Source organism: Puntigrus tetrazona, chromosome 13, assembly GCF_018831695.1.
Source record: "Puntigrus tetrazona isolate hp1 chromosome 13, ASM1883169v1, whole genome shotgun sequence".
Lineage (NCBI taxonomy): Eukaryota > Metazoa > Chordata > Actinopteri > Cypriniformes > Cyprinidae > Puntigrus > Puntigrus tetrazona.
The window spans coordinates 24,237,723-24,441,742 of record NC_056711.1 but is presented as its reverse complement, the minus strand read 5'-3'; the positions used below and the strand labels follow the sequence as shown (position 1 = coordinate 24,441,742).

Sequence of the window (204,020 nt, the reverse complement as noted above, 5' to 3'; positions counted from 1 at the left end):
TAGCTCCTCATTGAGTGCACTGAACCGACACTAATAGCATTCAATGTATTCATTCACTCTATTGATACACCAGACCGTTTATGAACATCTTTTTGCTCTCTGTTGCTGTCTTTTAGGATTACTCACTACTGGATCCTCCGTCGTCCCGTCGTTCTGGTGACCACAGGCTTTTGTAAATTCACTTAGCTAATTGATTTCAGCAGGAATCACGTTGTTGACTGTCATGTGATTGTACAAGCGCGGTCTTGTTTCGGTCGGAAGTGCAGCGCGAGAAGCGCGCGCGCAGGATTGACGAGATGACGGGCCGCTTGGCTGTCAATCATACGATGGACTGTCTGTCAATCACGCGTGACCACGCCCTTACGCCCGCTATGACCACACCCTCACGTCCAAGATGAAGTCGGTAGCACAGACGGCCAGTAGAAACTAACTAACTAAACCTAACTCGTATTTATCTCAAGAAGCCTTGTAGCATATAAATAACTTGAATATGGCGGAAGAAGTGTTAATACTTGGTCCAGGAAAAATAACATCGGTAAGTAGACTTTTTTTTAATTATTCAAATGATATGTGGCTTTGCTATAAATCTTCGTTTGTTGTAACTTTTTTGTTTTCGTTCCATTTTTTTTTTTTATTTTCATCATTCTCTTAAACCGTATTATTGATTGCCGTCTACGGATCTTCAGTAGTAGTTAGTTTAAACATGATCTCTCAAAGAATACTTTATTAAAGTTTCATTTTAGCAGGCTGTTGAATTTTGCCTGATGAAGGGTTTGTAATAATCGGTTTCAAAAGGTATTGTAATATCAGTAATATTTAATGCAATATTTAATGTCACATTTTTCTTTTGTACGATATGGTGTGTGGAAAAAAGAAAAGGCATTAAGTTAATGTCACAAGACATTTTCTCAGCATCTTCCCTCACGTGTAGGACTACACATAAGCAACTGTATCTGACCACTTAGTGGGACAAATTAAGTTTTCCACTCATGATCTGAAGTGTAACAAGCACTGAAGTCACACCATAAAAAAAGCTGTTCTTTAACCTTCTGACTTGAACTATTACATAAACCTTTTATGAATAATTATAAAATTGAATAGAATCTTTATAATATATCTTTATAAGACTAACATACTTTAATGTGTGCCACATGCACTTTAAATACTGTACTAGTCCAACATGAACTATATGAATTAAAAAACTATTGTTTATGTACTAAGCACTATTTATCGATATTTTTTATAAAATGTCTGTTTTTGTTTAATTCCTGAATTTGTTCTTTAGAAACACCATAAGTTTGCCACTTTAAAACAAGGCGGCTTACATGCCATAAATATGTTCTTGTTTCTTGTTTCTTAGCATCTTACCTCATCTCTGCTGGCAGTGGCTTTCCTCACCTCGTTTGGTAGCTCAATGCTTTACGGGTACAACTTAGCTGTGGTCAACTCTCCTGCCGGGGTAAGAGCTCATTCAGTACCTCAATTGCCAAAACTGCTCATCCAAGGAAGTATACATATTTCCATTTATCACAAAGTTTCTTAAAAGTGGGTTTTGGGAGATAGATGCACATCAGGCTCGAGGTTGAAATAAATGTGGCCTAAACAAAGGCTCTCCTGAAGATCTTAGGGAATGTTGCTTTAACATGATTCTATGCATTCTTTACATTCTTGTTGTAAAAGTGGGATTTCTACATGAAATTCGATAATAAATCATTTCAACTAACATGAAATTACATTTTTATGGTACTCACTATTAATATCGTAGATTTAAAATTTCATGAATGAATCATAATTTTAACCAGAGAGCATATGGATATCGATTTAGGACAAAAAGAGAAAGTTATCTTTACACTTTCTCCAGAAACTTGACGAAACAAAGTGTTGAAGCCTTATTTTCATTTTTTGTAAATGAGTCAGTTCGATGTTATTTGTTCATCTTGGCTTGTCAGGCATTTTGTGCTGCAGTGGTTGCCTCTAGCAGCTCTTCATGTATATAAGTAGGGACCTATTTGCCCTGCCCCATTAGCCTGTTAATGACGAAAATATTTAAATTTTCCTGTCTGGTCTCCTGACTGGCTGTTATATACCCTACTTAAGTGGCTTTGTTTTGTTCTGTTTTTCTTGGAACACAATGTGCTAATGAAGAGGATTCAAACGTAGAAATGAAAAATCAAAACTGGAAAGAGTTGCTTACTTTTTTTCTTTTTTGATGCAAAATCTCTATCAATATTATCATATTAAAGGCTATATCGAGTTTTAACATGTCTATTCAATTGTGCTGCACTTTTCCAACTTGAAGTTATAATAGAAATGAAAAGGTACATAAACTGATTAAATGAAAATAGACTGTGACCTTAAAGCACAGGCCACAGAGAGAGAAAGAGAGAAGAGCTTGTCACGAGACGTAAGTCCATGCTGAGGTGTGTTTTACTGAATAGAAGCTTTGAGATTCGAAATATGAAAACTTGAAATATTAGAAATTGGGAATGTCTGTTGATGATGGCTTTCTTGAGACTCACAGTACTATATGTTAAATGCCAAAAAAAGACATTAAAATCAGTCTTAAGTAATTCCAAATCTAGTAGTAGTTATAGTATTCATATGGACCACCTTTATGATATTATTATAAAAAAAATGTTAAAAAATATTTTTGTATCTTTGTTTAATTAATAATGAATTGGACTATTCACTTTAATTTCTCCTTCTCTGTGTCTCTCCATCTCCCTTTCACTAGTACATTAAAGAGTTCTATAACCGTACAGTGGTAAGCCGCAATGGAACTGGATTGAACGACGAGGCCCTGACGCTCATGTATTCACTCACCGTTTCTGTGTTTGCGATTGGAGGCCTGATCGGCTCTTTGATGGTGGGCACTCTGGTCACCAAATTTGGAAGGTAAGTCAGGAGCAGACCCATAACATCTGGCATGGTGTGGTCACCCTGCCAGGAAATCCTCTGAGTGTCAAGGCCATCGAGGTAGATTCTTCCTCATCTGTCACCTCACCTGACCTCTCTGACCGCACCGAACGACTTTGCCTTTGCCTTGTAAATGGCCTTGTTTGCACTCTGAAAAGAGGAGACATTTTGTTCTGTCCAGTTAGGTAGTTCTAATCGTCTCTGTTGGTGATAAGTCCAACCAAAAATAAAAATGCTATAATTTCTCTCTTCCATGTAACACTAAAGAATGCATTTTAAATTATGCACTGGTTGTGTTCTATACATGTAGTTACTGTGAATGGAAAATAGAGCTTTCAGGCCTCAAAAACGAGGCAAAAAGCTTAGCGAAAGATTATTTTATAATACTTGAATGATATTTTGTGTCTTTTAAAAAGCCTTTGTCTGCCTTATTTCTAATTGCATGCAAAACAAAGTACATTATTCAAACTTTTCCTTTAGATATCATACAAGTTTGGAACAACATGAGGATGTTTAAATAACAAGTTTGTATTTTTATGAATTGAAAAGGATAAACCCCTATCTTTTTTTTAGCTATCGGGGCATATTTGTATAAAGACAAAACTGTGAATTTAACAACTTTATATCTATGTGCATTTCCTAACTTACTGCCTTAAACTTCTATTTTGTTCTCTCCAAGGACTCTGGAAGTACACTTGTCTAGTCTGTTCTGAGTGTCTATGAGTGGCGTCACAAGATTTGACTGCAGACATTTAAATGCAAATGAAAGACGATGATTCATGACCCTATTTATTGTTCTAATCAATTTCAGTCCAGCAAAATGTTTTATAGCAGTAAGGTGATCATAACGCAGAACACGGTGCAGCCGTCTGTAAATCAGGGGGAAAGTTTACAACTTGATAGAACTAATCAAGGAATGCAGCTATTTCACCCAGCAGCACTGTCATGGAACATCACTTATCTAGTTTTGATAGTTAAACTCCCAGGTGGCTGGCTATCGAGCATGACTGTCCTAGCTTAATGAGCAGTGCCAGAGCAGAACTTCACAGTCTTTGCTTTTGCAGGAAAGGAACAGTGGTCAACTCCACTGTACTGGTGTTCCTAGCAGGATCACTCATGGGCTTCAGCAGGATCTGTGGTTCACCCGAAATGGTCATCTTTGGTCGTTTTATAACAGGAATACATTCAGGTATGTCCCAGATTTAAATAAGCCGGTATAGCAAAGTAAGGCTCGATGTGAATAGACTCTGACATGCTTCGCTTTGCTCATCTCCAACTTCCAGGTATCTCTCTCAGCGTTGTGCCCATGTACCTGGGAGAGATCGCGCCGAAAAATCTGAGAGGCTTCCTGGGGCTCATGCCCAGCATTTTCATTTGTGCGGGGGTTTTCTTAGCTCAAGTCTTGGGCCTGCATGAACTTTTGGGAAAGGTACAATTGGGAACTTAACATCAAGCAGCAATTTAACATCATACAATTATATGTGTCTTTTATTTCTTAAAATAGATATTTTCATATAGGTTAAACTTGTGCTGTTTGGTTTGACAGGAAGAGCACTGGCCCCTGTTTCTCTCCCTTGTGGTTGTGCCCACCTTTATCCAGCTGATGCTCTTACCGTGGTTTCCAGAAAGCCCACGCTACCTGTTGATTGAGAAGCACAATGTTCATGCCACTATTACCGGTGAGAGAAAAAAAATGTTTATGAATACGTTTTTACTTGAAAAGAAGATAAAAATGATTCTTTTTTAAAAGTATTATTTTTAAGCAAGTTTTTTTTTTTTGGTTAGTTCATGGGTCCCCTAGTGAAAAAGTAGTGTGTTTGAAATGCATTTATTTCATACAAGTATAGTTAAAATCAATGAACATATTTACTGACAGATAACTCGAGACCCACTGGTATTTATTTGGAGTATTACGTGCGTACAATGCACATTTCTTATAAATAAGCCTAAAATGCGTGTTAATGTCACTTTTAAAAGGATTGTGTAATATTGCCATTTAAACGGAAAATATTTAAAATGTACATTAAAAAGTATACGTTCTACTTTAGCACAATCAAATGTAAGTATGTCTTTAATTAGATTTCAGCACTACTTCTTCACAATTAAAGTGCATTAAGTACAAAATTAGCAGTTCCAATTTAGCAAACTTGAAGTATACCAGTTTAATATATTAAAAGTACAATTGCAGGGCATTTTATTAAGTACATACATATGAAAATGTATTTGTAATATACTTAGCATGAAATAAATGTATTTCAAACACATTTTGTTTTCCATTGTTGGAATATTTCAAAGTGCTTAAAAAAAAGCTCTTTATCAGCCAAACCAATGAAACAGGTGAACATTAAACCAATCGTTTGTGTTGTCTTTGTTGGTGCAGCCTTGAAATGGTACAGAGCCAAATGTAACATCCAGGCAGAGATAGAGGAGATGCAAGAGGAGCAACGCTCTCTGTCCTCAGTGGAGACCGTGTCTGTCTGGCAGCTGATTCTGGATCACACTGTTCGCTGGCAGGTCCTGTCCGTGGTGGTTATCAACATCGGTATGCAGCTGTCTGGCATTGATGCGGTAAGATCAACATCCTGGTTAACGTATAGAGCTGACTACACTGCATGTTTTGAGATTTGAGTTTTGAGCCCTTTGTAATGGAATGGTAATGATATGAAGAATGCAAACAGTGATGGGATCTGGGCATGGCGAGTATTTAGCCTCTAAATCCTCACAAGATTTCTTCCAACATCAAATAAACAGCAGGCAACCAAAGTGGTTTCAACCCGCACAGCAGAGCAGTGGCTATGCGCCGGAATTTAAAGTGGCTCTTAATATTCGTATTACCTTCTTGAAATAGTTTTGTTTAACTTCAGCTTAATTATTCAGATGATTATAAGGACTGAGGACAGAAACCTCTCTTTTCATCCATCAGAGTTTAACAAATTACAATCTTTTTTCAAGTGTTTATGGAGTCTAATTTGCACAGCTCTGCTATAGTGATAAATAAAGGCTATTATTCAAGCAAATTAGATGTATTTTTTTATTGTTACATCGTTAAGATGGTGATTAGAGTGATTTGGCAGATCTTTTTTGATCTATAAAAAACACTTTAAATCAGAACTAACAGTTTAACAATTAGCTTGTGATTCCAGAATTTTTTTATTTTTTTTTTCCCCCAATGGTATAGTTTTATGGAAGTTATACCTGTCAGCTAACATCGTTCCTTTATACTTGCCACAGCGGTGCTCTTTAATAGCATATATATTATGATCAGAATCAGATTTATGAATAAGAATCTTTAAGCATCACATTAAAAAGGTTATACCAGTAAACCATCCTGTGTATTTAATATATTAGTTTTTCTTTTATAGAAATGTCTTATATACATATTGCATTATTCTTCTGAAATGTTGTTATTTGTCAGACTAATTCTTCATGTAATAATGAGGATAAAGACGATAGCTCATTACCAGGCCCACACGGAATCTGCCTGCCCAGAGCTCAGCAGAATTCAAACAGCCATCATTCGCAAACTTCTGCATTTTTCCCCACTCCTTGCTTGTAGTTCATTTAATCATTCATTTGATGCTAACAGTGCAGTACTCTCAGCTCTGTTTACCACATTACATTCTGCAGAATTCCGCAGATTATGCCACAAAATGAAGAAAAAAGGCTTCCGATTTTATCTGGAGTTTGTCGAACTCTAATTTCTGTTTCTGTCATGTCTTTACCCCTTCAGATTTCCACAACCAACAACAAAATGATAAATAAAAGCCATTATCTCTGTGGTGATTCATCAATATAATTCATTTACAGTCATTGACATTCATTTAACTGATTCTGAAACAAAACAAAATTGAGCATCTCATTTCTTTTCGATGAGATTTGACACATGAACGTGATGATGTTTGTGACTTGCATTATTCAACTAGTCCTTACCAAGATCGTTATATATATATATATATATATATATATATATATATATATATATATATATATATATATGAAAAAAAGCTAAAATGGTCGCATTTCCTTACAGTCTCATCTGGCTACAAACCAGCCTTAACCTAAACCTTAATTCCCCAAATCATAGATACATCTTGTCAAAGTAGGACCCTTCATGTTTGCCCTGTGGGGTTTGGATATCAAATTTGAATATTAAATGACATTGACTGTAGGGCCCTTAGGTGGCAGGTGACCCTGTGAGCGTCTGTGTGTGTGTATTCAGTGTAAATGGGGCTGACAGGTGGTGAGTCTTGGCTGACTTCAGCATGAGCAGCAGGAGAGAGGCAGGCCGTGTGTGTCCTCTACAGTCCCAGCAGCTCTCAAACCGTCTGTGTTCCCTCTGATTACCCCCCTGCCTAACCTCACACACAGCCCTCCAGCTCTCAAATTGAATCTGAAGTGTTGTACGCTGTAACCGCTCGTAGTCACGATATGCCACCTGTACAAGCCAAAATCACTATCCTTCCACTCTTCTCTCCAGATATGGTTTTACACCAACGACATCTTCGAGAACGCCGGGATCCCGGCGCCCGAGATCCAGTACACGACTGTAGGAACTGGAGCTATAGAGATCGTTGCAGGCCTCATCGGGGTGAGTTTTCATATTTCCGCCAACGCTTCCGATGCGAAAATTGTCTGTTTCAATTATTGATAGCGGTAAAAGACTATCTGACAGGGTAATATAGTGACTCGAAATAGTTTATTAGACATCACTTGGTCTATTACTTCGCTGGAGTTGCTGCATTTGAAAAAGAACGTCTCTTCATATCTCAATCATTTTCATTTAGCTTTGCCCTCAATCTTTCCGAGCTCACGTTGTGTATTTTTCTGCTGTGACACGCATAAAAATCACTGTGTAAGACGAGCGTTAGAGAGACTGATGTGTCTTGTTTTTGCCGCCTTCTTTCTTGGGTCACATCTCAGAGCTGTAATGAAGGCCGGATTCAGTCTCTCTCTCTCCCAGTTGCGTCGCTTAGCCGGGATTTAGTGATGCACCAGCAGCAACCGGAGAGAAAGAGGCGCGCTGTTAGTCAGAAGAACTCATTGCTGTCAGTGTCAATTGGCCCTCACTCGGGAGGCGAATGGCACACGAGAGGAAGGCTAGAGATTGGTTATAAAATTACAGCTATTCATTCTTATGTCAGCTTCAGCCGCCTTTAAGTCAACAGTGCACAGCTTTAGCGCTCAATTTTAGCAGCACTTAATGAAAAAACAAGGTTCCACTTCATGCTTCTGCGACATTCGCTTTCAAAAAAAGCACAGAAAGTCTTTCTTTCAAGACAGCGGTTACTAATTAATCCGATCGAGACAAAAAGGAAGCGTCTGTCGTGAACATCCACATCGCATCTTTTGTTTTTCGTTCAGTGTTTCACCATTGAGCGTCTCGGGCGAAGGCCGTTGATAATCGGAGGCTTTGGTGTTATGGGAATGTGCTGCGCCGGGATTACGCTGTCTCTCATTCTTCAAGTAAGCGAAATATTAATACAGTGTAAAAACACTTTCAATTGAAATAGCTGTTGGCAAAAATGACAGGTGACGCAACACTTTTTCGTTACTACCACGTTTTCAGATACACGTGCCTTTCATGAGATATGTGAGTGTGGGGTGTGTGGTCGGGATCATCGCTGGTTTCTGCATCGGGCCGGGTGAGTTCTGTCTCTCTTAGACTATTTATTAAAGTGATCTACTTGGCTGCATCGCTTTCAGTCATGCTCAGGCTCTTTCAGTAGAGCACTGCTTCAATTGGATGAGTAGTTGCCTGCTCTTTGACCCTGAAGTCCCAGATGACGCCTTCAAATAGTGAAATAGCGACACCTGGGGGTGTAACTTTGAAAAGCAATCGCAACTGCAGTTCATTATAGACCTCACTATTTATTTGAGCACTAGGTTTTTTGAATAATTACTGAAGGATTTTACAAAGACATTTTTTTATATCTATATTTAATATATTCATATTATATTAGTGCAGAAGGGTATAAAGACTTTCAAACTTTCAGAAATAGTTAGATTTATTATTTTAAGAATTATTTGAAAATACTAATAATTATTATTTTAAGATGGAACAATTTCTTATTTAATATTTGGTATTTAATAAAAAATTCCAAACTTCCAAATTTCATCAAGATTAATGCTATATATCCTTACAAATTTTACATTTTATTTCATAACAATGTGTTATGTTAATCTCATTTATTTCAAAATGATTTTTCAGTTGGTTTTTTTGCCTCATTTTACTAATACAGTTCATTAGTTTACAGAAAAATATTAAAAAAAAATACATTTATGTGTATATTGTGTATTTTTTAATATATATAATTATTCAGTTATTAGGTAAGAGAACAGGATACAGACGCCTTGGAAAATAAATGCATCTTAAATTGATATAGTGATAATTTATGCTTTTGAGGAGAAGCTATTGGCATTTTAAGGAGTTTCAAAGATCAAAGTATTGAAGTTAAAGTGTGTACTTCCCTCTATTAGTGCTGCACGCGCATTAGACTCATAGTTTATGCACACAATAAGAGCAGAGAGGAGTAGCTCTGCTACAGTGATGAATGAGACTACAAGTGCTTTACTGAGTTGATGCATTATCCAACCCAACTCCAAAATCTATAATTCATTCTCAGGCCCCAGTCTCAATCGGTGTAATTACGTCTTTAATTAGGATTTTTTATGGCTCATTGTTCATAAACAATGATGAATATGGCTTTTTAAGACAAAATCCTGCATGAACAATGAATTACAAGCAGAGTTCCTTATCAATTTAACTGCAGCACGCCTCCTGCTGCAATTATCACGCACAAATAATGAAGCCATCGCTTGGCTTGTTCCTGAATTCATTACATTTGAAATAACACCTTGTGCCTCCTTATTTTTCACTTGTAACCAAAAGGGATTAGAACTTAAGCAGTGGAACAATCTCTGCTTCCTGCATATTGAGATAACGAGCTCTTCATAAAGCTAGTGTATCATCCTCCCTCCAAGAACTGTTGCACTACGGAAGAGCAATGCATACATGCATGTGCATAAAATGCCTTCGTGATATGCGCTCTTTTGAGTTATATTAGGCTAAAAAAATGTAACCTCTCTAGGTTTCACAGCACTTTTTCACTGCGTAGGCGGGCGATTAAACATGAAAACATAAAAGATATAAAGGTGACGTCACAATATGTCATTGGTACGAATGTGTGTCTGTTTTAGCGGGTGTCCCGTTCCTGATCACAGCTGAGCTTTTCAAGCAATCCCATCGTCCCGCAGCATACACCGTGGGAGGATCTCTTAACTGGATGTCCAACTTCACCATCGGCTTTATCTTTCCGTTCCTTCAGGTACCGAATCCATTCAATGCAGTTAAAAGCCAAAGGTACACAGAGCGTAATCGGAAAAGGGTTTTCCAGGGTTGTGGTCGCCAAAACATTTGTCAAAGTCAGTCGTTGTGAAATTCAATCATCTTCATTTAATTAAGTTGTTTTAAAAGGAATAACTTCGTATTTCTCTGATACAGATGTCTGCTGGGTCCTACTGCTATCTGGTGTTCTGTACGATATGCGTGTCAGTGGCCATCTACGTGTACTTTGTTATTCCGGAAACTAAAAATAAAACGTTTGTAGAGATTAGTCAGATGTTCGCTACGAAAGAGGCTGTGGAAGAGAGCCAGGCCCTCACTCACCCCGATCAGCTCAAACTGAAAAAGATGAATGGATACGGCACGCTTGAAAACGGCTCGCTTGAATTCGACAGTTCTTCTTCCTGTCCTTAAACGCAGAAGAAAAGCAAAAATTGCATTAGAGATTGCATTTAGGAATGAGATTAGTTATCAGCCATGCATTAAGAAAGGCACGGTTAAGTGAATCTTACTTTTGCTAACGGAAGGTCTGTTTCTTCTGGTAACAAAACATGAGCTGAAATTAGTTTTCAGAATCAGATTTAGATTTGTAATGATGCTTAAACACACACAGCTTTGTGTTACTTTATATACATGAACAGTGCCATATACATGTGCTATTCGTCACGTGTGTGTTATGGAAGAAATTCCTTCATGTATATAGGTCTTATACATATTTTTGTCATTATAAGAGTATATATATAAATAGTTGCAATGATCTCTTGCACATATTATTGTTTATTATTTAGTAATGCTCAGGTGCTAATGTAATACTTTATTAGAAACTTAAAAATAGGCAGAGATCAAACTTATTTGAAATATTCCTTTGCTTTTTTCAAAATTGTTGTTTTATTTGCAGACATTTTGAACACTGCTACAACTGTAAATATGTAATGGTACATATACACTACTTCAACGTTGCTGGTTTAGTAAGAATATGTTTATTCAGCGAGGATGCATTAAAGATTTTAAGTTTTATATAGTTTTAAATGAATACTGTTTGCTTGAATGTTTTATTAATCAAAAAATGTTGAATAATACAAATATTGAGTTTTCAACATTTATAATAATAATTTTAATTGAGCACCAATCAGCATAAAATTATTTTTAAGGATCACGTGATGCAGAAGATTGACTGCTGAAAACTAATAATATACTTTCCAGATTTTATATTTTTTCTGATTTTATATTTTTAAAATCTAATAAACGCAGCCTTAGGAGATAGATCAAAACCATTTATAAGTCTTACCAACCCAAAACTTTTGAATGGGAAAGAATAAGGTATAGGTTCCATTCATAGTGTTATCTTGTATATTATCTATATATTATCTGTATGTGATATCTGAGTTTCGATCTAATTTATATGGATATTTATAACTGTATTTGACCTCACATGTACTAAAAATATTTTACGAGTATTCAAACCTTTATAACACACCAAATAAAAGTGTTTTAAATGAGCCTGTGGTAACCCATTTATTGAGAACATCAGGGTGCAGAGTGAAAAAAGCTTACAAAGCAGGATCTGAATACAGACACTGCTGGTTTCTGCCAAAGAGCGCCATTGCCAGTCAGAGAAGAGCTTCATTAACTCACTGAAGAGGCAGATTTAATGCTTAATTAAAGAGAAGAGTCTCTCACCTTCCCCTATGGATCCCAAACAGCTGTATGGCAATTTATATGCAGATACACATTTGAGACACACCTTTAATATAGTGCCCTTGAAGGGTTCTATGTTCCCACATTTAAGGTACGTATGAGATTATTGATATGTATCTACACAGAGAGCTATGTGCGTGTTTAGTGTTGTCTTGCCTCTGTTATCCCAGGCCTGTGCAAGTATGAATGGGTTTCTCGGGTCTATCAAGCCCCTGGGCGGTGCTCTCCATCTGTGTGAGCCTCTCCAGATCTCCCCAGAATAGACCCACACAGACTAATGATATCATACGCCTGCGTCTCCCGCTTCGAGAAGAGAAATTGTGAGCTGAATTGTGTCTGGCTTTCTGTTTGGTCAGTCTTCAAACACCGAGCTCAAGGTCACTGGTTAAACGGGATCTCGATGGGCCATTGTGCACAGCTGTACTCTCCCAGTTCATTTGAAGAGAAATTACAGTGCTGGAAAGGCAGCTATGTACCGGATTGCCTCATACGTCTTTTTATGCTACTTCTACTAAACAATTTAATGCAGTTTTACTCCAAATGTCATTTTAATGTAATATATTTTTTCACTATTTGTTCACTGTTTAAAGGGTTAGACAACCCCAAAATTATTGTTTTTTTAATCACGTTCCAAAAACATAAACGCTTTCTATTTATTGTTATATAGTTATATCATTTCATCTATCTATCTATCTATCTATCTATCTATCATTATATATATATCTATTGTTATATCTGTCTATTGTTATATCATTTATCTATCATCTATCTATCTACCTCGATATATCATTATATAATATCTATTTATTGTTATAGTTATATAATTTTATCTATATCATTATATCTATCTATCGTTATATCATTTTTATCTATGTACCTATTTGTTATATCATTTTATCTATTGTTATATCATTATGTCATTTTATTTATCTATCGTTTTATCTATCTTTGTTATATCTAACATTCTATAGTTCTATCTATCTATCTACAGGTCTGTTTTTCCATCTATCTATCTATTGTTATACGGTTATATCATTTTATCTATCATATCTATCTATTGTTATATAGTTATATCATTTTATCTATCATCTATCTATTGTTATATCATTTTATCTATATAACTATCTTAAATCTATTTATCTATTAATCATCTATTGATCGATCGTTACAGAATTTTATCTATCTATAATCTATCTATCGTTCTATCTATCTGTCTCTCTATCTCTCTCTGTCACTCGTAGGGGAGGGCTCATGATTGGGTGGTCCGGACACAGCATGGCCCTGTTGATCCAAGTCTGTTTTATTTCCCACAAGGCAGAGTCTCACTATTTTCCACTGATATGACTTTGAAGGACCCGCACCGCTGCAGATAGAACTGACATTTTAGCTTTCCTTCACTGACTTGCACGAGTTCGAGTGAGCACAGGTAATGCCCGCTGAATCTAGTTTGGTAAAATAAAGTCACTCTTAAGTCGTCACCCAACCTGCACAGCTCTAAAAACGGCAGCTCATATTTCACCGTGAATTGACTCCCCTGATGGAATGAGTGTCTGTGTCCTGTAGGTCAGCAGGAGGAGAGAACGCTGGTCTAATTAGCAGCAGAGGAATCTTCTGTCGGCCCAACACCTGTCACCGCCGACTCGACTCTGCCCTCTGCTGCCCGGAAGAGGAAGACGATCAAGGTGTCTACAGCAAACGAATGTGAAGGTATGCTGTGTTTATAGGCGCACGATCCTCTTCAGCATTCCGAACACATTTATTAGACAATAAACCATACATTTAGAAGCGAAAATCGTCAATATGTGCGCGCCGTGTGAATGTGTCAAGATGTGGTAGCAGAATACCCACTTCCGAGCAGACATTTTGTCATAATGACAATGGCAGGAAGCGGGAGAATATTTCAACACTCCCACTCCCACTGTCACCTCATAAAGAAACAAACACACACAGTACCCTCACACAGAAGACCTGCTGCTCGCTCCAACATTTTAATTAATGACAACAGATTTTCTTCTCATAAGTGCTTTAATGTGGCTTATTGCTGTAGCAGTCCCCTTGGCCGTGGAAATATTATGTTGACGGATGTGCTGTGTCGCTGGGACTCCCTGGATGGAGGCAGCTGTCAAGCCCGAGATGATAACATTAAGGCGAGGGAAAGTGATGACAAATGCCTGTTATCAGCGAACGAGGCCAGTGACAAATCGAATTGCGGCTCCCAAGAACCCCCATTACACCGTAATAAAAAAAGATTGATGGTCCTCTCTGTCAGGACCTCTGTTAATGCGATTTCGACTGGTCTCTCCGGCTTCCAATTAAGATGGCGGGGAGAAGGAGGGAGAGAGAAGCGACTACACACGACCGACTAATTGGATCTGAGAAGCCAAAGGCGTTCTCTCGTTCTTTTACTCTTTCTTTCCTCTCTCTCTCTCTCTCTCTCTTCAGCTGCTACACGTTCTTTCTCTCTCACTCGTGGCAGCGCAGTCTGGAGCGAATGCTCTTGCATTCCGTTATTTCAGGATTTATGGCTGGAAGATGGGGATGCAGACTGAGCTGCCGGTGATGGGGAGCGCTGTCTCACTGCCAGCTCCCGAATACAGACGGGCACAGATGGGAGCGGAGACGCAAACCCAGCCAGTGATGAAACGTCCTGACAAACAGTGGGACAGACAGAGAGACAAATAGCTCCATGTGAGCCGCTTGCCATGCAATTAAGTAAATAAGGATTGACTGTGTGTCAGTGGTGGGCTCCGAGTATGTCATTCTTCACTGATGTCTGTGTGCCCACTGATTTCATTACCACTGAATGCTTGTTATGCCCCTCAAGGACTTTTTGAAGATTAGGTGGTGAACGACACCGTGGTGGTTAAGCAAAGAGGGTTGTCCACCTTTATAAAAAGATTCTTTCGCAATCGCATTAGGTCGACCTCAAAATTGATAGGCCTGTATTTGATTATCGCCGATTTGAACGCTTGTAACTAGGTCACGTCTGTGCCTGTGACATTATCAGATCCTCGGCAGACTCTGGCATCTGAAAATTGTAGACTGACCTATAAAAGAAGGCACTGTCCATCAGCTCACTCTCCAGAGGAGCCTCCACGGCTCCTCTGTGACCTGAGGATTCATTGAATGATATAGGAGGTTTTATTGTGCCAAGCTTGTAGTTTTCGTCTGAGCTGTGCAGCCAGAGGGGAGCCATTTTGTCATTTTGACAGAACCTTCAGATCTTAGTGACATGAAAAGGGGGTTGTGACCAACCAATATTTCCACCACCGTTTTACTTTCAGTGTTTGCTTTTATTGGATTAAACCTAGAGTGTTGTGATTGACAAATTATTTTAATTGGCTGAATTGTGATTTGCTCAAACTTTGACTTTTTAAATTTTATATTAAATAAAACAATATATTTTATTTAGTTGTATTATATATTGTAGTCACTTTATTTATGATTTATGAAAAAAAAATTTTAAAGATATGGCTGTTTTTTTATGTATAGAGACTAGAATTTACTTTAATTTACAAATAAGTGAACCTACTGTAAATTAATGTACTTTATATATATTCTGCACCTTCCCTGGGAATCAACTCATGACATTGGTCTTGCTAGCACATGTTCTGGGAAATATGCAACAAAACTGCAAGAAACCACATCATTTCTCCACATAAACTGACCCTCTCTTCTGTGTGTTTGTCAAATATGAGACGCTGGACCACAAAACCAGTCTTAAGACGCTGGGTTATATTTTCTTCATTTGGACAATTGAAAAAAATTACATTTTCTCAGTATGTTAATTTTTTGCATCCTCAGATTCCAAATATTCAAATGGTTATACGTCGGTGAAATATTGTCCTATCCTAACAAAACATATATCAATAGAAAGCTTATTTATTCAGATGTATAAATCTCAATTTAAATATTTTTATAAAATGACCCTTATGACTGGTTTTGTGGTCCGGGATCACATATGATTGCTCGTGACAGTGTTTTGCATGCAAATGTTTATCGGGAAATTCTGCTTTGTGATGCATTCCGAGTCGAGAGAATGAATTTCGCTGAGCAACATGCGCTCGTTTGATGAATCTGGCCTGTTGAGTTTATGATGATCTAATAAGCTCATTTTGTGGCTTAGCTTTCATCACTCGGGCTCTGCTCGGAGCAGAGCTGTGAATCCAGGGCTAGGGAGGTGTGTGATGGATTGCCACAGTCTGGCCCCTACCTCACGCCCCCGTCCGGCTGGAGCTCTCGACAGCCAGGCCGAGGTTAGGGAGACAGAGGAGAGAGATCAATTCTTTGAGCACAGGGAGAAATTAGGCATGAAATTAAAGCGAGCTACTGCTGACCGCCGCCTGATCCTTACTGCAGTTAAGCCTTCATTTCACCCTCTCTATATGATGACCACAAAAGCAGGGGGCCACTCATGTCCATTTGGCAATGCCCGGGGTAGAGGCTACACAGAGAAATAGAGACAAAAGCAACAGACGAACCCTGCCTAAGATGGCTGCCAGTTTCAGCGCTGATGACCCGCCATTACTTATACTGCTTGAGACCAAGTGCAAGGTCGGTTCAATCTAGCCCCGCCATAAATCAGTGCACTAGTGGAGAAGCCAAGGTTACAGGCCCTGACAGCCATCACTGAGGAGAGGGTATTTATAGACAAGAAACGAGAAGGGCTGCTTTTTGAGTATCTGTGTGTGTGTGTGTGTGTTTCTGCATGTTTGCTCATACGAGTGTGTGAAAATGTATTTGTGTACCCGCACCTGTTTTTATGGATTATTGTGTACCTGTATGTTGGTTTATTTGTCACTGATGAAGGTCATTTGAAAGATGGAAATGTAAGGATTTCTGTGTTAGATTAAGTGAGTTAAGTAGCTACATTACAGGAATATTGAATTTTGCAGGACCAAAATAAGCGAAATGTATTGCATGTGTATATTTGCATTCATATACATATGCAAAACAACGATATGCAGGCAGAGCAACTCTTAATTGCAGTCCCAGCAAAAGTGTGTGTGTCTTCGGGGGACACAAAAGCTGTCTAGTGTGCCACCTAGAGTCTGCTGTCAATGACAGCACCAAAGTGTTATTACTTTAGTTGGGCAGTAAAGAGGATCTCTAGAGGTGAGATGTAGAACAATAAATTAATTCTAAACAGATAACAGCTTTAGAGCTATAGTATTTATAATATTAAAATTATATATTGATGCATCACAATGGACTAATCAAATATTGGCATTATTTTTTTAAACTGAACTTAAGGTATTAATGATTAAAATCAAGGACAAACTTACTGCAAAGATCCAATTGTATTGTGAACATGTAGTTTTTTGTTGATCAAATGACTGTGATTAGCTCCAAACCTCTTTTATATTTCTAAATATATACTTGATATTTTATTTTAGTAAATGTTATTATTTTGTGTGCATGTAATTACCTTCAAATTATATATAGTATTTACCAGACACTATATTTATTTATTCACTGCCTCATAAATCTATAACATTTCTAATATTAATTTTCATACTAATGCAGTACAACTTACTATTGAATATTGGTAGTTACTTTTATTTCTCAAACTTGAATTTTAGACAAACATAGCAAAAAAAAGATTTTTTTTTATTCATTTTATATAAAATCAGTTTAAAATATTACTATGGATAACTAGATTTTTAAATTTTCTGAAGAAAATGTGATTTATTTTTTCAAATATCTTGCTTGACCACAGTGAAAATGAATTTTAATGCTTAATGCGTTTAAATCCCAGAAATAAAGTATGAGCAAATAGCAAGCAAATTCATAGTGACGAATATGTAACTAGTAAATATGTAAAATTACAGAAACTCCATGAAAATTAACACAGAGAGTGTGACATCCCTTTTTCTCCTCTGTCTCTCTTCATTTGCATGTTTTAAAATGTTCCTCCACCGTCCTTTTTGTCAACATGCCAGCAGATAGCTGTCAAATATTACACGTTCCTGCTACTTAGCTGCTAAGTCTCTTAAACAACTCACTGACAACTCTCAAATCAGTGTGAGGAGCGCCGGGTCTTTAGCCAAGAGACCTATAATACTGTGCATTTCTTAAGCAGAAAAATGCATATGCATACATTTCTTGATGTAAAATATGCATTCACGTCTGGTTTCCCGCAGATATGTTTGGAAGATAATTCGAATATACATTTGCGACTGGTTTCAGACATTTCATTTCTATCCCCTTTTTAACTGAGAAAGCCTTGCCTTTGTTTTGATCCTGAAGTGATCCAGATCTAAAGATATAAACCTGTTTCTTTGGTGTTTGGTCATCTGTTGTGTATTACAGCTTAGAAACTTATTAGCAATGCAATCTGTCGCATCTTGAAAGCATCGGCATTTCTAGGTTGTGTAAAATATTCGCAAAGTAGAAACACCCTAACAAGCCTCTCTGTTTTCATTTGCTTAGTATGTGTACTAAAGTGCATGTTTTCACAGCATTATTAGCTTACTGATCACTTACTGAGCAAAATACCACTTGTTACTTTCAACAAAGAATCTAAATCCAAAGTTGTCACACTTTTCAGATTAAGTAAGAGTTTGACACTTCAATCAGTCTGTTTGATTTCTGTGTCTGAGATTGCTGCTCTTCTAATGATGTGTTAATGTTTCTTTTTGGCTAGGGAAACTGCGGTTATGCTAGAGGAGGCTGCTGTATGGTAATATTTAATTGCGAATATGATTTTTCTTGTGGTGTCATTCCCAACTGGACACTAGAGGGAGCTCAGGGAGCACGCTTTAAACTAAAGGGAGGTCAAAGGTCATATGTTTCTTCCTGAAAATCAGGCTGTGTTAGAAATGGGATTTTAACATGCACAATACTGTACAGTGTTTATTATATACTACGTAGTATGATAAACCGTACACATTATGCTATAATAAACATTTGAATCGGTAGCATGCTATATTTTTGTCATTGCATGTTTAATACAGTTCATGTTTCAAAATTATAATTTTAGAAAACTGTCAGTGGAAGATGAAATCATGTGAAATGCATACGTAATTTGTATTTTAGACACTGATGAATGTTGTAGATAATCCACAGGCTATATTCAGAATCACATTGGACGTATCGTTTCTGCCATATTTTTATTTGTTAGAAATAGTAGCATGCTAATTTTAAATTCAGTCCTGCATACATTTAATTTGCATAGCGCATATAATATAGCCTATTATGCTATTCTGAAGCTATTCTGAACATAGCTTGTAGATTAAGCTGTCAAATAACATAATGAGAATAATCATTTTAAAAAAGAAAAAAACCTTAAACTAATCAGCAATTTTTACTCTATCAGTGTCCTTGCTCATGAAACATTCTTATAAGTTGTAGAATTTGATGTCTGCTTTTTTGTCATATTTTTTGTTTTACTTCTTTACTGGCAAATGGCAATATTACTAAATTCTCATGAAGTGTTAGTTTTCTTTGAGGGGTCATGAAAAAAACAGTGATGCCCAACCTTTATTCATTCGTAAATGCTGGAAGACATTTTACTGTCCTAATTTACAACGTCAAAACAATAAGCCAATACACAGCTAGAATACGCAAGGTACATGTGTCTGAGTACAGTCTTCTCTTTTATATGGCTCTAAAGGGAGTTTACCTAGAAACTTATTTGAAGTCATTGTACTTCCATTCTTTTTGTGTAGTGGGCCTAAATTTCAACAAGTAGTGATAGGTCGCAACTACCTGTAACGGCGGAGTATAGCCGAAGAAAAAAGAGCCTTGAATGTCTGCCCTCTACGAATGACAATAAGCACAATTTCCCAGTTTGCATTGTGGCCTGTAGTCAGCGAGTGTGAGCTGGATTCTTTCTCAATCAGACAGGGAATTTCTTTCACCCCTTAGGTGGCACTTTACAGCTCTTTAAAGTGAAAACAATGAGAAGCTGTAACCAGCCAGGAGTTATTAAGTGTTCTTGAAGGCTAGTGCTTTAACCTTTAACAATACAGGTCATCTCCTCAAAATCAGGACAGAAGCGCTTTCATATTACCTCACTGACTCTCCAACACACCTAAAGAGCCACATTAATATTAAAAGGACAGTTTACCAAAAATATTGCCATTGTTTACTTGTGTTCATGTCATTCCAAACCTGTATAACTGTCTTTGTTTCAATTCTTTTGCCCCCACTATGAAAGTCAGTGGGGTTTAAAACAACACTGCATGTGCAAGAAAATGCAGATCTTTTTTTGTGTTCAAATAATAAAAATGAATCGATACACGTTTTGGCATCAATTCACCCAAATATGAAATTTCTGTCATTGTTTATTCACCCTCATGTCACTTCAAAAGGAGTTTTTTCTTGTTCTCAACTGATTTTGCTTCTGCAATGAAAGTCAGTGTAGTCAAAACAACACTGTACAGGCATGTACATTTTCTGACGTCAGTTCAGCCAAAGATGAAATTTTGTCATAATTTACACTCTTGTCATTCCAAACTTTTACGACTGTCTTTGTTTCAAAGGTTTTGCTCTGCAATGAAACCCAATGGGGTCCAAAACAGCATTGCATGGACTAAAATGTTTGTACAGTTACAGGTTATACTTATAAATTAATACAGGTTTTGTCACTTCACTCAAATCAATGATTGTTAGTCTTATGTTGTTCCAAACTTGTATTAATTATTTTATTTTACTATTTTTGTCTGTACAATGAAAGTCAATGGGATCTAAAACAACATCTAAGAAAGAATATCTTTTTTTGTCCACCACATGAGATATTTTGTAACAACTTTTAGTTGAATTTTAGTTTTAGGTGAACTATCCCTTTAAGACATCATTGTTTTTAGCCAATCAAGAGTCTGCTGTGATTATTTCCCTCTTGAGGCATTAGATGCACGATCTCGAGTAAGTGGCAGTGATAAGTGGGTACACTGTGGTGGTCAGGATTGCATCTCTGAACATGTTTTCAGAGAGGAGCAGTGAAGTCTGGCTCTAATTAACACAGGCAAACGGGCATTCCCACTGCAGCAGGTGCTGAAAAAATGCCCTAATTGTGTGACGATGAATGGCTTGTGTTAAGAAGGACATCATCTGCTGGATAAGTACGTGTGTGTTTGTGGGTGTACATGTCATGGTGAGCACTTCTCACTACATAGCACATTATAGGATGACTTTTTTGGGAATTAAGTGAATGGCTGGGAAAGCTGTTGCCGTTCTGTTCACCACCCAGACTGCTTTTTGGTCCCTAGAAAGTGACTGTATTAACAGAAACACACACTTAGCTAGGCTTACAAACATCTCTGTAAATCAGTCCCACACATAGAGTAATATGCACCGCAGGGAGCCGTGCTTAAGAAAAAAGTAGTTAAGTATTTGCGAAAAATCCATTTTCACATGCACAATGCCTACGACTTCCACCTGGGAAGCTTGGCAGCTGCTCAACTTGTTTAATGTCCCACCTTATAGATCTATATACTTGTAGAGCATAAAAATAATAAAGTGTGTGAAACTTGTTTGATATGAGTGTCGGCTACAGCGTGCTGAAGTCACACTTCCGTGAGCCGTAAAGGGGTGTGGAGGACATATTTCTGACTGTGAGTTCCAGATGTTTATCATCCTCAACATGTCAGAGGAACCTCCGAACAATTTGTCAAAATCATCTTTTTTGGACATTCAACACTTGAAAGGCATGAGGCAGGTTGTTTTTAGGACAGTTGTGACAGTGGCTTTCATGTGGAGATAACATCCACCGTTCTACATCTGGAGCAAGCTGGGAATGCAATCCCAGAATAAAAAAGACCACAGAATTGTCGGTTTTCCTTCTTTTCGCTCTTCTAAATCATTTTAATCGTTCCAAGTTTGGACACAGCTGACAAAGGAAGAGGAACAGGGAGAAACAAACCCTCATGTTCTGTTGAGATTGACTTTTTTAGTGTTTGGGGACCAGAGAGGCCTATAAATTATTTGCAAAATAATAAATGTAAATTAAAATTAACGTTTTTCCCCAACAATTTCCTTTAATATGTTCCAAATCAAAACCCAGACAGATCTGTTTTACAATAAAGTAGGCACAAGTTTTCCAGAAATGTAATTGATAATGATTGTCATACAACCAAAGCTGTTTATGGGTAAGAATTTTGTTCACCTGCATTTTAATCAAGAAAGCCCTGTAATATTGTGAAATATTATTCCAGTTTAGAATGTGTTTTTTAATAGTAATTCATTGTGAATTCAGGGTAACAATGCTGAAGGTAATATTTACAGAATTTGGGTATCTCTAATGAACACAAAGAACAACATTTAAGGGTTTTTTGACCGTTTTCATCAGTTTAATGTATGCTTGCTTAAGTATTCATTTATGTATAAAAAGTTACAGACCACAAACTTAGTACTACTAGTACAGTAGAAAAATACAAGACATCTACAGAAATAAGTCTATCTCTATGTATACAACTTATGGAATATATAAGCAATATCTTCATTCTAATTAGAGAACAAGACCATTTTCTTTTAGGGAATTTAAAGCATTTTGTTTATATTCAGCTTTCAGGATCCACCTGATACTATTTTTAAGCGATTAGAATGGCCCTTAGGCTCTTTCCGACCCCCAAACAGTAAATGAGGCTTGAGTTTCACACTGATCTCTCTGTTCAGCAAATGAAAACAACACAGTAGTAGATGGAAAACATTATTTCCCCCATATTTGTACTAAACAATCTACCAAATTATCACTTCTTTCCTCTCCTTAATTTAATGATCTGTCCCCATTGTGTGGCCGAGGACATGTCCCCAATGAATATACAGTCTCATTGTAATACTCCCAGTTGTCTTTTTCAAAGTCAGGCTAATAACATGTCTTTATACCCAGCAGGAGCCTTTTCATGTTGTATTTATGAGCTAGCTGCACTTTACATATTCATTCTGCGGGTGTTAAACAATTGCCGGCGGGCTGCCGGGACTCTCCGTCCCTAAAGCTTTTCCAAAGCCACCTACCACTCAGATTCACAGCTGTGGGACCGGACCCTCGCATCATTCACACAGAGCATGAGAACCGGCTGCAAATATGCCATTACATACTTACTCCAATGAATTAAGTGGAATTGGTTCATACATACCGGTACATCAACATGTCTCACCCCACTTCACAGCAACACTCCAGTGGAGAGGCTAAACTTAGTGCAGTGAACCGCCTCGTTGACAGTGCAGACATCAGACGTTTTGCTCAGCCCTGCCGGGTCAGAAAGCGACTCTGAAGTGACATGAGAGTGACATACACAAACACGGCAGAGCGGAGGCCAGGACTCGCTCTAGTACACCTTACCCAGCTGCAGAAAGAAGCATGGGAGGTGGGGAGGAGGGTGGAGGGGTTACTGTAACAGCACAGCCCTCGACTCTACAGGCCTCGTTCAACACAAACAGGGCATCCCCAGGCTCCGGGAGACAGGCAGGCCAGATAGAAGGCCAGTGATTGATTAGCCTCCCCTGCTAGCACATTGACAGCTCGTGTCGAGGATCCAGTGAGTCCCGTATCAAATGTATCAACTGCTCGCCAAAACAGTTCTTATTTCAGTCAGCCCCCTCCCTCCCAGTTCCCTCCTCCCTCTTGCCACCGCCAATACATCAACTTTAAAGAGTCTCATTCAGGGATGCTTCCAGGTATAATCAACATTTATTTCCTGTCAAGTCTTTGTATGCATTTTCCTTCTTAATTAGAGCTGTTTTAATGGTTTGCTGATATTTCACAAACACAAAAATTTTGAATTTCTTCAACTATTCCTGTTGTTGGGAAACCAGTTTCAACAGGGTCTTTATTCGTGTTTATATTAGTGCTGTCAGATAATTAATTGAGATTAATAATAAAAGTTTTGTTTACACAATATATGTGTGTGTACTGTGCATATTTATTATCTATATATAGACACACACATACAGTATATATATTGAAAATATTTACATGTATATACTTCTATGTATTTATATTATGTTGTATATTATATATAAATATATGTCACATATAAACATATTTCTCTTAAATATATACATGCTTGTGTTTTTATTTATATACACATAATAAATATACATATCACATATTATGTAATTAACTTTTATTTTGGAAGCAGTTAATCGTGATTAATCCTTTGACAGTTAATGCTGTCAAATGATTAATCACAACCATAAGTTTTTGTTTACATAATATATGTACTGCGTTTATTTATTTTTATATATAAACACACATCCAGTATATATATTTTTTAAATTATAGATTTCTATTACTATAATATAAACATTGTATAGTATATAGATTTCTATTACTATTAATATAAACATTTTTCTTAAATATATACATGCATATGTTTGTATTTCTTATATACATAATAAACATATGCAGTAAACTCAAAAATAAAAATGTATTTTGGAATCAATTGATTGTGATTAATCGTTTGACAGCACTATGACAAAAACAAATATATCGTCACAAATAAAAATAATGTATAGAATCATATAATAGTATATATTTACTATGATCTCAAAGGTATTTATAAAATGATTACTTATTTCTTGCCACTGCTTCTGAGAATGTCACCACGCGAATATGAACAATATATTTGTGGCGACAACATGGCCCTGTTTCTCAGAGGTGGCCGCAAAGTAAGTGGCAGCAAAGATTCTCATTGACCCCCGGTGTCTATTTCTGGGGGCTTTGATAAGAAGGTCTCAGAGTGTTTTGGTTGGGGGTGGAGGTGGCAAAGGAGAAAGCTTTGAGATCCAGAGACAGGGCAGTGTGAGAGAGAAAAAGAGAGAAGGACATGGAGGTCCTGCACGGGGTTATCAGGACGTCAAAATATCTGGGTCCCTCTGTCAGCAGAGCAGGGTGATTAACACATCGACGGCCACGAACGGGAAAGCAGGCAGGCACAGGGGTGAGACCAGGGAGATAACAAGACTGATTGACATATGAAGGGTGAGAGAGAGAGAGAGAGGGAATGCTTGTGGAATGCTGTGTCGTTCCCTGTCTTGTCCCAGGGTCTTGCATTTTCCTCCTTTCTAGGTGCATTTCTGATGGTAGGCTACTAAAAACTTTTAAAAACCGTTTACTTAGGCTATAAAATATTGGATTTCACACACCAATAATTTATATATTATATATTTAAAAAATGTTAGGTAAATATTTTCAGTTGCCCTTGTTACACGTTACATGTACTTGCTATTATAATAAAAAATTATTATGCATACTTGCATGCAAGTAAAACCCTAGTAAGTACATTTAGCTGATTAAAAATTACTCCCTATTTAAATGTATAGTTACACTGTACCAGGGATACCTTAAAACATATGGTTTTGGCTGAAGCTATTTGATATAATTTTATATTCTTTCATCTTCCACTTGAATGTGTATTTGTAGTTATGCATTAATATGCTAACATCCATAAAAAAAAGAAAAGAAAATCAAAGCAGTTTAAAGAGAACGCTGTGTATTAATGACGTGTGTGTGTGTGTGTGTGTGTGTGTGTGTGAGCAAACATATGCAATAACTAATCCAGATTAGCAACTAGACTTCAATTAAACAGGACACAATGGTACCGAAGCATAAAGTAGCAGTTTTCATTCATCAAGGGTCATGTTGACACATTTAACAAGTCCTTGTTGAATTTAACAAGCCCTCTGTTCAGTAGGCAATCCAGCAGCACTTGATCTCCGGCCTCCATGAATGAGCTAGTTAGGCATATCACTTAATTGGGCCTAATGGTACACGCATCATATCCAGCTTTATCACACACAGTATGGCTGCTCAGGAGATAAGAGCTCTTTGGTGCTCACTGGCTATTTAGTGCCTGTAATCTTCTGTTAGAGACCCTTTGCATGCTTTTCCTCGTTTATACAGATCTCATTGTTCCATATGAACAAGAGTGCAACCAGCTGACTGCCGTAGGGAGTCCACTTAAAGACCATTTGTCACAAAGCACAGAAAATAACAACAACAACGAGCTATAATAATAAGTACAATAACAGTCACAGTAGTCACTGTTTACTGAACTACACTAGCTTGACATTCTAGTGCCACTGTTAGTTTACACGGGAGTTCATATGGTCTTATTTAGATATTCTTGTAGGTAGTAGCGAGTCTGTTTTGAGTTAAAGAAATTCTCTGATTGCTCAAAGCATGATCACATATTATTTTACAGCTTAAGGCCGAGTCCAGTGGATTTATTCTGAGCAAGGCCTGCACGGCGTCTAATTGGTTCCCCAGGTTGTCTGTATAGGTAACATCTTGTTTCCATGCTAATGATGCTGTAGTGTGGTTTTACAGCTGCAGAGGGACAGCAGAGGTTACGGGGTCAAGGAAGGCGTGAGGGTGGCAGGGGATCCCCATGCTTGTGTGAGACTGACCCCAGAACAGCGTATATACACCGGAGGTTTTACAGCCGAAACATTTGTGTTATCTGGTGTTAGTTGCACGTGGTGTTATGTTAACCTGACTTATGACTTGAAATGGCATGAGAGAATTTGGCCGTTCTCTCATCTGTGTGCACTTTTGCAGACCTGAGCACAGTCGCTTTATGATTATTTCTAGATCTCAGCTCCAGATGCAAAAGCAGGTATGTGCTCTTGTGACTACTAGATGGACATATGTCACTGTGGCAACAAATGTGTTCTTTTATCGGCTTCTGAAAACGGGCACACTGTGAATTACCTACTGTATCCAGTGAGCATCAAACGCAAACAATTCAAACGTGCATATGGACCTGACATTCTTTGTATGGAAAAATAATTACGACATCCTTTGAAGAGGACTATATAAACACAAGCACTCTCTACATGCCGTTTTCTCCTTTCAACTCTGCCTTTCCTTAAAATTCCAGCAAGATTTGCACCTTCTCTGCTTTTTCAATCTGTTCATTCTTTGAGTCTGCCCTCACTTTGCTTCCCTCTCTTTCTGTCTTTCTTGCTGATCACTCCTGGTTGCTTTCCACGTTCATTTTAGCGACCTAATCTAAGTCCTTATTCGTTTGTTCATTTTTGACAGAGACAGAGTGAAGTTGTTTTGTCTACTAGGATGTATCCACTGCAGCCACATGTACATTTAATTTAAGTATTGTTTATCATTTTGAACTGTTGATTTAAATGCCTGTAGATATTAGTGAGTATCAAGAGAGTCACCCTCTCAAGCATAAAAAATATATATATATATATATATATATATATATATATATATATATATATATATACATTTATATATATATACATTTTAATATGAATATAAATGCTAAACATAGCTTATATTATTTTGATTAGCAATTATGTTATTTAATTCTAAATTATTTACAATTATTAAAATAATGACTTTATGTTCTAAATCTTATATTTATTTATAATGGGTTTTTGTTTTTTTGTTTTTTTACTTGAATAAAACTTTAATCAAACTTTAGAAAAATAAATAAATGCCCAAATATCTCAAAATCCACTTTACGTCGAACACTTCTCACAAGGCGAAAACATCTCATGCAGAAAAAGAACCTGAGCATGTGTTGAGTAGATGTCATCATTCTTGCTTATTTGTGTTTTAAGAAATTTACGTTGTGTTAAAATTGCCCCTGATATCCCCTGCAGTAGGTATTTTGGTGTCATAAAGCTTTCAAGAATTTTGAAAAGATCTGACACGGTACGATCCTGGATCTGTTATCAACCTAGGTGTTTATAGTCTTAAGAAAACACAGCCATATCTCTTCTTGTATCTTAAGGTTTGTGTATTGTGGATAGTCTGTATTTCTCTGCCTTTATCTGTGTATGTTAGACTTTCCAGATATGAGCTGAAGAGTGTGTCAGACAAGACACTATGAGAAGAGGCCTCCAGCAGAAACATGATCCAGCTTAAGGGAATCTCTCTCTCTCACTCTGTCATCCTGGCTGGAGAAGATTGAGAGACGAGTCAGAGTCCCTGTGGGCCACTGAAATCTCTTTCTTCTTTGCCCCTGCCTTTTCCCTCTCTTGCTCATTCTGCAGTAGTCACCCTCACCCTACCCCTGTCCTCACTTAAAAAGACAAGATTTTTTAATAGCCCAGCAGAACGGCTGTTAAACGCATTGATGTATGACAGGGAGAGTAAGAGAGGGAGAGATGGACAACCAGAGGGATGGAGGAACAGAAAAATAAAGAGCAGATAATTAGGGAGACATAAGACGGGTGCTTAACGCGATAAATGAGTTAAGAAGATTTGACTCTACAGACGGTGAAAAAGCGATAGCGAAATAAATTGAGACTGCCACTTTTTTTGCGAGGTATTTTGCATCCAAATAACAAAAATAGGCTATCTGGATCGGAAGACGTCAAATTAGACAAATATTTTATAAACAAACACACAAGGGAACTTATAAATGACGTGCATTTCGGTTCTGCTGAAATCCACGGAGTTGGTGTGGGCCTGCTTATGTGTTTACAAGACTGTAAATCACGTTTCGCTCAAGAGATAGCGGCCATGTAACAGTTCAAAGACAAGAGAGCCAAGAGGACAATAAATACCATTCTACCATGATCTCGTGTTCAGATGTTCTCAAGGACATGTCATTTTTCAATGCATAGTCTTGATTTGTTCAAGGTGTGCAGAAATATACTGAAAAAAATATATCACAGCCAGAGGAATGTATAATGTAGCCTAAACAAAGAAAACTTTGACATCTTTCTAAAACCTAATTTACAGGATAATGTATCATGTATCTGTGTCTGTGGCGTTTGGTAAAATAAAAAACATTTTATATTTGTGTTTAAATGGTTTTATATTCCAGTAAAATCTCAAATAATTTACCTCAGTTTTCCACCTGAGTGAATCGCGACGACGTCCAGGATCATGTGATCACACGGTAAACGTAGCCTACTTTAAAGTGACCCATAGGAGGAATCCTTTCGCAGCCCACGTGTAGAGAAGTTCGTAAAGTGATTTGTTCGTTTGGAACGACCGAGAAGAAGAACAAGTAGCGTGTCGTTCTCACAGAGCCCTTGAAAAGCGCGGTAAGTTTGGAATTTGCACCGCGTCGCCATGGAGACAGTCGTTAGAAATCCTGCTGCGTTTTCCTCCCCGGACGTTTGCGCTTAAGTTACGAGTTGGCAAAATGGTTATCAAAGTCACTTTGATGGGGAATAAAACATCTACAAAATTTTGAATGAAGAATGTGCATCGTTGTGTTTTTCCCCGTTTTTACACCGAATAATTATATATTCTATTATAATCATATAATAATGTACTATTTTGTATGTGTAACTAGTTTTGTAAATTAGTTTTGTACAACTTTGTACATTACAAAGCATTAATAATTTCAACAACAACCATCTTTTTCACTGGCACGCCCCCCAACTCGGGGCTTAAAGAAAATTTCGACTTTCCTACTCGTAACAACGACTTTCTGGAGACGTTCATGTGCTTTCAACTCGTACATACGATGTATCCTACACGACTTGAACGCACCATGCGTTACTTATGTTGTTAGAACGCGCATCACTTTTTCGCATAGAAACATGTGACACTTGTGGCTAGAAATAGCATGACGAATGGAACAACATTTTAATGCAAAAATTTAGTCTTGACCACATCTCTCCACCTTAACCTAACTTCACCGATGAGTATTCCCTAAAATCATAGGATCTGACAGATGACTGACACTGATCTGATTGCTTAATCGCAATGTTGTTCCAGGGTCAACAAAGATCCAGGAACATGTCACACTCTGAAAAATCAGGTTCTGAAGCTAAATCAGTCTTTAACTGCAATTTTTTATTAAATGTCAACTCACATCTGCAGACCAACTCTGACTTAGGCCTCTGTGTATGAATTGTGTAGCCTGAAACTAAAAAATCAGATTCTCTGACCATTATTCACTATTACATGATTTCCTCAGATCTGCAGACCTGTTCTGACTCTTGGCAACTTACCTCAACTTCTCCAGACTGTAAATGAGTATTGAACATTCAAGAAGAATGTATGCTGAAAAAAACGTCCTGAGGTTTGTCCATCTCTCCCTTTCAGCATTCTTTGATGCCGTTTTAATTGACGGATTCCACCAAGAATCCTGTTTGTGGTCGACAACCGATTCCTAATCCAAAAACACTCTGTAACTGTCCTCTGGAGTCAAATCCCGGAAAAAGCTACGGAACTGAAATTCCAAACATCGTGACCATGTTTCCTAACGGATGTCCACGATCACAGCCGTTGGCCTCTTCACCGGATCTTACGGACAAACTCGGCAAACCACACAGGCAGGCCACACGGTCATTCTGCATTCAAAACTTAAACAGTTCCTCTGTTTCATTGTGCTGAACTTTATGCTGTGGTACGTGGTGGCAGCTTTAACAATATGGCAACAAAAACACTGATTTAGTCTGCAGTCAGAGTCAAAAGTCTGTACTCAAAAAGTCTGCTCTACACTTTAATTGAAGGGTCCAAACATATTTCTTACCAGGTTTCTAACCAGACTTGTAGAAAAGTCACAGAGCAAGCGATTAACTAAATCTTCAGACACATTTGTGATTTTAATCAATGAAATACCTCCAGCACTACCTCATACTGGAGGCCTGTGCCGGCCTTCCATCGCTCTGTGGCTTTAAACCCACGCAAGGCTCTGCAATGGCATTTGCCAGCCAGCCAGGAACAATTTCCCACGCTTTTACCCCTCTTCGCCGACAGAAAGAGCGGCCGTGGGCTTTGCCTGAACAGCCTTCCTGAATCCCTCCTCTCCTGCTGCAGCGTGTGTCGTTTTATGTCTAGCTTAAGCCTGAGCGGTTATGCCGCCGTAAATTTAGCCATTTCAGACATTCAGTCACTTCTCTCAGCTAATATCGAGCAGCAGTGACCCGCCAGTGCTTTTACTGCCTCTGTGTCGTGTGTGTGTGTGTGTGTGCTGATCATGTATTGTAATAGCAGAACAAAGATGTAAAAAGCAGTCGGTGAGGAGGGCAGGGGGAATGGATGGTAGATGGAGAACATGAATGTGCTGGGAGCAGGGCAATGCTTGGAATGAGTCCAACGTAACTTTCTCACAAATGGAGGCCAGACACCAGCCCCAGGCGTGTGAAAAATAATGAAACGGTAACTTGGGAAGCACAGCTTTGCTCTGCATGGCTTGTGATCAAAGCGGCAGAATCATAGATTTAGGTTATAAAGGTAGTTAAATTTGATAACTTAAGTCATTACCTTAAACTGTCAAAAAAGGTAGGTAGATGTGTGTTTTATAAACAGAACTGCAGTCTATGCCATTAACTGTTTCCGGCGGGGTGGAAAACGGTGAACAATTGTGATATCACAAAAACAATTTAAGGATAAAGCAGTGTTTTTATCTCATGAGTTTGAGAGAATCAGAAGAGAACATTTATGACGATGGTATTTCAGTCACATTGCTTAAGATGAACTTACATGACTTTTTTTACTGCATAATTACAAATATATTCCATAGATGTGTTTCCAATGTGTCTTATTCACACTTCTGTGCAGCAGGGTTGCATTACATTTATCAAAAGTTATAATAAAGAATTACAAAGGATTTCTTTTTCAAAAAACTTTCTATTCATTAAAAAACCCTGAAAACAAGTATCATGGATTTAACATATAATAATCAGCACAACATATTTTTGATCTTTTTATGCATTTTTGATTAAATAAATACAACTCGGTGAGCACCAGAAATTTTTCAAAAATTTAAAAATCTTACCAAACCCGACTTTGAACAGTAATGCATATATTTACCATTTTTACCTTTTCTCTGAAAAGCATGTCTTGATTCTGCACGTGTTCATCTCTTCCTATCCAGAAAGTAAATGTGCAGCAGCTTTTCTTCGGTCGTTATCTGCGAGTCTAGTGTGCATGTGTGTGGTGTGTCCAGTGACAACCTAAACCTGGTTTTTGGATGACTGTTGACCTTCACCTCTTTACCAACCCAGGCTCTTAAACAAGGCGTGACGCAACTCTTTAAGTTACCACCCAGGACCCAACGCTGCCTGCAGGTCAGCCTGGCTGATGGATCTGAGTGCAGCCGCCAACCTCCAGTCACCCCAGACGCAAGCCCCAGGACCCCACACCACCCCACGGTACAGCTCTGTCACGCACACACCAAACATCTGAAGTGACATGCAAAGGAAAGAAGTAGAAATTGTAAAACGTTATTACGGTCAATCCAGGCAACAGATCAGACCTAATGCACCTCGGTACAAACAGCTGGCCCACGATCAGTATGAGTGGGCAGAGTGCTAGATGTTGATAACATATCTTTCAACATGTTCATATGGAATATATATTAGTAACATATGTTCAATGAGAAAAGGCTTATATCAGGTCAAACCCAACGGGACTGTGAAACAACCACAGACCGTAAGTATGGGAATAAACTGCTGTAGTATGTGCAGGTAGAGATGCCAGTGAAATTCTTTCCTCCATATGGATATATCTTCAAAAAGGCATTTCAAAATATATATTACAGTACTCAGCAATTACAATGGATCAAAAAAGTTCATCAAAGTTGTCCTAAGACAACAATGTATGTTGGTTTTAGGACAACTTTGATGAAAGGATTTCATCCACTTCAAATCTTGACTAGTGTATTAAAACAGAAAATGCGGCAATAATGTTTCACAATATTATACAGTGTCATACAATATTTTTACTGAATTTTTTGATCAAATAAATGCATCTTGGTGTGCAAAAGAGACATGTAAAACATTAAAAGATTAAAATTGGTATTAAGTACATGGAATAACAGATAATTAATGCTTCTTTAAAAAAAATCACACCCCGCTGGTTGAGTTTGACCTTTTTGGATACTAGTGGTGGGCAGCTTTGATTGAATTCTAAATAACATGCGAGTCTGCTCAACAAGTTTTAATCTCATTAAAAATGGTGCACTAATTTTGCATTATTCATGATTTGTTTTTGCATCAGCCATATCACATGTTATAGACCTCTCCTCCCTTTTCAGCAGGACAGTTTGAAGAGATTTCATGGTGGTATGATAAGATAATGAGCCTTCGATAAATGCCGGGGGGGGGTTGATTGCGTATTTGCGTATTAACCCACCTTGTGCGGTTTGAGGCCATCGATACAAATGCAAACATATGTGGTGGTCTGTGTAGCATGCGATTACTATGACATTAGTCTTTGGAGATCATTAGCTGGTGTTGGGCCAATTACATTCTTTGCATACTGAACTAATCTGCGGCTCTGCTGTCGAGGTTCCTCACCATTAGTGTGTTTGCTTATCCATTTCCTTCCCTCCCTCCAATTAACATGTCCCTCACTCTGGGTTTGTTCTGCCGGTGTGTGTTGCTGTGACGCCTGTCCATCACCCTGAGTCCCTCTGAAAGGACACTTTAAAAGTGAGAACAATGCTGCCACCTCTCAATCACCGCTGAGTGGTATTGGTACTCAAATGAGTGTTCTTCCCTGGGGTGTGTTTTGTCTTGCTGGGTTTCTTGGCCTGCTCTGTGATGAATCTTAACTGTAAGCAGGGCTGTCGTGCGTTTCCGTGGTGAGGGCTGAGGCGAGACAGGCGTCATCAGTGACGCAGTTGAAAGCAGGGCGGATTGACAAGCGTGGGGTTCCAGTACAGGGAGTCTCTCATCCACTGCTCTGCCCCTCCTGCGTTCTTCTCTGGGCTCTCTGGAAGAGCCATCAGGCCCCAGAGGCACCCAGCAGGTAGCCTACTCCCTGCAGCCAGGCACAGGGCCTGCCTGCCCTCCTCTTAACCCCAGGAGCATTGACAGCCATCCCAACCACAGCAGGGGTCCTCAGGCCCAGCCCCCTGCTCTTCTCCCTCTCTCTTCTCTGCTTTTTCTTTCCCTCCTTCTTCGACTTTTTATCATTTTTTTTCTTCTGTCTTAACTAAAGCTCTGACACTTGTTCTCTTGTGCCTCTTAGACCCCCAGAGCTCTCATTTTCTTTCTCTCTCATTCAATTCCAGTTTAAAAGTACTTTATTGGTACGATTGAGTTTACATACAACATTGTGAAAACATTATACACAAAACAAGTAATGACAAGAAAAATAAATGTATAATATAACAATCCAAAATGTATTTTAAAAGGATTATATGCATGCATATATATAAAAAGTTAAATATATTTTATATTGTAAATTTATATGATTTTACAATGAAATGTATAAATATGTACTCAAGATATATTTATACTTTTATATTACACAGAATGAAGAAAGTCATAAAGGTTTGGAACAACATGAGGGTGAGTAAATAATGATATAACTTTTATTTTAATGTGAACTACCCCTTTATATTTATAACTTTACTCTTCATTTTATGTTCTTTTTTAATTATTTTCTCAGGTTTATAAATGCATTTAATCCGTAGAAATACACAAGTAACAATGACAGAAAAAAATGCACAACGGCCATCAAGTCTGAAAAAATGTCAGTTATTCGAGTAATTCCACTCTGGCACCTTGCCCACATCAGACATGGTTGTCAACACTTCAGGAGAGCTATGTGCTTTCCAGGAGTGCCATTCCACCCTCCACATATCTGCCTCTCTCTCTCTTTTCTTTCTCTCTTTACAGATCCAATCCATCAAAAGAGATACATTTTTAAGGGCCGAATCACTTTTACAAATGTTTGGTCATATAAAACTAATCAAAAAAGGCGATTTCCATTGAATATTTAAAACCAGAAGATAGCTATCAACCAAATTGCCGACAGAAGCCTTGCAATAGGGACATTTAAGTCCAATTTAGAATGAATTAGCGTCATATTGTGCCGGTTTAATAGTGATTACTGCACTGAAAAGTCTCAAATGAAATCTGTGCTGCACTTAAGAGAGATATTATGAGATATTTATTGTAAATCCTTCTGCAAAAAATGCATCTTTTCTCCTTTAGCTCTGTTCTAGCGCATTCAGGTGTTTATGTTTCTGTGCGAACGTGTGCAGCAGGTTGACAGCAGCTCATCTGCAGATTAGTCATCCTGCAGTTGATTAGGCAATGAGCAACAGACAGTTAGACACAAAGTTAACCAGGAGCCCAGCTCTGCCTCAGGCCGTGCTGAAGTACTCAGCCATGGAATGAGATGGTTGACTTTTCAATGCTCCATTAATATCGCTCCACTTAAACACCAAGCCCAACGTATGCAAAAAAAAAGAGAAAGAACGAAAACATGTCATGTCCCAAGACAGTTCCAGAAGAAAGCACGGGGAAGTATTTCCTTTAAAAGAAGAGATATCGCCAGGTATTTGAATTCTACCCCGCAGATCAATTGCTCGTCACAATGCTTGCAAATTAACATGAAAACAAATCTTTAGAGAATTGTTGATTGGTAAAATGGACATGCACATGTGACACACAGGCTATATTTGTACTAACAAGACATTAGAGCTCATAAATAAAATGCATTGTTTACGGAACAACATTTTGCTGTTTGTCTGTTCATTCAAAGGCATGTTTCATATGGTTTAAATAAATATAATTAGAATCCCTTACTGAATCTCATTAATCATGTAGAATATCATGAGTGTGGTGCGAACATCTTTAACTGAAACTTTCATATAGGCTAGTTATATATATATATATATATATATATATATATATATATATATATATATATATATATATATATATATATATATATATAACATATAGTTACATGTAATTTAGAACTCCACTATTAATACTGTGTAAATTATGGTCAAATACAAAGGTTGTTGTTTTTCATTTATTTAACTACTTAAGACTAGTGCAAAACGAACGTTTTTCTGCACGAATTCATTGAAGTAGGTATTTTAAAAACACACTGTGAACATGTGAAACAATAGCAAATACATTTCGGAACAAACATAGAAATGTATTAAAAAATGTACAATATGTAGGCTATATAGTGTGCCTTACACCTGCAACAGCTTTGAGTGGCGCCCTCCTGTGGAATAAGGTGTTGTTGCACGGTCTATTCCACAGCTCATAGTCCTCTAATTAGTTTTTCGTAGTTCATTCGGTATTTTCATAAAGACAAGGTGTTTGTAGTGACGGCGAACACAAAAAAATAATTATGACAAGCGGCGTGATATCATGTCATTTGTTGGGGACTTTTTAATGAATTGCTGATGAAGTAAGTTTCACTTGTAGATGTTGACTCTTTCATCTTCACCGTTTCATTTGACGGGCGTGGGCTATAAGGCGTTTAACCGTTTAAAAGCCTGCAAATAAGGGGCGACCTCTTTTGAGTGATGGTGGCCCATCAGAATATACTCTGATGTCGGTTTTTGAAAAGTAACATAATGAAGGGTGGGGCTGATTTATTTTGACGTTTAATTAGTCCAGATTAGTTAGATTGATCGACTTTATCTTTTTTCTTTGCTTGACCAAATGCCTTTTCTTTATATCCGCACATCTCAAATGTACATGTCTTAGGCTCCCGTTAACTTTAAATGCGTTTAAATTACATTTCGGATGTTTTAATTCGGCATTATGCCTGATTGAGAAAATGTGATATGAAATAGGCTAACGCATCAGAAGTAGGCTGTGCCATTCAATGACTTTTATGTGAGTTTAAGTGCATTGACAGTGGTCGACAAGAAACGGGACGCTTCACACCTGTGTTATCCTTCTGATGTTTTAGGGATTTTGCTTTTGAGAAAAAAAACCGCTAATCGTCTGTAATCCTTTTAATATGTCTCACACTTTCCTTTTGCAATACACAAGTCAGCGGCAAACCAGTTCTGCAGTCTGCTGCCTTGCACAATAGCCTCGGTTTCAGTTTTGAAATCAGAATTCACAAATTTTAGCTACTTGATGTTACTGCAGGCACGGATGAGTGTATATATATATATATATATATATATATATATATATATATATATATATATATATATATATATATATATATATATAACATGTCCTGTTTAATAAAGTTCTAAATGAATGATTATAATTTGTAAATAACGTTTTATTTTTAACCGAGCATATACACGTAGTCTCCTTTAAACTCCTCCGAGTGCTTATGGACTCAGGTGAAGGCATATTTAAAAATGGTTCGGGGTGGGGGTTTGGGTGAGACCCCCCTGCTTTTGTTCTATTGAAAAGGGGGCTTGTTCCTCCAGGACCAACCCTACCATTTTAACCAGGGGTGTCAGCGCGAGCGGGTTGACATTGGAGACTGACTGGCAATGGGAGAAGAGGAGGGGATAAGAGAGTCCAGCAGCACCGCTTCTTGAAGAAAGCTCATCAGATGCACTGTCCTGCCTCCTCTGACTGACATTCACGCAGGAGTCAGACTGGATCAAACGTCAAAGGATCTATTTCTGCCGCGCTCCTCGGCTTCATGGACAGCACGGGACTCGAGTCCGAATGATCAGGCGCATCGGAAGCTCTTTCGCTAAAACTTGAAAAGTAAACCGTTTACATGCTGCGAGTTTTGCGTTAAGTGCACTTATTTGTCATTCTCGTTCTTATGAAGGAAATCCAGTCGGTGCTTGTACTTGTCACCGGTGTCAGTCTGAAAAAAAATCCTGGACATTTTTTCTGCCTCTGAGCAGCAGATCTCGTAATTTGCCAGTTGATCTGTTCATCATATGTTGCGAGTCACAGTTTGGATACCAGTGCTGGACTTTATACATTTCAACTGGAAAACCTGAATTTTGTTTTTTAAATCTGCAAATTACACATTTTTTTTTTCCTGAGGCCCTTCCATTCCTGCAACATGAGGCTCGTACCGTCACGATTGAGTTATCTGTAAGTATATTTCCTTTATTATTTGTTTTCACACATCACCGGCTTCCCTTTCCAGAATCTAATGCGAGATTTTCTTCTCTTCCTGCAGATTTCTTCACCTCTTTGCGTTTTGCTACTATGCTCAGGTATGTGCAACATCTTTAAATATGCTTTTTTAAAATACAACTGTAATAACTGCTTTTTATTTTAACTTACCTATACATAGCGTTAGATAAATCGCAAAGCACTTTTACTCTAACATACAAATTCCGTACCTACTCTAAAAAATATAGCTACAGAGTGCGCACGCTTCCAAATTAAGATGTATAATTTATTTAAATATGCACTTGTTTTGCATAGAAATGCACGTATAGCACTTACATTAAAAGGCACTAAAAGTGCGACAGGAGAGGATGTTCTTATCAGATGGATATCACAGTAGGCGCTGTAACCTGGCAGGTAACACTAACATACTGGCACGGGCGCGTGGGCATGAGCGCGTGAAGTATGCCAGCCTCGAGTCAGTGATGAAACGTGTCGTGGCGACGTAATAACATAAAGGGCTCTACTTAAGCGTTTAGCAAAGTTTGGCTTGAAATGTACTTTATTTTAAGCCACGCGCAGCGCTTTTCTCAATAGCTCCTGATAGCGTTTTCTAAAAGCCAAAATTAAAAATGGAATACGCTACGGATACGTTTTCTCTTTTCGATTGCATTTGGCCTGTTTTAAATGATTATATTGGAGCGCGGTTTAATTTAAAGGCCCGTATGAACGAATGATGAAGCAATTTGTGAAGTTATTGATTATATGGTATTTAATTTCTGACAGGTAACCATTCAGTCCCCGCCTAATTTTACACAGCATGTGAGTGAGCAAAGTAAGGTGACGGACCGGGTCAGCCGTAGACTAATCCGGACCTACCAGCTTTACAGTCGAACCAGTGGCAAGCACGTGCAAGTTCTGGCCAACAAGAAAATCAACGCGATGGCCGAGGACGGTGACGCTCATGGTAAGAGCATCTAGTCATTTTTCCTTGCACAAAATCGTTTAATATGTTTGCACAAACCACTAAAACCTTATGCATCGCGCTTCGGCGATTTGAGGAATCATTTTTAATGCGTTTTGCATGTAAACATTTTGCTAAATGCATTATAAAACCTGTTTAATGCGGTTATTTTGTGGTTCTTTTAGGTGCATGGGGTTTTGTGTTCACTATATTGTTCTTTAGAGATCAAAAAGCTGTTTCATTGTAGGCTCTAATAGATTTTGAAGCGTCTAGAGCACAGCTACATAGCCTAGATGTTTTCTGAAGAACTAGAAAGAAAAAGGTCTTTGTGGACTATAGATGCTATTTTGGTTGTATCTGGAACTGTGTTTACGTTTCTTTTATTTTGTGGATCTCTGCGGTACGCTGGATTCGAACATTTGGGCATCTGGTCAGTTGGTGAATTTAAAAAAGCAGTGGAGTGCAAAAAATGTTAAATGGATTGTAGATTGTTGAAGGTGAGTCTCTAGAGAGACGCGCGGGTCTGGAAGAGCCATTAGAACTCATCTTACTTCAACCTTCTGAACATTTCCTGAAGAACGTTCCCCTCCTCTCCCGACCAGCTCAGGATGAAAATATGTCTAGCCGAATTCTGACCCTCTCTTTTGCTTTCTATGGTCATTCGGTCCTGATGACAGATCTCATAGAGCCTAATTCTAACTGTTTAAAGAATTTCTAGGATCAGTTTTATGAATAACGTGTACCTTTGGTTTTTATAAAATCAGTGATGAAGTGATCTATTAGTTTAATGTGATCATTTATACATTCACGAGTTAAAATGTTTTAATAGCTCCTCACAATAAATTTCAAGCAGATAAAAATTATGAGCAAAACAAATTTCGCTTACATATTTAATTTGTTACTTTACCTAAATCAGATCTCTTTTATTTGTAGCTCTCACTTATGTGGTTTCGCCACATGCAAACCCAATAATTACCAGGTCTGTTGTGGTATTTTTGGAAGCCTGGCTCTAGCTCTGCATGGTTTTGGTGACATCCATGTCACCTGAGCATGTTGTAGAGACAGCAGGGCTGTTAGTTCGGGCCAGTGCCTGGCTCCGGCTCTGGGCTTGTGGTTAGGCTCTTCACCAGCAGGTTATCTGACCCCCTCCATTTGAACCGTAACTCTTTACGATCACTCAGAGTACGGGGGCTGAATCAGAGAATGGCTGCAAGTGCTAATTCTTGGCATGGAGAACATATATCATGGAAAGTCAGTTTCCTTGCAAACACTGCCTTGATTTTCTTAAAATACACCTGAACTGTAATTGTACATTTAACAATGAATAACAAATAAATAAATAATCAATTTTTCAAAGTGTTAATATATATTTGTATTTTTCAAATGGTGCATTTAAGTCAAATATTTAAAGGTTATTTGTTTATTTTTTTTGGTACGTGGATGACGTAGATGTTGTTTATGTACTTACATAAAAGGTAAAAAGTTGAAAGTCCTGCCAGGAAGCCTTTGGTTCCTTCCAGAAGTATTGAAGTGCACATGTTTTTATCATTCTGCTAGAATTTAAGCTTACATAAATCCTAAAGAGTGGTCCCTTTAGGTTTTACATATTTATGCCGGTGTGCATATGTGCACGTGTGTTTACTCATGAAATTTTCCCATTGATTGAATGATCGTAATTTAGATTTTCCAAGTCACAGCATCTAATAAAAATATTTTTTTTCCCTTTTCCAGCCAAACTCATAGTGGAGACGGACACATTTGGGAGTCGAGTTCGAATTAAAGGAGCTGAAACGGGATTCTACATCTGTATGAACAGAAGAGGGAAACTGATTGGCAAGGTATGAGGAAAACGTCATTATATAATAATCTAGTGCTCAGTTTACATATTCTATTATATACGCACGGCATGTGTTTCAGTTACTTTTTTGATCGGATTGAAAGGTTTTTGATGAATGAGAATAGGAAGAGAAAGACCGTTAGAAATTCAGAAACGCCACTCATATAGTCATGTAGTAGCTTTAGCATTCGGTTGCTTGCAGATATCCATGATTTTATGATTATTAGAAGTTCCCCTTAAATAATCAAACGAGAGTTCGATTTTTATCTAGTAGTGGGCACCAGACGTTTCCTGGTTGCAGTGGGTAAAATGGAGTGTGAAGAATGGGATCTTTCTTCCTTTTTTTAGCTGGCTACTCTTGTTCCAATGTGGATTTGTGCCTTCTCCTTGCTGTGAATGGTAATAAAGTGGGATGGAGGTTCGGCCCCCACCTCCCAGCACCCTGCCAGGTGGACCATCTGCTTGGCACCCCTGATCTTATGCTATCTGACATATTGGCCGCCCAACGACAGCCTGCATGAGAGAGGGTTTTTTTCTGTTGTTGTTTTTTATTGGTTGATATGCAAGCGTTTTGGATTTGAGATTTTTAACAGGCCATTTTGTTAAGAGGTTGGGGAAAGGTTTGGACTCCTGGTTTGGCTCCTTACCCCGTTTGCATTTACTGGCCGGATAATGTTTAAAGGTCCTGTTGTTATGAGCTTACAACGATGCGATGCCTATATTAAAGGCACAACTAGCTTACCGTATAGTGTTTATAGTGTTCAATGTTCTGGAGAAAGTCAAATATTACCCTAATACCTTCTGGAATCAACATAATACGGTTTATGCCCGTATAATGAACAGTAGGAGAGCTATTTTTCTCAGAGGATGAATCCGCACTGGTGTTTACTGAAAGGGGAAAGTCATTGGCTTCTGCTGTCATTTCTCCCTCTTGATCTGGGATCGTAATGACTTAAGCATATGCTGTGTGCGTGTGGGGAAGCCCTATGTAAACTGCAGCAGACCTTTTCCAAAATACTTTTCGATAAGCTTAATATTTCCCATCAATCAGGAGCTAAAATTTTGTCTTTATCTTGTCTTCACAGAAAAACGGTCTGGGGAAAGACTGCATCTTCACAGAGATAGTCCTGGAGAACAACTACACAGCTCTACAGAATGTGAAGTATGAAGGCTGGTACATGGCCTTCACACGCAAAGGCAGACCCCGCAAGGGCTCCAAAACCAGGCAACACCAGCGGGAAGTCCACTTCATGAAGAGGCTGCCCAAGGGACACCAAATCGCAGAGCACAGACCCTTTGATTTCATCAACTACCCTTTCAACAGACGGACTAAACGCACCCGCTACTCAGGAGAGCGTTGAAGAGTGAAGCTGGAGAAAAGGAGAGGACAGAGAGCGAGAGACATTCTCAAACAATGAACAGACTCCTCTTGTGGACTCCTACAAACATTTTTTGTACTGAGCAACAATATACCTAACCTTTAGTTTTTTATGAATTTTCAGAAATAGCAAAAAAAAAGAAAAAAAAAACATCTCGAGAAAAAAAAAGAGATCTATTTTTGTACCCCTGACTTTTAGTACTGACCTGTGTAAGAGTATAGAAATGAAAGCACGGGACGTGTAAGTGCTGACATTTTAGTAGTACGTGGACTTCATCCGTCTATCCTCTCTTGATCTGCTTTGGTTTTATTTGATTTCAATGGTTTCAGAGTAATTTATAACTCTTCGTATTGCTGCTCAAGGGGACTTGAAGGGCCTGAGAGAATGCACTGACAACACAAGGCTGTATTCGGTTACACAGGCAGCCAGGGCACCTCTCGACCACCCAGCGATAAGATACCCAGCTCATCTCTCAGTAACCTCTCTGGTTCTTGATTCTGGAACTCTCTGGAGATAAACACGGTTAAAGCAAACAGAGCTTTAAATACATATTTAAATGTGGCAGCTACATTTTTTTATTATCGCAGGTTTCCTACTGTGATTTAAACTGTAAATTTCCAAGGTGTATAAATGCATTGTACGGACTGTAGGAAAAGCTTTTTGTTCTTTGTTGCATTTTGTTTGTCTGTTTTTTTATACAAATATAAATATATTTTTATTTGAGGATGTGTAAAATAATTTTAATGATGGAAATATTTATTTAAAAACCTGTAATAAATTTACCTTAGGATACCGATGTCTTTTGTCTGCTATGTTCTGTTCTAATATGCACTTTTCCAAAATTGTGAAAAACATTTAAATTCTAATGTCATTCCCAAACTTTCTTTGTTCTGTGGAACATACAAAAACAATTTAATGGAAAACATCCAAGGACTTATTATCTGGGCAATTTTCTTTTTTCAAAATATCTTCTTTTTGTTCTCCATAAAGCGACGCAGGTTCGAAATGACACAATGGTAAATAAATAATGGCGTCCTTTCATTTTCAGGTGACTATCACTTTAAATAACACACAAAATAAGTGTATAGAAGGCATCTATAAATAGTTTTTTCCAAAGGCGTTCTAGACGTTCCAATGGCCTCGTCCATAGAAAATTAGGCCAGTGCGGTCTTTGTATGAAACAGCTTGTCATTATGCAATAGCATCATAATAAATACCACCATTGTTTGCATAACCCTTCTGGTTAGAGACCAGTACAGAGTGAGATGGAGATACTGGGTCTCTCCCCCCAGAATGTTTGGAATGGCATGGCTCAGGTCAACAGCTCAGTAGGACTGTCTCTCCGGGGGGGCTCCACTGTTTGGTCTCTCCTCTGGTTGAACCGGACACACTACGGCTCCCTGGCCCCGTCTCCTCACCCTCGCTCAGGTGTTTTTGTTTAATCTCAGACCTTTAACTCCCTGTAGCTTAATCTGATTGGAGGGGTATCTGTTTTGTCCGGGCAGGGGTGCTGTGTGTTTGTGGACAGGGTTCCAAGGAGCCGAAAGCCAAGATCAGAGGGCAGCGTATAGTGAGAAAACGAGAACAGGGGATTTGTGCTGTGAGATCACTATCACGCTCTTGTCTGTGATGATGAAGATTATTAATGACTCCACTCAGCCTGAGATATGCATTACTGCAGTTATAATGCTATGTAAATTACGATCAGAGGGGGGAAAAAATAGACATTTTCAGATCCCTTTTTAATCAAATTAATTGCATCATAAAATTATAACCGATTCAGCCAAAAATCATCCTCTAATTAGTGTTGGCTTGACACATCTCATGCATCATTGAAAAATGTGTTATGCAGGTACATTAGCAAAGGCTGGCATTGTTTTTATGGTGTAATACGCCATGTGTTCTGCCTCATGTTATGCTAGCAGCTCAGCCAGAGTGCAGAGGTCAAACTCCTAGAAAGGCCAGAGCTTCAAAATGTTTCTTTTGACTTTCTAGCGTGCTGGTTTAGTTCCATTCAGCTGTGATGGACCAACACTGTAATCCAATGGTAATCAATTAAGAAAAAAAAGCTTATTGACTGTTCGAAATAAACTACTTAGGAGACTTAAGATTATAGGTCAAATGTTAATTTAAATAGAGATTTTATTTCATGATTTTAAAAAAAAATTGTTAGGAAAATCACAAAAGCACACAACTATATAAAAATATTTGTACATGCACATACATTATGAAGTATTATTTTTTAAAGTTTTTTTCAAAGATTTTGTAAAAACAAAAGATAATTGTAGCACGTTTTACCAGCAAATAATTTTTTTTTTTTCCTACTTCAAAATTCCACGTTTAATTCAGTGTGTTACTAGCTGTTGTTTTGTAAAAGTTGGTATCATTTTCTAACAGTTTCTGAGTGAAAAAAAAACTAAACTAATTGTTGATCAGGAACTGGATCTAAAATACATCCAGATACCCAGGCATTTTATGTCAAATAAAACAAGTTCTTGCACGTTTGATGTCCCCCGAGCTTTTAGTTTGGTGGTAGCGTTATCAAACAAAAGAACCACCAGAATCAGTTGACTACCTGACTATTGATTAACAGACCGTGATAATTTGCCACGGTTATTCTGCATTATCAGGCCCCAGTTTCCCCTGAAATTTGTCTCCATGACCATAAAGTTGTAAGAAACCCAGGGGATCCAGCAGGTTGTGGGAAAAATCGCACCTTCTGTGCAGCTTGTGATGCCATGCAAATGAAGAGCAATTCCACTGAGAAAGAGGGGACGCAAAACTTCTTTCATCCATTTTATTGAGCTGCAACCGTCATCCTTAACCCCTGATAAACAAACAGGGCTACCTTCTTAATTTGCTTAGGGAGCAATTTAGACTTGTACAAGCCCCCCTGCTGAACTGGCAGAATGGCAGGGGTGAGAGAATGGGATGACCCAGACCTCTAAGCTGCCTTTACTTCACATTCTGCCTAACCCTGGTCATAAAACCCTTCCTGCAAATTGGAGCTCAATGGAGGAAACATGGGTTGAGATAATGCAAGTCCACCTTGAGTGCTCTTTCCAGCACCCATAGGACATCTGTAGTCTTTGCAACGAACAAGCCATTACAAGTCTATACTAAAAGTCTGAACTTATTGTAGTAAATCTGCTGAATAATTTACAGAAAAGAGAGGAGCAGTATGGTTTTATCAAGGCAACAATGCATAAGATGGAAAATTAAGTTCATGTCACAAAAATAGCAACACATTGGTTGTATTCCTAGAGCGCGCAAGCCAACAGCCAATCACTAAGTTATAATCACATGCAAACACTGTTCAAAGAGAAGATGGGACATGACAGTTTGACTGTTTGTATACGGGACATATGGAGGAACTGTTGACTTTTCCAATTGGAGCTGTAATCTTTTGTTTGCCCATGCATTTCTAAGGCTGATTGTCTGAATGATCTGAACAATTACAGGCTAAATGTGTTTGCCAGCCACACAGAGCACCCTGCACCCCTCTAAAAAGATCAAAAGAGAAGATTCCCCCTCCTTCTTCATCTCCTTTCAGTCATGACAATTCAGCTGGAAAGCCAACCATAAATGATTTTTTTGGAACTTCCAGTATCTGCGACAAGGTTATTCAGATAGCTGAATTTCAGAGGTTAATAAACCAAGGAACGATTGTGTCACTTGCAGGAACTGTTCACATGAATATGTAAATTATGTCATTATTAATTAATACACTTTTATGTATAACATTTTTCTGAAGAATCTTTTATAGACCCTCTAAAGGGAAAAAAATCACCATTATAGGATTCTATATGACTAATCCACCATATTCCAAGTGATACAATAGCTTTGTATGAGAAACACAATTGTAAGTCATTCTTAACTGATAATCTTCCCCTCCAGTGAGCTGATAACTTAAGAATTACTGTGACTGGATCACCGAGTCACTGACTTCAGCTCACGAACCGGATCAGTCCAAGTTGTGAATGAATCACTAGGAATGTTTATAACAGGATCGGTGATTCACTGAAAAGATCCAACCCAAAAGACTGATTCAAATTGAATAAAAAAATCTATTTTCCATGAATATGACTTCTGTTGTTCTGCTTGCAATATAATAGCACCTGAGACTTACAAAGAATGAAAAAATAATGACAGAATTTTAATTTCTCAGAAAACCATAATGTTATAACACTGTTATAATTAATTTTAAATTTATTTTTTTAACTTTCTATTCATCAAAGAAAATATATTAGTTTCTGCAAATATATTACACAATACAAATGCTTTTAACATTGATAATAATAAGAAGCATTTCTTGAGCTCAATGTCTATTCCTAGGAATAAAATATATTTAAACATTTTTTAAAAAGTAGAAATAATTTTTTATCAGTACAACAGTTTTACTGTATTTTTGATTAAATAAATGCAGCCTTGGTCAGCATAACATCCTTATTTTAAAAACATGGAGCAGTACCTAAAGCAATAGATTCACAATGTTCACTGACAAAATATCATACTAATATTTCTTTGACTTCAACTTTCTTTGATGTTTTACATTTGCACTAATTTTATTTAAACCAAACTCCTATTTTTGCAAAAGGGATTATCTGTTGGTAAAACATGCAAAACATTAGCAGTGAAGTCGGAATTTCTATAGCAACAGAGAGAAAGGAGATGAGGCTGTTCAAAAGGTAATATCTGTGACAGTGCATTGAACTAAACTCGTCTCCGAAAAGGAGATAGGGAAAAGTAAAAGGATACAGAGGCCTGCGTAACTTGGTCACCGCACTGAATGGGCTGAGGTCAGGCCACCACTTTGGTTCAAACAAAGGCAGCCACCAAGTAGTTGCATTACTGACAATCACATACCATAACCTAGGATCAAATGGCCCCATTGTGGCACTAATATAAAAAACATGTTGTAGAATGACAAGCGGTGAATGCTTACATGAGATGGGGTCCTCTGTCAATTACAAGACACTCACCATACAAAAAGAAGAGGAAGAAGAAGAAAAACATCAAGGCAATTGAATGTGCCACAGAGTGAGGGGTGGACAAGCTGAGTGATTGGAGGACAGGCCGAGGGAAGAAAAGAACAAAATTGCATTCCACAAGCAACTGAGCATGTCTTCAGAGAAATAACGTCTATAGAGGTACAAGAGATGAGAGGAGAAGACGAATAATAACAAACCTCAATTCTGTGTGTGGACTGTGAAATGCATCTTTTATTGCACGTCTTTCGGTTGCTCTGACAAATAGTTTTACAAATCTATGAGATAAAGCGAAAATGTTTTTAATATGTGCAGGCTTTAAACATGTTATACAGCCATTCATTGTTGTAGCTTTAATGTATTAGCATATAATGGTGTAAAATGGCTTACTATATAAGTGAAAATGCATCTAAATTATGACGTTTTTTTTCTATACCTCTCTGATACAAGTTCTTTTTCAGGGTTTGTTTTTTGCGTGCAACTTAAGGACATCTTATTATTTTTCGGCATCTTTTTTTTCCCGAATCTTTTATTGTAGCAATCTCATGTGCTACAAAACACATGCTTATACAGAAACCAGGCTGTGATATTTTATTTACTATTTTTTAAATAAAAAAAAGAAAGCATTAGAAATGAAATTCACATTTCCAAGGTGTCATAATCTTGCTCATCACTGACTAGGAGAGAGACGTTATATGCTCTTTGTGGACTTCTTTATTGTGCATGGTAAAAGTGCATATATATATATACATACATACATACATACAGGGTACAAATTAATTACAAACTAATGCTATATATGCATCCCCAAATAGTATCTATCTTGCATTTGTCTTTGGAAAAACAGATTCCTTTTCCTGCTTTTCATAACGGTTTTGTTCATATGTCAATATTTATAAAGTATATGCAAATTTATTTCATAATTTCATATTTACATTTACATTTAGTCATTTAGCAGACGCTTTTATCCAAAGCGACGTACAAATGAGGTAGGCAATAGAAGCAATTATATATATATAAAAAAAGGGCAGATAGATAGACAAAGATATCAACAAAAGGGCATATAGGTATATTATTATAAAGTTACCAGAAACTGATGAGCTTGTGCGACTGTTCATGCATACAGCTGAATGAAAAGTAGGCTACCACAGAAAACCGGATGGATTTAAGTCACTGGCTCTAGTGGATCACGTGACTCCACTGGTTGTGATGGCTTCCTTCGCTTACTGTGACTACACGCTTTGAGAAAAACATGGGCTTCTGCGTATTCCTGCGTCAAATCGACGAGTGTCTTCTCAGTAATACCCTTCATATTAGTGGAGGCAGACACAGCGTGATAAAGAAAAGGGGAAAGGCGCTGATCTGGAGAAGACGCCGCGATGTTTCTGTTTCAGTTACCCGAGGATGTGCTCTTTCTCGTCCTGTCCTATCTGGATCCCAGATCGCTCTGCCGCCTCTCTCAAGCGTGCAAGAGAAGCTACATGTTCATCTGCAGGGACGCTGTTTGGAGGAAAATAGCTAAAGACATTATTAACACTGGTTTGACCCGACAAGGAATAGATCTGTAAGGATTTTGAGATACACTAGCTGTGATGCTAGCTAACAGTTCTCGGCCTACGCGTAGAATAACAGAACTACGTAGATTGCGTAGGGCAGCGGGCGTTCATAGCGTCCGTGACGTAATAAAAACAGCGTACGTTGAGATTCAGTTCCGTTCGTACGCTGATAGTCACGTGGGTTTTGTTTACAGGTGCAATCTTTACGTAAGATGGAAGACAACAAATGGAAAATGCAACATTTATAAGATGAATAGAATATTGTAGTCATCCTGTTTTTTATTCGTGTAATTTTTTTAGATTAGGGCAAACTGAACTAGCACAGATACTTTCCAAGAAAACGAACTTTGATATGCCGCAAAAATGTATTAAGGACGAATATTTGTTCAGTTTACACGCACCTTTTTCGTATAATTCTGTTAATTTCTTATCACAAATATGTAAGATAAAAGTCTCAAAATGGTCCTTTTACTACCAAAAATGGGGGAAACCCTTACATCTGTGACCCTCAAAAATACATGTTTTTACGATCTGCAGAAAAACAACAGCAGTAATATTAATACATTGCACTTTCTTAATTTTTATACACATTTTAAGATTGGTTTTATTTGTCATGCTCTAAGCTCAACCATTCCACAAAAATTTCCACAAAAAACATTTTTATTATTTATGGACAATATATGGGTTTTGTAGCATTTTATGATGTTTGAATGTTTTTGTTTTAACATTTTTAAATCGCATAAATCAGGGACTGATTTTAAACTGAATTAAGACATTAACCACAAACTTTGATGATAGCGTTAGAAAGATTTAAACCCCCAGAGAAATATCCTTTTTGTGAAAACTGTCAAGTAATAAACATTTGCATGATAGTCTCACTTATGCTAGCTAAAGTTATTACTAAATGTTCCTGCTATATCATTAACACAAATGACAAATAAACAGTTCTGTGTATTTTTAAATCCATGATATAATAATTTATATATGTAGTGTGCATTTCTGTCTACAGTCTGCTGGACCTAAACCTACATAAAGAAGCAGCGTATAACTTCTGACCATGAATGCAGTAGTTTTTTTTTTTTTTTCTTTAATCAAACAGCTTAAATAGCTCAAACATTCTTCAATTTTTTTAGGTGCCCTTCTATTCCTCTTAAAGACAGAGTGAGGGTGTCTCACAACTGGATCCATGGAGTCTGTCGTAAAGAAGTTCTTTTAAAATGGAAAATTAAGTAAGTTATTTTATGTTTTTAATAGACATAATATTTAAACTACAGTCACATTTACTTTGCATTTAACTTCAATTCTTGGAAGCAAAAATAACTGAAACTGTCTATAAAGGACTAGCCATATACAAAATACAACTACTAAAACTAGTCGAATAAAATGGTTATAACGTGACCCAACCCATACTTTGAAAGGGAGAATGGAAAAAAACATTTAAAAAAGTTAGTTGGAAGATGTCATACTTTCGTTGTCCAACCCCAAAATACATATTTTTCAGACATTTATTCTCTGACTTTGGGTGTGTAGTTGACCTTGCCAATATGGACAAGACATTATTGTGTTTTTTTATTAGCCTCCTCGTCACCTTAAGCCCCAAGATACAGATTGAACTACAGAAAAAACATGTGTAGGAGTAATTTCCATTCCTTGATTGTTCGCCCACAGCTTGTTGCCGTGGATACAGCTGGACTGTGATGTGCTGTATCTCTCTCAGGCTGCAAACATCAGTGCGTACCATCTGAGAGCTAAGGGGGGAAAGTTGCAGAACAATCGAGTGGCCCTGTTCTCGGGACACCAAGAAGACGTGTGCAGATTCACTCTGACAGACACACACCTTATCAGTGCAGGAGGGTAAATCTGTGTTCTTTTCAGTCATTTATTTTATTCAGTTTGTTTATTTTTTATTATAATTACCAAGTCAGGAGACATATGAACAGAATTTATAATAATAAAAAATACATTTTATTTTGAAATTTATAATGTTTTATTACTTCTTTAAATTTTATAGTCACTGAATAGAATAAAATACTATTTTACACTATTTTTTAAATGGAAACAGATTTCCATTAGTACACAAAGACTATCAGTGACCAATATTCTTAATTTGAATGGTAAAGCAGGAATTCACTATGTTTTTTTTTTCTCCTTTCTTTTTTGCGTTATAGTGCCTCCACCCATTATAGTTTGATTGTTTGGGATAGTTTGCTTTATAAAACAACAATAATAATACGTCATTAATACTATTACTACACATTTTGTTTACAGAATGTACACGTACAGAACAGTACAGTAAAGTACAGAATGATATAAAATAATTCATTACATATATTTACAAAAAACACACATAAATTCTCTTAAGACTTGAGTTAATTAATTAGGCAAAACCAATGAGTTAATCCTAAAATAAAATCCTGAACAGCAAAGATTTTTCTTATTATATCATATTGATGTTTATTTGCTATATTGCTCTTCTTACATTTTTTTTTCTTCTTTCATTTCTTTTCCAGCGATGGTAAAATAATCATTCATGACAGAGGAAGTGATTACTCTGTGGAGTATTATGGTCACAATCAGGAGGTGAACTGCATTGACTGTAAAGGGGGTGTGATAGTCAGTGGCTCCAGAGACAAGACCGCAAAGGTAAGATTGTGCACTTGATTTTTTTTTTCTTTTGTTTTAATTTAAGTAAATATGGAAGCTACTGTATGTCCATGACTAGGCTTCTTGCGTTGGTTTCTTTTCACTCACTGTGTGGCTTTCTGTAGAATTTGAAAATGACGTGTACAGTTATAAAATAATTTTCTTACAGGAAGTAAATCTTTAAATCTATAAATTTGGACGCAGTCCAATTCAGTCTCACCTATTCAATTATGTATTAAATTAGAGTTATATTGAAGGCTGCCTTGACCCTGTGCTACTGTTTGGCTGGTCTATTTATTGGAATGATGTCATAGTATAGAATCATCCTATCTTCTTAGCACTTATAAATATTTAAGAAACACTTTAGAAAGACGTTCAAACTCATGCTTCAGAGGTGATTTTTTTTATTTTTACTCTTTTTGAAAGAAGCGTCTTACATTCACAAAACTGCATTAATTTTATCAGAAAAAAAAGGTTTTAATAATTTGTAACATTTTATAATGATTTGTTTTTGGTTTAATTTATAAACAGGTTTTTTTTGATGAACACAAAGTTCAGAAGCACAGCATTTATTTGAATATACTTTTTGTAACAATATAAAAGTTATGTTCTATCTATTCAATAAACTGCTTTTATTGCTGAATATAATTATTATTTATTTAAAATTATTAATTATTATTTATTTAAAAACAAAAACCTTGGAACAGGAGTGCTGGTAAATGTCTTACTGACTTCTGATTTTTGTACTGTTTGTAATTTCATTTTAGATTTGGGCTCTGACTCCTGATCGATTTGGACAGTGCTTGCATACAATCCCCACATATGACAGAGTGTGGTCAGTGGCCATTAGCCCATCTCTATGGTAAGTCTCTACTCATGCAGAGATTTGTCTAGTCTGTGCTTAAGAGTCTAAGTAATGCTTACAATATAGTCTACTCAAGACCTATCTTTCAGTAATAAATTAATTTTCAATATTTTATAAAGTCATATCATTCAAAACCTAAATGAGCTTCTCTTGTGAAACACAAACTATTGGTTACCAACAGTTTTGAGACATAAAATTTCTTATTTTATGTTCCACAGTAGATAGAGGTCATACAGGTTTAGAACAACGTGAGGGTGAATTATTAATGATAGAATTTTCATTATTGGTTAAAATCTCCCTTTAAAAGGATATTTTTGTAACATTCTGCCTGAGACCAAATGTAATATTTTAGATTCAAAATCTAAACCTGGAAATAAAAAGATTTTTTTTTTTAAATTTTGATTAATTTCACTCAAGAAACACTATGATGAAAATAGAAAGAGGCAATATTTATGCTTTGCATTATTTCTAGGTCAAATACAACCGCTTTTATGGCATCAATAATCTTAATCACCATCCTCATAGCGATCCTTTTTTTTTTCTTCCATACAAAGTATTTCCTTCTATATGCACAATGCTTCCACTTTCACAGTCCATCTTATGTGTTCGATTCTGGAGCATACTGCATACTCGCTGGTTTCCTCTGTTCTTCTCACCATATGAATCACCAACAGACCTGAACATCAACCTTAGCTTTCATCAAAGAGAATTTGAGATCTTTCAAATAATGAATATATCAGTGGGTTTAAAAGAGCCGGGTGGGGGTGGTGGCATCGTTACGGCTCGTGAGGTGAAGTGGTCATAGACAGGGCAACCCAAAGCAGGTGGCCAGACCCTTTTTTAATACATACTCTTCAATTTATTGCCATGCCATTGCTTTGAAGTCAATTAGTTCACACCTCTGAAATGCAGATGGAGAAGAATGTGATCCCGGCCCCTAAAGGCTTAGAAAGCAGAATTTTGCCCTCTCGTGGTGTGAAAAAAGAGCCTTTCTGTGGGCCTATAACTCTCAAATGTACCTACAATGTTTTCCCGCTTCTCAGCTCTGCGGCGATACATCATCGAATGTTTCTTTGTGTTTCTTGACTTTTTAAACACAGAAATGTGTTGAACCGTCCAGTTGACAAATCGTTACAGACTTTTGAACTTTAGAATGCCGTTTCAGTCTACAACTGGTTAACCGTTTCTCCCTCAATACATCTGGGAAGTTTCCCGATGTGATGAGCTGTTTAAACAAGTGTGGGATGGAGTGAGACAGGCGAAGAGGGAGAGAGGAAAAAAAACGTGCAGGATATTATGGTGAAGCGGGGTTGCCTTTGCTCCTGCTGCCTTTGATTGCTCGGCCATGTATACTCCCACACGCTTAATGACACGCAGGCACATGAAGCTGTAACACTAGCGCGGAGCCTCCACCTGCCCCTGATCCGTCAAACGCACCTTCACAGCACTGCTGAAGGAATGGAAACACTGTGCGCTGGGAGACACTAAAAGACAGACTGACTCAGCCACGCTCTCATCTTTTGTCACGACAAGGCCAGCGTGTAGCGGAAGAAAGCCGCTGCTACTTGAGCAGATGCAATGGTTCAACGCAGTTTTAGTCACTCAGCCGAGTTATTAATCCCCACTGCCCCGTCTCCTCAGCCAAGAATTTAGATTTCAGAATAAGAGACGATTATCCACATCATTAATTCTCCAATTTGATGGCTGAAATAGCAGGCCTCTGAAACAGACTGTTGGACCTAGATAATGGACCACACTTCTTTACACATATCGACGGTGGGAGAAGTTGATAAAATTGACTTGAAATTAAGGCGTCAACTAAATTTTAAAAAGTTTTTCAGACTTTTTGATGCCTTTGGACCAAACGCATATTGCTATTGCTATCTTTTTATAATGAGGGATGTAAATATTGCACGTGTATTGTAAATAAACTACCATTCATAAGAATTGTACGTTTTTATTTAGCAAGCAAATTGACCAATAGTGATAGTAAAGACATAGTCACCAAACATTTCTGTTTCAGATAAATGCTGATTTCTGGAACTTTCTATTCATCAGAAAATAATTGGGGGGGACTTTTTTGTACTGATAATAACCAAATCAACACCAAATCAGCATATTAGAATGATTTTTGAAAGATCGAAAGACTGGATTAATGATATGCTATGCCATCACAGGAATAAATTACACAATGTTAAAGGTTTTTGCTGTATTTTTAGTCAAATAAATGCAGTCTTGGGACTTCTTTCAAAAACATTAAGACATCTTTTAATCTTACAATCTCAAACATTTGAACAATAGTATATTAGAAAGTATTTTATTTTTCATTAAGTTGACACCGTGTCATTTTAGCTATCAATATGTAGTGTATCAATCAGTGTTTAGAAAGCAGAAATAAAGATGTAGTTATTTATTGCAATAATTATTGTAATATTTAATTTTGTAATATTGTAAAGCACATACAAATTGTAAGAAAAAAAGTCCACTTCCACAGTTTGATTTTGAATAACATGCTCTTAACATAGCCTGCTCAGTTTGGTTAAAAGTTTAATTTCCTCTCCAGATTTTCTGTTTCATGTGTTTAAGCTTCACCAATTAGAAAGAGCAACAGATGTCCTCTAATTGAGAGTGTGTTCTGATTTCACTGCTGCGACAGTGAGGAGCTGAAACCGTAGACGGAGAGGGTTTCAAAATAGTGATAACACAGTGTGTTTTAATTTGGAAACCTAAAGGAATAGATGGCAAGCCCTTGTGTTGCAAATGTAATTGTTCCAGCTTCACGCTTGAGGTATCTAAAGGACAAGGAGCAAGAGAGGAGACGCTGCAGTGAGCAACGGGTCCGAGAGAAGGGGTGAGGGACAAAGAAAAGAGAGAGAACAGAGAGAAAGATGTCGAAAGAGTGTGCATATGGTCGCCTCTGACACTCAGGTGTTAGGGGCTGTATTGTTCCAACCCAATGTAGAATCACACTTGTGTATAAAACAAAAGAACCGTGGAAGAAAATATAGCCCTTCTCTCTTTTTTTCCCGACACCATTTGTTCAGGCTCTGATTTGTATTTCTCTTTTTAACCTTCCCTCCTCATCTGTTCCGTAACCCTCCTTCCCTTTTTGCCGTCATTTTTTCCAAGGAACGTTATCTGAAGGTCTGTTAGTAGGATATTCCGGCCGGAGTGAAATGCCAAGGCTGACTGTCGTCTATCTTTTTGCAGTCACTGATCCTAACCGTATCCAGTGGCCCTTGAGATTGCTTTTACAATATTAGGCACCTGGGTTTTTCACTGCATTTTATTTCTTTCATATTGGACCATCTTCTCAGGTTTTTCACTAGTTATATCAGAGCGTAATGCGTGCGAGCGGTGGTCCTGCGCAGACTTGAAGAACTCTACGGCGACTGCTTGACTTTCACAGCTGATGTTGCAATGTGAACGCTAGCTCTGAAGTTCCCTAAATGGTGTCATATGGCTAGCGGTCCCAGCCTTAGCTGTCAGACCGCTCCAAAAAAAAAGGCCCCTCTCCCATTGCGAAGGTAATGGGCACTCTGGCTCCCTGCATTGTTCTCATTTCACTCCAGTGGGTTGCTCTTCTGTTCTGAATTCCATTTACAATCTCATATCAAAGAGACAGCAGCGGCCATGTTGAAGGAAAAAAACGGTATTCTCAGAAGCCCAAATGATTCCTGATTCTTGATCTGTAACCCGTGAGCTAGACTAGATCATCCCCCCTCCATTCCCCCATCTCAGTCTAGTCTTTGTCTGCCATGTCAGACTACAGACTCTCACCCCAAATGTTGATTCATCTGCTCCAGTGTGAGCAAAGGCCCTGATTGCTACTAATGGCCTCTGATTAGCATACATTTTATCTTGAGGACACTGTTTTAGGACCCGGAATGACTTGTTCAGTTGGTAATGTGACTTTCAGAGGAGAAAGCTGCAGCTTTTTTTTTTCCTTTTTCTTTCTTTCTTTTTTTTACTCAACTCTTTCAGTTGCTCTAATTGAAGCTAAAAACAGTTTACATGGCAATTAACCTGCATACTCTCTTTCATAATCACCATATGTAAACTTCTTAGCAAACTGTGTGATTAAGGAATAAGCAAGAGCTGTGTTATGGGTTAAAAAATGAAGGTTTAATTCTTTATTCCGCCAGATATACTCCCACATTCCTGTTCGTATTTACATATGAAATCTGGGTGAAATAGATGAAGGCAATGCAATGGAAATCAAATTACTTTTCCTTCCAAATGTAATTGTTTAATTTGATGATGATCAATTAATTGTCTTTCAAGAAGTTAATATGCACTACCTCTTACGAGTCAGAATGATTGATGAATGATTTTAATTTTTTTTTTTTTGCTGCAGTAAAGTGATCAGACATGACATTTATTATCTATTTTCTAAATAATAATAAAATGCCCTTTTGCATTTTTTATTCAAGAATCCTTAAGATTTTAAGGTTTCCACAAAAAATATTGTATAAGTGGTTATTGAGCAATATTAAGTATAGCATTTTGAACTATATAAAAAAACGTTTTTTTAATTATATTTAAAATATAACCATTATTTTTAAGTTATATTTCAAAGTATTAATATATTTTTACCAAATTAACATAGCCTTGGTGAACATAACCATTAAAACTTTCAAAAACATAAAAAAGCCTACTGACCCTAGACTTCTGAACAAACGTGTTTTTTTTACTGTATTGTTTGACTCATTACATTACTATTATTTGTACAATTTTAATGTATTAATACTAGTGTTGTCACAAAATGTTGTGTACTGTGTATATTTATTATGTTATATATAAACACACATGTTAAACAATTATATTCGTATATGTAAATATATACTGAACATATATACATATGTTTCTTAAAAAAAATACATGCATGTGTTTGTATTTATATATACATAATAAATATACACATTATACAAACATATATGTTATGTAAACAAAAACTTTTATTTTGAATGCGATTAATCTTTTATATAATGTCATGATTACGAAACTATTTCACCTAAATATAGCAGGCACTGGAGGTTATATGTGTTTTCATTCAGACATCCTTTGCTCGTGTCTGTCTGACCGTATTTCAAGTTTTTGTCATTCTCTTTTTACCACTAGATGTAGAATTAGTAGGGAGCGCCTCTTGTGATAAATAGTTTCCTGTAGTGTCAGACATGACAGATTTTAACCAACAAGATGGGACTTGTTGAGTCTGGAATGAATCCATCCAGGCCTGGGTAACTCTAGCCAGAGTATATGCAAGGTACGTCAGCTCTTGCATATATCGCACACTCATGCAGTACAGAGTCTGTCAGTTAGTTCATTTAGCTTGTTTGATATAAAGTGGGGTTTAGGTTCATCTGATTTTAGTTTGATGTCAGCACTTTAATTGCAGAGAAAGTAGAAAAGAAGTGTAATTGTTAGCCTGAAAGGTGTAATTTGGTCTTGTTAATATCACATGCACATCTCACCGATCTTGAGAGAATTATATTCGTTTAGCTTTTTGGACGTGGTGTAATTATAGTTTAGATGGAGAGGCCTCACTTGGATGATCAAATGCGTTTGTCCCTATTGGCCGAAGCAAATTGCGCATAAATTAGTGTCTGTTCATCACCCAGGGAGTTTTTAAACATGGCTAATCAATGTCGTATGCATGGAATCTAAACACAGATAGCAGATATTGATAATTTTATGATGGGATAGGTCACGTCACATTGGACAGAGGCGTTGCTTCTATCGAACTGCCTCAAAGAGCACAGTGCACACTACCTTAGTAGTCGAAATGAGCCTGCAGCGACCAGGCAGGGAGGATGAAAAGGGACAGGGCGCAAGCGTCAAAAAGAGAAGCAACCCCGAGGAGAAGCGAGAAAGGCTTCTTTTTGGGGAGGCCTGTTTTGTTTAGAGTTGGTCAAGCACAACTACAAAGATGTTGCAGGGGTACTGCCTTTGAAATTTTCCAAAGAAAATGATTGTTGGATAAACCGCCCCCAAAACGCCACTCTCTGGCAAACGGAGGGAGCGTGACCTATGACCCTCAGTATGAAAGTACAGCGAGACGCACTCCTCTATACCACCCTAAGCTCACCCCGCCCCGATTTCACCCCCTTTGCTCCACCTCATTCAAGCAAAAAGAGAGAGAGAAGGAGAAAAAAGAGTGAAATTCATGTCATTCATTTTGCTTCTCATCTCTCTCTCTCTCTCTCTCTCTTAAGGCTGGGAGGGCGAGCCGTGTCTTAGGAGTCAAGAATTCAATTAGTTAAAAAAGGGGCAAAAACAAGAAAGAAAGCGAGAAAAGAAAGAGTCTGCAACAATAAAGCGATAACGGACAGAATGTGCGTTCCCACACGTTAAATACAGGGCGCTTACTACTGAAAGCACAGCATGGGAGCTATAGCCTCTGACTGCAGGTGGTGTCCTGAATAATTGCAGTCAATATGCCCCTTCTATGCAGGCTTTGCACAAGCAGATCATTACACACATGCCACATACAGGTGTTCCCCAGGCGCATTTGAGATGGAAACTTTTGTTATTCCCTTAAAAGCATTTTTTTGCTCAGAAGTTAGCTCGGGAGCTCAGCTCTGTGTCTGTGGCTTTCTTAGCCGTAGAGTTAAGACTGTTGACATTCAGGTACATTGTCACGGTACTAAAATAGATCACATTTAACTTAAAATATTGTTTGTTGACAGTGAAAATTTTAAATCTGTGTCAAATCTGTTTTGCGTCAAAATGCGTAAGCATTTTGCTGCAGCTTGTAGCTCCAGATGGAAATAACAGTACTAGCACAAGTGGCGCAGATCCAGGGCATCATAAATAGAGCTCCAGGCTGTGACTGAGGGGAAAAAAAAAAAAAAGCCTGACAACAATTTTGGAAAAAATATCTTTCGGCTATATGGAAAAGCAAACACAATAAATGAACAAATTGAACGGATTGATTTTTTTTTTTTAATTATTAGTCAAAGAGATTCTCATTCTCAAACTAGATTGCAATTAGTATTAGATTTACTCTGTCTATTACTGAGTTCACAACTGATTCCCAGTGAGTAATTTTTCAGTTACGTCTGATTCTAATAAAACATAAACCATTATTTATGGTTAAAAATATAGTCACAGCAAAATATTGGTAATTCTATAGCATAGTGAGGTTTAATTTAAATTGTCAAATTTGTTTTAGATCAATAGCTTGTTCACAACGAGCACATTTTTTTAAATTATCTGATGTCCTGATAAATGTGTGATTTTAATTTGTGGCAGGTGATGAGGTCTGCGTAAACTAGCTGCTGACTTTCTCATGGCTTTTTTTGTGTGTGTGTGTGTGTGTGTGTGTGTGTGTGTGTGTGTGTGTGTATTTTTGGTCTAATTTGATGTGGTGCTGTTCCACTCGGCTAAGCAAAAGGTGGTGTATGGAATGTTCCTCTGACCTCAGATGCAGGGGACATGAACAGAAAGCCAAAAGGTCTGTGAACTCGGGTGTGAGCTGAACAGGGGGGCGGGAGAGGGGCTTGGGGGAGCTGGGCTGGAGGACAGGGCAGGAGGGTCGACACAGAGAGGGAAAGAGAAAGACCCTGTCTATTGTGTTCCTTCAGCCAATATAAATACATCATAACCCTTTTCAATTCAAACATATTTAGGGACTAAGATGAAAGCACTCTAACATCCCCTTGAACAAAGCCAGGGGTCAGCTATAACAAATGAACAACATCCACTGCAAGGCCAATGCACGGGGGGTTAAACTCCCTTTGAACCCGGTCTTTACCCATGGGCCTTTAGGACAGACTGAGATGCATTTGGGGTCAATAGATTTATTTCACTGTGTTTAAAATATAATTTATTTATGATAATAATTAGAAAATTAATGACAATTTACCTGCTATATTTTTAATTGAGGAAGTTTAAAAAAAAATTCTATTATTTTTTATATGAATAGTAATAGAAGTTGTGATATTGAATTATTGTGATAATCAACTAAAAAGTCTTTACACTAGAGAAAAAAGGTTACCGTAAATGATTCAAATTAGGTGGTTTATGCAGGAAAGTGTTATTTAACACCTAAAAACATTAATTTATACCAACCAAGCTAATCTATATTGGTTAAATCAAGTAGAAATTTGCTATTTGAGGTAACAGGTGAGTTGAATTGAATGGAACTGAATTGCCAATTTCTACAAACTATTTTCTTTTTCTTTTCTTTATTTTTCTTGGATAAGCTGGTTTAAGCTGATTCCATCTCAAGCTTGACTAGTTGACTTGGTTTGCATGTGTACAAAATATAATTTTGCATAGAAAACTAAAGCCTTTTTTTAGAATTTTAATAACACTTTAACGACTGACTGCCATAATGCTGAAAATATAAATATATATATATTTTTATATAATTAGTAGCATCTCTATTATCAGTTTTATTTAATTTATCTGGAAAAATGTCAATATTTTTACTATTGTTCTTGGCATTTCAATCAATGTGCTCTGTAAAAAAAAAAATACATTTTTGAAAGTTTGTTATGCTCATGGAAAATGTATTTATTTGATCTTAAAAAGTAATATTTTACATATTGCTTCAAAATAAAATTTTAAAATAGGTATTTTGTATTTTAATGTAATTCCAAATGTAATTTATTCCTATGATGCCAAAACTGAATTCAACTGAATTTTTCAAACATGTAGTTTGCATTCCACATACAAATAAACATGTACAAAATCATCAAAAATTATGTAACGATTTTAGTTTTATCCTTTAAACAAACATCCCATTATACCTCTCTGGTACACTCGGCACATTTCTAGTGGTGTGTGCGGTTTGGTACGGAAAACGCTTACGGTGGTCTTGACCCAATACGTGTGGTTGCTTGTGTTGGTTTGGCCCTAACAATGTTGTTACTGTGGAGTTCTTCTCCCAGCAGGGGCTGAATTAAAGTTTGTGTGACCCCGGCACTAATTTCATGCTGCACAGTTCCTCGAATAATGATGTCAGCTGATTAGGTTACCAAAATGGTTGTGTTGGCAGTGAACCCCTGACATGTTCTAATGATCCTGAGGCGTGCTGGGTTTTTTGGGGCAGAGGAGTTGGGGTTCGGGGTGGGCAGCGTCGGCCGGGGGCTTTGGAGGGAGATTGTCCGTGCTCTTCGGTTTAGAGGGGGGGCATAAGGTCGAGGGAAGGTGGAGGCACATTAGGCGAGAGAGAGGCTTTGACCTTTTACAGCTATAATATCACTAGGAGTTCCTTTCAGATCAATCAGAACTTGTCTGGGAGACAAAAATGTATTTAATTGTGGTGTTCTATTTTTCTCCTTTTCGCTCCCTCCCTTGTGCTTTTTCACAATCGGACTCACTGAGGGATAAGTAATTGAAGTAATAGAGAGTAATAAGGGCTGGGAAGAGAGAGCTTTGGCCTTGCCCCTATTGTATCTTGTGTCACACGGGTTCAAAGGTCAGGCAGCCTGCATATTCTATTAGGGCGCACGGCCTTCATTGGGGCAAATGAGTTTACCCAACAGTAATTAAAATGCCAGCACTGGCCAGGCGAGCTGAATATGGTTGATGGGCCACCGCTAACTGGGTTGACAGCTGCCATGGCTGTCTTTGCCAATATGCTTGGGCCCTCAATGAACAAACCAACTGAAGCCATCACAGACGAGAGCTCATGTTCCCTCAACTTTAGTAGCGCGCTCTCTCTTTCTTTCCTCCTTTTTCACACCAAAAATGGCTTCGCATTTTGCTTGCATATCTCAGCGTGTTGGGTTTTTGTTTGGTGCTTATTTAATGATCGGTTGTTGTTTTTGCTTCATCAAATGTTGAAACGTTGAAAGCAAGCACACCTTTTCGTTCAAATCTGACATTGAAAAGATAGCTATGTTAGCACCCACACCAATATACAGTAAGCGCACACTGCAGTTTTATCCTCAGTTAGGGTGAATTCTAGTGTTGGAGGATATGCTCCATCATGAGAGAATTCACAAGAGAGCAAAATTCAGTCCGCAAGATCATGTACTAAACAACAAAGCTCCAGTGTTGCAGCGAGGACTAATCTGAATCGACTGTCATTGGTCATTACATTTATGAACTCAACAGAATTGTGTGTGTTTGGTTATTTTACAGCAACACTGTAACTGAACTGAAACTGAAATATGATGGAACAAAGAAGACCTTAAATAACATTAAATAAAGGGTTACTCCAGCCCAAAACGAAAATTTTGTCATTAATCACTTACCCAAATGTCATTCCAAACCCGTAATAACTACATTTGACATCAGAACACAATTAAAGATATATTGGATGAAAACCTGCAGCCTTTTGACTGTCTCATTGGCTGCCAAGTAAATAACACTGTCAAGGTCCAGAAAAGAATGAAAGACGTCTTCAGAATAGTCCATCTGCCAGGTCAACTGCAAAGTTAGGAAGCAACAAGAATACTTTTAAATGTATCCTTGAATTGTGTGACAGTCAAAAGCTTCTCATCCAAAATATCTTAAATTGTGTTCTAAAGGATGAACAAAGGGTTTGGAATGACAAGGGGGGAATTATTAATGACAAAATGTTCATTTTGGGGAGGAGTAACCCTTTAATAAGATAATGATACTAGCCAGCTAATAGTACTAGCCTAATAATAATAATAATAATCATTGTCTTCCTATCATCAAAGGCATTAACCTCAGGCATTGTCTCCTGACTATTGTCGATACAGGATACTATCATCTATAGGTACAACCATAATGAATTCTGAATTAAGATTCTTTCTAGCGTCAAAAGTAATATCGTTCCATCATTGTGCTTGTGGTATGTTATTTTAAATGTAGAAAGATTTTAGAGCTGTGTGTTCATTATGATGATTATTATCCTTGGTGTGAAAGGGCCTTAACAGTCAGACTCTGTATGTTGTATGTGTGTCGTGTGTGAGTGAGATGAAGGGTCACTGTCCCTCTGTTTTTGTGCTGGGGGTTTGGAGTTGGACACCAGGCGCTACAGAGCTTATTCACACGGGCTGGTTGTTAATTTGAGGCCACACTGGTATTCTATTGTGAAGCCCGTTTCTTTGGTTGATGTTAGTGGGAGGGCATAGAGCCCCCTGCTCTTTCTCTGGGTTTTCTCTAGAGGTATGAAAGTATGTGAGAGAGGGAGATGCTTTGTGATTCGTCTAGTTTTACGTGCCTCTCGCGTGGTGCGTCAGTAAGCATTCGCTGCGAGGCGCGTTGACGCCACACACACTTTACATAGTTGGCACAGAGACTGAGAAAGCATTCTGTCAATGAAAGAGACCATCCCAGCAGGGCATTGTAGGAATACCTGAGTGCTAAAACAGGCACATTCCTGTGTGTTCACTAGTGTGAGGGCCCTATTGTTCAGCTCACCTCCGAACACAATGCAGGGAGCAGGAGAGCCTTGAGCCTCGCCCGCCAATCCCAGCTGTCCAGGAGGGCTCTAATCCCTGACTATCACACAGGTCAAAACCGCTGCACTCACACACCCGCCCACCCGTACCTGCTCAACTAATTTCAACCTGTCACCCAACTAAGAAGAGGGCATCTGAGTGTTTTTGTTTCCTTTTCTTTTTTCGTCAGGTTTTTCCCCAGATGTCTCGTGAACGAAAACACATCTGTGAACAAATCCGCTGTCTCTACATACCCTTCAGCCACTCTTTACACCTCGCTACACTCCATTCGCTTTTCAAAATTTGTTTTTAATGCGCTGTGTGTATTCTCTCCAGGAGCCAAACTATTACTCCACTGTTACGTCACCTGCTCAGTATTTAAATGCTAAAAACATTCGATTCTGGAACAAGGATTATTTGAGAAAATGTTCTGAAAAGCGCTGAAAACTCTTAAGCACAGATTTGTACAGATTTTGTAAAGGTTTTTAAATGTAATTATGGTATTATTGTAGTTTTTAAAACATTTAATCGTTTATGCGTGCATTTTGCAGTCAGTGCTAAAGATCTTTATGTCTTTGCAGCAACTTTGTGACAGGAACAGCCTGCTGTGAGAATTTTGCTCCTCTTCGCATCTGGGACACTGAAAGGTATTTCTCACATGGTTGTTTTTTTATTTTATTTTACTCATTTTTTTGAGAATTAGTAGTTATACTTATCTGTTGCTGGAACATGTTTTATGTGTTCCATTTTTTTTTGTAATGCATTTTTTGTTTTGTCTGCATATTGTTTTTAAGACACTGTGCCAAAAGCAAAAAAATCGATATCATTATCGTTATTATTTTACATTACTAATTGGAACATGTTATGTGTAAATTGATAGCCATAAAGTTGTTTTGTGTTTTCCACTTCCTGTCTATTTACTGCTAGATTTTAAATCTTATGTTTAAAAGCACAGGCATTCATAACAACATTCAGTAAAATGTTGTTTCTACTTGTCTAAAGCTCAAAAATGTATATGTCTAATGTTACTATTTTAAACTGTTAATTTCACACAAAGTGAAAGTAGAACCTTATCATGATGATGGAAGCTACTCCATTATCCCTTCAACTGAGTCTTTTCTGTTTAGGAAGTTCAAAGCTGACTTAAAAATTCCTGTCATGAAAGGCCAGGCTTAAACCTGATACAACCTGACTGGTTTCCGTAATTCCCCAGCTTTACCTGCTGAATTCAGCCTGCTTGCATGTTGTCAGTCTAAGGAAAGTAAAAGAGGGTTGGGGGGTGACCGTGAGTTCGGCAACCAAATAACAAGGAAATCTGAGACGGGAAAAATTGTGGCGAAGGAGTAGAGGCGATTCCAGACAGATTTCCCTGGGAATCACATGTTCTATAGAACACCGGAACACAAAAGTTGAGCCAAGATTAATGTGACCCACCGGTGTGGTTGCGTTTGATCTGTGAGGCGCGGGTAGCCAGTGTCAGCTTGATGGACACGTGGGCTGGCTGGCTATCAGAATGCAGATGCACGCACAGGTAAACAGGCCATTGAATCAAGTTAGACTCACTACAACCCTGTTAAACTAGGAACCAATTAAGGTTAAATAGAGGTGTGACAGTCAGTGAACAGGCAAGAGTCTTTGTTGCTTTGATGTAACACATAGCAGTTTTTCAGAAATGATATATATCGTCAAGAAATTTCTCTTGGTGAGATGAGTCCTTATATGCTCACCAAATCTACATTTGTATATTATTGTAATAAAAATTTTCAGCAGTCATTACTCCAGTCTTTAGTCTCACGTAATCCTTCAAATTTCTTCTAATTTGGTGCTCAAGAGAAAATCTTATTATTAGTGTTGAAAATGATCATGCTGCTTTATATTTTTGTTGGTAAACAGTGTTACATACTTGAAGGATGCTTTGATGAATTGTAATGTTTTATAACATTTTAAACGCCTAAACAATTTAATGCATCCTTTGCAAATTAAAAATCAGACTGCCTCTAATCTCTAATAATAATATAAAAACATAAATCTGTGTAAAACCTTAACAAAATAAGTGGGATTATACAAAATGTTTAAAGTATTCTTTTTTTAATGTAATTTTCTTCCATTATAGCACTGCCCTTCAGAAACAACAGAAGATACTTGCAAATTATCTTACTCAGGACAGTACTAAATAAAAGAAATATATATATATGTGTGTGTGTGTGTGTGTGTGTGTGTGTGTGTGTGTGTGTGTGTGTGTGTGTGTGTGTGTGTGTGTGTGTGTTTATTCACCTCAGATGAAGTTTGAGTAAATAATTTTTTTGGGATCCGTTTTACATGCAAAGTAGGGTGCATTTTATCACTGAGAGCATTACCTGAGTGTTAAGTGTCTCAGGAGCATTCAGTGACCTGTCCTGAAGTCAGTCGTGTTGTCTTTCGTTCCTGTCTTTGTGTAGCTGCACTAGGGTCAGTTGTATCCTGCCATAATGTGTTCCCGTCTAGTAATCAGGTGCACCTTGTGTGAGGAGCACAAAGCCGCCAGTCACAGGGGGCTGAGAAACCGACTGATGAGTGGAGGGGCAGGGGGTGACAGGGAATGGGGGCTGTGTGTATGTGTATGTGTGTGTGTTCTTATGTCTCCCTTTTTAACATTTCCCAGACGGGCCACCAGCATAACCCTTAGACGACCAGCACAAACACGAGACACATTAGAGTGCTTACATTTACCTCAATCATAGACGACATCAGAACAAACATCCAACCTGTTTGCCACAAGACTGTTGACTGTACTCTGTAATGTCAAAATTGTTTTAATGTAGCACAAAACATTGAATGTCGCTTGTATATACAGTATTGTTAAAAAGCAAAATTATTATTTTTAAACATCATATAACCTAAGAGAGAGAAAATTCCTGATGCCGGCTACTTCAAGTGAAACTGGCGAGAGCCGATGACATTTTGTAACATGTTCTTGAAAGATCGGGGTGTTTCGGGTTTTTTTTTTTTTAAAGCAGGGCCTGTTGACTAGATGAAGGAATAATAGAGAGGACATGTACAGGCCAAGATCACTTAGACCCTCATGTCTCACAGTACCAGCTGACCGGCTGCTTAAACTAATTACGGAAGTGAAGAAGAGAGTTTGAGTATGAGGGACATTGAGATTTGACTACTGTTAGCCAGCACTCTAGTAACATGTTGTTTTCTCTAATGTCTTTTATGTCAAGCGCTTGAAAAGAGCGCTTGACTTAAATAATGATCAGGCTTAAGACAGACAATCTCCAGACACAAAATAAGCTCAATTATTGCTTTGCCAAAATGCATTGCAATATTGCTTTAATTTAAATGTATTAAGTGATATTTTATGGTGGGGGGGTAGTAGTATGCAAATGATGCAAAAGTGATTGAAGCACCAAATGTGGGTAAATAAGTATTGTTTCCGGGTTTTTTTTATATCGTGCAAAGATAGTTTCGTGATTTGGTGAGAAAAATTAATCAAAATTAACAAAAGGTTTTTTGGATTTTTTTTTAGTATGCATTGGGTTGTCTGTGCCAACGTTTAATTAAACTTTCTTTATTAAGAAATTGGAAACATTTCCAGCTTCACAGAATTTCTGTCCTGGACATGGCAATTATGTTCTTTCTTTAATGTCGTTCTCCTCTTTAAAGAGAAAAAGTCTATGATCAGCCGGAGTCAGGGACACACAAGTGGTGCTTTAAAAGGACCCCTAAGTTTCATGGGGCTCTTGCCATCAAAGAATCTCACAATTGGGCAGAAATTCTTGACATTTTTTTCTCTCAAAGAAAAGGGTTAAATGCCTAGATCCTACCAAGAGCTGTGTTATACAAATTGCAATCTCATTGTTTTTAAGAGAACGCGTGTGACATTTAAAAGTCTCCATTGTCCTGTTCCATGGCATTCTTTTTTTTCTTTTCCTCTTTGCTGGTGGTTATTTCGACTGTGGGCTAAATTGGCTGACATGCAGACGGCGCAATGCGATTTCTGTTTGTTTTAGGCCCTGAAAACCTCAGCAGGGCTCTTTATGTACCTGTCTCACATCCTTTCAGGGCACTGACTGTTTCCCATAGCTTCCCTGTGCCAGTTTACCCTCTACACTTAACCTTACAAGAGCGTTAGCTCAAAATGACCTTTTCCTGTGGATCTAACACCCAAAGAAATGTCTTCAGCATTGCCCTTTTTCAAAATCCATCAATTCATTAAAGTTCCCTTTCATAAAGTGTGCGTGTGTGTGGCCCAAATGGTCAAACAGAGACAGAGGACTGTTAAGGAGGCCAGCCCCACCATTTTTCTTGATGGCCCTGAGACCATAACTCATGACTAATTACGAACACATGCCATTCTTTATAGTGCAGAATAGGGATTTAAAAACTCCCAAGCAATATCAGAACATAAAAAGGAAAGACCTTTATTTGCAACTGTCTTTAGAGCTGCTGGAAGTTAGTTTTTAAAAGAATATGAAGATTTAACTGTGTAATTTAGTTGGTGATCCTTCAGAAAAAAAGCAAGCATAAAAGCCTTTTTTTAAATTTTGCTTCTATAAAGACTATAAATGTAAATTAGAAAAATATATTATATGAAATCCCAATTGCAGAAAGTCCATAAATACTGCATGCATGTAATAATTGTTTTCTTTCTTACATCTAAGTGCATTTAATAATATTAAAAATAAATGTAATTTATTAAATATATACAACATATATAAAATGCATATTTTATTTACTAATATATATATATATATATATATATATATATATATATATATATATATATATATATATATATATATATATATATATAAAATTCTACATTTATTAAACACAATTTTCTCTCAATTAATATACTCTACATTTCAAATCAGATTTTCTAGAAAAGTCAGTGCGGAACAAGCTACAAATTCAGACTGTGTTGATAAGTATTGCAAGTACTGAGTGCTGTTTTTGCTTGAGCTTAAACATATCCAGGGGTCAAAGAGGATTAGGTTGAGGTCAGTTGCTCTTTGAGGAACGCTTTAAAAGGATGTAGAAAATAAAGCTTTTTCCCTCTAGTTTGTCTGTCTGTATTTGGTGGCTACATTGTTCATGTGATCACTTTAGCAGATTGCAAATATCACAGTTGCCCCTGACAAGTCTGTTAGTGACCTCTAAGCTTCCACATGTCTGAACATTAGACGTCTCCTTCGGGAAGAGCTGCGAAAAAAGCCACCATAGGGCCCCACTTATTGTTACGTAATTTCTAGTTTTGCTTAAAGGAGGAGAAGGCAAACCACCTTTGTCTGGCAGCCTTTGAACCGCTTTTGAGAGGGAATGCTGGCAGACACACTGTATATGTATTACTCCACTGGGACAGTCGCTCTCATGTCTTAATTAATCTGTCCATTTCACCTTCTGACCTTAATAAAACACGTGCCATCACTCTGCTAAATGACTCCTGTACTCTGAGTTTAAATCGAAGATCAATTTTTCCTTAGCAGCCCTCTAACCTTTTTTCACTCAATCAGAAGCTCTCATCGAACCAATCGTGATCAGACGGCGTTTGGAGAAGGGACAGTCTCGCCACACGTTCCCAAACAGATCAGACGCTGAAAGAACAAGGTCGCCTGCCATGCAGATGCAGTAATTTAAAAGATTATATGGTTATCCTCTATCCTGTAATCTTCACAGGTTCTCTCTAAAATGGGAGAAAAAACATGGGACGCATAAAAAAAAAACCTGTGACCTAACAATTTAAGAATCCTGGGTGTTTGCTGTTGTACTTGGAACAGTGCTATTACTGGCTTTAAAATCAGAGCACAGATGTGAGGACTTCTTTTACGATGCTTGTTTTTCTCACTTCACGCTTTGACATTTGCAGAGCGTCCCAGGCAGACGTCGGTCTCTCTCTCTCTCTCTCTCTCTCTCTCTCTCTCTCTCTCTCTCTCTCTCTCTCTCTCTCTCTCTCTCTCTCGCTCTCTCGCTCTCCCCTGACCTTAGTTTACACAATTTCCTAAAGCACTTAAAAAAGAAATATCTGATGCAAATTGCATGTTTTGCAAACAAATGTTTTGCATCATTTAATTGATTGTCCCCATTGTTCAGCACTGTCATCAGTTCAAGTTGTTGCCAGCATGTTATTTTAGCAGCAAGGGGTAAATGATGGGTATGCAGATGCCCGAGGGGCTACAAGAGAGTTTGTCTTCAGGCCCACCAGGGTCTTGGCCTTTGGTGCTGCGGGACTATCTCTTAAAGAGCCTGTGTCTAAGAAAGACCCCCCCTTGTCTCCCCCAGAGCGAAGGTTGGGGATTACCAGTCTGCCCTCGGTGAACAAGCTCACAGGAGACCTCGAACGTGGGGGGTGGTCGCTATGGCTATTGGGCTCCCCTAAATGGTTGCTAGGGACCAGGTATCAAAGGTCCACAAGTCGCACACAGTCACGGTCATGGAGGGAATTAAATAGCAACAAAGAAATTGTGATTCTACAATAATCTGGCCTCTGCGGCGCGGGTGGGGGCGGAGGGCGCCGTGGACCCGTTGGGTCTGTGATCATAGGAGCGTGGTGCTAGTCCCGACACCCCCCACTTCTGCCCTCCATCTCCTTTCTTCCACTCCTCGCGTATCTGGGAACGTACCTTATGGCCAAACTAAGCTGCTTTAGCAGCCCATTCAAAGTCAGAAAGGTGTTTACTTTTTATCTCCTCATCCCAAGACTTAATTTATCTTTTGTGTGGTCCATGGACATTGAAAACCTGCAAGTATAGCGGGATTTGATGGTAATAAGAGATTAAGCGAGCAAATGAAGGCGTTTGGTTTGAAATTAGATCTTTATTGACTCCGAGATGTGAAGACTGGGAGATGTTCCAATACCAACAAGTAAACATGGCCTGTTTTATGAGCCTGCCAGTCACCGAATTGCTTTGATAAAACTGATACTCAGACGATGAGACGCAGATGACCTCACTTGTCCAGTCGCTCTCTGGAATGATTGGCCTCCAGCAACGTTTGCGTCATTCTGTCTCGGCTGCTTTTTAAGTTGTGGTCTGTGTTTTTATTAATGTGTTAATCTTCCCCAATGAGGTTTGACAGGGTATAATCTGCAAGCTTCTTCTCTTATCTCTTTCTCCCAGGTGTCACCTGGTGTCGTCTCTCGGGACAGAGTTTCGCCGTGGCGCAGGTGTGTTGGACATCGCCTATGAGTCTCCTTTCCAGCTCCTCACCTGTGGATACGATACTTTCATCCGCTACTGGGATTTACGCGTCTGTTCAAGGTACTGCCCAGGTCTGGGAACCTCCAGCGCCTCACTGTTGCGATTCGAGTTAAATTAGGCTTAGTTCTTACATTGACCTGTGCTGTCAGCAGATTTGGCCTTGTCTACTGAGACTAATAAAGTTAGCCGGTACGTCTCGGAGAGCCTGTGAGGAAGATTAGTGTTCTCTGTTAATCTAATAAGCCCTCCTGTGCATAGAGTACCGTTTAGATAAAAAAGAAGCCAGACTTGAGCCTCCTCTTGGGTCTGTGGACACAATTGTTCCTCTGAGAGATTGAAAAGGACCCCCTTGTCGAGAGAGGCTCTTGCGGCGGGACTCTCACCCACCCAGGCCCATGCCGGTTGGTGGCCATATTGATGTGGCGCGGCGCGTCTCCGGGACAACAGGGCGGGTGCTGGGGATCAGCGAGCCGCTTGTGGGGTGAACTGGGGCTCTATGTAGGGCTTTGGGGAGGGGGGATCCTCACAATCGCATATGGGCAGTCAAGTAACACAAATCAGAGGTGATTGAAAGAGGGCCCTGGAGAGTTTGGGGAGGGGCAAATGTCCCCTCTTAAGATATCAATAATTCACAGTAAGACCAGTCAGGACTCAATATGTGGCACGTCTTGATTTAAAGCGGTTAGTCATCTGAAAGTCGTCATCATCTATAAAAAGAGTGCACTTTAATTCACTTGTAGAGTAAACTGTACATGATGGGTAAGTGTGTGAAACAAATTTTATAGATTAATTGTGAATAATTGAGGAGGATGTGCACCTCTCTTCAGCTGAATTTGATTGCTCAGCACCTTGCAAGTCACCTTGCATAGTTAAAACTCGGGAAATGTGAGATGACGAATTAAAGCATAATCTTTAAAAAAAAATAATAATAAATGCTTAGCCTCTAATTAAGATACCTAATAATAAATATATTTGGCAAATTTTTTCCTTTAATACAATAATATATATTCTATACAGAACTTCAATTATAATTTGAATATTTACATGAAAATGAACAGGATTTCTAACATAATGTAAATAAAGAGATGGAAATAAAATATATACAGTATATAAATCAGCGCTACTAAGTATTGAAAATGAGCTTGCATGCCAGTTTTAAGTTAAATGTTCTTATTGTTGTACTATTTTTTTTCTACTTTTATCATTAGTACAGAGAAGTAAACATAATAAAATGTTTTTTTTATTATTATTAAACAGAGCAACACCATAAAATATCATATTCGTTTTTAAGTAATAATTGTAATTTCAGGGTACACTCTCACAAAAATGTGCAACATTTATACTTTATACAAATGGAACTGCTTGTGTAAAAGACATCCTCATACCTTATTTACCTCTATAATGTAAGAGTTCTTGTTATTCTTAAGGTACTAATATGCACCTCTTATGGGTGGATAAGTTATGTCCCTTTTTAATAGTTTTCCTCATTGTGACAGGCTGTGGTACCTTTAAAGGTAACATTCTGACCGTGTATTAAACTCTATTGTGAATTGTTGCTTGTGAATGATGCAAGTTTAAGGTTTTTGTTCCTCTGTGTGAGTGCATGTGTGTACACATGTGAAGCACAGCAAGATGCAATCCAGACATCTCCCGCACGCCTCTGCTGCCCTGCTGTCTGCCACACGGCCCAGCCACACTCCCTCTCCATGATTTATTCAGCACACCATTAATGGAGAATTGATCTCTATTGGCTCAGCACACGCGCAGACACTTGCCCTGTCCTTCCCTCTTTTTTTCTCGACCTGCTCTAAAACAAGAAAGCCCCTTTCCGTAAACAAGGGATGAGGTTTCACCCTTGTGGCCTGCCAGCGCAAATAAGACACTCGCCCTTAAGCCGCGCAGGGAGAGCTAGCCATGGTGGCTTTGGCCCTCTGCTTTAAGACGGTCTAATATAGCGTGACAATGGCTGGAGTTTTGGTGTAACTATGGTCTTCAGTACTTCCGAACGTGTCCATATGTGCATAGATGTACATTATATGTTTATTTCAGTTGGAATTTTGATTCAGTGATTTAATTTTTTGTGTGATGTCCATAATGATAATCCTAGCTGTGAGGAGTGTGAATAAACCATAAAACTAAACTAAAAACAAAAAAATATATTTTGTTACTTGTAATTAAACTAAACAAATTCAGCTGAAATAAAGTTAAATGAAATAAACTTATTTTATTTCAGCTAGTTGCCAAAGCAACATTTCTCATTTTCATTCAGGTTAACTTGATGTACTAAAACATAATTAATTAAATATGATTAAAAATTGCAGTAGGATCTCACTGGTGCTAAAATTATACTGCTTTTGACTGTGGAACGCAAAAGAAGATATTTTGAAGAATGTCAAGCTGTTCTTTTCCATACAGTGAAAACATAGTTGCAAAAAAAGCATTGTAAAGGCAGCCTATTCAACAGCTTTGTGTGAAGATCAGACCACAGGTTAAGTCACTGTTCCCTGTAAGTGCTCTCCTCTGCTGTAGCTTTTAAATCACATATTTAATAATTTTGCCAAGTTAAAGACAGTATTGTTTGATATACCCAATAAAGCAATATATTTGTTGCAGCTGATCAATATGCCTTGAATTTATCTTTCTAACAGGAAGTGCGTGATGGAGTGGGAGGAGCCTCATGACAGCGCTCTTTACTGTATAAAGACAGACAAGAATCACATGATTGCCAGCGGTTCATCATACTACGGAGTAGTCCGACTTTGGGACAAACGGCAAACCCGCTGTTTACAGGTAAGGTAACTGCAAGCATGCTTCAGCACCTTTTGGTTTGGTGTGTCACTATAGTAACATTCATTTTTGTAATAAATGGTTGACAGATGTTCCAGTTGGCACCCACCACCAGCAGCCCAGTGTACAGCCTGTGCTTCAACACCACTCACCTATACGCTGCCCTGGCCTCTGTCCTCTACTCCCTTGACTTCAGAACTGCATCGCCCCAGTCCTGGAAATAACCATCCGTTTATGTTGCTTGAGACTTTAAGGCTCTTTTTTCATCTCCTCCAAGTTCTTAGTGATGGTCTTAAATGGGGAAGTAGCCGTCTTGCCTTTGGATGATCAGTGCAGCTAATGATACAGTTATGGCCTGGTGGATATTTTTTCCCTGTCACAGGCTCCTGAGAGCAAGCAGGGTTCACGACCTTCTGTGGCCCGAGTCTTAACGGACTTAACACATTGCCAGCGACCTCTGAGACGTCTAAAACAAACACTGCTCAGAGCTGCCAACATCCACTGAGGGGATGTATGCTAAACCACAGCACATAGGATAATAGATATATTGTAACTAAAAGTATATTTTTCCAACAATGAGCCAATTAAACGTGTTTTGTTTTCTTTGTATGTTGTCTTTTTTGTTCTCAGTTAGCTAAGGCTGGCTCTGAATTCCTTGGTTGGTTGTTTATATTGATTCCGTTCCTCACTCTCACTCTTACAGCATTTTATTCCTTTATAGTTGGTCGCTGGTTTCATGTTGCTAAATGTCCTGATATTATCCTAACTGAATTAGAAAATCCTGTCATAAATGGGATGTCTTTCTATTTTGACAAGAAATCAGTTTTCTTACTGCTAAAAATCAACATCCTGGAGGGTAAAGTGTTTGTATATAATTGCATTTGTGAATAATACATCATCATTAAGAATGCATGACTCAAATTCTTGACAATTTTTGTCATATTTTCCATGCATCGTTTTTTACCATGATTAAATGCTTATCGCAGCACTTCATCTTTTTGGCACTTCACTACAGTATCCTACAAGAGACTCCAGTGTCTTAACTCCTATTTGTAGTCACTGCATTGCTCATTTACATAATCTTGTCGAATCACTGGACTCAACCACATCCCACTGGCAGTGGCCATTGTTGTTGAACTGTCAGAAGCAATGATTTGAAGTTAAACATGATGGATTTGTTTGTTACAAACATGCAGCTTTTTACTTCACAAGACTTTAATTGATGAACTTGAGTCATGTTTTGTTTTTGTCCGTTTTTTGAACTCTCATTCTGACGGCACCCATTCACTCCAGACTCCAGGATCCACTTGTGAGCAAGTCATGCAATACAAATCTATTCCAGCGAAGAAACAAATTGAACTATTCCTTTAAGTCTGAGAAGTCATGTTTCTTTTACATGTGTTTTAATAATAGTGTTCCTAAAGATGTAAGGAAGACATTTGGTGACCCTGTAAGTGTTTTCGACCAGTGTTATACACCGTAAAGTGAGAAATTTGAGGTCAAAGGTTAGGCCTTAAAAGCTATGGGTGGCTGCTGGGTCTGTGCAGGAGTCGACATCTGCAAAGAGGGAAACGGAACAACTAAAGAAGTCACACACCTCTTATTTGCCCAGTCCTCAAAGCAATGACTCACAGCATAGAAGTAGCTTAGCGCATTAGCATCCAGAGCTAGCGGAGGCCTGCACTGACACGGTTAATCCATGCCATCCCAAAACAAATACCTCATGCTTCTGATGTTAAAGCCCACTTGGATTTGGCGCAGTCACTGCATGACAATGCAAAGGTATTGTCCCATCACACTCCAGGCAGGTTTCATTTACTTTGGGATTCCTCTGTAATAACTCATAGGAATATAGCCATGTTATCCTAAAAACATTTCAGGGATGTCAAAGAAAAACAATGTCTTATACACATACATGATATGAGTGCATGTGGCAAAAAAGTTTATTTTGGGGTATATTTAAATATATATATATATATATATATATAGATATATAGATATATATATATATATATATATATATTCCAGTGCAGGAATATACATTTAGCATTTAACCCAAATATATATAATTATATTTTATAGAATATTTTAAGATTGCAAATACATTTTCTTACTCCTTGAACTGAATTTTCTAAAATCGTATGGCACTTTATATTCAATGTAAAAATATATTGTATAATATATAAAATATATTTTCTTAGACCGTGCTGTTCTAACATATAGTATATGTAGCATTTATTTAAAATACGTATGGCAGAAAAATCTGTAGTTTACACAATAATTAGGATTTTTGCCATAATTTATTCACTCTTATTTAAAAATATTCTGGCTACTTCATCGTGAATGAGGACTGGGGCTGTCATACTTCAAAAAGACGTAAAAACTACCATAAGAGAATAGAAAAAGTGGTCCATGTGACTCATGCACTCATGTGCTATATTCCAAATCTTCTAAATCCACGAAACACATAAATAAATTATGAAAATTTAAAATTCTGTGAAAACTATCCTTTTAAAGGAACACTAACATCTAACGTCATCATAGGAATATTTAATCTAACATACTCTGACCATACCTTGTTTAGAAACTACTGAGAAAAAAACTTATAACAACCCAGACAAAGCAGAGCCCAGTTGCTCCTCAACGTAATTCTTAAAAGCTGGGGCTCATATTGGGTTTGATGTGATTTATGGTCAATCACGGAATAAATTAGATCATATGCAATGTGGGACAATCCATTAGCTGATTTTGTCACTGAGGATAAAAGGAATGCCTACACCTCCGTGCAGATATTGTACAATCATGCAGGAAATATGGCCTCCCGGGACTCAAAGACTTGGTCACTTTAATAAATAATAATCCATAGGTTTGGAGCTCAGCAGGAAATGGGCACTCACTCATATTGAGGATGACATTGTGGATATTTCTAAAATGAACGCAGTGAATTTTACACAGTGTGGCTTCAGTAAAAGCATAATTGCCATAATACAATATTTACTATGTCTGACTTTTTGAGTTTTATTTCTTACACCCTCCTTCTTCCCTTCTGTCTATCTATCTATCTATCTATCTATCTATCTATCTATCTACCTATCTATCTATATCTAGTACAAGGTCATTACTAAAAGGCCCTTGGGGAACTGTTGGTGAGCCACAAGCTCAGAGTTTCTGACAAAGGTAATGAAGACCTTCAGAGTTCAGAGGACGTGAGAAGGGGTTGGAGGCGCCTTATGGGAAGGGGATTTGAGGATTACATTTTGGGAACCTACAGCACACAAAGGAACACACACAAACATTGTCCACAGAGCAACCAATGTCACGTCTAGCGTAACATGATTATTTACACTTTATCTTTACACTTGCCTGTGCACGCAGCACAGATTTGGAAATGCTGGTATATAAAAAGGCAATGATTACAAAGACGTGGGATTAAACCCACTTTACACGCTTTGCACCTGCACAAATCACTGTAAAGTCATACTGGCAATTTAAGGACAAAAGGTCTACTTTCCTGCACAAGGGTTTACATTATCTACCAGTATTACACAACAAATACGTTTGCACCATCAGAGCACATTCCTGCTTTGATCTGGGAAGAAACATCTGGATGGCAAGTAGCACTCACGAGAAACCGCCGATGACATTTTTGAAAGCATTTTGATCTAATTTGTTTTAATTCCTAGCTCCGGTTGTTTTGTTTGTCTGTACAGCAGCTATTCCCATGCTGGACACATGCTCTAGCATCTCAACAGCGTTCAGAGTAAAGAGTGCAAACCACTGATAGAGACCTGAGCAAAGACCGCTTCATAAATTCAGCTTTCAAAAGACAGGACGAAGACTGTAATGATGCATCTGCTGAGCTTTCTGGCATGCCTTTTTAAAGCCTCAATTACACCGTGATTCTCCCGGCAGATGTTGGAAGAATAGCGGGAAGCCAAACTATTTGGCCGTGAGAGCAAAGTGTTTAGCAGGTGAAACAGTATCTGTCATGTTACCGTAGACTTTAGCAGGCTGAAAACATTTAATCATTCAACTCCGAACATGTTTTATATTTCGGAGATGCATGATCATGGACTTTATATCTTAATGTGCTCCGTCCACATTTTGCAAGATGGTCTTGACTACTGTTAATATGAGAATGACTTTTTCACCTTGAAACCATGTAGTAGTTTCACACGTTATTCAGTTGCCCAGTAATCCACAACTGTCGTCTTTTTTATTTACGAACTGGGCAGGAAAAGTAATACGAGATTTTAAGAGTCACACCATGTTTTGCTTGGCCAAGTTCACTGGACTAAAATGGAATCAAGGACTTCCTTCAGTGCAGGTGACCCTTGTTTCCTACAGGACAATGCCTTTCCCAAGCTGCATTAGCTTGTGGTTAAGTATCAAGTGTCACAGTGGCTAATCACACACCCAGGAATAGGCTTTAACCTACATACACATCGCAGAGGATTCTGGGGTAATTTTACACCAATAGTGCCATCTAAAGGTCACAAGGAAGACACTGTTTTATTTGTTCACTTCACTTATTTATTTAAGGTAAGGCAATATTATTTCACGCGCATCTGACCATTTCAAATAATATTTGAATAGTAAATTATTTATTTTCAATAATAAAATATTTCATATGTAAATATATAGAAAGTAAATACACAAATTAAAACATTACACAAAGTATCAATAGTAAATAGCACGCAAACACTTAAATATGTATGTGTAATGTTTGTATTAAAAAATGAAAAAGAACAAAAATGTATATATTGCCTTGCTAATTGTATTTTATAACAACTCTTTGGTACATATATTTTGTATTTGAAAAATGGTTATCTGAACTATTAAATAATGGCATAGTATTTGAATAATAAATATTTATGTATTTTTATTCTATAAATGAACATCAAATCAAATATTGAAAGTATTCATTATGTATACATATATATTAAGAATTGCACACACCTATTTATATCATAATTTGTTATATATTATTGTTATATTTATTTTTAATAAAATGATATATGTATACAGTACATGTTTCTGTAGAGATGATAGTATATATCTGTCGGTAAAATGTTGATTTTCTGAGGTTCGGATCCAAAAAAAGAAAAGTAGCAACTGTCCAAAAGACATTCATTAAATGTTACAGAAAAAAAAACACAAAAAGAGCGTTGCATTGCTGCACACAAATGAACAGAACAGGCAGCATCTCTCACATTGTCCTGGTCATTTATCCTTGTCGGTCTGCTACATGTATCCTCAGTAAGCAGAGGAATCTGATCCATCTGTCAAACACTTTTTAAAAGCATTAGAGTTCGAATTATAAAGGGGTTGACAGAGGGTAAAGGGGTGGAGCGGTCGCCCAGGCCAATGGTGCGTCCCCACCTCTCAGACTCTGCTGTGGGAGAAGCCCAGGACTTGTGTGCTGGAAGCGAAGAATACATGCCTTTCATGCGGACCTCCAGCATCTGTCCTAAAGGAATCCCACCAGCAGTTAATGAAAGGCACCTTTTCCCTAGAGGAGGGAAAAAAAAGCTAATTTGAAGAAACTCGACCCTACTTTGCAAATCAGTCAGTAGATATCTGATTGTCACTCCAAGAGCTGGGGTCTAATCCTATTGTTTTTTCTATAGGATTACTTGTGCTGGGTACCTCTCCCCCTTTGGCACTGCACGGGAGAATAGACAGATTAAGGGGATTAGCTTGTATCCTCCTAACTTGTCAAGCTGGGATGTAAGGATCCATTGACTTCACTGTTCTGAATGAGAGAAGTGCCTAAAAAAGAGAGAAATGAAAGGCAGTGAACAAGAAAAATTCCTGAAAGAACAATGTGATTTGTTTGCTTTTGTTCCTTTTAACTTGGCTCGGTTCAAAGGGTCTCACCTAAAAAGCCGCAGTCCCAAGTCGGAGAGATATGTCCCAGGAAAAAAGCGAGCAAGAGCCCTTAGCTATGGCTGTCAAAATAACATTTACCACAAAACAAACAAGTTTACTTGAGAGATTACACAGATTTTTTAGGGATCAGTGGTTGTCACTTTCTCTAAGACAGCGTACACCCAGGCTGTGTCCGAATCCTAAACTATGCTGCCTTCACCGTTAGGAAGCCATCAAGGCCTGTCCAAATCCTTTCATCTGCTCCTTTTTTTGAAAGGCACTGTAAATGTATCCCCTGTGTGTTTTCTGTGTGTGTGTGTGTGTGTGTGTGAGCGCACGTTTGTGGGGACTGGCTTCTGGTGGGAAAAAGTTCATAAGTAATAAAAGTTAATAGTAATAAAACAATCTTTAGCAATTATATAATCATAGTAGGCCTTGTTGTTTGTATAAATTTGATCTTCAAGATACCCAAGAACCTTGGTAACTGACTGCAGCATTTTGTTATATATATATATATATATATATATATATATACACATATATATATATATATATATATATATATATATATATATATATATATACACACATATATATATATATATATATATATATATATATATATATATATATATATATATATATATATATATATACATACATATATATACATACATATATATATATATATATATATATATATATATATATATATATATATATATATATATATATAGCATAAAAATCACATTTCAACTTATTTTTAGTCATTACTGAATATTTTAAGACACCATCATATCACAGTTTTAAAACACATACATAGGAAATGTGATTTGTGAGATAAGGAATGTCAATAAATGCTGTAAAAAGTGTGCATGTACAATATTTTTCAGATACTTTCAATATTTCCCATCATGGCAAATGACTTCTGTTATATTTACTTACATAACTACTTATATTACTTACATTACTGTACTGTATCATGCAGGAAATATTTCTATTCCGTGTACTTATCATATACTTGATGTATAATTATTTATAGGTCTATTAATAACACTCTCTCTTTCTGCCCGTGCGGTATTAAATATACCTAGCCTATGTATCGCATTCTTTTTTGCTTGCTTGCGCGCTTGCTTTTTTGCATCTAGGGGAAATATGTCATTTCCTGCCCCTTTAAATTCAATGTCAGCTGATTTCTTGATCTCAGCTGGTAAAGAACAACAAAGTCACGCCCTGCCGTCGTCGTTGCTGTGTTTAAACGACAGATAAATCACCCAATCGTTCCCACGTTTAGTTGTCAAACCAGGAAGTGTTCGCTTGAACGGACCAATAGCAGCAGGGGGGCCAGGCTTGCGGAGACTTTCGGAGTTTGTGAGAGAGTTGAAAGAAAGAAGAAAGAGACGTAACTGAAGCTAGCTCGCAGGCTAGCTGAATGTCCTACCGTGTCGCAGATGTGTCGAAAGCCAAGGGAAAGGACGGAATGTGGGGGGTTGGATATATAAAACTGGGAATGGGGTTGTTTGTAAGTAACGCGGTTATTGGACCGATCGTTTCGGTGACAGTGGAGGCAGCGCTGACCGAGGTAAAGCCTATGTTAGCATCATTAGCCTAGCCGGTAGATAGTGGCTGCGTCTCAAAACCTAGTGAGATGCCTACTTGGACAGCATTTTGTGGCGCCTTAGGTACATTTAATCGTTGTGCTCGTAGTGATGCTGTCTACGTAGTCAGCTCACCAGGGTTTGAAGCACAGCCTGTATGTTTGTGTTCACAGCACTGACAACAAAGCTTACTTAGATTAAGTCTGACATGCTACAAAGATATTTTACAAAGTTCGTAAGTGAGTTTTATCGTCCGCTATTAAACAAAATCAGTTTTGGTGAACTTAGGTTACAACAACAAAGAGGGCTGATCTAAACAGTATTAGCTTTGTTCGTTATATGATTTTAATGTAAATAAATGTACAGCAATATAAATTCACTGATCTGTGATATATGGGCTATAACAGTGTCGCGACGTCAGGCATCATGACTTTTAATGACTCTAAATTATAATAAAATCTAGATAGATCTAATCTAATTTAAATAGATATGATCTAGATAAAGCCAACCCACTTTGCTTACAATAGACCAGCATTTAAATTAATAATTTCATACGTGTTTTACACTACACTGTATGAATACTATATGAATTGTACATTTTACATGAAACTTGTCCCTAACCTTACATGTATTCCACCTCAGTTAGCCACAAAGCATTTTAAAGCACAAACTCGCAACACAATAACATATTTAAGCTAAGTAGTTAAAGACATCTAATAATGATGATATTAATAATAATAATAAAGTAGGATCTGATATGTTGACTGCAATATTGTATTAAACTGGTGGTTGCCAAAGAAAGGACAGAAAGTACTTCAGTAGTTGACCTTGGCTGCTTTTGAGTTAAGCGATTCAATATCCTTGTATGAATTTTGTACACATTTGTTAAAGTCAACAATTCACTCCCTGATTCCCTACACTTGGGTTACTATTTAGACTAATTCAAAAACATCCAGCAATTTAATCTGTAAACAAAACACAATTCTGGGAAAGTCTGTTCCATTTCAGTCTTGTTAAGACTACATGTAAATACACAGCCAAATGAATGATTCATAAAGCTTTGTCTCGGCCCTAATGTTATTCTTTCTTATGGGTAAATAATTAAAAACTTCAGTCTGTTATTACTGCTGCCACTGACATAAGGATGTACAAAAGAATTTTTCAATCAGTGCACGGTATTATTATTTATTGGTATTAAGGTGGTAATCATTCTGCAATAGAGTTGTTTAATGACGTTTTGAATTGTACAGTTGACTGTGATTGACACTTTAATGTTGGCTGTCTAGAAAAGGCACATATTTAAAAGATTTCACTGATGATGGGCTAAGGCTGTTATGACTGTGTGCTTTTATTCCGGCCTTGAGTGTGATAGGCGTGTATGAGGAAGATGCTCTTCTCTCTGTTGTGACAGGTGGTAGATCAAGGTCAGGGAAGGAAAAAAGCAGGGAGTGAGCTGTTTGCTCTCCACAGGTGTTATCTCTGAGGGAATGTAGGTGCCTAAAGATAAGCTGATCTTCGATCTGCTAACATTACAAAACCCACATGCTTTGTGCCTATGAAATGGTGTTCACAGCTTTTACTTCAATAGTCCCGTTTTTAAAGTCAGACAGGAGTTTTGATGAGAGGAATTAGGACAGGATAATGAAAAGCTCCACATCACAACCTTTTCAAGTGACAAACAGTGTTTGTGAGTGTGTGTGTGTGTGTGTGTGTGTGTGTGTGTTACGCACACAACAGAAGTCAGTTGTCACCAAAAAAAACCCTGTGTTCAGCAGAAGAATAAAAAGAGGGAGGGAATACATCATAATAAACATTTAATGTTGGGGTGAAAAATGTTTTTCTATAAACGGCAGATGTGGTTATGATTACAGTTCCCAGGAAATGCATGTACTGATAATGTATATCTAGTAGACACTAATCAGATAACAGTGTCTAATATAACATCACTTAAAGGTGACATCTCATGAAAATCTGACTTTTCCGGGTTTTAAGGTCCCCAGTGCATCTACCAACCAAATAAACATGAAAAAGAGTAATCCAGTAACTTTGTTTTATTAAGCCTTCTTCTCAAAGCTTCTGTTAAAGTGAGCGTGTCTGTTCATGCTCCCCTAGTGACATTACAAAGGGGTGTCATTATAATATTACCACACGTTAATCTGGACATTTCCATTTGCTAGGTTGTAATTTTTAATGACAGCTGCTTTCTGTCTTTTTGCTTTGAATGTATCAAAAGTTTAAATGCATGGTTTAATTTTTTTTCCCGTGCGATAAACATGATAATCAGAATCAGAACAGATGTTTTTAGCAGGTACTAGCTATTCTATTAAAGCTTTATTCTGGAAAAGGGGGCGAGGAGCAAAAGCTCATTTGCATTTACAAAAAACGGGCACCAAAATCAGAGTGTTTCTGCTTCCACTCAAAATAGCCATTTGTTAAAATTAATAATAAATTATATGTGGGGTATTTTGAGTTGAAACATCACAGGCACATTCTGGGGATACAAGAGACTTCTAATACATTTTGTAAAAAGGGGCATAATATGTCTTCTTTAACAACGTTGGAACTCCTGGTTAGTTCGTCTTGAATGCTTCATAAATTATTACTAAAAATATTTTATTTTTATTTAGGAAATTGTTGGTATTTTGTCTTCTGGAACCCTGCTGTTCCACTTTATAAGACCAGGAATGTGTAATAATTAACTAATTAAACTTTAACTCAGCTGTTTGCTGCCAGTTGCTATCTATAAACTTTTATGCACTAGTACGTCCAACCCCAGCATCGAACACCCAACCTTTTGCTTAGCGCTGCTTATCACTAATCATCGTCATCTCAAATGAGTCAATAGTGATCGCATTATGCTGTCAAGTTGAGACTATTGTACAACAGGCAAGATTTTGGTTTCGCTATCCTTTGTATCTAGCACACCACTCGAAACAACTGTCAGGCCGGCAGTTGTCATCGATGTCTGTGTGTACGCGAGAGAAGCACAGACCGCTTGTCTGTTCATCCTGTTTACTCGCATTCCCTGGCAGCCCTCGCTGAAATGCCATGAGGGAGGCTGTGCATGTATGTGTGCGTTTAAATCGAGCCCCTCCGGCTAATAAAGGGGGCAGTTCATGTCGCACTGTACCATGTGTGGGCGGTGGGTGGCCCGAGCCCGACCTTCCTCTTCTGTCTCTCCCTTGGTTTTTGCAGCCCTGTGTAACAAAACTCTGTGTCTCTGCTGTGTTGATTTTCCTATCAGACGCCTATCATGCCTTTTCTCCTGGGGTTTAGACAGGTAAAACGAGGGCAGAGGATTAAGCATTATTATTTATTAATTTAATAAACAAATGTAACTGTATACGCGAGTATAATACAGTCTGCTCGCTCAAAGATTTGCATAGCGATCTGCCTGTCAAATGTATTCATATGCTGTTTATTATCACCTGCATGTAAGACTGCATCACTGTGTTGGAGTTATTTACTTTATATATTGCTGTACCTATTCTTTTTTTTTGCCATAAAATAGCCTTTGGTACATAGGGCTGTTCTGGGATCTATGCTGATAATATGCTTATATTTTCCGTTTGGTTTTGCAGACCCGGCTGCCTTGTGTAGGAGTGAACAATCAGAGCTACTTCTGTGATTCGGGCCACTGCTGTGGGGAATCTCAGTGTTGCAGCTATTACTACGAAGTGTGGTGTAAGTATCCGAGTCCTTCCTGCCTACACATGCTGTAAGATGAGGTCAGTCTATGGTGTATATGTTCTCTTTAGTGTCTGAAACATCATCCGGTTGCTTCGGATATGTGCGTAGTCACTTTATGTGCATATTGGTTGTATGTAATACAGTCATCGCAATGCCAGGACACTGTAAGCTCTGAGCCTGATTTTGAAAAAAAAATTTTTTTTTAGTTAATTAGATTGCAAGTTTCAGCATTTAAATAAGCTGTAATAGCATTTAGGGGTGTAAGGTGCCACCTGCTTTTGTTCTTAAGTTGTTTGCAGTAAGCAGCCCAAGCTTCTGATTCCAGTTATGGGATGGACGGGAGACGGCATGCCTTGGGGGAAAGACACCCAAGTCATGGCTCATGTTTGACACTGTAATTGTTTTGTTTCTGTAAATAGTAATGGGATTTAGGTGTTCAGTCACGCAGCTAGCTGGAATTAAATCAACCGTAATTGCAAGCACAAATGTAAGTCACCTCACAGTACAAACAGATATGGTGTTTTTTTCGTCCTTTTTTTAAACATCTTTTACTTATGGGTATGATATGTGTGTGTTGCTTCTAACTTTTATGTCATTGGCTGGCCCTGATCTAGTTGTTGTTCTGTCCTGTTCACGCCCGTTGGCGGTGTTCCTGTGTTATCAAATTACCCCACTCCCTCTGGTGTACCATCTATTTTAATAACTGAGGACTAACCTCATCTCCACGGTAATTACAGCACATCGTCTGCTGAGTCAAGGGGCTGCACTTTGGGTTTTGTACGACGTGCCAAATACATGCGACCCGGACAGACACAAATCCAGGGTAACCGGATCAGACCAGCCCCTGTAAACAGCTGCCTTAAATTTCTCTATTAGGAAAAGCGGACCCCCCCCTGTCTGCCAGAAAAGGTCTCTGCTTTATTTGGGGCAAAGTTTCACACACTTGGATCTCACATGACATTGACCCACACGACCCATAACGTTGGCTGAGGAGCGTCACACCCTAATGTCCAGCACATTCTTTTTATGCGATCTGGTGCCAGATTGTTAGGTTGTTTTGGAAGAAGACATTTCCGTACCAATATGAAGGTGCTTTATAGACATTTTGTTTCGTAAAGAAATTAATACTTTAAGCACAGGTGCTTAAAATTGATCAAAAGTGACACATTTGCAATGCTGCAAAAGATTTCTTTGTATGCAGCTTTGCCATCACGAGAACAAATTGCACTTTAAAGTTGATCAAAATATTAAAGGTATTAAATTGTAATTCCGTTTCTCTATATTGCTCATTTTACTGTATCTTTGATCAAATAAATGCAGTCTTCAAACATTATAAAAATCGTACCAACTCCAAACCTTTAAATAATAGCTTGTGCATCCAGTCAAAATGTTAGAAGAATTAAATTTAACTGTGGTTGAGCTTTAAGACAAGATACAGTGAAAATATAAAGCAAACGAGTAACAAAACACTGGTGACAACAACTCGATAAACATGGAAGAGATGTGATTTCTGGTGTGCTGTGCCTGGTTCGAACATGATGTTCTTTTCACTTATTAACAGTACCGTGTTATGTGTGTGCTCTTTCATCAGGGTTTTGGTTGGTCCTGACTCTCATCATCATTCTGGGCTGCTGCTGTTTGTGCCACCACCGTCGAGCCAAACACAGACTGCAACAACAGCAGCGGCAGCATGAGATCAACCTCATTGCTTACAGAGAAGCCCATAATTACACCTCTCTACCATTCTATTTCAGTCAGTACCCGCTTCATTCCCCTGTCCTTCCATCTCTAATCAATACAATACGAGTTTATCTACCAAGGTGCAACAAAGTTTTTGACACAGAGATTGGATCTGAAATAGGACTGGATTGGAAAGGTTATACTTGTTCAATTTGAACTCTTAGAAGAAACGTTTTGTGACCTTTTTCCGAGAGTGTGCAGTGAAATATATTTTGAAATGTGCAACATGAAATACGCTAATCAGAATCAGAATAAGCTTAATTGACAGGTTTGTTTACACAGAGTAACAGAATGACAGTGACAAGACACAGTTAATAAAAATAATACAAAATAGGCAAGGTACAAAAATGTAACAAAGGTAATGTAAATGAAATGGCAACCAGAGATAGATTGGGTGCATTCGTCAGTTATAGAATGCCCAACAGAGCAGTACAAGATGGATAAAATGTAAGTATGCAGATCAGTGATAACCATCTGTAAATAGCTAACAATAATAACTCAATCAATTATTAACATCTTGGAAAAAGAACTGCTACAGTCAAGCTAGAATTTATTCAGACAGCTTTAAGTTTCACACAGTTTATATCTATACGCTATAGTTTAGAAAAATGTATTCAAATTTAAACTGTGCCAGAATAAATTCATCTTGATAATGTCAGATTTGATAGAAATCTATAGAATGAATTAGACTGAATATCTGTCAGGCTGTTAGCACACAATTTGATAATACTAATTTAGGGCAACCAGTTACTAAGCAATGCTTAATTTTGTTCATTCTGTGATATAAAAAGGTTGAATTAGCAATTAAAGAAAAACATGATCAGGTTAAATTTTACTGGTAGCCCAGTTTTTGGGTAGAATGTATCACAGTTTACTTAATTGATGTGAGGATAGCAAAATAAACTAAAATAAAATAAAAGTGTTGTGCATCCACTAGTAAAAAAAAAAAAAAAAAAAAAAACAGATCTTTTTTTCTGAATAATATTTGGTTTGACTGTCATTGCTTCTTAGAAGAAATGTATGGTTTAGTCACGGTCAGTCAATAAATGCATTTCTACTTTCTCTTCTCCAGGGTTCCTGCCTGGCTACCTCTTACCGGCATACGAGGAAGTCGAGAACAGGCCTCCGACGCCCCCGCCTCCATACAGTGCCTCTCAGCCAGGCCAATCCACCAGCATTGACCCCCTGTGCTCTGAACAACCAGATGAGCTCTGCCCCCCACTGCAGTCCAGTCCCGTCGTCCAATCTGGATCTGAGAACTGTTCCCCGGGACCCTGCGTGGAGCAGCCACGTACTCCCACTGCACACCACCCTGCCAGAAACACTCACAAACCACAATATCCCAGCCGAGAAGAGAACGGGCAGCCCCAGCAGGTGGCATGCGCTACCTCAAACAGCCCTGACAAACAGGGCAGCTCCGGCGAGGATCTGACCGAACCCGTAGAAGACTGTTCTCCCGACAGCAAAGACAAGACCCCAGGACGCCACCGGCGCTTCACGGGCGACTCTGGAATCGAGGTATGCGTATGTAACCAGGGGCCCGGGGATGGAGAAGAAGAGGAGGAGATGAAAGAGCTCGTAGGGCGCTTGGATGGAGGGGTGCTCGAAGACCAGGACTTCTGTGATAGCTGCAACCCCCGCAGCAGCAGCCCTCCTCATGATCCAGGAGACGAGGAGCAGGGCTTGGCTGCATCATATGTGCCTCTGGAGCACAGAGAGCATCAGCGACCTCCAGTCTGCCTCCACCTGCACACCATCAACGAACAGGAAGGTCCACATAATGCCAACAACACGGACCCCCAAAGTTGAGCACAACCGGTTCCAGCAGAGACTTCCTTTAGGCTGCTGTCGTCTCCCTTTACTTTCTTGAGATACATCAGTTTGTACTGTCAGCAATGTCACTTTGGGTGTACTTTGTGTGTGTGTGTGTGTGTGTGTGTGTGAGTGTGAGAGAGAGAGAGAGAGAGAAAGGGGGAGTTTGAAAAGAGTGTTAATGTGTGAGTCCTCACGGTTTTTATGGATTAATAGGGTAATCTAGTAAAGACGTTAATAGGTCTGTTGCCTCACAGAGAGGTCACGATCAAAGCCACAGGGGAAATTCTCCTCAGTTTATAGCCTTATCGAGCTCTGAGTGACATGCCTGTAGATTTGGAGGCTTTTTGTTGGTTTTTGGGGGCCGATTGCCTCCTACTGAGATGAAGATGGCACACAAGGTCAGGGGATGTTAATTTGTGCTGGCTTTTGTTCTTGAATTCTTATCTTTTATGTCATTTTTAAATACTTAAAGGGACAGTTTGCCCAAAAATGAAAGATCTGTCTTTATGTAGTCACTCTCATGACTTGCCAAGTACACAAGACTTTTATCATCTCATTGAGATATTTTTAATAAAAGATTTAAGACAGATCCTTTTACAAAAAAAGTCTACTCCACTAAAAGTGGATGCTTAATAAAAGTTTAAGATTGTAAAATAAATACATATGCACATATGTAGAGCACATCAAATATGATAAATACAAGATTACATGATATTTCTTGTTACACATCAGTCAAGTACATTTGAAATTCTGTTTCTACATTCCTTATGTTTAAATATAAATAAAAGCTTTAATGAAATGTGTAATTTAAAAAGCCAATTATGTCTCTCTTGAAGACTTGGATTAAACCACTTGATTCATATGTATTACATTTATGATCTTTTTATGAACTTTTTGGAGCGTCAATATTTAAGTGAAATAAACATGGAATTTCAAAGGAGTCACCTACATTTTTGCAGGTTTGATTAAAATGGATATTTGTTTAAAAGAAAAAGTCTTGTGCATTTGGACTGATATGAAGGTGAGTAATTAATGAATAGAATTTTCATTTTTTGGGGAATTATCAATTTAAGATTATATTGTGCACGGAAAAATGGAAAAACTGACCACAGTCTGTTAATACTTAAGAGCTTTAATATTCGGTTGTTTCTTGTTTTTATTCTTTTATTTTCTGAAAATGTTTGATCTGAAGTATCTGCATGATGCTGTTCAGAAAAATGAAGGAAAGTAATTATCTCAAATATGTATTTTTGTGTTTTTGTATCAGTAAGTGAACATGCTCCCTACCTAGCAGGGTATGGTTGCCGTTTTGTTTATTTTATCTCGTAATTGTATGACATGGTCTTGGGCTTCATCCAATATTTTGCATGATTATTTGCATAAACTGAATAGATTCTACAGCAGAAACTGAATACATCCACATGCTATATAGTAGTACATTTTGAAGTTCATTATGCAAAGACTCTTCAAATGAAGGCTGAAAATACCTTTGTATATAGATTGAACCCAGCTTGTACATTTACACTAGGTGCCTTTGTTGATTTTAGTAGTTTTCATATGCCTTAAAGAGAAGAGTGTGTGTCGTAGAATTTCTGCGTAAAATAAGGGCCAGTACGAGTGAGGATTTTGCTCAGTGGTAACGTCTTGTTTGAAAGGATCACTTGATAAGCCTTCCATCGAAACATATCATTTAAATATGTTTGTTTTTTTTGCCTTAATTTAATTTCTGTATTCTCCCATAGTGCTTTTAAGTTGTTTTTGTATCTTTAACACTGTAAGGGAATTCTTGCACCACTAACAGTAACTTATGTACAGGCCTTATTAAACTTTTAATGTGCGTTTTATTGTAGCAAATCAGGTAAGGTTACTGTCATGTTAGTGTAGCACTTAAGTCGGGTTCACGATGAGATTGAGGTTTGTTTTTATGTGTCGGTGAGACTGAAAGCTGCTCCACTGCATTCCCTACACTGTCTGAGTGTGTGAGCGTCATTCTAGGATCCTTTAAGTGGATCGCTCTTCAGGCCGCTGTGTTTGTTTGACCTTTGGTATAGATTAGCAGTTAGGTGTCCTATAATAGTGTCTTAGCTTGGGCACAGATGGCTTTTCGGCCATGTTGATCTCCAGTTTCGTTTCTGTGCAAATGGTGGCTAATTTTCTTTCAAACGTGATGTGGCCCGATAAATTAGGTTCATAGTGCGTTGGCTGGAAAAACTGGTTTGGGAGGCAGATTCTAACATTGACGTGGTGCGTTTGGAAATGTTTTTGTAGCAGTATTGTTTGACTAAACCTGGGCTGTCCAAACTCGGTCCTTAGTTTAGCTCCATCCTTAATTAAACACACTTTAAGCGGCTAACCAAGGCATGTTAGAAACTTCCATGCAGGTTGGAGCTGAACTCTGCCGGAGTTCAAGACCGAGTTTGGACAGCCTTGGATTAAACCATATTGAGCAATCTGATTGATTTGGACCAGTTATATCATCGTAGCGTCAAAATGATTTGACCGATTGAGTGAAGCTTGTAGCTACGAAGTCATCTGTCGTAATGGTGCTCATGACGATCATTCTGTAGCTCTAGTCTCCATTGTTTTCTATCGTCCTTTAATGTTTGAGACCAAAGGTATTGATTAAAAGTAGAAGTCTGAGTCACTATGTTGGGTAGCTCACTGTGAATGAGGTGTTCTTTCATTTTGCCTGAATAAGTTGTCATTGCACTGTTTTGACACTAAGCAGTGAGTGTGTGTGTGTGTGTGTGTGCGTGCGCGCTTGAAGGTGACGAAGGCTGTGCAAGCCAATTGCTTTTTTTTTTTCTCTCTCAAGCTTTGATTCAAGCCTGGTACTACGTTTTAGTTTTGTATCCGTAGTCACTTTCTTTTTATATATAAAACTATTTTCCGCATTTTATAAGAAGACTCAACCAAATTAAGGATTATCAAAGAATGTTCCATATGAATAATAAAAAGCTTTGAAAGCCAATGGGTTTCTGTGAGTGGTTCAGTTACACATCCATATTGGCAGCGTCTTTTTTTTTGGTTTTGTTTTTTTTTTTTTTTGAAAGGCAATGCCTGCACAAAAAATAATGTTTATTGGGAATTTAAGTTGAAGAGATGACAAGGCCGAAATAATCAGAAACAAATAATTACTAAATTTGCAAAACCAAATTGGAGGGCAATCAAAATATGAGTGTCAAACGAGTCAAATAAACCAATATACCTCTGATCGAACACAAAACAAACCAAGCAAATAGTACTCACAAACTCTCTCTTCAGAAGCTCTGCACTATACAAAACCAACTGCTCACTTCCCAAATTGGCAAACAATTGGAAATAAGGAAGTGATATTGTGACTTTATTGATATTGTGAAAGTTCTGTAGACGATTGGGATTGCAGCAATCAGCTCGCAGGAGCCAAATGCAGACTGTGCACTTAATAGTTTTATCGAAGGAAAGAATAAATTGATATGACTAAAATATGTTGGGTAAATAATTTGGTTTAAAGTTGATTGTGCGTAAATAGCAATTTTTCACTAGTGCTGGCAAACAATCACGATTAATTGTATCCAAAATAAAGGTTTTTGTTTTCAGTTTATTGTTTATATTTATTATGACTATATAAATATGCACACATGCATGTATTTAAGAAAATAAGTGTTATGTTTATATATATTTTTAAATATATATTGCTTAATTTTAGTTTTGTTTGATTTTCTGATTGCAGAATATATGGATATTTCTTTGCAGAATTATGGGTAATGTTGTGTTTCATCAACAATTCCATGATTAAAAACAAGTTGAAATAATGCAAACCATCAATTAACAGTTCAATCAAAAGTCAGTTCCTCATGGAGAAAATGAATAGAATTTTTACCTCCAGAACCTGACTTTTGCACCCCTTTCAGTTACTCTTGATCATGGAGTCACGCATATCTCAAGATATTCATTTTATTCATGTCTGATTGATATTTGATAGCAGGCTTTATAAAAAAAAAAGACATGTCTCACAAAAGACACACGTAGTACATTTACTCAGCAGTGCTGCATTAGTGGGAATTTTTCCCAATCTGCTCTTAATTTAGCAACGACTTTGAATTTCTTGGGTTGAAGAACCACGCCAAACTTGCCCTGGAGGTCAGGCAGAGGCTGGCCGGCGGGCATCTCCAGCGTGAACCTTTGCAAAATCCATGACAGGAAGAGGAAGAGCTCCATCTTTGCCAGTGCCTCGCCGAGACAAACTCGAACCCCTGCGCCGAAGGGCAGATAGCTGGCCGATGGGCAGCACAAACAATCACCCTCCTCGTTCAGAAATCGTTCTGTCGGATTTGAGAATTCGTTTTATTTTGGAAATGTTCACAGATTACGTGAATGACTGTTATCACTTCAGATTCTCACCTGGGTCGAACAGCTCAGGATTCTTCCATTCCTTCTCGTCATGATGTAAAGACCACAGGTTAATAATGACTCGGGTTCCTTTCTGCACAGTGTATTCTCCCACACTGTCAAAGACAGCAGAGAAGACATCAGACATATTTATGTTATGTTTGTCACATTTTCAATCAAACGGCATTAAGCATAAAACCAAAAATTATTAAAGAATAAATTAAATGCAATGAAACACTATTCAAAAAGTTTGAGATGGGTAAGATATTTTAATATCTTCAATGCTGTGTTTATTTGATCCAAATTCAGCAAAACAGTACTATTCCAAAATATCATTACAATTTAAGATAACGTTTTTATATCATAATATATTTTAATTTTAATTGTATTTCTTTTTATGTTGGCAATGCTGAATTTTCAGCATCAATACAATTATCCTGAAGCAACATGTTATTTTTGGCTTTAATATTAAAAACAATTGCCTAATATTTTTGTGGAAACTGATATAAATTTCAGTAATATTTGATCAAAAGTAGAAATAGAAATTATTTTTAATTATTTTCTCACTGAATAGTTGCATAATGCATTCTTTCAAAACAAAAAAAAAAGAAAAAAATCATTTTTTTTAATAGATTGTTTGTTTTTCTATTACGTGGAGTCTTGGAGAGCCACATGAGGGATGAGAAGTGGGGAGACGGGGCGGATCCTCAGAACTTCTCTTATAGTAGCCTCTAGATAAGGCAAATTCCCTCTGTCGCTGAGCTGAGGGTGTCTGTCTTTCCCAATCTTTTTGTCCAGCTCCTCCTGAATCTTTCTCTGGACCTAATCCCAAATGTAAAGAACACCTGCTAAATTTCACAGCAAAAAGCGATTCTGAAAAGGCAGTCGTGAGCAGCGTATTCACCTGTGGGTTATGGACGAGGTAAGCTATTGACCATTTGAGTACAGTGGTGGTGGTTTCCACCCCTGCCCCGAAGATGTCCCCCACGGTCATGAGCACGTGGTCTTCAGTTAAACCAACATCGAGAGTGCTGGCGTTGTTATTCTCCGAGCTGCGTTTGGCCCTCAGGAGTGCGTCCAAGAGATCCCGCTGGACGTTATCACTGTAATCCACCTGTAGAGGGAGACAAACATCAGACCATTGAGGGAGAAATCATGTTAAAGCACGGATTTTTCTCTCTTTTATATCCTGGTTTGTAAGGTTACACTCCATCTAACTCACTTCTTAAACTCATGAACTCATGTTGATTACAAACAGGGAATATACAGAAAGTATTTTGTAAGATTTACCTTGTGTTGTTCGTATTTCTTTTGAAGCAGTTTGTCTCTGATTGAAACACATCGTCTTAAGATTTTGAGGTCTTTGTTTGGGAATATCTTGGAGGAAAAATACACACGTGAGTTATTAGAATTCAAAGCATAAGACAAAAATGATTTGTATTATATTTTAGGTAACTAGCCAATAGGAAACCCGAGAAATCAACGCTTATTCAGAAAGGATGCATGAAATCGATCCACAAGAGGGACAGTAAAGACATTTATAATGTCATAAAACATTTCTGCCAAATAAATGCTGTTCGTTTGCAACTTTCTGTTCATCAAAGAATCCTTAGCACATTTATTGCTGTTTTCGCAAAAATATAAAGCAGTATATTTGCAACACTGATAACAAGAAGGAATGTTTCTTAAGCAGAAAATCATTTTTTGATCATATGGCACTGAAGAAAAATATGCTGAAAATGCATTAAAGAAATAAATGACATTGCAAAGTTAGAAAATAGTTATTTGAATGGTAAGTTGAATTAGTATTTTGCTGTCATTTTGAGCAATTAAATACAGCCCAGGTAAGTCCTCTTTCCAAAACAATTAATCACACACACACACACACACACACACACACAAACACACACACACAGTCTTGCAGTGTAAGACACGTTATTATCACAGTATATACCTGCAGCCATGGGAAAATATCCACCAAGCTGTCCTTAGCGACTGTATCCACGATTCCCTGACTGTACTGGAGCATGGACTCAAACTCGGCGTCCCCTCGTTTGTACGAAGAGTTGAAACACAAGGCACACACCACGTTTGTGACGGCGCGAGTCAGCTCCGGTGCCAGATCCACAGCGCTGTTCTGGGATTCAGTCATCATGTCGCACATAGAGCTCGCCTCCCTGCAGACTGGAAGAGGAAAGTCAGCATTGTTTTAAACGCATCTTCTACCATTTACACTGCTTCATATATTTGTCCGTCATGCAGTGATACTCACTTATCTTCTCAATAGAAACCGAACCTTCACCAAACATGCAAAGAGCTCCATGCACCATTTTCCGATGGAACTTCCACGTGGAACTGTAGTCAGCAAATGCTATATCTTTCCCATCTCGAGTTAACAAGTCTGTTGTTACCTTAAAGACAAGCATGCAACGTAAATATCTCAGTGAAATTCAGCCGCTGTTGAAAGGGATGCAGTTTACTTACAGTCCGTGGCCTTCCTGCAAATATCTTCCCTTTTTTGATCAGGATCTCTTTTGCGTGATGGTGGTTGTTGACGATCAGGATTTTGTGGGAGCCCATCATGAGGGAATAAATATCTCCGTATTTCTTCTGCAGCTGTTGGAAGAAGATGTGTGGAGGGCTGTCAGTTATGAGACTTAGCAGACTCCCGATGATGGGGAGCGATGGGAGGCTTGGAGGAGATCTGTCGCCTGGCGCAAATCCATTCATCTTCCTTTTGAGATACAGCGCTGCTAGGGTTACCGCGGAGAACAGGCACGAACAGAGAAGCCACGGCAGGATGAGCGGGTCAGACATTGTCAGCTACATTCAACCGAGTGTTCACCAGCTCTTCAAGTCAGCACTGCCTCTATAAGTGAGGTGATGGGAGATATTTATGCAGATTCCTCAATGCCACCTCCTTGACCCTGAAATAGTTTAGCTTCAGTATCTAAGTGTCATCGGGGCTGTTTTCAACAAAGCTGTTGATTGGTTCCCCGCATTTAAAATATTCATGCAAGTGCATCCGTGAGCATAGCCTTTTTTTAATTTTCCTTTTTTTTTTTTTACTTCTTGGAAAGTAGTTTACTTCTTGGAAAATTTTCCTGAAATTTAACATTTTGACTTTTAGCTTGACTTTGTGATTTTACACTCCTTTTGGAGCTTGCAGAAACAATCGCTAATAAACAATCACTGATAAAATGCAATTTTCTGCAAAAAAAAAAGTATAGCGAAGTGTTAAAAACAAAATAGCCTTTTTTGATAATTGATCAGACAAAGGAGGTGCCTAACCTTAGCAAAATAAGATCATAGTCTGTTAAATTTTTTCTAGAAATAATTGCATAAAACATCAAATAATATGATTAGGAACTAAACAGGATAATTGTACAAAAAATGTCATGCTATATATTGCTTTTATGTTAAATAATTATTTATATTTAATAGATTTTATATGGCAAGGCAGGCCTATTGCATATTTCATACAAATCATGCACAATGGTGATTTAAAGCGTTTTACATAAAAATTAATTAAATAATAATTTTAAAAAATCACATTAATAAAAGCAAAGTTTAATTTGTAAATAAGAAAATATATAAAAAAGTTAAGAATAAAACCGAGGACAGGATACATAAAATACAGTGCAATCCCATATCACAAAAAAAAGGAATAAATACAAAATACTGACTTGGCTTGATTGTCTTAACCTCACTGAACCTCCTGAGACCCTGCATCTTCATATGAAGACATTATATTTTAATGCATTTCTCTGAGACTATACACGCCACAGTTTAAGTCTGGATGTCCTGTACAGAACACATTCAGGGCTTTTGAGAGATATCACAATCTTTCACCAGGACCACTCCCTCTCTTTGGTCTCTATAAATGCCTGAAATTAATTTAGAAACACTCTTATGGAAATATGATAATATTTTGTAATTATCATTTAAATCAGACTAACTTTTAAACTGTGTGCCATAAATCAACATCTCAGGGAAATGTTATGGGGTTTAAAATCATAATATGACTTTCTGTTACGAAACAGGATGTTGATTTCATACATGTCCTCATATGAGGACACCGCATGCCTAAAAGCATGTTTATTAGGCATTTTGGGAGACACAACAAATTAATTGGAAAGAAATTATGTATAAATATGTTTACTATGAAATACTATATATTATTAACTTTAACTCTAATATATTAATATATATTGTCAATTATACACTTTTTGCCCCAAAATACATACATAATATGCAAAGTAGATTTAGTATCCGTTTATAAGTTTACACACATGTTGCATAAAGAACAATTGTAGGCTATATCAAATCATTCTGTTGAAACATAGTTCAGAATCATCTTTACACAAAGTTTGGTAAATAATAATAATAATAATAATAATAATAATAATAATAATAATAATAATAATAATATTAATAGTAATTGCCTATGCATGTTCAAAAGGTTTTTATTTATTTTTTAGTTTATATTTAAACTTTATATTTTCCTCTATCATGGCAAGAACATGGCATGACTTTTATATATATATATATTTATATTATTTATATTTTAATATATATATATATATATTCCTATATATATATATATATATATATATATATATATATATATATATATATATATATATATATATATATATATATGGTGTTTTAGTGTTTTGTTATTAAATGTATTTTAACAGCTAATTAAATGTAAAAGTTATCAAAGGAAAGAATCTCATAAATGTATCTTTCCCATCCTCTTCTCAGCGCCATTCGCGTTCATTTTTGAAATTGTCCCTCGCCAGGTCCCGTAGTAAATAGTTATGGCTTCCTCCGAGACGCAACCTCGCTTCGGTCAATCTGTTAAAGGTTTATTGTCTGATAAAGTCACTTCTTGCAGTGGGGATGTGATCGCTCTAACCCGTCAAGTGCTAAAAGGATCCAGGAGCCAAGAAGTAAATATATGAACTGTTATATTGATTTACATATAAGGCGAAATATTTGCCCCGCTATCTGTTTCCTTATAGTATTACACACTGGAGGCAAGCCTCAAAACTTAGTATATCCTGGGATTCTTATTCACAAATGTTTGCCATCGCATGATGTCCAGACATGCTGTGTGCAGACAGGCGTTTTGCTAGGTTTTAAGGTAAAGATGAATGCGGTTCTGTCATAAAACTAACAGTCTCTTCTACTTAGCTTCTCAGTCAGGCGGCGAGAAATATGGTGATTCAAGAAGATGCAATTCTGCATTCTGAAGATGTAAGTGATATAAAGGCAACTTGATTTTCTGTATAACATTTTTTATAATATATAACAGGCTGCATATAAACAACAGTTGTCACTTCATTTTAATATATTAAAATACTAAGCTAAACTATACTAAAAGGCATTGTAGTTGCTAAAAGAAAACATGAACAATGATTTTTTCAGTAGCTTTGATCATGTTGATAATTTAGAGGCCTTAGACTTCTATGTATACAACATGATACAGAAAGCTGCTTGTTGGCTATTTAATGTTTAATAAAGCAGATGTAACTTCTCCAAGCAACTTTATTCTTGCAGAGTCTACGGAAGATGTCTATTATAACAACCCACTTACAATATCAGTAAGTAGACAAATATACACCCATACCGCATTTAACTTCTTGTACAGCAGTCAAAGGAAACACTCATAACAACCATTTGTTTCCTTTAGAAATAATCTTTTTTTAATTTATACTGTATAAAGCCCTATTAAAAATAAACATGACTTGGCTTTAATCCTTTTGGTTACTACATAACTCCCTTCTTTTTATTTCATAGTTTATACTAAATAAAACTAAACTGAAATCTGTCTAAAATCTGATATATATTGATATATATATATATATATATATCTTTTAAATCCAGGCAAGAGGCCATTCAAAAGAAGTAAGTCATTATGTTTAGGTCATTCTAATTATTAAAATAACTGCATGTTATTTTTTGTGAATTTGTCTAAATATTTGGTAACTCTTTATCTACATTGTCTTTCACAGTGTAGAACACTCCAAAAACCTGCAGGACCAGCTCAAGCACTTGATGAAATAACAGAAACCTGCTAATGTGCTGTGGATATTAGATTCTCTATTTTTTCATTGATTTTCTTAAATAGTAGATCACATCACTTTTTGAGACTGCAGATGATGGCTTATTGCATGATGGTTGCTATTTAAAAAAATGCACAGTTCAACATCCTATTATTCTCTAACCTCTGGTTATCAATGGTTGTGAAAAACATGCATAAGACCTTTAAGTGAAGGCTTTTCTGTGGGAGATTGTTTCCAGTATTCATATTTGTCTTTTTCTAAACGATAGTGCAATGTCACATTTGCTTTTAGACGTTTAGGTCTTGCGTAGTCATAATTTCCCAATTCACCGTACACCAAATGCACAAACTGTATTTTCTTGTTAATTTATTGATGTCTTTTTTCAAGTGTTGTTGTGCCAAATTTACTTGAATATATTTGTATGAAATGTTACGGAATTGTTTCTGCACGTTTTGCTAATTCATGTTTTAGGTCTAAGCTTTGAGCAACTTCATTAAATGTATGTGCAAAAGCAAATATATGAAAGTGGTCTTTGTTGAAAGTAACAGAGGGATACGAGACAAAGTTTATCCCGCATGCAATATCAGCAGCTCCTCTGCAAGGGCAAGCAGATGGATGTCCTAGACCTAGAGCAAGGCCTTGAGCATAACTATTCAGTTTTGACTTCTGTCTGGAAGACCTGTGCATACATTTCTTACTTTACAGTCAAAATATAACCATAAGTCTCTATTTTCAACGTTGCAATACATTGGATAGCAACAGATGCACTTATAATGTATATTAATATGTACATATATTTTTCATGTATTATATTTTTTTTAAATAATAAAACTAATATTTGAAATATTAGTTATGCAATACCAACAGTTAATAAATAACAAAGATTAAGCGCTTTATGTAATGGGTTTTGCACTATATGCACATCTGCCCATTCACATTCAAAGGATCACAGGAGACCTTGATTTGAAAAGAATGTTCTGTACCTCCCCAGTTCAACTTATCAGTACTCAAGGTCTATTATAATGAAATCTTGCAATCTGCCAAGAGCTTGTGTAAAAGCAAGTCTTGAGTTAATCATTACTATTAGGACTAATTACTCCATTAAAGAACATGCCGTTTTAGCTTGTGTAAGGTCCTTATTTTATCATTTATAAATCTATGCAAAAAAGACGTTTGTCCAATGGGATGTCATTTGATTCACTTGCATCTAACCAAAACAATGATAAGCTGTGGTCGGCGGTGCTGTTAACACTGGTGAAAAGAGCTTTATAGCCAGGTATGTTTACTCATACAAGACAATTCGGGATTGTGACAGAGGCTTCCACAGCAACAGAACGACAAGACAAGACAACATAGAATAAGTAGAATAGGATAGGTATATAGGAAATAATGATATATAAGCATTTTTTGAAAGAACACAATATAAAAATATATTTGGTGTTTGTCTGTACAGGTGTGTTATGTACAAATACAAGGAAAAGTAAATAAGCGTGGTGTGTTAAATATGTTTAAATAGTGTTTTTTTTTTTGTTTTTTTTGGTTTTTTTAAGACATTGTATTATCTGAAAAAAATAATTTACTCATTGAGTATTTAATGAGTAGGCCTAAAGAATACTGTCTCTCAAAGTATTTAACTACAAAGTATATTTGATTTTGTTTTGTCCAGCAAAATACAAATTACAAAATACATGTTTAGTAATTAAATACGTATTTGAAATACATTTAATTAAAAATACTGCCCATCTCCGTTGACTGTGACAGTTATGTACACGTGCTATTGAATTTGAAAAAGGAAGGTAGTCAGTGTAGTACTGTCAGTGTTTTGGCTCCCTCTATAGGTAAAATACATTTCCAAAGAGCAAATAAACTAGATTACAGGTTTATGGGCTATAGTGACTACAAGGATGCAATCATGCAAGGGCCATAATATGTCTATATATTATTTTAATATCGATCACAGGCTGCTTCCTTATATGTGCTAACAGAAATTCAAACAAATACAGTTTTACCAATAAGATTCAGAACAAGAAAGAGTAAGACAGATGCACACTAAACATCTCTCTCTCCCTCTCTCTGTGTGTGTGTGTTTATGAGTGAAAGCCTTTACATTTTCACTGTTTTAGGTTTCAGCTCCAAGTCATCCAAAACATAATAAATGTAAACATAATTTAGTGGTTCTGTGAATGAATTAAGAACAGACTTGGACGTCTTCTGGAAAGTGACATAATGCATGAATGAAGTTTGAATGAAGTAGGCGAGTTCGTTTGTGTGGCAGAGAGACGCACAAGCCCTCGTAGAAAGCGAATCTTTTTAATCCTTGCGTCGGTTTTTTTATGCATTCCCTTACGTATCATTTACCCCACTGCAATCGTTATACTGTTTTTCTCCGTTTTCAGAATTAACCCCGAAATGTCAATACGTTAATGCAAAGTATTGGCCAGTATTTTCAATGGTGACATACCGTTGGCCGTCGGTGACCACTCCCCCCTTTTGGGGACCGCTCGTTTTGATTGGTCTTTGGACACACCCACTGCCGAGTTTAAGCCCGATAGCCCCGCCTCTCCTCCGAAGTTCCGCGAGATGCCATTGGTCCTCATTTGCATACGCGACCGGATTGGGCAGAACGACCGTCCGTCATTAGGCATCTGTACTCGCAGCAGTTCACATAGAGCGTGCTGGTGTGTCATAGTGGTGCAGAGAGGCAGCGATACGCGGTGAGTAATGCCGGCCTTGTTGCTTGATGTCAGGACTGCTATAGAGAGGATGAAGGCGCACGCGGATTCCCTCTGACCTTGGCATCCTACATGCATTAACTAAAGTCTGCCCATTGTCAACATGGCAGAGCAATGGACCGCAGTGCCCACTTCTAATATGGCGGCGCTGAACCGGGCTAGATCATTGACTGTTATATTCTTAATTGTCAGCAGTTGTCTGATCAGTAGCATTGATGGCAAAGACGCGCCAGAAGAGACTGTCATCATTGGCCTCCGGCTCGAGGACACCGACGAGGTGTCGTTTATGGACAGAGGCTTTTTGCGCGTCAGCGAGCGCTCTCGTGTCAGGTTAAGGGTCTATGGGCAAAACATCAACAACGAGACGTGGTCCAAACTCGCCTTCACGGAACACAGCATCGGCAGCGCACCTGCGGAGAGCCAGAGCCCCGGAGACGCAGCTGCCTCGCATCCCTGCGGCATCCGATCCTCCGATATCATCATCCTTCCCACCGTGGAGGTAAACAGAAAGACATCTGGGATAATTGAAGTAGAGGTGAAACCTTTGCGAAAAACTGAGAAAAGCAAAGTGTATTACCTGTGCATCGCCACCGCCACACCTGGCGCGCAGGACGCGTGGTCCGAGAGCACCTGGATCTATCACGAGGGGCACGACACTAAAGTGCTCGTGGTAGAGGAGAAAAAGTTCCTTCTGCCTTTCTGGCTGCAGGTGATTTTTATTGCCATGTTGTTGTGTTTGTCCGGCATGTTCAGCGGGCTGAATCTGGGACTGATGGCGCTGGATCCCATGGAGCTTCGGATTGTCCAAAACTGCGGGACCGAGAAGGAGAAGAATTACGCGAAGAAGATCGAGCCAGTCCGAAGCCAAGGAAACTACCTTCTGTGCTCTTTGCTGCTGGGAAACGTCTTGGTCAACACCACTCTGACTATCCTGCTCGATGACATCGCGGGATCCGGGCTGATCGCTGTAGTGGTGTCCACTATAGGGATCGTGATTTTTGGGGAAATCGTGCCACAAGCCATCTGCTCCAGGCATGGGCTCGCCGTGGGCGCGAACACTATACTTCTCACTAAATTCTTTATGATCCTCACTTTCCCTGCGTCGTACCCTGTCAGTAAACTCCTGGACCACGTGCTGGGGCAGGAGATCGGCACTGTGTACAACAGGGAGAAACTTCTGGAGATGCTCAGGGTGACAGATCCGTACAATGACCTGGTCAAAGAGGAGCTGAACATCATCCAGGGCGCTCTGGAGCTCAGGACTAAAACCGTGGAGGACGTCATGACGCCTTTGCGAGACTGCTTCATGATCGCCGCCGATGCCATCCTGGACTTCAACACCATGTCTGAGATCATGGAGAGCGGCTACACGCGAATACCCGTGTACGAGGGCGAGAGGTGTCACATTGTGGACCTGCTGTTTGTCAAGGACTTGGCCTTCGTGGATCCAGACGATTGCACGCCGTTGAAAACCATCACCAAGTTCTACAGCCACCCTCTGCATTTTGTCTTCAATGACACCAAGCTGGATGCCATGCTCGAGGAGTTTAAAAAAGGTAAGCTGTGTACAGTGCGTTTGTTTTAAAGCGAAAACTTCAAGAGTTGGGGAATTCGGGCGTTTAATAACAGATAGTTACACACAGTTTTGATTGATGTGTTTGATTGATGAAGAATTCCGCGTAAGAGCTGGGAAGTATAAAAGTGGTAAAGCTATAGGAAAAATATTGCCTTGATGCAGTCATTAAAATAAGTCTACGTCTTCATCGTGTGTAAATATTCGTTTCGACATAATTTCCAAACTTTCAGTAACCACTAAAGTTAGAAAGTTACAGCCCCTAGCGAACAAGTCACATTCTCCTGATGAGGTAACCATAGCAACAGTGTGCTGCTCCAAGCGGCGGGAAGTCGAGTAAAAAAAAGTACTCTTTATCGCTTTGTGACTTTATCGGTCTTTGATACATCACAAAACGTTTTTTTTTTTTATTTTGCACGTGAATGGTTGCAGGTAAATTCTTAATTAAGGCATTTCAAAATAATTTTCGAATTATTTATGAGTTACGCATTTCTAACTGCTTTACTAATTATGTTTAAACTAGTTGCCTGTTTAGTATGTTATACTGTGGTAATGTTTGTTAATATTTAGCTGATAAAAACCTTGCAGGGCTCTGGGAGTCCTTGTGTCAGTTAAGATTTTAACCTAAACCCTTTTAATTCCTCTCAGGTATACATACAAAACAGTCTCTGTTAATATTGATAATACTGTGATTTGCATGTTACGTAAAATGTTGTGATGCTGACGATCTGTTCTCTCTGAGGTGTGGGGTTCAAGGAAGACAATTCGGGAAGAGTGAAAACGTCTCTGACTCGGAGATAGCGTTGATCTCTGGAGCGGAGTTCAGGAAAAGGCCATATCCGCTGCTAACTCAGATTTACATATAACCCATTTTTTTACTTTACAGCATCACATAAAGCTGTGTTTTATGATTGCTGTTTAGGGAATCGTTCCTTTACCAGGCACTGAGTAATCATTCCGGCTTGTAATTTTCACTCTGTGCCCTGAGCAATCAGAACGTGAGATCTGAAGCGGTGCATTATTTTATGACACAAATGCCAAACAGCATCATGAGTGGGTTAAGTTATGCCATTTGTTTCTGCCGGAATGTGGCTGTAACTTGTATTTAAACGGGTGAAGTGCGTCTTGATCCGTTTAGTAGTCAGTTGTTTCAACCAGTTTAGGTTTCTGCTTTCGATAGTAATTTACAAACACTCTGTCACCCAGTTGTGGACACAGACCACAGTAGGACCGTGGCCCAGCATTCCACAAACTGTGGCTGAACAGGAAATGGACTTAACCAGATTTGGGCAACAATTGAGGTATGTGTAGTACAGTGTTGAGCTTGAGTCCATCAACAAAGCCTGTCTTAGAAGCCCCCCCATCTCCTGTGTAAAGGACTCCGTATCACCCACATAAGCCTTTCTCTCCCTGTCTTTGTTGTGACTCGCCATAGCTTTTAAACCGTGTTTACTCAACACAAAATAGTGATATGCTGTTATGGTGAAAGCATTTTGTCACCTGATGTGTCAAAGGGCAAGTGACCGTTAAGCTCCTGGTCTCAGATGGTCTATATCTACAGTATATATTATCTATACCCTTATCCTAGCTTCCTCAGATATTATGCCTCTGTGCTGTGCGTTGTAACATTTTGTAATCGGCAACATTTAACGTTCGTATTATCATCTTTATTGTTGGATTTGAGGTTGTTGTTTGTTTAACGTAAGCAGCTTTGATTGTGGCTTTATGCGCTTGGCTTTTCTAGTTTTATAAAAACGACTCTTCGCAGGAATGAGAGGTATTTGCGTCGAACGTGTAGCGGAGTCGGAATGCTTAATTCCTTTAAGCAGGGTCAGGAATTCACAGGGTTAATTGATGTTTATGTTGACAAAACAAAGCGCATTTGGCAGACTTAAACATAAATCGTGTCGTAAACAAGATGAAGCCACTTGTTTCCAGTAAAAACTCTTTTGAGAATTATGCGCTGTTGTTACAGTTACAGCTGAGCTGTAAACCGATACGGGAAAAGGAAGTAAAGTTTTCAATCTAAATGTACACATGTATTATATTACGAATTTTATTTTAGAAAGTGTATCGCATTAAGAATAGTATATATTGTTGCTCAAAAGTTAGAGGTTACTAAGATTTCTTTCTTTTTGTGTGTGTGTTATTTAGCAAGGATGCAATATATTGATCTATAGTGACTATTCAAACAAATTTTTTTTAACTTTCTATTAAAAAAAAATCAATATCTGCTTCGGTGGGTGGCTAGCCTAAAACACGGGCGGGTATATGTTATGCAAATACTGGGGGCGTAGTGATCCAGGCATTACATCACAGTCAGTGTCATATTCTGATTTGCCTGTTTTTCAGTAATCTTTTGAGGAAACATTGGTGTTTGAGACTCACGGTATGTCATTTCCATGTACAGAACCCTTGTTATTCAGCTATGCCAAGGTAAATGGAGTTTCCCATTTATATGGCACCTTTAATAAAAACTGAATTTCATTTTCATTTCAATTTAGCCTTTCTTGCTAAAACATTCAACTACAAATATCCTATTCTGTAGCACATATTATTATTGTAACGAATCCTTAAATGTACCTTCAGTAGTTTTCATTGTTACCAGTTTAATCAATATTCTCATGTAATTATATCAGTTAAATGTTAAATGAGCATTTTGGGCTTCAAAGGTTGTGTATATATATATATATATATATATATATATATATATATATATATATATATATATATATATATATATAAAGATATTATACATTTGTTTTTTACATTTTACTTTAAGTAAAGATATTTATGAACGCTGAAGTGTTCAGTCAGCTTTAATATCTTGGGACTAAAATGTTAGTAAGACTGACGGGGAAGATTTGTAATTGAATAAAAGCTAATGTCAATTATATTTTGTGTTGGAAATAACTGTGCGTGCACTATTATATAGTTTATGACGCTGTGAGTCATAGGCCTGCCACAGGGGAGAGGAACGGGGGTTGAATTTACTGCGCTGAAATGTCCATTTCCGGGGTGAAATATTTAGACTTTTCCTTGGGAACCTAACATCGTTTTACTGTTTTAAAAAGTGCTATATAAAAAGGCACATCGGCCTTGATAAGTGCCTGCAACATTTGTAAGATGTTCCATTAAAGCATCACAGAAGTGCCACCCACAGTCCCATCGACTATTTATAGGGAAATTCCATTATGGAAAATATCTAAGGAAAAACCTCACTCCATAAATAAGGTGGGAATGTACAAAATGTGTCTTTGTGTGTTGTCTTGAAACTAAGCGTTCCGCTCACTTGATCTCTAATGTTTAATATAAGGCCTTTCTAGAAAGCATTCCATCAATCCATCTTGGAGATTTTTTTCCCCCTCCAAAGAATGCTTTATGTCCGACATCCATGTCTTTGAGCATAGAAAGGAAGTGTCTTATTCTTACATGCCAGAGGTCATATTTTTATGTCTTGGGAAGTGTGGGAGAATTTTACGCTCTGGCTATAGACTACATTTTGAAACGTTTGTTATCATTGACTTTTTTTTGATAATAATAATAAAAAGAATTATTGCAAAATCAGCATAAGTTGATATCTGAAGGATCATGTGACACTAAAGATTGAAGTAACAGCTGCCAATTTCAGGAATGAATGACAGTATTTTATAGATATTCAAATAGTAATTATTTAAAATGTAATTCTATTTTGCAGTATTACAGTTGTATTTTTTATCAAATGCAACATAATTTTGAACACAAGTGCATAAGTTAAGCCTCATAAAAACTAGAAATGTGAAAAAACATATTCGAATACAGTTGAAAATATCTTCTCAAAGCGGTCAAAATGAAAAAGTCAGACTTTTTATTATTTGCTTTTAAAGCTTCTGCGACAATGTGTGGGTATTTCTTGGAAACCGTAAACAATGGCTCTTCTTCTTTAGATTTTTTGGATATAGAACCTACTTGTATTCTCGGTTTGGCTGTAAAGGGACTGAACCAAATGAAAGATCTTTTATTGTGTCTTCTTTGGTTCATGTGTTGAGGGGTGACTGTGTAAACGTCTCTTAAGATCAGATAGATCAGGGGTGAGAGATGTGGGCGGCCTGGACTGTAACAACGAGGGCCTGTTAACTGTTTTTTTATTTACAAAATAATCTTATTGCCCCAATGATTTCAAGTCATGCTGGTTTTAAATGAAAACAACTAGTTTTTCATCATGTATTGGTGCTTACCAAATCCAACAGGCATGAAACAGGCCTCATGTCCCTTTGACCATGCACAGCGTAAAGATTGGTCATGGTTTTTTAAAGAAACCGTTTCTTCTGTTTTGCTGCTTTATACTGGTATTTATAAAAAAAAAAAATTATGCAGACACCCTACATAATGGATTGCTACACTGCCACGCCGGTGAGAGCATTGCCCAAGTGGAATGGAAACTTCATTTTCAGATCTAATATTAGCTCTGGCTCCGGAAAATTCCTTTTAAATGATCACTAGCTGAGAAACAGGAAAAGAATTTTCTTTAACGTTTTGGTTGACAGTGCTGGGCAGGAATTTTTTAAGCAGCTTATCAAGGAGGTCCTGGGAAAACAGATGTGGAACCATGAGAGATTTGCTAAGAAAAAGCGATGGATCGTTGTCCGACTGTTTCCAAGAACCTTATGTTTGAACAGTCACAACTGTCAAATTATAACTCTCTCATGGTTCGCAGTAAGCATGCGTGACACATTTTAATCATAAACCAACAGAACTGCGATTCTGTGGGGTTTAGTGCATTTATGGTTGTTTAGGTTACAGGGGGACCACCACGTCCGAAATCATCCCAGGAGATACCTCATAAACTTATAGAGTAACTGTATTTGGCTTTTGCTGTGGCAGGTAAATCCCATCTGGCCATTGTCCAAAGAGTGAACAACGAAGGAGAAGGAGACCCATTCTATGAAGTTCTGGGCATCGTCACGCTAGAGGACGTCATTGAGGAAATCATCAAATCTGAGATTCTAGATGAGACGGACTTGTACAGTGAGTACTAATCTGTACACATTACAATTAAAAAATTGTATTTTTGAATACTAGAATTACAAATCTGGCAGACTTATTCATTTTATTTCATATAACCTATCTATATAACCTATGGATGACTGACTTTTTCCTAGAAAGTTCATACAGAGACTTTTAATTTTAGTTCTTTATTTAAAAGTGTATTTTTATATATTTTTAAGGAGGCATAAAGATGTCAAAAAATGTCTGGGTTAAATGTCAACAAGTCTCTAAAAATATCAGAAAATTGTTTTAAAAAATTTTCATAAATCATTTGTGATCATTTTATTACAAATATTTTACATTAAATGGTGGTTACACCACATTAAATTTTATTTAGATACATTAAATGGAAACTTTTCTTAAAAAAAGAATAAAACAATTTCAAAACCACAAAAATCAAAATGAATAAATAGACTAATACAATTAATACTAATCGGAGAACCTGGCACAATCATTTTAAACTAGATTTCAAAAAGAGATTTTTGCTTTCTTTAATGCAATGTAAGTAAAACCATCTAACCATGTCATATTGTTATTCCCAAATGAAAGCTGACAACAAGACGAAAAAGAGGATAGCTCACAGAGAGAGGAAACAGGACTTTTCCGCTTTCAAACCCACAGATAATGAGTTGAGCGTGAAAATATCACCACAGCTTCTTCTGGCCGCACTGCGTTTCCTGGCAACTGGTACTGATGTCCAGCATGTAACTACATGTGTCTCAGTTTTTTATGATTGATAAAAATGCATTCACAAACTTGTAAAGCATTCTTAACCCTATCTTTATTTCACTCTTGCCCTCAGAGGTGGAGTCATTCAGTACGACTCAAATGTCAGAGAAAATCCTCCTGCGCTTGCTGAAACATCCTAACGTCATCCAGGAGCTTAAATATGACGACAAGAACAAGAAAATGTCAGAGCACTACCTCTTTCACCGCAACAAGCCTGTGGATTACTTCATCCTCCTCTTGCAGGTACGAGTTCTGACTGAAAAGTCACAAAGGACTCAGAGGTTTACAGGATTGAAATCTCAAAATCTCTGTTCCAAAAACTAGAGAGCTGTCTACTTAGACATCATTTTATAACAAAAGCTGTTCTAAGACTCCTTATTTTGAACAAATTTAATTGAAACAGTTTGTTTATGCTTTAGTTTACGCTGAGTTTTATGTCAAATAATTGTAACCGTTGTCCCACAGGGGAAGGTGGAGGTTGAGGCGGGAAAGGAGGGGATGAAGTTTGAAGCTGGTGCCTTCTCTTATTATGGAGTGCTGGCTTTAACATCTTCACCAGGTTTGAGTGATGGATTGTCAAACTTCTTCCACACATCCACCTAAATGTCAGAATTTTTATGAAAATTACTGATAATTTCATGAATGATACAATATTCGGTCATGAAAGAAAGAAACTCACCTGAAGTTTCATGTGGTTGATTTATTTTTTTCCCCGTTTATACAACTCTTTCTAACAAATCATGCATGAGGTTGTTTGCTCTCAGATTTATCACACATGCTTCCGACTCTGTTTAATCAATCACATTATGTAAATGCACACTATGCAAATGATTACTCTTTTGATTCTTGATGGAATTCTGTGTAAATCATATTTTCTTCCCCATGATTTCCTTTTGTCTTTCCCTTTTTTCTCTTTCCTTTTCCCTCTCTTCCACTTGCTCTCCAGTTCCTCTCTCCTTGTCTCGAACCTTTGTGGTGAGCAGGGCAGAATCACTGGCAGGATCTCCAGGTACCGCACTCGTTTCTTCACCTCTAAATGTTCTCCTTCGCATTAGAATCTGAAGATTGGTGCAATAAGAGTTTTCCCTGTTTAAGGTCCTCGTTTTCAGCCTGATGAAATCTGATGAACTCGTTAACTTTTTTCAAAATTACTAATAAGAAATGTTTCTTGAGCACCAAAGCAGCATATTAGAATGATGAAGATCATGTGACACTGAAGATTGGATTAAAGGCTTCTGAATATTTGCTGTCACAATAATAAACAGGTTTTAAAGATGCTAAATTAGTACATTTAATATTTCACAATACTGAAGTTATTTTATTTTTTTGCCTGATACATGCATACATTAATATTACTGACCCAAACATTTTTAATGCTGCTGCATAAACCATTTGCTGTTAAATAAAAAAAAACAAACATTCATATAAATTCATATAGTTGAGTATATTTTTCTAAATGTAAAAATTCTGCACGGTTAGACATCTGACCCTGGGATTATATACATTCCAGTGTAATGACTGTTGGACTGCTTCCCCACAGACACCCTTTGAACTGTTTCTTTAAGAAGTGGAGAACCTAATCTTATTTTGATTAAAAACTCTTCACCTTGTATTACGTGTGAGTTATTAAGCAGATGTTCGTATCTTAATTATGTCACTTTAAGGCGAAGTTTTTAAACGTGTAATAAGGTAACGGATTATATCTGTTGTTTTATCAACACAACAAAAGGAAGTGACAAAAGAACGTTAGAAGTAATTTGTAAATTGTTGTTTCTCCTTAAATTATGTTAATTATTTGCGTATGTGAACACTCTCACTTTCACTGGATTTCTAAACCACTTTAAATGACTGGTGCATCACAAATTTGGGTTGTAAATAAATGCAGCTCGACTTTTGCGTCTAAACACACAAAAGAATTCCACAGCAAGGAACATCAGACAAGAATCTTCAGTTTCATTTGTTTACATCACAGCAACACCAGCAGCTGACCACTGACCTGCATGTTACCCTTTATTTGCTATACAGAAAATAAGTCACCTCCACGGCCGTTCGGACTCAACCACTCGGACTCCCTGAACAGGAGTGACCGGATGGAGGCGGTCACTCCCACGCTGGGCAGCAGCAACAACCAGCTCAACTCCTTCCTGCAGGTCTACGTGCCAGACTATTCAGTGAGAGCCGCCTCTGACCTGCTCTACATCAAGGTCTGAACGCTGCTGTGAATTTATATTGCACTTCTGAACTCAAACTGGTTTATTCGAAATGCATGGAATTGCTGTAAGTTGTAGTTGGACTCGTAAATTCCTGCCTGACCACATGTCATGTTAAAACTGAAAATCATTATACAGAAGCTCTATTCAACATAATAGGGCTATGCAGCTTCTATATGAGCATTTAGTGTAAAGGATTTTAAACTTTCTGATCCTACTTCCTGAAACATATACACAGCTATATATTTCAGAGTAAAATCTCATTTAATCTCATTGTAATGTTATACATTTCCAAAATGATATAACTGCATTGCAGAGCAGAGATTCCAAAAAAACTGGGTGTGAAAAATTAAATATAGTATTTTCAGAGAACACGTGAACATGCAGTTTTGTAATTAATTATTCATTTAAATATTAATGGAAAATCCAATGGTGATTTCATGTGAGAAGGGTAGGGTTAGAGGATCCCTGTACTAGAGCTAAGCAACTTATTACAATATTTTCTGGAAATGATTTACTACTACTGGTATTAACTACTGAAATATTTCTGAACACATGTCATTAGAACATAGGAACATAGGATTTGTTTTTTTATTTTTTACTGTTAAAAAAAAGTATATTTTTGTCTTTAGAAAGCTGAAAAGAAAGAACTAAATTTGGCGAATGTATTAAAAATGATAGTTACACATATTTTACATTTTCATTTAACATGTTAACTTACACAACCTATTAACAATACGTAAAAGTCAAAAGTGTTCTTGAAACAGCCATAATTTAGTGACCATATAGTTGAGTGCTTTTGTAATCCACTTGTATGTAATTACTTACAGATTTTATCAGTACCAAATTACAAGAAGTCCAAATTAGACCAATATAATTGAATATCATTAATCCTTATCCTGTCAGGTGACCCGCCAGCAATATCAGAACGCCCTTATGGCATCTCGCATGGACAAGACGCCCCAGTCCACAGACAGCGAGTTCACCAAGATCGAGCTGACCTTCACAGAGCATCAGGATGGACCACTGGACGAGTCGGCCACTCTTTTAACCACCAACGCACACAAACCCAACCACACCGGTCACAACGACGGGGCGATTTAACCACCCTCAGCAAAGAGAGATGGCGAAAGAGCGCAAACGGCTCCGCTAGCCTCTCCCTTTCCACGTACTGAGCGAGAGGCCTTCTCGTACACTGGGCAGCTTCACTTCCTCTCATCATGGTCGATTTCAATGGGGAACGTACGCAAAGACTACAATGTGAAGGGCCGCATATCCCACAATGCATGCACTAATGACCTTAACACCTTTTGTAGGCAGCGGATCAGTCAGGGACCACCACATCATTCTCGCTCGCTCATTCGATCGAGGACGGACACACTTGAAACACACACTTTCACGTCGAAGGAGCAAGGTGACGACCCACACCACACCTCGACCAGACACCATACCAGAAGGACAAAGAAATAACGGTGCCTTTAGACAGCGCTCGGTTACTGTCAACAAACGAGGCCCCCGAGGGCCCCCGGGCCACACGGAGCTCTCCTAAATCTTCCATTCGACCCAGGAAGCCTGAGCAGATGCAGCCACAGATGAGATGTCAGCGACCGGGAGGCTTGTAAACACGGAGAATCGATGTCCCCAAGCCCTTCGAGAAAAGCCAGAATACATCTCAGCCTATCAGAAGAGGCCTCACGACCAAAGACATTTGGCATAGACAGGAGAAAACAGGCGGCATAACTGTGGGTCCTTCGCGAGAATCCGTTACAAAAACAGCAGCCTCGGACACGACACGCATAAGCAGGCGTTTGTCTGGACTGTGCCAAATAACAGACAACGATTTCTGCCCAGGTTAATCCACGTCACGCGCAGATGTGCTACGTACAGCGTTCGCAGTACAAAGAAATCAAATGTGTTTACATATGAGGGCCTTTTTCATCTATATATATATATATATATATATATTTATATACATACATTATATAGATATATATATAGAGAGAGAAAGAGGGAATTTTTAATGTCAATCCTGATTGTGCTGAGGTACAGCGTCACCTATTTTAAGGTGGATAGAGTATACGTCTCATGACTGGTTCCATTTTTACCTACGTCGGACCACTCTTTATTAACGATACGTTTTTGATTTTTCAGTGCTTTTGTTGTAATCACGTAACTCTTAATTTTTAAAACAAACATTTTGTATGTCACAACTACCTTTCTTCAGATAGTTGCTAGCTGCGTTTAGGACCTCAAAGACACTATTTCAGGAACTTACACTGTAACTTATATCTCATCTTCCGATTACACTATTGCTCTTTTATCTTATTATTTTTTTAGCAAAGCTATTCATGTAGGACTCAATGTCATGGGATTGTAAAAGAGGTACTTGATGATTTCCTGAATTGAAAACAGATGAAAAAGGAAAATAATTCAGCATTAATGTATTTATTTGGTTTAAGGTTACATTACCGCTCTTGATACAAAGGGGAACGAATCTCTGGCTGATGTTTTTATCCGCTGACTGTTTGTTTGTTTTTTTGTTTTTTTTTAAATCAGAACCTCCTGAGACGCTTCTGTCAGATGCGTAAAGCCGCTGGATTTAAGGACATTCACGTCTCAAGTGTTTATGTAGCAACCTCTCAGTGCAATAGTGCAACAGCTATGCAGGGACAATCATGACCAATTAATGTGCTCACAGGTAGGACAAAATATCCGAAATGTAAACTAGCAGAATTTAATTTAATGAGACTGAGAGGTAGAGTAAATCTGTTAGATTAACACAACTACTGTTAAGGGGCTTGAGATGTTGAGTAGTGATTGTTGAACACTAACAAAGGCTTCGGTCAGCATTCCTGTTCTTCTGTTACATTGACCGCTTATTCCATTTTTTTTTCACACTGCGTTAAAGAGAAACGCCCGTTCATTTCACCTAAAGCATTCGGTGATGTCCTACAGATCAGATCAGTGTTTTCACATTGGATCGCCTGCCTTAGAAAAGAGGAAACGTCTTCAAAAATGTGGTGCTCTAACATGCGGTTTGAGTCTGTCATACACTGCTGCTATTTTCAATTTTGAATGTGTATAGAGATACTGTACAGTCATAAATCAGAGAGTACTATTGTATGCTTACATACTATAAACCAGACAATGCTATATCAGATTTAAATATAAACATATATATATATATATATATATATATACATATATATATGCAGATGGAAATTGCTATAATAAAACAGTTTGACAACTTTATGGTTGCTTGTATTTTTATTTACTATATTATTTATTTTATTTTTTTGCTGAATGTTTCTAGTAGGATCAGATGCTGGCAGATATGTGACTCTGGACTACAAAACTGAAATTTAGGCTTTACATCATAAGCTTTCAGTTGATTTTATGGTTTATTAGGATAGGATAATATTTGAGAAACAACTGAAGATCTGGAATCTGAGAGAACGGAAAAAAAATAGACGCACATATACATACATACATACATATACACATACGTACATATATATACATACATATACATATACAGGGAGTGAATTATTAGGCAAATTAGTATTTTGACCACATTATCCTCTTTACGCCTACTACCAATTAAGCATATTAGGTGATGTGCATCTCAGTAATGAGAAGGGGTGTGGTCTAATGACATCAACACCCTATATCAGGTGTGCATAATTATTAGGCAACTTCCTTTCCTTTGGCAAAATGGGTCAAAAGAAGGACTTGACAGGCTCCGAAAAATCAAAAATAGTGAGATATCTTGCAGAGGGATGCAGCACTCTTAAAATTGCCAAGCTTCTGAAGCGTGCTCATCAAACAATCAAGCGTTTCATTCAAAATAGTCAACAGGGTCGCAAGAAGCGTGTGGAAAAACCAAGGTGCAAAATAACTGCCCGTGAACTGAGAAAAGTCAAGCGTGCAGCTGCCAAGATGCCACTTGCCACCAGTTTTGCCATATTTCAGAGCTGCAACAAAAAGTGCCCAAAAGCACAAGGTGTGCAATACTCCGAGACATGGCCAAGGTAAGAAAGGCTGAAAAACGACCACCACTGAACAAGACACACAAGCTGAAACGTCAAGACTGGGCCAAGAAATATCTCAAGACTGATTTTTCTAAGATTTTATGGACTGATGAAATGCGAGTGAGTCTTGATGGGCCAGATTGATGGGCCCGTGGCTGGATCGGTAAAGGGCAGAGAGCTCCTGTCCGACTCAGACGCCAGCAAGGTGGAAGTGGAGTACTGGTTTGGGCTGGTATCATCAAAGATGAGCTTGTGGGGTCTTCTCGGGTTGAGGATGGAGTCAAGCTCAACTCCCAGTCCTATTGCCAGTTTCTGGAAGTTTAAGGTGCCTAATACTTATGCACAGTAATAGCCACCTGCACCCACAGATATCCTCCTAAAATGGCTAAAACTAAAAACTACTTCCAAAAATATTCAGCTTTGATATTGAGTTTTTTTGGGTTGATTGAGAACATGGTTGTTGTTGTTCAATAATAAAATTAATCTTCAAAAATACTACTTGCCTAATAATTCTATTTATATATATATATATATATATATATATACACACACACACACATACATGTATATATCAGCTAGAAAATTGCTGTTAATAAATTGAAATATTTTTAAAACCGAAAATATTACCATTTAATAATTATTTTGTAGTACCAAGAACTCTTTTTACATTACTAGGCTAATGAGGTTTATGAAGTAGCCTAATGTCTACCTGTCTGAAGTGTGTATCTATATACGCACACACAAATATAGCCTACTGCATGTGTGTGTATTCTGTTACCAGATCAGTGTATAATCCTGATTTTATTTTAAGATTTGATCCAATCTGATAGTTGAAATCAAATCCTTTTTTTTGCATAACTGGCCTCTTGAGGCTCCATAGAGCACTAGTAATTTAGATTTGGTCATCTGAAAAACTGTGTCTGGTACATTGTGATCCTATCCAGTTTTGCTGTGAAAAACCATCACAAAATATTACATGATCCTGGATAGCAAAACATGGGATTAAGGTTAAGCTTTTTCAACAACTGGCCCTTAAAGTTAAAGTTCCCAGGCTTTCAGCAAATGACAAGACCTAGTTAGCACAACGTTTCCATTCGACGCAGACAGCTATTGCTGAATAACCACAAGGGGGTGCTGCATGACAGGAACTTTATTCTCTTCATACGCAACAAGCCAAAGCAAACAATGCAAAACATAAAAACAAAACAAAAAATTGATACAAATTAAAACTACAGAACTAATTCTCTAATAGTCAATCATAACAGTTTGTTAGTTTTCACAACATAAAACCAACAAAATAAACACGAAACAAAGGTAAAAGGAAACCATTTTAAAAAAGGGATTCACAGGTCTTGGGCTCAAACAGAATCTTTCAGAGTCTTTAAACAATAAAAAGTACAAACGAATCACAAACTCACCACACCCCATATACAGCAGATTTTACCTGAATGCAAAAGACTAAAAATAAACATAAAGGGGTGTTTATTAAGTTAAAGCAAACTCAAAAATATCACTATTACACAATACAGTCACAAAATCAATAATCTTCAACAGCATCTGTGAATTTCAAATGAAGGACATCTAATAACAGTCTTTGGGTTATGAAAGCCTTCACAAATTACACTGGCAAGATTACTTTGATTGAACACCAGTCCAAAATAAACAAGACTGTTTAAAATAAACCCATACAGCATACATGAGTGCACGTATTACGGTATTCCAGAGCAGCATGGACCCTTTCAAAATTCCCTTTTGATATAAAACAATAACATAAGACAAAACCACTTCTGATGCCAAACAGAGCACCATGTCAGCCAAAAACAAAGTTAAAGTTGTAGGATGTGGACTGTAACTGTATAAATGATAAATGTTTATTATGCCAGAGTGTGATTCTGTTTGGTCCACTGTCAATCACAAGGCTCTGCGTCAGCTCTGAATCTTAAATCACAAAAACTGCCAAAAAAATAACTGTTGCGCTAAAATCAAACAAAAAGATTTGTTTTTTAATATATCTGGCTGAATTCGCTTTTATGTCAGTCGATATAAAAATAGTAGGCTAAATAATGAACCTAAGCTTTAGATTCAAGGTCTAATATTAACACAGTGATCATGGCGAGTGCATAAGAAATACGGGGAGATTTCAGGGTTGAGGTCCTCTCCCGAATCGTTACTACACTCACATATCTAGCAACCAGAAACCCTGTATATCCCTCTGCATAAAATGGCAACAGTTTCACGTGTTGCATTTTTCACCCAATAACATGACAGCAATTTGCAAACGACCAGTTATGAAGAGAAGATGGCGATGTTACAGCACTTAACAGGCAGTCAGACAGATACCGAGCAAGCTGCGTTGTTGTGCGACATTTCCCAGCATGCTACATGGCTCTTATCCATATTTCGAAGGCCTTACGCAGCCGCAAAATAAGTATACATGCATTTTCCTCGAGCTCAAGTCAATGACGTACCTTGTAACTGTTATTTGATCCCTTAATATCATGCAAATAACTGATTCCGCGATTCAGTTTAAACAGGGATCTTTTCTCCCTGTTAATACTTCCATGTTTCACAGTGAGGCCATCTTTGGACCTCATTTAAAAATAAGAAGCTAGAACTTTCAAAACCCGGCTCTAGCTTCATACTCTCATGAGACCTTAAACTCTAAAATACATAATACACTTCGCGAGAAATAAACACCCTCTCTTATATCTCTATAAAATATATGGCTGAGTGTGAATGCAATGAATATACTTATTTAAACCTCAGACACCCAAGAACCCAAATCCAGTTAACGGCGATGCCACAGGCTTATTCTTCCTCCTCTTCCTCTTCCTCCTCCTCCTCCTCATCGTCATCCTCGTCATGGCAGTGTGTGATCTCCTGCGGCGTCTGGGGGAAGAGGTGTGGCGGATTGATCTCGCTTATGGAGCGGGTCAGCTGGTGTCTCTTGCACTCGCGGTCTCTGAAGTCGATGGAGTGGCGGTTGCGGGTGGCCATGGGGGACTCCGTGTCGTTGATATCCACGTGAGTGTGCTCCACCGTGGACTCGTGAGGCATCTACATGTAAAACAACAATCAAATACAGTGACTTTTATGATTAATGCATCAACTGTAGACTGTAGTGGGTTTGTTGAGTTTACCAGGACATGGGCGGCTCTGAACAGGTAGCTAAAAGGGTAGTAGAGGAGATTGATGAAGGACGCAGCGTACAGGTCAGCATAACGCATCACTTGAGAGGCAAAGAGAGTCTGACGAGAACCGCTGCGGAACAGGCTTCCCATCATCCCATAGCACATGTCCATGTCATGGGTCACTTTCTGAGGAAATCAGAAAAATTTGCCATGCATAGGAATAAATTAAAATATGAAGTTGTAATAAAATTTCACATTACTTTTAACTGATTTTGTATTTTTAAAGCAATAAATGCAATAAAATCAAAATAAGAGAATAAAAAAAATCTTAATCTCAAGTCCCAGCTATTGACCTGTTCAACCTGTTAATGTAACCTATACCATCAAAATTAATATTTTAAAATAGTGTTTTTCTAGAAAATGACAGTCTCCCAACTGAAGTCCACTATATGGAGAACAATCCTGGAATGGTTTCCTTAAAAACCTTGACATCTTGTATGACATGTGTGAACTAATCCTTTAAAATGTGGAAAACCTAAATACATTTAAAATGGATTTTTCTCCACAGTAACATGACTTCAATGACAATACTGTCAGGACACAGTGCACAGCTTTCCAGTGTAACAAGAAATATACCTTGATCCTTCTCTGAAGAGAACTGATATCGGGTCTCTCATTGCTGCTGCTGTCCAAATGTCTGTGGATAAAAAAAAGAAAAGAAAGGATCGACAAAATGAGATTTGGGATGAGAACAGGGACGAACGAGTAATAGAAGAAGTGAAACATCAGTCCTAAAATAGAAAGGAATGCGCGCCCCTTTATCTGCATGTCAAATGGCTGCAGACAGCAGGGAGGGAGCGTCCTTCTCTGGGTAAACGAGTGCATGACAGAGAGCACGCACAGGCACTGGATGGCAGCGCTGCAAACATCTGAGCAAGAGTTCATGGATGATACCTACTTGTAGAGCTCTGCCAGGAAAATGTCCAGGCTCTGTAGTTCCTCAAACAGTGCTGCAAAAAAGAGAACACAGTGAACTGTCCTCATCTGCTCCCATGGCTATAAAACTGAGCATGATGTGTGTCTGCGCAGTTATTTTTGTATCAGGATGGTTTATATATATATATATATATATATATATATATATATATATATATATATATATATATATATATATATATATATATATATAAAGAAACCACATCTTGTAAGGCCTGAGGGTAAGTACATTGTTAGCTAATTTTCTTTTTTAGATGAGCTATTCTTTAGTTTTTTCTTAATTCGTTTTTTTGTGTGTGTGTGTGTGTGTTTTTATTCATTGTTATTTCAATTTTAGTTTAAAAAGGATTACTCCACACCAAAATTAAGATTTTGTCATTCACTTACCCTTATGTTTGTTCATCTGTGGAACACAACTGAAGATATTTTGTATGAAAAGAGTAAGGCTTGTGACTGTCCCATTGACTGCCAAATAATGAACATTGCCCAGACCCAGAACAATATTACAGACATAGTCATAATAGTCATAAATAGTCATAACACTTTCGTAAAGTGACGAGAATACTTTTTGTTCAAATTACAGAAGAGCATACGCATTTTGCGTCTAGTGGATACTCTCCAAAATGGTGCTACAGTGATGTGAAGAGACACAGAAGCAAATTGCTAAAAATATTGCTGAAATTCTTTGCGTACAAAAAGTCTTCTTGGCTCTTCATAACATTCAGATTGCACCACTGATGGCACATGGACTGTTCTGATGATGTCTTTCATACTTTTTCCCGACAGTGTTCTTACTTGGCAGTCAATGGGACAGTCACAAGCCTCCCAGTTTTCATCCAAAATATCATAAATTTCCCAAAACATTTAGGATGGGGTAACCCTTTAACTAATTAAAAGAAAATGAGAAATGTAGCTTTACTAGCTAGCTGAATTAAATTAAAAAGGTTTCCATTGTTGTTTTTGTCACAGACTCACTGCTCTTGTCGGTCCACACGTGCAGCTCCTGAGCCAGTTCAGGAATCACCAGGAACGTTCTCCAGCCCTGACGCTTCTTAGACTTCAGGATGTCTCCAAAGATGTGGTCACCGATGTACAAGATGTCCTTTCCTTTTGCTCCCAATAGATCACAAACTATGTCAGAGGAACCTGGGGAGAATACAGCATATTCAATTAGATATTTTAGAAAAGACCAGAATTAAAAAATAATTAAATATGAAGAACATCATTTATTTTTATCTTACCACCAGAATACACTATGCCATGTTGCAAGGGGCCTGTATATGTTCCGATCTTCAGTCTCCCAGTGGTCTGCACAACAGAAACATGGCTAAATCAATGAGTCCGTCACATTACTTGCATTACTCACGCAAGTCTAGAGGATCTTACCGTGTCCACCTGTCTCAGGACTGTGCCCTCCCCGAAGAACACTGGCTTCCTGGCGTCCACCAGAATAAGATCAAAGTAGGACTGCCAAGGCCGATGAGGCGTACCAGCCTATAATAAAGAAATAATAGATTCAGTCTGTCACTGTCTTTGTGTACGTGATAAAACTGCAATAACATGAGTTCTTATATGGCCCCTGATACCTCCTGCCTTTCTCTTCATACCCACTTTTTTCAACATTTGTTATTAGAACACTTTTTAATGAAAACTGTAATACTACAGACACATCATAACTGGTAAATTAATCCTCAGAGACTTCTTTTACACAGTGCAGCTTGCTGGTGGTTCATGTCTTCGACACAAATTATATGTGAAATGTGTAGTGTCCTTTGTCAGTGGACATTTTCATTTGGGATCCGAGACAAATGAAAACAACCACTGTTACATTTGTGAACAACAATACTGAAGATTACTTACTTTTGGGCCGTGTGGAAAATCAAACAAGTATGTCATGATTTTCTGAAAAGAGAGGAAATTACATCTTACATTTGGTTCTAATGAAAAAATATTTTTTAGATGGTTATGGGCTCTTGATTTGCGCTGCTGCATCTAGAATAACTCACATCTGTGTACTTGTAGTCACTGTTGGTAACAAGGAACACTTTGGCAACTTCGTTCATTCGGCTTAGAAGCAATGGTAATTTGGCCTAGATAGAAACACAATAAACTACAATTAATTAGGAATAAACATACAAAGTGAAATAAGGTAACAAAAGCGCTGGTCAATAAGAAGTTGTTGAATTAATTGGTTACTTACGTCCTTCACCACATATTTCTCCAGGTTTTCAACTGTTTTCTCCTTGAGTGAGCCCTGAAATGTCACACAAAAGCAGTTACCCACAGTATGAAATCTACGTTAAATCAACAAAGGCCGTTTTTGGCATTTGGCAAAAGTATATTTTGGCATTCACCTTGAAATGGACCCAATCCACAGCATCTCTGACATCCTGAAACATGCTCTTGAAAGACATGAAAAGATCTCCATCTTTAAAGCCAGTTTCACAACTGTATAGGCCAAAAAATTAAAAGGTCATATTAAATGTCGATTCTACCATACTTTCATGCCTGAGAAACCACAGAAGCATTAAAATGAGGGCACAAAAACAAACCTTGTGTATCTAGAGCAACTAGTGAAGAAGTCAACCAGGCAGGCGAAGAGGTATGTCTCTAACAAAGCACAAAAACAATGTTAACATGGACTATAGATTCTATATTGGATTTTGTTATTAGTTGCTAGAAGATTTTAACCTGGGAGGTTGAAAAGTGTATTGAGGATGTAGAAGCGCTCAGTATCTCCACGCTGAATGAACTTGTTTGGGTACAACTCTCTTATCTCTGGACTAAGAAAAAACAACAGTTGAAAAAACACAAATTATGATGTGCCTGTAACATCTACATAAAATAAGTGAAACCATTTACTTCCTTAATGCAATATTGTCTTATTGTTAATGATTAAAAAGTGCATGTTCTTCCAAATATTTTTTCATTTATATACTATATATATTAAATAAAAAACTAAAAATGAAGCTTTCAAGGCAGAAGAATGAATGCACAAGCAAAGTGAGCACTATGCAGGGCATCAGTTGCTCTTAAATTATGAGTGCAGACTCACCCACGCAGGAAGTTAAAACCATGAGCGCACACAAGGATGTTTCCATACGCATCTACCTTCAGCAGGTTTCCATACATTGTATCAAACACCAAGCCTCTGAGAGATGTACAGAATTTGTGTGAATATAGACAAAATACAGTTCGAAAAGGATATTAGAAGAGCACGTTAGAAAACAACCTTTGAAATCACCTTGTGGGAAAAGCGGGGTCATAGACAAAGTTTAACAGCTCTTGTGGGTAACCGATGGAAACCAGTCTTTCCACAGTCAGATCGAAGCCGAGAGATTCATACTCCGGAGACTTATACACTATTAACAGACAAGAACACAGAGTGATCAAAATGTTATAATATGCAACACCATTTAAAAGTTTAGGGTCATTTATTTGATCAACAAATACAATAAAACAATAATTATTATATTTTAAAATAACTACTTTCTATGTGAATATATTTAAGGATTTAACTCTTGATAGAAAAGCAAATTTTTTAGCAGGTATTATTCCAGTCTTCAGTGTCACATGGTTCTTTAGAAATTACTTTTTTTATTATTATCAACACTGAAAACAATTGTGCTCCTTGATAGAAATTGTGATAGAAACATGACATATTTTTTAATTTAAAAAAGTCTTTACTTTCACTTTTACTGAGCATGTGTGTGCTTTCTATAACAAAATCTTACTGACTTTTGATATCAAGTAGTGTATATCAAAAAGAATTGACAAATGGTATTATTGTTGCCAAATAATCCATTTCCTTCATTTGTTGGTAAAATATGGAACACTGGTTAGTGGTTACTGGTTTGAACAACTGACTAACTGTGGCTTGTTGTTAAAGACACAAACCCTCTCAAGGAGCCTAATAAAGCGGATCTTAACTGCTTAATTTCTTAATAGAAGCAAAAAGGTTTAAGTGAACAGAATGTTCTCAGGATCTTTATAGGCAAAACATCTGTATTAAGTTGTATCATGTTGCAAGAAACCCCCTTGGACCTCAGCTGGTAATTTCCACAAAGATATCGCAATCTTCTGCTTGAAAGAAAGGAAGGAAATGTAAAGCATTGCTGAAGCTGAGCTGACCTCAAGATCAAGCTTTACAAATATCCTTGTAACTGTCACACCTCAACCGTAACCGAATCTACGTTTATCCAAGGATTTTACTGACCAACATGGACTAATCATTAGCATAAAAATGAAACTAAATGGAGTCAAAATTATTGTGCAGTCTTCACTTTTTTTCTGCTGAATTACTTGCCGAGGTAAGCACATTCACTGCTCTGCAATTAGAAGGAGTTACGCAGCAGCACGCACATTGATCCAGCAGACTAAGCAGCTCATGCTTGGTGGTAATATTAGGCTGTGTGCTGGCAATAGAACATAGTTTCCTGTGAACGTTAGCACTCGTTTATCATTACAGATCCATAAACGGGGAGATAACCAATCAAAAGCACCACATTTTATATCATGGATGTCAATGCACCCATTCATCTTGTTGGGAGCTTTACGTGCAAGAAATCATGTGCCTGACATGAGCCAGCTGAAGACAGGGGTGCTATTTACAGAGCCATGACACCGAGGATTGCCTTACAGTACCCCGCTATGGTGTTACCGTTTCGCAATGCTTTACGATTCTTTTGAACTTACTTCATTAAGACTTACAACAAGGCACACACTGTTTCAGAGGCGGCGTACACTCAATCTTACCTGCTAGAGTGTAGTCCATATCAAAGCCAAAGCATTTTATCTTCTCCATTGCCAAACTTCTATTGACAAAAACTCTGCAGAGATAAAAGCAGTCAATTTAAGATAAATGCCACTGATGCGATACGTTTTCTGTGTTAAATTCAGCAGACTGTATTATTCCATTGCCTTGAACACAATCCGTGAGCTGTTCAGTTCTAAAGGAGTTTATGTTAGTGTAGATAATGAGTCACACTGACGTATTGTGACCTGTAAAAGAATTAATACATTTGGTTAAATGATATTTAATCCTAATCCTATTTCGGCCAGCAACAGCAAAGTATGAGGTGGAGCAAATCTGTAATATTCCTTGATTTACAGTTAAATCAAGTTTTTTTGGGGTGGTAATGACTAAAACATTTTAAAACAACTTCATAGCCTGCTGAACACATCTGTTTTACAAACCTGTTTTTCTTTTTTTTCCTTCTATAAACTGATACATGATGCATAAAAATAATATTAGTATATGAACGGCTATTATTAATCAATCAAACTATGCATTTTTATACAAGACTTTTAAATTACAGTTAAAAGATAAAATTGTAAACTGCTGCGACATAATAGTTGATTTAATAATAGTGATTTTAAGTTTAAATCAAATATCTGTTATTGTGTTCGAAAGGGTTTGAAATTGCGCTATGGTCAGTTATTTTTACTTGATTTTAAAAGATATATTTTTATTTGAATTCACCTGATGCTAGACCATCTTAATTCAGCTCCGCATTTGCAGTAAGACATTTAAAATATTTCTAGGAATAAATTAGCGGTTAAGTGATGTGTTAAGAGGAAGAATGAAGGACATATGGCTAGGGAAGGCAAAATGAAGGAATGATCTCACAGATTCAAATCCCATCACAGGTCTTCCTATGGACACCTACATACAATCACAGCACAGTGCAAAAGCATTGATGGTTTTGTTCATTTTGTATTTTTAGTGCTGTGCTGTGATGAGTACATGGGAGAAAAAAAAACATCAATTACAAAACAGATAATCAGTCAGCACTGCAGGTCAACAAAAATAACTTTGGCATACCTCATAGAAGGATGACAGTGGGCCAGTTCCTGTGGTAAGCTTTGTAATAAAGGAATACATGGACTATATATTATATCAGTACACACTGGCTAACGGCACTACATAAATAATTCTTGTGTCTTATAAGTCTTGTATGCTTAGAAATGACATTTCAGGTCTTCATACCAACAGACTATTTTTTATTTATTTTAAATTGCACTTTGTGACTGCCATGATGTTTTTTTCCGCAGAAAAACACATTTATAGCATAGCCTGCATGTAAATATGGATTGTTCTCATGAAATGACTGTTTATCATAACAAACACAGCATTTTAGGAACTTGCAAATATTATGCTGACATGCCAAAAGGCTTAAAGTAAATACACATGGAATACGAGAATCTTCATGTGAACGTACGCCGTTACAAAGGACATTTAAAATATTTTTTTTTTGTGTAATACTGAAAGACATTTAATAGTTGGTCACGCTGAGAAAACAATTCATTCTTTTAATTGAACAAAAAGACTGCAATAGACAACTTTTGCATAAATCACATGCAAGCTGACATACTTTCAACAACGAAGCCGACAGATTTTCACAGACAGACATATAAACAGGTGCATCCACAGAACAACATATTTGCATGACAACAGTAAACATGCTACTCACCACATTACATTTAAAATTAAAAAATGCTAATAACCGATATACAACTGACTGAAAGTTAGGCCTATTTTTCCTACCCCGTGGCACTGTGCACATAAAGTTTCAGTATTTTAATGAATATACATCTTTATTATTGATCATAATATCAACTGGAGCGGAGACCATTTCTGAAAACTTTTTGTCTTGATTAAATTTAGGTATAAGACAATGGATTTGTTTTCAAGTTACCAAGATAGTAACGGCAATGGCCTTCATAGTTGAAAGCATAAGTTAAATGCGTAAGTACCTGTGATGCACCTCTCTTCTGTATTTCTTCATGGATAAACCATCCATGTTGGCAGGAAGTTCTGCATAATTCTGGAGTCGATCACTCCAAGAGGTTGTCATCTTTAACCGTTATAAGTCTGAGAAAGAAAGCAGCACTTAAAAAGAAGATTTTTTTTTTTTATGCAGTGCAGGCAGACAGCAGAACACAATGCATTTGAATATACATGGCACTGAGGTTACATTTTCACCACAATACATTGTTGCAAAATAGCCCTGCAGATGACATGCAAAATTTTCACAATCAAAAAACAGAGACATTCAAACGTGTTTAAACAGAATCTCAAAATGTCCATCCCATCTGATCTAATGCTACACTTAAGTATGACAGTATTTCCTGTATCAAAAATAAACAAGAATAACACTAAGCTACACTAAGCTGCTTGAAACAATGTTTAAAGACAAATTACAAAATACCAGGTTTATGATAATGCTCTCTAGATACCCTTTAAGGAACTACTTCTGTAACGTTAACGCTGAAATACAACTCAGAGACACACAGTATTTTGAAAACATGTATTTTTATTTGTTTATTTATTTATTTTAACTAAAATCCCAGAAATACATTTACTTTTCTTATTCTCTAGGTTTAGCAAAAATAGTGATATTTGTAAAATACCATCAGCAATTCAAATAAAGTACACATTTTTACAAAACACAAATAAATGTGTATATTATTTTCATATGTGTCTGATGTTGCATATACAAGACCATTCATATAAGGTTAGTATATATCCGCTATCTTATTGAATTCAAAGCACCTGCTGTTTTATTTATATAACGACAACGGTGAGTTTCCACAGCCTGCCTTAGTAAAAATGTATTAATAATATCGAGACATAATGCGAGCAGATCTTTGCTCTTGCTCATGCAGTTCCGTGATGGTAAAGTTAGCACCACAGCTAACTAACATTCCTTTAGTTTTGATTAAACGGAAACTAATGCGTAAGATGGAGCAAACTGCCTCAACGATTGTCGTTTAAACGCTCTTATTCACAGTTATTCCACTTCGTTTTAATGCCATAACTACTGTTTCCTGAAAAGCGAATATGCGCTCAATTTCAGCAGGCTGCTTACCTCACCTCCTTCAACGACCAACAACTGCAGTTCTGCGCTATCTGCATACTGCGCATGCGCAAACCATCCAGCCACTAGATGTCCATCCAGCGACTACATGGCGAGATTCAAAACAATATTAAAACCTATTGTAAACACAATTAATATGAATCCATAATGGCTTATAGTATGTGCGGAAGTAGTGTAATATATTACACGATCTAATCTAAAACGAACCATGAATCTAAAAGCCACACAGACCAACTGCAGTGATTTATTATGTATTTCATTTATTTATTTTTATGTTGACAGTGACATGTATATGATTAAAGTAAAATGATGTATTCGATTTCCATCAGCGAACAGACGTTAAAAGAGAGAGAGAGAACAGATATTGGAAGAGAAATATCGCCATCTATTGGTTCACGTTTTTAAACTGCGTTCAGAACAGTTTAAAAGTTTAAATCAGAACTTTAAAAAAACACAAAGAGCAAAATAGTGTTGTTTATTTTATTTTTTATTAAATTCATCAAACGTTCATCTAATAACAAATCATTCTTCCTTATTTAGAAGCAGAAATTGTGGGTGGGGGATAGAAATATAATCAACATTTAAACGTTGTGTTTGTTCATTAAAAACATAAAATCATTAAAATCATAAAATCAAAGGAATTCGTGTGAATTCTTATCTAAACCCAGTAAACAGTGCAAGGACAATGACTAATTATTTAGCCTATTCATTTATTTATTTATTTATTTAAATTAAATTACTCTATTAAAAATAACTTTTGGTCAATTGTCATTTGGTCATTCCGGGAGACCAACATTTTTTTTTTTTTTTTTGCTAAAATTTGTAATGCAGTGATGGCCATCTAAAACATTTAATATAGCACAAAGAGAAAAAAAATCCAGGATCTAAACAAGTTCTTTGATCAAGCCTAAATCGATTTAACTGTTAAATTTCGGATCCATTCAAAACTGCGCAAACCTGGACAGTTCCATCGACAGACAGCAGTTTAAAGGACCTAAAATCTGTCCTTTGTGTGCATGCGTCAAACAAACCCGCTGAAAACGTTACAGTTAAATTCACGTTTTAATTGTCTGAAAAGGTATAGTCTCATCTTAACTGTCACCACCAGAGGAACATGACAGAATGGGACAGTCCGCCGGGTATATAATCACAAGCACACCCATTTTAGACTCCTTTAGTTGTGACGAAGATGAGCTACGGATCAGACAACTACATGTCCTCATCCTATAGAAAGATATTCGGGAAACCCCTCGTTTCACCGGCTCCACCTCTAGGACGAGCAATGTCTCCTCGAGGAGCTCCATGTCTTCCAGCGGCTTCAGGTCCCACTCTCTCCGCAGCAGCGCCTCCGGCGGGCTACTACAAGAGATCGGGCCGGTCATCGTCCTTCTCGCCGGTGCATTTCGACAGCGTGGATTTCTCCCAAACGGCCGTGTTGAACAACGAGTTTAAAATCGTGCGCACCAACGAAAAGGAGCAACTGCAGGGTCTCAACGACCGTTTCGCGATGTTTATCGAGAAGGTGCGCAATCTGGAGCAGCACAATAAAGTGCTGGAGACTGAACTGGTGAGTCTGCGCCAGAGGCAGAACGAGCCGTCCAGGCTGGCTGACCTCTACCAGCAGGAGATCCGGGACCTGCGAGCCCAGGTGGACGAGCTGAACAATGAAAAATCACACATTCTCATCGAGCGAGACAATATCGAGGAGGACTTGCAGAAACTTCGGGGCAAGTTTGAGGATGAGATCCGAGTGCGCGAGGAGGCAGAGCAGACGCTCAGGTCCTACAAGAAAGACGTGGACGATGCCACCATGGTGCGCGTGGACCTGGAGAGAAAGGTCGAGTCCCTCTTAGACGAGATCAACTTTCTGAGGAAAGTGCATGACGAGGAGGTGGCGGAGTTGACCGGCATGATCCAGGCGGCGCAGATATCCGTGGAAGTGGAGTTGTCCAAACCGGATCTGACCTCGGCCCTCAAAGAGATCCGTGGGCAGTACGAAACCCTCGCGTCCAAGAACCTGCAGTCGGCCGAGGAATGGTACAAATCAAAGTTCGCCAGCCTCAACGAGCAGGCCACCAGGACCAACGAGGCCATGAGAGCCACAAGAGAGGAGATCAGCGACTACAGGAGACAACTGCAGTCCAAGACTATTGAGATCGAGACCTTGCGAGGCACAAACGAGTCACTCGAGCGACAGATCCGCGAGATGGAAGATACACACAATGCCGAGGTCGCAGGTTATCAGGTAGACACATCTCTATCTATCTATCTATCTATCTATCTATCTATCTATCTATCTATCTGCCTTATTATCCAATCATGTATTGCTCTTAAGGAATTCCCTCTCAAGTCTTTAGTACTTTTAAAAATAGTTTTGTATTGTATTAATACGTAAAGGAAAGCATGTGCTGTGGCCGGTCTTCGCCAATTTTAATAAACGTGCGCCTTCACGATACAGTCCCGCAGCACGGCACATAAATGTTTAAAAATATAAACATTTCATGTGATCAGACAACTCCTATTAGGAGCTCACGAAAAATATAAATGTGATCATTATAAGAACTCTGAATTACACCAGAGGACTGAGACGGTTTGAAAAGGCATGTGAAGTAAAGCGGAGTGCTCTGTCCATGGTGCTGAACTAATCGCACACGAGAGGTGGCCGAGGTTAATTCCGCTAAGAAGAGTCTCTTGATAAAGAGGATTTCGCAAGGGAGGTTTCTGCAAGGTCATGTTCACTTGGTGAAAGGAATCCAAATGATAACTTCCGTTTATGTTTATAGGGATGTGTTACAACTTCTTGATGAGTTGCAAATGTGAGCATTAAGCATGCTGCCATATTAAATATCTAAATCATTTTAGTTTGCGGTTCTTCGGAGACATAGTCTATGACCTTTCATCTTCTCAAAGAGAAACAAGTGGCAGTGTAAATCAGATTAGCTGCTTTGAACTCTGTGCCAAGAGATAAAGGTTCACTTCAGCTTTTATAAGAAAGATCTAATTTTGGTGCTGAGCTAAATTAATTAATGGTCATGAGTATGAGAAAGGTGCAAGCTGGTTTCAACGCATTGCATTTATTTATGAGAATAATGGCAGGAATTACTGAATTTTTTTGTGCTCGGGACAATATTGATTTATATTTTTAATAATCCCATTGACCAGGAAACAATCGGGCAGCTGGACATTGATCTAAGAAATACCAAGAGTGAAATGGCCCGTCACCTCCGGGAGTATCAGGATCTTCTGAACGTCAAGATGGCATTAGACATTGAAATTGCAGCATACAGGTAAAGCACCAACAACTCCACATTAATTGTACTTTATAAATAACTAATGAATTGAATGAGAACTGACAAGTCGTCGTTGACGTCCTCATAGAAAGCTACTAGAAGGCGAAGAAACCCACTTCAGTTCTGGGGTGACATTCTCCAGTGCCCCCAGCATCACTTACGGGTATCAGAGCCGCTCCGCTTTCACCTCAACCCGCAATCCCAAAAAAAAAAAGAGAAAGAAGAAGAGGGACACGGCAAATCCAAGGCAGGAGACAAGCGGGAGGAAAACACGGCAGAAACCGCTGTGATTAAGAAAGCAGAGAAGAGCGATAATGTTGATGTTAACTCAAATTAGAAAGTTACGGTTATTAAACCAACGCTTCTCTAGATAAGCGGTCTTTGGGGCGTTTGACAGTAATCACTATTAGATCAAATCTGCCAGTTGTTGTTTATAGTCATCGGTGACGTGTTTAAGATATTGTAATTGTGATATCTTGTTTCAAATACTATAGCTGCAATATGCTGGCTTAATATTTCAGAACTTAGGCCTCAAATATTTCCTGTGTTTCTAAATTGTATTTCAGTCCTGTTCATGGAGTATAAATATGAACTTATTATATTAGCCAGCATTAGCACTGATTCAGTGATTATGGATATATTCATATTTAGGAAAGGAAAGAACTCTGGCATATTACGAATAAGGGACCAAACTGCTGAATTAACTGTAACACATGTATGCCTTAACTATAATAAAGTCAATAACTGAAGTGTTAGTTGTTTTTATTCATAAATCACTGTTGTTAATGTTATTACACTTCTCTTAATTACTATTTTTTAAACTCAAGCTTTAGCACATTAATGTGTTTTTTTTTTTTTTTTTACATGCAACTCATTTATTTAAACCATAAAGGATTTGTTTATTTTTTATGGTTTAAGCCTTTAAACAGTGTTTTGTTACATGTTACACTCCAATGTTTTAGGGTTGGTAAGATATGACGTGGTGCTAATTTTTGTGGAATCTGTACATACAAACATTTTACATTTTATCATACAAATACATTTTTCCAGGTTTCTTTTAAAGAATAAAATAAAAGAACAGTATTTATTTAAAATGTAAATATTTTGTAACATTATAAATGCCTTCAATGTCACTGAATCATTCAATGGATCTATACTGACCCTAAAAATTTGTTTATTTAATCATGTGAATTGCATAACTAACCCATTCAATGGTAGAAAGATTACTTCCTTTTTAAAGGCTAATGAATCCATCCACAAAAAAGGAGAAGATATTACTGATTATATCTTCTCCTCCGCTCAGCCACATTCCTTCTGCTTTGTGTTATTCTGAAAGACTGTCAATCACTGAAAAACACGGCAGCAGATGCCCTTTCAAGAGTGACTGTCTTGTTAGAAAAAGGTCAGCAAACTCCTTTTATAATCACCAAGACAGTATTGAACCTAAAAAATTCACGAGTAGGTCAAAAGAGCCATAGAGATACACTAATTAGACACACGTCAGTGGTTAATATTATATTCCCACTTGAACAATCTTAAAAAGCAACATCAAATAAATAAACGAGCTAGACTTAGACAGCACGCAGACAGTGTGTGAGGCAGTCCCTACGGGTTAGTGAGAAGCGCCTGTCTGTCCCTCCCCTCTCTGTTACACCGAGCCTCAGACTCTCCAGAGATGTTTGTGATATCGGCTTTGACCATACAGCGGACTAAACGGCATCTGAGGTGAGAAGACAACCCCTGACTGTCACTTTGAAATCAGCAGCACACAAACAAAATCAGAGTGACTCAAAACTCAAAAGATGAAAATTAAATGAAAAAGGGACACATAATATTTGCATAGTTTTATATATGCGCGCCGCTTCTGGCCGAGCCCAGTTTAACATTTAGTTGTAAAATAAAGACCACTTAAACTACAATATTGCAACAGGTGAAAAATCATGAAATATCTTTTCCCCAAAGGTCTTGTAGTAACACAATATGGCTCATCAAATACAAAAAGATTTCAATCTAATACATACAGTGACAAACAGAACCACTTAAAAACCCTGAAAGAGTTGAGGAGACTGTAAACCAAATGAACTTCGTCATTTCTGTGCAGGATTAAACGTTTACAAAGTAGGCACTGTCCAGTTACATAAATGAATTATTTCTTTCAAAGTACTGATTTACTTTTTGTCAGCTAAGCCAGAGGCAGAACAAACCAAGAAACAAAATTCATGTCAAAACTATGTATTCTAAGAAACAAAGAGCAATTACTTAATCTCTGTTTATCTTAGTTTACAAATGTATAAAAGAGAATTTACAGAATCTTTACAGTTACTCAATCAATCAATCAAAGAAACAATGAATTCAAACAAACAATAAAATCAAACCCACCAACAAACAAACAAACAAACAACATCTGAAAATATCTAATCAGCTCTAATGTTTCTTAATGCATTTGCTCAAAGAATGCTGACATGCGTTTAATCACATTGAGCAGAAGACAACCAGGAAGACAAAGAATCACTGCATAGAACTATTATGGTAAAATTCAGTAGAGCTCTTAAAATAAAATCCCTATATAAGGTAGTTTCATTCTGTCTTTACTGAGCAGGTAGAACGAGTCCGAAATGCAGAACCAGCATGCCATCCTAAGAAAGGAAAATAAGAAATTAGGTTTCAAGGAATGCAGCATTTACACTACAGTTTAAATATTCTGGGTCAGCTATTTTTTTTAAATAAATTAATACTATAGTATAGTATTCAGTAAGAACACAAATTAATGAACAGTAAAATAAGACATTTTTAAATCAGAAATGTATTAGTTTTCACAAAAACATTAAGCAGCAAATCAGCATATTAAACAATTTCTCAAGGATCATCCGAGTAGCGATGGCTACTGAAAATAACAAAAATTACATTTTGATGTATTTATGATTAACCACAATGGATTATCACAAGACAAAAAAACAAAAAAAGACTGCCAAAGATTGTCAATTTTCTGTCTTTTTTTTTTTTTAAACAGTAAAATGCTATTTCGAGAGACCGCAGCATTTGAAGCTGCAGGTAAGGCTCTAATGTAATGCTGCGTGAAGGGCGAGACAGGAGCTGTGTAAGACGCCTGCTTTCACACTTATTAACAGCTTACATAAAGCTCATTCTCTTTTAAAAAAAAAAAAAAAAACCCAAAACATCTCAATGATACTGCTATTCACTGAACAACCCTTAATGGGATGGTTCCCCTTAAAAAACATTTACTCACTCTGTTATTTTAAACAGCTGCTGGTTGACATTTAATGCAAGGTAAAATTGTATGGAAGTCAATAAGAAACAGAAAAAAAACTATTCTTTTGTGTTCAACAGAAGAAATAAACTTACACAGGCTTGGAAATATGTGAAAATGAGTAAAAGGCAGTACTATCCTTTTAAGAAATTCTTTGTGCCTCCAGCGTTTTTATTTGCAAAATATTTAAAAATAAAATATGAAAGGTAAATAATATCAGACATCCACCTGCAGTGCATTTTCCCCCATGGTGTCACAAACTTCTCTCAAAGACTGGCATTGTTCAAGAAGATGCTCTCCACACACAACATCAACCTGCCAAATAAAGCAGAATGTAAATGTTCAGGCAAGTGATGCAAGTCACGTCTTTCTGTCTGTCGTATCATCTATGCCAGTGCTTTTAGTCACTTAAAAAAAGGTAATAGCACACCTGCCCTCAAAACACTGCATGGTTTCAAGTATCATTCCTGACCACAGTGCAATGCCAAAAAACTGACAAATATATAACAAGTAATATTGTCAACAGAAATACGGATTCTTGCCTTAGCAAACATTAATAAAGTTAGAAGTTGGATTTCAGTAGTAGAATAGTGCTTTTTCACAGTGACCTTAAAATGCCAGATGGAAATGCATTTCAAGTCTCCATATGAATATACAATACAGCCTCAGTGTATTCCCAAAATGATCAGACAATTTTTAGTCTCGAGTCTAGTATGTGGAGCAGGGCACAGCGGGCTGTCCTGGAGCGAGGCACACAAACCCTGGTGTCTCCTCTTTCACCTCTATCCCAGTAGATGTCCCTGGCACTATGAGGTGTTCCTCACCAGGCCAAGTCAGTCTTAGCTAATCACCACTGAGAGACTGGACGCCAGGAAAAAGTCCTAAGCCAGTAATCCAGATACAACTTTGCAAGCAGCCCTACAACCTGCAAGTAGCCTTTACTAACAACTGCTGCAAAAAGCCAAAATTAGAAGTTTTGTAGTATATTTGATTTTAGTATATTAATTCTGAATTAACCTTTGAGCCGTCATTGGAAACAAAATTGTCAAATAGGTATTTTTAGCCTCACAGTAATCAAATAAGGAGGAACAAATGCAAATGTGGAAAACAACATTATGCATAACCTGAACCAAACCCACACCGCATGTATACATACTATGAACAATAAACTATTAAAATAACGTAAATACATTAGTATGTTTCTTTCAAGCTGTTGTATGTGGCTTGAAGTTTAATGTTACACTTCATTTTAAGGTCTTCTTGTTACAATGTAATAATACAGCTAACTACCATATACTTAATATAGAGTTAGAATAAGTGTTAGATACATGTAATTATGCATAACGTAACGTACAGTATGTAACAAGGACACTAAATTAAAGAATAAAGTGTTACAGTTGAAAATATTTTACATGTCTGTGTCAGTCCACAGAAAAGACAGCAGAACACACACACACACACTAGATTTTCTTTTTTTAAACATAATCACATTTATTCACAACCACAGACGGTCATTTCTATGCTCGACTGAGCTGTGGTTCTTTTCAAGGACTCAAATCCTTATCCAGAATTGGGATTAGAGGGAAACTAATTAAAGCGGCAACGTGGCAGGACTGTGAAGTGTGACAGAGTCACTGAAGTGTTGAGAGGAAAGGAACATCCTAATAACATCATTTCTTTAATCACACGTTTACATGATGACCTCATTGTGGAAACCCTCAAATCTGAATTTAGTCTGCTAAGGGTGAAAAAAAAAAGAACAATTTAGCATCAAATGACTCAGCATATCTTTGCTCTGGGTCAAGGGTGGTGTCTGATTCATTCTGCCCATCCTGTCAGCATGAATTATTGAGCGACTGACACAGCTGGGGGGTGCTCACCCCACATATCTTTCAAACCTCTGACATTGCTGACCCTCTGAAGCAGGATTTATGCATCTGGTTTAATGAAAACAAGCCATTTAAGACCAAGCGCTTAACCTTACACATAACGTGGTTTATGAATCACAACACACACAAAAAAACTGTGGGTGACAAAGATAAAGGGGAGAGATTTCACCTTGCAGTTTTGATTCAGTTCCATCTTCCTCCTGATAAAAAGCTCCACGTGACGGACAGTGGCTTCCCCTGACACACGCACATACTTCCTCTCAAGGGGCTTGAGGGTGAAAATATCATCAGGACATTAAAAATGAAAAACAATGCGCTGATCGACACATTTAAATGATTTTTGTTTTTTTAAATAAAACATAATATCATAATATTTGAAGTAATAATTCGATCGTATCTATATAATCCAGTGTGCTCGATAGCTAGGTGTTGAGGAAATAACATGCAAACAAAAAACAGTTTTCTCCAAACAAGAAAAAGACGTGTGAATTGTATGACTTTCTTTAAGCTTACAGTTTATTAAGTTTGCAAATAAAGCATATTTAACGTTGATATGTATGCCCATGACATGCGTGGACGACTTATGGTTTATCTTTTTTAAAATAATGGCCCATAATTATCTAAAGATAACGAAATAAAATGCATGGAGCTCAGCTAATGTTTGTATAGTACTTGAGTGCATACTATTTATGATGTGACAAAGCGAATCAGAAAATAAAACTTTAAAATGAAATATTTTTGAGTATTGTGAGGGTTAAAGGCACTCTATGATGATACTGACGCAGAAAATATTGAAATGCGTTTCCTAAACATAAAGTGCACTGTTTTGTGTGAACAAAATATTAATACAAATATTAATAGTCAAATAATGACAAATAAACATTACCTTATAGTTCTCAATACCCTTTTCAGCTCTGTGAATCATAGAAATGTAAAAGTAAAGATTATATGAAATGGTTCTTCAGGGGGGTACTTCAAGACACAAACAAAATATTACTAAAAAACTATTGCTTTTGCTGAAGATCACACAGAATATTATGAAAGCAAAAAAAACACGAATCACTGCATGTTAATGCAATACACTGATTAAAAAAAAGAAAACAAAAGAATTCCAGCAGAAATATCAGGTATAATATCTCAGCAAATAAATAGGGGCTTTGAATATTGCATTGGGCAATGGGAGGCATTTAAGTCAAAAAGGCTGAAAATCATGGCTTTAAAGAGTCTTTTGATTTTTGACTGTGTAGCTCCATCTAGTGATGATACACAACACCTAGCATTTAGAAAGACTGAACCAAACCAAAATTGACCCTAATTACTTCTTAATGCCCAGTCCAGGCCAAGTGATTCAGTGGTGTGTGTTATTGCAAAAATTAAACATATATGTTTTTTTTTTTTTTTTTAAATAAAAATTTTAATTACGTTCCCATAAAGTCAACTGAAAGCTCTAGAAACCGAATGACATCTCTGATATAAATGTAATCAGAAATCAACAATACTGACCCCACAAACTCCAACATCAGAGACACATCTAACTCTGAGGGAATAGTAAAAACAGACCGAGGCAGCATGTCTTTCTTCAGTCTCTGGGAAGCTTCACTGGGTATGAAGCTGGAGATGCCACTGGGGAAAAAAAAAGAGAGAAGTGATTGCATCATAAGTACATTAGAATAATATTACTAAGCATCACCTATGCACTTTTAATCGAGGAATAACCTTCAGGAGAGTGACTGCATGAACAAACCTGGTCTAGGAATGTCAAGCCCTCTCTGTTTATAAAATGCATGTATTCGTGACCTTTCATCTGAAGAAGAAGGAAAAAAAAATCTGTGAAACGCTTTTCAAATATATTTACATAATTAGAATAGGACAACAAAAGCGCAACTAGAAGGAGTTCAACATAAACTCCTCTAACCTTCTTCCAAATATGGAACCATCTTGAAAACAATGTCTTGTAATTGCCTGTCGGGTCTAAAAGAGAAAAAGGGATGAATGATTTGACTTTCATGCTAAAACATGACCAGTAATTAAACACTTTAAGAACCCCGAAAGACCCTGGGAAGTATGTGAGGCTGTTATTGCTAGGCAGCAGTAATTAGACACAAGAGATGGCGTCGCACATAACAGCTAGACTAAATCTCTAGTGACAGACCAAAACTGGTAAACAACACTTTGCCCTATACATGACGGTTTGCTTAAGCTGAAATCGACAAGTACGTCATTAACCAAAAATAATAATAAAACTAAAGTTACCTGATACTGTACAGTGGCTGTGTCTGGTGCACAACAATGGAGCAGTTAGGACACCTGTTGCTGTAGAAAAAGTGCTTGACAATGCAGCTCTTGCAAACTGTGAAGGTGGAAATAAACAGGTGTGACGCCACACAAATCACAGATTGCGTGGAAATATGAAAAAAACAATCAATCAATTTATATTTGGTCGGAAATGTGCACGTACAAGTGTGAAGACACTCTGTGATGGTGGTGGCATCAATGAAAAATCCATTGCAGAGGGCACAGCGAATATAGGGATAAAATTCCCTAAGAGGCAAGGTGCGCTTTAAACAAAGCAAACATTAAATAAAATTAAATTAAATATAACCCTTTGACACTTATACTATACTATATACTATATATATATATATATATATATATATATATATATATATATATATATATATATATATATATACACACACACATATATACACACACACACACACACGCTCACTAGTGAAGTGGATCAAAACCTTTCAGTAAAGTCTTCCTAAAACTAAAAGCGTTCTTGTCTTAGGACAACTTTTTCCGCTTATGTGTACACAATACTCTCATATATATTCGTATAATTATTCATATTACCTCATCTAAAATCTCATATATAACTTTCAAACAAGTAAGTTAAAGTATAGAAGTATGAGTAGTATTTCAGTGGATTAATTCTTTATATGCGATGTAACAACTTACACAAGTTCAAGTATTTGGAAATAAAAAGAGGACTACTTTTTTTTGTAGATTTAGTGTTTTACCTCGTCGTCGGGATGCGTTTCGTGAGGTCTCGGGTGGTGGCCGGTGTCACGGCGCTCATCCTCTCCGCTGAGGGAAGCGTCTGCCCGAGAGGACCCACGCGTGGATCCCTCCTCCACAAGTCTGCGCGCAGTTCCGTCCATAGCGCAGCCAAAGAGCGAAGCCCTCAAAACTACTGCAGAACTACCACGGATGCCTGTCTGCCGTCTGTGGAGCGAGTGGAAGGCTTCATTCGAGGTCAGTCGCGGACGGTAAATTTCAGGCACAAGTTTAAAAACACTTCGGTCTACTTGTGCACCTTCACGGTGAGCGCGCGAGACTCTAGTGACGCGGTTTAATGAGGCTAGAATAAAAGTCCCCAAAGACAATAACGTAAAAATGTATAAATAAAGATGCAAATGATTACTGTAAAAACAGAGTATTACGAAATATATTAAGATGGGGGTTTTTTGTTGCATAAAAACATAACTTATATCTGTTTTTTTAAATGTTTTTAGAATAAAAAAAAAAATCATGATTTTATTAGGTTATCATGTTTTTATAGTTAGTTGGCTGTTTGTTTTTTTACCTAGTCAAAATAACCCAATGGCAGTTTTATTAAAGATTAAAGAATGCACAATCAAAAGCAGTCAGCTAATTAAACCTTATGTATATTAGTAGTTCGCTAATCTACTTGACTCATCCAGACCACAGAATTAGACCTAATACTACTAGGCCACTTTATGAAATGGACTATTAAATACTACTACTACTACTACTACTACTACTACTACTACTACTACTACTACTACTACTAATAATAATAATAATAATTTGACACGTTTTAACTGAACATACCATTTGTTTTCTTGAACTGCATTAACGCAGAATATTTTGAGAAATTAAAAAAAATTATATATTTTCCTCGAAGTTCAAACAGAACATGTTGGAAAAAAACAAAAACATTGTTTTAATGACTCTGGTGAGAATACACACCACAATGTCTATACCTTATGTTAACAGTTTTTGAACGGCTTAAAGTACGACAAAGCAAAGCCTTCACTGAAACTTATATTATACAGCTGACCTTTTTTTGTAATCAATGTTAATGTTGTTTGTCTTTCTTATATTTAGTATGTGTATTCATAAAGCATTGATCTGTAGACATTAATGTTCGACTGGAGTTGTTGAATGGGAGTCTTCTGACCTCTACCGGTGCAAGAGAGTTATGATAACAAAGATGGCGGCGCCTATGAGCAACGTGGATGAAATTCGTGATAGAGTAATATTGGGTGAATTTGGCGTAAAAAATGTAAGTTATGAATTGTGTGGGATATTTATATAGTGTTAAATGTATGTGGGTGTTTATGTGTTTACAGACCGTTTCATTGTTAGCTATTTAATAATATAACATTGCACATGTCATGCAGGTTTCCTCGTACACAAACCGAAGTGATTGTTGTTTATTAGTTTGATATTATAACATTATCAGCGTTTATTAAAATATATTGCCTTTAGCTACACGTGTAAGTATTATGTACTATATTTACAGGTCCATACTACAGATTATCCAGGAAATTATCCCGGGTACGATGACACATGGGATTTGGAAAAGTTCAAAAAGGTGTGTGAAATATACAGGCTGTCTTTTATTAACACGATTATAGTCACTGTTACGTTTTTTTACGTGACTGCCAAAATAAATGTGAAAATTGAATCTCGTAGAATTTCCGGATCGATGTAAATCATTCGGATGAGAACATGTTGGAGTTTGATATGGTCGGAATAGACGCTGCCATCGCCAATGCTTTTCGCCGCATATTACTGGCCGAGGTATGTGTTTGATAATGTTTTGTCCGTGTTGTCTGCTTGTATACATGTTATATTGCCATCATCGTGAGCTGCTTGGGAAGCGGCGCCTGGTAGTCATTTGATGTTTTTCGTCTTTCTCCCATTTGAAAATGAAGGTCCCGACAATGGCCATCGAAAAAGTCTTCATTTACAATAACACATCAATCATTCAGGATGAGATTCTAGCTCATAGACTTGGTCTTGTGCCCATTAAAGCAGATCCTCGTCTTTTTTGAGTACAGGAATCCGGGTAAGGACAATCTGGACTCACAAAATGCTTGTTTGAATTTAAAATGACGGACAAATGTATTTGTCTTGAGGAAGTAGTCTATTAATGGTCCCACAAATGCCAGCACTGGCTGAAGCTGTTAAAGGCTGTTTATCATTCTTTGTTTTTTTACATACTAATGTAAATGATCATGTTTGTTGTTTGTCAGAGGATCAGGAAGGCACCGAAATTGACACAATTCAACTTCAGCTGAAAGTAAAATGCACCAGGAATCCCAGAGCCCCTAAAGACTCTTCAGATCCCAAGGAGTTATATCTCAATCACATGGGTGAGTAAAGCCTGAGAAACACTGCACGATTTTAGCAATCCTATAAGATCAATGCTGATCACATTGTGTGGCATGATCTAATAATTGTGGATATGGCGTGCATGTAGACTGTATGATGATGACACTTTTTGACTACAATGTACATTACCTTAGAAGAATAAAACCTTATAAGCATGCGCTAGTAGTAAACAAAAAGAGCATGATATATCATGCTAGAAGCAGTTCCTATGTGTGCAGAGAAACATAGAAAGCAGAAAGCACTTGAGTAAGTGTGGGTCTGTGCAGTGATCATATTGGATTTCAGACACTATGAAAATTATCGTAGGCTATGTTTGGTCTCAAACCCGTGTCAATGGCCGTCTTTGAACCTGTCTCACTGAATGAAATAGAACCACTGATTAGAAACCATCACAGAAATTGCCCGAGTGTTTTATGCTAACAATCTTTGTCTGGAACAGCAAAAATCATGCAGTGAACACTTTATAAACTTTTAAATCCAAATCCAATTTAAAAAAAGCTTGTTTGTCTGAAATAATTAAAAAAGAATCATTATGAACCAACAATAAATGCTTTAATAATAATAATAATAATAATTAATAATGCTTACAACAGACTTATAAATAGACGCAAACAACCTGTTTATAACCACTTCTCATAAGTTTGCCATATATTGTGTTCCCAGATGTTATAAGTGATCCAACCTCTGAACTAAAATGCTGGTTCATGAGCTGTTTGCATTTAAATAAACGCATGAGAGCCGCACATCTCTTCGAAACACCTCTTATTAAATCACAGCATTTGAAATTTGGTAATCACAATAAACAATACGACAGCTTAATCCTTTTTGTTTAATTATTTGTGCATCCCCACATGCGATACAAACAATTTAAAGGCAGGTTGACAGTGTGTGTCCACTTTCCTTGTGTGGGAAAAAAAGATGCAATGAAATTAAAAGGTGAGGTGACTTAGCCAGCCTACCGTCTAATTTTGTGTTCCAAGGAAAAAGTACATGTTTGAATCAACATGTTATTTGCTAACCATGACAAAACATTGTGTTTATCGCTGTCATGTTTACAGTATGTAACTGAAGTCTTGTGTATGGTTTCAGTCTACTCAGGTGACATAAAATGGCTCCCAATTGGAAACCAAGCCGATGTGTTTGCAGATGCCAAGATTGGTCCTGTGCATGGGGACATTCTCCTGGCACAACTTCGACCAGGCCAGGAACTTGATATAGTCATGCACTGTATCAAAGGAGTAGGTAAGTAATATAAGAGGCTCCTGGCCAAATAGATCTTTGGTTTCCAGTGAGCCGTATGTATTTTAGTTAGTTATTATATAACTCCAATATTCAGTCCCTGGTTTCTTGTATATTTATAAACCGTATGATTAACTGCAAAGCTTTTTTGCACCTCACAGGCAAGGATCATGCCAAGTTTTCTCCTGTGGCCACTGCAAGCTACAGACTTCTTCCTGAAATCACATTATTACAGCCCATTGAGGGAGAACAGGCAGAGAGGTTAAAGAGCTGCTTCTCACCGGGAGTTATCGAGATACAGAATGTGACCGGTAGGACCGTTTGGCTGGATTCACATGTAGTCTTGATTATTTGGTACTTTTGTTGTTGTATTATAATCTAATAGTGAGGCATTTCAGGAAGGAAGGTGGCTAAAGTTGCCAACAGCCGTTTAGACACATGCAGCAGAGAAGTTCTTCGGCATGATGACTTGAAGAACTTGGTGAAACTGGGCAGAGTGCGGGATCATTTCATATGTACGTTTGCCACTAAAAGCATTGGGTTTGTTGGCTTTACCAAATGCATTGTCACAACTCTGTTCTGTGTTGTCTTTTTAGTCTCAGTCGAGTCCACTGGGATCCTCCCCGCTGATGTCCTGGTTACTGAGGCCATTAATGTCCTCATCTCTAAGTGCCAGAAGTTTCTCACAGAGCTTGAAGCGGCAGAAATGAACTAGATGGAAGAAAATAAGGCCAGTCGCACTAGTCACACAAGTCATGGAATTGGTTTGCTGACACTGTATGTAGCTTTCAGCTTCAGCTAAAAAAAAAAACTCCTTTTACAAGTGTGAATTCATACAAATTCCATTAAGAAACTTAAGGCCGTATAACATTCTGGAGATTTATTTTTTAAGGAAATTTTGTTTAAGATGTCCAGCTGTAACAAAATGTAGTTATGTAAGTCACATATTTGACACAACACATTTTGACATATTTATGTTTTTCCATGTATATTAAACTTTTGCTGTTGACAAAGACCAATTGTCTATGAATTTGTATCTCTGCAGTGAACATCTGAACAAAGCACTATGAGTGTTTATATCATATATCTTACATTATGCTGTAGGTCAATTTGACACAGTTTAATCTTAAGATTTCAGGAAACTGCTTACTTTTAATGTATTTCTTGAAATGATGTGACTTATTTGCATTTAGGGACATGTACATGTCTAGACACTGATGTCATGTTTGGCTAATTTGGTTATATTTGACTTTGTTTTATGTCAGTTTCTTGACTACGCTACGAGTATTTACATTTGGCAGTTGCTTTTATCTGAAGAAACCTACACTGCATTGAAGGTGTACGCGTTTTTATTATTGTATGTTCCATCTGCTGGGAATCAAACTCATAATCTTGGCATTGCTAGTGCCATGTTCTGTTGTAGCTTTAGAAAAGCACAAAAAATTTTACCGTCCTTTTTTTTTTTTTTTTTTTTAAATGAATTAATCTTTTTATTCTATTAAAAATTATTTGCTGTTTTTACCAGGTTATTTTATTTTTTGGGGGTGAATTGTATTGAACACCCTCGCTAATACTCTTAATTTGTAATCTAATATTAGCTTTTTAAACTAATATTTGTAAGACAGCAAAACTGTTAAGACCAGCAATGTAATGTTACTGGTCAGGCCATCACTCTTTGCATGCGTATACTAGATTTTTGTTTCCGTTTCTTTTGGATAATCCATCTTCATAGTTTCCACTAGGGAAAAAAAGGGCTAAGCGTTGTCTAGTTTTATTTTGCCTGCCAGCTCTGCTCTCTATCAGTGAAATCAAATGCTGTACCTTGGAAGGAATGGTGATGGAGGCAATCAATTCAGTCTTCTGAAATGTACTTAGATTAATTAGACGTACTCCTCTTGACACTGTTTAAACATCTCGTTGTGCCAGTAGGGCTAAATAATGCAGTACTACACAGGCGTTTTCCTTTCATCATGGCAGTGACCCGAAAATTTGCCTTCGTATTCAGTTCAGTGAACTCAGTGAGAGTTGTTTTTCAGTACTTACTTGGAATGTTTCCATCTCGAAAATCCCAATATTTTTTTTTATACAGATCACCCCTCATAGGCGTGTAATGATTATTTGCTATCAGTACTTCTAAAGTGCACAGGCTGAGTTCCTGTCTGCTTTGAATTACATGCAAACATGCTGACTGAATTACAAGAGCTAATGTCCAGCATATGCTGCTGTTGCCAGAGGCAGATGCGTCTAAAGTAGCTTTACGTTTGGGCTGTAGGGCATTGTTTGGCACAATGAGGGCTGGAGTCAGCACAATGAAAGCATTATGCATAAAATCCTGTTTTTTCTCGCTGGATGATACAAACACCAGAGCACCTGATGAAGTTCATACTGATTTATGCACGATCCAGATACTTCACTTTGCATCTAATTCCTTTTTTTGAGCTCGACGGGAGAAGTTCTTTGCTATTTCCATACATTCATTCTGCCATTTCCAGGTGCACTTAGTCACATTTTGGCATATTATTATGGTTGGGCACAACATCTGCAGTAGATCATCTTGAGCTATATTCTACCAAATTCCCGCCCACCCACAACGCACAAGAAAACACATAATCGCACACAATGTGTACGCGTTGAAATTGGGCCAGGGTGTCTTTGGAGACGGCGAATCACAGAGGGAAGCAGCACAATAAGTGGGTCACCTTCCATTATGTGGCTTTCATCATTAGAACGGTTCTGCTGAGACTGGTTGAGACTGGAGTCACTTGGCACTCTCCATTCCTCTCCATCCTGTCTCATTACTCAGCTTTGCTCTTGGCAAGCAGCAGACACCACTCAAAGCATAAAAAGACAGGAGAAAAATCTCATATCCTTGTTGGCCAGAGCAGTTGTTTATAAAACATACTGTATTTTCCTAAGCAAACAAATTATGGTGGGATCACCTAGTTCCTCGGCCCACTGGGTGGAATTTTCTTTAACACAGCTTGACAGCTCATTAAGATAAAGCTTATTATATTTTTGTCTGTCTGGACATTACCCTTTTTCCTGACTACTTCGGCTTTCCATTGCTAATAAAACAAATTGCTTTTGTAGCTTGGGTCAAATAATTTGAATAATGTCTCAATCTTGACATGAATGGTAGTGGAAGTTCAATGCAAGAATATCGACTAATTTTGGCTTTCTCAAAGAACTACTTTGCTGAAAAAACTTGCTTAAACTTGGCTAAACCGGTTTGCTTGTCTTCCAGGTTGGTCAGACTGGCTGCCAACTAAAAACAGCTTGGCCAGGACCAGATTAAACCACCTTTGTTTTTTTTTTCCAATGGCATAATAAATCCTTTGACTCTCTCTATTCTCTACTGAATAAGCATGCTTTAACCCCCCTAACTGATTTAAGTTGGTTTTAGCTGGTTTGGGCTTGTCTCCCAGTCTGACCTGTCTACTACCTGATTTGCTTAAAAGTGTCCCAAACATTAAAACTAGTTAACAGACCAGGCTGGGAGATCAGCAAACCAGATTAGGCTGTTTTAAGTTGGCTTATTTAAAGAAGATTTTTTTTTTAACTTGTCGGACCTAGATACCTGCTGTTGGTAAAGCTAAAAACCGCCAAGTCAGATTGATGACCAATTTAGACCAGCAAACTAACACTTTCACCAGACTAATAAACATATAATTCGTTAACTCTATTCTAAAAGTATTCTGATCTTAAGTAGATATCCCAGCCTAACCAGCTGAAAAACCCCTTTAAAACCGGTCTCCTGGCCACCCAGACCAGGCAGTTAGACCAGCAGACCAGATTAGGCTGGTTTAAGATGATTTTTGGCAGGTTTTAGAGTCCACCTTAAACCTGCTCAGAATAACAAACCAACCTAAAAAATGAAAACATTTTAAAAACGGTTTTGGCTGTTCATTTAAACAACAGCTTTATGTTGTCCTCGGATAAAATTTGTTAATGAAAACATGTTTCAAAGTTCAAGTTACCTTTATTGTCTTCATGTAAACTACAAAAATTACAAAGTGACATCACCATCTACTGGCCAAGCATGCTAATTACATAATGTTTAGTTGCTTTCGTAGATCAGTGCGAACGGGTTGTCTATATGGAAAACATTTTAAAAGCAAAGTAGAAACTTCTAGGGTTTTTGTAAATTGCTGTCAAATAACGTTCCTCAAGTTTTCTTTCAGCAAGCCAATGAACCCTTCTTATTCACAATGCCGTATATAACTCTTTCCATTCAATTTAACTAGGCAGACTCTTTGCTTTGTTTAACACAGTGTCTGTGAAGATCCATCTCCAAATGTTGATTTGTGACCCATTTGGTGTGTTCTCAAATAACCTTCACATTAAGCAGCGTCCGTCCTCGTCTTAGGTCACAGGTGGCTGGGCTCCTGGGGCCCAGAACGAGTAGAGTTAATTGAACACAAGGCGCCCGTCCGCCTGCCTACGTGCTCGGCGCCTGAGTGGAACTGTGTATTTCCAGCGAGCGAGAGACAGAATAATGCCGTGCCTTGTGTGCCCCGGCGAGCTATCACTGCTCTGCCGTTGCCATGGTGACAGTGCCCTCGCTGGGTACAGCGGGCTGGAGAAGTTGCTCTGGCTCTGCGTCATATTTATTCCAGTGGATCCGTGCGCTCTCTCCCGCCTCCTCCTTTTGCTCTCCTCTACGCTCTCTCTCTCTCTCTTTCTCTGTCCATGCTTTTTAGGGCTAATTGACCCAGCTCCAGATCATCAATACGCCGAGCTTCGACTACCACAAACAGCACATACTCCGAAAAGGTAAAATGTGGTGAGGCAAACAACGTGGAACTTGATTAGATTCGTTTGCTTTTATTGAACTCGAGCCGTTTTAGTGCAATAAACTGACTGCATTTTGTGTTGTTTTCATCCACTTAATTGGATCAAGAGTTGATTGCAGATCCTTCCTCTCTGTTTCTCGACAGCGCGACCGGGAACACCAGCGTGACTGCGAGGGAAGGTGAGTGAGCGTCAGCGCACAGGTAAACATCTAAGCTTTCCACAATGGTGGTGTCAGAGGAAAAGACAGAGGAGGGATCATCTTTGTTTTCAGCACAGTCGGAGTGTGAGAGCGTGTGACTGAGGACGAAGGAGAGGGAGGGAGGGAGAGCGGGACCTGATTGTGCAGTCTGTGGTGAAGAGCATCTCCCGAGGCTCAGGGCTTCAAAGCCAATCTGTGGCTCTGAAAACAAAAAGCCATTTCCTACAGCAGCGCAAAGAAACCCTTCAGTGTGAAATTATTCTCAGTGGAGTGGCTCTCTTTGTTCTTTGCTCGCTGTGTTTTTGGACCGCAGCTCCTCTCGGCTGAAGAAAGTAAATCAGATGAGTTTATTAAAGGCATTTTAAGAGTAATTAATAGCGCTCGTCTGATTTTTACATCCGACGGCGGGTCGTTTTTGCGCTTGTGGGATTGAGAGTGTTGTCTCTGTGTCAGCATATTGATTTTGAGTGACAGGTGACATGTAATAACAGCGGTGCGATGAAAGCAGTGCCCTGTTCCCTAGATACCCTGGATGAGAGTCTGTGAAATCAAGAGGTTGCTGAGTGCTCTCTCACTCCCCCCTCTCTGGAGTTGTCAGGCGGCTTTGACAGGGGACGTAAAGGACCAGTGGTGTGAGATTCGGTAGTTAGAAGCACAGCCCACTGGAGGGAGAGGCTTTGAGGAGGGAGAGCGAGGGAGGCGTCGGATCGATCGCGGGACTGACACGGAGCGGGTGCCATGTGGACAGGGACCTCTGTCTGTCCTTTGGGACTATGAGAAAGCCAATGAGTCTTTAAAACAGGGAGGGCTGAGGATGTGAATGTGCACTTAGACAAAGACGAATGCTGAGCTTTTTATACTTGCAAAGTGAATAAGTTCTTTGGTGTATTGTTTGGTGTGAGCGCTCAGCCAGTTTTAGATACTGATTCCATGAAGAAATTAGACACCTTGGCATATTCTAAGGAGGCTGTTTCTCCGATGTCCCAGTACTCCAGGTACGTTTTGCATTTTTAATCTAAACTGTCTGTAGCCATTAACTGAACCATTTTCTTGTCTGTACAAATAAATGGCAACCGCCACATTTATATAACAAGGTGTTTCTGTTTTTGCGTAGAAAAGTACTTTGATGTACTATTTAGACATCATGCTATATGAATATGGTAACAAAATCATTAAGAATCATTAGCGTGATCAAGAATATGGTAAGCATTAAGAGATTATCTTGTCATGAATAAATCAGTTGTTATGCAAACAGAAAAAGTTACTATTTATAACGAGAAATGCCAAGTTAACGTGATGTACCAGGTAGATAATAATCATAACCATTAACAAAACCATTGTTTCAAGATGTAAAAATCAGTTTTGTCACTATGAAAAAAATTAAAATTACCTAAATATCATAAATCGTAAATATCATCACGTTTTTCATCTAATTACTGTACTCTCATAGGCATTGATATCAGAATTATAGATATAAAAAATTACATTTATATATATATATATATATATATTTACTGATATTATATGCCAAATAAAACAAACTATAATCAGTCATTTGAACTTCTACAAGTTAATTTAGGCATCACAATTCTATAATATCCATTATAAAGAAATTGTATTTATTAAAAGCTATTAAGTGTCTTATATATTAATGTTTACTATATTAATATTACATATATTTGCTATTTGCTAAGAACATCTAGGTAAATATTTGATATTACAATTTTGTACAATAGTAATATTTTATACAAACGTTTGTTAAATCTAACATTAACTGATACTGATATATATATATATATATATATATATATATATATATATATATATATATATATATATATATGTATGTATGTTTTGCTAATAACTGATATGGTGTATTGTGCTTGTTTCCCCTACAGTACTTTTTGTGAATGTATCAAAGAGTGCATAATGCATAGCAATGCATAGGTTACTGAAATGTGCAGAACATGGAAAGAGCAGAAGGACGGCTGTGTGAGGAAAGGCAGATCAGTCATGCAGCAGATAGAGTGTGTGTGTGTGTGTGTGTGTGTGTGTGTGTGTGTCTCACTCTGGCAGGGGTGAGCTGTACAGCAGACCCCAGGGAGCATCAGGAGGGCAGGCTGTACGTGTGCTTGTGTGTGTATGTGTGTGTGTTTATGCAGTGTGTCGTAGCTCCACTAGGCGGTAATGACTCCGTGCCTCTGGGCTCTGGCTGCCTCTGTTTATCTCCGTTAGCAGCACAAGGCAAAAATAGGCAATACATGGAGAGAAAAAAAAGAACAGCATCACATGGCCAGTGTGCTCTAAAATGTGCCTCACAGGTCACTTTGACAATGTTGGCTCTCGTTTTCCCTCTCCCTCCCTCTCTGATCCTCTCCTGTGTCACACACACACACACACACACACACACTCTGTCTCTCTCACTCTCATATTTTCTCCCTCCCACAAGTATTGCAATTTGCATATTAATGAACCTGGGCGCAGTGTCGAGCAGGAGTGTAATTCCTACTTCCTGTTTCTCGCTGCGCTCTTGTTTCTACATTTTGATTTTTTTTTTTTGTGCCCTCCTCCTGCTGACTCCCCACCCCTTTCTGCCTGTTTCTATTTCTCAGAAGAAGCCCATGCTAACAGTGCGTGGACTGAACAACACCATTTCATTAAGAGCAGTGCCAAACATGTGAGAAGATGTCTGTTGGAGGTTGTGCTTGCCCAGGTAAGAGCTTTAATTCCCTCTCTTCTGTGTGGACAGCTTCAGGCAGGAGTTGCGAAACAGCATGGTTTTTTGGGGAATGAAAGGAAGAGCACTGTACCTGGAGGATTTCACATCTCTCTTGCTCCATTACTGTGGGCCACTTAGGTCGTGCGTTGCATTGTGCACTGTATCTGTGACCTGTTTATTTGAACTAGAAGGAGCATTCCTGTAGAGTGACATTTCTTCTAGAAGTTAACTTGTGCCATGAGCATTGGTTTGTGCTAGAAATTTGTTTGTGGACTCAGAGCAGAGACTTCCTGGACATTGCTGTGACTTTACTAGGCTCTCTGACTGGTGTGTATAGTTGCGTGGAGTGCTGTCCTTTTTGTCATATGACGTCAGCCATCGCTCACATCTTTAAGTGCTTTGCATAGAGAAACAAGTAAAGGCTTTTGATTGAGCTGGACACTGTGGCAGTTTAACTTCTGACGGTTATGAAAAACATATTCTCTTAGTTTTTCCTACACGAACCGTGTTCTGCAAACAGTTTTAGGCGTTGGTTGGTCATTTGTGCCAATGGCAGGAAATAGTATAATAAAAAAAACTTCCGACACAAATTCGTTCATCTGCATTGCAAACATTTTTCACATGTTGAAAACATTTGAATTGTTTTGGGCAGCTGTTCTTGCTTTGAGACTGTTGAATAGACACATCTTCAACATCTGTCTTACCACTTCGTATAGGAGTTGCACAATCAATCAGTCATAAATTACTTGGTTATTTTAGCATTATTAATTATGCCTACAAATTTATACTGATTTGTTTATGAATACAATACTTTTATATATTTATGAATCTATATTTATCATTTGCTACTAAATACTTAATTTTGTTATGCCTACCAATAAGCTCTGTTAATTTATGATGTATGAATTCATTTGTTTTATTTTTAAATATATACATTGATGTTTTTATATATGTGTATTTGTATTTACTCACTTGCACTTGCACTCTACTATGGGACAGAATCTTCATAAAAATTAAGTGATCTTAAGTGACACGTAGCTTAATCACTATAAAAAAAAGTTGTTTCAACTTAAAAAAGCTTGTTACCGCTGTCTATGTTTTTTGTTTTTTTAGTTTAGTCATAACTAATTTAAAAGTTTTTACTAATTTAACTAACATTAAGTTGACACAACCTAAATATTTTTAGGCAATGGTTATTTCAAGTTGAAACTATTTTTTTACAGCGATGTTGGTGATCTGACAGCAAGTATTCTCATAGATCGCTCTCTTCAATGGCGGCATCAAATGTTTGCCCACACGTCGTTTATAAATGTGTTAAGTGACATAGTGGTGATATAAAGCTGCTAAGATTTGCAAATCTCAATGTCAGAATGTTACCTGTTGGAACTATAATGAAAAAGCGCAGCTGGTTTGAGTGTGGTCAAATATGCAGGAAGCAATGATGTAGCATATGTTGACTTTGCTATGCAGCCCAGTGTGCGCCATCACCTAAACAGAGAAGACAAATTTACACCACTAGATACAAGGCACCCTTGTTTCTGACCCAGTCTGTTTTCTCTCACAAGTTCTAGTCTCTAAATCACTTAAATACGTTTTTAATTGAGTCCATATGTTCAGTCTATAGGAGTTTCCCAGTACCAGACTTCATGTTTCTAAGATCCGTGGCATCATGGAAAGACAATCACTATTACAAGCCACATATAACGCCTGTCCTCTCCCTCACTGTGATAAAGATTAAAAACAGAGTGAATGGCATCAAGGCAAGTTTGGACCAGTGTGGGGATTGTTGCTGTGCCATAAACACAAGGCAAGCAGTTTCTTCAGACGTTCTCAAGTCAGATTTTTATCTCAGCACAAGAGGCAGCCACAAAAGCCTCTCTGGCAACCCCATTGATAAACAAGCCAAAATTTGGCACGTTGCGTTTGTTTAAAATCAAGTCACAAGGGTACATTTTTACAAGCGTAGTCATGGAAATTTCCACAGACATGTGTCCTGTCTGATTGCTTTCCTTTTTTTTTGTGAGGAGGAGGCGGAAAGAGGGCGAAGAGAAGAAAGAAGGAGACGGGGCGAGACTGAAACAGAGACTCGGAGCACGAGAGACAGCTCTTTCTTGCTTTTGTGTGGGGTCCCACTGCGCCGTTTCGTAAAAGGCAGAAGAGTGCCGTAAAAAAACTGCTTGTGATGTTCACCTCTGTCAGAAACACGATGCAATCTGTGCTTAGAGCGCACGCCCCTCCCCTCGACACAGGTTTCGTTTGAAGTCTGGTTTGTTTACATTCCTATGCTCATGTGGGCTGCACGTACAGTGGGCCGCCGTGATCTTCCTGTCTGGATTTGCGGATATATCGCCGAGCGCGGATTGCATGCTTTTAATGGCCTCTTTTATAGCTTTGTTTGAGCTAGATAACAACCCATACCGACGCTTTTAAATGATACTAAGCTCCATCCAGCTGCTCTCTGCCACTCGACTTTCTACCTCTCACCCACAGGCGCTCGATATCAGCATGTGTCCTGTTACCTCATGCAGAAAGTCACATGGCCCCTTGATTAGAAGGAAACGACTTTAAGCAAAGCTAAAATAGCAACCTCGGTCACAAAGCAAGCCTGTTTCATGTTGCACAACAACGAAAGGGTTAGGGTGTGCCTGTCAAGTTAGGAGAAGCTGCGCTGATTTACTGTCTCCTTGCTGGATTGGCAATGCCTTTGCGTGGTGCGTTTAGCGTGCATTTGTGTGCGCGTGTGCAACATCTCCCCCCTCTCCAGCCCGTGGCTCACAGATCTGTCTCATTACACAGAGCTAGAACAAAATGGCTTCCTGTGCAGAAAATCAGCTCCCCTCAACTTGTCAGTGTTAGATGGGGATGTTAGAACTCGTTATGTCACGTGTCAGCGATGGTGAGGAATATTAGATGAGAGCTGGCATTTGCCAGCTGCACGACTCCGCCACAGCAAGAATCAATGCGCTGTCTGAACAAAAAGGACACATGATTTTACAGACTGAATGAAGATTTATAAGTGGTGCTTGATAGAATAAGCATCAATATTGCTGTTGCTTATGTTTGTACCTCTATTTGTATTAAGATTCGCCATGTGACTCACTGTTTGTGCTGTGGATATGAATAATTCCATAATTGCGTGGATTGATGATGAAAGATGTGCTGTTATTTTTCCATGTGTTTTCAAACTCCATATTTTTTCTATTGCATTTACAGAATACAGTAATAATGCAAAATGTAATTTTAAACCAGTCAAATCAGCACTTTTGTTATTCCTTAGATAAAAGGTCAGTTATTACATTAAAAAACAACTTTTCTGTTTTAAATGGGTGACAACTTTTAAATTCTTTAGGTAATCACACCAGTATGCCACTAAATGTGATATGGCTATTATATAAGCTGCTAGTTTAATAATCGGTTTAAAAAAAATGTTTTAAACAATAATCACTAAAAGTAATAGATCTATGCTATTAAGCTCTTCAGAATCCCTTGTCTCATTCTTGTTCAAATTTTTTTTTTTTTACACAAATTGTTTATAACAAATTATTTAAATGACTCACTTATACAGACAGCCGCTTGTCGCCACCTGCTGGTATAATTATTAAGTAATTCGTAGTAAGTGATTGTTCTGAAGGAATACTCCGTTCTGAATCCATTCAGCCATATCAGCGATAACACTTTTAGCTTAGCTTCATAGCATCACATTCAAAACTGTTTCAAAGAGTTTCAGTATTTAAAACTTTTACAACTACTCATTTGGAGTTATATTGTGTACTGAGACTGGCAGAAAATGAAAAGTTGTCTTTTTTTGAACGCGATGCTACTGTTCTAATTGGATTCAATGATCTATGCTAAGCTATGCTAAAAGTGCTACCGCCAGACCCAGAGAACGGCCGATTAGATTAACAAACGGTAAAAACCCAATGTATTAACTTGGAGATTAGCCTGTTTCCAAAAAAAGTGGAGTGTTCTTTTAAGAAATTCTTTCATTAAACTAGACTTATTCTGAAGGTTGAAGCCAAGCAATATAGAAACCAGAATGAAGACTTTTTTTGGCTAGGGATGGACTCTTTACTCAGTCTAAACTGCTTTGCATTTACCCAAAATGTTCTAGGAACTGGATAGCAACACCCTGACTTCACTATGATGATTTTGCATTGACAAATGCTTTGTTCAGAATTTTCAAAAATAAAATTTTGCAATCTTGAAAAACAGCAGCTGCTTTATTTGGACCCGAATAATTGTAGAGAATAGGAGTTGTAAATGTAAGACTGCAGTAATAAAATGAGAAGTAAGCAAAGGCATCTGTATCTTGTAGAGTGACGAGGATCAGCTGTTTGCTTCTCTATGATTTCCAGCTCAGTGGCTCCTGCCATGAGACCTCAATAAACTCCCATGACCCGACCCCATGGCTGCCGTTGCCAATGGAAACACACCGAGCAAGATTACAACAGACCCCACTCTCTCTTTATACCTGAAGTGTGTGTTTTATTCAGGAACACCTAAAGTGTCAGATCTGATTTATTCCCAATGACAGCAAATGTGTTTTCCTCAGTATGTTTTACTGCTCATTGATTTTTCTCAGCATTCTCATCAAGTTTTTCTCTCTCGCAGCTTTTTGAGGTCTGACACTGGTGTTTGATGGCATAGCGTGTTTGCCAACAAAGTCAACAAACACCACAGTTCCTTATTAGTCATTTATCAGACGCTTTCATATCCAAAGTGACTTACAGTATATTTATTACAGGTCCAGTCCCCATGGAGTGACCTGAGGTTAAGTGCTTTGCCACATCTTTAACCACTAAGCCCCTACTGCAGTGCAGCAGAGGCAGAATATTCACAGTATATTTGTTAAGCGTGGGCATTTCAGAGCCCTCATCTTACTTCCTCTCACAGCAGCGCAAAGCGTGTTTCCGAGTGATTTAACGGCTTAAAGAGATGCTTGCAACAAAAAAAGCCAGTCAATTTAATCCACCGGTGGGTTCACTTAGCTTTGCATACGTCTCTGGCAATCAAATGCGTGTAAGACTTTTAGGTGGTAATGAGTGGTTTGGCATGAAAAGAAAGGAATCACCTGTAGAGCACAAGCTTTAGAAAAGCCTGCGAGACAGTTTGATCCTGCTGGGTCATCAGAGAATCATCATCTGGAATACCAGGGGCAGGCTTTTAAAGTCCGTTGCTAGTGATTGGGGTCAGTAAGACTATATATATATATATATATATATATATATATATATATATATATATATATATATATATATATATATATATATATACACACTCTTTATTTATTCAATAAAGAGTGCATTGAATTGATCAGAAGTGACAGTAAACACATTTTGCTTGCTGCAAAAACATTTGTATTTCATATAAATGCAGCTGTCTTTAAATTCCCAAAAATGGAAGAATTTGAAATTATATGTGACCTTGGACCACAAAGTTGCTGGGATATATTCATAGCAATGGCTAAAATACTTTGTATGAGTCAAAATGTAGATTTTTTGATTAAATAAAGATCATCTTTCATGAAGATATTTTGTACATGTAAATTTTGTAAATTCCTACTGTAAATATATCAAAACATAATTTTTCATTAGTATAATGCATTGAACTTCATTTGGACAAAGGTGATTTTCTCAGTATTAAGATTTTTAATTAGCTGTATCTCTGCAAAATATTGCCCTATCTAAAAAAAAAAAAATCATACACCAATGGAAAGCTTATTTATTCAGATTTCAGATTTTATATAAATGACACGTAAGAAATGCCATACAATGATTTGTGGCTGGATTAATAACCATCAAGGAAAAACTATACTTTATAATAGAAAATAGTTATTTTAAATTGTAATAATATTTCACAGTTTTTATTGTATGTAAATCAAATAAATTTGGTGTTTTATTGAATAAAACATTTAAAGATAATACAAATTTGACTCCTGTTATATTGTACTTTTGTAGCATATTAACAAATACAGTTTCTATATTTTCTTACTAACGATTTACAATGACTTTTACAGTTAGTGATGCCAGGATAACAGTAGCAATCTCCCAAAAAAGTATTTAGCAAAAAATACAAAAACAACAACAACAGCAAAAACAGAATATAAAATATTTCTATTGACCATAGAAAGATTTGAGACATTTTCAGACCTTTATGATTTCATTAATTTCCAATCACACACTTTAAAAGTCTAAAGACAGGTTTTCCAAGACCTAAACAAAATATTCATGCATGCGCTGTATGCATGCATATAAATGCTTAATCTGTATCTATGGATTTATTCCACCGATTTCATGAAACATTCATTAAAAAGTGTAGACCATCTTTTGTGAACAGCACATGTGATTCCTCTCCTGCACATTCCTCCGAGTGGAGGACAGACATTAGATATGATTTGTACCGCAGTCATTCCCCCACAGTAGTTAGTATGGCCTCACATATGTCGTCTGTCGCCAGAGCATTATCGCTCTGCCAGCCGTGTAGCTGTGAGCAGCCTGGGTGAGCGTGAGGCACATGGCTCCTCCTGTGCTTGTGTTTAGCAGAGATGAGGCAGTGGCATAACAAAGAGCCCCTGGAGCACTGAGAGGCAAGCGGAGGCCTCATCAGGGAGAGAGATTTTGTCAGCCATGTCGGTGGAGGATGGAGTTTTTCCCACAGAGGCAATCCTTCATTCAAACCAGAGAAGTTAAAATGGGAACAGCTTCACTGCTGCAGATGAAGGACGTTCATAAAGCTCATAAATGAATTCAGCAAGAGCCCTAGTGGAAGTTTAGCTATGATCGTTTTCTTGTTCAGCGTGTCTGGATGTGCCATTTAACCAAGAAGCTTATTAGACCCATAAGTTATCAGACCCACGCTGAGGTACCTGTCATCACGATTTCGCGCACTGATTTATATCATCTTCATTGGCCCCCTTAACGCTCGTGCAAATGTGAAGTTGGCCTTTAGTCTCTTTGCTGAATTTGTGCTGCCGTCCTTAGACTTCAGAAGATTGAGTTTATGCACGTTCGTGACACTAGGGGCGATGTTGTTCTATCTGAGAGTCTGACCCGTCACACGTGCCTAATTTATTATGAATTTATGATGTGCTGATTTGACCCACAGCCGCTTTAATATACAGTAGGTCTTTAGAAAAGTCTCTGGATTGAAGCCTTTTAATCATTCTGAAAGAGACAGTTGACCCAAAAATCAATTTGATGTCATTCACTCCCTATGTCTGCCTTTCTTTCTTGCTTATTATGATTTTGTGTGTAACTTATACTGTATATATGTGACTAACATATTGCATATATGTAACTTTATTTAACAAAATATTATAAATCTTCTTATTGTATTTTTTGTGAGTTATAACTTAGTTATAACTAAGAAAAAAACTAATGATATGGATTTTACATGATATGGAGTGTCACTGTTACTTAAGTTTCTTATTGGAGAAGATGAGAAATGCATTAGTTTAACGGAAATGTAGTTTAACAGAATTGCTCAAAATGACAAAAACATAAAAAGAGAAACTTGTTTGTAAGCCAGTAACAATTTTAAAGGTAAATTTGTGTTAACATTTTTTAATGAAATAATTGACCTGTTGAAAGTGTGCTGACAGTCTGAGGAATTGGATTTCTGAACTCTAGAAACTCGGTAATGAAGTGCTTTGACAGTTACAGATATGAAAAACAACAATAACCATTACCTCATGAAGGGTTTCCTCAGCATGCTATGGTAAATGGATAAAGAACCAACTTTTATCAAGAGTGCAGCCTTATCAGTATTTTATTAGGTTTATGCTCCTTTTTTTAAAAAAAAACAAAGAACCCTTTTTTTCTGAGAAAGTACTGATATCACAAGGCAAATGTTCAGCATGATAGAATTTGTATATTTATTTGCATATTTATATTGCCTGCGAGGACAGGACAGTGGAATTTGTTTTTGTGACATTGCTAACCAATAGTGCCAAATTATAGGTAAAGTCCTTTTGCGGCAAAGTTGCTTAATGCTGTTCCTGGAACACCCCTCTCTGCAGAGTTTATTTCCATAACCACTCGAACACCTGTCTATACTTTTGAATGTTTGATGAGAGTTTGAACTGAATCTCCACAGCTGAGATACACAGCTCTGTCATTTGTGTCCTTGTAAACCACCTAAACCAGGGCACCTTAAACAAGTATTCATTTTAATGAGTGTTTCCTATGCATTCTGTAAGTCTCCTTGTCTGAGCATGGCCTACTTATTCAAACACAAGTGTTTATGGGTTTTCCCACTGTCTCGCGTTGCAGCATGAGCTGGTTAATTTGTAGTTTTACAGTAATTTGCCGTAGCAGAAGAGTATAAGAAGAAGAAGAATATAGCAAGTGATTACAGTCAAATGTTTTATTTTTATTGCATAATATATACATATATACATATACACACATATATACATATACACACATATATACACATATATACATATATACACATATGCACATATATACATATACATACATATACACATATACACATATATATACATATGTATACACATATATACATATACACACACACATATATATATATATATATATATATATACATACATATATATATATATATACACGTACATATATACATATATATATACATATATATATATATATATACATATACATATATATATATATATATATTTATATACATACATATATACATATACATATATATATATATTACATATACATACATACATACATATATATATATATATATATATACATATATATATATATATATATATATATATATATAACCCACTAGAATATAATTCTGGAGTGTTGTGGGTTGACGTTTCTTCATTTAGAGTTTGTTTCATTCAGTCTCATTCAGAACTGAAATATTAATGAGTCTAACATTTGTTTATACTGAGTCACAAAATATGTGTGCTTGTGTCTTTAAGAATGCCAGGTTTGGTATTAACATTGATTGGGGAGTGCACAGGTGAAGAAACTTGCTTTTGCCCTACATGTTAGGATGAATTTTATTTTTCATTGGGTAGTATGTGTTAAGTCCCGCCCTCTCAGGTAAAATAAGGGATGTGAGTGGTTAATAAGGAGAGAAGAGATGTGCCGCAAAATATAGAACTGATCGGAGAGATTTGAGCTGAAAATACTGGAGGAAATACAGTAAATTAATTGATAAATCATCAAATTAATACTTTTAAGTGTGTATAGTGCGTGTGTATACACAAGTTATTTACTTTATTGTGTTGTTTATGTTCGTATGTTCCATGTCTGCTTTTTTCCGTTACGGCGGTCACGTCATTCCACTCGCGTTTTGAGTGCTGAGACAGACAGTGTTTAAAGTGTGTTTTGATAATAACTTTCAAGCGAGGACAGAAGGACTGAGATTTTGGACGTTTCGTCGTGTAATTGTCCGAAGGAAACCAGATAGCGCTCCAGATCACCGCGAGGTCTGGGGTTCCTCTGGCTGCGTTGGAGTGTGACCCACATCGGCCACCGGGGACGGCGCAGTACGAGGATCTGCAGGAGGCCACTTGGGGAGTTTCGCGATCGTATCACAGTTCAAAAAGAATCCAGGTACACTGGTTTTCATTTGTTTTTGCTGCTCAGGAGAGTGAAGAGGCCAGTTTTTCTGTTTCCACGGCCACCACGTATTCCAAGCGATGATTCAGGCCTGCTTCGGTGTGGGTTATAAGAGTGTGTGTGTGTGTGTGTGTGGGCCCACGGTGTTTATTATCAATTCATACAGAGTTATTCAGCGCTTTAGGTTTGTGAGTATTCATAGTGTTATTTTACACAAAAATCACATTACAGTATACATTTTATTACCAGTGTGTTGATTATCTCAGTTAACTCAAAGTGTATTTGATACTGGAGCTCACTTCCATATCCAGTCATTTGACATTTCCCTTTCTGGGGGTAACTTGGTATCAATTTGAGATCATCTTGGTGGTGTGAATACTACTTGATAGTATTATAGTATTACTGTTTAATTCTACTTGAAAGTTAATCTATTTCTAACTCTTTCAATTTACTGGAATTAAATTCTGTTTATTTTCTTCTACTTCAAGTGTTTTATTTATTCTAAAGAGTTTATTCTTGATCAGTCAAACTGTGAGTATATATCTTATTCTGATTAACTGTCTAAAAGAAAAGTATATAGTTCAGTGACGTCAGAGGGAACCTTTTAATACACCATCTCTTAGGCATTAGTTTATTGAACCTGGTGCTGCTCCTTACTGAAAGCCATTATAAAAAGGAGGTAGGGGCGCTACATAAATTGGGGCCTGGTCCGGGATCTCCCTCTGGTAAGTCACTGAAGAATTCCTGAAAAGAAAAGACAGGTCAAACCAGCCAAGCTCAAGCACATCTTGCCACCTCATTTTAAGTAACCTGAGAAGTGAATAAACAGTCATCATGGCTCTGAGAAAAGACCCTACCTGCAAGCAGAGTTAATCAGCTGGTGCAAAGATGTTGGTGTTGATGAGGGTCATGCTTTAATGTTGAGTAATGTACCTGTACACACAGAAGTGGCTAAGATGGAAGAGACTTTGGAAACCATAAAAGCCCTAGGAAGAGTTAGTGTCAGAGACACAAGAGAAGGACCTACCTCACGATTTGTCTTTGCGTTGTGTGAGTGCAGACAAGCCATTGACACACACACCTACCTCAGAAGTGTCACCTGAGAAAATAAAGAGCCATGGACCATCACAGCAGTCCAACCAAGAGAATCCGCACCTGACACTGCCTCTGGAGATTTTACTGAGAAACTTGCTAAGTTCTGATGAAAGAAGGTAAATCACTCAGTGACGATACAAACTTTGTTTACTCCCGCAGCACAACTGACAGTTCCCCTGAGTCCATCATACGTGCCATGGGTGAGGTCCTGGAAAAGACTGTAAAAAGCAACCCAGTGATGCCAATGCATACCCGACGCCTGCGCGCGTTTTCAGCCATAGTTCCTACCCCCAGGAGAGGAGAATATGGAAACCTGGATTGAACAAGCAAGGCTTATGATAACAGTGTGAGTGCTCTGAAAAAGAAAACTTTATTTAATTGTAGAAAGCCTGAAGGACCTGCTCTGGAGATCATAAGAGCTGTCCGGTTTTCAGATCCTGAGGCGAAAGTGCCCTGCAGTACTTGGAAGCATTAGAGAGCACATTCGGCACCTCCGAGTCTGGTGAGGACTTGTATTTCAAGTTTCGTCTCATGCGTCAGAACACTGGAGAGACCCTCTCTGAATTCCTGCGAAGGATAGAAAAGATGCTCAACAAAGTTGTAGGCGTGGTGGATTAACTCCAGGACTAGTGGATAAAGCACGAATTGAACAGTTAGTTAGAGGGGCCGTGAATTCCGACATGATGTTGCTCCAGCTACATGGCTAAGAGAAAGAAAAATCACCCACCTTCTTTTCTTAGTCTACTGAAGGAGATACGGAGGCAGAGGAGAGTGAGGCATCTCGCCACAGGATGTCTGTTAAAGCCAAAGCTATACATTTTCATGAAGAAGAGAGAACCAGCACCTCTGTCATCCAAGAACTCAAGGCTGAGATTCAAGAGTTAAGAACACAGATATGTGGAGGTGAGTCCAAAACAGTGTCTACTTCATCCCTTGTAATTAAACCAAAAGAAAAACAGATAAAGAATGAAACAACTGACAATGCTAAAGTCCAGAGTTAAGAAAACAGATCGAAAATTTGCAGCAGCAGTTGACCATTATGAGTATGAGTTAGCTCTACTCACCTCTCACATCAAGTTCTAGAGAGGCAGCCAAAACCTTCCACTTGTACATGTCCCTGGAAAGGCAAAGTAACAAGAACAAAGAGATGATTATTTCTGCTACAGATGTGGGGAGGACAGACATACTGCGACAAAATGTCAAGCTCCACCAAATTCTGATCAAGTAATTCAAAAGCTCATTCGTTCCTGCATAGACAAGCAAAGAGTGAGAAGTATGAGACTAGCGACAAACGCAGAAAAGCCCAGAACCAAGCCTGTTTCTCAAAAAGAGTCAGACAGACATCAGTGAGTACAGCAGTCTTCCCAAAGGCCTAGTTGGACCGGCATCTACTGTGGAAGTGAAGCTTAATGGACATGTATGTCAAGCCCTGTTAGATACCGGATCACAGGTGGCGCATCGTGTTTGACAGCTGGTTTTCCAGGAATCTCGCTGATGTGCCCATTCACCCCTGACTGGATTGTCAATATGGGGCCTCAGCTCATCCAATTACCCATACAAGGTATATAGTTGTCGATGTCACTTTCCCTGTTTCTGTAACTGGAGTGGAAGAGTCACTGTCCATTCTGGCCTCGTATGCCCTGATCCTCAAGGTCCTCCCCAAGTGCCAGTTATAATTGGTACTAATGCCAGTTTCTTCAAACGTCTCACAGCTTTCCAGTCATGATACTGAAGGATCTAGTGCTGCACATGTTTTGAGAATCCAAAGCAAACACCCTGCAATCCATCTGACTCGGAAGCAAGAGACGAAAACTCCTCTTGACAAGCCCGAAGGAAAGGTTTGTTGGACAGGACCTGTAACTGTAGTTCCATCACGGGGAGAAGTATGTGCTCTCTGTAAAATGGTGACTGAAAAGCCTCTGGGAAAAGAGATCTTTGTGGTAGATTCCCTGAGGAAGACAGTCTTCCAGCTGGAACATTCATAACTCCTTTAGTACTTCCATCTTCAGCAGTAGATGGTAAAAATATCCAGGTCCTGATTCATAATGAAACATCTAAGGATATTTCTATCCCTGCAGGAACTGTATAGTCGCCATGTGTATCCCACTGACACGCTCACAGTGCCTTCCGAATGCCACAACAGCTCCAAACAAATAGACCCAATGTTGTTTGATTTCGTGAGTCATCTATTCCTGAGGCCTGGGAACATAGACTGCGCTGAAGTTGTCTGAAAAGGGGATGTGTTCTCCACCAGTGAGTGGGGCGTTGGGTTAGCCTGCGGTGTCGAGCATCACATCAGACTGCGAGACAACAAACCATTCAGAGAGCGCTCTAGGCGCATTGCACTCTGCGGACATTGAGGATGTCCGCCGCCACGATAAAGAACTGTTGGCAGCAGGAATCAAGGAGTCCAGGAGTCCTTATGCATCGCCCATAGTAGTTGCACGCAAGAAGAGTGGGGCAATCAGGATGTGCATTGACTACCGCGACTCTAAACACTCGTGCACAGTCCTGATCAGTACACTACGCCGTATTGATGATGCCCTGGACTGTTTGGCGGGTAGTAAGTGGTTCTCCGTGCTGGACCTCCGCAGCGGATATTATCAAATAGCCATGGCGGACGAAGATAAAGAGAAGACAGCATTTATATGCCCTCTTGGTTTCTTTCAGTTTGAGCGGATGCCGCAAGGGATTACTGGAGCTCCAGCCACATTCCAGCGGCTAATGAGAAAGCCGTTGGTGACATGCACCTCCTCCAGGTAATAGTCTACCTCGATGACATCATCGTATTGGACGCACACTTGAAGAGCACGAAGAGAGGCTATTAAAGTCCTGGACCGTCTGCAGGAGTGTGGCCTGAAAGTCTCGATTGACAAGTGTCAGTTTTGCCAGTCACAAGTTCGAATTATGTGGGCCACATTGTGTCAGATGCTGGTATCACCAGACCCAGCCAAGATTGAAGCCATAACATGCTGGAAAATGCCCACTGACCCAAAGTCACTGAGATCTTTCCTGGGGTTTTGTGGGTTTTATCGGCGCTTCATAAAGGGTTATTCAGCCATTGTGAGGCCATTGACTGAACTCACCAAAGGGTATCCACCAACATCTGGTCACAAGAAGAAGGAAAAGGATGGAACAAGTACTTCAAGGAATCCGAACCCTTTGGAAAGCGTTGGGATGACACGTGTACCACAGCTTTTAACAAAATCATCCACTGCCTCACATGCCCCTGTGCTCGCGCCGCAGACCACCAACGCCTTACGTACTACACGTGGATGCCAGCATGAAGCGGTATAGGAGCTGTCCTGAATCAGGAACATCCTGAAGGGCTCCAGGCCAGTAGCCTATGCAAGCAGGAAGCTGAGCGACTCAGAGGGACGTTACCCAGTTCATCAGCTGGAGTTTTTGGCGCTGAAGTGGGCGTGGTGGACAAGTTCCACGATTATCTATCACGGAGCCCAGTTCGCGGTAATGACAGACAACAATCCACTGACTTATGTGTTGTCTAGTGCTAAACTGAGCGCCACGGGTCATCGCTGGTTAGCTGCTTTGGCTACCTATAATTTTTAGTTTAAAGTATAAACCATAAGCGCCATAACATTGATGCAGATATCCTTTCTCGTTCCCTGGGAACCAACCGAGTCTGAATGGAAGGAAATACCCAGATTCGGCAGTAAGAGCCATCTGCCAGTTAACAGTTGTTTCAGAGAGTGACGAGTCATCATTCAGACTGGTGGATCATTTTGTGTCCCTCCTCAGAGTATTCAGAGGCATTTGCTTGTCCCACAGCATTGAGTCTGGGTCATATGAAACAACTGACCAATGAAGAGTTAAGGAAAGCGCAAGAGGAGGATCCTGTAATCCGTGAAGTGAAGTGGCAGTAGAGTCAGGGAAAATACTTACCGTTGCTAAGAGTTCCAATGCCACCGTTACTCTGCTACAGCGTCAAGGTCTAAGTTGATGATCCAGAACCAGCTTCTACACAAGCGTCACTAAAAGTTCCTGTGGGAGAGAAAAGAAACAACTTGTCTTACCTGAAAAGTACTGGTCCCAAGTTCTGCGGTCCTTGCATGATGATTCAGGCCATTTAGGAGTAGAAAACAACCGAACTCCTGAGAGATCGATTCTATTGGCCCCGAATGTCCACCTACATAGAGCAGTATGTTAAGAATTGTGACGTTGTGTAACCAGAAAGACGATATCCAAGAAAGTTGCACCACTGCACCACCTGACCAGCTGTGGGCCATTCGATCTAGTATGCATTGACTTCTTGTCTATCGAGCCCGACTCAAAGGGTCTGATAACGTTCTCATTATAACTGATCATTTCACACGCTATGCCCAAGCATTTGTAGCTAAAGACCAAAAAGCTCTAACTGTTGCCAAGATATTGTGTGACAAATTCTTCATTCACTATGGCTTACCTTCCCGGATTCACTCCGATCAGGAAGAGATTTTGAGAGCGGTCTCATAAAAAGCTCCTGAGTATGCTGGGAATCAGAAAATCTAGGACGTCTCCTATCATCCACAAGGGGACCCCCAGCCTGAGAGATTCAACAGAACACTACTTTCCATGCTTGGTACCTGAATCCTGTAGAGAAAAGCAGATGGAGTCAACACATTAACAGTTTAGTACACGCTTACAACTGTACTAAGAACGAAGCAACTGGTTACTCACCGTACTATCTTATGTTCGGGAGAGAAGCTCGCTTGCCGGTGGATGTGTGTTTTGGGACTTCACCTGATGGAAAAGGGCTGGTAGCCATCGACAGTATGTCCGAAAGAATGAAAACAGAGTTACAGAAAGCGTATCAATTAGTAGCGGAATCTTCCCAGAAAAGTCAACAGAAAAACAAAGCGGTTGTAACGACAAGCAAGTAAAACACCAGACCTTAGCTGTCGGAGATCGTGTGTTGATACGAAATCTGGCCTTGACAGGAAAGAACAAACTTGGTGACAAGTGGAATTCCATTCCCTACCTGGTGGTGGAAAGCGTTAAAAACTTACCTGTGTATCGCCTGAAACCTGAATCCGGTATGGGGAGTATGAGAATGTTACACCGAGACCATATCTTACCTGTTGGGGATGAAGTGAGGTTGTCCATTCCTGAAGACCCAAGAAAGTTTCTGCGCGCCAGAGACCAGGACAGGACCTGTGGAAAGAAAGCGAAAGAAAGAGTTAAGAGGGAGGAGTGTGACACAAAGAGAATATGCACCCAGAACCGAGTCTGAAAGTAGCGAGGATGATCTGTGGTATTACTACTCAAACAGGGTAGAGAGACAACCCAGACCAGAGTGATGCACAAGATGGATCTGCGGTGGAGGACACAGTTTACCTTGGAGGTGAATTGGATGGACCTCATACAGAAGCTGCTGAGTTGATGTTCACTGAAGAGGTCCGTGGAGAACAACCAGATCAGAGTCCAGAAGAAAGAGAAGATCCTGGTTTAGAAGGGAGATCCTGGTACAGCTAATGCTGACAGAGGTAGCAGAGACTGTTTATTCCGCCCCAAAAAGAAACCTAAGACCTGTAATCAAATTGAACTATGAAAGCTTGGGCGGCCAACTAACCGACCTCTAACCCTGGTTCATAGAGGAATGATTATACATGTTGAGGGTGGAAAATCAGAAAAGAAACACTGTAGCACAGTGTGGTGTCACCCTATGGCACAGTGCATTCAATGTGCTCAGTTAAGTGTTCAGATGGAGCCTAGAGCTACAGTTAAAGTGTACAGTTAAGAAGTGATCTCATGGGGACATGAGATGTTTAGAAGGGGGAGTATGTAACCCACTAGAATATAATTCTGGAGTGTTGTGGGTTGGCGTTTCTTCATTTAGAGTTTGTTTCATTCAGTCTCATTCAGAACTGAAATATTAATGAGTCTAACATTTGTTTATACTGAGTCACAAAATATGTGTGCTTGTGTCTTTAAGAATGCCAGGTTTGGTATTAACATTGATTGGGGTACAGGTGAAGAAACTTGCTTTTGCCTACATGTTAGGATGAATTTTATTTTCATTGGGTAGTATGTGTTAAGTCCCGCCCTCTCTGGGTAAAATAAGGGATGTGAGTGGTTAATAAGGAGAGAAGAGATGTGCATAAAATATAGAACTGATCGGAGAGATTTGAGCTGAAAATACTGGAGGAAATACAGTAAATTAATTGATAAATCATCAAATTAATACTTTTAAGTGTATATAGTGCGTGTGTATACACAAGTTATTTACTTTATTGTGTTGTTTATGTTCGATGTTTCCATGTTCGTTTTTCCGTTACGGGCGGTCACGTCATTCCACTCGTTTTGAGTGCTGAGACAGACGGTGTTTAAAGTGTGTTTTTGATAATAACTTTCAAGCGAGGACAGAAGGACTGAGATTTTGGACGTTTGGCCGTGTAATTGTCCCGAAGGAAACCAGATAGCGCTCCAGATCACCGCGAGGTCTGGGGTTCCTCTGGCTGCGTTGGAGTGTGACCCACATCGGCCACCGGGGACGGCGCAGTACGAGGATCTGCAGGAGGCCTACCAGGGAGTTTCCGCGATCGTATCACAGTTCAAAAAAGAATCCAGGTACACTGGTTTTCATTTGTTTGCTGCTCAGGAGAGTGAAGAGGCCAGTTTTTTCTGTTTCCACGGCCCACGTACCCAGGCGATGATTCAGGCCTGCTTGGTGTGGGTTATAAGAGTGTGTGTGTGTGTGTGTGTGTGTGTGGGCCCACGGTGTTTATTATCAATTCATACAGAGTTATTCAGCGCGCTTTAGGTTTGTGAGTATTCATAGTGTTATTTTTACACAAAAATCACATTACAGTATACATTTTATTACCAGTGTGTTGATTATCTCAGTTAACTCAAAGTGTATTTGATCACGGAGCTCACTTCCCTTATCCAGTCATTTGTGACATTTCCCTTTCTGGAGGTAACAGTATCCAATTTGAGATCATCTTGGTGGTGTGAATACTACTTGATAGTATTATAGTATTACTGTTTAATTCTACTTGAAAGTTAATCTATTTCTAACTCTTTCAATTTACTGGAATTAAATTCTGTTTATTTTCTTCTACTTCAAGTGTTTTATTTATTCTAAAGAGTTTATTCTTGATCAGTCAAACTGTGAGTATATATCTTATTCTGATTAACTGTCTAAAAGAAAAGTATATAGTTCAGTGACGTCAGAGAGAACCTTTTTAATACACCATCTCTTAGGCATTAGTTTATTGAACCTGGTGCTGCTCCATACTAAGCCATTATAAAAGGAGGTAGGGAGGCATATATATATATATATATATATATATATATATATATATATATATATATATATATATATATATATATATACTTTTGTCACAGCTAAGTTTATTGTCCATACTTGTTTTTGTTTTTTTAAATCAAATTTACTATTTAGTTTGCGTTCTCCAAACTAACTTTAAATGAATGGTTTCGGAAGTATCACCAGCAAATCTTCAAAGATGTGTGAACAAAGCACCCTCACTCGTGTACTAGTCATTTACGTACTTCTTAAGTTTAACTGTATTAACTGTAGGCTTTCGACGTGAAGTGTGTGCAGGATGAGGAGGTGCAGGCAGCGGTAGAAGCACGCCTGGGGAGGGTGGGTTTGATTGGAGGAACGAGGGGTTGATGCTCCACCAGAGCAGGGAGTGTTGAGGGGGGTTGCACAGAGAAAGAAGGGCCTGTACTATTGTTGTTCACGAGCAGGAACAAAGGGTCGCACGGGCTCTTTTCCTCATTACCCCCTTGAGTCCGGCTCTCGTTTAACACGGTCTACAACCACCAGCGCGGAAGCTGCATTTCGTAACTGCTTTTTTTACACACCACCATGGTTTGAAGGGGGCAGATGTTTCAGCTCACCTCGCTTTAAGAACGGCGACCAACAGGCGGGATTATAATCAGGGAGCACCGGGAAAAGAGAGAGCGTCGAATTTCAGCTTGGACTCCCCGCAGGTGCGCTTGAGCTTCGGTGCAACGCCGATTCATAGCAGCGTTTCTTTTTATAACGAGAAAACGTGAAAATAAACGCGTTGAATTGCGTCGCCATGGTGATGCTGTTTACGCCGCTGGGATAATCGGCGAACCCGTGCGAGCCTCGCCTGTGTTCCGAGCGGGGCCTGGCTAAGCTAGGCTATCAAGTTTGTCGTTATAGTACACTAAATATCCAGACTCGCTGGGAATCATTTGCTAAAAATAAATCGGCGGTACGTGTTTCGAATCAAGTGACGTGTCTTTTAAAAGTAGTTCAGTTTACTTTTTTAATGAAATGTATTAAGCGGTGCGGTTACACCTTAGTAGTAGCTTAGCACTAATGTTTCCCCTCAACAACAGAAGAGGGTGAAGAAGTGGTTGCTGTTTATCTGTGTGAATATGCATTAAGTGCAGCCATTTGCAATATCACGAGTTTTAATGGTTTTAAGTTATAATAATTTGGGGTTGAAATTGTTTTCTTTTACTTTGTGTGTAAATGGCATTATAACATGTTTTTATACATTCAGTGTGAGCTTTAGTGAAATAGTGAATAGCTCTTAAAACGTGACTGGCAATTACTTAATGCATTAAGTTTCTCATATATAATATTAAGAAAACAGCTCTTATGTAAATAAAGAGGTTGAAAAAATAAAGCGCATGACATGTTTTAGTTTATTTTAGCTATGCTGTTTACTGAGATTCACAGAGACACAGCATGATGGTGTATCAGACCATTATAATGACAGATATGTGTGATCATGTATCATTTTTTTCTGGTTGACTGTCATGCAAAATTTAAAAAATACCAGGGAAGTGTAATATTGTGAGAAGTTGCATATATTTCTGTAGGGTATATAAATGTTTGCTGTTATTCTAATTCAAATTATTCTTAGTGATTCCATTATTTTTTGCTCTATACATTATTGTTTAGCATTTATATGTGGTGACACAAATGTGCACGAATTCTGAAGTGCGCTTTATGTATAATGTTGCATTATAATAACTGACCGGATTGTGCATTGCATTAGATTAGTCTTTGTTCGGAATGTTTTTGGGTTTTTGCTTTTAGCTTGCTGTTTCAGTTTAAATGAATTACACAGCAGGGCTAACTGGAGTGCAATGAATCCATTATAATGGATGGGGATGGGCTGTCATAAGCTACAGGGAAATCATTGCAATGTCATGTGATGGTGTTTGCTGACCGGAGTGTGGAGGACTATCAGTTTTAAAAATAGATTTATAATATTTGTTATTTCAGAGAGATATTCAGTATTAAAGATGCTATTTCCTTCAGAATCAGATCAGCGTGCGTTTCACAAAGCTAATTGAAATGCTGAGATGGTGAATCTGAATAACTCAAGCCACCTTATATATTAGAAAATATGACATTATGGAAACATCTGGCCAAAAATAGACTTGAATGGAAATCTAAAAGTACGGTCTGTTATGTCTGAATGGTGTTGTATCTCTCACTGTCTAGGCTGTTCGTCCAAGTCGTTCAAGCTGTACTCCCCCAAGGAGCCCCCCAACGGTAGTGCCTTCCCTCCATTTCACCCAGGCGCAATGCTGGATAGAGATGTGGGGTGAGACTTGTGATAATAACAATGTGTGTTTGTCTAATGCGTGTGGCCATTTCCTAGTTTTAAAGCAGTAGTTGTTTGGCATCTAGCTAACGTCTATCTAAAGTAAACTGATAATACACTACATAATATGAAAGTTGCTAATTCATAATGTTCTTTATATTGCAGTCCGGCCTTGATGTATCCCCCTCTTACATGGAGCCTGGAATAGGGTAAGCACTTATTTTAGCCAATGACATTTTGTCTACAGCAGTTTATTTTCAGGAGGCAGACAACAGGGTATAACACAAAGTGGATGTACTAAAACAAAAAAGCTTTCGGTTTCACTGAATATTTTAAACTCGACAAGCCTTTCAGATTCTGCTATTCACTCATATTGTTTTGGTTATTTTCTTGAAAAAAATTTACATTTGTTTTTATATAATTCATGCACACGTACATTATTGTTAAAAGGAAACATGGACAGTATGTTTTTAAAAAGTCTTTTCATATGATCACCGTTGCTTTGAACTATTAACACGACATAACTTCTTTATATTTTTTAAATCCATTTATTTATTGTTATTTAAATATATATATATTAAAGCTGTATTTTCAGCAGACACACAGTCTTTGGTCTTATGATTCCTATATGCTGATTTGCAGTTTAGGAGTCTTGCTGAGTAAAAGTATTAATTTCTTTGAAAAAGTAAATCTTTCTGACCTCAACCTTTTGAGTGGTGGTGTATGCTCAATAGCTTTATTATAATGTTATGTTACAGGAGGCACACACACGTATGGAAATCAAACAGACTACAGAATATTTGAGCTCAACAAAGACTACAGAATTGGACAGAGGTAAAACATTTAATAAAAGCGCATTCATCAACATTCATGGTACACAAATTTAAATTAAAAAACGTTTTTGAAATGGAAGCAGTAGTTTGTTGGCAAGCATGCAAAATCATGGAATTTGCTTGCTGCTTGTTTAGCAAATGTAAGTTCATTTTAAATAAGATTATAGGTGAATAGCGTATTTTGTGCTTTTTCAGCAGGACTGTGACAATTTGTGGTGGGATGCTTTCACTACAGAGTTTTTAGAGGGCGATGCAATGCTGGATCACTTTCTGTCTGGAAGATGGGCCCAAAGCGATATAGTAATGTCTTGTTTTGTGAAGTCACTTCAGTGAATGTTTGTTTTTTTAATTTGACTCTGAATAATCACATTTAAACAGACACGAGGAAATGCATTCATATTATGGTTTTCCCCACTGTATCTGAATGCAAAATTTGAATCCTATTTCCAGCTATTGGTAGGACGTTGATCCCTCGATACTTCAGGAGTATTTTTGAGGTGGGGCCACTGAACTCTTCTATGTGCTGAAACATCCCAAAGTCTTTCCACAATAACTTTGTGTCACTTGACTGCGATCAATGCACCATGGTTACACAGAACGGCAAACCCATGTTCACACAGGTATAATTCTCCTTTGCCTTAATTATTTTTAAAACATTAACTAAGCCTATCTTTTGTTTGGTATGAACACGTTGTACACCTCACTTTATGAAAAGTAAATCCTAAAATAGCCTTCGTGTGTTGCCCATTCATTTCATTTGCATAGTGAATGTGGTGTCAGAGATGGCGTGAATGAACTATTGTTGTGATTTTTAAATAGAATTCAGAGTATTTCCATTAATTAAGCTCTTCAATAAGAACATAGCGATTGAGTTTATAGCAGGCCACCTCCACCATTGCCTTTTGATGTAACCGAGTAACTTTCCTCAGGTGTGTGTGGAGGGCAGACTATTCTCTCGAGTTATGTTTGATGACATGATGCGTATAAAGACATGGCATTTCAGCATCAGACAACACAGAGAAGTCGTGCCAAAGGAGCATCCTGGCAATGCATGTGAGTTTGGGATATTTATTTGTACTGTTTTCAATCCTTTGTTGCTGTATCATTGATTCACATCATTCAATAATGGCAGTCCTTATGGATTTATCCCAGACCCTTTACGCAATTAATACTTTTATTTATCATGGACACATTAAAGTGATCAAAAATTCATGAGGCTACAAATGATTAATGGTTCAGCGTAGTTTGAATTTGCCAAGAAATCCTGGTTTAAATAAAGTATGGTTTCCACAAGAATACTAAGCAGCACAACTTTTCAATGTTGGTTATGTTTTGAGCATCAAATCATTTCTGAAGGACTGTGACAAACTGGAGTAATGGTTGCTTAAAATTTAGCTTTACCGTCGCATGAATAAAATACATTTTATATTTAATTCATTTTTTTAAAGTCGTCAATTTATTAATGATTTTAGTGTTTTAAGTAATATAGCATAGTAAGGATAAGAGACTAAAAATTCTGCCAATTCCAAACCTTTAAAGCAGTAATTTTGTCAAAAGTCAAACCATTGTCTAGTTAGATTTTTTTGTTGTTGTTGTTTTTAGTTAATTTCATCTATGTGCTGTTTTTTGTTTTACTTCATAGCTTTAAATTATTTTTACAATGTTTACTTTTTATTCTTGATGTAGATTTTTCTTAAAATGACCCACCTTTTAATAGTTTCAATAGATTGTCTTTATCATAATTTGTGCTTGCCTTTGTAAATTATGGGCAAAACCATGCCTACACACAATTTTTATTAAATTACTACATTTCTTCCCAACAGGCCCAAGACCCCCAAATGCTTGACCAGCTATCAAAAAACATCACAAGATGTGGCTTATCTAACTCTCGCTGAACTACCTCCGGGTAAGATCATTTCCGTCCGTCTACAGAACAGTCTATATAAATTGAAAAAACATTACTAACGGTTTTCTTCTTTCTCACAGCTTTGTGTAATCCTGGAGCCCATGCAGGGCTGATGTCCAGACACAAGGCGTACAGTCTCAGCCCACGAGACTGCCTCAAAACCTGTCTGTTTCAGAAATGGCAGCGAATGGTGGCCCCACCAGGTGAGAATCAGGCATCTTTTTCATCCGAAAGTCAAACATCCAGCGGTGTCCCACCCTAGTCTCAGATCTCTCCCTTTGCTCTTTGTCTAGCCGAGCCAGCGAGACAAGCCCCCCCAACAAGCGGAGGAAACGAAAAATGTCCGGCGGCAGCACCGCGGGTTCGGAGGGGCAGCAACAACAATAACAGCAACAGTAAAAAGAAAAGTCCAGCCAGCAGTTTGCGCTCTCAGCCAGAGTACCTGTAAGCATCTCATTTTGATGTCCATTTTGAGCTATGGGTCAGAGTCGGGTTTAGCGGAGGAGGGTGAACCAATGCTTGTATTCAAGATTATGCCTCATATTAGGAAGACAGACCCAACATAGAGACAAGTGGACATGATCCAATGCTGGGCAGTCCCTGGTCCTTTAGGGCCGCAGGTCTGTGGGGTTTTTGTGCTTTTGTCAAGTCTGTTGGGTGTTTTGAGCTCCAGAGACTCAGCCAACACTAGAGACCAGTGGAGATGAACCCGTGCAGCACTCAAGGATCCGGGATGCCCACCATGGCAGAGCTATTTAGTGTTCAGCATGGTGAGCGTAGCCTTTTCACATACAGCACTGCTGATTTGGGCTTGTAGCGGGCAGAATAGTGGAGGTGTAGTTCCTCAGTGCCTTCTGCAGTTGCAATGTGGTGTAGAAGCCACCGCGTCCCCCTCTGGAGCACCCGGGTTGCGGGGATAATGTTTGCGCCCCTTCCTGTCCCCTGCAGGATGTGATGGTGGTGGGAGAGCCCACTCTGATGGGAGGAGTTCGGGGCGAGGATGAGCGGCTCATCCTGCGGCTGGAGAACACACAGTTTGATGCGGCCAATGGCATCGGCAGCGAGGACAGTTTCAACAGTTCCCCGCGCCCTGGGCACCAGCAGCCCCTGGAACAGCAAAGCTCCCTCCAGCCAGGAGAGCAAAATGACAACCCCACCTCACAGTCATCGCAGTAGAAGTGTTAGGGAGCTGGCGAAAGGCTCGAGGACCCCCTCGCTCGCAAGACTTCTGCCTTGATGAGTCCACAATTGCCACCTTGAGAAATTGGCTCTCCTCATCCTCCTCCTCCTCTGTCGCCGTCAGACATTTCCGTTTTGTTGATTCTTTGGTTTCTTTTGAGTCGTTTTCAAGCGCCGTCCCGTTTCTGTGTCTCGATCAGGCTTAGCGATCAGGCTGTGGGTTATTGTTCCAACCTCAGGTCTCTCTGTGCGTGCTGTGCTTTGACACGCACGCATGGCGTTTCTGTTTGTGCTCACTTGACAGGAAAGGATCACTTTTATCTGACCGTTTAGTGATATGACCATTGTGTGCACCTCAGATTCAAACCCAAAGCTCCATTTTTAAAAACTCAATTATTTGTTTTGTAGGACCTGGTTGGAACAAAAACCTGTACAGTTCGGAGCTTGAGGACCGGAGTTGAGAACCACTGCGTAAATCCTTTAAGTAAAGCTAAATAAAGTGTAAAGCATCGAGGTTCTTGAGTTTGGTCATGCCGAAATGGTCACTGAGAGCTTGCCTGACCATTACAGCCAGACTCAAAAGAAGTGTTTGATTTTTTGTTTTGTTTTTGTTTTTTAAATTGTTTGCATTCTGTTTAATTTCTTGTTTCTTTTTTTTTTCTTTTTATTTTTATAACGATTTCTAAAGTGAAAAAATAAGCAAGCAAACAAAACTCTAAATATCCTTTGCACTCTTGTCACTGTATTTTGGATCTATTTTTCTTAAAAATGATTATGATGAATTTTGTTCTTATTAAAACAAAAAATCGATAATCTTTAACTGAAAACGCTGTCAATCTCAATGTAAAATAACAAATTTTGTATCGTTACTGTTATCAATATTATTGTAAGTAGATGCTACTTTGCTCTAAGCTTTACACCTATCTGTCTTTGTTTTAATCATCTTTGAAAATGAGATTACATGATCATAGCATGTTTGTCTGGGAACTGCATGTGTCAGACATTAGCTTCTCATAGCTGCAACAGTCTCATTGTTGTGCAGGATCTAAATCCTACACTGTTAGTACAACGGCTGGTGGCACATTTTGTCCTAAGACCGTAGCTATAGACATTTTGTTTCCTGGAGATTTTTGCCTATTGAAAAGAACAAGCCGATCACACCAATTAGTTTGCTTTGAAAGTCTGAGGAAAACATCAAATTAAAGTATGCAGCCTTTTTTTTTTTATTTTATTTTTTTTTTTACCCGATGCTACAGACCAAGGAGCAAGATCCTTTAATCGACACATTTATATAATGTTTAGTTTTCTTTTTCATCATTTCGTTTGTGTATTTGTGATTGTATATTTAAGATTGTAGCCAAGTTCTGTATAAGTGTCATTCTATTTACTCTTCTTAGGACCCTGTGCCCCTTTCACCCCCTTAATATGTCAAAAGTAAAGCTGAACCTCTCATTTCAAATCGTTTCTAGATCGTTAAAGGTACTACTACCTTTCACACAAGAAGGTAGATTATAGTTTTTAAGTCAATGTACAATGTATTTATTTTTTAAAGTCTTTGCCATTGCATTATATTGAGACGATACATGTTGCTGTGTATTTGATGTTGCCTTTGTACATTATTTCACTTATGTTTTTGTTTTTCCTTAACCTAAGAGGATATACAATCTCTTGAATTAATCATTAAGATTTCTTATTAAAATTTGGATAATTAAACATATGTCGGATCAATAATTCCAAGAAGCCCCTTTGAGATTATTAGGTTTTAAAACACCAGAGGCACTCCATTGTAAGGCTTCCACTTCGACTTACGAAAATGTTCTAAGACTATATTTAAATGTAACCATTATAAGGCATACAAATCAAATTTATTTTTTCCAATGTCATTTGTGAAATATACAGTGTTGTTTCGGTTCATTTCTCAAATCGGCCATGAAGCAGTGTGTGCTCTTTCTGTGTTTTCAGAGCACCTTTGTTTGTAATTTGTTTACAGATATATTTTGCCTCTTGTCTGCCATTGACAGTTGATTATATGGTACCAATAAAACACATTTTCACAAGCTATTATGCCTGGTATGTGGTTAACGTGACACACATCAGCAGTACATTAAAAACCATGAGAAGCTTCCTCGGCTCTGATAAGAAATGTGAACAACTCTAACAGTCAATACTAGAGTTTTATTGCCACTTCATGTTTCCAGGTAGATCCGCTACAAGCGGGGCAGGAGCTTTTTATTTTGTTGTTGTACTTCACGGTTAGTGCGGTATTTTGCTAACCTGGTCACTTGTTAATGATAAATCAACGAAGGCCATCTGGAAGCATGCATGTCCTACTTTTAACAGAACTGTTAAATCAAGGCAGTTAACAGGAACAATAAGGAAACTATTTAAAGCGTCCAATGTGTTTGCTTATTGACTAAGTTAAAAGCAAGAACATTGGTATTCAATATATTTAACTTTTTAAATTTTTAATTTTTTAACTTATATTGTCATTAAGCATCCGTGTACTTATTCATCCGCCCGTTAAATGTTTCTTTGTGTGGACTTATTTACTTTCTTCAGATCTATTAAGATATTAATAAATGCAATTCTATGCAAAAATAAAAATGTAATGCACCCGCTAATGTTTAATGCTTAAAATTCTCAATACTCAAAATTCATTGGATATTCTTGAATTGTTGAGTTAACACAAATATTAAAATGTCAATTTACTCATTCTCATGAGTGTTCGAACTCCTTTCTTTTGTAAAACATAAGAGTTAATTTTTTTTTAAATGCAGGCCTAAAATTAATTAAATTAAATATGAAATGTGTTTTAAATGAAATTCATCTTTTGTCACCTGTGACGTTTTTTTATTTTGTTGTGTAGTTTTGTCTATTTTTAATTGCCCAAATGTTTATTTGAATTTAATTGACTTTGAATTTTGAATATTTGAATTTGATATAAAGTCTTTGACAGTTGTTTTATGAAATTTAAAAAAAGCTAACATTAATATACTTTCTAGAAACAACAAGCAATAAAAAATGTGGCCGCGCTCAGTTTTAGATAGATTCCTTTCTGAAATCTGACCAGTCTTTATAAACCTCCCTCCCTCTCTTTCTCTCCCTCCCATTCAGCTTGTCCTAGTCTTTCATTCTTTAACTGCCAATTCACTCTTTTATTGCTTCCCTCAATGCAGCTAAACTGACATCAGGTTTCTCTCAGAGGGATAAAGACATCGGATCTTTGAGCGGATTTTAGACTCATTTGAACTGAACTAAGGAACACGTTCAACAATACCTGGAGGACTTTAAATATAAAACAGGTACTAGTGTAGCGTTGTTTATGACTTTGCCCTGAGCGATAAAAGTGTTGTCTTTCTAGCTTCTCCTTTTTGCATTTAGTTCTCAGGTTACTGTTTTAGGTAAACAGTTCAGTACAGTTTCTGCTTAGCGCCCGATCACGTTTCAATCCAAGCCTGTTTATTTAAATTATACTGACAAGCTTGTGAAGAAGATCGAGTTTTGCTGCCAGTCTGTATTAATATGTAAGAGAAATTGTACAACAAAGGAATTGTGAACTTTCAGGGCGTTTTTATTCCTGACAGTGTTTTTTTTTTTTTAGATTTTAGTCAGGAAGATGAGTTTAAGGGCGTAAGTAGCCTACAGTTCCTCTTTCTGTTATTATCACAATAATTGCTGTAATTTTAAGACAATAGTCACCACGGTGACTGTATGTTCTAAAGAAGTTTAGAGTAATTATATTTATCATGTCATGAGTGACGTTAAAAGCTCATAGAATTGAGGACATGACCTAAAAACCCACTGATAGAACACAATGATGAACACGAGGTCAGAATGAAAGGACTTTTTTGGAGTGGCTTTTTGCCGCTGTTTCTCTGGACCTCTGTGCGGACAGCCGTCTTGTCCTATCGAGTCCAACAGAACAGATCTACAAACTTCATATGAAATACCAACCAAGCTGAACTTCAACAGTGCCTTTATATCTCCAATTGTGCATTCATTCCTGGGCTCTGTCCAGCTTAAATCCATTCCTAAAGGTGAGTTAATTCGATGTTTTGATCTCTGTGTTTGACCAAGGTGTTTTCAGTACAAAGCGTAAACTGTTCTTTTAGTATTAAGTCATTTGCCAAAACAGTTTGGTTCACGTCAATGCAACCAACATGTGGCACAGATTGATCTAAGTTGATCTGAGACTGTAATGGCTGTATTGGACTCATTAGAGGATGTTATTAGGCTGGGCTTGCTTTGTTCACATGGTTAGGCAGGTGCTTATTCAGTTGAGATAAATGTACTCAGTTAATTGTCAGAAGGAAAACCACTGTGCAAATAACCATGCAAATGTCCATGAGATTTGAATCATCTCCCTTCCCCTTTCCAAGAGCTTTGTTTACGGCAAAATATGTTTTCCAGTCTGTATAGTTGCAATCTGCATCATAAATGGAAAGAAACTTCTAAGTTAACCATTTCCCTACAAATTCATTGTATGCTAAAGAGAGAATATTACTTCTCATACTGAATGATCTCATGAAGTTCAAAGCTGTTAAATAAAATGTTAACAATGTTCCTTTGATCTATAAATATTGGATCAGTTAACTATTATTATATAGATTCCTCCTACCGACAATTAGCATTTAATCTAACAATAGAGATGAAGCATTACTTTACAGATGTATTACTCCACAGAAACCTCATGAAGTTGTTCTGGTTACAATGACGAAATTCTATTCATTATTACCCATTAATAGTATTGTGTATAGTCTACCTTAGCTAACAGACATTTGCTGACATCAGCGGCTGTCAAAGAAAAGAAGCATTAAATAATTATTCAGTAGACCGTTGCTGTAGCTTTGACTTTGGCCACTTTATCAAGTTTAGCTCTTAAGACTTTGAAAGCGTTAAAGAATGCTGAGGCGGCTGGTTATGATTTTATTTATGTCTTGTGCAGATGAATATTAAAGAAATGTGACTTGGTATGTTTTCCTGTAGATTTGCTGATTACAATGATAAAATAAATTCAGCACGGACAGGGTTAAAGAGGTATGTCACACCTGCATGTAAATGAATGGTTTGATAAAAAAAATTGCACCTCAAGTCATATGTTTGCAATATTTCACTTGTATGAAGAAGAATGTACTTATGATTTTAATATAGACAATCATAAACTGACGTATATTTTACTCTAGAACAAGTTTTCCAGGATTAAATTTTTTTACCAGAAGTGAATCATGCCAACACCAATATTTTGTTGTATAAACACTTGCTATTTGCCTGTTACAATTGTGCTGACTTGATTACACAGTGTCATACATGTTTTGGATACACAGTTGAGCACATGATACATTATGTCATCAAGAGTTTTGTTCTGTTTTCTTTTTAATATAATCTACTTCATCCTTACAGTTTAATTTAGCCATCTTTACAGTTTAATTTAGCTATACACAGCAACCAACCTGTCTATCCTTTCAACTTTTCACCAGGTTTTGCTATATGAGATAGGTTTCCTGGTCTGCGTGGCCATTCAGGATCCTCTACATTGTCCTGATGCCTCTAATTGGCCTAATCTTTGCCTGCTGTCGTTGCTGTGGTAACTGCGGGGCCGCATGCAGCAGAAACAAACTGCGAACATCCACTGCAAGCAGAAGAAGCTTGTACTTGGCTACATTTTTCATCACTGTACACTAATTCTGTGAGTCTGTCTAACTCTTGAATTGTAATATTATTGTAATGATATTTTTGAAATGTTATATTTGTATAGGTAGCTAAATTAATATTAATTGCTGCGCAGGGGCAGAAACGTTTGCATGTTCCTGAGCAACAAACGCTTCAGAGACTGTGATCTGCAGCCCCAAAGAAGCCACCGACATCTTGGAGAGCGTGAAAGCTATCTTAACACTATTCCTAAGGTATATTGTTTAAACCCAATGTGGTTCACATTTAGATTTATTTTACTATATTATTTCAAATTTTGACATTTTTTTCCTGTGATACAAAGCTGAATTTTTCCAGTCTTGAGAAACATTTATTTATTTATTTATTAAATCAGTGTTAGAAAACAATTGTGCTTAAATATTTATTTGAAAGCAGTATTGATTGATTTCAGGATTCTTGATAAAAGAAATATAAAAAGAACATCACTTACTTATAAAACAGAAATCATAAAGTATTATGTTTTTAAACTCTGTGCAAAGGTTGATTGAGGCTGATGCAACTTTTTGTTCCTCATCAACCAAATCAGACAAATTCACGAATAGGAGCTATGTGACTGTGGATATCGTCAAAAACAATTTAAATGGTACGTTCGTTTCATATATCTCTTAAGACAAAGATCACCAAATGAATGAAGGCAAAACCATTGAAAGTGACAAACATTTCCTCAAATTCGAACATTCAAATTTTGTAACATTTAATATAGTTATCTGAACTATATTATCTAAACAATACATATGCTCCACAGTAAAAAGTTTATTTCTTATTTGATCCATTTGTTTTTCTTTCAATCTCACACTGAATTCCTGCATGTTTGCCTTATAGAAACAGGGCCTTTGCTTGGCAAATTGATCCAAAATGGTCTTAAAAGGTCCCCTCGACCCAGCATTCAACTCCATTACTGAAATTGCCCAAGGTATAAAGCAACCCCTTTCTTGGAAAACTTGCTCTGTGATCAAACCTTTTCATCTTTGCAGCATTAATGAGTATTTTTGATTTTAAAATACGTTTTATTCTTTATGTATGTGTGTTACAGTGATAAAAGCGGCACCAGCAGTGAACTGCTGAAACTGAATAAAACCTTGGAGCTATTTGAAACAAAGGTGGATGTGCTGAAAGCTAATTTATCTGCTGTGAGGCAGCGGATCAACAACACTTTGCATATGTCGGACTGTAAACTGCACTTCTCAGCTGCCAGAACTGGACAAACTATCACTGGAAGGAAGCCTTGATGTAAGCTAAACCCGGAGCTGTCATGGGATAAACCAGTGATCAACTCATTAGGGAATTTTGTTATGGCTGTTTAGCGAAGCATATGGAGTCCTCATTATATCCTGATTGCACTTTAGGCTTTCAGGTCGAGCATTACCTTGAGGCAAATACCTGCGCGAAAATGTGGGTGGACGATCATTGCGCCCTTTCTTGAAGCTGTGGACATTTTGTGGTGGTGGTTGTCTCAGTTCAGTGATGGAGCAGAGCCAAGATAGGCATTGTTATATTCCCACACAATAATGTTTTGGCTTGGATTACATGACTATTATACAGCATTTCTCTAGCAGTACACAGAACCAAGTTGTATTACACAGTCATCTGTGCACACAAGGCTCAAGCGCTATCAGTGAAGGGAAGCAGGGAGACAGGAACAGCGGAGCAAACAATAAGAAGTAACACAAGAAGTTGTTGTTAACTTGTCAACGCTTGCAAGCACTTTATCTCGAAACCTAACTCTTACCTTGAAAGACATCTTAATAAATATAGGCTGTTGTAGAAAAATGAGAGGCAGTGGCACTGTCATACTGGATGTGGCTATCAGCATGTAGCGCATTTAATTACAGCTAGTACTGCCCTCTAGTGTTAAGTTTAGTGCTCTGCTGTGAAACCTATAATGGGGGTCTGAGACCACAATGAAAATGTAGGATATAGGAAATAAAAGTAAAAAAAAATCATACCAAATAGAGCAAATTTATAATTGAATTATAATCGATGTTTTAACATTTCTAATAAATAATTATGAGTATTGCTTACTTGCTTTGATCCGAACCAAATCACGGTCTCTGCATGCGGTTGTGAGTCCACACCAGAAGTGCAACTGCAAGCAGACATACCAAAAATAATTATGCTTAAAATATAGTTTACAATGCAAAAAAAAACTACTTTGCATGTGTTCTGTCTGTCTCACAATTTGTTAGTTTCCTGATCAAAACGACCTGAGGTCTGCTGTGGACAAGGCTATAATGCTGATGTCATTGGACAGGCAAATAAGGTACACTAATTAAAATACACTATCACTGATTATGTTATTTGGTGTCCTGCATATATTTAGCAGTTTGCGATGACTTCTATTGTTGATTACTTATGCTTGTTTAAATCAGGGGAGAGACTTTTACGACAGCATTCCAGCAAAGGTGAAAAAATGAGACCAGACTAAGTGTGCAAGGGTAAGTTTGTGCTGTTAAGTGTCCCAAATGAGTCTTCTTTCTGGGAAGCGTTTGATCTGATCAGATCGTCTTAATTCTCAAATGTTTGTGTGACGTGCTTGGAAGTAAGTCGTCTGTCTAGTCGTTAAGTGATATTGTGGCTTTGTGTCTTTTAAAGTGGCTCTATTTCAGCTTGAAACATTAAAAACCAGATCTCAGGTGTGACCAAGGCCTTCCTCTTGATGTGTTGAAGACTATCTCAGCACAGCTACATGAAATTCAGAAATCAATCACATCTGTTTCTCCTCACATAGAGAAATCAAGTCAAATCAGGTACCTTTTTCTCTCTTGTTTTTCTAATTCTTAGAAAAAGTTTTTAAATACAATGTATATTTTTTTAATAATCTCAAATATTATATTTTTTTTTGTAATAGTCTGGCTGTTGGATTGGTCCTGAGCTGTCTGAGTTTTTGCTGGTGGTGATCTGTAATTTTCTGGGTTTGCTGCTGGGTGTAGCTGGACTAAATCCTAAAGACAATCCCAGTGAACGTTCCAGCACATCTAACTGTGGAGGAATATTTTTCATGGCGTGAGTATAAATTCCCCATTTCTTTTGTGCTTGTGTAACAGAAAACTATTAGTGTGCATTGTCATACATGGTACAATAAAGCTGGTATGAGCAGTGATTACTTCTTCTTGTATCATTTTAGAGAGGTAGGTTTCAGCTTCCTGGTGTCCTGGATCTTCATGCTAGTAGTGTTGATACTTTTCATAGTGGGAGTGGAAATACCTATACCCTGGTCTGTAAACCATGGCAGAACCAGGAACTTTTTCAGGTATTTCCAGAAACACTGACTCATTGTGTTTAATCGTGTGACTTTGAATAATTACTAGCTTCCAGTAAATGTCACGTTTTGTGTTTCATAGCTTAGTGACACTCCAGGGCTGATTCCGGGTTTCAACCTGTCACGGCTCTGAATCTGAATACAAACCTGAACATCGCTAACGCGCGTGTACAGGTCACGTCACACAAGACAGTGTGATGGGTGGCTGTGATATTTACATTATTACATCCAATATAAATCAGTAAATCTGCTTTTTATTATTTCTAGTGACTGTCAAAAGAATAAACCTTTGTGGACCACATTTCATCTGAATGAGATCTTCGACCTAAATAGTAAATTAGATGTTTCACAGGTGAGATATTATTATTCTTTCTTTCCTTTCCTTTGATTGATGCATCATAGTGGATACTAATGGCTGATTCTCTTAACAGTACACCATGAGATTGATCAAACTTTTGAGGGGCACAAATCAACATAGCTAACATCACTATCACTCAGTCCGGAGGTAAAATCCCAGCTAAACAACTTCTCCAGCAGTGCTAGCAATATGAAATTCAGCAACATCATACAGCAGGTATACTGTATACTTTATTCTCAAAAGTACCATAGGACATATTGTTTATTATATATATATATATATATATATATATATATATATATATATATATATATATATATATATATATATATATATATATATATATATATATAATAAACATATATTTTGAGAATAAATGCAAAATGTATTCTTTTAAATATATTATGCAAGATATAAATATATTCAAATTGAACATATATTTCTGGAAAAATGGCAAAAATATGAAGTACTTATATATTTTTTATATCACAGATAGAAAATCTATATTAGCAATACATTTTATGATTTCAGATTAATGACGTGTCAGGGACTAATCTGAGCTCTGTATGCAGAAAAGTCTGGATATCTTGGCTGGCAAACAGGTGAAAAGTTTCTCTAATTTACTTGTTGTCTTAACACTTCCTGCTCTAGTAAATGACTGAGATGGATCACATACGCTTATTTGTCTTTCAGAGTAGCTCAAACCATAAAAAATGAGCTGCTTAGGAAGCAAGTGATCTCACGAGACATCAGACTAGCGTCACCTCTAACATTATGCCTTTGCTGGTGTGTTAACACAGCACAAAGACAATATTTAGAATTAAAATTTTAACTGAACATGTTATTATCATTAGGAATGAATTTTAATCACAAAGTTTTCTTTTTCTCTTTGCAGCTGGAACTGAACACAACTATTAAGAACCTCAGTGTAAGTAGCAGCACAGATCACTGTAAAGTAAACACTTGCCATCATGAGTGCATGCAAGTATCCATAGATATGTATTATACAGTGGCCTAAAACTGCAGTATATAATTTTAAAAATAATTTAATCATAGACCCCAAAATTATGACTAAGATAATTTGCCCACATTCAGTTATTGCAGGTGGTATTAGGAGCATTTGAAATACTATCATTGTTTAAAAATTTACTAGCATACAGTACTGTTCAGCCAGGATGCATTAAATTGATCAAACGTGACAGTGAAGACTTTTATAGCAGAACCTCTGTTTCAAATAAATGCTGCTCTTTGGAAATTTCTGTTCATCAAATAATCTTGAAAAGGTTTCCATAAAAGCATAGCATTTGTGCTTCGATAGCAGCACAATTATTTTTTAATAATAAAAATGTTACTTGAGCAGCAAATCAATGTATTAGAATGATTTCTGATGCATCATGTGACACTGAAGACTAGCGTAATGATGCCTAATTTTTTTAGTTTTAACATTAGTTTTACATTAAAATGGTCACACACTGTGCAAGTTTTTTTAATTAAGTTTTGGAGCCTAAGTTTCTACTTATGTTTTAGTAAAGCACCCATTTGAGATCGATGTGCATGCTTTAGCTTGCTCTTAAACATGCATTAAAATAATTTCTTTTTTCCTTTGTTCAAATATTAAAAAAAAAAAAATTCTAATAACATCACACGCAATAAGAGAATCAAGTTTAATCTTTGCCAGCCTGAATTAAAAATGCACTGCAAGTATTTTCAAATTACTTCTCTGTATTCATTTTCATGGCGGCTGTGGGGAATGTTTTCATAAAAAGGTTGGCTATGCTCAGGATGTCTGAACTACAACATATCACAAATAGTGAAAGCTGTGAGTGTTGCACTGGCCAGCGCTATATTTATCTAAATCATCCATCAGGTTGATTACTGTGTTATAGTCATGAAATAATCTACTGTGCATTTTATAATGATTGTGCACTTCTTTTCTGCAGGAAAGCAGGGCATTCATAGACTGTCAGCTAAAAATCTTTCAGACTTTTCTGTACTGGGTAAATAAAGCGGTATGTTTATGTCTTTATTTATCTTCAAGGTGCTGACTGTCTTAATGGTAGATTATTAATTTGATGGTGTTGCACTCTGTATCAGATCACAGAAGCGGGTGGGCGCTGTAGGCCTGCTGCAGCTGCAGCAGTAGACAGATCAGAGGAGCTTGTCTGTAAACACTTGGTAGAATCTTTGGTAAGAATCCATCATCAGCTCTAGTTGATGTTTTTTCTCTTTATAGCGCCGAGAGATTTTTAAGTGCGCGCATGGTTCCCATCTAATAAAACATAATATCCTGTTTGTTCCTCAGAATGCGTTTTGGTTGAGTTTGGGCTGGTGCATGATGTTCCTGATCCCTAGCATCATTCTCTCAGTAAAACCCCTGGCAGAAGTACTACCGCAGGATGAAGTATTCAGATGTTTATAGAGTAACTTGTCTTATTTATTTTCTAAATATAAGCGGATCATGGAAAATGATACTTTCATGGATCAATTCAAATGATTTCTTTCTGATTTCTTTCTATTAAGGAACAATAAATTCATGATGAATCCTTTCCCAAAGGCCCACCTCAAACCTGAGTTATTGGAAAATGGCAAACAACCTTTTACATGAAAGTTAGTTGACATGTAAGTGCGAAAGTGCCATTGTCAACAGAATGTTTCATAAGGACCATCAAAATAAAGTGAAACCAAAATGATTGTTACACACAATGACCCACAGATCAAAGAACAAGTAGTCTATGATTTTAGTAAAACAACAATGCCAATGTAGCGTCTGAGTACCTTTTTTCATATTTTTAGTGCCATAGACTGTATCAAAAAATGAACTTTGTGTCAAATGATTTTGTGCACATATTATTTAAATGAAAAGCACGTCTTTACTGTTACAATTGTAATGTTTTTGTATTATAAGGCAATATTAGGAGTTTAAAAAGCTTTAGAAGCGCACTTTATGTGGTCCTGTAGTCATTGAGATTTATTTATGTCATTTTTTCAATAAGAAATATGGGTATGCTGTAGATATACTACTGGCATATATTTTATTTAAAAAAACATTTCTATTAGACTGTTCTAATAATGAGAATTATCTAATGAATAATTGTAGAAACTGTGACTGTATAAACCAGCGCCACCTATTTCTGAAGTGGTGTGGTCTGAATCTGAGGCCTGTTAAACATTTCTATCTTGTCATGCATTAGTACAATCATAATAAAGGTGCTGACACTACCATGCTGAACCTGTTTGTTTGAGTGTAAAGAACTGCTTGCCACAGACTGTCCAGACGACCCGTCAACAAACCCTCCCCAGTACTCCTACATCCTGTGACCGAGGCCTCATGGTACAACTGCCATTACAACAGTGTGTGCCAATCAGGATGAAGCGTTAGAGCAGTGGAGCACACATTCCACACATACCTGTGCTGCTTAGAGAGAAAAAAACTGAAATTAGACAACAAGATTCGTTCGCTATTTGACATTCTGATCAAAACATTCAATATCCAGAAAATACTGGAGTATAGCAGTTTTCAAAAACACTAAGATCATATAGCAGGGAAAAATGTATACTAGTAAATTTCTCTATATTCTTACTTAACATTTGGATTAGTAAATACAGAGATACTTAAAGACATTTGCTACAATGGCATAACTGGAAAATGCAACTGGTCTTGAAATCATGTAAATATAAACTTATGCACATTCATGTTATGTACACTACCATTCAAAGGTTTGGGGTCAATCTTTTTTTTTTTTAATAAAATTCACAAAACTTAATAACAAAAATAAAAAGCACAAATCAAGACTAGACTAGAGTTAGTATTACTATATATATTAGTGCTGCCAAAGATTAATTGCAGCAAAAATAAAGTTTTTATTTACATGTGTGTATGTACTGTGTATATTTATCCTGTATATATAAATAGACAAAATGCATAAATTCAAGAAAATCTGTTTTAAATATATTTATATATAAATTATATTAATATATACATGCAAATGTTTTTAAATATATATTGTATGTGTGCATGTCGTGATCAATAGTTTGACAGCATATGTACTTGTATGTAGCTGTTGCAAGCGTAAAAAAACAACCAATTTTTAAATTAAGGCAAAAAGATTTAAATTTGCGTGAAGATATTTTTTCAGTCATCACTAATTTTTTTAATGAATGTTTTGTCCATGTCTCAAGAATCTACAATTATAAACATGCCAGTATGAGTGACTTTAGACAGTAGAATGTGGCATGGTTCAGATATACATTTTAGTGCCTTTAGTTGATTACTTTAGATCATAATATAACATTTGTAAATATTAAATACATTGTGCTGAATACTCAGTCAAACCAATACCAGGTAAACACTTGCGTCACAAAATAGTAAATAGAAGTATTTCAGCTCTCCAAATACAATTAGCTATGGCGACGAAGAGTCAATTCAGGGCAACACAAGCCTATCAATGTACTTGAGTTTGAAGCAGGACACTGTATAATAGAATTTAGCTGAATTGAATTTAAAGCAGTGCTGTGAATGCTGCTGTTGAGCTCAGTAGGAATGCAGAGGGTGGGGCTGTAGAGACCGAGTGAGTTTATAAAGCTTTGCATTGGAAACACATCAGAATTCCCCTCCCTGACCACAAAACCAGAAATCATTAAACACAGCTGTCACACTTCACTTCAAAAAAAAGTAAGCAGCAGCAGTACATGAAAGTCATATTTAATTGCTTTTTACAGTGTTAAAATCCCTGTGATAGCACTAAATACAAGAGCAATCCATGAAATATACAAGGCATTAAACATGAAATGATCTAAATGCATCAGCATGCACATTACATTTTATATTACTGTACATTTTAATAATGACTAATACAGTTCTTTATAGCTTATTATTATTTATTACATCTTCCACATGTTTTCTTAAAATAATAATTACACCAGCATATGATGATAAACTGTAGTGTCAACAGAAAAAAGGCATTGTTATTCTGAGAGTTTATACAATAAATGATCTAGAGCATGAAATGTGGATAATGCTTAGTCATCTCTGACCTTGCATTAAGGTTCAGGGTGACAGCATGCCTTCATGTGATGGCAAAAAGGACACCACTGAAAGTTAAGAAAAGGGAAAATACTGTTTAAAACACACCAAAAGCATTTAAGATGAAATGCAGCAAACCAAAGTAAACATAAAACAACATAGTATATTACATTCTATATTAGGAATAATTAAGCAGTAGTTAAATAGTATTGCAAATTATTACTTTACTATTTAATAGTTGAAATATTGTTTGTATAATTTTTTGTTCAGACCATGCAAGGTAAACAGTACTTCTTAAAGTGACAGCTGACCCAAAAATGTTATTTTGTCATTACATTGTTCCTAACCAGTATGACTTTGTCATAGGACACAAAAAACAGGCAATACAGTGAAAGTCAATACAGGGTCCAAATGGGTTTTTGGATGAAACTGTACAGATAAAACTATTAAATTGTTTTTGAAATCTATTCTTAATTACTTCAAAAAGAAGATGGTCATACAGGTTTGGAATGACAAATGTGAGTAAATTGTTTTGGGTTAGCGATGTACCTCTAAGAACAGTGTATGGAAAGGGTCAGACATGATTTAAGAGTGGAAAAGTCAGACCAGTTTGGCTTGAGATGTCACTTGAGAACCAGAGGTAGTCCTCTGCTTGGTTTCCAGGTGCTCTGCATCTCTCTAAAAAGTCCTTCGGCTGGACGTGGAGGAGTGAGCGGAGGAACTGTGGGTGACTGAAGGATATCGCGTACTTTTGGCTTGGTTTGGTCTCCCTTTGGAGAATTTTTTTGAGCAGTGGTTTCAAAGGCCGATGGTGACCTGGCTGCCATGAGCCTCAGAAAGGTCCAGAGTTCTGGGGTCGAATCAGGAAGGTTTTTCAGTACACAATATTAAGTATGCTTGTCACGGTCATATCCTCTGGACAAAAGAGTCCACAGCAGGTTCAAATAAGGGTCCAGGTCTCTGTGCCAGGACACTTCACAGCAGCAGAGCACTGAAAATCTCTTTATTCAAAGGGGGCTCTGCCGGCAGAACCTCTCTGCTACTTGCAACCAGTTCCCAATGCCCTTGCTTGATGAGAATCCGCAATGCTTGCATGATCGCTTTGGGCCGCTCACTGCACAAAAGCAGCTCCACTTCCAGGTGTGGGTGGGTCCCTTGCAAGGAGCACGTCAAGGCCACGTTTATGGGGCGGCAAGCTCTCAGAGCTCTCCTTCATGCTGTAACCCCATGAAGAGCTTGGAAGACCCGCCGGACTGTTGCTGTGCCAGTTCGAAACCTTGGAAACCAACTAGGCTGGAATTTTAAGATAGAGTGGCACAAGAGCTCAAAAACAGGCACTGTAGTTTTGTTTCTGCTGACCGTTGCAGTGGGCAAAGTTTGCTGTTGGTTGCACAGGGCTGAGGATGATTTTCCATAACTCAGCAGGAGCTTTGGATGACAACAAACCCTCACCGTTGCACTTTAGATGCAGAATTGTTTGCATGGCATGCCAGGAGTATATAGGAAAGAGATGGAAGATGTTGTTTAGATACTGAAGATTCTCCCTCTCTAGCTCACTGCTAAGCAGCCGGCAGATCTCCTGCTGCATAGCTTTCACAATAGTTCTCTAAATCTTTCTCCAGAAACCTTCACCATTGATGTTTTGATGTCCTCCAGCAAAATGAGACTCCTAAGCTCTGATTCGAGTGAGCTCATGAGCCTTTCTTGCCTGTGGAATGTTTCTCACCAGTTTTGGTCTTCTGGTTGTTGAGGAAATCCTGAGGATGGCAGCCAGTGATATGGGTGCTTGAAACATCCCACCTTTTTTAGCTTCTCTACCGTGAGCTGAGTGCTGCTTAGACTTCTTTGCTGATAGTATTTGCATGCCTCCTCAAAGACAGCCTCGACTAGAGAGTGCACTTGAGTCTTGGAAAGCACCGGAGAAGGTTTGGTTTTGCATGACCACAAACAGCCCGGTTTCTGACAGCATTTGTGGAGAGTGACTATCCAAAGTGTTTACGTAGAGAAGGCCTTCTGTTTCAGACTTATTCTTTCTAATTCCAGACCACATTTAGTGTTGATTAGGAAGAGAGTCCTACCTATTATTAGTGCCAGGATTTCATTATATATTTTCAGGCTATTTTGAGTCCACTAGAACTTAGGCAATTATCAGGAAGTTTATATATATTGCGCAGACCACCGTCCCTCTTCATAATGCATACCCCAACCAGTGCTGAGAAGAGAGAAGAAGTCTCACACCAACGGCAGAGAATCCACAGATATCAGGAGGATTTATGGTGGATAGAAGGCCAATGCAGTCTGTAACAAGTCTCTTGAAGTCAGATTCCTTGCTTGAGCTTTTTATAAGCGTGCAGTTACACAGGCACTATGCACTTTAAAAGGTGTCGTGTTCAGGAGACCATGCAAAGAAACACTTCAAAACACCCATGGAAGAGTTTTCCCTCATGTCTGGGAGCAGATAGATCAAATCCCAGAACTGACGGTTGTGTATCGAGATTATTGTACAAAGCGATTTTTCACGTTTCTAAAATGACACCTCCCTCTTTAACTTCTATAGTCTTTTTGCAGATGCAAAACCTGAAGTTGCTGCTTACGCACTGTTGGAGTTCTCAGACGGCATGTCGCTCCTCACACCATATAATGAAATTCTGACACACACACACAGAAATGACTTTAGCACGAGGCTGTTACACAGATCCACAGTCTGGAGTAAATGCCAGCCTGATCTGCACTCCAGGAATTTCCAGAATTCCACTCTTCCATTCTCAAATATTACTCCCAGCACACAGGCTCCATCTTCAGGTTTGCTTTGAGGCATGTAAATGACATCCACTATAGGCACATTCCAGTTAGCACTAAATCAACGTGTTTCTGGCTTTGCATGAGATGAGGTCGCTGATATTTGTCATGTGTCATCAAGACCACTCTTGGGCTGACGCACAATGACATGAATGTGACGTCCATCTGGACTCAGACGCACATCAGACAGGCGGTTTTGAGATGAGGTGTTGTTGGAGTACGCCTGTTTGAAAAACTCTTTTAGATCCTTTCCTTTCGTGAAATCGCCGAAATCGGTCACTTGCTCTAATGCGAGCCCCGTCATGTTTGCTGAAAGGTCGATCTGGACTAGGAAGCACACAGTGCGCGTGAAAACACTTTCAGTTCGGACCAGCGATCATCCACAATCACCCCGAAACATGTCCAGTGCTTGTTTCACGCGTTAACTCCATCACATGACGATGTCATATCTGTACAGTCCACAAATCCTAGGAAATGCACGTAAAAGTCTCCTGTGATGTCTGTTTCTGTCCACTCCTCCTGACATCACGAGTTTGTTTAATTTCCGGATTCTTGGGGCTGTGTTTCAACACCCGCCATGAGGCGCGCGCTCAGAGAGCGTTATTGTAAACCAACGCTCTAACACGATTACGGCCAGAAGTCCTTTACTAGATAGGTGGCTTACTGGGTTTTGAAACACACCTATGCGGTGTTTTTATTTATTTATTTTGCTCTGTTGGAAGGAGGGTTTAATTCATCACTCCTTTCTCCAAGATATTATATCAAACGTAACCTTTACCTAAATACAATTTACCTAAATGTACAACAATTACCTAAATATATTTATAATTGCATATATATTTGCATCTGACCCCTCAGTCAATTTATAGGCTAACAAGGGAGGCTAGGATTCTTCATAGATTCCTTTAGAAATTTCCAGTTTTTCATGGTTTTCGGTGTCTTCGTAAATTAATATCTCTTTCACGTTTGTTTAACAATTTAGGTTACAAACTATTTTCGTTTTAAGTAAAATGCGGACAAACTGCTTAATAAGAACTACAAGGATGTGAGATTATGACAAATCGAACAAAATTTGTATTTAATAAATAACATTTGGTTATGCATGAACAATATTGTACACCTTATATATAAAAAATATAAACCAGGAGCTAATAAAAAGGTTTATATAAATACAATTAAGATACTTCTCACAAGTTTTGTCATAGAATGCACATCAGAAATGACGTGAGGCCAGTAAGCTGCGTACTTCCGTCTACTCAGAAAGAGTTTCTGTTTATGCAAATGCAGATATGAATCCTGCGTTTTTGAAGCTTGTAAGTTTTCAAGATATTTCCTAATTTGCTAGTTTGTTAATTATGTTCTGCTTTTATTTTCCGATGTCTCGTCGCTTTTGTTAGGTCAGCTGCAGTGGATCGCAAATATGATCACAGAAATATGTGTAAATATAAGTCTAGCAGTTATGTTGTCGTTGATTACTTGCACACAGGAAGGAATTGTTTTGAAAACAAACCTTATTCGAAAAAATCTCACTAGAATCTGTTTGTGTACCAGTTTATGTACTTTTGTGTTTACTAACCATGTGATGAGCAGGAATAGCATGCGCTATGCGATGCTTTGTTTGTGCTGCATACTACACCTTATTATGTTATGTTCTGTGTTTTATATATTTAAAAAGAATACATGGATGAAACTGCCACTGTATCTTTTAAACCACATTACTTTGCATTGTGCATAGCTGTCATTATGTATGTTTGATCTGGATCTAGATATTTAAGTTTCTGTAATAATAATTATTTATATTATTGGCATATGTGTCTTTGAATAGAAAATCAGGCAAGATTGAAGATGTCTGATTCGAGGAGACGGTCAAGAGGGGAATCAGAAGAGTCTGCAGGAACATCTAATGGTTTGTAATTGGGCCGGAACAGGTGCCAGAGAGACTCATGATATGGTTGATGAGAGGATGATATTGATTCGCGGACCCCCAGGTATTGGCGAGGAAGATGATCCAGCATGGCGAGAGAGGATCAGGAGCAGAAGTACCGACCTGATCAATCAAGTCTAGCGTGGAGTATCACTAATGTTAAAATTGGCTTCAGTGATACCTAGTTTGCTGCCTCAATTCTCCAGTAATATAAGCATATGGTGGAATATGCTTTTTTTGTTCATACAGAGAATCGTGAGTGGACATGCTAAACCCAGCTAACAATAAACTCACTGGATGTTTTGTAGAAGAAGCAACAAACTATTTTGCACTAATGGTATTATTGTTCTTCACTTACATCCTGGTACTCCTACCTACTCTGCACACACAAATTCATGCATTATGTCTTAACGATCTGGTTTGCTATGGCCTAGCTCACTTTCTCAGTGAGGCAGGCCTCGTGAAGGCGGCTCTGGATGCTCAACCCTTGTGCTAGCCACTGATCTAGGGAAGGAGAAGGCCAGATCATTGCTGAGCTGAAGGCTCATGCGTTTGACCCGCTCTGCATTTGCAGAATATTCGGTAATATTATTGTGAGAGGAAAGGCGATGGCTGTGTTTCCTAAAAGCATCAGTAAGCCTAAGTAGACTATAGAACCATTGTTAATTCAGGGTTCAGGCAATCAAACCCGTACCAGTCAATTGTTACTTATCAAAACACGCATTTTAAAAGCAAGCCTGAACGATAAAAACCAACAAATCTTTGTAGTATGTGAGAGTGCATGTTGCTTTGACTTCTGACTAAAAACACAACTTAGCAGCATGAGCGCTCCGAGGAGCATGTCAATGCAGTAATTACACTTCTGCTCTGATGGCAGCAAAACCAGCTAAGCTAAAGATTTTTTGTTAAACTTCCCTTGTATACACGTTTTTAAACCTGTTGTCCAACAAAGAGATAATTATAACCTTTTTACTCCACAATACCAGTCAAATGTTTCATTTTAGGATCTGAAGTATTTTTTTTTTTGTCACAGCATGAGACAGAAAACATAGTGTCCATAGGCTACTCTTAAAAAAATACACAGATTAGAGAGATGGCTTGAATAACAGTGATAAAACAATACATTGTTGCAGTCCAATGTTTGTCTTTGTCTTTATATTAATAAGCATAGATACGTGCACTGGAACTGTTTTAAAAGTATCAGTTCAGCAGCTGGTATCGAAAAAACAATACCCAACCTCATTGCCAACAGTGCTAAGAAACACAGATCTTGTATTTAAGAAATAAATATGTTTAGATTCACTATGAAATGATTTTTCTTCTTGATTGAGTTTCATATCAATTATTCAGTTATCTTTCTGCGGGTCTGAATCGTTTTGGAGGATGAAAGTGGTCAGGATGGAACTTCTTGGAGGGATGTTTACCACAAGGCGCCTGATAGAGGCTTGCAAAAAGATCCTATACTGCTTTCAAAACTCAGCCCCTTCATTCCACTACATGTGAGTATGTCACTAGCTAAGCAAAGTAAAATTAAACCGAGAAGGAGATTAGGGTCATTTTAAGGTGATATTCATATCTGGACCTAAAATTATTTTGCCCAGGTAGTTGCAGTGATTTTTGTGTTTTTTTATGATTTTTGCTATTAGGTTTTCACAAAGGATGTTATCAGCTAGTGTTGCCTGAGTTCCCTTCTCAGCCCATAACGCTGATTTATTGAACTGACGTCCTTGTGACCTAATTTCTGTAGTAATTGACGGCGAATCTCAGCTAAAACTGTTGATGTATAAGTGAACTGAAGTCTAAAGCTAAATTCAATGTCTCCTCAGAAAATTTAAGCTGTTTTGCCTAAGCAAGTGCACAAAAAATTGATAAAAGTGGCAGTAAAATGTCATTTCTAATGTTACAAATTTTTTATTAGACATAAATTTATTAAACATCCTGGAAAACAGTTTCACACTTTCTACAAAAATATTAAAGCAGCGCAGTTCTTTCCACACTAATAATAAATGACATCATCGATACTAGTTTGATTGTTCATACAGAGTGTAAAGTGTGAAAATGGTTTTTGAAAAAATTCAGCATTGTCATCACAGGAATAAATTAATAAAACAAAAACAATTTATAATTGCATTTATAATTTTAATTGTATTTAATTGAAATTGTATATATGAGTACAGTATTGTTGCTTTAAATAAGTGCAGTTTTGATGAGCATAAGAGACTATTTAACATTAAAAACTCTAAAATGTTGTACTGTAGGAGTGAAATATAATTTCCTCATTGATATTTATTGGATGAACCAACTTGTACCTCCAACATCCGAAGCAGTTTAATTACAGAGTGGCTCAAACCGTTTTATAGTGCTCCAAGCAGCCTCATGCACTGTGCTGTTTACTTTACAACCTTTTATGGCCTGTTTGTCCCCAATTTCAAGGTTAGGCTCATTTTTGAAACATACTCCTCCTGACAGAGAGTGTCGAAAGACAAAGAGTCAGCAAGAGAGCCGTGGTGTACTTACCATAAGGTGTGTCACTTCCTAGCATGGCAATCTCTGGCATTCTTGGGAATCTGTCTGCTGAAAAATATCTTACATCATCACAGCTGAAGAAAATGGGAAATCTCTGAAGGCAACAGAAAAGGGGTTAAGAGGATTCTGCAAGTTCCTGCGAAGTGCTTTGCTGATGACTGTAACATGTTAGAAATAAAATTAAAACAGCAGCATTGCAGTTAAGCAAAACTGACTATTTTAAAACCCATTAAACGTGCATTTCATGGGTGTAGCTGAGACCATTTCATATTACGAGTTGAAGTCGTGTTTGCTCCTTCTGGACCGTAGGAAAACATCTTCCATATGTCTTTCATCTTCTCCATAAAGGTAAATAAGATGCAGCAGCTTTGGAGGTCAACGTAAAGTCCACATTAATTAATGTGGCTCATGTGCACCATCAGGATGGTCTGGTGAAGATGTGCCCAGACCACCAGGCCAGCTTCCTTGTTATCAGGTAAGATCAAATCACAGGTCATGCTTCGGTGTGTTTGTTTAAATGTGCCGAATGACATGTTTCTGCTCCAGTAAGAAGGTGAGATGAGCCTGAACGGAACTGCCGCGTCCGACATCCAGTGTGTCATCCATCCAACCAGGAAAGCTGGAAGGTGGCGCATTTTAGACCATATTTGCAATGGCCTAACGATGTTTGGGGTTGGAAGAATATGTTTCTAATTCCTAATTGAAATTGATAATAAAAGTGACATGTGTCTTTAACAACAATTTGAACAGTTTTGCGATATTCAGATCAGTATCTTTAGCTTGAACCGTCTGTGTTCATTACATTAAATAAATGTTTGTAGTCTGTATGTCACAGGAAGTATTGATGCTGATATTAGATAGCTATGATCCCCTGCAGAGTTATGTCACCAGTAGAAAAGTAGTTGGAGATGGCAAACCACTGTCAAAAAGCTTATCAGAGCATATCAAATAAAAACTTTTATTTTTAACATTTGGGATATCAAATTTCAGAGTTGTAATATTTTAGATTCTGGCATGAAGTGTAATAATTGTGTGTTACAATAAAATATAGAAAGTGTGTAACATTATATTAAATTAACTCCAAATAACTATATTTTAATTTGATGCGACATTCAAGGTTCTTGGCTTACTCGTCTGCTGTTATGTCTCCTATTTGGAAAAAAGTCTGAGTGTGAGTCTCACTTCTCACATGACGTCAATATATCACAGAACAGGTTTTGTTTGTTCTTGAACCATCATATGGTGTACTGCTTGAAATCAAAATCTCTGTTACTGCCTCTTGCCTAAGAGTGTAGTACACTAGAAGGATTGCTCCGTTAAGCCTATCTGGTTTTACCATGGATGAGAAACTCGATGTAGATTAATTATGCAGACAGGAACACGTGTCGTACTAATTTTATGTGTGGTGGAGATGTGTATAAGCCTCATGTGAGCAAAGATAAAATACAGCTCTTCAAGTAATCATTAATATGGTCAAGAAAGTTGGTGTTTATTCTCATTCCCTGTCCAGTAATTAGGAGTAAACTAGACATTTTACCACCACCTAGTGGTGAAATACGGATTTTTTTAACAGCAGGCTGAGTGTGATTTCAAAACTATAATCAAAAATTCCATAATGAATACATAAAGTTGACTACTGCACTCTATATGTTTTATTTGCGTGGTATCATCATGTTTTCTTGAACTTGTTATGTTCAATTGTGAGTAAGTGTAAAATGCTCATGCAGGGAGGCGTGACTGTCATAGCGTGCAGTGGTCGCGGCCCTCATGTGCTATGAATTGGTCCAAGCTTGGATTAACAACGCCTGTAGTGCTGATCACTGACATCAGAAGCCTTTTGAAGGATCTCTGCCTGCTGTCGAAATAACACTCATGTTCTGGGGGCGCTCCTCTATGCAGGATTTTTGGATGTTGTTGTGAGTGTAGTCTGCATCGAGTCAGTGGCACAGAGATTGTAGCTACATTGTTTGTTGGTTTCTTACAGCATTTTTATTTCATATTTGTTATCTCAGTTCAAATTATAAAAAAAATTATAGAAGCATATTGCTTGGTGGCTCTGCTGCAGAGATATGTGTATTTTGTGTCTTACTATTCTATATATGTTTTGGTGTAGTGAGTGGAAGTTTTATATCCTTTTATTTTGAATGATTTAATCTGGTTTCACTTGATTGTGACAAGTACAAATGTTATTTGTAGCGCTGTTCTCATTGAACAAATTTGTCAATTCCTCAGATGTTTTTACTTTACTAAAAAGAGTGTTATTGGGTCTGTCTTTAATAAAGCACACCATTTCGGGAACCATTCATTGTGTCCATTCTTGAATTTTTTAGGTAATGCTATTATTAAGCTGTATCCAAAATGTTTGCTGTAATCTATAGTATTTAATTGAAAGGAATAATTTGGCTTTCTATTTCAGAGGTAAGTTGCTGGCTCATTTTCTGTAGCATGGGTTCTCAGCTGGTTATGCTGACAATTAAGTGATAATCTTATAAGTGATAATGGGATTCAATATTATTTAGTTTTATATATAGTAATTGTCAGGCCTGATCAATAGAATTCTACTCATTGCTGTCATTACTTCGTTTGGCCATCAGCATTTATCGATTACAGTAAAAAAAATATGCATAACTATTCATTTAGTTAATTCATGCAGAAATTTGAAGATCTTGATAGAAAGACTCAATAAATATAGCTTCTAGCTCATTATTATTGAAGTATTGTTTTAAAAGAATGGATTCACTCGAGAAATGGGTTAAATCTTTGTCTTTTATTGTTCTGTAACTACATGCATACCATCTAGTAGCGTATGTTGTGTATTGTCACTAGCACTGAATGATAATAACATTCTTCAAAAAAAACAAAACTAACAGAAATGTATGTCTCCATTAACATCAGTTTTCATTCAATGCTATCCATATTTTATACTGTTTATTATACACAAGTCGACATGAAACGATCTAACTGCTATAGTATTGTGACAGTTTAAAAATGTGGATCCACTGGTTATTGATTGGATTGTGTTAAATAGGAGGCTGATCTGATTGAGCCAATGAGATAGCATTTTTATAAATTCTATCAACTATACAGGACTATAGTGGATAATGTCTGTATTAGGCAGTTTGGTTTCATGCTGACTATAAAGGCGTTAAGATGAATGATAAAATATAGCTTATTCTATCTCATCTGACAACTCTCTTGCATAAGTGCTTTCACGTATCTGCTGTCATTTCATAGGTAGCTATCTGCTTTACTATCTGGCGTTTTTTCTTTTTAATGCTCAGTACTACGTGTCGTCCTATATGCAACTGTTGTTCATTTTTAAACTTGCAGATGTCTGTTCTTTTATTTTCTGGTTCTATAAATAGCTGTTCATTTCTCAATCTCCCTCCCCTCCACTCCCTGCTTATCTGTGGTCTGCTTCGACAACAGAGGGCTTTCTGCAAATGACATCTTACAACATCGCTGCAAAAAGCCCGACTGAGGAAGAAAGTCAAGACACTGCAGATCCTGACAATGCTATTTATATAATTGTGTTGTTATATAACAGAGAAATGAGCATGTATGTCATAGTTCCATACCTAGGTGGCATTGTTACCAGTAGATGAGCTTATTCACACATGCTCACATACACATATATGAGGGGTATCCTATATACTCACTTCCTGCTCCCTGCTTGCATTATCAGCGATGCCATTTCTGGTGAGGATGCAATCCTGTGGACTATTTTCCTCAGCCTTGTAATTGCTTCTCACCTCTCCTCCAGGAGGACATGGAATAGGATAGTGCATCAGTGTACCTTGTAGGTGTGCACTGCCATCTCAGGCCACGACAGACAGAATGGCAAAGTGAGAGCAGTGGAGAAGACACTAGCTGGCTTTGCACAGTTGCCAGTCTGCAGGCAGGGGATGAGGTATTTGTTGGACCGCGGACTGACGTCAGGGGATATGAAAATACATGTATTTTAGCTGTCTCTCTTCTATCGCATGGCCTGTAAACAGTGGAACTTAGATGAAGCGTGAGGCCGAGGTGGAGAAAAAAGGGAAGTGCAAAGATGCCTGGCGATATCTATGCAGAGAGGAAGGATGGAAAGATAATGAATATGGATAAAGCTATTGGGCAGACACGGAAACTACGTGTGGTGTGCTGAAAACAGACATAGTTTTGGAGCAATTAAATATGAATATACGCAAAAAATAGTGGTTCCCTTGACAGCAAATGATGTTTGTGTAAATATCTGCTATTAATAAACTTCGATTGATCATAGACAATAGCGCATTTGATGTCGTATTATTCAGCGTTCATGTCTATGCAGTTGAGTGATTTTTGCGTACAGCCATTTTATCTTGTTTAATAGAGCTGCATTAAGGATAGAGTCTTTGATTAATAACTTTATTATAGTTACATAATTAAGTTAATGTTTTAATAGTGCATAATGAGTGAGAGGTGTGTTGCGTGACTGTCAGCTATTACAACATTTGGTGATCAATAAATACTTGAATGTTCTTAATACATTAAAGGATCATTTGTCTTTGTCCAGGCAGCCCGGTAGAAAGAATTATTTGAGTAAGTGAAATGGTATGTGGGGTGTGCGTGTATGTGTAAGGCGTAAACAGGTGAAGGTGAACAGTAGCGGACAATGGATAATGCATAAATAATGCATATATAACGTGTAATGTGAAAGGTTTTCAATAAGAGCAACCTGGTGAAGTTGTAATCAATCTCACTAGGCAGTTTAACAAGGACGGTTGCAGGATGCCTGACAGAGTATAATGCTATTTGGTAAGTTCTATTGTGCCCTAATGCTGTTTAAAGATATTAGAGCATAAATGAGTGTCAATCAGGTTTCTATTGATTGGAAAGCTATTTAATATAACTGGATCAGCTTAGATAATTTTGATGATTCTAAAGTTGAGTAGAGTGAATAGAAAACTCTTTTTAGTGGGTTTATAGTGAGTCTATCACTAATATTTCTCTCTCTTGTGATGTCAATATTGTGTTTTTATTTTATAAGTAGTATGGATTATCAGATGTTAATACTTTCAGTACTTTGCATATTTTGTTGGCCATCAGCAATATGAATACCTATAGGAAATCAGTTCAGTGACTTCGACCTCTGTAACATTGATATCAATATGAATAGATCGTATATTGATACCGTCAACTTTGAATATGGCACCTTCATAAGTTTTTAATATCAGTATAATTGTATAAATGCTATATTGACATAGAATGATGTATAAGCTCAGAGAAAAGTGCTGTGCTAATTGTTTTGGGGCCCCGTTGACAGCCTAAAAGGGAGTTATGGGAAGGGTAAAATCATATAGCAGTTTATGGCATTTCTGTTTGTTTACAAGTGTTACCAAGTGTCGCCATGCATCAGTGACTGTGTCTCTTTCTTGTATAAAATAGTCTGACCTACCTGTGACTCCTGCCTGCTTTAAAACTCTGTGCCAGTGCAACCCAGTGTTCAGTCGTCTCAAGAGAGGACAAGCATTAACTGCTGCTTAGCTGCAATGAACAAAATCCTAAATCTCTGCCAAATGTGGCATTGTGAGCTTGGATAAATGAAATGCTACTCTGTCAGTCATTGAGTGAGTTTCAATTCCGCTTTGCTGTTGCTGCTTTGAGAAGTTCAATACAATGATCATAGAGTTGAGCTAACGCCGATAGTCCACTTTGGAGCATTCTACTGCTGATGGTGACTTTGCAACTACGTGTCATGCTTCAGTCATTAAATATTAACTGAACTGCTTAATATCTTCTAACACTTATTTAATAGGTCAGCAACTGTCTGTGTGCTAACTGTGAGAACTTACCTTCATTTCTACTAACCTACTCTAACAGTCTGTCTGAGGTAAGTGTTGTTACAAATTAATGAGAATAAGGTTGACATGTAGTTACAAGTGGATAATAAAAATAAGCAGAAGTTTAAATAAAGGTCGATTTATTAAGCTTTCATAGTTAACATCACTAATATAATTATTGAAAACCTTTCGATTTTCATGATTTTCAAATGGTTGTTTTGATATTAGTGTGGGTTCCACAGGAGATGTATTTTATGAAATTCATGGTGTTGTGGGACATATACTTTGTTTGATGGTTATATTATGCGGCGTTATAGCACATTAAATTCTGTGCTGTGTGGGGAAAAAGGAGTCAGGAATAGGCATGTTCCTGTTCTGTTTCAGGGTGTTCCTATGTCAGAAGGCATTCATGTGGCAATGTCCTGCAAGTGATTCAGCCACACTGAGTCTAATACTGTTTGGTATTAATGGAAGCCGTGAGTCTGCATTCACACTGTGTTTAAAGCAATGGTGCGTAATCATTGGTCTACTCTCTTGTTTATCTTATTGTTAATGTTTCTAAAAAATCTTTCATACTCTCGCACATGAGCAGTTTGGATCATTATTTATCATTGTCAAGTCTGCGGTATTTATTACATTGCACAGTTTGTTTTGAAGGAAACTAGTTGCACATCAGTTCATGAGTTCGGACGGGAAGCTTAAAATAACGAGTGACAGACAGAACAGCATCTCATTTATAACACGTTTCATGATTCAGGTTTGCACTTCCTGCCAAAATATAGAGCGAGATCTGATCAGCCAGAAAAGTCATGGACACACAAATACGTCTGTATATTGTTTGGTACAATGGTTTTGTCGATGCTAAATGGATTAAGCAAATTAACATGTTTACAGTTCGTTCATGTTGATTCTCTGAACCATATATTATTTTCATTTTGTTATTTTGAATCACTAATAATGGCATTCTGTTTTATGTCTCCAAAATGTGATTTCCATGTGCAGTGTATACTGTGTTTGTCTTATAATTACAACTCTGTCTCTGACAGTGTGACTTCATATCTCCATAGAGTGATTCTATTTATTTTTAAACCAAGTATTTTATAATAACCTTTTGTTATGCTACTATACTCTGAGGCAGAAAACCATAGGTTCTTGAATTGGCTTCTGTAAGTGTTCTTTTTCCATGTATGTTCAATTTAACTTGTGAAGTGCATAAGCTGTCATAATTTTTTCATGACTTTTTTTTTAAAGTAAATAACACTAAACAACACATCCTGTCTTATAAATATATTGCATTAACATACAACTATTTAATGTAATAAAAATGGGATAAAATTTTTAGTCATTTAGTAGTTTCATACTTCTTTAAAAGCTTACTTTACCTAAAATGAAAATGTTGTCATTAAGTAACCCCATGTTATTCAAACCATATCAGAATAGTTCATCTATATGGCGCTTTAACCGTAAGGATGAGAAGCCTACGAGAATGGGTGAATAAGTTGTTATTTTGTTTTCTTTCAATAAAAATATTTTTGTACCTTTATAATGTTACAGTTAAACCACAGATGGCAGATATGTTCATACTTTTCTGGGCTGTGACTAGTATCATTAACTAGAGCAGTCATTTCACAAGACTTGAGCAGAAGATGAACAAAGCACCTTGAGTTTGGAACAATATGGTGGTAAGTGATAAATGACTTGTCATTTTAATTTCTGAGTGGGTAACATACTTTTAGAATCTTGGCTACGTCTGGTACTGCAACCTGCATTTTCCAGGTATTGTGCTCTGCAGAGACAGAGGGCAGGTGCTGTTGACTGGTGATTTTGCTGGTAATCTCCCAGGCCCTCAGTCGCCTGGCGCAATCCTCACGTCGAATGATGAGCTTACTGCAAAATTCTTACTAACACCGCTGTTTCAGTCAAAACAGGCTCCTACTCGTATTACTGGCAAAACTGCCACTGTGCAATATATCTCTTGAAAAAAACTTTACATCCAACTGTCCAGCTGATATAGTCAAATCCAACTGTCTAGTATAAATCAGTATCCATCTAAAACTAATATCTGAATTTCAGCCTGACATACATTAGTGAATTCTCACAGCACTAGGTGGACAGATGGTGTTTCACTAGAAGGTTAGATAGATGGGATCCCACCGTGTACTAGTTTCCCATTAGAGGCATGCTGTGGTTGTGGTTTGTTTGAGCGTGGCAAAGCTGATGGGCCTCAGGGCTTTCTCTGCAGTGTGTGCTGGCCGCAGGTCAGCAGTGTGTGCCAGAAATGCTTCAGAGCTGATTTATGTTTCTAATGAGCTTGCCAATTGTTCTTAAAGAGGTTCTGACCAGAAGGTCTGTTAGACCATCTGAGCTTTACCTTGAGCTAATAAGACATACTCCTCCTCACTCTCACTAACCTTCACATGAAGTGAGCAACTTTCAGACAAATACCTGTGGGCCTGAAGAACATTGCTCTTAATGTGCATAATCAAAGGAGTGGGAGTTGGAAATGATTCATGGATGTCAATCGAACTTACCATTTGTTTTGATAATAAAATTTAAATGCTGTTAAAATGTTGTTCTCATAGCGCAAGTCACCAGACGAAACAGTCAAGAAATGACACAAATTTTTAATGACAGGATAATGGTCTAATATATATATATATATATATATATATATATATATATATATATATATATCCTGTCCTATATATATATATATATATTTATATTTTTAAGTCTAATACTCAAAATGGCATGTATTTATTTGGTGAAAAATACAGTACAGCATAATATACGAATTTATGTAATAATAAATATTAAGTCAATGCATAATGAATATCAATCTAATGTTACATAATGTCTATACTGTCTACTTTTTTATCAATTTGTGCTCACATGTTAATAAAAGTTAAATGTTGGATCTAAACAGACCGCTATTTTTATATTTTTGTTGTTGTATAAATGCAGTAAA

General features: G+C 37.7%; 11 protein-coding genes, 1 long non-coding RNA gene, 1 other non-coding gene and 3 pseudogenes across 20 annotated transcripts; 11 read left to right on the top strand and 5 right to left on the bottom strand.

Moving 5' to 3' along the window:
• Positions 1-409: 409 nt before the first annotated feature.
• Positions 410-11,723, top strand: slc2a15a (solute carrier family 2 member 15a). The gene is made up of 12 exons (XM_043255913.1): positions 410-535; positions 1,361-1,459; positions 2,735-2,895; positions 3,981-4,105; positions 4,200-4,345; positions 4,463-4,595; positions 5,297-5,484; positions 7,394-7,504; positions 8,278-8,379; positions 8,483-8,558; positions 10,114-10,241; positions 10,418-11,723. Exons 1-12 carry the CDS (start codon positions 491-493, stop codon positions 10,670-10,672), a joined length of 1,569 nt encoding a protein of 522 aa, XP_043111848.1. The 5' UTR covers positions 410-490; the 3' UTR covers positions 10,673-11,723.
• Positions 11,724-37,027: 25,304 nt separating this feature from the next.
• On the top strand, positions 37,028-42,617 carry fgf8a (fibroblast growth factor 8a). Its single transcript, XM_043254715.1, has 5 exons — positions 37,028-37,624; positions 37,713-37,749; positions 38,432-38,612; positions 40,341-40,447; positions 41,532-42,617. The coding sequence occupies exons 1-5, from the start codon at positions 37,593-37,595 to the stop codon at positions 41,805-41,807; spliced, it is 633 nt and encodes a 210-aa protein (XP_043110650.1). The 5' UTR covers positions 37,028-37,592; the 3' UTR covers positions 41,808-42,617.
• Positions 42,618-47,855: 5,238 nt separating this feature from the next.
• On the top strand, positions 47,856-73,816 carry fbxw4 (F-box and WD repeat domain containing 4). The gene is made up of 9 exons (XM_043255809.1): positions 47,856-48,377; positions 49,503-49,598; positions 50,038-50,223; positions 50,880-51,012; positions 51,780-51,874; positions 63,825-63,890; positions 70,344-70,484; positions 73,073-73,214; positions 73,301-73,816. The coding sequence occupies exons 1-9, from the start codon at positions 48,193-48,195 to the stop codon at positions 73,433-73,435; spliced, it is 1,179 nt and encodes a 392-aa protein (XP_043111744.1). The 5' UTR covers positions 47,856-48,192; the 3' UTR covers positions 73,436-73,816.
• A 4,483-nt stretch (positions 73,817-78,299) lies between these two features.
• Positions 78,300-79,364, bottom strand: LOC122356062. Its single transcript, XR_006252270.1, has 3 exons — positions 79,092-79,364; positions 78,861-78,983; positions 78,300-78,723 (listed from the first exon to the last, which is right to left on the bottom strand). It is a non-coding gene; the product is annotated as an uncharacterized LOC122356062 (long non-coding RNA).
• Positions 79,365-80,446: 1,082 nt separating this feature from the next.
• Positions 80,447-90,896, top strand: wbp1la (WW domain binding protein 1-like a). Of its 2 annotated transcripts, none has more exons than XM_043255382.1 (4): positions 80,447-80,664; positions 84,262-84,364; positions 85,962-86,123; positions 87,183-90,896. In XM_043255382.1, the coding sequence occupies exons 1-4, from the start codon at positions 80,515-80,517 to the stop codon at positions 87,917-87,919; spliced, it is 1,152 nt and encodes a 383-aa protein (XP_043111317.1). In that variant the 5' UTR covers positions 80,447-80,514; the 3' UTR covers positions 87,920-90,896. The 2 variants fall into 2 exon arrangements, with proteins under 2 accessions (XP_043111317.1, XP_043111318.1); XM_043255383.1 differs by lacking the exon at positions 80,447-80,664 and adding an exon at positions 83,502-83,960.
• A 951-nt stretch (positions 90,897-91,847) lies between these two features.
• On the bottom strand, positions 91,848-95,113 carry LOC122356746 (steroid 17-alpha-hydroxylase/17,20 lyase). Its single transcript, XM_043255804.1, has 8 exons — positions 94,781-95,113; positions 94,569-94,707; positions 94,251-94,480; positions 93,587-93,673; positions 93,201-93,410; positions 92,949-93,118; positions 92,309-92,412; positions 91,848-92,229 (listed from the first exon to the last, which is right to left on the bottom strand). The coding sequence occupies exons 1-8, from the start codon at positions 95,111-95,113 to the stop codon at positions 91,946-91,948; spliced, it is 1,557 nt and encodes a 518-aa protein (XP_043111739.1). The 3' UTR covers positions 91,848-91,945.
• A 1,972-nt stretch (positions 95,114-97,085) lies between these two features.
• Positions 97,086-98,883, top strand: borcs7 (BLOC-1 related complex subunit 7). Of its 2 annotated transcripts, XM_043255980.1 has the most exons (5): positions 97,086-97,251; positions 97,496-97,558; positions 97,862-97,905; positions 98,189-98,209; positions 98,317-98,883. In XM_043255980.1, exons 1-5 carry the CDS (start codon positions 97,120-97,122, stop codon positions 98,366-98,368), a joined length of 312 nt encoding a protein of 103 aa, XP_043111915.1. In that variant the 5' UTR covers positions 97,086-97,119; the 3' UTR covers positions 98,369-98,883. The 2 variants fall into 2 exon arrangements, with proteins under 2 accessions (XP_043111915.1, XP_043111916.1); XM_043255981.1 differs by lacking the exon at positions 98,189-98,209.
• Positions 98,884-100,290: 1,407 nt separating this feature from the next.
• Positions 100,291-113,878, top strand: cnnm2a (cyclin and CBS domain divalent metal cation transport mediator 2a). 2 transcript variants are annotated; one of them, XM_043255978.1, is made up of 8 exons: positions 100,296-102,655; positions 107,536-107,679; positions 108,250-108,387; positions 108,503-108,672; positions 108,895-108,988; positions 109,376-109,438; positions 110,455-110,633; positions 111,546-113,878. In XM_043255978.1, the coding sequence occupies exons 1-8, from the start codon at positions 101,203-101,205 to the stop codon at positions 111,741-111,743; spliced, it is 2,439 nt and encodes an 812-aa protein (XP_043111913.1). In that variant the 5' UTR covers positions 100,296-101,202; the 3' UTR covers positions 111,744-113,878. The 2 variants fall into 2 exon arrangements, with proteins under 2 accessions (XP_043111914.1, XP_043111913.1); XM_043255979.1 differs by lacking the exon at positions 109,376-109,438 and having other exon boundaries at positions 100,291-102,655.
• Positions 113,879-115,804: 1,926 nt separating this feature from the next.
• On the bottom strand, positions 115,805-126,718 carry nt5c2a (5'-nucleotidase, cytosolic IIa). 5 transcript variants are annotated; one of them, XM_043255524.1, is made up of 19 exons: positions 126,669-126,718; positions 125,554-125,671; positions 124,622-124,660; positions 123,553-123,626; positions 122,042-122,159; positions 121,853-121,948; positions 121,489-121,580; positions 121,350-121,407; positions 121,152-121,245; positions 120,998-121,051; positions 120,804-120,887; positions 120,658-120,699; positions 120,184-120,291; positions 120,039-120,105; positions 119,773-119,943; positions 118,760-118,811; positions 118,438-118,498; positions 117,811-117,987; positions 115,805-117,727 (listed from the first exon to the last, which is right to left on the bottom strand). In XM_043255524.1, exons 2-19 carry the CDS (start codon positions 125,652-125,654, stop codon positions 117,479-117,481), a joined length of 1,737 nt encoding a protein of 578 aa, XP_043111459.1. In that variant the 5' UTR covers positions 125,655-125,671; positions 126,669-126,718; the 3' UTR covers positions 115,805-117,478. The 5 variants fall into 5 exon arrangements, with proteins under 5 accessions (XP_043111459.1, XP_043111463.1, XP_043111460.1 ...); XM_043255528.1 differs by lacking the exon at positions 126,669-126,718 and adding an exon at positions 124,427-124,530 and having other exon boundaries at positions 125,554-125,656; XM_043255525.1 differs by lacking the exon at positions 124,622-124,660 and having other exon boundaries at positions 126,669-126,717.
• Positions 126,719-127,796: 1,078 nt separating this feature from the next.
• inaa (internexin neuronal intermediate filament protein, alpha a) lies at positions 127,797-130,716 on the top strand. Its single transcript, XM_043254701.1, is given in 4 exon segments — positions 127,797-128,922; positions 129,840-129,964; positions 130,056-130,174; positions 130,177-130,716. Coding segments are annotated over 4 exon segments (1,428 nt in total). The 5' UTR covers positions 127,797-127,866; the 3' UTR covers positions 130,305-130,716.
• Positions 130,717-132,183: 1,467 nt separating this feature from the next.
• Positions 132,184-138,473, bottom strand: LOC122356201 (polycomb group RING finger protein 6-like). The gene is given in 11 exon segments (XM_043254706.1): positions 132,184-132,603; positions 133,464-133,550; positions 135,294-135,392; positions 136,011-136,038; positions 136,628-136,712; positions 136,715-136,747; positions 136,869-136,928; positions 137,040-137,095; positions 137,378-137,474; positions 137,583-137,682; positions 138,151-138,473. Coding segments are annotated over 11 exon segments (834 nt in total). The 5' UTR covers positions 138,292-138,473; the 3' UTR covers positions 132,184-132,555.
• Positions 138,474-139,327: 854 nt separating this feature from the next.
• Positions 139,328-142,808, top strand: LOC122356174 (DNA-directed RNA polymerases I and III subunit RPAC1-like). The gene is given in 10 exon segments (XM_043254672.1): positions 139,328-139,439; positions 139,680-139,751; positions 139,853-139,960; positions 140,095-140,208; positions 140,210-140,228; positions 140,416-140,535; positions 141,644-141,796; positions 141,955-142,104; positions 142,192-142,308; positions 142,390-142,808. Coding segments are annotated over 10 exon segments (1,056 nt in total). The 5' UTR covers positions 139,328-139,355; the 3' UTR covers positions 142,509-142,808.
• Positions 142,809-143,348: 540 nt separating this feature from the next.
• Positions 143,349-173,647, top strand: LOC122356976 (annotated as a pseudogene).
• On the top strand, positions 171,294-171,429 carry LOC122357144. Its single transcript, XR_006252429.1, has one exon. It is a non-coding gene; the product is annotated as a small nucleolar RNA SNORA13 (small nucleolar RNA).
• A 5,042-nt stretch (positions 173,648-178,689) lies between the features above and the next one.
• Positions 178,690-185,600, top strand: LOC122356269 (annotated as a pseudogene).
• A 2,951-nt stretch (positions 185,601-188,551) lies between these two features.
• LOC122356816 lies at positions 188,552-191,304 on the bottom strand (annotated as a pseudogene).
• Between the last annotated feature and the right edge of the window lie 12,716 nt (positions 191,305-204,020).

What these genes read in the sequence shown, in the direction of transcription:
- slc2a15a (XM_043255913.1), top strand. Translation starts at nt 491, where the DNA reads ATGGCGGAAGAAGTGTTAATACTTGGTCCAGGAAAAATAACATCG. An exon ending in CTGGTCACCAAATTTGGAAG is followed by an intron (nt 2,896 to 3,980) that starts GTAAGTCAGGAG and finishes TTGCTTTTGCAG; the next exon opens with GAAAGGAACAGTGGTCAACT. An exon ending in TCGTTGCAGGCCTCATCGGG is followed by an intron (nt 7,505 to 8,277) that starts GTGAGTTTTCAT and finishes TTTTTCGTTCAG; the next exon opens with TGTTTCACCATTGAGCGTCT.
- fgf8a (XM_043254715.1), top strand. Translation starts at nt 37,593, where the DNA reads ATGAGGCTCGTACCGTCACGATTGAGTTATCT. An exon ending in CCGTCACGATTGAGTTATCT is followed by an intron (nt 37,625 to 37,712) that starts GTAAGTATATTT and finishes CTCTTCCTGCAG; the next exon opens with ATTTCTTCACCTCTTTGCGT. An exon ending in CGAGGACGGTGACGCTCATG is followed by an intron (nt 38,613 to 40,340) that starts GTAAGAGCATCT and finishes TCCCTTTTCCAG; the next exon opens with CCAAACTCATAGTGGAGACG.
- fbxw4 (XM_043255809.1), top strand. Translation starts at nt 48,193, where the DNA reads ATGTTTCTGTTTCAGTTACCCGAGGATGTGCTCTTTCTCGTCCTGTCC. An exon ending in CCAGAGACAAGACCGCAAAG is followed by an intron (nt 51,013 to 51,779) that starts GTAAGATTGTGC and finishes ATTTCATTTTAG; the next exon opens with ATTTGGGCTCTGACTCCTGA. An exon ending in GCCATTAGCCCATCTCTATG is followed by an intron (nt 51,875 to 63,824) that starts GTAAGTCTCTAC and finishes ATGTCTTTGCAG; the next exon opens with CAACTTTGTGACAGGAACAG.
- wbp1la (XM_043255382.1), top strand. Translation starts at nt 80,515, where the DNA reads ATGTCCTACCGTGTCGCAGATGTGTCGAAAGCCAAGGGAAAGGACGGA. An exon ending in TGGAGGCAGCGCTGACCGAG is followed by an intron (nt 80,665 to 84,261) that starts GTAAAGCCTATG and finishes TTGGTTTTGCAG; the next exon opens with ACCCGGCTGCCTTGTGTAGG. An exon ending in CTCTCTACCATTCTATTTCA is followed by an intron (nt 86,124 to 87,182) that starts GTCAGTACCCGC and finishes TCTCTTCTCCAG; the next exon opens with GGTTCCTGCCTGGCTACCTC.
- LOC122356746 (XM_043255804.1), bottom strand. Translation starts at nt 95,113, where the DNA reads ATGTCTGACCCGCTCATCCTGCCGTGGCTTCTCTGTTCGTGCCTGTTC. An exon ending in AGAAATACGAACAACACAAG is followed by an intron (nt 93,411 to 93,586) that starts GTAAATCTTACA and finishes CTCCCTCTACAG; the next exon opens with GTGGATTACAGTGATAACGT. An exon ending in ACCTCGTCCATAACCCACAG is followed by an intron (nt 93,119 to 93,200) that starts GTGAATACGCTG and finishes ATTTGGGATTAG; the next exon opens with GTCCAGAGAAAGATTCAGGA.
- borcs7 (XM_043255980.1), top strand. Translation starts at nt 97,120, where the DNA reads ATGGCTTCCTCCGAGACGCAACCTCGCTTCGGTCAATCTGTTAAAGGT. An exon ending in CAATTCTGCATTCTGAAGAT is followed by an intron (nt 97,559 to 97,861) that starts GTAAGTGATATA and finishes TTATTCTTGCAG; the next exon opens with AGTCTACGGAAGATGTCTAT. An exon ending in CAAGAGGCCATTCAAAAGAA is followed by an intron (nt 98,210 to 98,316) that starts GTAAGTCATTAT and finishes TGTCTTTCACAG; the next exon opens with TGTAGAACACTCCAAAAACC.
- cnnm2a (XM_043255978.1), top strand. Translation starts at nt 101,203, where the DNA reads ATGGCAGAGCAATGGACCGCAGTGCCCACTTCTAATATGGCGGCGCTG. An exon ending in ATCACTGGCAGGATCTCCAG is followed by an intron (nt 109,439 to 110,454) that starts GTACCGCACTCG and finishes TTTGCTATACAG; the next exon opens with AAAATAAGTCACCTCCACGG. An exon ending in CTGACCTGCTCTACATCAAG is followed by an intron (nt 110,634 to 111,545) that starts GTCTGAACGCTG and finishes TTATCCTGTCAG; the next exon opens with GTGACCCGCCAGCAATATCA.
- nt5c2a (XM_043255524.1), bottom strand. Translation starts at nt 125,654, where the DNA reads ATGACAACCTCTTGGAGTGATCGACTCCAGAATTATGCAGAACTTCCT. An exon ending in CACTGTCATCCTTCTATGAG is followed by an intron (nt 123,627 to 124,621) that starts GTATGCCAAAGT and finishes TTATCTCTGCAG; the next exon opens with AGTTTTTGTCAATAGAAGTT. An exon ending in AGTTGCTCTAGATACACAAG is followed by an intron (nt 121,246 to 121,349) that starts GTTTGTTTTTGT and finishes TGGCCTATACAG; the next exon opens with TTGTGAAACTGGCTTTAAAG.